The 288358-nt window shown below is 40.9% G+C and overlaps 1 protein-coding gene across 1 annotated transcript; it reads left to right on the top strand.

The window, feature by feature from the left end:
• Positions 1 to 118954: 118954 nt before the first annotated feature.
• On the top strand, positions 118955 to 277533 carry LOC124612721. Its single transcript, XM_047141079.1, has 2 exons — positions 118955 to 119139; positions 275743 to 277533. The coding sequence occupies exons 1-2, from the start codon at positions 119111 to 119113 to the stop codon at positions 276143 to 276145; spliced, it is 432 nt and encodes a 143-aa protein (XP_046997035.1). The 5' UTR covers positions 118955 to 119110; the 3' UTR covers positions 276146 to 277533.
• Positions 277534 to 288358: the final 10825 nt, after the last annotated feature.

The raw sequence follows: 288358 nt of genomic DNA, 5'->3' as shown, positions 1-288358 counted from the left end.
GAGCAAAAAACACACATTTGTCCTTCCGCAAGCGAAGACCATTTTGTCGCAAGACCTGAAATAATGTTCAGAGGTTGGCTAAATGTTCTTCTTCCGTCTTTCCGGAGATCACAATATCGTCCAGATAGTTTGCTGCAGTAGGGACCGACGCACAAACAGTTTGTAGATACTGCTGAAACAATGCAGGGGCGGACGCACACCCGAACGGCAGTCTTTTGAAGCGATACAAACCAAGATGCGTGTGAACCACCAATACGCGCTGGGATTCGTCGTCCACCGGTAGTTGCAAGTACGCATCTGCTAGGTCCAACTTAGAAAAATATTTACCCGGGCACAGTTTGTCAAAAAGATCTTCCGGACGGGGTAAAGGAAAAGTTGCAATCACTAGTTGTGGATTCACTGTTGCCTTGAAGTCCACACAAAGTCTCAGTTTTCCGGAAGGTTTTGGCAAAATTACTAAGGTTGAGGCACAGAGAGAAGCCTGCACACGTTCAATCACACCTTGTGATTCCAAATCGTGTAATGTTCTTGCGACCTCATCACGCAATTTGTGGGGAACATTGCGCGCTCTGAAAAATTTTGGTTGCGCGTTTACTTTCAGTTCCAAATGTGCTTTATAGTTCTTAGCGCAACCAAGGCCCGGTGCAAAAATGTCTGCAAATTCTTCACATAGACGAGAAACACTGGCTGAAGGTACAGTCTGGTTCACTGATAGGGCCTGATTTACTATAGACAAGTTAAACAACTGAAATAAATCTAAACCAAACAAGTTCACTGCAGAAGAAGAACGAAGAACGTAAAATGACACAAGTTTTGTTTGTCCCTTGTATGTTGCAAGAAGGCTGCACTGTCCTATCACAGGGATATGCTGTCCGGAATAAGTATGTAACTTAACATTTGCGGCACGCAATGGAGGTGTGCCCAGTTGTTTGTACGTGTCTTTATTGATCAATGAAACTGCAGCTCCGGTATCGAGCTGGAATGGGATCACGCTGCCATTAATGTCCAAGTCTACAAAAAGTTTATTGTCCTGCTGATGACAAGAGCGACTGTCTCGTGCAATTTGAACAGACACTGGTACAGAATCACTTGCTAATTGACGTGATTTATGGCGACGTCGACCCACACTTTTTGTGGGACGAACACAGTCACTGTTAGAGAGAGTGGCACTGGGTGGAGTGGAATTAACTACATGAATGTCCATGGGTGAAGGTTCACGAGCGTGAGTATTCTTGGTTCGATTCCGGCGCGAAGCAAAGGGCCTGGAATCGTTGTGAGTGTCCGATCTGAGCTTTTTCTGGCAAACACTCTGAACATGTCTTTTTATTACAGAAAAAGCAAATAGCTTGGCATGACGGGGAATTCTCACGCAAATGTCTAGTAGCACACCGCGGGCATGATTTTACTGCATTTGCATGCTGGCGCGGGACACATGGCTGCGCGGACGTGCGCGAGGGCTGTTTACAGTTCCGTGCAGCTCGCCCGGCGGGCCGGTTAATGTGACACACAGCTGGCGAAGTTTCAAACGATTCCTGAGCAAAGTCAAGTGTGTCTTGCCTATCCAATATGTCTATCACTTGTTGAAGGGATGGATTGACTAGTTTCAAAATTTGCTCCCGTATACGAACATCAGAAACGTTCTGTGCAATTGCATCACGCACCATAGTATCTGAATAAGGGAGTCCACATTCACACTCAAAAGCACAATCCCTTGTAAGGCCTTGCAAAGTTGCAACCCACTCCTGATTAGTTTGACCGGCCGTACGTTTTGTACGAAAGAACGTATACCTTTTTGCAACTACATTAACTGATTCCTTGAAATACGCATCTAAAGCAGACAAAATTTCTTCGTAGGACAGAGTTGCTACGTCGCGTCGGGGAAATAATTTCACTATCACACGGTATGTTTGCACCCCTACACACGCCAATAAATGAGGCTGCCACTCGTTACCTTGAATTCTGTAGGCGGCGAGATGAAATCCAAATTGGCGTGACCACTCCGTCCAGCTTTCCATCACCGCATTGAAGTGTCGAAAAGGTGGTGCAACTGCATGTTGTGGCTGCGGTAGCGGTGGAGCGGCGGCTGCCGCATCGTTTTGCATTGCACGTTGACCCTGGACGAGCTGTCCAAGGGCATCCAATAACGCCTGCGTCTGCTGATTCTGCAAGCGATAAAATTCAGGCAGTACATCTGGAGATTGTGGCAAAGCCATGACAAGTAAATTAGAGCAATACGACCGTTAAATCGTCGTCGCCAAAAATGTTGTGGACTGGCAAGACAGCCAATCCACAGTGACGGGTAACCGAAAGGTACGCGTTTAACTCACGCAGGCTGGCGTGAGGCCTGAAACAGGATACGTAATGAATGCTATAAAGAAAAGTCCGTAGCTGCTGGAATACTTAACTTTAATCCTCAATTGGTGAACATTGGTCTTGTTAATGTACATGCTTCATTAGATACATAGCAAATGATAAATGGCACCTTGCTAGGTTGTAGCAATTGACTTAGCTGAAGGCTATGCTAACTATCGTCTCGGCAAATGAGAGCGTAATTCTCAGTGAACCTTTCCTAGCAATGTCGGCTGTACAACTGGGGCGAGTGCCAGTACGTCTCTCTAGAGCTGCCGTGTGGCGGCGCTCGGTCTGCAATCACTGATAGTGGCAACACGCAGGTCCGTCTTATACTAGCGGACCGCGGCTGATTTAAAAGGCTACCACCTAGCAAGTGTGGTGTCTGGCGGTGACACCACATACAGCATTCTACGTAAGTGAAATATCGATGAGAAACAATACAGATAAGAGAAAAACAAAGCTTTTGAAAAGTGGTGTTTCAAAAGAATCCTGAAATTAGATAAGTACATCATATAACTAATGAAGAAGTTCACTGAAGAATTGGGGAAAACAGAGTATTATGATATGACTTGACTAGAAGAAGAGACATGGCGGTAGGACACATCCTGAAGCATCAAGGATTTATCAGTGTGGTAATGGAGGGAACTGTAAGGGGTAAAAATTGTAGAGGGAGGCTGAGAGTTGATTAAAAGAAGCACATTCAGCTGTATATAGGTTGAAGTGGTTATACTAAGATGAAGAGTCTTGCACAGGATAGATTAACATAGTGAAGTGCATCAAACCAGCCTTTGGATTGAAAATCACAACTACAAAAATATTTTGTTATGTGACCCTCTGCTTTCTAATATTAAAATATGATTCCTTTCATGCCAGGCGAATGGCTTTAATCCTATACAATTTTAGTTTTGCTAGTAAAATTTTATCATCTGTACAAGTGAAGGCCTTGAGAAGATCACATAAAATGCTAAAAGGGTAACTTTCCTGATTTCTTAGGTCATATATTGCTTTATGAAAAGGAAACCGAGCTTCTGTTAAAAGTTTATTGTCAGAAATGTGGTTAAATAATATGTTCTTGGTTGCAACTACAAAAAACAAAATTAGATAACACAGGGAGGAGGAAAATAGGTCTACATTTAAAAATCACTTTCTTATCTTCATTTTATAAATGGGTGTTACTACTGCACAATTCAGTCTTCAGGATATATGCCTTGATCACGAGGGGAATTGGCAATACCATTATTTCACAAAATCTTGAATGTCTAAACTACCTCCTCCTTGTGCTGCCAGGGCCTGGGATTCCTGTCCAAAAAGATGAAACCAGTCTGGTGGTTTTAGAGTTGCAAAAAATATCATCCATTACAGTGCTAAACACACAATCTCACTGACCAAAATATATCTTGTTGGGAGGAACTGTCAATAAAAGTTGTCTAGTATGTGCGTGCATAGAGTGAAGTGTCGTCTAGGCCACTGGTTTGGCTAAGTGCAACTGTGACTGAAATGTTTGCCTACAAAACAACACAACCCAGTCACATATTAGGAAAAGTTTTATTGTCATTTCCTCTCAGCATGATGTTTTCAGAAAGAGAGAGAGGAGCCGGCATTTGCAGCTACTTGAGGAAATGAGGACGCAGTTGGTTGCGGTGACGTGAAACCACCTTGTCATCCAGGCATACGTCTAACAATTGTCAACCACAGGGCCGGGTGATGAGCCCCGGAAGCAAGCTGGGCTGGGGCCCGAAACCGCGAGCCCACACCTCGGAACCACATGAATATTCGGAAGCGCCTGGCAGGACGCAAGATCCGATCTGCAGCAGGAGGAGATGGAGTAGGGTCCGAGGCTGGCGACCATGGAGCAGTTCAGCTGGACTCTTGTCACCCACTGGCGTGGCCCTGTAGATACTGAGAAATAACGTAAGGGCTTCTTCCGGGGAACAGTCCTCCTTGTCCTTCTTCATCTGAATTTTAAAAGTGCAAACAAGGCACTCTGTGTCTCCATTGTATTGGGAATGGAAATGAGGGGTAAAGATGTGGTGGATACCATTATCATGACAGAATTTGGCGAACTCTTGACTGCGAAATTGCGCGCCATTGTCTGATACCAAGGCGACGGGAAGGTCTTCAATGGAAAATATTTTTGACAGGGCCATGATGGTATTCTCTGTGGTGATAGAGGAGCATCAGATAATGAAAGGGAAGTGGGAGTAGACATCCGTGATGAGTAACCAGTAAGCACCGACGGAAGGGTCCCGCAAAATCCACGTGGATGCGTTCCCATGGGAGGAAAGCGGCCAGCCAGGATTGGAAGGACTGGCGTGGTGTGGGAAGGGATGGGGTGCACTGCTGACAACACCAAACCATGCGCTCCAAGTCCGCCGTCATGCCTACCCAGAAGACATGATGATGTGCGAGGGTTTTCGTCCAGGCAATTCCCCAGTGACCTTGATGTAAGACGTGGAGAATCCAGGACCGCAGGGAAGTTGGTACGATGACTCGTGGAGTGGCGTCATTTTCCGCACGGAGAAGCACCCCCTTGACGGCCACCAGTTGATGGCGGATGGAGAAGAAGAATCAGAGGTCAGCCTGGGTGCGAGGCGAAGGAAGCATCGGCCAGCCGCAAAGAACATAGTGGTGCACCAGTTGGAGGAGCGGATTGGCGGCTGTCACTGCAGCCACCCACTCAGTTGTGACTGGGAATGCAGCTAACGCATCCTGTATGTCATCATCGACCTGAAAAATTAGGAGGTCCGACAAATTGAATGCCGAATCCTGCCCGGAGGGGAGCCGAGTCAAAGCATCAGCATTGGCATGTTTGGAGGTGGGCTGGAAATGGATGGTGTACCTAAAACATGAAAGGAATAGGGCCCATTGCTGCATGCGGTGGGAAGTCTTTGTGGGTAACTGGACTGAAGGAGAAAATAAGGGCACGAGGGGCTTATGGTCAGTGATTAAGCGAAAAGACGCACTGTAAAGGTACAGGAGGAATTTGGTACAGGCAAACACCATGGTTAGGGCTTCCTCAGTTTGAGAATATTTGCATTGGGCCTCTGTAAGGGATTTAGATATGTACGCCACCAGACATTCTGATCCATCAGGTAGATGGTGCGAAAGGACAGCACCAACACCGTAATCTGAGGCGTCCGTAGAGGAGAGGAAGAGAGGGATTATACGGCATGAGACACTCCGCAGGAGTGCCGCCTCCGCTGTAAGGTTTGGGAAGCCGAATCACAAGCAATGAAAAGGCACGTTCTTTCTGCATAAGTGATGGAGGGGCACTGCAATGTGGGCTGCGGAGGGAATGAACTTTCGATAGTAAGCAATTTTACCCAGGAAAGACTGCAGTTGGTGGACATTGCGCATACGAGGAAGGGCCATTATAGCGATGATGTGGGAGGAGGTAGGTGATATGCCATCGCAGGAAATGATGTGACCCATGTAGGAGATAGCAGGTTGAAAAAAGGAGCATTTAGCAAGGTTACATTTTAGGCCCGCAGTCTGCAGGCACAGGAACAATTGTCACAGATGACTGAGATGTTCATCCATGGTACAGCCACTGACTATCATGTCGTTGAGGTAGTGTATACAACCGGGCACATCCCACAAGAGCTGTTCTAAGTAACGCTGAAAGATGGCCGGTGCACTAGCGATGCCATACATGAGGCGGTTCAACCGGAACAGCCCAAACGGGGTGTTGATGACAGCCAAATGAGTAGAAGGCTCATCTAAGGGTATTTGGAGGTAGGCCTTGGCAAGATCGATCTTTGAAAAAATTTGCCCCCCTGCGACCTTGGAGAACAGGTCCTTGGGATGTGGGAGGGGATAGTCTTCAACCTGTCATTGAGGTTTAAACGTAGCCTTGAAGTCGCCACAAACTTGAAGATGCCCATCTGGTCTCTTGAGGATGACCCAGGGTGTCACCCACGAACTGTAATGGACCGTAGTGATGACTCCCTTCGTGGTGAGATGGTCCATTTCTTGTTGAAGAGACTGCAGGAGTGCGTGGGGGAACCTGCTGGGCCCAGGAGTACTTCGGGCAGGCAGACGGTTTCAGCTGGAGTGGCGCATGAAAATCTTGAACACAGCTGACGCCCGGCAAGAAGATACCCTGGAATTCCATGCACATGGTATCGACTGCCGAGAACGGAACTTGGGAAGACACCAGATGAACATTCTCATCGATGGCGAAGCCAAAGGTCCGGAAGGCATCCAACCCAAAGAGGTCTTCCATGGCCACATTGTTGACCTCAAGGAAGGTAACTTCCCGGCGAACCGATTTATACATGACGGAAGCCGTGAACTGACCCAAGGGGGTGATCACTTGCTTATTATAACTAAGGAGGCATCGAGGTGTGGGCGTCAGGGAAGGTGCTCCTGTCTTCGCGTAAGAGGAATAGTTGATCAGTGAGCAGCTTGGAAGACCCTGAAGACTGCTCCTGGTTGACATCCATGGGTATAGGCCCCCGATGGTCATTGGCTGTATGAGGAGTGGGCTGCTGAGATTGGCAGACTGAGCTAACATGTCCATTATGGGTAAACACTGCACAATATGCCTACCCGTCAGGGCAATCTTCCCATGCATGCTTCTTAAAGCATCCCAGGCAACTGGAGGGGCTGGCAGCGCTGGTGAGGGTGCGGGGGCCTCCGTGCACTGACAGTCTGCGCCGGACCCACAGAGCTGTCTGAGGGTACAAATTCCTGGGCAGGGCGGCTGCCCTGTCGACGCTGTGCAGAACAGGATGGCCTGCGCCGGTCATCGGAACGGACGGTGGCAACGTCTTCGACCTCCACCAGTGATGCGACGGGCTCCGAGGTGTTGACATCGCAGAGGGCCGCCACTTCCGCCAAGGATTCAAAACAGTTGTTGGCCGCCGTAGAGACTTTGTACTTGAATGCTAGATCAATGATCTATTCCAGAGTAGGAGCGTATAGTCTGAGGTGAGGGTGTCGTGCCGGAAAGCCGCGTCAGGGGCGGCCTGGATGAGGTGGTCACGGACCATCTCGTCCGCATAGGATTCTTTGATTCTTTGGAGAATCGTGTGTTGAAGTGACATTTCCGGCTGAGACCTTGCAGCTCTGCTGCCCACTGGTGATAGGATTGGCCAGCCTTCTTGCTACACTGGTAAAATTAAAATTCGACACGGGCAGCCAACACATGGAACTGTCGTCGGTAGTAAGCTGCAAGAACCTCACAAATCTGGGAGAAAGTCAAAGAAACTGGAGGTCGAGGTTGGAGTTTCGTCAAGAGAACATACACTTTGGACTAGTTCCAGGACAAAAAATAGGAACAACGAGCAGTCTCCTGGACAACCTGGTGGATCTGAAAATGCTGTTGGAGCCGCTTCTCGTATGTTTCCCAGACTTCAGCATCCTCATCGAAAGCTGGAAACAGCGGGGGCGGTGGAACCAGGTGGTTTTGCAAGAGTTTCATAAATAAACATTCCTGTGTGTCCTGAGACTTTTTGCAAAACTGTTGAAAACCTTGTAGTTAGTCATGTACACTTTGGACCAGCTACTGAAGGACAACTTCTGCCATGAGGAAGATACACACAGGCACCAACTTATTGCCACTTGTGTTGTGACTGATAATTCACAATTTTTCACAAACACAACTTTTATTGATGTAAGTTCACAAGGTTGATGACTGAACATATGAATGGAAGGTAACAATAACGAAAATAGTCTCATAATTGAGGCAAACAAAAGTTCACTTCTAATTTTCCACAGAGGTTCGTGGTAACTCACACACAATAACAGTCCAATTCCAAGATGAAGACGTAATCTTCAATGGTCGCAGTACACGAGGGCGGCATCTGGTGTGAACAGAACTTCGGGCCTGGTTCTAGCCCCTAAATAGCTGTCTCCAGCCAATCAGGTTTTGGCATAGTGATACTTCCTGCAGGCCGTGGCTCAAGCTCCCCCTGCAGGAAGTAGTGCTTGGCATGTCTGTTTCCATTATCTTGTATGTAAATAGCCGGTGTTTACCATGGTGCTTTTGGGTACGCCTTGGGCATAGACAACCTCATCCTCTGTGGTGGTATATGGGTTGTTGGCCCTCAGAGGCTACCTTGGCTCCAGTATAACAGGAAACTGGTCATTGCTCTGCATTACGGAAATACAGACTATAAGCAATACAATTTTGTGTATTTATGAAATAAAAGTCCCTTTGAATGCTTTTACACTTTCTTGAATGAAACCTTTTTATACACATCTTTAAACAAGTTCTTTAAGACTTTCAAAGAAATTTCTGATTACAGAACAACCAGTGTCATTCATTATGGTCTTTTTTGGTTTGGAGCATTGAAAGCAAAAAAGTCACTATACAGAAATGCTCATTCACTGCCTTTTGAGTCCTGGGAAACATACAAGTCTTGTCCTAATTTGATGCCTCATTGGCACTTGTACTTTTAATCAGTTTTCTTGATTCCATTCCTCTAGCTTTTGAAACTCATATGTGTTGAGAGGCCAGACACACGTGTGGTTCCTGAAGAGGGGCAGCAGCCTTCTCAGTAGTTGCAGGGGCAACAGTCTGGATGATTGACTGATCTGGCCTTGCAACACTAACCAAAATGGCCTTGCTGTGCTGGTATTGTGAACGGCTGAAAGCAAGGGGAAACTACAGCCGTAATTTTTCCCGAGGGCATGCAGCTTTACTGTACGGGGAGATGAAGAAGCTTGCACAAGATAGAGTAGCATGGAGAGGTGCATCAAACCAGTCTCAGGACTGAAGACAACAACAACAACAACAATGATCAATATCTTTTACATTAGTAAATTACAATACTGTTTTATCATAACTGGCAAAAGATGTGGTCAATTTTTGTATTGGTTGAAAAAATTCATAACATACGCATATCAAAGTACCATAGACAAGTAATATTAACTAGATTAAGTAGATGGAAGCTGTCCTGTAATATTAAAGTTATTTTAAATTTAAAACAGATTACTTAATTTTCTCAACCTTTAATTAGTCAAACACTAAAGGGTTCTGGTCTCTTCGTGTCAAGTATTTCCATTTGTTTCAACTGATTATCACCAACATCTTTTTCATAGAGCACTACTCCATGATATCATGAACACAAAACCTTAAGTGTCAGGTTTATTTCACATAGAAGGTACATACATTAAAGTTATGAAAATAAATTTTGCAGCATTATTTATGTGTTGAGTTGTTAGCCAAATTAGGATTTCAGTTCAGCAGTTTTAGATAACCATTATTTTCCTGACAAGTTATTAAACTTGTTATTAACTACAGAAACAAAATTTTCATATACACTATTTGGATAGTGCTTCATACACTTAATAGCCAAAGAAACTGGTATACCTGCCTAATATCATGTAGGACCCCCGCGAGTATGCAGAAATGCCACAGCACAACATGGCATGGACTCGACTAATGTCTGAAGTAGTACTAGAAGGAATTGACACCAAGAATCCTGCATGGCTGTCCATAGATCTGTAAGAGTACGACAGGGTGGAGATCTCTTCTGAACAGCACATTGCAAGGCATCCCAGATATGCTCAATAATGTTCATGTCTGGGGAGTTTGGAGGCCAGCAGAAGTGTTTAAACTCAGAAGAGTGTTCCTGGAGCCACTCTCTAGCAATTCTGGATGTGTGGGGTGTCACATTGTCCTGCAAAATTGCCGAAGTCCGTTGGAATGCACAATGGACATGAATGGATGCATGTGATCAGACAGGATGCTTACATACGTGTCACCTGTCAGAGTCATATCTAGACATATCAGGGGTCCCATATCACTCCAACTGCACATGCCCCACACCATTACAGAGCCTTCACCAGCTTGAACAGTACCCTGCTGACATGCGGGATCCATGGATTCATGAGGTTGAGGTTGTCTCCATACCCATACGCATCCATCCGCTCGATACAATTTGAAATGAGATTCATCTGACCAGGCAATGTGTTACCAGTAATCAACAGTCGAATGTTGGTGTTGATGGGTCCAGGCAAGACATAAAGCTTTGTGTTGTGCAGTCATCAAGGGTACACAAGTGGGCCTTCTGCTCCGAAAGCCCATAATGATCATGTTTCATTGAATGGTTTGCACACTGGCACTTGTTGTTGGTCCTGCATCAGAATCTGCAACAATTTGCAGAAGGGTGGGACTTCTGTCATGTTGAATGATTCTCTTCAGTCATTGTTGGTCCCACTCTTGCAGGATCTTTTTCCGGCCGCAGCGATCTCAGAGATTTGATGTTTTACTGGATTCCTAATATTCACAGTACACTCGTTGAAATGGTCGTATGTGAAAATACCCAATTCATTGCTACCTCGGAGTTGCTGTGTGCCATTGCTCTTGTGCTGACTATAACACCATGTTCAAACTCACTTAAATCTTGATAACCTGCCATTGTAGCAGCAGTAACCGATCTAACAAATGCACCAGACACTTGTCTTATATAGGTGTTGCTGACAGCAGTGCCATATTCTGCCTGTTTACATATCTCTGTATTTGAATACTCATGCCTATATTAGTTTCTTCAGCACTTCAGTGTATGATACAGATGTTTTATCATAGAAAAAACATAACCTCTTGTATACAAGTATATTTCATTGTTTATACATATCTGTTATCTCATTAAATTCTTTTATTACAAGTTTGTTAACTGAAGAAGTGCATTCACTAAATTAAACTACTATAGTTTCTTCAGCACTTCAGTGTATGATACAGATGTTTTATCATAGAAAAAACATAACCTCTTGTATACAAGTATATTTCATTGTTTATACATATCTGTTATCTCATTAAATTCTTTTATTACAAGTTTGTTAACTGAAGAAGTGCATTCACTAAATTAAACTACTATAAAGGCAGGGTCCCCTAATTGTCACTCCTTCATGTAATACCTTCCACATGTCTCATTATTATTTCCTGAACATCTTCATTGCGTATATTTTATAATTACTTGGTTGCTTCATATACATCATAAATTTCATTGATTCCTTACTCCATTATTTCAGTTCATTACTAAATTATCATACAATAAATCCCTCTTCTGTCTTATTAAAAAATGATTCTAAGGAATGATACTAATAACACTATTTTTGAGAAAACTTCAGCTTCCTCTACGTATAGACAAACCATTAATTAATCCAAATATTATTTCATTTTAAGCAGAATAGTTTTCTTAACTCAAGCATGGTGGATTATAAGCTGACAAATGTTCTTATCAATAAACCTTACTATAGCAACATTACTTATTACATATCAATGTTGTTTACTTTAGACAGAAGGGCAATACTGTGACATTTTCACTGGAAAGACACTTTAATGTAATAGACAATTATGCTTATTTTTTCATTAAACTGGGCAATTGTAACAGTCACCAGAAACTTTACATTTTTGGCTTACCTCAGTTCCTGAATAACTTTTAGCTGAATTAAATTTGTTATTTTTCATCAAAATTTCCATTGCTACTAAAACCAAATACAAAACAAAAAACCAAATACAAAACAAGGCATTTTTTGTCAAAATGTCAATTGACATATCATTGGCTTGCATCCTTTTGCAAAAATTTAATATTTGTTGACGTACAAAAATTCCATTACTAAAATAAACATTTTTATTGTGTAGGAGTGGGACATGGCAGAATGTGATTCTATTTCACCCACAATCTATTGATGGCACAGTTGCAGAGGGGAGTGACCCGAGAAACAAAATATGGAATCGCCAGCTGGAGCGGGGGGGGGGGGGGGGGGGAGGCTGTACTCACCAAGTAACATGTTCACTGAAGTGCAGTGACCCCGCTACCTATATGACATGTGCAAACAAGGTTGACACTCAACGCGGTGGCTGATGGGAGTGACCGTAAAGGCATTTCCCATTTTCAGTCGATTCCATCAGCCACCGCGCCGAGTGTCAACTTTGTTTGCGTGAACAATACACAGGTTCATAATTTCTCTGACTGACTCGATGTTCCCCCACATAGTCTTACAGCAATGAGCAAAATCCTACTTTTATCATTCAAACTTATTGAAAATATGGTGTTCTACTCAACAAAATCGATGAACATTCCACATTATGCAAATGCAATTCCCTTAAATATTGCATATGTATTGAAAGCTACTTTCTGAAAACTGTTTACTTCGTTGTCACTTTCAAAAATCTTAAATACATTTAATACTGGTAAACTGACAGCAGTCCTGTTTACATTAGCAACCTTTACCTTTCCAAACTTTTCTTTACTTGCCCACACACACATTGTTTCCATTTTATTTACAGTAATTTCAACTATTTGCATTCCATTCACCTCACTAACAATTACAGAATTCTTACATTCCTCTTTTACAAGCTCATTAACTTTTTTCATCATTCATAACACTCATGTCATCTGAAAATCACACTTACTAAGAGTCAATTAATTGCAAATTATTTACATTACTATTAATTACACAAGTTTTACTTACTTCTTCAACTCGACAACCTGTCTCAGTACCAGCTTTTTCAACAATTTAATTTAATACCCATACATTCTGTGTTTCAACATTGTTCAGTACATCAATATTTGCATCAACAATTTCCTGAATTACTCCTATGTACTTTACATCAAGACTGTCTTTTTGTTTTGTATCATAAATCACTTTGGTACCACAGTTGTCAGAACAAGTTTGCGCTACTTCAGTTAATTCTGCCTGACAAGAATCAGCAAAAGCTACTTATACCCTCTTATTACACTGGTTTTCATTTTATTTTCACTGGACAACATGTCAGTATCAAAAGCATTCAATTTCGATTCCAAATTCTCTTTTACATTTTCTAATTTATTTTCAAAACATACTTTTATTGAATCTATCTTTTTGTTCAAATTTGAATTTAAATTATTAATATCACTTCTGCATTCCTTCTTAATGTCATTCTTAGTTTGATCCAATTTCTGATTCAGTTCATTACAATTTTTGTCCATTTTTGAATCCAAACTACCAGTGTCCCTTTTAATTTCACTTTTGAGGTTGCAGTTATGAGAAGTGATCAGAAACTGAAGTTACAAGACCAATATTCCTTGAGTTTTGTCTGTTATATAGAAATTAGTAGTGTGCAGTAATTCAGATGCAGTTGGTAACTGTGCAGTGTCATCCACCTGCCACCACAGCACTAGTTGTAGGTAAACACAAATGTTGACTCATTTGGAAAACTGCTCTAACCAAGAAATCGATGGAAGTTTGTGGTTGCCAAAAAAAATATCACTGACATGAATCGCAGTGGTTGACCCAGCAGGGCTTCAACAGATTTGAACACATCTTGCATGGAGGATTCAGGACAACAGTAGGGTCATGTTATGGCATATGATGGTAGAATTGGGAATGTCATTCAGAAACATTCATAACAATATTCACAATATTCTGCAGCAGTGGAAAGTTTATTGCTGATGGGTACCATAAAATCTGCCCAGCCAATAAAAGGAGAAGTGGCGAAACATGGATCCATGGCTACACCTTCCCCTTCTGCCCCCCCCCCCCTTCCCTCCTCCAACGACAAAGCAGTTTAGAGTGACGTCATCTGCCGGGGAGGCAATGACCACAATGTTTTGGGTCAGCGCGAATGTCATATGCGTCAAGTTGTAGGGAAGAGAGAATTCAGTGACTGCAGACTGATACTGCGAGACCTTGACATGAGCAGGAAGCATTTAGTAAGAAATAGCCAGGACTTTTCACTGAGGGCATCATCTTCCTTCATGACAATGTGCAACCTCATACAGAAAAGGAGACCACCCTGCTGTTGAAACAGTTTTGCTGGGATGTCATCGATCACTCCCTACAGCCTGGACCTTGCTCCAGGGAACTTTCACTTATTCCCTCAATTGAAGGAGCACCAAGGAATGTGATGATTTGCTTCAGATCAAGAGATGAAGCACTTTGTGACAATAAGGCTGAACATATGACACGATTTTTAGTAGGCCAGTATATTCAAACTCATCCCATGAAGCAACAATTGCTTAAACTGATGTGGAGACTGTATCAAAAAATAGCCTAATTTATGTACTTCAGTTGGCTGTATTGGTTGTATGAAATAAAATGTACGCCTTTAGCTTCTGGTTACCCCTCATACTTTTGAATAGTTTTGATTTTAGTTCACCAAACAATTGTCTATTTAATTTTCTTCATTACACCCTGATTAATATTTCCTTTTCTAAACAATGCTCCTGACTCAACTTTTGATGCTAACTCCACATAACTCATGACTCCTACTCCACTTTCCTCTCCTTTAATACCACTATACTCAGTAGATGAAGCTCTTGACTTTTCATCATAAAAAGTTAATTCTTCTGGGAGTCTTTGCCCCCAGTCCTTGAACTCATACATAAATAGTACATTTTCCTCACTGATTGCTATGCCTTATTCATCAGTGTCAGGCACACTGACTTTAACTTATTTGTCAGTCATTTTGGCAAGATAGTAAACAATACTTGAAAACTTCATCCTTGGTTGCTGCCATTGTCAGTAATTGTTGCCTGCTTGCCAATCATTGTCTGTTCCCACTTCAAGCTGCAATGTTTATATCTGGATTCTGAGCTGATTCCTCATTGATTGATGTACATCCAATATGGCTGCTATGTTCTGGGATTTTCTTTTGGCCACTGCCCATCCAATATAGTGGCAACTTTCGAATTTCTCATTTGCTGATTCCTAACTTGGCACTTACATTACACTGTTTGACAGCTAGTCATCTGCATTTTATTGAACTTAACCTTATCTTTTCTGTTAGTCCATTGTTCTTACATATTTCATTGCTGCTGATACATACCAGATTTCATTTATTAACTGCACTCTGTCTTTTTTTCTCTTTACCCTTAAAGTTTCGAATCTTTTTTAATCTTGATATGACTGTCAATAAATAACTCACTATTGTTTTAAGTTCTAGCAATCTTAACATCTTTAGTTAATTCTGTAGTACCGAAGTAGAAACATGACCTCACACAACAGGCACTGTATCTAAGTGAATAAACATGGTTGCAGACAGTATTGTCATACCTGAAACTCATAGTCTCTTGCTGGAAATCATTTGGGCTTTTAACTAAATAGAGCAATAAGGGACACAACACCATTGATTTAAGATTCATTGGTTTGCACATTTCTTCTGCTTAAATTGCATCTGAGCAATGACCACTTTTTCACCATTTCATCATTTGATTAATAGTTTGTACACAAAAATTTATATACTAATTCTCATGTGATCTGATCAGTCCAGTTTTCCTGAAGATGAGGAGGACACTAGTCTACCAAGGTAGTGACCCTATATACTAACTTCCTACAGTGGCAGGATCTTCACCATACTTTCATACAATACTGACTGGTTGTCATCCTGAGTTCAGACATAAAATTGTATACATGGCTTCACTCATAGATACTCATGATCTAGTGATTAGACACATAATCGCTATCTCACAAAATTCACCAGAAAAAAAGACACTACAACATGAGATATTATTATACACAAATATTCACATGTTCATAACAAATCCTGGACTTTTGAGACGATTGAGAAGGAGATGTTGCTCAAAAATGAACTCTATCCATAGACTCTTTCATTAAGCAGTTAGCTGGTTGGTAGCTGAGCACTTACTCTTCATACATAGTATGCTGTCATAGCGGTTTACAAGTGCAGACTTTTACACATGTTTCTACATGATGTGCCCATACTGAATGTTGTCCATGGATTTTGAAACTCAGATGTTAATTGATAGGTGGCTAGGTGTGAACTCTTTACACATAAGATAGAGAATTAGAAAAGTATTTAAGTTCAAGGTACTATTTGATTGATACACTCTACACCTATGAGGTGGTTTAGAGGGTTTAATTCTTAATTTGTGAATAATCTAAGAAATCACATCTTAATTAGTGGCTTATTTGGATAGCAGATACATTATCTGATTCAGAAAAAGTAAGGTAACGAAAGTATAGCATCAACCCTGGGAAATAAATAAGCCTAAAGGCTCAAATGATAAAAGCATTTCTGGGAGTGGCAAAACTTTAAATGCTATTTATTATTTAGTTAATGAACCATCATAAAAAGTACTGTTTACTGAAAAATGTAAAATTAGAACTTTTTAGTGAGCTCATTCTTTTTGTAAATAAACAGTTATTAGCTCTTACTATTTTTACTATTGTGCACTGTTTACATAACTATTCTTGGACTTCTCATCTCCTTGTGACAAGTTGAAGAAAGTATTGCCATTTTTAAGGTATCTCAACAGCATCCTGACTAAAAAAGTAAGTAACATACTGAAAGTCAGGATGCTTGCCATATCCTGTTCCTTGATGTCCTAGTCTACAGAAAATTAGGACACAGCCTACATAGAAAACCCACAAATACTGAGAGAGACATGCGCATAGGTTCCCACCACTACCCTGAACAAAAATCTGCAGTATTCAGCATTCTGGCAGTAAGAGAGACATTGACTGTGTAAATTATCTGGGGAAAACATTTGCAACCAATACCTATGATGTGAAGTCAGTACCAAGAGATCTGAAGCAGACAAGAAAAGGAAAGAGGAGTAAACATCAGAAGTGTTTCTGCCTTACAGAAAGGGAAAAAGGGAACTTCACATCAGAAAGATCCTCCAACATAAAGGATTAAACCAGTCTTTTTTTTTCAGCAGCAGCAGCATCAAATAAAAGATAATTTAAGATCAATGAGAGACTGAACATAACTGCTAAAGTCTTATTAAAATTATGATTATATAGGTTATCAAATTAAATTAGTGACTGGATTGAAAATTTCGTGGTAGGATGGACACAGCATATTATCTAGTATGGAGTCATCAACAGATGTAGAAGCAGCTTCAGGTGGGTCCCAGGGAACTGTGTTCATGTTGTTTATTAATTTATTTATTGGTCCAAGAATCAGTTTCGTACATTGTTTGTACATGTGATTATCTGGTAGACAATATTAATATTAACCTGAGACTTTTTTCAGACAATGCAGTTACCTATATTGAAGTACTATCTACAAAAAAGCTGCACAGATGTGAAATACAATGATCACACAGGCTCAGTGATAAATTAATCAAGTGGCAGGCTTTAGTTCATAGTTATAGTTTTCTATGCCTACAGTAACAATGAGTCACCATTAGAATCAGTCTGCTCATACAAATTTCCGGGTGTAACAGTTTGTGGGAAAATGAAATATAATGGCAATGCAGGCTCAGTTATAGGTTTGTACCTAGCATACTGGGAGAATACAGTCTACAAAGAAGAACACCTACAAAAAACTTGTGTGACCCATTGTAGAATATTGCTAGAATGTATGGGATCTGTACTACATAGGGCTAAAATGGGATATCATACTGATACAAAGGACAGCATGAATAGTCTCATATTTGTTTGACAAATGGGAAAGTGCCATGGAAATGATGAAAAACATGAAGAAGCAGACACTTGAAGGTAGACCTAAACTGTCTAGCAAAGGCCTACTTACAAAGTTTCAAGAACCAGTATTTAGTGAGGAAACAGTAAAGTACTACAGCCTCTTATGTATCACTCCTATAGGGACTAAGAAGACAAGATTAGACTAGAATGAGATTATGGAAACATCCCCCAGGCTGTGGCTAAGCTATGTCTCCACAATATCCTTTCTTCCAGGAGTGCTAGTTCTGCCAGCTTCACAGGAGAGCTTCTGTGAAGTTTAGAAGGTAGGAGACAAGGTACTGGCAGAAGTAAAGCTGTGAGGATGGGGCGTAAGTCGTGCATGCGTAGCTCAGATGGTAGAGCACTTGCCCGCAAAAGGCAAAGGTCCCAAGTTTGAGTCTCAGTCTGGCACACGGTTTTAATCCGTCAGGAAGTTTCAAGATTAGACTAAGTGCAACATGCACAAAGGCATTTAAGCACTGATTCTTCCTGCGTTCCACATGGAAATGGCATGAGTAGAAACTATAATGCATGACGCAGTGGGATGTACCATGTTCCATGTGCTTCACAGTGCTTTACAGAATATGGGTATGTTTGCAGTGTACAAAATTAGCTTCAAATGTAATAAAGTATACATAGAGAAGACAGGTCTTGCAGGTGAAAATGTTAACAGGTTGACTTTTGCATGCATAGTAATTAATGTTTCCTTGCCGGCATCGTGGGCACATGGCATCAGGCACGAGTCTCTGCTGTGGATGGCGGCAACACAAACAATATGTGAGCCTCAAGCAACACAACAAGTCAGCTGTAGCTGAACATAGTGAAAAATGTGGTCAGGCTATAGAATTGCTAAATTTTATTTTTCTACAAGGGATCAAGGTCAGGGTGGCAGTCAAGATTGCTTAAAGTCTAAACAATTTTAACTGCAACAACAGCTTTAAACTGTTTGCGGCGTGGCTGCCTAGCCTTGGCTCTACAGGTACATTTCTAATGTATGCAAACAAACACAAACAACTCTTGCCTTCCCCTCCAGCCACTAGTAAACCAGTAAATACTTTCATGAATCACAGTGACGTAGTTCATTATTCAGTCTTTAACATGTATGGTGTTAGCTGCAATATCTGCATGATACTTTCATTGGACATTTTTCTGCCCAAGAGGAGGATTAACATCTATGGTGATAGATTAGAAAAAAAATTGTCAGTGCAGTGCCATCAGTTCCTGGAAGAAGGCTTCACCGAGAAGGCTGAAATGTTGGATCAGAAGATTCTGCAAAAAATGACATGGTACCAATTCCCGAGCACATTTAACATCAAATAAAATGATTTACACATAACAAAGGCAGAGATTAATGGGCATACACTTGATGAGGCTCCATATGTTAAATTCCAAGGCATCAAGATAGATAACAAACTGATGTAGCAGCAGCATGCGAACAAGTTGACCATAAAAATCAGTTCTTCTTGCTTTGCATGAAGAAAATTCTCTCATTGAGTTGGCTTACAGGTGGTATTACTGTCATACTTCTCATATTTTCACGCAGTTCTATCCTATGACATAACCTTCTAAGGCAATGCAACTAAGTTCAGGCAATAATTTATTGTCCAGAAATGTTTAAAGTTCTTAACTGAACATCTTGCAGAAGCCTCTTCATGGACTTAGGTTTCTTACTGTTATGGGCCAATACATGTGTTCCCTAAGGGTATTTGTAGTTAATCATGAGACTAAATTTAGGATGAACCATGCAGTTCATAACCACAATACTAAAAGTAAAAATAATTTCTGTGTAGATATATATCCTTATCTAGACTCACACGGAAGTGCCATATTCTGGTGCAAAAGGTACCCCACCCATAAATATGTATTAGGTCTATAACTTTGCTTGAACCATTTTTTCTCAAAGTTCGAGGCTTCATTGTGAAAGACTGACAAAAAATTTATGATTCAGTGTATTAGCCATCACTGGCTACTACTTTCCCCCATCTTTTGGGCAGCATATGATTCCACGGTGTAAGGGGTGTCCCAAGAGTATATGTCTAACATATGATGACAAGAAGATAGAAGAAGTGGACGGTGTTAAATTCTTGGGATTACAGCTTGATAATAAATTCAACTGGGAGGAGCACACCACAGAACTGCTGAAGCATCTTAACAAATCTCTGTTTGCAATGCGAATTTTGTCAGACATAGGGGATATAAAAATGAAAAAGCTGGCATACTATGCTTACTTTCATTCCATAATGTCATATGGGATTATTTTCTGGGGTAATTCATCAAGCCAAGCTAAAGTTTTCTGGGCACAAAAACGTGCAGTAAGAATTATATGTGGTGTGAACTCAAGAACATCCTGCAGAAGCCTGTTTAGGGAACTAGGGATACTAACTACAGCTTCCCAATATATTTATTCCTTAATGAAATTTGTCATTAAAAATATATCACTTTTTCAAACCAACAGCTCAATTCATGGAATCAATACTAGAAATAAGAATAATCTTCACAAGGATTTAAAGTCACTTAGTCTTGTACAAAAAGGTGTGCATTATTCAGGAACACACATTTTCAATAACTTGCCAGCAGCCATAAAAAGCTTAACAACCAATGAAATTCAGTTTAAGAGAAGCCTAAAGGATTTATTGGTGGCCAACTCCTTCTACTCCATTGATGAATTTCTTAGGAAAACCAACTGATTTGTATATAAGTACAACATAACTTCTGCACAATTTCAGTGCAGTAATGTGTTCACTGAAAATTTGTGTGTGTGTGTGTGTGTGTGTGTGTGTGTGTGTGTGTGTGTGTAAGTGTGTAAGTATAATCTAACTTCTGCACCATTTCAGTGCAGTAATGTGTTCATTGTAAATAAGTATTACAGTAGTTGTATTACATGTTTCTTACCTTATAAATAAATAAAAAACTTTTTTATTTTAAATTCAGTGCAATAGTATTTGTAAAATGACTCTTAGTGTTCATTAAAAAATGACGATCATTCCACTTGGGACCTGTGGAATGGTACATTAGCTTATTTGTTTTAGTTGTAAATATTTGTCATGTATTGTTGTTTTTCTGACATGTTCCACATCCTGGAGGACCTCCTCACTACGGATCAATTGGAATGAAAGTAAATCTAATCTAATCTAATCTAAAAGAACTGGGCGTCTTTCTAGGAGATCCACTGAATCAGTCCAATTTTGCACTTGTTAATATGACCAGAATTGCTGGTCAGCAGGCTATGTGCCATTGATCGAAAAAAGTAGTAGCCAGAGGGAGCAGTGACTGGAGAATGTGGAGGGTGGGGTAGGATTTCCCACTTCAGCACTTCCAAGATTGTACAGCTTTTGTGAAGTGGGGTTAAGCTGTCAAGCTCCAAAAACACCATTTCATGTCTATGTATTGTGGCCATTTCCCTTTCAGTGCTCAGTTCAATCTCAACAACTGATTTTGATAATGATCTCCTGTGATTGCTTCAGTTGGTTTCCGTAGCTTTAAAAAACCTTCTCTCTTCCACCACTGTGTCAGTCTTTGACATCAAAATCACCGTTCTTGAAGTATTGAAACAAGTCTCTGCCCATTCTTTCACTAATAGGTTGCTCACCATAGGTCTTACCCAGCTTTTTATGAGCCTCAACCATAGAATTCTTCACATTAAAGCACAAAACTGAAACTTCCTGGAAATGATGAGAATTGGGCGCATAAGTTGATGTATTTAGTTGAGAATAAATTCATGATGCAATCACTAATTGACTGATATTTTGATGGTGTTGTGTTTACATATTCCTAAGCTTATTGTATGACACTTTTAACATATCACCTGGAACACTATTTGCTGCTACTGCCATCTATTGCGAAATGGCAGAAGGAGCATTGTAGACCTAATACTTCTTTAAATTTAGCAGCAATCAGTATATATGACCATCTTTTTGTGCCGGCCTTTTTGTGTTAGAAATTTGAAAACAATTAAAAAGCTTCAAGTGTGTTGCCTCATCTGAATGACCTGTACTGTATGATGCTTAGTAATATGCCTACCAGTTCATGAGAACTACTACTCAAAGTATATAAATCTCCTTGGATGAAAGAGGACATCATTTCTGGTTGGGGCACACCAGTTATAATTCCCATTACTAGAAGCCTAATTCACAAGATGCAAAGCTGTACCAACCCCTGCATATTTTCATCTTGCACTGGTAAAAGTCTTGACCATAGGATAAAGAAAAGTTTTAACTCGCGGAGGTTCGTACCCAAATCCCAGTATGGTTTCTGATAGGGCAAAGGTACATTTTATCAATGGAAATCCAGATTATGTGTTGGAAGTAACAATATTTGTCAGCATTTTTTGTCAGTGTCGGAAGAGTTTATAACACAGTACTGCCTATACTATTACAACAGTTAATTTCTGGGGCCTGCTTTCCCACTTTTCTTTGGCTTCCAGGAATTATTATTGGGTGGAAAACTGTGCATGAAATACAAAAATGAATTAATTGGTCCCCAAGTGCTGACCTAAGGATTGCCGTAAGGAACAATTCCAAGACATCTTCTTTGTGTAGTGTACACTCAAGAACTGTAAAATACTTTTATATAAACAATAAAGTTGTTATGTGACAATGATATTTATCTTGACATTTAGACATCAGTGGCTTCACCATGTTGGAGAATAAACCTTGTTTTTCATTTCATATTCAATTTTTCAGACAGTTGTACACATTTAAGAGACATGTTGTTTCCAGACTGAATGAAAGCAGAAATGTGAGTGGCAGTGTCTTACTACAAACTAGTCTTTGTTAATTTTGCACAGTGATGGTTTCAATAAAATGATCAATATGACATAAAAAAACTAAAAAAGTTTTGTGAACACTTCATAATTTTTGTACTGACTCTAACATAAACTTAATAATACATTGTGTTGGTTGCTTAAGAAGAGCCATTGCACCGAACGTATTGTGAACCCTTTAACAGTGACGTTATTGTAGGGTAGATCACAAGCAGGGGAAAGAGAGTATTGAGAAAGTCCCAGTCCATTGCAGAAGATTCAGCACTAAAAAAACATAATACACTTGAAGAATAACCCTGTCATGTATAGAAGTATCTAAGCATGGTCTGAGCAGGACAACTAGTAAGCACATTAGCATACACAATTTACACAGCACTGTGAAGAAAGAAAGAGTGTGATCATCCCAGTACTCATAGTCAAAGAATTATTTGTAGAAGAAGATGTGCACTATTCTGCAGGTTCCACTTTCATTACACTCTCAACAGAAAATTGGAAGCTAGGTGCAGTAAACCATAGATTTTGAAGTTCTGATGGTAGTTCAGAGCCTTCCCCAGTACCTATAATATAATATTTATTTTTCTTCTTGCTTAGTTACTTCTCTGCATGTCTTATTTTAAGTCTGCTGCGGTTTATATATATATATAGCATTGTATCACTGAGTTACTTTGGCTTATATAGTGGCACAAAATATGGAAAAGGGAGAAATTTATTTTTATTGCTTGCCTGGCTCTAAATATTGTGCTTGCCTAGTTTTATGCTGCATGCTTATCAGAGTTTCTGATATCACTGCAAACAGGTGCGGACAAGATCTCGGTGTACAGAGGCAAGTGAGTTTGCACCACCGTCTCCTGAAAAATTGTGGGAATGGAGAGAATGGCCAGCTGAAGGGATGCATGAACGGCCTGTCTACCAAGATTCACAGGACAGAAAACATCTCCAGGAGGTTGCTCATCATGCTCTCCATGCTGTGTTGGCTTTCTGTGTCATGGTATGTAACCAGAAAACAACCTCTGAGAGTGCATATTCATCGAACAAGTGTTTAAAAAACTTTATTTCTTCAAAAAAATATTCTGTGGTTTGTGGAAGTAAGTGCAAGCATGATAATTGTTCCACTAATGATCTGATTTTGGGAAAAGAAGTATTATCTCCATGTTACACAAAGCCATCGACAGGATTTTTTCAGTTAGAAGAGCAGGTACATGTTAGCTCTCATGAAACAGGTATCTCAAAACTCCTCAGTACTGAAGAAAATACCAAGGTTAACAATGAAGTCAGACGTGTCAGGGACCAAAAAGTTCATTATGGAAAAGAAGTGGAAAATATTTTAAATAGTAGTAACAGCAGCACTGTTTCTGGGGACAGTGGTGACCTAATCATAGCAGAAAATGAAGATGAAAATGAACAAGAAAGCATTACACCTGTACTTCATACAGAAAAATCGTCAGTTTATAAAGACAAGATTCTAACAGTAAAATCGAATGATCATTTAACATCAGTAATTAAACAAGAGTTCATTTCTCAAGCATCTTGTACGGACCTTCAAGAGGGACATCAAGATAAACCAGGAGTATTGAGGGACCAACTTTGTAAATGGAAAATGTCTGTTCCACGTGCCACCAGATCAGAGTTACATTTTCTGAGACAAGACATGAAGAATTTATTCACAGAAGAACTGCCCAAAACTATGAATGATAATGTGACATTAGAAGATTTGCAGGACCTTATTAATTACACAGCATTGTTGTATTGTTTAGTGTGTTCTGTGCCACAAAGTGCACTTGCACATTACATAAATTCTTTGACTCCTTCCAGTATTCTGGAATGGCTGTCTGAAGTTTCACAAAACATGCAGATAGAATGATTATCTATTTTTGCTTATCTCTATCATACTCATTTCAACATACTATTCCCTTTTTTAGAACATTATTATTGTGTTGTAACAACTTTGTTTCACACATTTAAAAGCTTGATTGCATCATAGAAGGAAATTTGTGCTGACTGTTGGTAATATGTGACATGATATTTGTGGAAATCATAAAATGTCAAACCTGTCTGAAATTTTATGTCAATGTTGTTCTCAATAATCTTTTTACCAAATTATACTCGGAGCACATGCCTGAAGACGGTATTTTTTGCAAGAATGCTGGATGCTTGATTATTGTATAAATCTATTGAGCTAAGCTTTACGTTTATTCATTTGTCTTACTAAATAACTATTGATTCAAGTATACTCAAAATTTGTCTTACCTAAGTTCCACTCTTAGAATCCAAATAAAATTTAACATAAAATTGCTTCATTATAAATTCTTTATTTGCATAATTATGTTTTCCTTGTGTAAAAATGTAATTCTACAATATCAGTGAATAAATCATAAATGCGTCGCATAAAAATTTTTGATTTTGTTGATTTTGTATAGGAGTACTGAGGCAAAGCCACTATGTAACAAGTAAAGATAATAACATATAGAAAACAGGTAATGATTGTAGTCACTAGTCACTGATTACTATATTAAAAAGACTCAAAGTATTCCAAATAAATTCTTGTGTCCAGCAAAACTATTGCCTCTTAATGCCTTTCAAATGTGTGCTTATACATGCAAACAAAAATATAGCCAAAATTCTTGACATCATCTAATGCAGGTCTGATAAATGCTTCACAAAAGTAGCATCTTCATCCCAGGACTTATCTGTAATATATGAATATTTTTGTACAGACTACCATCAAAATTTCAAAAATAAGACTTATTGGGTGTTAGTGTACCCATAAAAATTTATACAATGTTAATCCTTGCACACACACAACAAAATAACCTTTGTGACATAGTTATACCCTCTCCTTTCCGATCAGGCAGTTGGTATGAGATAATGCAGTTACAACTCTTTTTAGGTTCCATGCCCATCAGCATCACTCTGTGGCATAATTTCCCTTGTGGGTTCAGTGAATAATGCATGGATGTTGTCATGGTAAATCTGGACTTATAGCTAGGATTGGTCAATGCCTCCAATACTGTAAACTCTCTGCATGCTTCAGCAGACACTACTAAGCATCATGGTGACGCATTGTGTGTCATATGGCATAGGGAATGGGGACCTTGGCTTTTCTATTGAAACCAAGGGTTAATCTTGTGCTGTGCTCCATTATTATGGGACGGATGGCTGTTAAGTTGAAACATTGTGTAAGTCTTGTCAAGGTAAGTGGATCTTTGTCTGGATCAACATTTATTTTCCTAGCATCTTGTGGGATTTATAAGGATCCTACAATTTCAAAACTGCATGATGTAGGATGAATGGCTGTTGAGTTTAAATGTTGTGTAAGTTTTGTCTAGGTGAGTGGAACTCTGTCTGGATCATCATTTATTTCCGTAGCATCTTGTGGGACTTCTAAGGAGCCTACAGTTCCAAAGTGAAAAATTGCTAGTGCCGTAGGAAGGTCTGTAGTTAGTAAACATGTACAACCCAACAAGAGAACTCGTGAGATTAGTCCACCTGAGGATGCTCAACCGAAACTTGGAGCAAAATATTGTAACAATATACATAACAGAAGTAAGACTGTATTTAGATTCTACAGAAGAAAGAAGATTTAATAGTATGCTTCTCAGTGCTCAGCTGAGTTGTTATTTCGATTTTGTGCACAGTATTTCAATGACCAACCCTACTGTCTTCTTCATTTGCTGCAAGCTGTACACATAAGAACACAACTCACAGCACCTAAAAAAGATGACTAGGTTGTTCATCGAAAGATTGTGCAGAAAATGGGATCAGCAGCTCAACTTGTAACATACTGCTACAAAATGGTATTAAATATTGAGGGTGAAAACTGATCTTGTAGTTTGACTGATAATTGATTCACAGAGGATCTTAGAAAACACTGGTGTAATTTATAGGAAATGTTACTTATCTTTACATCCATTGTTATGGCTAGAGTGATTGTTAAAGATCTTACTTCTCTGCAGTTCAGATTAATTTTAGGTTCTCCAAGCACGTGGAGTGTACATCAAATTTTGATCAATCTTCATTCTATATTATAAGTCTTTAACAAACAATTGAAAATCCAGAAAGTAAGAATGATGTTTGTGTGTGAGTTGGATTTGCGTGAAAGTGTGTCTGTGTTGTCTAATTCAAAAGAAGGCCTTTTGGCGGAAAGCTTACTCGCTTAGTAGTCTTTTTTTTTTTGTGACTGCCTGCAACTCATCTCCACTATATGGTGAGTGGCAATCAATCCTTTTCATAACATTTTCATAAGTCTTTATCAAATATATTAATTTTGGCAAACTAAGAAACTGAGCAACTGCAACTCTGAAGCCTACTAACACTTAGAGCCTAAAACTGAAACATTATGATTGAGGGCTTAGGTCAGTTTTGTGTAACAGTATTGGCATGTCTGAAAAAATGTATTTACTATTAAGATTTACAGTTGTATAAGAATTTGGATACATAATTTGGTTCATAAAATAGTACTGACATGTTTCATATAAATAGAATTAATGGTCTCAGCAGCCAGAGACAGTGGACATGTGCATGTGGGTTGTGCTTGTGTGAATTCGTGTGTGTTTTCTGCTTCAGAAGGACTTTAGGCCAAATTCTCAAATGTGTAACAGTCTTTTTGTTGTGCCTGTCTGTGGCTCAACATCTTCTCTATATGGTGAGTATCCATATATCCCTTTCATAGTATTGTCATTATTCCATCCTGTTCTAATAGAAAATTTAATAAACTGACTATCCAAAAAAATAAAGTAAGGAAATTTCTAGTTGGTATTTTATGTAATGATTTTTGTTGCAACTATATTCACAGAATCTTGATTTGATGACTGACATTATACAACTGTTGTTTCCATAACTAATAATTTGAAGGTGTGATTTCAGGAACTTATGTCAAATCAAGTTTCTCGAGTTTCTTTGAAGCTCGAATTGTAAATCCAGCAGACAGCCTTTTTAAGTGTAAACACAATTACAAACTCAAGTTCTAGTGAAATTAAGTATGTCAATGTTAACAGCAATTTATGAAACATTTTAGTTGTACCACAGCCTGTGTATTGGGATATGCACCAGTCCCAGCACTGAACAATTCATAAGAGTGTTTTACAGCCTGTCATGTTACAAACTGAACACTTGGAGGTACCATTATAACACAACTGTTTACAACCTTAACTTCAGTAAAAGGACTGGGTTGTATGGAGATATCTCTAATATGGAAACTATTCAACTTGAGAAAGAATGAGAGCCTGTATAGTAGATAGCACAGAAGGATGCTGTGAAGGCTGAGGCAGGGAGTGGAGAAACTGCCTGTATCTTTGTTTTTTTTTCTGCCTGATAGATGGCCATGGTCAGTGTTATTGGCTGTCCAAAATATATTGCCTTACCAGAAGATGTCGCTGTCAGCTTTCTTGTGTTCCATTGTTTGCCATTTATAATTTCCCATTTCCTTTTACTTTTTTACACACACCACCACTGCCAAAGAGGGAAATTCTAGTTCTAGTACCTCCTGCCGCAGAAGTCGAACACGCGCCAGAACAAACGGACGTGGCCAGCCCACAGAGGGCTCCGTGTCCGCGAAGGCTCTTCTGCGCAGCGGCTCTCGCGCAGCGAGGGCGCCACCGCTACACCACGTGCAGACCACGACCAGTGGCCGCTCCCTCCAGTTTCGTATGTAGGGACCCGCTCTGCCCTAGTCCAGTCAGTCTGGTACTCGCTCTGGATTGTGTCTCTATCTTGGCGGTACTGCGTTCTGGTCGTTGCTCATTGTTGACATTTGCCTGGCTCTGGTTCCGAGTGGATTTACTGTTGATGTTTGGTGTTGTGGTTTCTACAAGCCTCCGTTGTTTATCTCTTCCTTGTTGTGTCATTCATAGTCGGTTGTTGTCGGTTGTCGTTGGTATGTATTTGTTGATGTAGTTGCATTCATGTAAAAGTTTTTAGAATCATGGATACTATTCTGCTCTAGAGTACGTCACCTGCTGCCATATTTCTGTCAGTATAATCTTCTCAGCAGCAGACAGTAGTACTCACAAACATCAGAAACACACTCCAAGGGGGGAAAAAAATGATTTATTGTAGGGAAAGCTTAACAAACAGGAAGCCAACAATGTGTTGGTCCACCTCTGTCCCTTATGCTAGCAGTTGTTTGGCTTGGCATTGATTGATAGAGTTGTTGGATATCCTCCTGAGGGAATCATGCCAAATTCTGTCCAATTGTCACTTCATATCGTTAAATTCCTGAGTTGGTTGGAGGCTCCTGCCCATAATGCTCCAATTTATTCTCAATGGAAAGAGACCTGGTGACCTTTATGGCCATACCAGGGTTTGGCAAGCATGCCCACACACATGGTGAGAGTTTCTACTGATAGTCTTATCAGTAGAAACTCTCACCATGTGTGTGGGCATTATCTTGCAGAAATGTAAACTCAGTATGGCTTGCTACGAAGGGCAACAAAATGGGACATAGACTATGATCAATGTACTGCTGTGCTGTAAGGTTGCCGCGGATGACAACCAAAGGGGTGCTGCCATGAAAATAAATTGCATCCCAAGCCATCATTCTGTTTGTCAGACCACATGATGGGTGACAGTCAGGTTGGTGTTGTGCAACTATCCAGGGCATCTCGAGACATGTCTTCAGCAAATAATCTCATTGAGTGGAGTACAATTGTCTTCAGTGATGAGTTTCACTTTGCATTGAGCACCAATGACCAGTGAAGATGTATGTGAAGATTCCCCGAATAACATTGGCATATCAACCTGACTGTTACGCGCCATACAGGCTGACAACCAGGAGTGGCAGTCTGAGGTGCCAGTTCTTTTCATAGGAGTATCCCTCTTGTTGCCATCCATGTGACCCTTACAGCACAGTGGTATGCCAATAATATTGTAAGCCCCTTTTTGTTGCCTTTCATGACAAGCATCCTGGGCTTACTTTTCAGCTAGATAATGTCCACCCACATATGTCAAGAGTTTCTACTTCTTGTCTTCATGCATGCCAAACCCTACATTGGCCAGCAAGGTTACCAGATCTCTCCCCAGTTGATAATGTTTGGCGCATTATGAGTAGGGCCCTCCAACCAGCTCAGGATGTTGACAATCTGATGTGCCATTTGGACAGAATTTGGTACAGTATCCCTAAGGAGGACACATAACAACTCCATCAATCAATGCCAAGCTGAGTAACTGCTTGCACAAGGGTTGGAGGTGGACCAGTGAATTACTGATTTGCTCAATTTGTCAACCTCTTTCTCTTGAAAAAATCATGCAATTTTTCTGAAATTGTAATCATTTTTTTGTCTGCACATGTACATCACATCTATTGATTTCCATCGTGTTGGGATACGTAATGCATCATTTTTGTTGTCTTAGAATGTAACATGATGAAGTTTAACAGTGAGCTGTAAAAAGCACGGGCATTTATAATACCATTTAACAAGTGCAAGCTCTAAGAATATGTTAAAGCAAGGTTCGCCTGCCATCTGGTGAAACAAAAAACTTATCTTTGTGATGTCATTTGTAGTGATGGTGAAGAAACAGACACACAGATGCCCAGAATTAGTACAGGGAGTTAGACATTGGCAACTGATGAAAGTTTCAAAACCTGCAGATGCCCCTGCACTTGTGAACATTTGATAACAGCAGAACAGATCATGTTCCCAGGCAGACCACAGAACTTAACTGATACCAGTATTGTAAAATCTGCCAGGATCCTTCTATTGGAGTAATCAAAGAGAAGCAGGGATGAGGAATTGATAACACATTGGATTATAATATCTTGCGCCAGGAAAAGGAAACTGTACCCAGTTCAGAGGAGAAAGTAACCAAGAACAAAAACTCCTTTCCCACAATTTTTTAATATCTTTTTGTTTATAATCGAAAGGCAAAACATATATATTATGTCAAAAATGGTCCAGGAATAAAACAAACATAATTGGAAGCATTGTTAAGCAATAAACAAATAAAAACAATTGTGCAAACAACATTGAACTCTAAGAGAACAGGTGTTGCAGAAATGATGCCACATGGATGTCAACTATAATGATAAATTCCTCATAGTGAGAGTCAACATTGCAACTTATAATAAACAACCGAATACAAATACATTTTCATGAATTTTGATGTGCTCAAATTATTCAAGGAACCAAGAACTGGATGAAATTTGAAGTAAAAAGCTCTGAAATATTTAGTGAGTCATAGAATATGCATCGGAAAGATGACAAAAATATGTCCTTTTTTGAGGTCGAATTTGAGAGTGACTTTGAAGTTATCTAGACATGTGTAACAATTTTAGGTGAAACCAAGTTAATTATTAGATGTGTTTCTATCAACTGTGACAGTTTTCGTCATTCAAAGATAGTTTACACTTAGTAGTGCAGAAGTGCCCTGATCTTGCAGTATTAGTTGAAGACTACTTTAACCTAATGAGTCTAAACTGGCACATCTATGGATTCATTGCAGAGGGTACAGACAAGCCAATCTTGTAGTTATGCTTGAACATGTTTTCTGAAAACTGTCTTGATCAGCTAGTTCGGAACTCCAGACGCAATGGAAATACTTTACACCTTGTAGCTACAAACAGGCTTGATCTTATCAATGGTGTCAGTATAAAGACTGGGATTATTAACGATGTTCGGATAATAGTGGTGACAGTTACTAAAAGTTAATAAATCAATCAAGAAGGCTAGGAGAGTATATTTGCTAGAAAGAGCAGATAAGCATTTGCCGACATCCCACACAGAAAATGAATGGACATCATCTAGTTCTACTATGATGGACATAGAGGAATTATAGTCAAAGTTTAAACAGATTGTAAATTGCACTGTGGAGAAGTATGTGCCAAGTAAGTGGATTAAGGGTGGGAAAGAGCCACTATGCTTTAATAATAAAATTTAGAAATTACTGAGGACCTGAAGACTGTTGTACTCTCAGTTTAAAAGAGAACCCACAAATGACAACAGGCAGAATTAGTGGAGATTCGTGCATCTGTAAAACGATCAATGTGTGAAGCATATAACAACTACCATCATCATATCTTCACAAAAGATATTGCTGAGAACCTGAAAATATTCTGGTCCTATGTAAAATCACTAAGCAGTTTGAAGGCTTCACTTGTTGATTAGTCTTGTCCGGCAATAGAAGATAGCAAAAGGAAAGCCGAAGGTTTACATTTTGCTTTTAAGAAATTGTTCACGTAGGAGGATCATACAAACATACCATTGTTTGACCATCACACAGCCTCCTATCTGGAGGACATTGCAATAGGCATCCCTAGCATAGAAAATAGCTGAAAGAGCTGAAAACAAATAAGACACCAGGTACAGTCATATCCCAATTCAGTTTTACAAAGAGAACTCTTTGGGCCCTTACTTAACTTGCATTTATCATAAATCTTTCGCTCAATGCACAAGTGACTGGAAAAGAGCACAGGTGAAGAATCTGATACATAAAACATATATGTTTGAGGAAATGTAAGGCAAGTTATTTGGTCTTAAGCGTGCCGTAGTGCAGTGCCACCCCTCTTCGAACAGCATTCTTCTGTTGCACGTCACTGTATTTCGCTCTGTGGAATTGAAACGTGTATATTTTGTACTGGATGCCATCAAACCATATTCAGGACAGTGGACATTAAAATGTCCTGTTTTTTTTTATTATTTTTTTAATTTTTTTTTTTAAATATTTAAAAAAATTTTATTTTTTTGTGGTTTTAGGGCGCACAACTATAGTGGTGATTAGCGCCCAGACTAAATTATGAATGCCTAAAATTTCATCCAGAGTACATGGCAGGCCAAGGTCAATGTGCAGTGTATGAAAATTCGGACAGGATGTTAAAATGTGACATATCGTCAGCAATTGCCCACATGGGCAGAATGGTGCTGGCGCAGCCGTCGGCAGATGGTGGTGGCTGAACCGGCAGTGTCCAGTCCGTAACCGGGCCAAAATCTCCTCCTCCTGCTGAGAAGGGCGTGAAGAGGTCGTTCAAGCCGTGGGGAGACGTTTCAAGGCCCGAAGCTTGTTTTCAGTAAGTGTAGACCAATCGGCATGCCACAGCGATAAAATGCGCTGACAAATGACCCTGCTAAAATCAGATGAAGACACACAACAAGAAGCTGTCCGAGGCTGGAGGACTGCAGCCTTGGCCGCGGCATCTGCAGCGTCGTTCCCAGGGATACTGACATGGCCAGGAACCCACATAAAGGTAACCGGAGAATTGTCGTCCGCCAGCTGCTGAAGAGAGCGTTTGATCCGGTGCATGGAAGGGTGAAGCGGATACGGATCACTGAGGCTCTGGATGGCGCTCAGAGAATCAGAGCAGATGACATAAGCAGAATGTTGGTGGCGGCGGATGTAAAGAACAGCCTGGTAGAGGGCAAATAGCTCAGCTGTGAAGACTGAACAATGGCCATGGAACCGGTATTTGAAACCATGTGCCCCGACAATAAAAGAACACCCAACACCATCATTCGTCTTAGAGCCATCTGTATAAATGAAGATCGTATTAATGAACTTCGAACGAAGTTCGACAAACCGCGAGCGGTATACCGAAGCTGGGGTAACCTCCTTTGAGAGCGTGCTTAGGTCAATGCGAACGCGAACCTGAGCCTGGAGCCAAGGTGGCGTTTGGCTGTCGCCCACTCTAAAGGTTGCAGGGCGTGGAAAATCAAGTTGCTGAAGGAGACAACGAAAGCGAACTCCAAGGGGTAGCAGGGCAGGTACATACAACCCGTATTGACGGTCGAGAGAGTCGTCAAAAAAGGAACGTTAAGATGGGTGGTTGGGCATTGATAATAGCCGACAGGAATACCGACAAAGCAGTATATCGCATCGGTAGGTTAGTGGCAATTCACCAGCTTCAGCATGAAGACTCTCAACGGGACTAGTATAGAACGTTCCGATCACAAGACGTAACACCTGATGTTGTATAGAGTTGAGGCAGTGTAAGATGGACGACCAAGCACAGGAGTATACAAAGCTCTCATAATCCAGCTTTGAGTGGACGATCGACTGATATAGTCGAAGTAGGATGGTTTGATCCGCTTCCCACGACGTACCGCTGAGAACATGGAGGACATTTAGGGAACGGGTATAACAGGCAGCCAGATATGACACATGTGGAGACCAGCTAAGTTTCCTGTCAAATGTAAGACCTAAAAATTTTGTTGTCTCCACGGATGGGAGAGCAACGGGACCGAGATGTAAGAATGGTGGGAGAACCTCTTTGTAGTGCCAGAAGTTAATACAGACCGTCTTCTCGGCAGAAAAACGGAAGCCATTGGCGACACTCCTGGAGTAAAGACGGTCAAGACAACGCTGAACACAGCACTCCAGGAAACATGTGCTTTGCGAGCTGCAATAGATGGTAAAATCATCCACAAAAAGAGAGCCTGATACATCAGCTGTGAGGCAATCCATTATTGGATTGATCACTATGGTGAAGAGAGCGACGCTCAAAACTGAGCCCTGTGGCAACCCATTCTCCTGGTGAAAGGCGTCGGACAAGACAGAACCCACACATACCTTGAACTTTCAATCCATTAAAAATGCATCAATAAAAAGAGGGAGGTGACCACGAAGGCCCCATGTATGCATGGTGCGGAGAATACCCACCCTCCAACAGGTGTCGTAAGCCTTCTCCAAATCAAAGAACACAGCCACTGACTGGCGCTTCCACAAGAAGTTATTCATAATGAAGGTCAACAAGGTAACCAGATGGTCAACAGCAGAGTGGCGCCTACGAAATCCACATTGTACATTGGTAAGTAGGTGTCGAGATTCTAGCAGCCAAACCAAACGAGAGTTAACCATTCTTTCCATCACCTTACAGACACAGCTGGTAAGGGAAATGGGTCGATAACTGGAAGGCTTAGGAATCAGGATAACAATAGATTCGCGCCAGCATGTGGGAACATGACCCTCAATCCAGATGCGATTATAAGTACGAAGATGAAATCCTTTACCGCAGGAGAAAGGTTCTTCAGCAACTGAATATGAATAGAATCAGGCCCCGGATGAAGGACCGTGACCGGGCTAGTGCACTTTCGAGTTCCTGCATGGTGAATGAGGCATTATAACTTTCATGATTCGAGGAGCAGAAGTTAGGTGGCCTTGCCTCCTCTGCCCGTTTTGGGGGCAGGAAGGCAGGGAGCGGAGCTCGAAGCCTCTGCGAAAAATCAGCCAAAGGCATTAGAGATAACCTCAGGGGCCACAAGGACATCATTCGCAACTGTCAAGCCAGAAACTGGTAAGTGGACCTTAGTGCCAGATAGCCGGTGCAGGCTACCCCAGACAACAGAAGAAGGAGTAAAACTGTTGAAGGAGCTTGTGAAAGCAGCCCAGCTGGCTTTCTTGCTTTCTTTGATAACACGATGTCACTGCGCACATAATCGTTTATAATGAATACAATTCGCCATCGTAGGGTGGTATTTAAAGGTGCGTAAAGCACGTCGACGAGCATGTATAGCATCCCTACATGCTGCGGTCCACCAGGGGACCGGTACGCGACATGGAGAAGAAGTAGTATGAGGGATGGAATATTCAGCAGCAGTGAGAATGACTTCCATGAGGTGTGCGACCTGACTATCGCAGCTTGCGAAGTTTTGATCCTGAAATGTCGCCCTGGAAGAGAAGAGCCCCCAGTCTGCTTTGGAGATGTTCCAACTAGTTGAGTGTGGAGATGGGGTATGATGCAGGAGATGGATAACATAAGGGAAGTGATCGCTCGAATACGTATCAGAAAGAGTCTACCACTCAAACTGACGTGCAAGTTGGGTAGTACATATAGAGAGGTCTAAATGGGAATAGGTGTGAGTTGTGTCTGAAAGAAAAGTAGGGGTGCCAGTATTGAGGTAGACAAGATTGAGGAGGCTGAAAAGATCTGTTAACAGGGAGCCTCTCGGGCAGGATGCTGGAGAGCCCCAAAGGGGACGGTGGGCATTGAAGTCTCCAGTCAACAAAAGTGGTGCAGGTAGCTGAGCAGTAATTTGCATCATGTCTGCCCTAGTAACGGCATACGACGATGGAGTGTTAACAGTACAAATGGAAAATGTGAAAGTGGGGAGAGTAATTCGGACGGCAACTGCCTGCAGATCGGTGTGCAATGTGATGGGATCATAGTAGATATCATCCCGGACCAGCAACATAACCCCTCCATGAGCCGGAATACCTGCCACAGGGGGTAGGTCAAAATGCACAGAGGTATAGTGTGCCAAGTCAATACGATCACATGGGCGTAGCTTCGTTTCCTGGAGAGGTACTACGAGCGGACAGTGCAAGCGTAGCTGCAACTTTAAGTCCTCTCGGTTGGAGAGAATGCCGCGAATATTCCAATGAAGAAGTGCCATCGTGAGAAGAAAAAGAAAAAGGAGAAGCAAGAAGGGGTCACCTCGAAGGCCGCGGAGGGCCTGGCTTCGAGCAAGCACTGCTGCCGCTACCAATAGGAAGAGAGTCATTGTCCATTTTTTCAATAGGTTCATTGGCCACCATGTTAAGATGGTCGGGAGGGGGAGCTTCATCGGCCGGTGAACGGCCAGATGTTCGGCGACCAGCAGTGCGGCCAGGCGAAACAGATGACGGCCTTGGGCGGCAACCGCTGGGTGGCGCAGGAGAAGAAACGCGCCATGGCGGAGAAGGAGAACTTTTCTTCCTATGGGCCTTATTGGAAGGCCGTTTAGTCGAAGTACTGGTCGATGGCTGGGGGTTTGGGGTATGTAAGAAGTCTTCACAGGACGGTTTCTTCTTGAAGGCCCGTGCAGCTGACTTCTAGGTCTTAGTCTTGGCAGAAGCTGATGAAGGTGCTTGTGTCTTAGGGGTGACGGGAGGAAGAGGAGACATTGACTGGGCGATCTTAGCACTGTCCGAACGGACGACCGTAGTGCTAAAGGTCAGATTGCGTGTCTGCTTTGCGACCTCCCTGGTAGTCCGAGGAGAGCTGCGGACAGTACTGTATTTCCCTGCTGGGAGCAGCGTGGGCTTCCTACTAGCAAAAAGCTTGCGAGCAGCCGAGGTGGACACTTTCTCTGTGAGCCAAATTTCCTGTATACAGCGTTCATCCTTGTAAATGGGAGAGTCGCGAGAGGACACTGCATGGTCACCCTGACAGTTCACGCAATGAGGACACAGAGGTGGACAGTCACCCACATGGGCATCCCTGTCACAAGTGACACATTTAGCCACGTTAGAACCAGACTGACGGGTGTGGTTAAAATGCTGACACTGGTAGCAGTGCGTAGGTGTCGGGACATAGGGGCGAACAGAAATAACCTCATAGCCCGCTTTGACGCGCAACAGCAGCTGAACACTATCAGAGGTCAAGAAAAGTGTCCGGGTTGGTACAAGGTCATTGTTGACCTTTTTCATGACCCTATGGACAGCCGTCACATCCTGCTCAGCGAGGAAAGACTGAATCTCCTCATCAGCCAATCCATCGAGTCATCAAGTGTATACCACACCCCGCGACGAATTCAAAGTGTGGTGAGCCTCCACCCAGACAGGGAACGTGTACAGTAGTGTGGCCCGAAGGAGTTTCTGTGCCTGAAAGGCACTCTGAGTTTCCAACAACAAGGTACCGTTTGGCATCCTGGTACAAGATTTGACAGGTCCGGCTATGGTGTCTACGCCCTTCTGAATAACAAAAGGGTTGACAGATGAAAAAACCTTTCTCTCCTCAGATCTAGAAACTACGCGGAACTTTGGGGCAGGCGGTAGCACTTTTGTCACTGGTGGCTGGTCAAGTTTCCGTTTTTGGGCAGAAGTCGAGAGAGAAGAAGAATAGAAATCCATTGCGGATGAATCCCCAATGATTGCCAGCGTCTCCGATGGCGCGCTCCTTCCTTGTGGGGACCCTCTCAGAGGGCGCTCCCGCCTTAGGTGAATGTTTACACCCCAGGTCACACCTCCTGAGAAACGGACGGAGGGACCAATCGGCATGGTTGGAAGGTGTCAGCTCGGGCAATCACCCCTCCCTGGGCCTGGCCTTTACCAGGGGGTGTGCATGGGACCTACTTGTCTACCCAGGGTGGAGAATTATGCTTTACCCTGTCACCGGCTAAGCGTGCGAACGCGTGGGTCGGCCTTCAGGCATGCACAGGGAGGAAAGAAGAATAGGAAAAATAAAGGGAGAGAGGGAGAGAAAGGACAGACTGTCTCAAACACCGAGATAGGGATCATAGGGTGGACAAGAAGGCAAGGAGAAGGAGGCAAGGAGAAGAAGGCAAGGAGAAGAAGGCAAGGTAAAAATAATCGAAATATCGTTGTCTGCTGTTAATACAAATAGTACCCAATACTGATTACGTCTATTTTGTCACTGTCTGCTAGATAAAACAAAATAGGCGTTTCTAACACTGCAGAAATTGTAACACACACCTAATAATCGATTCTGTTCTGGTACAAATGCTCATTTTTATAACACGACAGAATATAATTCACGAAGACCAACATAAAATGCCTATTAGGCCTACTACAAGGAAAAAGCTTTAGGTTAGAAAATAGTTTCACATTTCATTCATATTCTCCAGTTTCTCGAGCATGAGATTGAAAAGTAGCAGTACGAGATTTTTATATGAATTTGGAATCGTCATATTCTTCCCCCCCCCCCCCCCCCCCTCCCCTCCCCCATGAACCATGGACCTTGCCGTTGGTGGGGTGGCTTGCGTGCCTCAGTGATACAGATAGCCATACCGTAGGTGCAACCACAACGGAGCGGTATCTTTTGAGAGGCCAGACAAGCGTGTGGTTCCTGAAGAGGGGCAGCAGCCTTTTCAGTAGTTGCAAGGGCAACAGTCTGGATGATTGACTGATCTGGCCTTGTAACAATAACCAAAATGGCCTTGCTGTGCTGGTACTGCGAACGGCTGAAAGCAAGGGGAAACTACAGCCATAATTTTTCCCGAGGGAATGCAGCTTTCCTGTATGATTAAATGATGATGGCGTCCTCTTGGGTAAAATATTCCGGAGGTAAAATAGTCCCCCATTTGGATCTCCGGGCGGGGACTACTCAAGAGGATGTCGTTATCAGGAGAAAGAAAACTGACGTTCTATGGATCGGAGCATGGAATGTCAGGTCCCTTAATTGAGCAGGTACGTTAGAAAATTTAAAACGGGGAATGGATAGCTTAAAGTTAGATATAGTGGGAATTAGTGAAGTTCGGTGGCAGGAGGAACAAGACTTCTGGTCAGGTGGCTACAGGGTTATAAACACAAAATCAAATAGGGGTAGGTTTAATAATGAATAGGAAAATAGGAATGCGGGTAAGCTACTACAAACAGCATAGTGAACGCATTATTGTGGCCAAGATAGAAACGAAGCCCACACCTACTACAGTAGTAAAAGTTTATATGCCAACTAGCTCTGCAGATGATGAAGAAATTGAAGAAATGTATGATGAAATAAAAGAAATTATTCAGATAGTGAAGGGAGACGAAAATTTAATAGTCATGGGTGACTGGAATTCAAGTATAGGAAAAGGGAGGGAAGGAAATGTAGTAGGTGAATATGGATTGGGGCTAAGAAATGAAAGAGGAAGCCGCCTGGTAGAATTTTGCACAGAACACAACGTAATCATAGCTGACACTTGGTTTAAGAATCATGAAAGAAGGTTGTATACATGGAAGAACCCTGGAGATACTAAAAGGTATCAGATAGATTATATAATGGTAAGACAGAGATTTAGGAACCAGGTTTTAAATTGTAAGACATTTCCAGGTGCAGATGTGGACTCTGACCACAATCTATTGGTTATGACCTGTAGATTAAAACTGAAGAAACTGCAAAAAGGCGGGAATTTAAGGAGATGGGACCTGGATAAACTGAAAGAACCAGAGGTTGTACGGAGTTTCAGGGAGACCATATTGGATCAATTGAGAGGAATGGGGGAAAGAAATACAGTAGCAGAAGAATGGGTAGCTTTGAGGGATGAAGTAGTGAAGGCAGCAGAGGATCAAGTAGGTAAAAAGACGAGGGCTAGTAGAAATTCTTGGGTAACAGAAGAAATTTTGAATTTAATTGATGAAAGGAGAAAATATAAAAATGCAGTAAATGAAGCAGGCAAAAAAGAATACAAACGTCTCAAAAATGAGATCGACAGGAAGTGCAAAATGGCTAAGCAGGGATGGCTAGAGGACAAATGTAAGGATATAGAGGCTTATCTCACTAGGGGTAAGATAAATACGGCCTACAGGAAAATTAAAGAGACCATTGGAGATAAGAGAACCACTTGCATGAACATCAAGAGCTCAGATGGAAACCCAGTTCTAAGCATAGAAGGGAAAGCAGAAAGGTGGAAGGAGTATATAGAGGGTCTATACAAGGGCGATGTACTTGAGGACAATATTATGGAAATGGAAGAGGATGTAGATGAAGATGAAATGGGAGATACGATACTGCATGAAGAGTTTGACAGAGCACTGAAAGACCTGAGTCGAAACAAGGGCCCCTGAGTAGACAACATTCCATTGGAACTACTGACGGCCCTGGGAGAGCCAGTCCTGACAAAACTCTACCATCTGTGAGCAAGATGTATGAAACAGGAAAAATACCCTCAGACTTCAAGAAGAATATAATAATTCCAATCCCAAAGAAAGCAGGTGTTGATAGATGTGAAAATTACCGAACTATCAGTTTAATAAGTCACAGCTGCAAAATACTAACATGAATTCTTTACAGACGAATGGAAAAACTGATAGAAGCCAACCTCGGGGAAGATCAGTTCGGAGTCCGTAGAAACACTGGAACACGTGAGGCAATACTGACCTTACGACTTATCTTAGAAGAAAGATTAAGGAAAGGCAAACCTATGTTTCTAGCATTTGTAGACTTAGAGAAAGCTTTTGACAATGTTGACTGGAATACTCTCTTTCAAATTCTAGAGGTGGCAGGGGTAAAATACAGGGAGCGAAAGGCTATTTACAATTTGTACAGAAACCAGATGGCAGTTATAAGAGTAGAGGGACATGAAAGGGATGCAGTGGTTGGGAAGGGAGTAAGACAGGAATGTAGCCTCTCCACGATGTTGTTCAATCTTTATATTGAGCAAGCAGTAAAGGAAACAAAAGAAAAATCCGGAGTAGGTATTAAAATCCATGGAGAAGAAATAAAAACTTTGAGGTTCGCCGATGACATTGTAATTCTGTCAGAGACAGCAAAGGACTTGGAAGAGCAGTTGAATGGAATGGACAGTGTCTTGAAAGGAGGATATAAGATAAACATCAACAAAAACAAAACGAGGATAATGGAATGTAGTCGAATTAAGTCGGGTGATGCTGAGGGAATTAGATTAGGAAATGAGACACTTAAAGTAGTAAAGGAGTTTTGCTATTTGGGGAGCAAAATAACTGATGATGGTCGAAGTAGAGAGGATATAAAATGTAGACTGGCAATGGCAAGCAAAGCGTTTCTGAAGAAGAGAAATTTGTTAACATCGAGTATAGATTTAAGTGTCAGGAAGTCATTTCTGAAAGTATTTGTATGGAGTGTAGCCATGTATGGAAGTGAAACATGAATGATAAATAGTTTGGACAAGAAGAGAATAGAAGCTGTTGAAATGTGGTGCTACAGAAGAATGCTGAAGATTAGATGGGTAGATCACATAACTAATGAGGAAGTGTTGAATAGGATTGGGGAGAAGAGAAGTTTGTTGCACAACTTGACCAGAAGAAGGGATCGGTTGGTAGGACATGTTCTGAGGCATCAAGGGATCACCAATTTAGTATTGGAGGGCAGCGTGGAGGGTAAAAATCGTAGAGGGAGACCAAGAGATGAATACACTAAGCAGATTCAGAAGGATGTAGGTTGCAGTAGGTACTGGGAGATGAAGAAGCTTGCACGGGAAAGAGTACCGTGGAGAGCTGCATCAAACCAGTCTCAGGACTGAAGACCACAACAACAACAACAACAACAACATATTCTTCCCTAATTTGTGTGATGTCCCCGTTTCTTCTCCTTCCTCGTTCTAACAAACAATCTTGTCATGACTAATTCTAGAACTATTCCGGCCTTTGTCAAAACTTATTCGCCGGTTAACTTCACTAACCCTGCCACAATCACGGCTTTAGTTATCCCTGATTATATTCTGGTTAGGCGCTGTTATGTTCGTACAAACAATTTTCCGCGCTACTTCCAGAATAGAACTTAAGAGGCTGCTAGACGGGGACGGTACAACTGGCCCTTATTAGTGTAGCGATCTGGCCAAAAATTTTCTGACAAAATTTCATTTTCCTGGATACACCGAGAATATAATACGTGATCTTTCTTACCTGTTATTCCTGTTAGTTGTTTATTTCCACTCTGGTAGTCTGAATCTATGGATTTCCCTAATAATTATAACAACGCTGATCATTCGCAAACCCAAACAACAACATAATCAGACAGCGATTGGCGTTCACTCATTCGGCTTTACTCCGCTCAGCTTGTATAACCCAGTCCTCTTTTGCCTGCAGGGAAGTTAATTTCTAGGTGCGACGAGGATTCCCCTGACAGAGACATCACATACACTATGCACGCATTGAAAAATCAACTTATGATGTTTTTTCCCATGGGACCAAACTGCTGATGTCATCAGTCCCTAGGCTTACACACTACTTTATCAACCTTACACTAACTTATGCTAAGGACAACACACACACACACCCATGCCCAAGGTAGGATTCGAACCTTCGACGGGGGAGCCGCACGAATCGTGACAAGTCGCGTCTCACACTGCACGGCTACACCGTGCGGCTTATGATTCATTCAGAAATCAACTTACAGAGTGTGTTCAAAAACCAACAGGGATGCGCATCAAAATCATATGAGTAATCGATAGACCAACATGTGCTGGATGCTAGGCGCTTTGTGAAACAAGGTTTTTTCTCCTCAAGAATATGAATTTGGCACCCCACCTTCCACCCCGACCGTCATAGATCAGGGCCCACTGTGCATGCGTGAATCTAGCAGCTTGGGCGCAGCAGTAAAATGACTTCATACATACATTGCCATCTACTGAGACCTTCATGTTCTAAGACACTTATGCTTGTGTCCCATGATCTTTGGTGAGCCTTGAGCACTACTTGCTTCTCAGTCTTCCTGATGTAGATATCCTGATAATTTTTAGGGATGGCTAGTGAGATGTGCTCTTAATTTCCTTCTGAATTGTCTTCCTCAGTGGGCACCGAAGGCAAATGTCATATACTCCAAAAGTGAAGCCAACACCCCCACAATTTCTTCTACAACCTTTCTCGACTTTTTAAAAATTGTATGCTAGTTTATTATGACATTTACTATGAGGAAGTTAAATTCACTTATTCTATAATGAATCTTAACAATTAATTCAGTATAATAACCACAGACTATGTTCACATAACCATATAGTCAAGTTGGACCAGTAGTGTCATTCCGAATTAAATAAAATTATTTTGATGAAAATGGAAATCCTTTTTTAGGATAAATTCAATTCAGTTCAGTTTATTAGTGTCCTTGTAGTACATCATCAAAATGACATAGGACTTATCAATAAACATTACAATTTAAAATACATGTACATGAAAATTTGTAATTGAATTTACTTGTCACTTAGACATTACAATTTTAATAGAACTATAAGAACATTAACACAAAAATATACAAGTAGGATAACAACGTACAAAAAAAAAGCTAGTGATTCTCACATCGAAGATTATTTCCATTCTTACATTAACACTGTTTCACATTTTCATAGAAACAGCGAGTATTTAAATGTGAGCAATTACACATATTTATTATGTCAGGGAAATATTGTCAATGATTCATAAACTCTTCAATACTGTAAAAACTATTGCTCAATAACATGTTTTTTAATTCTCTTTTAAATATGTGCAGTTTTGGTATTATTTTTAGTTCTTTGGGGAGAGCACTGTAGAGGATTTTGGGTTGGTATAGTACACTTTTGTGATACATAGCTGTTTTATGAATTTCTCTGTGGAAATCATTCCTATTCCTTGTTTCATAGTTGTGAAATTCTCTGTTTAATGTAGAAAATTCCTCGTGTTCTTTTAAGAAACATATTCTTTCATATATGTATAAGGATGGTAGTGTCATGATTTTTAATTCTTTGAAAGCATGCCTACAAGAGTCTCTATATCCTATACCTTTTATTATTCTGACTGCCTTCTTTTGTAGCCTAAATGAATGTTTTGTTAGACTGTTGTTCCCCCAAAACTGTACACCGTATCTTAATAAACTGTGCATAAATGAGAAATAAACACATAACACTGTTTTAATATTACATGAGCTTTTAAGCATTCTAAGTATATAACATGTTTGACTTAATTTTTTGTTCAATGATATTACATGCTTTTCCCATCTTAAGTGTTCATCAGACCATACTTCCAAGAATTTAGTCTATGATGCTTGTTCAATCTTACACTTACCCTGTTCTACTGTAAGGTTAGTTTTTATTTTATTTGTAATATGTCTGAAGTTGATCCACATTGTTTTTTTTTTTTTTTTTTTTTTTTTTTTTTTTTTTTTTTTTTTTTTTTTTTTTGCATTCACAATGAGTCTGTTTTCATTAAACCATCTGTCTGCTTCGTCTGTTGCTAATGTGACTTTTTCCTGTAAGTCAGCTTCACTATTTGCTTTAACAAACAAACTTGTATCGTCAGCAAACTTGGTAGGTCATTGATAAATATTAAAAACAGTAATGGCCCTAATACAGATCCCTGGGGTACTCCGTACAAAACTCTCTCGAATCTTGATGAATATGTCCTATCTGCATGGCTTATCTCCACCTTCTGATACCTGTCCAATAGATATGATTCAAACCATTTGTGGGCAACTCCACGTATCCCATAGGCATATAACTTCCAAAGCACTAACTTATGGTCGATGACATCAAAGGCCTTTGATAAGTCTAAAAACAATCCACAATTTAATTCCTTTCTATTTATGGAATTTAGAACAAGTTGCAAAAAATTGAAGATAGCTGTTTCAGTTGATTTATTTTTACGGAAACCATTTTGCGCATTAACCAATATTCTATTCTTAATAAGAAATTTGTATAGTCTATGATACATTATCCTTTCTATTAGTTTTGAGAAATCTGACAATATTGATAAAGGCCTGAAGTTACTAACATCATATTTATCACCATTCTTGTAAAGTGGCTTTATAGTTGACATTTTAAGTTTTGATGGAAACACCCCTGTGTTAAAAGATTCATTTATAATTTCAGTGAGATGTGAGGCTATGTTTCTTGCACTTTGCTTAATGACTTTGTCAGGAATCCCATCACATCCACATGACATTTTATTTTTTAACTTATTTATAGCATTTAGTACCTCTGATTCAGTTACTGGATAAAGGAACATCGTCATGTCATTCATGGGGATTTTTACCTTGCTATTGGAACTGCATTTAGTTTTAATTAAATTTATGGCTATATTTGTGAAATGTTTGTTTAATATGTTGGCAATCTGAAGTGGGTCCTTAACAGTTTTACACCCACTTTTAATGACAAAGCTGTTATCTTTTCTTTTGTGTCTACCTATATTTTTATTTATTACCTCCTAAGTTGACTTCATTTTGTTGTTATCTGGAACATTTTCATTACTCGGGCATGACACTACAAGACACACTTGAAAAGATAACTCTTTACCTGGAATGAAAACTAAAAATATGTTGCTTATTGTAATGTATATATATGCAGCAGTGGAAACAAAATATTACAATTAGAACATTTTTGCATGCTGAAAATGATGATGGCAATGATGATGATGATGATGATGATGATGATGATGATGATGATGATGCTGGTTCAAATGGCTCTAAGCACTGTGGGACTTAACGTCTAAGGTCATCAGTACCCTGAAACTTAGAACTACTTAAACCTAACTAACGTAAGGATATTGCACACATCCATGTCCGAGGCAGGATTCGAACCTGCGACCGTAGTGGACGCACGGTTACAGGTTGAAGCGCCTAGAACCGCTCGGCCACAATGGCTGGCTGATGATGGTGTGTGTGTGTGTGTGTGTGTGTGTGTGTGTGTGTGTGTGTGTGTGTGTGGTGTAACAGTGGTTGTTGAAATACCAGGCAAAATGTTGTGTTCTTAACAGCTATGCTACAGGATATTAATTAGAAGCAAAAGAAAGAATGGAGCACCTGGAATGTTAATTGGAGATTCAGTAACATTTTTGAAGGTAGGTACTTATCTTAACTGAATGGACAGTTTTGATGTATAAAATGGGAAACAGTGAATTTAATTGTTAGCTTATGCAAATCTCCAGTCAGAGACATAACGCCTTTTATTTAAAAAAATAACTGAACTACTTATGAACAAATAATAAAGTCTAAAAAAAAGTCTATCTCTGGCTGTTTCACCATAAAAATGGCAGACACCAATAAACATATCACAAGAGCAATTTTCAATATATAACGGAATTTACATTGCATGACCTACAGCCCCAAATGGAATGGCGCCTGCTTGTATAATATCACTGTTAATTTTTCAAGAACTATGAATTTCATTTATTCATTTATTTATTTATATACATATTCTGTCAGTTTTTTGGGTGTGTGAGATGCTTGGAAGCGGAATGAGTTTCGAACATATATACATAGATTCTTTAAGCTATAATGTAAAGTAGCTTAGATATTCTGACTTGTTACATTGCTATAACCATATCAAAATAAATGAGGAACCAACCAGAATAACACCTAACTCACAATCCTGCATTGCTCATGTTGTGATGAATCTAGATTGGAAAGATATAGTGGTAATAACTATTGAAACATATCTCTCGTACCATAGAGCTCTATGCATAAGGATTTATACAGACCACAAAATAGGTTTGCATAGTGACCTTTTCACTTATAGAAGGAATATTAGCTATAACAACCTTAAGAAGGAACCTGCACAGAGAAACTGGCAGAAGATATACAGATTGCATGATATAAATGAAAAGTGGGGCCTTTTCTATGAAATATTTAACCATATTTTTAATCGGGCATGGCTAATAGTGTAAAGAGAAATAAGCAAATCAAATCACACAAAGGACCTTAAAAAATTCCCCAGAAATACACAAACTAAAAGTAAATATGAAAGACCTATATGTGCTGTTCTGAAATACAAAATTGCAGTACTTCCTAACAAAGTACAAAAGCACCAAGAAGACATACAGGAACTCTCTGAAGAGACTAAAAGCACACCATTATGCTGAACAGGTAAGTAAATCCAGTAATGGTAGCAAAGCAGCCTGGTATATTGCAAACAAATAATGTGAACATAGAGAGAATCCAGGCTGCAGCAATATAGCATTAAAAGAAAATGGAATATTGTTGAATGAGCCCAAGACAGTACAAGAGGCCTTCATAAAACATTTTTGTAAGGCATGCAGAGAAGAAATTGATAAATCAATGTAACAAATAAACTTGGTTAATATGAAACAATATTATGAAAAGAAAAGTTACTGCTCTCCATACAGCAGAGATGCTGAGTCGCAGAGAGGCACAACAAAAAGACTGTCACAAATAAGCTTTCAGCCAGCAAAGCTTTTGTCAAAAATAGACAAAACACACACACACACACACACACACACAAATAAGACAGCAGTCTCTGGCAGCTAAAGTCACACTCTGTTAAAATGGGTAATTCATTGTTCCTAAGGAGTGTAACAGAATATGAGGACATGAAAATAATCTGAAAATAAAAAAATCTCCTGGCTGAGATGACATATCGTCTACAGTACTTAAAGAATGCAAAAGCGAATTAATAAAACCAATAACATGTTTAATAAGCAGTTCAACTGGCCAAGGGACCTTCCCTGAACTTTTAAAAATTACTGAGGTACGATCAGCGTATAAAGAGGGTGCAACCACTGACATAAGTAATTACAGGCCAATCTCACTGACCTCAACACTTGACAAGGTGCTTGAAAGAGTGATTCTACACGAAATGGAATCTTTCTTCTCTAAATACAATCTATTAAACAACTCACAGCATGGGTTCTGAAAATGATGATCCACACATTTCCATGAACAGACTGGATAAAGGAAACAAAGTTATTGGGGCTTTCCTAGATGTGTCTAAAGCACTTGATCCTGAGAATCATACAGTACTATTATCCAAGTTAGAAACTTATGGTGCAACAGGAGTAGCACTAAATTTCTGTAAGTTCTTGTCTCCAAGATAGAAGGCAGTGCATGAAACTAGGGTATAACTGTGAATAGTAAGGTCCACACAGTAAAATCAGCATACAGAACTCTCAACTGTGAAGTCAGAAAGGGAAATATGCTCTGGCCATTCTTATTTCCTGTAAATATTACTGACATAACACAGCCACAAAACTCAAAACTAGTGAACTATGCTAATGATACAGCACTTATTAGCTGGGGCCATAATGAGCAGCTAGCATTCCAAAATAATCAAGAGAACTTTGAAATACCATAAAATGAGGTGAATCTGATCAGGTGATGTCAATCCGATCATTTACTGGTTTTCCATGTTTGGATAACTGAGCATACCATTTTAGCAATTACATTGCAGCTGACTATTGCTGTGAATTCTTGACTAATCTATCAATAACAATGGTGTGTTGAAGTCTGCGCAGCCAGAAAATAGCAGTGTTAGTAGGTGTGTAATTCTTATGCTACACTCGTGTAGTCAACACAACAGTGTGAAAACTTATGCCGGCGCCTGTTATTTTCGAAGTGTAACTGGTAAGTTGCAGTATTATTGCTTGCATATGAACATCTTAAGTGCTACAGTTTCGTTTTTTTTGTTCATTGCTAAAACCGCTTAGTCACTATGCAGGCCTAATTACAAAATTGCATTTTTGTAGGGTGAATCTGCTCATGCGAGTATACCAAAATGTTCTGGGACCAACATGGATATCTAACTACAAACCAGAATTTCTTCTAAATGTGGTGAAAGCTATCAAATCATGAAAATTAAGCATCCGGAAAGCTTCAGAGCAATACACAGTTCCATATACCACATTAAATGACAAACTCAAGGAAAGGCACAAATACGAAATAGGTGGCCAAACGATGTTAACCAGTAGTGAGGAAAAAAGCCTGGTTGAAGGAATATTGTGTTGTGTGAAATGGGGGTTTCCTTTGAGGAATAATATTGTTAGGGGTGTTGTACAGGCATATTTCAGTTAATTAGGGAGGATTGAAAAAAGATTTTGTGACAATCGACCTGGTCACGAGTGGGTAAAATCTGTTTTGAAAAGATATAATGAACTAACAGTTAGAGTAAGTGAAAATGTGCAGAGGGCAAATGCAGCAGTTACCCGAGAAACAGTGATTGATTATTTTTAAGTGGTGTCCCTCCCTCCAACATTATAAACTATGATGAGACAAACTTTTGTGACAATCCTGGAAATTGAAAGTGATAGTGAAGTGAGGCACAAGACATCCTGAAAGGATAGTGGATAGTTTTAAGTCAAGTATCCATGTGATTATAGCAGCAGCTGCCAATGGTTCAGTCCCCCCACCAAACACAGTTTATAGGGTAAAACACCTCTGTGATACTTCGACTGAAGGGGGCATAACTGGTGCAGGTTATAAAAGGAATCGGAGTGGTTGGTTTGACCTAACAATGTTTAGATCATGGTTTGTTGAAAATGTCTTACCTTATGCCCAGCAATTAGAAGGACCTAAAGTGATTATAGGCGAGAATCTCTCGAGTCATCTGTCATATAACGTGATTGAACTGTGGCAGGAACAGGACATTAAATTTGTGCTTCTACCATCTCATTCTAATCATTTGTGTTGTAGTGGTTAATAAAAAAAAAAGAGAAGAAAAGAAAAGGTTGAAAATGTGGGAAGAAATGGTGAATAAAAAGGGTGTTTTAAAATCGTTAATGACCATGAAAAAGGGAAAGAATGAAATATAAATCGGACTTCGTATTACAGAAAAGCTATCAGACTTTGTGATTCGGAAAAGCTATTGTTGGGGTGGTCCTTGTGACGTTTCTGAGAAAAAGTCAAACCAATATCTGCTACAAAAATTATTTGAAAGAGAACAGAGAATAACAAAATGTGATTAACAGGGGGAAGTGGCGTAGATAAGAGTTCATTCTTTACCATATTAATATGTCTTCTCTCGTGTGGCGTCCAGGTCTTGTTCTCCAACAATCTCCTGCTGCATGAAAAAGTCGTAGCTGCTCCAAAATCTTGCAGTAAATTTCATCGTTCAGGAATGACTAATGTCTACGAATTAAAACCATCTTGATATTGAATGCAATGTATTTTACGGCTGCTTCCATCCTCCAAATTTCATACAAGCTTCCACAATACAATATGTCTGCACATCAATAAGTTTTTACATCTTAATCAGACCAAGACTAATGAATAAGTTTTTACATCTGAATCATACCAAGACTAGTTAATAAGTTTTTTCATGTAAATCATGCCAAGACTAGCGAATAAAAGAATAAGTGAAGTTAAGCATCCGCTCTCAAGAGACAAGAGCAGGTAGAAAACAAAAAGAGTTACAATTTCTGTACCTTCATTTTCTTATAAATATTTTCTCTGCCATCGAGCGCTCATACAGCTGCAACGGTACAATTTATATCTGGGGGAACGAGCCATCGAGCGCTCATGCAGCTGCAACGGTATAATTTATATCTGAGGAAACGAGTGTAGTGCGGCAAAATTCAAAGTCCCACTGCAGTGTCAGCCACTTGATGTGACCTTATTTTAGACCTTTAAAACGTGCTTGGAGAATTGTGCTAGATGATTAGAAAAGGAAGTGGTGCCAAAATCCGAATTTCCTAGGTTGTTAAAAAAACTTTGAAAATACAGTTATCATGTCTAAATCAAATGTAATATCTGGGTTCAGAAAAGCAGGAATATTTCCTTTCTGTCCCAATAAAGTCATTTTACGGATTCCAGAAGCAACCGATAACAATGCACATGGCACCAGCTCATGAGAAGTTTCTTGGGCAGCAGCCTTCAAAATGCAGTTGAAACAGGTTTGCTCAAATGAAACAAAAGGAAAGCCACACTAAGCAAAGTGTTTAGCAGTAACTCCAGGAAAAGGAATTGTTATCAGTGACTTCAATGAAAATGATAGTTACGGGGCTACAAGCAGGGAGCCCCTATCCAGAACATGTGACAGTGATCTAGAACAGCACATGTCAAATGAAACTGAAGAAATGGGAAAGGAGAAGGATAAAGATTTGCATGAATTTAAAGAAAATGATTTCACCATAGTAAAATTTCCTACGAAAAAAAGTTTCGGGTTTCTTATTGATAAAATTAAAAGCATCTCTAATGACACTTATGAAATAACTTTTCTGAGTAAGAAAGTTCTTGATGGTAATGTGTATTTTGTCTTTCCAGAAACTGACAATGCAACTGGGTAGAAAGAGCCCAAATTATTAGAAAAGTTGTTCCAGAACATAAATTTATTTTTGAAGGGATAAATAATTATGACATTGAGTAAACACTTTTCACATGGATTATGATACAATAACTAAAAATTTATATTTTTTTGTCAAATTTCGTGAATGCAAGTGTTTTTGTAGCAAAAATCTCAAGTTTAATGTGCTTGTAAAAATTTGTTTAGTCTAGAAATTGTAAAATTTTGTTGCAAATACATCAAAATATTTTTAAAAAATCAAAATAGAGATCAGATTTTCTGGAAGTCTGAGTCTGTTCCTGCATACAAAATACAATGGTGATCAGAAAAACCCCAACTAAGGAGGTGAAACTGATCAACAGTAGCTGCAATTCTAAACTAAAAATAATGTAATACACGAATATATCATTATCAAGGTTGTGAAATTAATATACAGAATTTTTATTCTGATATCACAACAGTAAATGGACAAAATTTTAAAAAAGCTGCCATTTTTGATCATATTCACCTCATTTTATGGTATCTGACAATGAATAAACCAAACAATGAAAAAGGACAGGACTGTAGTAATGAATTTCTTATTAAATTATAATAATATTCACATTCAATCACCTTTTACAGTTGAAACATCTGATAAACATAAGTTTTTTGGCATTTTGATTGCTGAACACCTCATATGAAAAGAGCATATCAGCTACATCTGTAAAAAGGTTACCAGTAATACATACTTACTAAAACTTTTTGCAAATACAGGGTTATTACAAGTGATTGAAGTGATTTCACAGCTCTACAATAACTTTATTGTTTGAGATATTTTCACAATGCTTTGCACACACATACAAAAACTCAAAAAGTTTTTTAGGCATTCACAAATGTTCGATATGTGCCCCTTTAAAGATTCAGCAGACATCAAGCCGATAATCAAGTTCCTCCCACACTTGGCGCAGCATGTCCCCATCAATGAGTTCGAAAGCATCGTTGATGCGAGCCCGCAGTTCTGGCACATTTCTTGGTAGAGGAGGTTTAAACACTGAATCTTTCACATAATCCCACAGAAAGAAATTGCATGGGGTTAAGTCGGGAGAGCGTGGAGGCCATGACATGAATTGGTGATCATGATCTCCACCACGACCGATCCATCGGTTTTCCAATCTCCTGTTTAAGAAATGCCGAACATCATGATGGAAGTGCGGTGGAGCACCATCCTGTTGAAAGATGAAGTCAGCGCTGTCGGTCTTCAGTTGTTGCATGAGCCAATTTTCCAGCATGTCCAGATACACGTGTCCTGTAACGTTTTTTTCGCAGAAGAAAAAGGGGCTGTAAACTTTAAACCGTGAAATTGCACAAAACACGTTAACTTTTGGTGAACTGCGAATTTGCTGCACGAATGCGTGAGGATTCTCTACTGCCCAGATTCGCACATTGTGTCTGTTCACTTCACCATTAAGAAAAAATGTTGCTTCATCACTGAAAACAAGTTTCGCACTGAACGCATCCTCTTCCATGAGCTGTTGCAACCGCGCCGAAAATTCAAAGCGTTTGACTTTGTCATCGGGTGTCAGGGCTTGTAGCAATTGTAAATGGTAAGGCTTCTGCTTTAGCCTTTTCCGTAAGATTTTCCAAACCGTTGGCTGTGGTACGTTTAGCTCCCTGCTTGCTTTATTCGTCGACTTCTGTGGGCTACGCGTGAAACTTGCCCGCACGCGTTCAACCGTTTCTTCGCTCACTGCAGGCCGACCAGTTGATTTCCCCTTACAGAGGCATCCAGAAGGTTTAAACTGTGCATACCATCACCGAATGGAGTTAGCAGTTGGTGGATCTTTGTTGAACTTCGTCCTGAAGTGTCGTTGGACTGTTATGACTGACTGATGTGAGTGCATTTCAAGCACAACATACGCTTTCTCGCCTCCTGTCGCCATTTTGTCTCACTGCGCTCTCGAGCGCTCTGGCGGCAGAAACCTGAAGTGCGACTTCAGCCGAACAAAACTTTATGAGTTTTTCTACGTATCTGTAGTGTGTCGTGACCATATGTCAATGAATGGAGCTACAGTGAATTTATGAAATTGCTTCAATCATTTGTAATAGCCCTGTTTAACAGCTCCCGAGCCTCCCCTGTCCATAAAGAAGTGTACTATAGTGTACTCCACTCACATTTACAACACAGGATTGAGATTGGGCACCCATAGTCTTCATGAATAGGATTTTCAGGCTTCAAAAAAGAGCAGTTAGGATAATTGCTAATATAAACAAACACCAACCCTGTAAGGTCTACTTCATAAGTCATAATTTACTCGCTGTGTATTCATTGTATGTCCTAAAGACTATAATGTGCGTAAAAGAGAATGACAAATAAGTGCAATGAACAGAGACATCCATAATTACAATACACGAACCAGATGTGCCTATCAAAAGTTACTAACTAAAGGATACTGACTAATAAAAGAACTACAGATCACAGTCCCTTTGAAACTGGGAGTCAATTCTATAATAAGTTGCCAAATAATATAAAGCAACCCCATGGCAATCTTTTTAAGGGCAAGTTGAAACAGTTGTTAACTGAAAGGTGTTTCTACTCATTTAAAGAATTCTGGACTGCAATACAGATAGTTCTAATTTTAAATACTGTGGTATATTAGTAGTAATAAATGTCATACTTGATATACATATTAATTATATGTATTGCATTATATCATTGTCATAAATGCACAAAAAATGACTATGTCCAAGATTGTAAAGTTAATATGGACAAATAAAGATTATTATTATTATTATTATTATTATTATTATTATTATTGTAGAACATGTAGTAAGGGAAAGTATAGTTAATTTGTTGTGTCTAGACAAGACAGCCTAGACGCAATGAGAGGAAGCCGAAAGGCATGCGCTTAAACTCACGCAGGCTGGCGTGAGGTCTGAAACAGGATACGTAATGAATGCTATAAAGAAAAGTACATAGCTGCTGGAATACTTAACTTTAATCCACAATTGTTGAACATTGGTCTTGTTGATACAGTATTATCATCTCAATATAACTTGGTGATGGCGCCTTGCTAGGTCGTAGCAATTGACTTAGCTGAAGGCTATGCTAACTATCGTCTCGGCAAATGAGAGCGTATTTGTCAGTGTGGCGTCGCTAGCAAAGTCGGCTGTACAACTGGGGCGAGTGCTAGTACGTCTCTCTAGACCTGCCGTGTGGTGGCGCTCGGTCTGCGATTACTGACAGTGGCGACACGCGGGTCCGACTTATACTACCGGACCACGGCCGAATTAAAAGCTACCACCTAGCAAGTGTGGTGTCTGGCGGTGACACCACATAATTGACAAAAACATTTGCAGAGAAAACAAAAACATAAAATCAGAACAAAGTCAGAAGCAAAATGAAAAAAAAGGTGTCATACAAGAATTGGCATATATTGTTCAATAATACATAATAAACTAACAATAAAGACATATACATAATGTGTCTACACATTTCTGTTCATTAATTCATCTAGTGAAGGAAGAGTTTTATCAAGTAAACACATCTTTATTTTGTATTTAAATGATACACTGTTACTATGTAGACCTATGATGTTATTTGTAAGTGAATGAAATATTTTTGTCCTGGAATACTGTAGGCCTTTCTGTACCCAAGTTGTACTTTTGAAATCACAATGATGTTCAGCATTCCTTCTTGAATTGTGATCATGGTACATTTCGTAGGTTTCACAGACATAGTCACAAAACTCATGGTGGAATAAATACTGTATAATGAGAAGTTGTAGCATTACAAGTTCTTTAAAAAGATTATAACAGGATGTTCTTGGGGGAACTTTGTACCTAAGTTGGACAACCTTTCTCTGCAGAAAGAAAATTTTCTTTAATGTGTGTGAAATGCTCCAGGAGGTAATCCCCTAACACATAATGAAGTGCATGTACCCAAAGTAAATGGACTTCTTAACACTGATGTCTCCAATGTGTGAAATTATTGTAATGGCAAAAGCAGCCAAGGACAACATTTTTATGGTCTGAAGGATAAAAACGTTTTCAGTTAACCCTGCTGTCTATGTGAAGGCCTAAGAACGTGAAGGACTGGTGCAGTACACCCTTTGTATTTGCTGCCTGTTGTGCACAACAGGCATTTCTCGTGGGAATTTGTGATCAGAGCTGAACATGACATAATTAGATTAAAACTGTGTGCCCGACCGAGACTCGAACTCGGGAGTTCGAGTCTCGGTCGGGCACACAGTTTTAATCTGCCAGGAAGTTTCATATCAGCGCACACTCCGCTGCAGAGTGATAATCTCATTCTGATGACATAATTAGTTTTTCTCAGGTTTACTGGCAGTGACTTAACTTTGAACCAGGTAATGAGTTCTGAAAGTAATTTGTTGATGTCACCCTCTAGATTGCTGGATTGTTAGTTGATTATCATAATCTGTATATTGTCAGGAAACATAGTAAACTTCCATGTATCATATGACAAAGATAGATCATTTACATACGAGGGTAATCCCAAAAGTAAAGTCTCCTATTTTTTTATAAGTACATAGATCTGTTTATTTCTACAATGGTTTAGATCAGTTTACAGCTTGAACATTTAGCTATTTTTTGACATAATCACCATATCTGTCGATGCATTTTTGTAGATGCTGTGGCAGTTTTTGTATGCCCATGTCATACCAGCTCGCCGCCATGCTGTTCAGAAAGTTATGAACCTCTTCTTTCAACTCATTGTCAGAGCTGAATCGCTTTCTGGCCAAATGTTCTTCTAGCTTAGGGAACAGGTGATAGTCACTGGGTGCCAAGTCAGGACTACAGGGTGGGTGGGTGGTTGTGTTCCACTGAAACTGTTGCAGGAGAGCAACAGTTTGCCGAGTGATGTGTGGGCGAGCGTTGTCATGGAGTATGTGTACGCCTTGCTCAACATTCCTCTTCTCCAGTTCTGAATTGCTCGTTTGAGTTTTTTCAGAGTATCACAGTACCTGTCAGCATTAATTAGGAGACCAGAGAGCATAAAGTCGACCAACAATACCCATTTCTGATCCCAAAAAACGGTTGTCATGACTTTACCGGCAAACTATGTTTGTTTGAATTTCCGTGGCTTTGGCGAAGAAGGATGCCGCCACTGGCACGGTTGTTGCTTGGTCTCAGCTGCAAAGTGTACGAACATTTTTGACATCCATGCATGACTCACCATACACTTCCATCAATTGGCGATGGATTTCAATCGGCACAGTGCCCTTTGCATTCAAAAGCTGAATAACTGTGCGCAATTCCCACTTGGCAGCTCAACGGCTGCCAAGCCAAGACTGAGCGCCTCAGTGCAGTGTGCACATGTTTACACACAGTGCATGAAGCACTCTTCATAACAGTAAGACAAACTGCCACACAAACAGAGTTCTGTACTTATAAAAAATAGGAGACCTTACTTTTGGGATTACCCTCATATATGAGAAACAGCAGTGGACCAAGGACAGATCCCTGTTGAACCATGCAGTACATTGTCCCAGTTGGAGTCTACTCTCTAACCTGCTTTATTGCTCTTAACCAAAACTACCTTCTGCTTCTTGCATTGCAGGTAGCATCTTAGACAGTTGTCAATTGCCTCTCATGCCATAGCAGCGCACTTTGTTGAGAAGTATTTTATGGTCCACACTGTATAAATCCATAGAAAGATCATGAAATATCCCAGTTGGATTCATTTTTTTATAAAGGGTTTCCAGTAAATCATCTGTGAGAGAAAATGCAACTTCAGTTGTGGGCATACCTTTACAGAAACCAAACTACAGTATAACCCCACTTTTATGTTCACAGTATTAACGTTTTCCTGTCATTTATGATAATGTTTATCACTCCCGAATTTTCTATGTTCACAATGTTAATTCACACCTAACTATACGTTAACATATTGATAATTTTACTGCAATTTATGATTTATGAAACAATGTTCATGGGCGAAAAACTGATGTAATTGACATAAAATGGAGCAGGTACAGCATTGGCCTTTAAGCACTGTTTACAAACATTATGTGGTTAAGTTTCTTGAAACCATTATGCTCTTCTCAAAAGATCTGAATCAGTAAAAGTAGGGACAATTCGTGCTTTATTTCCTTCCACTGACAACCTCTACTTGGTGTGTGGTTGACTGGAGTAACTAGGTTCGTTCAAATAATAACCAATCACTAGAGTTTCCAGTTTCTACTGTGCATGCGCAACTTCATGATTGTTGCTTTCATTATGACAGCTCGAAAGCACATTTCATTTGTGTTATAATGTCAAACTGAACACATATATTTCAAAGATGACACAATACATGTCACAGAGCAAGTAGACAAAGTAAGACATGTGTACATGGTAACAGTCAAATCAGCACTGAGTCCAAGTCTAGTGGCCACTGGCTGGCTGGCCGCCTAGGTGGAGCGGCTGCTGCATCGCTGGCAGACAACACCGCATGTAGAGCACGCGCGTAACTGCGCGGCGGCACTTTGAAAGATCGGTGAGTCACATCACTTTTCCGCACTTTGAATTTTTTGCACTGGTCTTGATGGAGGTGGCCTGTAGATTGTTAATGTCCATAGGTGTTGTTTGATTGGCCGTAAAGTCTCGAGGAGGAGGCTTCCCGTATGGATGGAAGTGTCCCCGATGATAACGGGTCGAAATGACAGGAGACGTAGGGGTCGAATCTGCTTGGGCCCCGTGCACCAATCTGCCCATTGTGGCAAGTCTGGTTGTTATAACAGGAGACATGGGCGATGTATCAGCATCCGTAGGAGAAGGAGGCGAGTAGAGTTGGTCCGACAGATGATGGTCATCCGGTTCCTACATGGGCACGTCTCCTGGTGGCATCCGTTCTTGTGCTCACACCGAGATGATGGTGAGAGGACTGCGTTGTGAGTAATGAGAGACGCCAAGACCCCGGGCGTCAGGTAGAGCCGAAGGTGGTGTAGCGGCATTCGGAACAGGCGTTGCCGGCACACGAGGCAGAAGCTGGTCCGAATGACACACTGCAACACCCGTGTCCATCTGGATTTCATACAGGCGTCAGCCACGGTGTCGTAAGATGCGGCCAGAACTCCATTTTGGCCGCCTGCCATATCCCCGTACCCATACAAGTTTGCTGTCACTGAACCAGCCAAGCGAAGGCACCCATGGCCGTGAGGTGGCAGGCCGCAGAAGATGAAGTAGCGTGCGGGGCTGTCGGCCATGTAAGAGCTCAGCCGGGATGTAGTCGCTCATGGGGGTGAAACGGTAAGAAGCCAGAAATTGGAGAAGTGCATCATCAGCAGCAGAAGAAGTCAGGAGCTTCCTTATCTGAGCCTTAAATGTGAGGACCAGTCATTCAGCCTCACCGTTTGACTGTGGATGGAATGGAGGGACCGTGACATGCATGACCCCGTGACGGGCACAAAAATATGCAAATTCGGAAAAAGCAAATTGCAGACCATTATCAGTGACAAGAGTAGAGGGAAGGCCTTCCAAAGAGAAAATGCGAGCTAGAGCATTTGTGGTTGCTGCAGTGGTAGGCGACGTGCAACGGACAATGAAAGGAAAGTTAGAGTAGGCGTCAATAACAAGGAGCCAATAAGTACCTAAAAAAGGTCCCGCAAAGTCAGCATGAATACGCTCCCAGGGCTTCTCAGGCAAAGGCCACGGTGACAAAGATGACTTCGGGGCGGTGGCCTGTGACGCACAAGGGCCGCAGGCAGTGAACATGTGTGCGATTCAGAGTCGATGCCGAGCCAGTACACATGACGGCACGCCAGATATTTTGTGCGAGAGACACCCCAGCGCCCTTGGTGAAGGAGGCGCAAGACTGACGCATCCAGAGACGCAGGTACCACAACACGCGGCGAAGCATTGTCGGTGGAAAGGAGGATAACACCATTCCTAGCCATGAGGCGGTAGCGCAAAGCTTAGTAGTTCCACAACGGGTCAGAGGTCTTAGCGGGTGGACGATCTGGCCAACCCTTCTGAATACGGTGTAAAACCCAGGAGAGGGTAGGATCAGAAACCGTAGCAGCCGCCAGCTGGTCCCCGGTGATGGGGAACCCGTCCACAACCCGCTCCTCGGCAACATCCAGGTGGAAACACAAAAGTTCGTCCCTATCGAATGCCAAATCAGGACCCATGGGAAGATGAGACAGTGCATCAACATTCGCATGTTGAGCTGTCAGCCGGAAATGAATCTCATAATTGAAATGAGACAAGTAAAGAGCCCAACGCTGGAGGCGGTGTGCAGCCTTGTCGGGAAGTGACGTTGATGGATGAAACAAGGAAACGAGTGGTTTGTGATCCGTAACAAGATGAAATTTGGATCCATAGAGAAAAACACCAAACTTATGAAGAGCATAAATAATGGCCAAAGATTCTTTTTCAATTTGAGAATATTTTCGTTGGGCATCCATGAGCGTTTTGGAGGCATAAGCAATGGGTTGTTCAGAACCGTCAGAAAAACAATGCACAAGGACTGCACCAACCCTGTATTGAGAGGCATCTGTGGCAAGAACGAGATGTTGGCCAGGTCGATAAGTAGCCAGGCACGGGGCCTGTTTCAGCAGTCTTCAATTTCTGGAAAGCTGCATTGCATGACACGGACCAGTGAAAGGGCACGTTTTTATGCAACAGGCGACACTACGGCTGAGCCACCGAAGCTGCAGGTGGTAAAAACCTGTGATAGTATGCTATTTTCTCCAAGAAGGCCTGCAGTTCCTTAACAGATGTAGGGCGAGGAAGGGCATCGATCGCAGTAACAGTTTGCTGAAGCGGACGAATACCATCCCGTGAGAGTTGGAACCCCAAGTATGTGATAGATGCCTGAAAAAATTATGATTTCTGAAGATTACGCTTAAGAGTGGCAGTCTGTAAGACATGAAAAAAAGCATGCGGAGATTCTGAAGATGTTCTTCAGTGGTGGAGCCAGTGACAACAATGTCGTCCATGTAATTAATACACCCAGGGACAGGGAGCAATGATTGTTCCAAGAAGCGCTGAAAGAGAGCAGGGGCACTGGTAACCCCGAATTGCAATCGTTGGTATTGATAGAGGCCGAAAGGCGTGTTAAGGACCAGAAACTGCCGGGAAGCAGCGTCGAGAGGAAGTTGATGATAAGCTTCTGTCATCAATGGAGAACCCAAAAACGCGAAAGGCATCGAAACCAAAAAGATTCTCCGCATTACTATGGTCGACCACAAGTATGGGAACAGTGTGAACGACAGATTTGTAAGATACCTCAGCATCAAATTGTCCCAAGAGAGAAATCTTCTGTTTATTGTGCGTCCATAATTGCCTAGTGACAGGTGATAGGGTTGGAGAACCCAACTGAAGATACGATACGTCTGAGAATTGATGATAGTGGCAGCAGAACCAGTATCCACCTGCATGCGAACTTCTCGACCAAGTATTTGGACAGTGAGGAATAACTTCCCTGAAAGGGAAGAAGTACAATTGAAAGACAACACAGAATCAGAATCAGTGTCATGTTCATAAACATCATGTATGTGGTCGGATTTTCAAACGGATGACACATGACCCTTCTTTTTGCAGTAGTGACACATGGCCCAACGTTGGGGACGATCCTCCCGTGAATGTTTCGTAAAACACCGTGGACATGAAGGAAGTTGCAGGGGGTTTTGTTGCAGTTTCTTAGAGGTTTGTTTGCGGTTAGGCCGAGGCTGCGCTTGGGAGCATAGTGCGGCCACGTTGGCCGGCGGGGACACGCCACACGCATTGTCAACAGCACGCAGAGGTTGTATTTCCCCGTCACCCCACGCCTCTATTTGCACTCCAGCGGCATGAGAAATTTCAAAAGACTGCACGATGGATAGGACTTCATCAAGAGTCAGATTTGCCAACTGAAGGGCACATTGCCTAACTTCTTTGTCTGGCGCCGACCGGATAATAGCATCCCGTACCATGGAATTGGCGTAAGATTCTTTATGAACTTCAGTAACAAATTGCCACTTTCTACTGAGGCCGTGAAGTTCAGCAGCCCAAACGTGATAGGATTGATGCGGTTGTTTTTGACAACAATAAAAGGCAACACAAGAGGCTACCACATGCGTATGCTTTTGAAAATATACAGACAGAAGTGAGCACATGTCAGCAAAGGATAAAGACGCAGGCTCTTTCAAAGGAGCCAGTTGTGACAACAACCGATACATTTGAGGTGAAATCCATGAAAGGAACAGAGACTTACATGTTTGTTAGTCTGTGATGTGAAAGGCCAAGAAGTGCTGTCGAAGACATTTCTCTTAATCAGACCAGTGTTCCGTCGTCTCGACGTAAGGAGGAAAAGGAGGTATAGACAACGATGAGAGACGCCTCGCATTCGATGCTGCGATGAAATCGAGAATTGCCGATGTGAGAAGCACTTGCTGTTCAATGAGACCTTGCAATAGTTGCTCTAAAGTAGCCATGGAAACCTGTGGGTGAACGATGAAAAGAAAAAAATCCACTACCTCGGCGCCAATTGTATAACGCCAAGTTGAAGACATATATTTCAAAGACGACACAATACACTTAAGTCACAGAGCAAGTAGACAAAGTAAGACATGTGTGCACGGTAACAGTCAAATCAGCACTGAGTCCAAATCTAGCGGCCGCTGGCTGGCTGGCCGCCTATGTGGCGCAGCTGCTGCATCGCTGGCAGACAGCACCGCATGTAGAGGACGCGCGTAACTGCGTGGCAGCACTTTGAAAGATCGGCGAGTCATAACAATTTGTTTCATTGTTTGGCCCCTCTAGTTGACACCTGTGCAATGCTTAAATGTTTCTGCTTTAAATAATGGAACTCTGCACCAGTTAAGCATCTTTTCATGATCAACAAAATATTTTTTTGAGAATTTCTTCGCATTATCAATTGCAAATATTTATGTAAGTATTTTTTATGATGTTACACCCACAAACCATTTGAATGATGGTTTGCACATTCGTGTGTGTAATGAAGGGTGCATAATACCATATAATCTCAAAATGACAACTTGATTGCAAGAGATGCAGGTCAGTACATGTGCAAACATAACACAAAATACTTACCTTATGTGCACTTGACAATGGGAATAAATTCTCAGAACATGTCGTTATAAGCATGAAAAAATATGTATCTGATGTAGTGTTCCAATATTTAAATAACGAATGACACAACTGCAGGGTTTCCAAAAACACCTATTTTGATGTACAAAATTAAGTTAAACGTTTCTACTTCCCAGAGAGTTAACCATTTCCAGTTACATCAGTGGGTAAATGTATTTTTTGAAGTCCCTTGGAAAATGTAAAAGCAGGGTTTCACTGTATCTTTCACTGATGATGTCAGAGTTTTTGAAGTGCCTCACAATTCTGGGGTAGGATACTTTGTCAAGGACTTCCGCAAATGTGTTTATGTGAGAGATGGGACGATAATTTGTGACGTGTTGCATCTCATGTTTTGTGGAGAGGTTTTACAATAGCAAGCTTCATTCCATCTGGCAAGACATCCTGATTTATAGAAGCACTAAATATGTGTGCCAAAATTTTGCACAATTGATCTCACCAAAATTTTAGAATTAAACTGGAGGTATTACCTACAGCTGACGATTTTATGTTTTTTTTAAAAATCGGTGGTTTTGTTTACTTCATTTCCAATTATGGGAGTATGCTTATTTCACATACAGGACTAGGAAAATGGTGTTGCAGTATTTCCATGGCACTTCCTAAGAAACTTTTCAGCCTTAAAAAATGGTCGCTGAAAAATTTTGCAGTTATCTTCTGGTTGCATATTTGCTTATCATCAATATATAAGACAATTAGCTGAGCTCTGCAATGTTACTTGCAGTTAAAAGATTACATATAAAGAAATTTTAATGTTGTCAAACGGGGCGATTTCGGACACCAGGGTGAATTCAGACAGTACGGCTTATTTGCTCTTTGCCACTGCACAGAAACAAAGAGCTTCTTATTTTAACGTCCATGCACCAGTTATTTTAAGCGCAAATTTCATTTATCGCTTTCCACAACTTTTATTTTTAGTCAATTGTTTTCCTAGGTGAATAATTGATGAACAGTCTCAGTGTTAAAATCCATGCATTATTGTAAAGTGGAAATTTTCTAGTGTTGCGCCAAGGGGGAAGTTATTGTAACCGTAGTTGTCGACGCGCTCAGTAGCTATCAGCATTGAGACAATTTCTGCACAAGTTTGTCGAGTTTCTCTTGCAAAGTTATAAAATACCGACAGTTTTTGTAAAAGTGTGTACTGTGTGGGGTGATTTCGGACAGTGCCAAGAATGTATAAGAGCAGGAGAGGTGCTACAGTATGGTGTAATTATGACCCGGAACTTTTAGATAAAGCTGTTCATGATATTCAGAGTGGTAAATTATCGTACAGAAAAGCGTATGATTTGTATGGTATACCTAAATCAACCCTACAAAATAAAGTGCAGAAAGCACATCCGAAAAAAATGGGAGGACAGCCAGTGCTAAATAAAGAAGAAGACAAAGAAGAAGAAGAAACGTTGAAGCAAGGTATCTTGAGGGCTGCACGTTGGGGATTTCCCTTCACTAAATTGGATATCAGATATTTAGTTAAAGGTTACCTTGATAAATCTGGCCGAAAAGAGAAGAATGGGTGCATTTATTCCTCAAACGACAGTCAGATCTTTCCATTTATTTAAGTGAAAATATTAAACAAGCTCGTGCAGAACTTATCTGTAATATATAAAATTCATTATACAATTCCATATCACTTATTCATAAGAAAGGGCTACCTTAAAACGTGTAAAGTGTCACCAAAATCAAATAAAAAGCACGTAGAATTTTAAAAAAAAGGCAGTAACTGTCCGAATTCGCCCTCTATATACTGTAACTTCGGACATAGATTTAAAAAACACATGTGTCCAAAATCACCCCAATCCATGGAGTGACTTCGGACACTTTATTTAACTGTTTCAGATAAATATACCTACACATACAGTTTCTGGTTCTGGGATATTTTATTTGTTACACATATACCCTACCATTTCCATAACAATCAATTTAATCTAACAATATATACAAAAGTTACAATCAAAATAATGACAAAACTGTCTGAAATCAGCCTGTTTGATGGTGCCTAAACTCACTATCCATGCATATACGCGATCTAAAAAGTTATCTCTTGGAGGTACTGAGGTGCAACCAAGTAGCAAATTACAAAATGTTGCCAGGAAAGGGAGTAAATAATTTAATGGCTGTTTCTGACATGCCTAGGATGGGAAAGATCACAACTGTCTTGATTTGTATGGAGAGCCAGAAATCTACTGTAATGCATCTCTGTAAAAAAAAACATTCCATGATGTCTTGTTTTCTGCATATATTTAGAAATTTCTGGCTCTTGATACTTGCAAGCAGCCAATTCAGAGCTGTCCATGTGAAAAACATGGTGGGCTCAAATGAATACCTGCCACTTTTAACAATTGTTCTTGACTTTTACGTACAGTGATTAAGAAGACCCTTTCAAAGGGAACTGCAAGATTTTGAACTGGAAAGGTAAGTTTCTTGGGATGATAGAAATTCACGATATCAGTACTGTCACTCATTTGGCTCCCCCAGTGATGATGATGGTGGTCTGCACAATAGCCTTCTCACCTCTGCACAACCTTGATGCACCCAGGTTACACATCAGTATGACAGGCACAGTCACCTTCAGCTCCAATTAGTGGGATGGCACCCCAACAGCTCTAAATAGTTTAGAAACTTCACAGGATATGTAGTAGTGTTGTCTTTTGTCATCATTGTATCAACTAATGTGTAGGTGGTCATCTCACCAGGTATCTGATCAACAATTGTATTATCAGTGTTTCTCACTGATTTATTGTTCGTGCCAATGTTGCTGTTTCATATAACCACTTCCTGTTGTCACATTTTGCTGTGATCTCGGTAAAACTTCATTAATTAGGTTATCATCTGAGCTTACAACACTGCAAGAGCAGCTTCCTAAACTTATTCAGCCTTCTGCATCCACTGCAAGTGGCCCTCACTGATCTCGAGGAAGTGTGGGGTAAAGAGCTCAGATTCTTGATTGTTGTAGAGCTGGACTCTCATATTAGTTGCGAGGTGCAATATTTTTATGTTTGCCCACAGTGGTGAAGGCTTGTGGCAAGCAGTGATCTCATCTGCCATAGTGCCTTGCTAAACGACTGGCAGTATCTGTTGGAAATCACCTGTGAGCAAGACTTTTACCATCCCACAGGAACAGTGGTCTTATTCAGAATAAAAGATAGCCTATGTGTTAATTCAGAGTGTAGGCTATCTCCATTCCAAAGTTCATCCAAATTCGTCCAGTTACTTCAGTGTGAGCCAGAAACAAACATACTAACTCAATGAAGAAAGAACATAAACAATTCCCAGGTTGGTGCAGCACAAATTTTATAATGTTTGTATATGCAACGATGTCATCTCCTCTCACATGCTCGCCTGTTACCAGCAGATGCACTCACATATCATAATAAAATCCAGTCTCACTAAAAGCTTACTACATTCCACACATAAAGGTATGACATCTGTTTGTTGTACAGCATTTAAATGGCACCATTGTTGTGAGTCTTCGAGCATCTTAGAAGCTATAAAATACGTCTGACGCTCAGTGGCTAAAATGCAATGGGCTTGTATGGAAGCAGGGATTTAACACTTTAAGGATTGCATAACCAATGTATGCATGATGATGAATTGTATTATGTAGACATTAGGACATATTAAACAATAAAAGCATTTTTACAAATACACTGAAGAACCAAAGAAAGTCGTACATCTGCCTAATATTGTGTAGGTCCCCCGCGAGCATGCAGAAGTGCCACAACATGGCATGGCATGGCATGGACTCAACTAATGTCTGAAGTAGTGCTGCAGGGAATTGACACCATGAATCCTGCAGGGCTGCCCATAAGTCCATAAGAGGATGAGGGGGTGAAGATCTCTTCTGAATGGCAAGTTGCAAGGCATCCCAAATATGCTCAATAATGTTCATGTCTGAGGAGTTTGGTGGCCAGCAGAAGTGTTTAAACTCAGAAGAGTGTTCCTGGAGCCACTCTGTAGCAATTCTGGATGTGTGGGGTGTTGCATTGTCTTGCTGGAACTGCCCAAGTTCGTCTGAATGCACAGTGGACATGAATGGATGCAGGTGATCAGACAGAATGCTTACGTATGTGTCAGCTATCAGTGTCGTATATAGACATATCACATCGTATCTAGACATATCACTCCAACTGCACATGCGCCACACCAATACGGAGCATCCTCCAGCTTGAACAGTCCCATACTGACATGCAGTGTCCATGGATTCATAGGGTTATCTCCATACCCATACAAATCCATCCACTCGATACAATCTGAAATGAGACTTGTCCAACCAGGCAACAAGTTTCCAGTCATTAACAGTCCAATGTCGGTGTTGACAGGCCCAGGTGAGGCATAAAGCTCTGTGTCATGAAGTCACCACGGCACACAAGTGGGCCTTCAGCTTCGAAAGCCCATATCGATGATGTTTCGTTGAATTGTTCACAAGCTGACACTTGTTGATTGCCCAGCAATGAAATTTGCAGCAACTTACAGAAGGGTTACATTTCTGTCATGTTGAACAATTCTCTTCAGTCATCTTTGGTCCTGTTCCTGCAGGATCTTTTTCCAGCCACAGCGATGTCAGAGATTTGATGTTTTACTAAATTCCTCATATTCATGATACACCTGTGAAGTGGTTGTACGGGAAAACCACCTCTTCATCACTACTTCAGATATGCTATGCCCCATCATTCATGCGCCAACAATAACACCATGTTCAGACTCACTTAAATCTTGATAATCTGCCATTGTAGCAGGAGTAGCTGATCTAGCAACTGCACCAGACACTTTTTGTCTTATATAGGCGTTGCTGACCACAGTGCCATATTCTGCCTGTTTAGATATCTCTGTATTTGAATACTCATGCCTATACCAGCTTCTTTGGTGCTTCAGTGTATGATTCAGTTCAGAAGTCAAAGAGTAAATAGCTCTTTCTGAAAGTAATTATTGTTCCACATTTTACATTATATTCTTCAAATCAGTAAATGTCTTGTACTATGCACTTTTCAAGATAGCCTTTGAGTAATTCAGGGTATAAGCTAAATCCATTCCAATTTTTTTCCCAATACATCCAGCCATATAAGCATGAAGGACTAACAAACATAGTCACACACAAACTTTTGCATTTATAATATAAAAGGGCCATTCAGTAAGTAATGCAAGTTGGTTTTATTGACGACTGCAATACAACACATCATGCCTCACTCTTTTGGCTACAAAACTCTATTTTTCAACATAATCTCCATCCAGTGCGAAGGTCTTATGCCACCTTACTGGGAGGGCCTATATGCCGACATGGTACCACTTTACTGATCGATATCAAATCCAATGTCTTGCTGCATCAATAACCACCCCATCACCCACGTACTGCTTCCCGCAGAGGGCATCCTTCTTTGGGCCAAATAGATGTAAGTCGGAAGGTGTGAGATCCAGGCTGTTAAGATGGATGAGGAAGAACTGTCCAATGAAGTTTTATGAGCTCCACTCAGGTGCACAGACTTGTATGAGTCCTTGTGTTATAGCAAAAACAACACAATTTATGGAACATAGTACTTTATAGAGCCAACATAAGATACAATGAAGCACAGGTTGCATGTACTACTGAACACATTGAATGGACAACAGTAATATAGGTTACAGAATAGACCGAGCACTCATTTGCAATCTCCTAAATAATACATTTCATTTGTGGCTCACCAGAATGCTCCAGAGGGCCAACCCATGTGGCCACTATAAGCGGACCTGTGAACTGTATGGGGATGCGACATCTGAAATCATGCACATCACAAGTGAACGTACATCACTCCTCCCTTATAGGGGGTGGGAAAACCACACAAATACATAAAAACACTGGGTACAGAAAAATGCAGGGTACATAAAAAAAAGCATTGATGCCGAAAAAAGTACTGGTACTGAAAAAGCACTGGTGCTGTGGGGGGTGGGGAGAACGCTGATCTTTGCATACAATGTATTATATTTCAGACTAAAATGTACAAAAAATAAATTAATGTGTTACAGTCGATATGTACTAACAGTTAAAATTGCTCGTCTTTTAAGAATAATTGAAATTACAAAATTTCTGGCATACTTAAAATTCATATTATTAATTGCACAATCTAATGCTAGTTGTTATATTTGTTTCTGGATTTATTTATGAGATAACAATATAATTTGGTAAAGATTCTTCCCCTGTTGAAAAAGTTTGTAAAATCTTTTGCTTTGTAAACGCTCTGGAAATTGTGAGTACCACAGAATACAAGTAATAGTGGGCATTTCTAAGATGGAAATGCACATATTTTGCTAATATTGTCTCTAACAATGTAATTTGTGGTGTGACAAAATGGAGATTGTGAAGTCAGTGTGGTATAGAAGAATATGGTAAAATAAAAAGATATTCTTAGCAACAGGCAACTCTTCATCAGTTATTTCGTCTTCAAGAACCTGCAACGTTAAAGCAAAATTTTCAGCAGCAAGAATGTACTCCTAGACACAACAAGATTTTGAGCCAGTAACAACAACAGCAACAAGATAATCAAGATAAGTAAAAAATGTCTTCTTTTGTAATCTTACTCCTCTCAAAGTTTTCAAACTTTGTGCAAAGAATGAGAACTTTAAAGGTGATGTGTGGGAGGGTAAGATACAGGGTGCTGACACCCATTTCATTGCCCAACAATGGTGGCTGCTGCAGCATATGGTGGGCAGACACCAGTGAGTAGGGGCAGGAGGGATCAGTGGGCAGTTTGGTGTGCTGGCACTCCTCTTGTGAGAGCTGTAGGGCAAGAAGGCAATGGTAACTCCTTAGAAGCATCCTCATAGAGGTCAGTGGAGGTGGCAGCGGGAGTATTGGAGACAACAGCCACTCAGGTCCCAGCAATGGAGGTGGTGGTAGCTGCAGCATCAGGTGCAGCAGGGGCTGCACCAGTGACTGCAGTCGAGAAGTGGGGATGGAGGCAGGGATCACAGTCAGTGATCTTCAAGGCAGCAACCTCCGCTGTGGTGTGAATCAAAACCACAAGCCCAGACAGGCGCACCTGGCCAGAACTGTCATGGAGGTGGCAACACTGGCATATGTGGCATCAGATGCAGCAGGTGAAGGACAGCCCATGGTTGGTGTCTGTGAAGCAGTTCCACGTGTCTCCCACCAGACTGAAATGGTATGAACTCAAAAAACTGTCTAAACCAGCTTCAGGGGCCTCCCAGATACAGTCTTCCGCATCTGAGTTTTAAACATCTGAAACATGAGTTCAGCCTCATCGTTAGATTGACAATGGAATGGGGTGACATGGCAAACACCTCTAGCCTGACAAAAAGATGCAAATTCTTAAGAAACAAACTGGGGGCCATTATCAGTAACCACAGTACACAGAAGTCCCTCATTTCAAAAATCTTAGACAGGGCCAAAATATTGGCCGCCATGGATGTGCATGGGCAATGCACCACTTAGGGGAACTTGGAATAGGCATCCACTGCAATGAGCCTATGCTGATTTAGGAAGGTCCCAGCAAAATTGGCATGTAGACACTCCCGTGGGCGCTGCAGCATTGGCCAGGGAGAAAAAGATGCCAGCTGGGCCACCTGTTGCTGAACACAGTGAGTGCAACCTGCGATAAGCCACCTAATGTCCCCACCTATGCCTCGCCAGTACACATGCCGGTGAGCCAAAGCTTTGATGTGAGAGGTCCCCCAATGACCAACATGCAGTACATTACGGCATAAAGAATTAGGAATCGCACAACCTTGGGAGCAACGTCCTCTGTTGCTAACAAAGGAACCCTATCAAACACAGAAAGGCAGTGGGAACGCTATCAAACACAGAAAGGCGGTGCTGGAGAGAGAAGTAATTATGTAAGGGATTCAAAGCATGGCCCAAGGGTTTTTCTGGCAAGCAACTCATCCTGATTGAACTCCAGTTCTGGCCTGATTGAAAGGTGAGATAAGACATTGGCATTTGTGTGTTGCACTGTCGGCCAGTAATGGATCTGATAACGATAACAGAAGAAGAAGAGAGCCCACTACTGCAAACAATGTGCTGCCTTGTCCAGCACAGAAGTCGAAGGGTTAAAAAGCACAATCAGTGGCTTGTGATTCATGTTTAAATGGGACTCAAAACCATATAATAAGATGTGAAGTTTCTTGAGGATGAACGCAATCACTGAAGTCTCTTTTTCAATCTGAGAATACTGCTGCTGAGACGGAGCTAAATTCCTAGAAGTGTAAGGAATGGGTCTTTCATACTCATCTGCATATTTATGTGCCAAGACCATGCTGAGAGGCATCTGTAGCCAACATAAGATGCTGACCAGGCTGAAAAGTGGCCAGATATGGGGCAGTTCAAAACTTAGATTTAAGCAAAGCAAACACTCAATCTCAAGCTGGGGACAATAAAAAGGCACATTTTTATGCAAAAGCACATACAGGGGCTGAGCAACAATAGATGCATCTGGTAAATATTTGTGATAGTACGCAGCTTTACCTAGAAATGTCTGCAGTTCCTAAACAGAGTTTGGTCATAACAAAGCCACATTTGCATCAACAAGATGATGCAACAGTTTGATCCCTGCGCATGAAACCTCAAATCCTATGTTCTCAACTGACAGCTGAAAAAAGTTGAGATTTGTGACTTGCTGACCACAAAACAGAAAAGAACAATCTTCAGTGGAAGAACCTAAAATAACAATATTGTTGAGGTAATTGATGCAGATGGGCACAGAGGCTGTCAGCTATTCTAAAAAGTCCTGGAAACCATGGGCACACTAGCAATGCCAAAAGGCAGAGACACGTTGACTACGACAAGTCGACTAGTGGCCTTGTCCAAGGGGAGCTGGAGGTATACTTCTGACAAATCAATCTTGGAAAAGTAGTGGCTGCCTGATAATTTTGTGAGCAACTTGTCAGCCGGTACAAAGGGTATGCATCTATCATGGACTGTGCATTAATCATAACACTGAAGTCGCAGAGGTGAAACTTACCTTTTATTTTCTTAACAGTGACTAGTGGTGTAGCCCATTCACTGGAAGAAATAGACTGAATAACATTGAACAACATCAGAGGGTCTAATTTGGCCTTGACAGAATCGAGCAACCTGACAGGCACCTGCCACACCAGAGAAAAACCAGGGTGGACAGACCCTTTCATGGTAATTGGTAGCACAACCAAGCCCAGTGGAAAACAGTGATGAAATTTCAGAGCAGAGAGATTCCAATTGCTGATATGGAACTTGATCTGACATTAAATTTACCTCATTGGCAATGGAGACGCTGAAAGCATTAAATGCATCTAACCCAAACAGATCTGTGATATGGAAACAATCCACAAAAAGGAAGGTGAGAGGGTAAACAGGTTTTTAAGATACAGGAGCAGAGAAATGACCTAGGATCAGAATTTGCTATTTGCTGTAGCTAATCAATTTCCTTGCAACCTGTGTGAGGGGAACAGAGCACAAGTCCACGTACGTCCAAATGTTTACTAAAGTCACTGCAGCTCCTGTGTCCACTTGTGTTTTTAGCAGTATATTAAACACATGCTAGTCAATAAACAATATGTTCAGCGAGACAGTCATTGTAGAGATACAGTTTATGTCCATCGGTACTACTGTGTCTGCCATGTGTGAAGAAGAGTTACACACTGGTGCAATGTGGCCTTTCTTTTGACACTTGTTGCAAACTGCTCAACACTTAGGGCACGCGGAATGCTCTGTTAGGTGAAGTAGTATGGAAGGGGGGCACACTGGCTGCTGTTGTGATGTAGCTTGTTGCTGCTGTAGGCATAACCAATACTGTCCCTTATCTACTGAGTCGAAGGTTTTACTCCTGCAACTGCTTCCCTGTCCTCCTGAGCACTTGGAGCATGTCTAACAGGGGCTGGCTGAGCAACTTCTGGTACCTTCCCCAACACAGCAATCTGATTGCCTGTGGCTTGTGACACTTCAAAGGACTGTGCAATATTGAGTACATCCATAAGTGTCGGATTCTCACACTGAAGTGATTTTTTGCATCTGATGAATAATAACATCATGCACCATGAGATCAACATAGAATTAGTGATGGGTACTAGTGATAAATTTACAGGAACGGATCAACCCATGTAATTCTGCAGCCTAGTCTTTGCAAGATTGATTTGGGCATTTCTGACAACAGTAAAATTATATGTGAATCATGAAATGAATTCTGTTACAGTATTAGGTTGAGAGAAGCTTGCACATTCCATCAAATGGTAAGCTGGCTGGTTCTTGAAAAGGCACAGGTTAGCATGATAACTAATACACGTATGGTGAAAGCCAAAAAAGGAAGAAAGCCCTACACACATTTCCAACGCCCATGCAAAAAACCTGGAAATGTAGGTGTAACCGTGTCTCATAGGAGTCCCAATCTTGAGCTGATTCATCATATGCTGGAAAGTGCAACAGTTGCACTGACAGAAGAGTAACGTACTACGAACACGTAGATGCTACTTGATTGAGTTTGGTGGTGAAGGCCTGCTGCAGTTCCATGAAAGCTTGCTGCTGGGCAATGATATGTTGGAGTATTTCTTCCATTGAGATGTTTGTCTGGGGATGTAGCACTGACACTAACACATGGAGGAAACATAACCCTCACTCATCACCAACTTTGTTATAGCACACCTGTCTCAGTCTGTGGATTGAAACCTGTACTTATTTTTTAAAAATTCAAACTAATTTAATGATTTTTTTCAACTTTGTAATTATGATACTTAGGAGAAATCTGTTAAATATCCATAATACGTTTTGTGTATATCCGTAATACGTTTTGTATACAAGGCATAGTTCATGATCTAAAATTGTTTATCATGAGCACGTACTTTTGATTTTTGAGTAATAAGTTCTTGTACACTACTTATGTACTATGTATATGTAATTCGTTTGCTGTTTGTATATGTTTGCCAATTTATTATGTGTATGTGTTGTTATGTGTTACGTATAATCAAATGACAAATCCTATATCAAGTGTGATCTATTGGATGCTAAATAAATAAAAATAAATCAAAGCACAAACAAACATGATTTATGGAACATAGTACTGTGATTTGTTTGTGATTGTTTAAATAATACTGATTCTTTGGTGGCTCACCAGATCATGGCAGAGGGGCAATCCAGGTGGCCTCTATCAGCAGGCCTGTAAAATGTATGGATGCACGATCTCTGAAATCATGAGTGAAGGTACATCACCTTGCATTGTCATGGAGAAGGAGAAATTAGTTTGAATTTTTGTGGCAATGAACACATCGAAATCATTTCTTCAATTTTCTGTGGGTTGCACAATACACTTCAGAGCTGATGGTTACACCACACCATGAGGGAGGATGTGAAATGGAACAACCCTTTCAGTGGCCCTGAAGACCGTCACCATGACTTTACTGTGTGCGGGTGCTGCTCTGAACATTTTCTTCTGGGGAGAGTTGGTGTGATGACATTCCATCGATTTTTTTCTGGGTTGAAGTGGTGAATCCATGTTCCAATGCCTGTGTTGATGTTCAACAAAAAATTGTCATGATCAGCCTCAGAATGCAGAAGCAACTCCACACAGATGGTCCTTTGCTGCTCCTTATGGTTTTCTCTCAGAAAGAAACCCAGTGGGCACACACTGTTGATTACCCCAACTGGTCGATGTGTGTGTCAGCAATACCAACAGAGATATCCATTTATGCAGTGGGATGTTTGATTGTGATCCGTCAGTTACCTCAAATGAGAGTGTCCACACTTTTTGACACTGCAGGAGATGGAGCTGTGTGTGGCCATCCTGCACACGAGAGATCAAACAGGTTTACATGACCTTGTTGTGATGATGTCAGATGCCTCGGCCAATAACTCACGATGCTATTGTTCACTGCCAGGTCTCCATAGGCATCTGAAAGTGCCTATGAATATCTGTGGTGCTCAAGTTTTCTGCCAAAGAGGCTCAATGACAACTCTCTGTTTGGAAAACAGCTGAGTTACACATGCCATTTTCTTCTTCAGAATAATCCATGTTTCACTCCTGTACGAGGCTATACTCCTTCAGAAAAGACTTCCTAACACTTAAATTTCTATTAAATGTTAATAAACTCCTCTTTTTCAGAAATGTTTTTCTTGCTATTGTCAGCCTGCATTTTATATCCTCTGCACTCTGACTATCAGTAGTTATTTTCTTGGCCACGTAGCAAAACCCATGTAGTACATTTAATGTTTCATCTCTTAATCTAATTCACTTAGCATTGGTTGATTTAATTCATGGATTCTAAATAAACAATATGTGCAAGAGAATCACTCAAGTATGCTATCTTATTAGAAAATGAGAGCTGCATCGACTCATGGGATGTGAATAAGGCAATAGTTTGGTCTTTTCCAGTCACACATATCCTACGACATACTACGTGGAAATACTCTGGTTATATTGGCAAGAAGAGGTAAGCAGAATAATGATCAAAGTTAATCTTAAAGATCACTGCAGTCTTGTCTTTACGAACTTGACGATATTAGCTGTTATAAATCTACGCATTTATAACGCAATACCTTATGTCAAAGGCAACTTAAATGAGTTTGCCACCAGAGAAAGCACATACCACCACAACAGTGTGGGCAAACTGAACTTCAGCATCCCAAGACATGTGCTGGAAAAGACTGGAAACACACTCAAAATAAAAATTTTGATTTTTTTTAATTTCTGTCCAATATCTGCTCAGTCTATGCCCCATAATGTTTTTAAAAAAATGACTGGCTTTGTAACACCTAACTTTGCCAGGGGTCTGCTGTCTTGCAACTGCCACTGCCAGTCACAAGCTCAGATAAAAGAGGAGGGTTGGTCATTGGGCTAATAAACCAGTTCCTTAAACAGCTCTTTGTTATGAAATGTAAACTTGCCTCAGACACAGATGGATACAATGGAAGATGGGAAGTGACTGAAGATGTGAATATTGCAATTAAAAGACTCAGAAACATCAAAGCCGCAGGGCAGGACAGAATAACAGGAGACTTAATGAATGAGGGAGGTGAGAGCTTGCACTTAGACATAGAGAAACTGATCCAGTTGACATAAAAGAATGAGACATTGGCAGAAGAATATAAATTGGTCATAATTTACCTGATATACAAGAAAGGAAGTAAAATAGAATGTGGTAAAATGGAAATGTCGCGTGGCTAGGGCCTCCCGTCGGGTAGACCGTTCGCCTGGTGCAGGTCTTTCGATTTGACGCCACTTCGGCGACCTGCGTGTCGATGGGGATGCAATGATGATGATTAGGACAACACAACACCCAGTCCCTGAGCGGAGAAAATTTCCGACCCAGCCGGGAATCGAACCCGGGCCCTTAGGATTGACAGTCTGTCACGCTGACCACTCAGCTACTGGGGCGGACAATGGAATGTGGTAACAACAGAGGTATCAGCTCGCTGAATGTAACCTACAAGGTACTGTCAACCACTATCCTCAGAAAATTACAGCCATTGAGAGAGAACAACATACAGGAATACCAAGTTGGCTTTTGACCAAATCGATTGACAACAGATGACATTTTCACTCTAAGACAACTGTTTGAAAAACACTTAAAACATGATAAAGATGTCTACAGTCTATTCATTGTCTTCAATTTGTATACAACAGCAGACCCAGAACTAGCCTCTACAATGCACTGTGTGAGTTAAGAATCCCTGAGAAGCTAGTGAGAATGGTGCAAATTTGTACGGATTGGTCAAGGGCAGTAGTGCATTTCTGAGGGGTCACACCACATAGATTCGAGAGTGAGACAGTTCTCAGACAAGGGGATGCTATCACATGTGTTCTGTTCAGTGTCATCTTAGAGAATGTATGACAAGACTCTAGGTAAAAGTTGTGGGCTGGAGTACAAATGGATGGTAATTTTAATTGTCTCATGTATGCACATGATGTAGTACCACTAAGTGAATCAAGCCATGAGTTGAATGAAATGTACTAGAAAATGGACAACTATCCAACTAAAGATGGATGAAGAAAAAGTGGAATCCATGCAGTTAGGAAGAAAACAAGAGCAGGAAGTATTTCTTGAGACTGATGTTTATTTATTAATTAATTTATTTAATTTCTTGCATGGAGTCAACAAAAATGATGACTATTGTAAATGTCATGAGGTTCAAGAGGGTTCACCAGTTCAAATACTGGGGATCTTGGTTCATCAGTGACAACAGCATAACAATGGACATCAAGGAAAGAATAGCTGTGGGAATGAAATGCATGTACTCCCTCAGGGAGACGCTCAGTTCAAAATCAATATCAGCAAACACTAGGATGAGAATCTATAACACAGTGATATTCCCAGCAGTCATTTACTTTTCAGAAACCTGGAGGAAGAAGAACAAGGCAATCTACCTCTTGATGTAACAGCCAGTGACAAGGTAACAGAAGCATTAGTGATTGTTTGGACTGCACACAATTGTACATATGGCTGCCATCTTTGGTTCCTATTGCATTGTCATGAATAAAGAGAGGATTGCTTGGAGGCTCTATAAAAACTAGACATAGGGTACAGATAACTGGGATGAACATGTCTCACACTGAGATATCTTGTGGGTATTAAAGGCAAAGTTGCCAGCTGAAATGAGAAAGAAGTTGGTTAATGCAATTAAATCCAATCTCGAAGATTCCCTGTTAGTGCTAGACATTATTTATCTCCTGTATGAAGATGTGGAAGCAATAGCATCACAGCTTCTCAGTAAGTCTGTTGGATCAGGTATGTCAAATAATCAAGGGTTCAGTGGAATTGAAAACTACAGGGGAAACAGAAATGATAACCAACTAAGCACGTTGCATAGTCAATATGCAAACAATGGTGATAATAACAAGCAGTATGGAGACAGTAGTAATAACAGGAATCAACGCAAAAACCAGACACACAAATGATGGTACAACCCAGGCTATCAAATTCCGAGTGCTAAGCCAACCATTGCCATTGAATAACACTGACTGGAGAAATCAAACCTCAGTTATTACAGAGGGGCTAGGTAATACCAATTGTGTTGCATCTCATCTTTTGGCAAACTAAATGTAAGCAAAGAAAACATCTAATACGAAAAATAAACCAGTGAACATCAAACGACAAGTTGTTGTACTTGGTGATAGCCACGCCAAGAAAATTGCTGTAAAAATAAATGAATACAGTATGTTATTCACGGCAACAGGTATGACGAAACCCAGTGCACCTTTGACTGAGATAATTAAGAGCAGCAACTCACTTAATGAGCTATCTAAGAATGATGCTGTCATAATTATGGGTGGAAGTAATGATGTATACAGAAATGAGAGTAAACATGCGACCCAGTGTTTAAAAACTACATTACTTGATCTGAAAGTTCCGAACATCATAGTTACTAGTTTGCCTCACAGATACGACCTGCAAGACAATTCCATCGTAAATCTGGAGCTTCCAAAAGTAAACAGACAGTTCTACAAAATATGCAAGTCCCAACAAAATGTAACATTTTTTTGATCTTCCAGATGCAAGAGATTTGTTTACAAAACAGGGACTACATTATAATAACGCTGGCAAGTCATACGTTGGCAAAATGCTAGCGAAATTAATAGAAAAAGACGATGATGTTGCAAGAAAACCAATTGCTGTGCAACCAGTTTCGACCAAGGAAATGGATAAACGGGAAAACAATTTCAAAATCGCAGCCACAGCGCCAGCTCAAACAGGAACATCATGTCCAGATGATGTGACGGTGCCAGAACCAGCCTCAGAACATACAGCAAAGACTGAAATTATTGTCATGAAAACTGTACCTACTCATCATCCAGATGCTCACACACAGGGAAACTGATGAAGGGGGCCAGTTCTTTCTGAATTTGGCCCAATACAACGAATCCAGAACAAGCAGTCAACACTAAGGTGGACGTTCCGTTACTTTATAGTCAAATTAGTTTTAAAGACCCTCTACCTAATAATATATGCAGTAGTCATTTCGTTATGCACTTGAACGTCAGAGGTCTGTCTGAAGGAATGATCAGGAAGCTTTATGATATAGAAATTTTGCTAGAATGTGTGCAACAATCTGTGAAAGTAAATGAACATTGGCTAAAATCTGAAAATATCAGTCTCCTAAATAAACTTACAGGGTATAAACTGGCTACCAGCTTTTGTAGGACCAATGGGTATGGAGGCTCTTGTATACTAGTTCATTCCACGGTAGACTATGAAATCAGACAGAATTTTAGCCATCTGAATGAAGAAGGTACATTTGAAAGTTGTTGTATAGAACTTAAAGAGTATAACACACTAATTATCAGCATATATCGCACCCCTGGGTACCATATAAGCTCTGTATTTTTAGACAAGTTTGATACATTGCTACATAAATTAAAATGTGAGAAACTGTACAAGAAAGTGGTTATATTTGCTGACTTCAACATAGGTGTAAGGACTGATGACAAATTTTCTTCACACTTAAAGAACCTGGTAGCCACAAATGGGCTAAATCTCAATTTTGACCAGTATACAAGAATTACAGCAAGCTCTGCAACATGTATTGACAATATTGTCAGTAGTTATAATTATTATGTAAAAGAAAAGTTTCTTCTAGATTTAGGAGTATCAGACCATAAAGCACTATTTGTATCACTACTGAAGCAAAATTCAGTCTGCACAACAAAAAGATGTAGGGATTTCAGTTAAGAAAGTGTGGAAGTATTTTGCAAAAAACCAAGCCAAACCAAGTGGACAGTCAGCAAACACACTTCTACAAGTGACAATTACAATAACTTTTTAACTGAATTCTTGGGTATATTCAGTGAATGCTTCCCTTTTGTAACAGTGAGGACCGGGTCCCAAAAAAGTAGATCCTGGGTAACAAAAGGAATTAGAGTGTCTAGTGCTACTAAGAGGAAACTGCATATGGAGGCAAAAGTAAAACGAAGCCCTCAATTTCTTAAGTATGTAAGCACATACAAAAAAACATTTGACAAAATAGTTAAACTAGCAAAACATACTGCAAATAATGACTTCATTTCAAATGCAAAAAACAAATCAAAAGCTGTTTGGTCTGTCATAAGAAGCGAAGTTGGCAGTGAGGCAGAGAGAAAATGCCCTTCTAAAATAGTGATAAATGGTAGAGCTGTTACAGAACCCAGTGCCATTTGTGAATCATTCAATGACTTTTTCATAAACTGTAACAAATTTGGTGACTGTTCACCACCAAATACAAAGCCCAATATGACAGATAGTAATTGCACATGTTTTAAGTTTTCTCATGTTTCCATCTCAGATGTCATCAAAATCATAATGTCCCTAAAAAATTCAAAATCTGCAGGGTGGGATGAGGTCCCCACTGAAATAATAAAAATAGTCCGTCACAGTATTGCATATCCACTCTCTTTCATAATCAACCAATCATTTGATGAGGGATGTTTCCCAGATCGATTAAAATATGCAGAAGTTCGGCCCATACATAAAAAAGGCAAACAAGATGAATTGGGCAACTATAGGCCAATCTCACTGTTACCAATTTTCTCAAAAATATTTTAAAGAGCTGCATGTGATCAGATTGAAAATCACAATTCATCTAACAGCAATATCTTAGGCAATCAATATGGTTTCAGAAAAGGCCGCAGCACAGTCCATGCAATAAATAAATTAGTCACAAAAGTCAGCAGATGTCTTGATGATAGAATGTGTGTGTCAGGCATCTTTTGTGACCTGTCCAAAGCCTTCGACACAGTAAATCATTACCTGCTTCTCCAAAAAATGGCACACTATGGTTTTCAAGGCAAATCTCTTAGCTGGATGTCATTGTACTGGGCAAACAGAAAACAAAGAGTACTTATTAACATCAACGGCAAGAAATTTCTCTCTGGCTGGAAAAACACTCAATTAGGTGCTCCACAAGGTTCAATATTAGGGCCACTGCTTTTTCTATATTATATTAATGATATGCCATGTCAGGTCCAGTCTGATACTATCCTCTATGCAGGTGACTCAACAGCTGTAGTCTGTTGTAAAAATGAGGTAGACCTAATTCGTCATATTGCACAAACACTTGGGAAAGTGGAGGCATGGGTCAAAAACAATAACTTGACATTAAATTTTACAAAAACAGAAATTGTTCATTTTACCACAAAACAATCTGCACAGTCTATAAGTGAAATAAGGTATATGGACAAAAAATTAGAGACTGCAGACGGTGTCAAATTCCTTGGCATGTTAGTCAATAAAAACCTGTTATGGAGTCACCATGTGGACAACATACTGGGTCGACTGAATAGCCTTGTATATATTATGAATATCTTGTGTAGTATTACTGATTTAGCTGTAAGAAAAACTGTATATAATGCATATTTTGTTTCAGTCATTAGGTATAGTATAATTTTCTGGGGGTCTGAAAAAACAAATTTACTTAGAGCTTTTAGACTACAAAAAAGAATCATCCGAGCAATGGTGGGAGCAAAACCAAAGCAACACTGCAAACCTTTATTTGTAAAACTGGATCTAATGAGCTTCCAAGCATATGCATCTATGAAACTCTCACTTTCACGAAAAGAAACCCACAACTTTTTTAGGGCAACTTCTTCTTGCATCAATATGATACTAGACATAGAACGAGCTACATGTTACCTACTCACCATTTAAAATCATATGAAAAAACCCCATACTATATGGGCATGAAATTTGTAAATAAAATATGGAAAGATATGGATGACCCAAATGTAAAAGGTACCAAAAGAGACCTGGAAAAATATCTGAAAGATAAATGTTACTATAGTGTAGAAGATTTCATGAATGGCAACAATGCATTATAATTGTAATTAAAATACCTCTTTGAAGATGTTACACCATATATATTATTAGTTTATTGTCTATTTTTAGTATTGTTATATATAGTGTAAAACTGACAAGTCACCTATGCCACAATCTTTGATTGTATAAGGCATGTTATGTGATAATAAAAATTGAATTGAATTGAATTGAATCACCTATTGCCCTGGAAGGTCAGCCATGGGTAGAGCAAGGGGCTGTGGCCACAAAACCAAAATGTTAAGGCACAACAATATTATGAAAAGGATAGTTGCTACTCACTATATAGCGGAGATGCTGAGTCACAGATAGGCACAACAAGAACACTCTCAGAAAGTGAGCTGCCTCAGCATCCAGAGACTGGTCACATATGTGTGAGTTGCATTTGTGTGTGTGTGTGTGTGTGTGTGTGTGTATGTGTGTTTGTGTGTGTGTGTTTATGTTGTATATTTGTTGTCTATTTATGATGAAGGCCTTGTTGGTCGAAAGCTCACTTTGTGACAGTCTGCGACTCAGCATCTCTGCTACAGTGTGAGTAGCAACTACCCTTTTTGTAATATTGTTACATTCCATCCTGAATTTTCTTCTGTTTGTTAAGGCACAATGACAGAATAGCTACAAGAGAAGGGTTGTACAAAATACTAACTCCTGTAAATTTATTAATTCATCCATGCCACCATCCACAGTACATGCTGAAATTGAAGAAACCCAAGTTTGATTATCTTAGACGCTGGTGCATCATTTAATGTTATTTAAATGACATTTTTCAAACAAATATCAGACAGAGCCCAAGAACCAACCTTTCATGTAACAGTCATATGATTGTAGCTGTAGGAGGATGAACATGCAATGTAAGACTGCAGACTTGACTCAGTGTCAAGCTAGAAAATGTAGTGACTGGAAGCACCTTTTTAGTCATTCCAAATTCGGTCACAGATTGCACTGCATGACTAGACCTGAGAAACAAGGAAGCATAACTCAATATGAAGCTAGGAAACAGCAATTGGAAGCACCTTTATAGTCATTCCAAACCTTGTCACAGATTGCTTTGCAGGTCTAGTCCTTCTGAGGAACAAAAAAGCATTGCTGACTTTTCTCCTGGCAAGTTCCACCTTACAAGTGATGGAATTCCAGTTTTGGTAAGTTTATTGATCAAATAGAAATTTCATGGTAAATACTGTCAGGAAATAATGATTAAGTGGATCAATAAAGGTCATAATCCATTCAGAAGATCACTGCCTGTAACAATAAATATTCTGTCTCTACATGTGCAAATTCAGTCTATGGTGTTGGAATCCCATGCATTTTCACAAGCACAGCTACTGAACCTACTTCAGCAATATATTCAGGTTTCTGAAGAGAAACCTGGAATTATATGAGGAAACATATGCCATCTGGATGTTGTAACCTATCAGACATACTCTCACAGTCCGTACTTTATTCTATGGGCGAGGAGATCTCTTGCCAACCGAGAAATTAAACAAATACTACAGTGGGACCAGTTGAACTATCCAGTAGTTCATATTGTTGATTGTATCTAAGCCAAGAGGAAGTGTGAGACATGCAATAAAATATTAACTGATTATTGCCATCTGAACTATACTGCACAGTATTGGTGAATTAATTCAGGGTTTCCTGGCATAAAAAATTTAACTAGTATTGACTTGCATTAAAATATTGGCAAGAAACTTTGCACCAAGAATCAAGGAAATAGTCTGCCTTCATTTAGTCAGGAAGCCATCATTTCAAAATCTTACATTTTGGCCTTAGTGTACACTCATGTGTGTTTATCTCACCTTTAGATACAGTGCTTGTACCTGAAATAAGAGATCAAATGACATTGTTTGTAGATGACCTATTCATTGCATCACAAACATGGCATGAACTTGCTACAAAAAGTATTAGAGAGGTGTTATCAAGCAGAAGTAAAAGTTTGGACTGACATTGTTTGTAGATGACCTATTCATTGCATCACAAACATGGCATGAACTTGCTACAAAAAGTATTAGAGAGGTGTTATCAAGCAGAAGTAAAAGTTTGGACTATAATAAATAAATTTCCTTGGCCACTTAAACACATCAGCTGGAATCTTACTCCTTGGTAAGAGTGCAGTAAGGATCTCACCAGTGCCAACAACTGAAAAACAGTTAAAAAGAATTTCTCAGGTTAGCTTCATTCTATAGCCATTTTTATCCAAATCAACTATTAAATATTGACCCATTGATCAATCTTTTAAGAAAGAATGTATCTTGGCATTGATCTCCAGATTGTCAGCTTGCAATTGATGGAATTAAAAATACCCTTTTGAACTCAAAATTATTACATCATCTGGACATGTCATTGAATTTTGGGTTCATGACTAATACATCATCATGTGGACTGGGTACATGTTTATTCCAGTTTCAAGCAGAATACTGTCAGATTATTGCAAATGTGTCTGTAACACAAATGAACTGGAAGCCCTTGTGGTTGTAGACTCCTTCAAAAAAATTTCATTATTATTTAGCCAGAACCCATGCAAAAATTATTGTGATCATCATGCATTGAGCTTTTGGCAGATATTTAAATTACTTCATTCACAACTTGCCATGTGGACTTTAATTCTACAGGAATATGATTTTGAGATAATTTATGCAAAAGACAAAGATAATGTTATAAAGATGCTCTTTCGTGAGACAGGATTGAGTGCGAATGAAGATATTGAAAAGCAGTCATGAGAATTCAGTATTTTATTTGTTAAACAGAGATATTACTCAGAATTATGTCAGTAAATCTCAAGGCTACAAAAAGTGATCATCACTAGCATAATGTTAAGCAACAATTGCCGCTAAATGATAAACAAAAGACTGCATCACTAAACATGGTGCACCAAGAGGTTTATTCCATTGTCAACACACTGATTCTGACCAGTGCTGTGTTTGCATTCCTGCTGCATATGAAGAGCATTTGAAATGGTACATCCACCATGTACCAGATCTATGGGGGAAACTACAGGCTCTACTAAGAACTTATAGACTGTATCAAAAGGTTAAACCCACAAACGAAGGTTCTCAAGATGTGTTACATTCAACCTTGTCAGAAAATCCACTACAAATTGTATCTGTCAATGTAATAGAGTGCTCTTGCAAATCCGTAGTGGTGTAAATATATCATCACATTTTACGGTTTCTTCACCAAGAATGTAAAGGTCTGCCCAATAAAAACAGTAAAGAGCATACTGACAATACAAAAATTGGTATAAGATTACGTTTCACAACTTGGAAAACACACATATTAATGTCTGACAATGTTCCTAATTTCACTGGATTCCAACAGAGAAACTTCATGCATGTAACATAGACTTTAACTTTGTGCTACCATCCTGCATGAATAGGTATATGTGAGGATATAATGGAAACTGATTAATAATTGCTTGAATATTGGAAAAATTGGTTGGAAAGAATAGTTGAAAGAAGTTTGAAAGTAATTTGTGAATCTGTGCACAATCCTGGGTGAACTGTAACTGATACAAGTATCAATAGTTCTCCAGTATCAATTCATTCAAGGTCAGTATTCATAATTTGCATTACATACTGCTTCACATTAATTCCATTGTGTTCCGTCTGGATTGTGACAATGTCAATAGGATCGCTCCTCTGGGTATCGGGTAAATTCTTCTTGTCTGTTACGAACCTCTTGCTACAGGATGTCAGCAGTGAGTGAAATGATGAACAGATAGGAGTGGATGTCTTAAATATATGAATAAATTTTGCTTTCCTAATAAACTTTTATAACACATTTAATGTACAGTTTAAATACACATTTTTAACAATACTGCTACGACAGATCTAAGCATACATCCATACACTACCACTTCCCGAAACAAAAGGGTGAAGATACAGGAATTAATAAATTGAAGAGCATATTTCGTATTTTGTTTTATGCAGATGTATCAAAACATTATCCTTGCCACAAAACAACTCATTAATTTATCTTTGTCGGTGTCTATAACCCATTCAGTTTACATATAGCTTACATATAAGAAAAGAAAAGATCAAAAAAGATGTGATTCAACACAATTCCCCCCCACTGCGCACTGACGTCATACAGTGGTGCACAGAGTTTGAGATTATTTCACTTTTTGAGGGTTGATAATTCTGGCCGGTATGGTCATAGCCTTTATTTTCGGCCATTGGAGTTATCCTGTATGGTTATCAATTTATATGGGCATGTCAGCTTCTTTTAAAACATACATATATAAGTTTTCTCTCCTAACAAAGTGCTTGCTGTAACCACATAGTCTCATTGTTGTCAGTCAGCAGCTGCACAGTGTCAGCTTGCAAAGCATGGCGTGCACAGTGCAACGTCCGTTATCGTCCCAGTTGAAGCTCACATCTTCAATACGATGCCAGAGCATCTGTGTCGAGTGTTTATAGTAGCTTTCACTGTACAAATTCATGAAGCTCATGTTCAGCGGTGTGGTCCTTTGTGAAATCTTCGATGCGGTGATGGCTGGTTTCCATATCAGCAGCCCGAGGAATTTATGTCATATCGTTGCTCTCACTTATTCATTGTGGAGACCAGCCATACATCAAATATTCATCAACAAGGTAAGCTCCTTGCTGCTTTTACGATGTTGTCGAGCACGGAAAATTCATGTTACATGAAGTATTGCCATTTTGACTTTATCACGCACACACCCACATATTGTTTTAACACACATACACTTAACACTTTGCGGCCAGGTTTCATATGTTTTTGCACTTTTTTTTTGAGCATCTTTCATATAGTTGTTTTACATAAAGTTTCTGTAGTGTCCTTTCCACATATTGTACACATATCATAATAAAATACAAATACAATTACAAAACACTCTTGTCCCATTCATTTGCTGACATGCTATTATCGTTATCCATATACATTTTAGTCTGTAACATATTCTCTCCCCTTTTTGTATATAGGGTATTACTTGTTATTTGGTTTTAGTATTAGCTTGTACCTTGCCCTCTGTCAGGTTTTCCTGTGTATCCTCTTTACTTTGATACTGATCATCTTTCACATCAGTACCTCGATTGTATCTGAGCGAGCAAGTGTTGATCTAGATCATGCCCCCACTCTCCTCCCAGGTCACTGAATGGTGGCCTACCATGACCAGTTCAAGTTTTCCGGCATCGGGGCGGCATCGGTCTCTGTGTTAGGCATGTCTTCTACTAGATGGACTGTTGGTGTTTGATTACACCAATTAGCATCCTGTGAGGCTCTCGACTGAAATTCTCTTTGCCTTTATATATTATCTGACATATGTGCATTAATTTACTTGCCGAATTCCACTGTCTGCGGATTATTTGGCTGTCTGGTAATGTTTTGTGTTTGCCAAGCGATCGGCGGATCATTGCTGGTAACTTGTGTCTGTACATATTGTACAGGCCGGCCATATGCTACTTGCCCATTATAGCTGTTTTTGTTAAATTTTTGCCAATTTCTTTTATATCTGCCCTTGAAATTATGGCTTTTGCCATTGCCATTGTGATTACAGTTACTGTTACCATAGGTTTGTGTGGAGTGAGGTTGCTATCCACGTTGTACTACGGATCTGTTGTTCACTTGTTGGTCCGCAAATCTCTGGCATTATCTGCATATTAACAGGCTTGGATTGTACTGGCCTCCCATCGTAGATTAAATCTACTGAGTCCAGTACAGATAGAAAGTATTCGGTGTCGTGTTCCAGAATGGTAATGAGTTTTTCCATAATGTGGGCTGGAGGACGCCTTTTTAAAATTTTCAGCATGTCTACTTGAGATACTGGATTCTTCCAGTATCTGGTACTATTCAAATAGTTTTTCAGAATATCCCCTTCGATGTTTGCTATTGAATGGAGGTGGGTTGATTATTTCACGTCTGAGCCTCTCTTTTACAGCATCAGACTAATATTTATCCAGAAAGGGATTCTCTAATCATTCACAGTAGTGGCAACATTCCACCATGTCCATCACCCTGTGTGTATCCAACAACAAATCTAATTTTCTCAGCTTCAGTCCAAGTACAAGGTAAAACATATCAAAATGCTCTGATAAAGACCATGGGATTTGTTCCTTTCCCCTAAGAGGTAAATACCAGAAATTGTCGATGCCTAAGTAATCCTTCGTCTTCAAGTAATGCTGACAAACACGCCATGCTGTCAGTGACAGGTGTGTTTGTGTTTGCTTGTGTTGTAGCGCATGGCAATTGCACTTGCTTGACAGGTACAGCTGCTGGCAAGTGTTGCTGCATCCTGCAACCTTTCCCTGTTTTCCTTCAATGGGTAGCCATGTGTTGTGGGTAACCAGTGAAAGTATCTAACTTATTTAAAACTGTGGGTTTGTTTCCTGTCAGATATTATTTTGGAATGGCAGTAGTTGTAGCAATACTGCTTTGTAGCCTTTCCTCTGCTTCCTTTAAACCTGAAGCTATTAGAGCTTCTTGTACTGTATCTACATAAATTTTGCACTCTGACACCATTTTTTCAGCAAGGGTGCTGCCCTTTTCCAGCATCCAGGCTTCAGCTTCTTCAGTTATTTCCTTTACATCTGCACATATCTTATCTCTCTGTTTTTTGGCAAATTTTGGCTCTAAAATTAACTAGTCTACTCTTAGACTTTACTTTTGCTTTTCTGTAGGTAAGTTTTTGCACATGTCTTGCAGCTTGCTGACTGTGTGTGACATATTTTTTACTGACACATCCACTTGGGTCTGCGTCTCCTGAATTTGAGAATATGCTTCAGTAAGGTTTCGTAGCTCATCTGCAAGTTCCTCCTGTTTATCACCTATGGATGATACTCTTTTCGTTAATGTATTTATATTGCGGCATATGTCGATGATTATTTCTTGTTTTAGTTGTTAACCTAGCTCTGTCAACTTCCCGGATAGTTCATCAGATAATTCAGTGCGTATAGTCTTGCTCACATCACTGAACTGTTGGCTAACACTATTCTTGAAATTGTTAAGTGCCTGATTTTGCTGTGTAAACTGTTGTCATATACTTTCCTGGTGTTTTGTGAATTGCTGTATTATACCCTTAAGTTGTTGTGTTACACTTTCCTGAAATTCCTGTTGTTTAGTAAACTGTTATGTTACTTGTTGCATGGGTTGTATCAAATTGCATGTCTGACTAGTATTTACATTGATTTTATAAACTGTTTCCTGTTCTTGCATTCACAATGTTGTAAGCAAGTAATCAAAGGAATTTTTGTTGTTGCGTCCTTCAGTTTCACTATTTGAAAAAAATGTTTCCAGGTGAGAACTGAGATACTGTATCATGGAGGGCCATAAAAGTGACATCATGATTAGTTATATTACTGGTGTGATCATTTATTGATAGTGGGATGCCAACATTGTTGTTTTGGTTGCAATTGGCCAGTTCACAGGTTGGTATGTTACCTTCAACTGTTGCCAAGCTCGGATTTCCAACATCTTGACATATTGCATTTTGTAATGAATTTTTAACAATGGCCATTTCCTATGACTCCACCTTACATAGTTTTAAACAAAATTATGAATAAATTTTTGCAAAAATGAAATTTTGTTTGTATCGGTACTTTTCAATTAAAGTACATTTAGCTGCATATTCATTAATGACCTGATTATTATCTGACACAGTCTTGTAGAACGTGAATAACTTATCTTGTACTTTAATGATGACTTTGCACAAATTTTTATCTTTTCTGTAGAAATGAACTTTCTGTAAAGGATATTAACTGAAAGGAAAAGAGATTATCTACTGCCAGAGAGACGGCGCAAAGCGCAGCTAGATAAACGTACAGCTTAGCAGCTTCCTACCTTTACTGCTGAAATCAGCATTCCCTGCTCACCTCATTTGTAGGCAGAATTTAATTTTAATTTGCTCCTTCAATATTTTTATCATTTCCAAGCTTGTGGACATATAACAAATACAATGAAAGTTCAATTAGTTTCTTGTAACAATAATATGAATCACCTATCTCAAAATTTTTTATCTCAACAATTGAAAGGTCTGTCATATTTCACTCAGTGCTGACCTTTAAATGGTTACCATTGAATAGGTATGTGTGGGGAAATAATGGAAACTCATTAATAATTGCTTGAATAATTGGAAAAATTGGTTGGAAAAAATGGTTGAAAGAAGTTTGAAGGTAATTTATGAATCTGTGCATAATCCTGGGTGAACTGTAACTGATACCAATATCAACAGACCTTCAGTATCAATACATTCAAGTTCAATATTCATAATTTGCATTACATACTGCTTCACATTAATTCCATTGTATTCTATCTTGATTATGACAGTGTTAATGCAGGATCACTTCTCCAGGTATCGGGTAAATTCTTCTTGTCTGCTGTGAACCTCTTGCTGCAGGATCTCATAAGCGAGTGAAATGATGAACAGATAGGAGTGGACATATTAAATGTAGAAACAATTTTTACTTTCCTAATAACTTTTTACAACACTTAATGTTCAGTTGAAATACACATTTTTAGCAACACTGGTATGACGGATCCAAGCATACATCCATACACTACCACTTCCTGACACAAAAGGGTGAAGATACAGGAATTAATAAATTGAAGAGTATATTTCTTATTTTGGTTCATACAGATGTATCAAAACATTATCCTTGCCACAAAATAATTCATTAATTTATCTTTGTCGTTGTCTATAACCAATTCACTTTACATATAGCTTACATATAAGAAAAAAAAAGAATGAAAGAATAATATGATTCAAAAGATGCAGTAAACCCCATGGAACGCCTGATAAGTGAACTCAGTCAATTTATATGCACATATTGCCATAAAAGACATACTGGATAGATCAATTACTTATCAACCTTTAAGGAAATAAGCAATAATTTAAACCATTCATTACTGATTACACATCTGCCAAATTGACATTCAACAAAACTGAAAGAAATGAGTGGGAGGATAAACTGCTGAGGATTCAAAATGATAACAACCCCTAGGAACAATGAATTCATGAAGTGATGTTCACCTTGACAGTGAAGGCACATCAAAGGAAAGAATATTGTTGTTGTTGTGGTCTTCAGTCCAGAGACTGGTTTGATGCAGCTCTCCGTGCTACTCTATCCTGTGCAAGCTTCTTCATCTCCATGAACTTACTGCAACCTACATCCTTCTGAATCTGCTTAGTGTATTCATCTCTTGGTCTCCCTCTACGATTTTTACCCTCCATGCTACCCTCAAATACTAAATTGTTGATCCCTTGATAATCAGAACATGTCCTATCAACTGATTCCTAATTCTAGTCAAGTTGTGCCACATATTTCTCTTCTTCCCAGTTCTATTCAGTACCTCCTCATTAGTTACATGATCTACCCATCTAATCTTCAGCATTCTTCTGTAGCACCCCTTTTTGAAAGCTTCTATTCTCTCCTTGTCTAAACTATCTATCACCCATGTTCCGCTTCCATACAGGGTTACACTCCATACAAATACTTTCAGAAATGACTTCCTGACACTTAAATCTATACTCTATGTTAACAAATTTTTCTTCTTCAGAAACGCTTTCCTTGTCATTGCCAGTCGACATTTTATATCCTCTCTACTTTGACCATCATCAGTTATTTTGCTGCCCAAATAGCAAAACTCATTTACTACTTTAAGTGTCTGATTTCCTAATCTAATTCCCACAGCATCACCTGATTTAATTCGACTACATTCCATTATCCTTGTTTTGCTTTTTTTGATGTTCATCTCATATCCTCCTTTCAAGGCACTGTCCATTCTGTTCAACTGGTCTTCCAGGTCCTTTGCTGTCTCTGACAGATTTACGATGTCATCAGCAAACCTCAAAGTTTTTATTTCTTCTCCATGGACTTTAATTCCTACTCCAAATTTTTGTTTTGTTTCCTTTACTGCTTGCTCAATATACAGATTGAATAACATCAGAGATAGGCTACAACCCTGTCTCGCTCCCTTCCCAACCATTGCTTTTCTTTTATGCCCCACAACTCGTATAGCTGCCATCTGGTTTCTGTACAAATTGTAAATAGCCTTTCACTCCATGTATTTCACCCCTGCCACCTTCAGAATTTGTAAGAGAGTATTCCAGTCAACATTGTCAAAAGCTCTCTGTAAGTCTACAAACGCTAGAAACATAGGTTTACCTTTCCTTAATCTATCTTCTAAGATAAGTTGTGGTGTTAGAATTGCCTCACGTGTTCCAACAGTTCTATGGAATCCACACTGATCTTACCCGAGGTGGCTTCTACCAGTTTTTCCATTCATCTCTAAAGAATTCGTGTTAGTGTTTTGCAGCCATGACTTATTGAACTGATAGTGTGGTAATTTTCACACCTGTAAGCACCTGCTTTCTTTGGAATTTGAATTATTATATTATTCTTGAAGTCTGAAGCCTGTCTCATACATCTTGCTTTTGTTGATGTTCATAGCTCTTCCAATGCTATCAGTAGCTCTAACGGAATGTTGTCTACTCCCGGGTCCTTGTTTTGACTTATGTCTTTCAGTGCTCTGTCAAACTCTTCACACAATATCATATCTCCCACTTCATCTTCATCTATGTCCTCTTCCATTTCCATAATATTGCCCTCAAGTACATCACCCTTGTATAAACAGTCTATATATTCCTTCCAACTTTCTGATTTCCCCTCTTTGCTTAGAACTGGTTTTCTATCTGAGTTCATTATATTCATACAGGTGGTTCTCTTGTCTCCAAAAGTCTCTTTAATTTTCCTGTAGACAGTATCTACCTTACCCCTAGTGATATATGCCCTTACATCCTTATATTTGTCCTCTAGCCATTCCTGCTTAGCCATTTTGCACTTTCTGTCGATCTCATTTTTGATACTTTTGCACTCCTTTTAGCCTGTTTCATTTACTGTATTTTTATATTTTCTCGTTTCATCAATTAAATTTAATATCTCTTCTGATACCCAAGGATTTCTACTAGCCCTCATTTTTTTACCTACTTAATCCTCTGCTACTTTCACTATTTCATCTCTCAAAGCTACCCATTCTTCTTCAACTGTATTTCTTTCCCCCATATTTGTTGATTGTTCTCTAATGCTCTCTCTGAAACTCTCTACAACCTCTAGTTCTTCCAGTTTATCCAGATCCCATCTCCTTAAATTACCACCTTTTTGCAGTTTCTTCAGTTTTAATCTACAGCTCATAACCAACAGATTGTGATCAGAGTCCTCATCTGCTCCTGGAAAAGTCTTACAGTTTAAAACCTGGTTCCTAAATCTCTGTATTACCCTTATGTAAACTATCTGAAACCTTCCAGTGTCTCCAGGCATCTTCCATGTATATAATGTTCTTTCACGATTCTTAAACCAAGTGTTAGCTATGATTAAGTTATGCTCCAAGAAAAGTTCTACCAGGCAACTCCCTCTTTCATTCCTTACCCCCACTCCATATTCACCCACTACTTTTCCTTCTCTCCCTTTTCCTACTATCGAATTCCAGTCCCCCATGACTATTAAATTTTCATCTCCCTTCAGTATCTGAATAATTTCTTTTATCTCATCGTACATTTCTTCAATCTCTTCGTCATCTGCGGAGCTAGTTGGCATACAAACTTGTACTACTGTGGTGGGCATGGGCTTAGTGTCTCTCTTGGCTACAATAATGCATTCACTATGCAGTTTGTAGTAGCTTACCCATATTCCTATTCTTTTTATTCATTATTAAATCTACTCCTGCATTACTCTTATTTGATTTTATATTTATAACCTTATATTCACCTGACCAGAAGTCTTGTTCTTCCTGCCATTGAACTTCACTAATTTCCACTATATCTAACTTTAACCTATCCATTTCCCTTTTTAAATTTTCTAACCTACCTGCCTGATTAAGGGATCTGACATTCCACCCTCTGACCCGTAGAACGCCAGTTTTCTTTCTCCTGTTAGCAACATCCTCCTGAGAAGTGTTCACCCAGAGATTCTGAATGGGGGACTATTTTCCCTCTGGAATATTTTACCCAAGAGGACACCATCATCATTTAACCATACAGTAAAGCTGCATGCCCTCAGGAGGAACCACACATTTGTCTGGCCTCTCAATGGATACCCCGCCATTGTGGTTGCACCTGCAGTACAGAAGAACATTATGACTGTAATATTAAGAAGACTCAAAAGTTTTAGGATGGCATGAAGGCATTACTAAAAAAACTACCCTCAATCTTCTTTTCTTCACAAAAGGAACAGAAAGTAACAACAGCTTTATGTGGGACCTTTCAAAATAGTAAGTATACCTATTCCGAGCACTTATTTGCTCTCTTATCTGGACAGCCACCAAATCAGCAGACTGTATCCCCATAAAGACTTAAAAAAATATGTGATTTGACCAAATTGAAAGAGAGATAATGTTACATATGTACCACTATGGAATGATTTGTACAGCTGTGAATGGTAATTTAAATAACTGGAGTGGAGTTTCAGCAAAGCTCACAATTTGCAGCATTGTCCCCATCACTGATCGTGGCCCTTTGGTTGTGAGTTGAATGGAAGGACTGAACTAGAGATTTTGAAAGTTCTGTGACAAGCTGGACTGCAAGTTTCTGGATGTGTGCCATAGGGTTGAGAACTGTAGGGTCTCCCTAAATAAGTCAGGTGTGCACTACACATCAGAGGCTGTTATTCAGCTAGCTGACTGTGAGTGGGGTGCACATAACAGTTTTTTAGATTAGGCAACTCTCCATCCAATCCAAATAATGATAGCTGTAGGAAACCCAGAAGTATCAGTGTGAGATCGAAAGAAATACCTCCCACAGGTGAGAGTATTAAAAACAGCTGAAGCATTCACAACAAGTGCCAGAGTTTGAAGCACTCATGAAAAGCAGTGAATCTCGCATAATATTAGGTACAGAAAGCTGATTGGAACCTGAAATTGATAGCAGTGAGATTTTTAGAGAAAATTTAAGTGTACATGAAAAGGATAGGCAAATGGCAAATGAAGATGGTATATTTGTCGCAATAGACAAAAAACTCAAATCCACCAAGACAGAAATCGAAGCTGCATGTGAGACTGTCTGGGCAAGAGTTGGTATCAGGGGTGGGCATAAAATGATAATCGGATCCTTCTATTGCCAACCAGTCCCATCTCCTGATGTAACCAAAGACTTCAGCAAAGACCTACACAGATGTAGATGAGACCTCAGTTCACATGTACATAGGTTCCGCAATCATACTGTAATCATCAGTGGACACTTTAATAATCAAACAATTACTTGGGAAAATTACAGTTTTGTTATTGGTGGGTGTGATAAGACAGCCCGTGAAACTTTACTGAATGACTTCTTTGAAAACTACCTAGGACAGTAGTTTGGAACCCTAATCATGATGGAAATATGTTGGATCTAATGACAACAAATAGACCTGACCTCTTTGAGGATGTCCACATCGAAACTGGCATCAGTGACCATGACATAGTTTTGGCACCAATGATTACCAAACTACAGAGGATAACTAAAACAAGCAGAAACATATATATGTCCAGTAAACTAGATAAAAAATCAGTAATATTTTATCTCAATGAGGAGCTTGAAACTTTCAGCACAGGTCAGGAGCATGTAGAGAAACAAATTTTAAAAGAAATGTTGACCACACACTGGATAGATATGTACCTAGTAGAACAGTTCATAATGGAAGGGAACCTCCACGGTATTCAGTGACTGTAAAGATACTTCTAAAGAAACAGAGATTGCTACATAATAGATGCAAAATGAAGTGTAAGGCTGTAGAGAGAGAGAGATGCTGAATGAAATGTGTTTGGCTGCCAAGTAAGCAATGCATAATGCCTTCAATGACTAATGTAGCAGAATACTGTCAAACTATCTTTCACCAAATCCAAAGAAATACTGTTGTATGTAAGGGCTGTTAGTTGGTGTCCAGTCCGTAGCAAATGAGACAGGAACTGAAATTTAGGGTAGCAAAGCAAAAGCTGAAATGCTTGCTCTGTTTTCAAATGTTCCTTTACAAAGGAAAACTTAGGAGAATTGCCTTAATTTAATCCTCATACCAGTGAAAAAATGAATGAAATGTGTATTAGTGTCAATGGTGTTCAGAAACAGCTGAAATCGTTGAAACTGAACGAAGCTCCAGGGCCCGATGGAATCCTGTCAGATTCTATACTGAATTTGCAGCTGAGTTAGCCCCTCTTCTCACTATAATCTGTTGAAGATCCTTCGAACCTAAAACCATACCCAGTTCTTGGAAAAAGCCACAGGTCACATCCATCTACAAGAAGGGTAGTAGAAGTGATCTACAAAACTACCGTCCAATATTCTCAACATTGATTTGTTGCAGAATTTTAGAACATATTCTGAGCTCATATATACTGAGGTATCTTGAACAGAATGACCTCCTTAATACCAAGCAGCATGGATTCCAAAAACATCGATCATGTAAAACCCAACTTGCACTTTTCTTACTTGACATAATGAAAGCTTTGAATCAAGGCAACCAGGTAGATGCAGTGTTTCTTGATTTCCAAAAAGCATTTGACTCAGTACTGCCCATATGCTTGCTGTCAAAAGTACAATCATAGTTTTGACTGGACTGAGAACGTTTTGGTAGGGAGGACTCAGCACATTATGTTAGATGGAGAGTCATTGTCAGATGTAGAAGTAACTTTGGGAGTATCCCAGGGAAGTGTGCTGGAACCCTTGCTATTAATGTTGTATATTAATGATCTTACAGGCAATATTAATGGTAAAATTGAACTTTTTGCAGATGATGCAGTTATCTATAATAAAGTACGTTCTGAGAGAAGCTGCATAAATATTCAGTCAGATCTTGATAAGATTTCAACATGGTTCAGAGATTAGCAACTTGTTCTAAATGTTCACAAATATAAAATTTTACACTTCACAAAACGAAAAAACCTATAACATCAATGAGTCGCTGTTGGAACTGGCCACCTTGTACGAATACCTGGGTGTAATACTTCGAAGGGATATGAAATGGAATGATCACATAGGTTCAGTCGTGGGTAAAGCAGAATGTGGACTTTGGTTTATTGGTAAAATACTGAGAAACTGCAATCAGTCTACTAAAGAGATTGCTTACAAATCACTCATGTGACCCATACTAGAATATTGCTCAAGTCTATGGGACCCATACCAGAGAGGCCTAACAGGGGATTACTTAGCAATAACTCATGCACTTTCAAATGGAAACTGAAGAGTTTCCTCATGGGTCACTCCTTCTATTCTGTCGAGGAGTTCCTTGAAAAATTAAGCTGATTCTCATTGTATTGTTGATTGTGTTTACTCAAACTTATGAATTGACTTTTTTGTGTTCATAAACATTTTATTTTTATCTGTTATTACTTTTATGTTGTAATGTATGTACTGACATGTTCCATGACCTTGGAGATTTGCTTCTCAATTTGGTCCTATGGAACTTGACTTGTAAATAAATAAATAAGAAGGGCAGCACAAATTGTCACAGGTTTCTTTAATCCAGGGGAGAGTGCTACAAAGATACTGAAGGAATTGAAATGGCAGACTGTTGAAGACAGACATAAACTATCCTGAGAAAGAAACTTCCTGGCAGAGTTTTAATCTGCCAGGAAGTTTCATATCAGTGCACACTCTGCTGCAGAGTGAAAATCTCATTCTGGAAATATCCTGAGAAAGTCTATTAACAAAGTTTCAAGAACCAGGTTAAAATGATTACTGTAGGGATATATTACAACCCCCTATGTATTGCTCACACAAGGATTGTGAGGATAAGATTTGAATAATTACTGCCCACACAGAAGCATTCAGACAATCATTCTTCCTATTCTCCATACATGAATGGAACAGGAAGAAACCCTAATAACTGGTACAGTGGGATGTACCCTCTGCCATGCACCTCACGACGGTTTGCAGAGTATGGATGCAGATGTAGAACTAGGTGAGTGTTTTTTTTCCAATATGTATTAATGAAATTCATTAAGATGCATTGATTATTTATGTAGATATGTTATGTGGTGGTGATCTAAAAATAGTGAGCATTGGGTGAAAGACTTCACTCTGAGGAATATGCATTTACTGATTTTTTATTATATGTAAGTCAGTGAATAATCAGTCCATGTCAGGAACTTAATACGTATATTATTAGATACTTACGAATGTGTTTCCTGTATGCTAGTTAAAGTATGATATAACAAACTGCCTCAATTCTGAGTAATTAATAATGTGATTTCCATCTGGTGAACTAGATTTGTTTTACGTTGATTTTAGATTTTTTAGGGGGAATTGGTCATTGGGAAGTATTGTTTTTAACCCTCATAACCTTGGTACTTATTGGTTGAGTCATGGGGATGAGTACAGTGTGCTACTGCATTTTGCCCTAGCCAATTCATTGCAAGTACAGGGTGATTCAAAAAGAATACCACAACTTTAAAAATGTGTATTTAATGAAAGAAACATAATATAACCTTCTGTTATACATCATTACAAAGAGTATTTAAAAAGGTTTTTTTTCACTCAAAAACAAGTTCAGAGATGTTCAATATGGCCCCTTCCAGACACACGAGCAATATCAACCCGATACTCCAACTCGTTCCACACTCTCTGTAGCATATCAGGTGTAACAGTTTGGATAGCTGCTGTTATTTCTCGTTTCAAATCATCAATGGTGGCTGGGAGATGTGGCCGAAACACCACATCCTTAACATACCCCCATAAGAAAAAATCGCAGGGGGTAAGATCAGGGCTGCTTGGAGGCCAGTGATGACGTGCTCTGTCACGGGCTGCCTGGCGGCCGATCCATCGCCTTGGGTAGTTGATGTTCAGGTAGTTACGGACAGATAAGTGCCAATGTGGTGGCGCTCCATCCTGCTGAAATATGAATTGTTGTGCTTCTTGTTCGAGCTGAGGGAACAGCCAATTCTCTAACATCTCCAGATACTGTAGTCCAGTTACAGTAGCACCTTCGAAGAAAAAGGGACCAAAAACTTTATTGGCTGAAATGGCGAACAAATGTACAACTAAATGAAACTTTATAGCTCCCTTAATTCGACGACAGATAGTGCTTAGCTCTGCCTTTTGTCGTTGCAGAGTTTTAAATTCCTAAAGTTGTGGTATTCTTTTTGAATCACCCTGTATTGTGGTTGTGACTCTTGGGTGAGACACAGGTTCAGTTTGTAATAAATAAGTCACATTCATATTGAGAATTTCCATTTGAAGTTGTATTGTGTTGACTGACTGAACTCTCCTGTAATTTGTAGCAGTCAAGCAATGAGACAGTTGTAAAAGAAAATGAACGAGATACTGAATTAGTGGACAAGCTTTTCAGTGCACTCATTGTTGTGTGACTGACAGATGAATGATTCCTAAACTCTGATCTTGTGCAAGGGTTAGCTGATACATGCACTCAAGGTGACTTGTTAATAAAAGTAATTAATATTGCAAAGCTAGGTAATCATGGGCAATCCATGAATGCTATATATGAGAGTCATGTGATCATACTGCTTAGCAGTGCATGAACTGCATGTAAGCTGTCATTGCATGTGACTATATTGCACGGTGGCAATAGAATGTTGAGAACTTGGATTGTTGTGATAGCTGCTTCTTGTAGGCATTGCTCACTCAAGAATATGGTGTTTTACTCTAATTAATCTGATGCTCAGTGACTTCATCATAGAGATAACATTAATCCATGCTTTCAGTGACATCATCCATGTGCTGTGAACTGAAAATAACTTGATTAAAAGTATGCAAATGTTAATGAACTGCTACTCCAAAAATTCTAAGATAATGGTTTAATCAAATGAACAATATCATTTGTGGACATTTAACTGTCCTGATATGTTACTTACAGGCAGTCACATACTGATTATTGTCTTCTCATCCCAATGTACAAATGTTTCATATACTCCACTATCACTGCCGGATGGCACCTTATAGAGCCAGCTTCCTGCCTGAAGGTGTTGCTGATATCAAATCTCACCCTTTGGCTGGTGTGTTACTGGCTCACCACTCTACTCTGCATTCCACTGCCACCATGTCTCTAACTTAGGTAACACCATCCCAAATCCCACAGCAGCCTACAGTGATCATCTATGGCAGAAGAACAATATGGTTTAATGTTCCCCAAAACTGCTCTTAATAGTTCTGACTTCCAAACTCATATAAAAACTTAATCTACCAAAGAAGTGCAAAAAAATTACAAGCACGTGTTTTGTGATGAATAATCTATGTGTACCATGATTCAATTTGTAATGTAACTAACTGATCAAAGCTCATATCTGTTTCTGATAACTTGGGGGTCATGACAATAACTGAAAATTTTCTAATTCCTATGATCAAACTGAAAGTAATTACTGATTATTATAGCAATTACATAACTCAGAGTTCTAGACTTTGTTCAGGCTGTTCCTGGTTTCCCTGAATTAGGGGAAGCAAATTAATAATCCAGGAGTAAAAAAGCTCCAGCTCCAAGCCACATAATTGTATTAGAAAAAGAATTGTTGTAAATACTTTAGTATGTTGCATAACAGCTAATGTCAGTTAAGTGTTACACTAATAACATATTTAAACATTGATGAATGCAATCAAACACAAATTTCATTTCATATTACCGATTGTGTTTCAAACAGACTATATATAAATTTTAGTCAAATACTGTCAAGGATTGATGTATATACTCAACATCGAATACTTTAACATGCACGTGCATGATACTTTAGTATATGTGTGTTTTTTGTTAAACAAAGAGAAATTTTCAAATTGTATATAATCCATGCCATCTATGCAAATGAATAATAATTCAAATGTGATCTCATCCTATGATGAGGCATGAATAAAATGATAAACTGTCCTGACCTCCAGCCATTAAATTGCAAGCAAGAAATCATAGTAGCAACATTTGCTAATTCAAACGTTCCTGCTCCCACCGAGGGCTATGAAATATATAATGATTTTTGTTCATAATTTTTCCTTCAACCAGAATTATTAGTGAAACTTCCTGGCAGATTAAAACTGTGTGCCGGACTGAGACTCGAACTCGGGACCTTTGCCTTTCACGGGCAAGTGCTCTACCAACTGAGCTACCCAAGCACGACTCACGCCCCATCCTCACAGCTTTACTTCTGCCAGTACCTCGCCTCCTACCTTCCAAACTTTACAGAAGCTCTCTCTGCAAGGTTTGCAGGAGAGCTTCTGTAAAGTTTGGAAGGTAGAAGGCGAGGTACTGGCAGAAGTAAAGCTGTGAGGATGGGGCGTGAGTCGTGCTTGGGTAGCTCAGTTGGTAGAGCACTTGCCCGCGAAAGGCAAAGGTCCCGAGTTTGAGCCTCGGTCCGGCACACAGTTTTAATCTGCCAGGAAGTTTCATATCAGTGCACACTCCACTGCAGAGTGAAAATCTCATTCTGGAAACATCCCCTAGGCTGTGGCTAAGCCATGTCTCCGCAATATCCTTTCTTTCAGGAGTGCTAGTTCTGCAAGGTTCGCAGGAGAGCTTCTGTAAAGTTTGGAAGGTAGGAGGCGAGGTACTGGCAGAAGTAAAGCTGTGAGGATGGGGTGTGAGTCGTGCTTGGGTAGCTCAGTTGGTAGAGCACTTGCCCGCGAAAGGCAAAGGTCCCGAGTTCGAGCCTCGGTCCGGCACACAGTTTTAATCTGCCAGGAAGTTTCATATCAGTGCACAATCTGCTGCAGAGTGAAAATCTCATTCTAGAATTATTAGTGTTGGTGTGGTAGTGATGTTTTGCTCTCTGTGGAACTGCTCATGTGGCTACCGTCTTTGGTTTGTAATGCATTATCCTGAATAAAGAGAAGATTGCTGGGGGGCTCTGTAAAGACTTGACATAGCATACAGATGTACAATTAGGTGTGGCTTGAGTACACTATCTTGTCAATGGTAATTAATCATGAATGTATTACTGAAGAGGAATAAATGTCTCACTTGACATACATGTGAGACTTGAATGAAAATTGACATTTATGTGTTCTGATTTGAGAAGCTGAGAATAAGCTTTATTTCCACTCCCATAATCGTCTTGGCATGGCATATTAGTAGATTAGGTAAGAATCCGGTATCTAACTTCAATGATGATTTCTTATCCTATTTCTTCTTCTTCTTCTTGGGCACTACAGTCCTTGGTGGGCCTTGGCCTCCTTAACAATCTTCCTCCTTATCTCTCCGTTCTCAGCTTTTTTCTCCGATCCATGGATCCCCATGTTGGCAAGGTTAGCCAGCACATTGTCCATCCATCTAGCTCTTGGTCTGACCTGCCTTCTGGTGGTATATGGTCTGGCATTTATTATTCATTTGGGCAACCTGTCTTCCGCCATCCTCTCCATATGTCCTAATCAACATATTCTTTGAGATTTGATAAATTTCACTATATCTTTCCCTTGTAAAAGTTACTGTATTTCATGGTTGTATCTCACTCTCCAAATTTCTGCCTCTCTCACTGACCCATAGATTTTTCATGAGATTTTCCTTTCAAATGCCCTTAGGCTGTTACTGTCTGCTTCTCTCACTGTCACGTTTCTGATCCATACTTGGCAACAGGTCATACAAGGGAATAGTATACTCTCAAATTAGTTGTTCTTGTAATTAGAGAGTTCTTAAGTACCTTTAGGTTTGCATAATAGGCTTTGTTTCCTGCTTGTATTCTTTCTCTAATACATAGTCTCATACTATTATCATTGGTTAGAAGGACACCTAAATAATGGAAGCATCTAACAGCTTTGAAGCATTTATCAGAGCTCTTCAGGTCCTGTGGTGTTCTTCTAGCTTCAGAATTGGACATAACCATATATTTTGTCTTGCTTCCATTTGCAGTAAGTCAAATTCTTGTTCCTTCTGCTTACATTTGCCCATATATTTCTTTAAGCAGTGTTACATTCCTTGTCTTGATGGCAATATCATCTGCATATGTGCATATCTGGTTGGACTTCATCATTATTGTTCCTCTTTTATCTACTTTTTGTGTGCTACTATGCAGTGCTAAGTTAAACAGGACTGCAAGGAGGCCATCACTCTGTTTCATTCCATCCTCAAAATCAAACTGTCTAGTTACTCACTTATTCACTTATGCTTCTTCTATCTTTCATTGTTAGCTCAATTAACCTTCTCAGTTTGTCACAGATGCCCAATTCTGTCAGCCCTTTATACAGTGCTGGTCTATTAATGCTAACAAAAGCTTGTTTAAAGTCAATGAACAGGAAGTGGAGATCTATATCATATTCATAAATTTTTTCCATTATTTGTCTAACAACAAACAAGTGTTTGGTTGGAATCCACATTTGTATTCTCCGAGTATCTTTTCAGCGTACTTCTTTATTCTTTCGTTCAACATTCCAGAGAAAATCTTGTATACTGTATGCAGTAGGGTTATGTCTCTATAGTTTTCACAATTGAGCTTTTCTCCATTCTTATGTATTGGGCATAGTATTCCAGTATCCCACTCCTCCGGCATGCTTTCATTTACCCATATGTTCTTTATTAGTCTAAATATTTCATGTCTTAGAGATTGCCCCGCTGATTTTATTAGTTCTGACATGATCCTATTTTCACCAGGTGAATGGTTATTTTTTAGTTTATTTATCACTTTTTCCACTTCCAGCATTATTGGTTTTTCTGCCTCATCCCTTTCAATTTATCTTGTCTCTGTGTTCTCTTCCTGCTCCTGTGTACCTCTTGGGGGCTGATCTGAGTTTTTGTTGAGCATATCTTCAAATCCGCATCCTCAGCTGAGGATGACATTGTGGCTGGATGGTCCCGATGGGCCACTTGTGGCCTGAAGACGAAGTGCTATCTTCAAAGCATTCTGACCATCTCTGCAATATTTCTGGTTCATCTCTTATTATCTCGCTGTTTCTGTTTTTGCATGCATTTTGCTTAGGTTGAAATTTTTTTCTCATCTTTCCCATGACATGATAGAATTTCTTTGTTTCATTCTGTTCCTTTAATTCTTCTATCTCTTTAAACTTTGATTTCAGCCATCCCTTGTTCTTTTTCTTGCTTATTCTTTGGGTATTCGATCTTATTTTTTTATACACCTCCCCGTTTCTTCATGTTTCTCTCTGTATCATTCTCAGTCTAGCTGCATTTTTACGTTATATTACTAGCCTGTATTCATCGTCAAACCACTCATTTCTTGCATTACTTCTCATCCTGACTATGTCTTCTGCTGCCTCTTTCACCGCTTTCTGGATCTTAGATCATCTCTCTTGGATTCCCATTGTTTCCTCACTGGGAGTCAGTGCATCTCTAACTTTTGCTTGGTACACTTTCACAACTTCTGGGTCATTCAGTTTTTCTGTGTACCAGTTTGTATTTTTCTCCATTCCAAGTTTAGGTGTAACAGATAGTTTCTCCCTCAATACAGCTTTTACAGCATAGTAGTCTGAATCACAGTTAGGGCCACTGCAGTTCCTCACATTGATAACTGATGTGGCTATCGTGCTTTTACTAACACATGGTCTATTTGATTGACTACTCCACTTACATTTGATTTCCATGATCTGAGATGTATTCTTTTATGTGGAAAACATGTGCTCCTGATGATTGTATTGTTTCTAGCAACAAACTGACATAACATTTCTCCATTCTCATTATTTTCTTCATATAGTGTGTATCTCCCAGATACTCTTCCATATTTGCTTCGCCTAACCTGTGCATTAAGATCTCCCGTAACTAAGAACAGATCATACTTTTGTACTTTACTACATGCCCTTTCTAGATCTTCATAAAACTTTTCCTTTGTTTCTTCTTCTGTTTCAACATTGTCTTACATTCCATGTTACTATTGCCAAATCTTTTGTCCTTTTTCTCTGCTGATATCATGTTTTTTGTGTCTCATCCATCATCCGAGGTTCTTGTTGAGATTCTGTAATATGTCATTTTTACAGTGTCAGGGTATCGGCCCCTTGCCCAAGCTCCATCTTGGAAGACCTGGATTTCTTTAGGGTTTACTCCCCTAGGGAGGATGGCTTCCCTATGCCTACAGAGCCCCTCCTGCCCCATGTTGCAGGACACACTTTGCCTGGCTCCTCAGTCGAGACCAGTCCGGCTTGGGTGACCCTGCCATTAGCTACACTACCACCGGCATAGCTCTTAACTTCATCGAGGCAAGCAAACAATGCCGCCCGGCACTGAAGGTGCCTACGATAAGGTGGTGTCCCCTGGGAGGGTCTTATTCCACTAGTTTTGACAAATTATGCTGATCATAAACTGCCTCATTGGTGTGCCCTGAATGTGACACAACTATTTACCAGCCATCGACTTTGACTTTAAAAGACTATTCTGAAAGAATGAATTGAAGTAAACTACAATAACTGAAACAATCAATACACAACAAAAATATTATTAGATAGTAAAATTGTACCATCATTTGTTATTTTACTGCCCAAGTAGCAAAATTAATCTACTACTTTTAATGTTTCAGCATCACCTGATTTAATTCAAGTACATTCCATTATCCATATGTTGCTTTTGTTAATGTTCATCTTACATCCTCCTTTCAAGATACTGTTATTTCGTTCAACTGCACTACCAAGTGCTGGGCTGTCTCTGCGAGATGGACAATGTAATGAGCAAACCTCAAAGTTTTGAGTTCTTCTACCTCTTTAAAGCCCTTCAAATTCTGTAACTAACATCTATTTTCTGTACAAATTGTACATAACTTTTCACTTCCTGTATTTTACCCCTGCCACCCTCAGAATTTCAAAGAATATATTCAAGTCAGCATTGTCTAAACCTTTCTCTAAGTCTACAAAAGCTACAAACATAGGTTTTCCTGTCTTTTGCCTATACTGTAAAATAATTTTCCTGTAGCCAATGTCTATCTTTATCCAAGTTATAAAGCTTCTTGTAGCTTTCTGCTTAGCCGTTTTGCACTTTCTGTCAGTCTATCTTTTTAGACATTTGTATTCCCCTTTTTCCTGCTTCATTTGATGCATTTTGGTATTTTTTCCTTGCATCAATTACATTCAGTACCTCCTGTGACATCCAAGTATTCACACAAGGCCTTGTGTTTTCACCTATGTGGTCCTCTGTTGCCTTCACTATTTCATCTCTCAACGTGACCCATTCATCTTCTTTGTATTCCTTTTCCTTTTTTTTTAGTCAGTCATTGCCTCATACTTCCTCAAACTCTCAACAATCTCTAGTTCTTTCAACTTATCTCTGTCCCATCCAATAAATTTTCTACATTTTTCCAAATTCTTTAGCTTTAATCTACACTTCATAACTAATAAATCTTGGTCAGAGTCTACATCTGCCCCTGGAAATGCCTTACAGTTTAAAACTGGATCTGGAATCTCTGTTTTACCATTACGTAATCAGTCTGAAACATTCTAGTGTCTCCAGGTCTCTTCCGTGTTGTGTACAACATTCTTTCATGATTCTTAAACCATGCGTTAGCAAAGATTAAATAGTGCTCTGTGCAAAACTCTACCAAGTGGCTTGCTTTTTCATCATCTTCCTTTAGTACATATACTCCTACATTTTTTGCTTCTCTTCCTCTTCTACTGTTGAACTGCAGTCACCCATCACAATTAAATTTTCCTCTCTCTTAACTATCTGAATAATTTATTTTACATCATAAATATTCTCTCAGAAGATCAACTTCTTGTCCAAATCATGGGAGGTGAGCAATGCTGCAAAGTAGGGGATGGCCTACAGGGGTGAAGTACAGTGGGGACTTCGAGTGCCCTGGGACTGATATGGTAGCTGTGAAGGCCCTGCAGGACTCCAAAAAGTGGTGGCTAACAGGGCTCTAGGGAAACTGTGAAAGGCCTGTGAACAGGGAACTAATAACCAGCTTTCAACAGGGGTACTAGTCTTGGAAAGGATGGATATAAAAGACAATGACAATGTTGAGTGTTTATGGAAAAAGTTCAAGGCAATCGTAAAATGCGTTTTAGACAGGTACGTGCCGAGTAAAACTGTGAGGGACGGGAAAAACCCACCGTGGTACAACAACAAAGTTAGGAAACTACTGCGAAAGCAAAGAGAGCTCCACTCCAAGTTTAAACGCAGCCAAAACCTCTCAGACAAACAGAAGCTAAACGATGTCAAAGTTAGCGTAAGGAGGGCTATGCGTGAAGCGTTCAGTGAATTCGAAAGTAAAATTCTATGTACCGACTTGACAGAAAATCCTAGGAAGTTCTGGTCTTACGTTAAATCAGTAAGTGGCTCGAAACAGCATATCCAGACACTACGGGATGATGATGGCATTGAAACAGAGGATGACACGCGTAAAGCTGAAATACTAAACACCTTTTTCCAAAGCTGTTTCACAGAGGAAGACCGCACTGCAGTTCCTTCTCTAAATCCTCGCACAAACGAAAAAATGGCTGACATCGAAATAAGTGTCCAAGGAATAGAAAAGCAACTGGAATCACTCAATAGAGGAAAGTCCACTGGACCTGACGGGATACCAATTCGATTGTACACAGAGTACGCGAAAGAACTTGCCCCCCTTCTAACAGCCGTGTACCGCAAGTCTCTAGAGGAACGGAGGGTTCCAAATGATTGGAAAAGAGCACAGATAGTCCCAGTCTTCAAGAAGGGTCGTCGAGCAGATGCGCAAAACTATAGACCTATATCTCTAACGTCGATCTGTTGTAGAATTTTAGAACATGTTTTTTGCTCAAGTATCATGTCGTTTTTGGAAACCCAGAATCTACTATGTAGGAATCAACATGGATTCCGGAAACAGCGATCGAGTGACACCCAACTCGTTTTATTTGGTCATGAGACCCAGAAAATATTAGATACAGACTCCCAGGTAGATGCTATTTTTCTTGACTTCCGAAAGGCGTTCAATACAGTTCCGCACTGTCGCCTGATAAACAAAGTAAGAGCCTATGGAATATCAGACCAGCTGTGTGCCTGGATTGAAGAGTTTTTAGCAAACAGAACACAGCATGTTGTTATCAATGGAGAGACGTCTACAGACGTTAAAGTAACCTCTGGCGTGCCACAGGGGAGTGTTATGGGACCATTGCTTTTCACAATATATATAAATGACCTAGTAGATAGTGTCGGAAGTTCCATGCGGCTTTTCGCGGATGATGCTGTAGTATACAGAGAAGTTGCAGCATTAGAAAATTGTAGCGAAATGCAGGAAGATCTGCAGCGGATAGGCACTTGGTGCAGGGAGTGGCAACTGACCCTTAACATAGACAAATGTAATGTATTGCGAATACATAGAAAGAAGGATCCTTTATTGTATGACTATATGACAGCGGAACAAACACTGGTAGCAGTTACTTCTGTAAAATATCTGGGAGTATGCGTGCGGAACGATTTGAAGAGGAATGATCATATAAAATTAATTGTTGGTAAGGCGGGTACCAGGTTGAGATTCATTGGGAGAGTGCTTAGAAAATGTAGTCCATCGACAAAGGAGGTGGCTTACAAAACACTTGTTCGACCTATACTTGAGTATTGCTCATCAGTGTGGGATCCGTACCAGATCGGTTTGACGGAGGAGATAGAGAAGATCCAAAGAAGAGCGGCGCGTTTCGTCACAGGGTTATTTGGTAACCGTGATAGCGTTACGGAGATGTTTAATAAACTCAAGTGGCAGACTCTGCAAGAGAGGCGCTCTGCATCGCGGTGTAGCTTGCTCGCCAGGTTTCGAGAGGGTGCGTTTCTGGATGAGGTATCGAATATATTGCTTCCCCCTACTTATACCTCCCGAGGAGATCACGATTGTAAAATTAGAGAGATTAGAGCGCGCACGGAGGCTTTCAGACAGTCGTTCTTCCCGCGAACCATACGCGACTGGAACAGGGAAGGGAGGTAATGACAGTGGCACGTAAAGTGCCCTCCGCCACACACCGTTGGGTGGCTTCCGGAGTATAAATGTAGATGTAGATGTAGAAGGCAAACACACTACAGATCGGAACTATGAACATTGGAACACTGACTAGAAAGGTAGAGGAGATAATGGATATCACAGAAAGGAGAAAGCTAGATACTTTTGACAAGGGAATGGGAGAGAAAAGACAGAAAAGAGAAGCCAGTACGGAACTGAGAAAAGGTTACAGATTATACGGCAGTGGAAATGAAGAAGGAAGACAAAAGGGAGTTCAGGTCATTGTGAGGGGTGGTCTAAAAGAAGAACAGAGGATAAGTAACAGGATAATGAAGATCAAAATAATGATAAAGGGAAGAAGTATGGAGGTGGTATACCCCTGAAGTGGGCTGTACATCTCAAGAGACGGAGGAAGTTGAGGAAGAACTACAAAAGCAGTTGAATGGACAAAGAATAACAGTAATGGGAGACTTGAATGTTTGTGTAAGAAATGAAGAAGGAAAGAGATTGCTGGAATTTTGCAAGAGAAGTGATAGGTAACTCATGGTTTCAGAAGAAAGACAGCCACAGAATAATGTGGTACAGCAGGAATATAACACAGAAGTCTTTGGTGGATTATATACTCCATGATTGTGAAATGAAGAAGACTGTAACAGATATAAAGATACTACCATATGAGGCACCACCAGCTATTGGTGACAGACGAGCAAGAGAATCATGAAGGAATGAAAAAAGACAGAGAATCAGGAAAGAAGAATTAGAGTATAGAAACTTAAGGAAAAAGAAGGCAAGGAAGAATGTCAGGAGGTTATAAGGGAAAGGTTACCAAGGGATGAACCAAAAACAGGAGATGAGCAATTTGGACACTTTAAAAGTGCTATGGTGGAAGCTGCAGTAGCTGTATGCGAAATGACAGGTGTCAGAAAACAGTGGAAGGAGACACTGTGGTGGAATGAAAGAGTCGAGAACGTAGTGAGAAGGAAGAACGAGGCCTTCAACCTGTGGTTCCAAGAAAGGGCTAAATTAGCAAGAGAGTAGGATAAGAAAAAGAAGAAAGAGGCAAATAAGACATTGGCTGAGGAGAGAGGAGAGGAACAACATGGCTTCAGACCTGGGAGGTCAACTGTTGGCATTATAGTTGCAGTGAAGCAGCTCCAGGAGGACCACTATGAATTTGGGGATGACATCATGATGGCCTGTCCTGATACAGAAAAGTTGTTTTATACCATCTGTTGAAGAAAGGTCTGGGAAGCACTGGAAATCAAGGCAGTGCAAAAAGAGACAACAATCAGAGTGGAGGAGATGTAGTGTGAGCGTCTGAGCTGGGTGAAAGTGGGAAATTAAAGGACAGACTGGTTCCAGCAAACTGTTTGAAACAGGGCATTGCATTGTCACCTTTCCTCTTCATTGTGGTCTTGGATGAAGTAGTGACTAAGGTGGCAGAAAAAACTGGAAAAGACAAGATGAAAGCAGTGACATTTGCAGATGACTTATGATCTGGGCAAACAGGGAGGAGGAGATTCAGGAACAGCTGGATGCTTGGAAAAACTGCGAGACAGTGTGGGATGACACTTAACGTAAATAAATGTGAGGTCTTGGTTACAAGTAGAAAGATAGGCCAGCTTATGGAATAAGGATTGGAGGAGAACCAGTGAAAAAAGGTGGAAACTGTGACAGAGGAAAATGGAAGAAAAGAGAAAGAAATCAGTGAACATTGCAGACAGTCAGAAGCATTCCTGTGAAGTGTGAGGAGCCTGGTTTGTAACGAAGAAGCAATATATTGAAATTACTACATCCAAATATTGGCATATGCACCTGAAACTTGGTTAATGTAGAAAACAGATGTAAGCAGATTACACGCATGTGAAATAAGTTCCTCAGAAGTAGGGTAGAAGTAACAAGGAGAGATAGGGTGAGGGGTGAAAGAGTAAGGGAAATGGTGAAAGAGGAACCTTTGCAGAAACTTCAAGGCTAAGATGGTATTGGCACTTAAAGAGAATGGAAAACAAAACAATTTCCAAAAACACACATGAAATGGGGATACAAAGGAAGTGGCCAAGAGGAATAGCAAGGGATAGTTGGCTGAAAGATGAAGAGGAGTGTGTTGGAAAAGAGGTGGGGGCTGGACCAAAGTGAACACAGAAACGTGGTGGGAAAATACCAGATGGTGAGCCTTGTGTTCGAAACAGACACAGCCTGGGGCTGGAAACTGTTCGAGATGATGATAGATTCTTTCAGTCTCTTTGCCATCTGTGGAGCTAGTTGGCATGCAAACTGATTTCCTGTGGTGGGTTTTGGCTTAGTATCTCCCTTGGGTACAATAGTACATTCACTATGCAGCTCATAGTAGGTAACCTGCATTCCTGTTTTCTTATTCATTATTAGATCTATGCCTGCATTAAACTTGTTTGATTTTGTATTTATAACCCTTTACACGCCTGATGAAAAGCCCTGTTCATCCTGCCACTGTGAACTTCACTAATCTCCATCATATCTAACTTCAAGCAATCCATTTCGCTTTTTAAATTTTCTAACCTATTTGCCCTACTAAGGGATCTTAACATTCCATGTTCTGACCTGCAGAATGTCACTTTTATTTTTCTTGATGCCAACATTTTTGGGAGTAGTCCCCACCCAATGATCAAAATGGGGGCTATTTTACCCAAGAGGTTCCAATTAGCATTTAACAATACATTAGAGCTGGATGTTCTTGGGAAGAGCAATGGCTTAAGTTTCCCCTTGGTTGCAGCCATCTGTAGTACCAGAACAGCAAGACTTAGTTAGCTGATGTTACAAGGTTAGATCAGTCATCCACACTACTCAAAAAGTTGCTGCCCCTCTTCAGGAACCAAATGTTTGTCTAGCATCTCTGCAGATACCTCTCCACTGTGGTTGCACCTATAGTACAGCTATGTGTATTGTTGAAGCAAGCAAGCCACCCCATTCAATGGCAATGTCTGTGGTTTATAGTTCATGGGGAAGGTTATTTGAAAATAGCTGGTGTCTTTCCCCTGAATGTTTGCCACTTGAGATCTTAATTGCTGATTAGAGGCAATGCACTACAAAAAGCTCTCGAAGAGTAACTTCCACCATGTTATTTGAATGTTTCCACATTCTTTATGTTGAGCTGGTGTGGTATTATCTGTGTGCTCTGACGAAACCAACAAATTTCGAGGGCTATCCACAAAGTACATTACATTTTGGAATTAAAAATAAATAAAGTATTGGAATTTTTTTTATTATATACAGATGAAAGCCACACTTAAATACTACTTTTCTACATAGTTGCCATTTAAATTAAGGCACTTATCGTAGCAATGGACGAGCTTGGAAATTCCTTCGTTGTAAAATTCGGCCGCCTGCGCCTTCAACCACATGGTTACCTCTTCTTGAAGCTGTGCGTCGTCATCAAAACACTGCATAGCCAACCACTTCTTCATTGCTGGGAATAAGTGGAAGTCGCTTGGTGCCAGGTTGGGACTGTACAGCGGATGAGGAAATAACTCCCACTTAAAAGATTCGAGGACTTCACGAGTGGCATTTGCCGTGTGGGCCCGGGCGTTGTCGTGAATCAGCAAGATCTTTGAGCCCAACTTTCCCCTGCGCTTGTTTTGTATTGCTCTTCTGAGGTTGTGCAGAGTTTGGCAATACCTTTGAGAGTTTAGTGTAGTGCCTCTTTCCAGGAAATCCACAAAAATCACATCTCTTCTGTCCCAAAAGACACTCGCCTTCATCTTCCTTGCCGACATTGTCTGCATGCATTTCTTGGGTTTTTGGGGGGAATTTGCGTGTCCCCACTGCATTGACTGCAATTTTGTCTCACAGTTCACATGCTTAACCCATGTTTCATCACCAGTAACGATGCGATCGAGTAATGAGTCGCCATCTTTCTCGTAAGCGTCCAAAAACATTAACGCTGCAGCCATTCGCTGATTTTTGTGAATCTCTGTCGAGATTTTTGGTATCCATCTTGCACAAGACTTGTGGTAACCAAGCTTTTCGGTAATGATTTTGTGCAACAAACTTTGTGAAATTTGTGGAAGACTCATAGAGAGTTCCGTTATTGTGAAATTACGGTTTTCACCGACTGCGGCATCGACTTTTTCGACAAGTTCGGCAGTCACTATGCTGGGTCTTCCACTTCGCTCTTCGTCGTGAACATTAGTTCGGCCATTTTTAAATTTTATGACCCATTGACGCACTCCACCTTCAGTGATTATGTTGTCCCCATACACTTCACAAAGCTGCCGATAGATTTCTATCAGTGTACAGTTTTTTGCAGTCAGAAACCTTATTACAGCACACATTTCACACTTCGCGGCATTTTCAATTAACGCTGACATTTCAAAGTGTCACAGTAACTCAACGGAGTACAGCATGAACCTCTCACTAGCATGGTAGGATGCCGACTGAGCGGCGGAATGCCATGACACGAAGATGGCCGCGCTAGCCCCGCCCCTAACGGACACAAACAAAATCATAATGTACTTTGTGGATAGCCCTCGTATATGTTGGAACTATCAGATTGTCCAAGTAGCTAAAATATGATGTTGGCAGGTGATCTGAATGGAACAACCCAATGTACACCACTAAGAGTCACCAGCATCAGTTGATAATGCATAATTGAAACATATTTTGTAATAATTTTACTTAACTTTGGGGACTGAGTTAACTCTTGCCTGGGTTTGTGATTCACTATCAATAATCAAACAGTCTGTTTCATTCCAGTTTTGATTTATTTCTCCAAATAAATACATAATCTTGACTACAAACCTGCTGCACTGATTTCATTACTTATACATTCCAAGTTCTGAACAAAGTTATGCAAAATTCATACTATACTGCCTACAAAACCGTACTCTTAAACTGTCCCGATATAGTCTTTGCTGTGTCACACTTTATAACAAGTTAACAAGCAACTCTACATATGTCATTATTGAGACAATTACATCAGCTAAATTACAGTCAAAACTATTAGAAGGAAAGTTGCTACTCACCATACAGTGGAGATTCGGAGGCGCAGATAGGCACGACAAAAAGTCTCACAATTATAGCTTTCGTCCATTAAGGCCTTTGCCAACAATAGACAGACATGTGCACATGTGCGTGCACACACACACAGACACACACACACACACACACACACACACACACACACACACACACACACACATTCATGCAAATGCAACTCATGCACACACACAACTGCAGTCCCAGGCAACTGAAACCACACTGTGAGCAGCAGCATCAGTACATGATGGGAGTGGCGACTGGGTGGGAGGAGGAGGCTGGAGTGGAGAGGGGGAGGGATAATATGGTGGGGGTGGGGGACAGCGAAGTGCTGCAGGGCAGGTTCGACTGTGGGAAGGAGAGGGGGGGGGGGAGGAATTAGTGGAAAAGAAGACAAATAAAAAGACTGAGTATGGTGGTGGAATGATGGCTGTGTAGTGCTGGAATGGGAACAGGGAAGGGGCTGGATGGCTGAGGACAGTGACTAACGAAGGTTGGTTTGTACAGTCCAAGGAAACGAGATGAAGACAAAGCTTGGTGACAGTCTCAGGCAGGCTGCTTGAATAAAAAGTATCAGGAACGGTTTTGGAAAAATAGATTTATTTGAGATATTGCTACAATGCCTCAAAATTCTTCAAAGTAAAGCCCTTGAGCATTGACACACTCTTGTCAGTGGCTTTTCCATGACTGGAAGACAACCTGGTAAGTGATTTCCAGAAGGCCCGTAAGAGCACACACACAAGCTTCTTTGATGGCACTTAGGATCCCATGATGGTGTCCTTTGAGGAAGGATATCACTTTTTGGAATAGGAAATAGTCTGCTGGTACCAAATCGGCACTGTAAGGGGGTTGGGTAATCAACACGATATCATTTATTGTCAGGTAGTTGGTGACCTTGGAGTATTGCTGCGATACAATTTCCAGTTTCCGGCAATGGCTGGCCTCATCCGGTTGACAATTATTTACCATCTTCATAATACTTCTACGTAAAAAGAACCATTCACTGTCTGCCCTCATGTACAAATTCATAGTGGACCAGTCCCTTGGCATCAAAGAAAACAATGAGCATGGCTTTCACTCTAGATTTGTTCATTTGAGCCCTTTTGAGAGGAGGTGATGCTGCAGTATGCCATTCAAAACTTTGCCACATTCTTTCTGGCTCATATTCCAATATCTAATTTCATCTCCCATGATTATGTTGTCAAAAAATAAAAGCAAGGTTTTCTTCAGTGCATTCACACTGGACTCACATTTGGGGAGACAACAGTTCAAATTCATCTCCAGCCATTCAAATCCCTAAATCACTCGAAGCAAATGCTGGGATGGATTCTTTGAAGGGCGCGGTTGATTTCCTTCCCTGTCCTTGAAACAATCCAAGCTTGTGCTTCATGTCTGATGACCTCAATATTGTCGGAATGTTAAACCCTAATCTTCATTCTTTCTCTCATGTTGCAGAAGGTCTTCACAAGCAGACACTTGCCCATTCTTTTGGTCATCTGTCAAGACCTTTGGACCGAGCGAGGTGGCGCAGTGGTTAGACACTGGACTCGCATTCGGGAGGACGACGGTTCAATCCCGCGTCCGGCCATCCTGATTTAGGTTTTCCGTGATTTCCCTAAATCGCTCCAGGCAAATGCCGGGATGGTTCCTCTGAAAGGGCACGGCCGACTTCCTTCCCCATCCTTCCCTAATCCGATGAGACCGATGACCACGCTGTCTGGTCTCCTTCCCCAAACAACCAACCAACATTAAACATCAAGACCTTTGGGATGAGTTTAGTCAGTTCTTTCAAATCATCAACTCTTCAGTGGCAATGGTGTGCACTGTCATCTTATCAATGTTAATTGCATCTGCAAACATGCACACACTTGACTGATGGTCTGAATTCAGCACTTCATACACATGTTGCACATTGTCAGTTCTTGATGTCCATCGCTGTCCAGGGTGAAGTTCATCCTCCACACTCTGTTGGCCATCATTGAAAAGCTCATGCCACTAAAAAACTGCAGTTTATGACATGCTTTCATCCTCGAATACTTGATGAATCATGGTCAGTGTCTCCATACCCGATTTACCCAGTCCAACACAAAATTCGATAGCATACTGCTGTTCAATTGTCTGCTGCGTTTTGCACTTTTGCTGAGTCACTCGACAAGGTTCCTCTAAAAAGACAATCTGGTCTGCACGAATGCTCAAAGGTGACTAGTGCTGAGCGCGTATTGAAGGTCACACTCTCCACCATTGACCATGTGTGGATCAATGTTCTCACATCAGGAAAAAGTTCTTCCTGAAAGAGAGAGAGAGAGAGAGTCTCTTTTTGAAGTACCACATACAAAAAGCAATATTTGATCCTAAGGGCTGGTTTACTTATTTATTCATCCATAAACCATTCAGTACAACATTATCAGACATGTCAGACACACTACAGAAAATAATTATTTAAGTACACATATATAAAACATTAATAAAGTAGGACAGCATTGGGTGAAGACAGGGCACGAAGTCAGCTATGGCCTAATCAAAGGAACCAAACCAGCATTCAACTTAGCAACTCAGAGAAACTATAGAAATCCCGTGTCAGGATGGCCAGGCGGGGAATAAACCTCGCTCCTCCTGAATGAGAGTCCAGTACATGAAGACTAGCATAGCCACCTTGGTATATGATTTAAAGAGGAATCACAAATACATGGTCACACTGTGATTGCAACAAGCACAAGAAGGAAATCAATGCTAAAACTAGAACATGAAATTCTGACAATTAAAACACTATTGGAAAAGTGTGAATACGTGACACTATAACACTGCTGATAAGTACAACATCCATAAGAACTAAATCAGTGATGTAACTAAAACATGATGATGTAAAATGGTTCTGAAAAATCAAAACACACAAACATATTATATAGGATACTGAAAAGTATAATTCATGGACACATGAAAACTGTAAACACTACATCCATCTCAACTGATCTAGCGCCAGATCTCTTCTCAGAGGAGGCATACTGCACTACATCTGAAACAGGGGACAGAAAATCAACAACAGAAAACATTCTTTTGCAAAGGCAAATACAATGTAGATGGTACATCAGTTAACATAATCAAAAGAACTCAACAATAAATGAGAGTATAGTATTCCTCTAAGTTACTTACATTACAGAAGCACATCTCAACAAGAAATGATTTTAACTCTGTTCTAAAAGAAGTTTCCTTCTCCAACTCTTTATGTAAGTCGGCAGTGAATTATAAAGAATGCACAGGGAGGTGGCTCACTTACCTTTGAGCACAAGTCATTCTAAATTGCTATGTATGGAGTATTGTACTAGTATTATAACGTTGGTAATCAGAGTTGGTCTGCTGGTCACCAGCTTTAACCCTTGTCATCAACAAAACTTTGTATATGTACAAGGAGGGTATAGTAAGCAAATAGAACTTTTTAAAATGGGGGCATGCTATTCAAATAGTCCTTTTCTGTAATGTATGTAAAAATTTCACTTAATCAACTGTTAATTTTACCCCACACAACTATTCTGTGAGCTGCAAGGGACTGGAAGTAATCAAAATAAGCCATTCTACCTTCATCTAAGGAGCAAACTGTAGAAATATTTCTCAGAGCAAAAGATACACAACTGAGTCTCTGGGAGAGGTAAGTTCCATGGTCTACAGTTTAACTCTTGATCAACATATATCCCTTAAAGTTTTATGCATTATAGCCTACTCTTTTAACTCATTTCTACCCAGTACCATCCAGAAATCTTGGTTTTGATTCATCTTTCCACAATACGTAATCTTTCTAGAACATTCTAGATAAAATAACTATGCATCAGTAAAATGAATTAAAGGTAAAAAATTACATCTTAATGACTGTAAAGTAAATATAAAATTCATAACCAAATGGAAATAGAAATGAATGGATTGGCAATTACTTAAAGTGCACAATAAAAGGATTGAGCTACACATTAATCCTGGTATGGGCTGTTTCAGTATGTAGTTCCCCAGTGAGCCATGTAACAGTATGCCCTTTACTCTGAACCAATTTCACAAGTGAGCTAAGATATAGATTTTGGGGCTCAGTCCTGTTTCACTAAATATATTCAAGTTTGTTCACTTTATTAACTGATTGCTATTAAGCTCTTGATTTTTAAGTAAACTATCAGAGGTTTATGTTTTTAACATAACAAATGGACCTACTTCTTAATGCTTCATTAAGGAAAAAGTGTACAATTAAATTTTCACAACCATAGTAACTTTTTCTCCTAAGAATGATAAAAGGGAAACTGTTACACCATAATAACAGTGTACTTCAGTTTATTCTTTGCTACTCAACTTGTACCACTGTTCAGGGCCAATACCTGAACTATTCTAGCAATAAAAACTAGATGACAATTCCCACCAACTAGCTTTGTCAGTGCAGATTATTTGTGTGATTTGTAATTATTTTAAAATGCTTTTGTTTGTGTGCAACAAATATAGTTTTGAAATATGATTTCTCAGTTCTTAATAACCCCATTTGGCAAGGTGTATCTCACACCTTTTGATACTTTATTAAGTGTTGAGGAAAAGAGGATTTTATTTATTGGCTAATTCATAACATAAACGGACATGACATTTTTTCTTCTTTCAGTGGCATCATCTTGTACCTTGGATTGTGTAACATTATGTATCATGGCTTAGTGATTCTAGTTACATAACGTTACTTTATTTGAACTTTATTTTTGAAGGAAGATGCCAAGGAGATCCTATTGAGCTTGAATCCATAAGAAGCGTCTTAGAACCTGTTAGAAGAGAATTTCGATTAGAGAGACCTTTAATAGCAGCATGGAAAGGATTTATTGCCACTCACCACATAGTGGACACGTTGAGTCACAGATAGGCACAAAGAAAAAAGAATGTTAAAACACGTCAGCTTTTGGACAAAGTCCTCCTTCAGAAGTAGAAGGAACACACACATTCACACATGACAACAATTCACAACTAAGGCCTCGCCTCAGGCCGTAATGTCCAGAAACAGGGGCCATGTGTGTGGAGTTGTGCGAATATGCTTTTGAGACTGGTGTAGCGATCTTGACATTTTACATCATATATCACAGATTCTCCAGCCTCTAGATCTTCCAACCTATTCAGCTCTAAAGGACTATCACAGTCAATGTATTGAGAGCTGGCTACTGAATGAGCCAGCCAAAACTCTCGAAATATATAACATTTCTGAATAACTGGGGCAAATCTAACCATGACCATTTAGCACAAGCGATATATTTATAGGATTTTTTTAAAAAAACTGGAATCCATTCCTTTAGCAGTTATATGTCTCCTGATTTGGACTTCTTAGGGTTGTGTGTATCAGACAATTCTAACTCAGATGAAAACCCATAGCCAAATAAATCCAGGAAATATCAATGTTTCTTCTCTTAATCACCCTCAATGAGAAAGTAATCCCATTCTACCATTAATGTCTACTGCTCTGTCACTGATTTTACTGCTGCAAAGGACATTCCTTCTGTGTCATTGAAGTACTATTTCAAGTACTGGTACTAACGACTTTAGGCCTATAGTTTCCTCGGCAGAGATTCAGCCTCCCCACAACGTAGTCCTTGAAAAAATGTCAATCAGAAGGGCAAAGAAGTTACGAACACCTCATGATAAGTTTTTAAAAAGTAATTCAAGGTGAAACAGTCTCCTGTGATCATGTTGTTATGTACAACAAAATGAGTGGGTTGAAATACACTTTAATTTTCATAGCTTCAAGTATTGTACCTTTTCAAATGAAAATAAGTGTGACAGTCCAGTACAATAAAAGACATTGTTATAATTGTACTGTACAGTCCTAAAAAATAAGTTCCACTTCTTTTACATTATATAAGACTTCTGAGTATGCACACTACCTTCCTAAAATGTCGGAACAGTTGTGAGCATTAAAAGTTTTACAGTTAACTCTGAATATTTTGAAAATGTTACATAAAAATATAAAACAAAAATTAAATCTGTCATTTGACTAAATTTCCATTTTTGGATAAATACTGTTCATATTTGTTTGTTTATTATACAAAACTCGAAAAGTATGTATAAAAATGAGATTTAAACAGCTTCGTTAACTTTGGTTAATTTAACTCTAGGAAAACTTTCGTTCTCCGCCAGTGATCATCAGGATCTACATAATTACTTGGTTGTATTTTTGCTGAAGCATTACGATGTCCAAGGGTAGTGAAACATAAATATTATATCACGTCTTCTTATATGATCCAGTATTTACATTATCTCACATAAGATGTTTCCATCAAAAACGCGCAACTATCGTTGACAAATAGTTAAAATATTGAAAAATCTACAAAATCAGTATTTCAAACTTTTTTAAAAATACATTGTCTATAAATCGTACAGTACACAAATGACCTATCAAACGTTAATCTCATCGCCGAAATATATAACTAGTTTTTCAACATCTTCTTAATGCTCGTTTCACTCGCTGTTAATTTGAATTTACCTCTTTACACGTCGGTCAGAAATACCAACGCAGAGGAAACCAACTTTGGACGCCACACACCAGATACAGTGTTGGCAACGCTATAGTGACGACAGTGGAAGGCGTGTCTGTTCGTGCAGCACGTGCGCTCATGGGCCAATAGGTAGCGAGTTACGTATGTTACGCTCAGAACTGTGAGTTGCCAATGAATCGCTGGCATTCGGGTCTTTGAGGATCGTATGTACCGGAGCGAAGATATGGAGCTTGTAGCGAGGTGATTGGTTTCAATTTGTGACAGCAGCTGAGGGGAATTTTCTGTGGACCGCAATGGCCTTGACCAACGCTGTCGGTAAAATGTGAGTATTGTCTAAAGCTATTAGCTTCGCAGCATAGTGATCTCCTACACAGCAATAGGCGCAGGGCATTGACGTCAAGACGTGGATATCGCTTCTCAATTCTGACAGTGACATCGTCTACAAAAGAATTAAGTATGCCTCTATCTCACAGGCATATAATCTGGCGTCCTGTTAGGTGGTGTATTTAAATTATGATAAGTTCATAGTTCGATGAAATGATTTTATTTCTTCACCATCGCAGTAGTAGTTGAAATTCTTGTTAATGTGATGCTGAAACGTGAGTAATGTTGTTTGACGAAATGTTTTATTGCAGTAATTCTTGGATAATGGTGTGTTTATCATTTCACAGCCCTACATGTTTATCGTCTCTCTCCGTCACAGCTGCTAAGTGCTTCATTTGTTTATTTCGAACCACAGTTCGTGTAATGGTTTGGTGCTTTGCACTAAACAACTTATAACAAATACCTCCACTATCGGTAACACCCTAGAACATTGGTTTGTTGTCGAAGTCTAACAATAGCGTCTTGCGCACATTTCGAAATGAAATAAAATGCATCGATTTTATAAGAAATGTTGGTAGCAGTTTTCTTTGAGTGTTATCTCGCCTAGAATACTGCGAAAGTATATGTGACCGAGTGATGTTGAGAAATTGCTCGTATTTTTCGCCGTTCAGAAGCAAGAAAGTTTACATGCTTTCATACAAATGTCAGTGCGTTAATTACACTTACATTTTGTTTCTCAAACATGGTAATTTGCATAAATGCGTCGTCTGGAAGATATAATTTTATGGTGAAAGTATTTAAAAAAAACTATCTAAAGTTCCAATCAAAGCGTAAAATAGGTTCAGAATATTAAGTGCGCACAAGAATAACATAAAGTACTCTTCAATATTCGCTGCACTAGTATAATCGCTTGGGTCTCAAAATTGAAGTACTCTTAAATATTCGCTGCACTAAAATAATCACTTGGGTCTCAAAATTGAAATACTCTCAAATATTCGCTGCACGAAAATAATCGCTTGGGTCTCTGTCACCGTTACGTTATAACTAGAGTATTATTTATGTTATTGCACGTATCACCCAAAAACCAGCAACCTGGAAGTGCTCAAAACAAAAACAAACTTGAAAATCGTTTCGGTGATATCCCTTTAAATTTGCAATGGATTTGGCAAGAGCAAATAAATCACAACATAATCAGATGTCGCAGTCATACAGCTCCCCCCCCCCCTCCCCCTTTTTTGTATTTTAGCTGTACAAAATAGTTCATGGTTAAAGCGTCCACAGACAACAATCAAATGATTTAAGGGAGAGTTGCCATTGTTCAAAATGAAGTGGGAAAAATGCACTCATCCAGGATTTTAATAATATAGAATATGAGCTGACATGTATATAGTACTGTTTGTGAGTAATGTAGGAAGCTACAGAGCGTTGGTGTCCGCCGATACTACGCGGGAAACGCTCTAAGGCCCAAACATTGATCTTGAATCTAGGTTTGTTGTTAGGATTCCTCGTGGAGACAGTGAAAATAAATAAATAAAATTACCTTGAGAAATAAAAGCACGCTGATGAATGAGATAAAACATCGCTTGTGTTAACGCTGAAAATGGTGTAATGAATGAATGAGTTGTAAATGAATTTTTTACGTAGGAGAAATAGATTGTATTAAGACAGTTCTCTTAGTGTGACACATTTTTAGTTTTGTGTACAGTTTTTTGTGATAAGCGGCACTTAACTGAGAGTTTTCAGCTTCTGTTTGATCCTACTGAGACATTAATACTTCCACCAAACCATTGCTGTCAAATGTCCATTGTCCAAGACATTTATTTGTCAGATCTCAAATACATTCGAGCTATGTTAGTAAAAGACTGTCCACAGAATCTATTAGATGTCAGGAAATGTAGATATCAACACTGCTTGCAGCGCATCAAAAATAGCCAATTGCGTAGTTTCTTTTTAGATGGCTTTTTTTTTCAGGCCTTGCATGGCGAATACTTTTTGCACTCACTGTATGTTTAACATCTTGTGATACTTAGCACTGTTGATGAGAATAAGCTGGAAATTAGTAACTGAGAATAACACCTGATAACAATACCCTGTCAAGAAACAAAACAAAGATCGTCGGAACGGGCCTTGAAGCCTCAACGGTGCCGACCGGCCGCCGTGTCATCCTGAGCCAATAGGCGTTACCGGATGCGAATACGGAGGGACATGTAAGCACACCGCTCGCCCGGCCGTCGTCAGTTTTCGTGACCGGTGCCGTTACTTCTCAATGAAGTATCTCTTCAGTTCGCCTCACAAGGGCTGAGTGCACTCAAGCAGCACTCAGCAGACCCAGACGGTGACCCATCCAAGTGCAAGCCTAGCTGGTCAAGCCCGACAGCGCTTGACTTCAGTGATCTGTCGGGAACCGGTGTTGCCATTGCGGAAGGCCACTGGCCTTAACAATATCTTGTCAGGCTTTCTTAAAAAAACTTCGAGGGGCCGGTAGCTTTTACTTGTGTATCTTACCCACTTGCTTTTGTCGCCTCATGACACGGAGCTTATGCAACAGGTGAAATGAGTGTCACTGGTTTAGTTTCGGATTCCGTGGAAGATAGCATTTCGAGCTTGTTGGTTAGAGGAAATTCTCCCCCATCGCCGACTCCTCTGTGCAGGGTGCTAGCCTCTACCACTGTCTCGCCACTCACAGGTAACAGTACTGGTATATTCTGTACTTTCGGTAGTCGAGAGTATCCATGGGATAGTACTTGAGGTACCATTGTTTAATGCATTAAACACCAGTACAAACGTGCATTGCAGCTACCTTATGCATTTTGTGAAGCATTGTTAAAAGCAGAAGTATTTTTGTATTTCAAAGTTGATGAAGACCCTTTTTAAGACAGAAGATGAATTGCTGCTAATACTTAACACATACCGGTACGCTTCAGTTTTTCTAGTAGCGCAGTGCATATATATATAAAGAATCCGTACCCTTTATACACGACTTTAATGCGTTCACACGACACGCTAGGAGCAGTGGTGGTTTGGGGGAGTAGGAAGGGTTCGACCGTTGAGGCTAGGACTGCTCCAGAATACTCGGTCATAACGCATTTATTCGAAAATTTTTGAAGTGTTTAATTTATAGATCAGATTTATGTCACGAAGAATACCGGCTTCTGTCAGAAAGTAGCGAAAAATGTCAAAACAATGCACTCGATTTGGGATCACTGGTTTCGCACTTTTGTCATAAAAAGTTTGTAGTAATTCTTCCCGCGGCCCATACGCGAATGGAACGAAAGAAGCCCAACAACTGGTACAATGGGAAGTACCCTCTGGATGCACATTCATCCTACGTGTTTACCACCCACCGCGCGCCCTTCGCTCAAATGATGAACAATTGTCTGAGGGCTGGGAACAAATGCCATATTTTGTGTTCATGTTATTTTACAATAAATTGCTGCTCTAGAATGAGTGATCCCTGTTTCATAACTGCATTACAGATTTGATCGTTCATTTGACATACCTGCGATAAAGATTTTTTTTCCCCCAGGCATGCTAAAGTGCCATTTTGCAGTCAATTGTTTCTTCACAGTTCATGAGTTTCACTCTGAAGAACAGTATAAAGTTTTCGTAAACAGTATTCCCGAGCCCAGCGTAGGCTTACATTCCACTTCATGATTGGAAATAAATTTAGCCACAACGACCTTTTTAGTGCGGCAGTGACATTTCAGTAAAAAATGGGTTCGGAACAAACTGTTTCCTGACCAGAACATTTTCTGTGGAAGTTCGCAGGTAGAACCGGAGTATAGGCTGGCCAATACCTCTTAACGGTGTAAAATGTAGACAGCGTGCCATCCTTCACTTATGGCTAAACGAAGTCTGTGTGAACAAACAAAACTGTTACTTTACGTTGAACGGTAGGTCATTGGACTGATTGAGTAGTTGGGACAGTGCTGAAGCAGAAACGAGTTTAGGCCTTACTGGAAAAAAATGTGTATTCGGCTTAAGTCAAAGGTATTAGTATAAAATCAATATGCCCTGATAAGAATTAGAATATGCTGCTTACAGATATGATTCACGTTACCCTTAGCTTTTAAATCAGTTATTGTCGAACCAAAAGAACAGATTCTCTTTCTTCGAATGCGTAAATAATTTACTGCTGTAGCTTTCTGCTTTATCTTTTGCCGTTTTAGTAACTCCGAAAAAACTGAACTGGACTCACATCAGCTCTAAGTTTATCAACTACGACACATACGTACATCTTTTATCAATAAGTGAACAGTTTTAAAATGGTCTTGTATATTAGTTTTGTGTATGATGGTTCAAATGGCTCTGAGCACTATGGGACTTAACAGCTGTGGTCATCAGTCCCCTAGAACTTAGAACTACTTAAACCTAACTAACCTAAGGACATCACACACATCCATGCCCGAGGCAGGATTCGAACCTGCGACCGTAGCAGTCGCGCGGTACCGGACTGCGCGGCTAGAACCGCGAGACCACCGCGGCCGGCTTTGTGTATGAGTTGGTAGCGTTTTTCCATAAGTGTAATAAACACAACAGATGCACGTAACAGTCTTAAGTTACGCTGTCCATCACTGTTTACAACCGTCTGCTAATGCTGGGGTAATTAGATTCCGCGACTGTTGAAATAACGTTGTTTTTAAGACGAAGAACTAGTCGAGCCATATTCGGAGCATATTTTCATCCGGAAAGGGTGCCGCTTGAAGATTTTTCGATAGCGAGCGGAAGAGGTGAAAATCTGAGGTTGCAAGATTAGGCGAATAAGGTGGTTGCGGAATGACTTCCAAACCTAGCACTTGTATCGTGTTTTTTGACAGTTTAATGGAATGTGGGTGGGCATTATCGTGGAATAGCGCCACTTTGATATTCGTGGTCTTTGTTCTTAGATTTGTTGTCCAATACGTATCAGTTGTTGACAATAAATATCAGCAGTGGTGGTTACAGCTTTGTACACCACGCCGTCGCTGTTCCACCACATGCATTAAATTATCTTTTATGGGTGAGCGCAGGTATTTGTACGGGAAGTTGCTGCTTTGTTTTAGCTCAACCATTCCTTTTTTCCCCCCATGTTATCGTCGTCAGTAACGATACGGGGTAGGATGGGCGTTGTTATTCATGAGCCAATTGATGAAGAGCAAGCAGAAATGCACATACTACCACCCGCTGATTTTTTTATTTTGGTTTGGAGCATGCGGTACCCACACACCTGTGTTTCTTTTTATTATTATTATTTTTTTTTATATCTTCCCCATTGCTTGCAGATGTCGCACGATGGTGCATTGGTCACATTTCATCACATTTTCCAGCTCTCGAGTACACTGACATGGATCATTGTTGATTAATGCGTATAAACGATCGATCTTCTTCAAACATCGATGTCTTCCTGAACACGGAGTCACTAATGTCAAAACGACCATCTTAAAATGTGAAAACCATTTTCTTGTCGTCCTCTGCCCAGTGGCATTATCTCCATACACGGCGCAAATATTTCTGGCGGCCTCTGCTGCTGTCACCTTTCTATTGAACTAAAATAGAAGAATGTCGGAAATGTACTGATTTCTCCACTTGCCACTCCATTTTCTAGCATCCAGGGCTCCACTCACTATCTCCAATAGACAAAATGACAATATGTAAACTTATAAGCAACTGTGGACTATAAATAAAAAACGACAATCGATTAAAAAAAAAGCCCATAGCAACCAGAACACCAACATGCAAAACAAAAATGCTGCGAACTTGCGTACCAACGTAAAAGGCTCCATACATGTGCGACGGCTTGCTGTGAGGGTCGCTCGTCTTGACATTTCCGCCCGCACACGAGCGATTTGCCAAGCAATTTCAATTAATATTACAAACGCCACTGTGTCGAGAAATTCTGCTATAGAAAGTGAACTGGTATGTTCAGCAGCAGTTGCAGTTGATTTCCGTATCCCCAAGAATACTTGCAAATCATAAATTTAAAATAAATGTTAATTATGATTTATTAAACGTGTTTTGAAATGCTTTTCTTGGGAACTGTTCGTTATATTACACAATATTTTACATTTTTCACTGACGGCAAATGGATTGTGTACGTCTTTCCAGTCTGCCATTGCAATTCGTTTTTTTAGTCCTCAATTCCTTTTTCTTTTTCATTAATCTTATAATTTAACCGCAAGTGTTGACACAGTTACTCGACGTGTCTATAAAGATATTGCCAGTAGCAGTACCTTTGATTACCGCAACTCTTTATTATAAATTGTATGAAGGAGAGTTAGTTTATATGAAATGACAAGGGATTTGAGTCTATCTGTATAATGTATTTGCCCCGAACATTTAAATTAAAATGCTCTCTTAACATTATAGTTGGTACTGTGTCCGCAAACAAAGTTTACACTCGTCGCGGTGGCTGCTGAGAGCGACCGTAAAGGCATTTCCCATATACAGCCGCTCCCATCACACACCGTGCCGAGTGTCAACTTTGTATGCGCGTATAATACATATTTCATTCTGTTAAGAAGTTGAAAACTCTAATAATGCGTATAATTATTTCATAAATAACTGAAAATCATAGGAGTGAGCCCATTGTATCCTTCTGCTTCTGTAGCACAAGCTGCAAAATGCTAATTGCTGCAAAATCAGTTGGTTTTCAGAGTAATTCGTGGTCCCTGGATGACTACAAATTCTGTTGTAAATTTCTTACTCATTGTGGGCAATGGGAAACGAAACCACTCTTTATAAATAGAAAAAGTAGAAGCCATACTGCCACATACCACTGGTAACTAGCTAGGCAGCCATATTTCGTGCACGAATCGCACGCTATCCATCAGATTGCCTGGGATTTCCATGTGACCAGTGACCAGTGATCAGCGAACGATCGCTGCGATTTGCCCAATGTGCGATCTCCGATGCGATCGCTCGCCCGTGCGACGGATCGGTGCGAGAATCAAAAGTCCCACCGACATGAGGATAATTAGAAACGTAGCGCTGAGCCAAATGGAGAATTAACTCTCAACTTACAATAGGTCCCAATAAGTAAAATGTACACGTTCCCTGAGGTACAATAAAAATTATTTCTATTTTTTCTTCACAATAGGTGTTATTTCACTGATGCTTGAACGGACGGTCGCTCGAACGAAGTATGTCCAATAGCAGCCAATAAACGGAGAAGCACTTAAATATCGTCGTAATAGGGAGACATTTCCACGATGTCTTGAAAATAGCGTTGTACTGATGGTTTATGCAGCGAAGTCCTTGACGCATTTCAAATTCGATGTCTGAAAAGTGGATGTATGAATTCAACATTTCCTATAAACTGTATCCACTTCTAAGAATGGGGTTTGATGAGAAATATATCTTAACATGCGCTCCCATGCATAACCTTACTTCATTCAACTCCATAGCCAAGCGTCTCACAACATTCAACTGAAGTCATAAGTAGACACAAATTCCAGCCAGTAAAAGCGTCAGATTGTCAAATTTTATGATGTTTGCCAAAAATTTGACTATGTATGGTGGTATGTGGTATTTGTCAAACGTGAAGTGTGTTTAATGTGTTTTCCAAGTTTTAATGCCCATTTGGAGAAGGTTGATGTAGGCCTAATCACCAGGTTCCGAGTGTATTTCCTTTAACAGGTTTTCATACATATAATTTCTCTCTCATTTTAAACCAATCAAAATGGTTCAAATGGCTCTGAGCACTATGGGACTTAACATCTATGGTCATCAGTCCCCTAGAACTTAGAACTACTTAAACCTAACTAATCAAAATGTAGCATAGACGAACAGCGTCTGCTTCAAAAGTGAATCCAAATTGACTAACTTTGTTGATACGAGTATGTATACGGCTTGTTTGACAAAGCCGTGGCAAGATATGAGCAAATTTGACAAATAAGTTTGATCGTTTACGAGAGTGGCTTATGCACGCACAGACCGACGAGAGAACCCAGGAGAACAGACCCTTAATGGATCCTCGATTAAATTACAGTAAATGTCATAAGATAAGCAGAAATTGACACTGCAGTACCTAAACCTATCGGAGTTGTCATGGTGTGTGACTGTAACTTGTTTACAAGGCAAGTGTCTGGTAGTGAACTAAGAGTTGACAGCTATTTGATACTTGTTTGAAAACTTATCAGCATCTGAGTTTGCTTCTACATCTACATCCATACTCCGCAAGTCACCTGACGGTGTGTGGCGGAGGGTACCCTGAGTACCTCTATCTGTTCTCCCTTCTATTCCAGTCTCGTATTGTTCGTGGAAAGAAGGATTGTCGATATGCTTCTGTGTGGGCTCTAATCTCTCTGATTTTATCCTCATGGTCTCTTCGCGAGATATACGTAGGAGGGAGCAATATACTGCTTGTCTCTTCGGTGAAGGTATGTTCTCGAAACTTTAACAAAAGCCCGTACCGAGCTACTGAGCGTCTCTCCTGCAGTCTTCCACTGGAGTTTGATCATCTCCATAACGCTTTCGCGATTACTAAATGATCCTGTAACGAAGCGCGCTGCTCTCCGTTGGATCTTCTCTATCTCTTCTATCAACCCTATCTGGTACGGATCCCACACTGTTGAGCAGTACTCAAGCAGTGGGCGAACAAGCGTACTGTAACCTACTTCCTTTGTTTTCGGATTGCATTTCCTTAGGATTCTTCCAAAGAATCTCAGTCTGGCATCTGCTTTACCGACGATCAACTTTATATGATCATTCCATTTTAAATCACTCCTAATGCGTCCTCCCAGATAGTTTATGGAATTAACTGCTTCCAGTTGCTGACCTGCTATTTTGTAGCTAAATGATAAGGGATCTATCTGTCTATGTATTCGCAGCACATTACACTTGTCTACATTGAGATTCAATTGCCATTCCCTGCACCATGCGTCTATTCGCTGCAGATCCTCCTGCATTTCAGTACAATTTTCCATTGTTACAACCTCTCGATACACCACAGCATCATCTGCAAAAAGCCTCAGTGAACTTCCGATGTCATCCACAAGGTCATTTATGTATATTGTGAATAGCAACGGTCCTATGACACTCCCCTGCGGCACACCTGAAATCACTCTCACTTCGGAAGACTTCTCTCCATTGAGAATGACATGCTGCGCTCTGTTATCTAGGAACTCTTCAATCCAATCACACAATTGGTCTGATAGTCCATATGTTCTTACTTTGTTCGTTAAACGACTGTGGGGAACTGTATCGAACGCCTTGCGGAAGTCAAGAAACACGGCATCTACCTGTGAACGCGTGTCTATGGTTCTCTGAGTCTCGTGAACGAATAGCGCGAGCTGGGTTTCACACGACCGTCTTCGAAACCCATGCTGATTCCTACAGAGTAGATTTCTAGTCTCCAGAAAAGTCATTATACTCGAACATAATACGTGTTCCAAAATTCTACAACTGATCGACATTAGAGATATAGGTCTATAGTTCTGCACCTCTGTTCGACGTCCCTTCTTTAAAACGGGGATGACCTGTGCCCTTTTCCAATCCTTTGGAACGCTACACTCTTCTAGAGACCTACGGTACACCGCTGCAAGAAGAGGGACAAGTTCCTTCGCGTACTCTGTGTAAAATCGAACTGGTATCCCATCAGGTCCAGCGGCCTTTCCTCTTTTGAGCGATTTTAATTGTTTCTCTATCCGTCTGTCGTCTATTTCGATATCTACCATTTTGTCATCTGTGCGATAATCTAGAGAAGGAACTACAGTGCAGTCTTCCTCTGTGAAACAGCTTTGGAAAAAGACATTTAGTATTTTGGCCTTTAGTCTGTCATCCTCTGTTTCAGTACCATTTTGGTCACAGAGTGTCTGGACATTTTGTATTGAGCCACCTACCGCTTTGACATAAGACCAAAATTTCTTAGGATTTTCTGCCAAATCAGTACATAGAACTTTACTTTCGAATTCATTGAACACCTCTCGCATAGCCCTCCTCACACTACATTTCGCTTCGCGTAATTTTTGTTTGTCTGCAAGGCTTTGGCTATGTTTATGTTTGCTGTGAAGTTCCCTTTGCTTCCGCAGCAGTTTCCTAACTCGGTTGTTGTACCACGGTGGCTCTTTTCCATCTCTTACGATCTTGCTTGGCACATGCTCATCTAACGCATATTGTACGATGGTTTTGAACTTTGTCCACTGATCCTCAACACTATCTGTACTTGAGACAAAACTTTTGTGTTGAGCCGTCAGGTACTCTGTAATCTGCCTTTTGTCACTTTTGCTAAACAGAAAAATCTTCCTACCTTTTTTAATATTTCTATTTACGGCTGAAATCATCGATACAGTAACCGCTTTATGATCGCTGATTCCCTGTTCTGCGTTAACTGTTTCAAATAGTTCGGGTCTGTTTGTCACCAGAAGGTCTAATATGTTACCGCCACGAGTCGGTTCTTTGTTTAACTGCTCAAGGTAGTTTTCAGATAAAGCACTTAAAAAAATTTCACTGGATTCTTTGTCCCTGCCACCCGTTATGGACGTTTGAGTCTCCGAGTCTATATCCGGCAAATTAAAATCTCCACCCAGAACTGTAACATGGTGGGGAAATCTACTCGAAATATTATCCAAATTATGCTTCAGGTGCTCAGCCACAACAGCTGCTGAACTAGGGGCCTATAGAGACATCCAATGTCTGGGCCTGCTTTAACCGTGACCTTCACCCAAATTATTTCACGTTTCGGATCTCCGTCAATTTCCTTCGATACTATTGCACTTCTTATCGCTATAAACACGCCTCCCCCTTCACTGTCCAGCCTGTCTCTGCGGTATACATTCCAATCTGAGTTTAGGATTTCATTACTGTTTACGTCTGGTTTCAGCCAACTTTCTGTCCCTAGTACTATATGAGCGTTGTGACCGTTTATTAATGAGAGCAGTTCTGGGACCTTTCTATAGACGCTCCTGCTTCCACTCATGGTGACGCGAGGACTGAAATTGAGGGTGCAGAGAAAAAGATAGAAATACCGAACTTTGTTTTCAAATGTCTTTACTAATGCGAGTGCCCAGGAGTGGTACCACGGTTTAATTCTTGCAAATTTCCAAAGCTGAGTGATATGGATACTAGCATCACTGGCGTTGAGAAATGCCTAAAAATGCTAAAATCGTACAGGGACTGAGCATATAGTGGAATTCATCAATTCTTTACGGAATTTGCAGCTGCATTAGCCCCTCTTTTAAGCACAATGTATCTTTGAGAAAAAACAACAAACGTGCTAATGAGACTGCCAATACACGCTTGTCTGGCGTCTTTGGGAGTTTTGGCAGTGCGGTATGGGATCCTTACCAGATATGATTGACGAACGACATACAAAAAATTCGGAGGAGGACAGCTCGTTATGCATTATCACGATGTAATTTTACGATTGGGTGTCGAAACCTATGTCAGTGTACATACCAGTTACGTGCAACCACCTGGCTGTATAATCCTATGTTGAAACTAGTATACGGTCGCTAACAGCCATGTTTAAAACTTGCGTGTGACTTCCATCTACAAGAAGGAGAGCAGAGGTGATTCACAACATAATCTGAGCTGAGATATAATGAGGTATGTCGAACAGAATGTATTCCTAGCCAACCGGCATGGATTGCCTAAACATAGGTCATACCAAACGCAACTAGCCCTTTTCATGCATGACAGCTTGAAGTCCATGGATCAATATAATCAGATAAAAGCAGTATTTCTTGACTTCTAAACACCATTTCATTCAGTACCGTATCAAAACTTTGAGCGAAAATTCGATCATAAGGGTATCTAGTAAAATTTGACTAGATTAAGGATTTCTTGCTAGGGAGGATGCACTCATTATCGAGGTTGATGTGTCAGACAGGCGTAGAAGTAGCTTCAGGTTGTGTCCCAGGGAAGTTTTAGAACCCCTCCTGTTCACGGTGTTTATCAGTGACCTGGCAGACGGTACAAATAATAACTATAGACTTATCTCAGTTGATGCAGTTACCTGTAATGTATTACTGTCTCATAAAGCCTGCACAAATATTCAGTCAGATCGTGATAACATTTCAAAGTGAAAAGATTGGCAACTTGCTGCAAATGTTCAGAATTGTAAAACCATGCACTTCACAAATCCCAAAAACTGCAGTATCCCATCACTAAAATTTCAACAAACCACAGTTGGAATCAGTCAACTCATACAAATACCTAGGAGTAACAAGGTGTAGGGATATGAAATGGAACGGTAAGAAATTATGTTCAGTCGTAAATGGAACATGTGGCAGGCTTATAAGAGGTCACGATATGTGTCGCGCGACTGAAACATTCATACATAGTGCAGTTAATAGAGCTACATATACCCCATACATATACCATAAAAATTGTAGATTATATGGGTTATTAGATCAGGAGATAACAGCCGTCAAAGTAAGTATGAATGGTTTATTACGCAAATGGGTTATTTGAGCCAAACAGTCAGTGTGACATGAAACGCTCATAACCGAGTTTACTTACTTGATAACACTTCTTTCTCTTGCGCCTGTGCCAGTTACCTTCTTTATACTTTGTGCTCAAAGTTTCAATGTGCAGTCATGTATTTTTTAACACTTCTTTCTCTTGCGCCTGTGCCAGTTACCTTCTTTATACTTTGAGCTCAAAGTTTCAATGTGCAGTCATGTATTATTGCTTCTCCTTTCTCTTTGCTGTAAAGTAATGACGTAATTCACGATTTATCATACTCTGCAGAAGTTTTGCGTTTGACGAGTGACGTGTTTTAGTCAGTTTTCAAAGTTTGGTAACACAGACTTGCTCTATATTTTCCTTTTTTGTGCCAACACTGTTGTAATTTTCAGGCGCGGCGTCGTATCAGTTGCTAATCGGGACGACACAGACGAGGAGGAGCAACATTTCCATCTTTGTCCCTTGGTTGTTTATTCCACATCTTGTACGCATCAGCCAGATATCCTTCAGGAAACTTCGATAGTTTTCTTGGAGGCGATGGCTGATAAGATGAACCACTGCTTCCCCGGAAATCTGCCACTGGTGACATTGCTTCATCTCTCACTGCCATGCCACTGTCATTTTCTTCATCTGATGCCTTTTCATCCATTAAGTCTAGTATTACAGCATCCTCTCCTATCAACTATTGCTTTATTTGATGATAAATAACACACTTTTCATGTAAGTACATCCTCTGCAATACCACAGTTACTGCCTGTCTCATTGCCATAGGTGAAATAGTAACTGTACACACACTTCCACTTCTCAAAGATAAACTGGTCTACTCTAACAGCAAACAAAAACCCATCTGACGTATGGTGATTACTGAACTAGGTGCAGAGCGATACATAAATGGAGTGCTCTGGTGGAGAGGGGAAACCTGATACCGCCCCTCCTATTTCTCCCTCTCGTCATTAGCATTGCAACACAGCAGCTAAAACTTTACAAAGAGTTTCTTTCTAGTGAGTAACAAAACGAAAATAATTTTGTTCTATTCTTAGCGACAAATGTGGTGTGTCTACAAAATGTGATCAGTCTACAAAGAAGATGAGGACACTCCTGTGATCTATCACAGAACATTGTGTATGACTACTACCAGGTAGATCTAACAAGGGTTACTGAAAGGATGCAAAGTAGGACTTGATGTCCGTTTGAGCCACGAGGAGCCGTCACGGAATTACTGATTAAAACTAGCAGGCAGTTGAAGATGGATATGAACAATACTGCGAAGGCATATATTTCAAAAACCAGTATTAAGTGAGACATCTAATTGTAACGGCTGCATCCTACCTATCGTTCCCACAGAGAACACTTTTAAAGACAAGATTAAACAACTACAACCTGGACAAAGACTCATAAGCAGTCACTGTTCCTGCGCTCAATACTCAAATGGAACGCGAAGAAACCTTTATAAATTACACAATGAGAAGTACCCTCTGCCATTTATTGCATTGGTTTGCAGAGTATGCTGCATCTAGAAGCACAGGATTTCTCCCCCTCTCTCATTCTGTACTCATTTACAGCACGTTCATCACATTCTTACAGAGCTATGCACCACCCAACAAAAAAGTGCTATAAATATTATCCGTAACAAATAGTTGTTGAGATATTGTGTCGAGACTGGTTAGTACTTAATGATGTAGGCCATCCTGTTGGCATTCAGTGCTCATTTCTCGTTGGTTGTGTTTGAATGCAAGTCAGGCCAGACACAGCATTTACAACAATCTCCTACACGAAATGAAAGATGTGATATTCCGCTGTTGATAAGCCAATTTTATTTTACCTATAGGGACGTACCATGGGCGCCGAACACTGTCAGCTCCGCGACCAGTACGAGAGTGCTCAGAATATTGTTACAGCTAGCTGCAGACAGGATCATTCCCGTCAAGGACAAGATATCGCAACAGGTCTCGCAGAGATAGCCCGTGGATATGGGGGAGCTGGCGATGTAACGAGTGGAATGTAGTTGTGAAGCGAGTGTGCCAAGAACTAGAGCCGACGACGGCGTAAAGCACGTTCTTGTGGTGCCAATTCTGAACGACCAGTTACTTTGTCCTTTTTACTTACAACGTGTGCGAACTCTCATGCCAAAAGACCAAAAAAAAAAAAAAAAATGGTTCTAATGGCTCTGAGTACTACGGGACTTAACATCTGAGGTCATCAGTCCCCTAGAACTTATTTCCGTGATTTCCCTAAATCGCTCCAGGCAAATGCCGGGATGGTTCCTCTGAAAGGGCACGGCCGACCTCCTTCCCCATCCTTCCCTAATCCCATGAGACCGATGACCACGCTGTCTGGTCTCCTTCCCCAAACCAACCAACCCCTAGAACTTAGAACTATTTAAACCTAACTAACCTAAAGGACATGACACACATCCATACCCGAGGCAGGATTCGAACCTGCGACCGTAGCAGTCGCGCAGTTCCTGACTGAACCGCCTAGAACCGCTCGCCCACCGCGGCCGGCGCCAAAAGACCACTATTACAGCTTTGCCAAAGGATTCTAATTACGGATCACTCAAAATCTACAGTTCACAACCTTCATTTTATCTACACATGAGGTGAGATTCAGACGGAGGCGGTAATAAATTACCAGTCACCACGTGTGGGCAGATGTAAGTATTCTATTCTCTGATGAGAGGGCTGAAGGACATGTAAGAATGTTTGCGACAGAAGATGTTATCAATGGACAAAAATGCTGTCTATCTCAAGTATTTGTTTCCGGATGTATGTTTAAGGCACTATTGTTTTTATGGTTTTGCTAAAACTCTTTCCTGTAAAAATATGCATCGAATGTAGTCCTCCTATTAGCACCTTGTATAACACCAGAAATATGAAACTGCATTGCATAAGCACTTACGTCAACTTGTAATAGATATTTATGAGGGCTGAATGCATCCTATTAAGATTATCCTCTGTTTAACGGCATGTTTCTGGCACAAGGAATGCCATGTTTAATGTGGGTTGCACGTTCAAACTGTTTCCGCATTTAAGGTATGTGAAGTGTAAGGTTTGAGAGTATGCCAAGTATAATCTCTATATATAAGGCGATGATCTGACTAACTAATTACCTGAGGGACTCACTATGCCCAGCCAAAACTGATAAGGATAGAAACTTGAAATTTGAAGATGTGGATCTTATCTGTAGGCGTCGTTGAAGAAGAAATTTTTCGAAATTCCAACCCTAAAGAGGTGAAATAGGGGATGCAGCGTTGTTTGAAAAATCGGGGTGTTGAACCTGTAAGGGTTTGAAATAGGGATGTGATTTTTTTATGAAAATATTTTATTATGAAAGCATTTTAAAGCTAAATAACGAAAATTTAAATTTGGCTTCTCAGTTAGAAATAAAAAAAGTGTTTCAATGTTTTTGGAAAGTTAACCCCTATGGAGGTGAAACGGGGACTAGAAGTTTTTATGGAAATATTTCATTCTGCATGCCATTTTGAAGTTAAATCTCTGAAAATTTGTATTTGCTTCTCTGTTAGAAGTAAAACATACACGTGACTGTTTTTGGCAATTCAACCCTAAGGGGTTGAAATAGATACTGAAACGTTTTATGAAAATGTTCCACTGCGAAAGCATTTTTAGCGCTAAATGTTTGAAAATTGGTGTTTCGCTTCTCGGTTAGAGGTGAAAAAAATATGTGTCACTGTTTTTGGAAATTCGATCCCTAAGGGGATGAAATAGGGTAAAATTGGTTCACTGCATCATCGTTGCGCAGTCCAAACAGCAAAGGATAGAAACTTGAAGTTCGGAGAAGGTATGGATCTTATACTGTAGGCATCGTTTAAGAAGGAACTGTCCGAAATTCCACTCCTGAGTGTGTGAAATAGGTGATAAAGTCTTTTAGAAAGTATGTCCCTATTGAGGGAATTTTGAAAGAAGAACCATGAAGACTGAGGTTTGAGTTCTCTGGCAGAAAATAAGTGTCTTTCGGCGTCGGAAATTCGACCACTAAGGGGTAAAGTAATGGGTGAAACTGTTTTTGAAAATAATTACTAAAGGGTTCTTAAAGCCACATCTGTGACAGTTGGTGTTTGACATCTCGGTAGGAAAGAAAATAGCATGTTTCAGTATTTCTGGAAATTCAACGCCAAGGGAGTGCAATAGGGGATGAAAATTTTTAAGAAAATATTTCATTACATTAAAACATATTAAAGCTGAATTTATGAAAATTGGTATTTCGTTCTCTGTTATATGTAAAGAAATATTTGTCAGGGGATGAACGTTGCTGTGGAAATACCTCCACAAGAACGCAAAAGGCATGATTAACAAAAACTTTTTACTCCAGTTACCAGAATCGCTTTTTGATCAGAAGTACATGTTTATATGGCCATAATTAGCTTGAAAAGCTTAGAAGGTGTTGCAGATTGTGAGCAACATAAAAATACGATTAAATAAAAGAAATCTCTGCAGGCCATATAGTCTATCTATGCAAACGAAGTAGCGTGCACTAAGCTAGAATTAATATAATTCCCAAAAGATGCAAATTGTAACCCCCATATACTACCTGGTGGGCTCCTGAATGTAACCCTTTCCGCCAGAAAGAGACTCCGGGTGCAACAAAAACGATGTATTTCTTAATGTAACATCCATGCCCTCTTTTCGTTGCACAAACAGAGGCAACTTCTTTACCTCGTGTCTTGTAAAGACGACCCAATTGGTTTCTTCTCTGCTGGCTGCAGACTCCAACGTGCATGCAATAAACAGTGCATAACGAAGTGGCAAATGGGAAAAATCTATGGTACAACGAAATGAAACAACGAAATATTGGGGTGCCACTCAATTTTCCTTTGTACACAGAATCACAAAATGAAGAAGATTCTTAGAGCCAGTCTACTGTTAATACTCATAACAAAGTTTCTGGATATTAATTATATTACCCAACCACTGTAAAAAGTCGCCTCACGAGGTAAAACGCACACCTCCCCCCCACCCCTCCAAGGGGTCTTGTACTGCAAGACCATCCTTCTGCTGTTTTCCACCTCTGTCTTTCCCTTAAATGGTCTTCCTGGTGCCAGCCCTGCTTACATTTGGTTTATCATTTTGGACACTCGTCTCTCTCTCTCTCTCTCTCTCTCTCTCTCTCTCTCTCTCTCTCTGCATGCACATTATACAATTTTTCATCCTGTATTATGTGGTCCCAAGTATAGGGTTTGATTGGCTATTACTCTTCCAAATTTTACAGAAGTGCACATCATGTAGGAAGGTTGCCCAATGAAGTTTACATTCTACTGTTTGAGCTCTTTTGTCTTTGCACCCTTTCTTTCCGTCAAAAGTAATACACCCAAAATCTAACATAGCATCCACCTGGTGGATGGAGAGGGGCATCAAGTTGATGCTGAAATCCCCCTTTCCGCGCACGTGCTGGTGTCTGTGCTGGAAAGTCTCCGTGTATGTCAAGCAGTATGTGCCTGTTGTGGCTGGGGCACTGGGACTCGGGACAACAGTTACCCAACCAGGTGGACTCCGAGAAATGATTAACCAACCAGGTAGCTGGCTGGGTGTTGACCTTCACATAGCCCCGATTTGGAGCAGGTCGCACCAAGACAGATGAATAGCAACTGAAGCCCTCAAATTTTCTTCTGCTGGTGGCTGCACGGCCCCAGCAGACTCTTCTGAAGGAAAGGGTTACTACAATACAGAGAGATATCCCACAATGTTTCCTTCCCTGGCTACACCATGGGAGGAATGTAGGGCTAAGACATAAGAGGAGAAATACTCCTAAACAATACTTAGTTTGCTTTAGGATCAGTGAGGATTACTTTTTGGCCACAAAGCTATAATTTGTTGAACACACTTTTGAGGACAGATTTGAAGTTGTAGCAGCTATTTTTAAAATGAATAGTGATCCAGTTCTGATCAAAACGACATACCCTGCTCAATCGTGAACGTTGCTCACCTGTGAGAAGCTGGGTGATTTTCCTGTAGCTATCACTCTGCCCCATCCCCCCCTCAAGTCTCAAGGTGTTAGTGTCGTCCATAGTGACCTCCTTTTATTGACCCTTGACAAGTTACATGCCAGTTTGGAGAGCAATTGTGTGCTTTTGTTCATCGTGTCCATTGGGAACCAAAGGATGATAGGCTTGATAGTGGGACCTTCGTATCAGCCTTAGAAGGCGACTCTTCAAGGTGATGGTGTATCGATATGAGGTAAACACATATGTTCCCCTCCCAAGCAGTGTTTCAGATGCACGAGATTCAGACACACGTCTTCATCTTGTAACACCAGCCCCATGTGTGGCGATTGTAGATGTCAGTTGCACATAAACTCTCTTGTGCCCTTTCTTGTCATGTGTGACAACTGTGGGGAGCACCATTCCCCTCTTCACTGAACTGCACTGTCTTCCAAAGAGAAAATAAAATCCAGGAATACAAGACTCTTGATTGTCTCATGTATTAGAAGAAATATAGCCATTTGCATTCTGTATAATGACAAAGATATTTGCTACAGCTACAACAGTCCTCCTCTCCATTGACAGTACAACAGTCCTCCTCTCCATTGACAGTACAACAGTCATCCTCTCCATTGACAGCACACCCACGTCTTGTGCCTTCTGTGTCTGAGTTGCTTGACTACACCAGCTCCCATCCTTCAAATGTTTCAAATGGCTCTGAGCACTATAGGACCTAACATCTGTGGTCATCAGTCCCCTAGAACTTAGAACTACTTAAACCTAACTAACCTAAGGACACTACACACATCCATGCCCGAGGCAGGTATCGAACCTGCGACCGCAGCGGTCACGTGGTTCCAGACAAGCGCCTAGAACCGCACGGCCACACCGGCCGGCTCCCCCATCCTACTGTTTCCCCACATGTATCAGGGATCTCGATCCCCAATCCTCAACCGGAGAAACACTGTCCTATCTTGTCTCACTAGGAATGGGTCCCTCGGCATGCTCTCTTGCCAGGATCATGCTGATCTGTAACTGGATACCATTTAGTAGATGGTGCCACAATTTGCTGGTCATAGGGCTTTGTGCTCCCTCTGTCTCTTAAGATAGGGCAGACAAGCCCTCGTGAACATTAAAGTCATACAAAGAGAAAAGTGACAGAAAGACCTCCAAGACGAAAGAGGTTCTCGTAGTCCCCACGCCACTAGACCTTGCATGTTCAGACTCTGCAGACTCTGTACCTGAGGCATAGTTCATGATGTTCTCTGTGGCGCCATGTCACCTCACCCTCCCCCCTCCAAAACCTATTTCAGAACTGATGCGTTTTGATACCATATCCTGGTAACAAGTGGCAGCAGGTGACAGTGGGGCATGCCTGCCTACTTGGAGCCTTCTGGCCTTGTAGAATGCTTATAGTGTGACCATCCAGTGGAACTGTAGCAGTTTCTTCCACCATCTGGCTGAACTAAGATAGACTATATGATCAAAAGTATCCAGACACTTAGCTGAAAATGATTTAAAAGTTCGTGGCGGCCACCCTTAGCGTTGATGACAGCTTCCACTCTCGCAGGCATATGTTCAGTCAGATGCTGAAGGTTTCTTGGGGAGTGGCAGCCCATTCTTCATGGAGTGCTGCATTGAGGAGAGGTATCGATTTCGTTCAGTGAGGTCTGGTAGGAAGTCGGCATTCCAAAACATCTCAAAGATGTTCTTTAGGATTCAGGTCAGGACTCTATCCATGCCAGTCCGTTACAGGAATGTTATTGTCGTGTAACCACTCTGCCACAGGCTGTGCATTATGAACAGGTGCTCAGTTGTGTTGAAAGATGTAATCGCCATCCCCAAAATGCTCTTCAACAGTGGGAAGCATGAAGGTGCTTAAAACATCAATGTAGGCCTGTGCTGTGATAGTGCCATGCAAAACAACAATGGGTGCAAGCCCCCTCTATGAAAAACACGACCACACCATAACACCACAGCCTCCAAATTTTACTGTTGGCACTACACACGCAGACAGATGACATTCATCAGGCATTCGCCATACCCACACCATGCCATCGGATAGCCACCTAGTGTACCGTGATTCGTCACTGCGCACAATGTTTTACCACTGTTTAGTCATCCAATGTTTACACTCCTTACACCAAGCGAGGTGTTTGGCATTTATTGGCGAGATGTGTGGCTTATGAGCAGCCGCTCGACCATGAAATCCAAGTTTTCTCACCTCCCGCCTAACTGTCATAGTACTTGCAGTGGATCCTGATGCAGTTAGGAATTCCTGTGTGATGCTCTGGATACATGTCTGCCTATTACACATTACGACCCTCTTCAACTGTCAGTGGTTTCTGTCAGTCAACAGACGAGGTCGGCCTGTACGCTTTTGTGCGGTATGTGTCTCTTCATGTTTCCACTTCACTATCACATCGGAAACAGTGCACCTAGCGATGTTTAGCAGTGTGGAAATCTCGCATACAGACTTATGGCACATGGGACACCCAGTCACCTGACCACACTCAAAGTCCGTGAGTTCTGCGGGGCGCCCATTCTGCTCTCATGATGTCTAATGACTACTGAGGTCGCTGATATGGAATACCTGACAGTAGGTGACAGCACAATGCACTTAATATGAAAGAAGTAAGTTTGTGGAGTGTTCGGATACTTTTGATCACATAGTGTATCTCTTATACATTTTCCCTTCTTCCCGCATCGCCCTCTATGAAACTTGGTTCCCATTATTGCAAATCCCCTACCCTCCATGGTGATTGGGGCTATGTAAAGAATCAAACTTGCCATGACAGAGCGTTGGTGGCATTTGCACCTACATTCTGGATGCTGTCTACAGCGAACAAGTGCTGTTCGGTAAGACTTTGGAGGCTGTGAATATTCATGTGAAGACATTTCTGGATTTTACCATCTGTAATGTATATCTCCCTCCTGATGAAGTATCTCAGAACGTCTTGTATAAACTAACTTCTGAGTTCCATCCACCCTACTTCATTTTAGGTGATTTCAAACAATTTCTGTGGTAAAACTACAACCATTGGCCGAGGTAAAGCTGTCTAAACTTTGGTCACAGAGCCCAATCTTTCTCTTGAATACCTGTGTCTGATCACACTTTAGTGTGGCATCTGGATCTTATTTGGCCATTGATCTTTCAATTTGCAGCCCTAGTCTTCTACGCTCCATCCACTGGAGAGTCAATGATCACCTGTGACAGTGAGCATTTCCTGATCGTCCTGTCCCTCCCTCAGCATCGCTCACCTGAGTCTCCACCCAGATGGACTCTCAGCAGTGCTGCAGTGCTGATTGGGATGGCTTCATCTATGTTGTCGACCTGAGCATTCCACGACATGAAGGTATCGATACATCTGTCCAGAGCACAAATGTAGCCATTCTGTCAGCAGCTGACTTAGCGATCCCCTATACCTATGCCTGTCCAATGCCATAAGCAACATCCATAGATGGAGTCCCTCTAGATGGTTCCATGCCCAGGTCAGCCACCCAATAAAACGACAGAAACAAGAGTGCTGGGAACAGTATGTTAGTGCTGTTGGGCTGTATACTCCTCCTCTACGGATTTGGGCAAAGGTTTGATGCCTCTACAGACACCAGTCCTCCATAAGTGTACCTAGTTCCTCCCTGCATGGTGTTGTCTGCACTGACCCAGATGCTGTTGCCAAATATTTTGCTCTGCATTATGCTGAAGCGCCGGCATCGGAGAATCATCAGAATGCATTTCCTGCCCCAAAACAGCAGGTGGAGTGAATTCACCTGGAGTCATATAATGCTCTATTCAGTGAGTGAAGATTCCTCAGTGCCATAGCCCTGTGCCATGGCCTAGGGCCAGCACCAGACTGCATTAACAGCCAAATTCTCCAACACCTATCGGTGGATTGCCAGTGTCATGTCCTTGCCATTTTCAGCCATATCTGGATCGAGAGCGAGTTCCCATCTCAATGGCTCTTTACCCTGACATAGTTCCAGCACCAGACCACATCCACAGCCAGATGTTCAAACACCTATCGGTGGATTACCAATGTCACGTCCTTGCCATCTACAACTGTGTCTGGGGCAAGGGTGAGTTCCCATCTCAAGGGGAAGAAAGTGTGACCATCCCAGTATTGAAACCAGGTAATCACCCCCTTGAAATGGACAGCTACTCCCTATTACTCTCACTGATATTCTCTGCAAATTGCTCGAATGCGTGCTGGCCTGGTGGTGGCTGTGTTGATACATTGAATCTCGATGTCTCTTGGTTCCATCCCAGAATGGTTTTCGCAAAGGCCATTCTACTGCTGACAATTTGGTCAGAGTGTCATCTACTATCGAGTCAGCTTTCACCTGGTGTCAACATCTCGTCACTGCGTTCTTCAACTTGCAGAAGGCTTATGACACCACATGGTATCGTCACATCCTCATTGCCTTGCATGAGTAGTCACATCGTCATTGCTCTACATGAGGGGGATCTCCCAGGGTCTGCCCCCAATTTTTGTCTGGAACTTACTCTCTTGCCATACTTTTCGGGTTCAAGTTGATGCCTCTCACAGTAGTCCCCATCTACAAAATAATGAGTCATGTAGGTCTCTGTATTGAGTGTGCCCCTTTTTCCTAGTGGGTGCAGTGGTCTAGGTCCAGCTGTGGGATCTGCAGTATCACCATTCCTGTATGATGACGATTTTTGCATTTCATATTGCTCATCTGCTGTAGGTGTTGCTGAATGCCCACTGCAGGGTGCCATATGAAAAGTGGAGTCCTGGGCTGTCACCTATGGCTTCCTGTTTTCGCTGTCAATACGTGAGTCTTGCACTTTGGTTGCCATCATACTGTCCATCCACAACCAGAATTCTAACTTGCTGACCAGTTGCTCAATATGCTGGAGTCATTGCATTTTGCGATTGGTCATTGATGCGTTGTTGATGCGGCACTCTCATCTTTGTCAACTTAAGCGAATGTGCTTGGCACATCTTAATACTCTTCACTGCTTCGGTAACATCAGCTGGGATGTAGATCACTCTACACTTTCGTAGCATTACAAAGCTTTGATCTTGTTCCGTCTGCTTATGGGAGTCTGACATTTGGCTTGGCATCACCTTCAGCATTGCTGATGCTGGACGCAGTGCACCATTGTAGGATGCGACTCGTGACAATTGCTTTTTGTCAACGAAAATTATATGAGAATGACTTGTGGAGGCTCATTTTTTCCGCTGTTTGATTTGAAATTAATTTTTCCCACCTTTTAGCGCCCCTAGAATTTTGTCTTCCCAGGCCGTAGCTTGAGAAAGGAATAATAAAAAGTTCCTAAGGCTGAAACTATTACGACATTCATCTCACCTACATTGATGTATCTAATATAATAGGTAAGTAGCTTGTTGGAAAATGCGCACAGATGAGTAACACGAAGTTACTCCACAGATGGATGTGTAAACTGCGAAGTGCAGTTTCTTAGTTGAATTTCTGTATGCATAAACATCAGTCCGAATGTGATAGCCAAGGAGAGCCATCGCATATGCTGACGCCATGAAAGCCTCAACGTTTGCAAAGCTGAAACGTTAATAAAAATACACAGGTTTCAAGGATCAACATGGAATCATACGTATAACGATATTTACATATAAGCCACCACTTTGTCCGCTGAGGAGTGGAGAAATAGCTAGGGAAAGGAAGAACACAAATAATTAATGACAAAATAACCGATCTTAGACTTCAGTTGATGAAAACAAACGAAAGTGGAAGTCTCACGCCTTACCTGTCATTGCGATCCCCTACCCTCTCAGCAGCCACAAATTCATCTTGATGTATGGAATCGTCTACGGAATAGACATGGTGTAATACAAACCGATTGATTAATCGCAGAGAACTGCAGCCCTCTGATGACATTTGTTCTCGATTCTTCTGACGCTATTATACAGAGTCCGTCTTGCATTGGAATGAAAGTTCCAGCGGTGACAAGATTGAGATTAGAAGGGTCGCCCTCATTTGCCACGTGATTACGTTCCAACCGAGTGATATGGCGTAATCCACTGGGGAGAAAAGTCATGAGTTAACCTCCCAATACCGTATTGGACGTCATTTTGCCCGGCATAGAGCAGCAACTTGACGTCGCATGGCCTCAACAAGTCGTTGGAACTCCCTTGCAGAAATATTGAGCCAGGCTGCCTCTATAGCCGTCCATAATTGCGAAAAAGATGCCGGTGCAGGATTCTGTGCACGAATTCACCTCTCAATTATGCCCCATACATGCCGCATTGTCATCCATAAAAATTCCACCCTTGTTTGGCAACATAAAGTTCATGAACGACTGCAGATAGTCTCCAAGTAGCCAAAAATACCCATTTCCAGTCAATGATCGGTTCAGTTGGACCATAGGACCCAGTCCATTCCATGTAAACACAGTGGACACAATTGTGGACACTCCACCAACTGGCTCAGTGCCTCGCTGACAACTTGGGTCCATGGCTTCGAGGGCCCTACGCCACACTCAGACACTATTGTCAGCTCTTACCAACTGAAATCAAGACTCATCTGAGCAGGCCACGGTTTCCCAGTAGTCTAGGGTCCTACCGGTATGGTTACGAGCCCAGGAGAGGCGCTGCAGGCGATGACGTGCTGTTAGCAAAGGCACTAGGGTTGGTCGTCTGCTCCCATAGCCTGTTAATGCCAGATTTCGCCGCACTGCCCTAACGAATACGTTCGTCGTTAAGGTTATTTCACCTAGTGTTGCGTGTTCTTTAGCACTAACGGCCGCGCGGGATTAGCCGAGCGGTCTAGGGCGCTGCACTCATGGACTGTGCGGCTGGTCCCGGCGGAGGTTCGAGTGCTCCCTCGGGCATGGGTGTGTGTGTTTGTCCTTAGGGTAATTTAGGTTAAGTAGTGTGTAAGCTTAGGGACTGATGACCTTATCAGTTAAGTCCCATAAGATTTCACACACATTTGAACATTTTTTAGCACTAACAACTCTACACAAACGCCGCCGCTTCCGCTCGTCACATGAAGCCGTTGGCCACTGTGTTGTGCGTGGTGAGAGGTAATGACTGAAATTCTGTATTCTCGGCACACTCTTGACACTGATTGACCTCCCTAACGATTTCCAAAATGAAGTGTCCCGTGCATGTAGCTGCAATTACCATTCCGCCTTCAAAGTCTGTTAATTCCCGTCGCGCGGCCATAATCACCCGGAAACATTTTCACATGAATCACCTGAGTACAAATGACAGCTGCGCCACTGCAACGCCATTTTATACCGTGTGTACGCGATACTACCGGGTGATCAAAAAGTCAGTATAAATTTGAAAACTTAATAAACCACGGAATAATGTAGATAGAGGGGTAAAAATTGACACACATGCTTGGAATGACATGGGGTTTTATTAGAACCAAAAAAAAAAACAAAAAAAACAAAGTATTGCTACGCGCGTGAGAGATCTCTTGCGCGCGTCGTTTGGTGACGATCGTGTGCTCAGCCGCCACTTTCGTCATGCTTGGCCTGCCAGGTCCCCAGACCTCAGTCCGTGCGATTATTGGCTTTGGGGTTACCTGAAGTCGCAAGTGTATCGTGATCGACCGACATCTCTAGGGATGCTGAAAGACAATATCCGACGCCAATGCCTCACCATAACTCCGGACATGCTTTACAGTGCTGTTCACAACATTATTTCTTGACTACAGCTATTGTTGAGGAATGATGGTGGACATATTGAGCATTTCCTGTAAAGAACATCATCTTTGCTTTGACTTACTTTGTTATGCTAATTATTGCTATTCTGATCAGATGAAGCGCCATCTGTCGGACATTTTTTGAACTTTTGTATTTTTTTGGTTCTAATAAAACCCCATGTCATTCGAAGCATGTGTGTCAATTTGTACGTCTCTCTCTACATTATTCCATGATTTATTCAGTTTTCAAATTTATATTGACTTTTTGATCACCCGGTATATTTGCATACCGTTATCCCATGAGCTTTGTCATCTCAGTGCTGTTAAAACCACGGAACTAACAGTTGGGCCTGTTTTTATGTGTTGGGCAGATAGCTAGCAAACTGCAGTTTAGCTGTACAAATGAAAGCGCATTGCATCGCACTGCTTTGCTTCTCTCAATGGTAAGTAGAGTCGAGTAGATATCCGTTTAGACAGCAGCAATTCCTGCACACCTAGCCATTGTTAATACTCGTGAAGTTCGTTGATGTTAGCCAGTGAAGTAAAGAGTAGCAACGGGTGTGTCTAATAAACAGCTAAAATTATCCCTCTGCGAAACCGACTTGTCACCCGTGGCATGGGTAGCAATAAAATAAATAAGATGCGCGATTCTCATTCACAAGTAATGTTATAAAGAAAAATTGGATTAAGTTTTATTGTTCCTCAGCAAGGTCATTGGGAACGAAGCTCGTATTGCGGAGTGATGGTGAAGGAAGTCAGCCTTGTGTGTTTCAGAGGAGCTATCTCGGCATTTGGCTTAATCGACGTAGCGGAAACCACGGAACAGCTAAATCTGGATGGCAGACGGGGATTGATGCTCCAAGTTTTTTTTTTTTTTTTTTTTTTTTTTTTTTTTTTTTTTTTTTTTTTTTAAAAATTAGGAGTGGAGTAATTTTACATAAGGCTCCATCTGGTCAGTTAACAGATGCAGAAGTGTGTGGATTCTGGAGACTACGATAAATCCTTGTGTATCCTCTGCTTCTCCTGAGTGCTCGTGAAAAGCTTAGGAAGGCACACTTGAAGGCTACTAATCTGCTCAAAGTTTTGCGCCACGTTCATATACGTGCATTGTGCGAGCTTAGTTTTACAGAGAGCAGGGAAAGAAAGAAGCGTTATGAAATTAGGACGAAAGAAATGTTGTATGAAATAAACGCATAGCAAAAGAAGGAATAACCATTGTGAAATTAGAAAGACAGAAATATTCTGTGAAATATACGCATAGCAATAACCAAAATACTCATTTCTGTACAGTGTACAGTGTTCGGTAACGTTGAGTAGCGTGTTACGCCCAGCCGTGTCTTTTCGAGACGTTGCTGCTGGAGCCTGTGCCACTCTTGGACGGTGTGTGAGGTGGTTTTCCGCGACGAGGCCCTGAGAGTTTCAACAGTAGGGTTCATCTCAGCAGATAACGTGAGCCATTCCCTCCTGGAGGGAAGGTGCTTCCGAGGTGAGCGCGCTCAGCTCTCATTGTCTGCTATACTACAGGGCTGGCCAATAGGTTTGAGTTTCCTGTTGAGATACTACACAGACCTCAAATTACTCTCGGTAGCGGTGAGAAGCGTCTGATATCCGCATGAGGTACCAGCGCAAAACATCTGCCCCATCTCGCAGCTGAAGAGAGATGTGAATTATGGGAAATACATGTATTTCATATGCAAATACAAAACGCAAAATACGTTTTCATATTTTGCATTTGAAATATTTTTTCCAAAAGCATTTTCTATTTTATTTGAAATACTTAAAACATAGATATTTTGTATTTGTAAAATGCTCCTCTCGAATTTTTAAATTAAACACTCGGCCGTTTTCATTCACTTAATGAGTCACTTGTTTAATCAAAAGTAGTTCCATGACGGATACAGATGGCGCAATAAGCGCTAAAGGTATATCTATAAAGTGAATATGATCATGACCCTAATTCTTGCAAATGACAGTAAGATTTGAGTACACGTTGTATGGTTAAAATGTCTCTGAGCACTATGGGACTTAACATCTGAGGTCATCAGTCCCCTAGAACTTAGAACTACTTAAACCTAACTAACCTAAGAACATCACACACATCCATGCCCGAGGCAGGATTCGAACCTGCGACCGTAGCGGTCGCGCGGTTCCAGACTGAAGCGCCTAGAACCACTCGGCCTCGAACGGCCGGCTACACGTTATATGTCTACCATTATTGTCTGTTTAATGTAAAACGTACCGAAATTATCTGACAGCGCGAAAGAAACTGAATGAAGAAGGAAGCTAGGTCACACATTACATTTAATAGTTTCAAGAGATATTTGTAAGGCTAGATTTCAGAGTAATTAGTGCAAAAAAAATTTGACGCAGTCAAGAAAATGTCAAGCACTTTTTAATCTTCGTTCAAGGTGTCCGAAAGATTGTGTAACTTATTTAGAATCAACTGGAAAAAGCGTGTGCATAGCCATGTCAAACACAATGGAATACGTATTAAAATTCCATTAAAGATCTACTCACAGTCAATAATACTCGAACGTTAAGGAAAATCAGATTAGGAACTTTTAAAGAAATTAATTTCCTAATGAATACATAAGCTGTTCAGAACCTGTTGCTGACGGCATCAGGAGCGTAGAAGGGGACAAAGATTACCCAATATGGATGTCGTCTGCCAGGACCAATGAGAATGCGAAGAATGCTAAGCAGCTTGCAAGTTGATAAACCTACGTACTATGATGTGCTGATAGAAGTTATTAAAGTCTTAATATGTGTTTTGAGAGATTCTGTAAATTAGAGCAACCAAAAGTAAAGATGGCATATTAACATCCATATTTTATCTTTTTTTTTTTTTTTTTAAAAGTGAAATGGGTACTGAAGGCTAGCACAGAAAACATCAAAGAAATGTTTATTTGAAAAGTGTGGAAAATGAAACAAGAATTTGCAAATTCTGATAAAAGAAGGTTGAATCTTATGTTTCTTAAGGACTTTTCATTCTTCTGTAGCCAGTGATAGTGTCATCACTGCAATAGATCTGGAAACACTGCAATATTTAAAACGTAATAACAATTTTGATATCCAACTGTAAAAAGTTTTTTTCCGTAAATATGAGACTTGTGTACGAAGTACTGCTCCTGTTGAATGACTGTTTTCCTTTGGTGGAATAATAATGAGGCCGTGTAATAGGAACATGGAAGATGAAGTATCTGAACAATTACTGGTGTTAAAATCAGTGAAATAAATGGTATGTAAAATGATCACTAACTAAAGGTATTTTAAATAAATAAAAGTATTTTAAATATAGGTATTTTGGATTTTGTACTTAAATACTTTTGTTTGAAACCCTTTTTATGTACATTTGAAGTAGAAAAATAACCAAGTATTTGTATCTGAACTTAAATACTTTTAATAAACTACTTTAATAAACTGCCGAAAGTGTAGAAATGCATGCCTGAGTAGTTCATCGGTACCAGGTCACCTCGACACTCGTTTTTGAAGTAGTTCTGCACACCCGTCAGTGAAGGGTACCCGATGCCATTGGTCCAGGTTACAATCCAGGTGTTCCCTTGGCCAACTTTTTGCTGCACCACGGTACCGGGAGAGAGAGGGATCGACAGATCTTAGTGATGGACGCTTAAGAGTCATCATGTGTAGATAGTTTTGGGGACTGTCTTGGTCAATGCAGCCTTCCCAGTTGCTTCCAAGAAGATAGTGCGCAGATATCTTTTTCTCGGGTTATGTACGATCTATAATTTGCAAGTAGCAGTCATTGTTGGTATTCACAACTAGGAGCAAGATCTTCAATGTCTCAGCACATAATAGTTGTGCGGTGTACGCCATTTCGGCAGGCAACTTCGGTGTTAACTCCTCTTGCCGTGAGGTGACAGCACGCACATTGTAATCTTGAAATGACTTTACTAGGCTTTTACATAGACTGGACTGTGTACGCAAGCCACATTGTTTCGTTCACAATCAGAGCCACAGGACGCTCTACTGCTAGATTTACTTGTACCGCTATTAAACAGCTGGTGATATGTAACGATTTTCTGCTGTCCAGGATATTGAAGAATATTTCTGATTTTTGTTAAAGGAACATTCGCAGAATTCTTTTTGAGCCATTGGGTTTCCACTGTTGTTTTGCTGCCTTCAAATGAGTGTAATGCAGTGTGTGTACATTCAGCGAATAATGTGCAGGCCGGGCCATTGTTTACATTTTTTCTCCTCACCTTTTTAAATAACAGAGGGTAAGGTCCAGACTGGTAATTTCCTTTGAGTGTCTTAAACCCTGCTTAACGATGTGGCTTGATATTTCCTGCTGCTTGTGTCGTAGAATTAGATGTTGCGGCAGCCACTAATTGCAGCATCCCTGATTTGAAGCCAGTTGTCGAATCGATCCTAACAGCACCGTATACATACGTATGAGCTGCATGGGACACGCAATCCCTTCAATCCTTCTCCGAACACGAGACACGTATTTCTTTGTAGTCGCTGACACATCGATCCAGCTACTTCCATTTTCAAAAGAGTTCCCCTCTTCTTCCCATCCGAGGGCATATGACCCATTCCGAAAGTTACTTTATTATCTGAATACCTTTATTGGACAAAAGCTTAGCTGCAGAGAACGATGATGGCAATGATCTTGGCCTCACGACAGTGTAGTCATAAGCTTTCGTGGCCCACTCGCTATCAGGAGAGTAAGTTTAAAATTACAAATGTTCTTGATAAAACAATGTCTATCAAGACACGTACAGATACGCAGAGGCCGGGGGAGGGCCTGCAAGTTAGACATATTTGAACAGTTGAAATACAAGGCGTCCCAAGAAGAATGCTCAGTATTCAGGGGAACAATCATTAGAAGCAAAAATGTCTAGTAGACATGGGCTCTAAAATCCACACCTTAAGAGCTGTGAACATTTGTTCATCGTAGCTACTGTGAAACATAGCTCATTTACTGAACCAGTGATCATAGATCTTTAAGGTATGCGTTGTAGAGCCCATGTTTGCTGTCTTTTTTTCCTCTCCGAATGATCGTTGCTGACACCCTGAACATTGGCGATTCCTCCTGGTACTTCCTGGATTAGACTAGAGGATACTATAGGGTGGCATTTTGGTAGTGTGGCGGTTGTGCGGTGTTCAGTAATTCCTCAAACTTGCGAAATGATTTTATTAATACTAACGGAGTTTTTCTATATACTCTCCTTTTTATGTGAATGCGATGAATCAGTGTTTTTAGCCAAATATTTTTGAGATTGGCAAACTGCCCTATCGATGAGTGATCTTGGAAAACAGTTTCACTTTGAGAGGAGGTAGAGATGAGCCTGAGAACCAGAAACCCATCAGAGCATTTTCACGTGTGTGGTGCACATAATTATTGTAAAATTCTACGAGGAATCTCTTTCTGCTTAACAAGAGTAACAGACAATAAATTGCCGATTATATGAGCAGTCAGCATAAAATATTAAAGTCTGAGGACCAAGATGGGGAGCACAAATGGATAAACTTAAAAAAGCATTCTGTAATATGCCATATGCCAACTAGCTCTGCATATGATGAGGAGATTGAAGAAATGTATGATGCGATAAAAGAACTCATTCAGATATTTAAGGGAGACGAAAATTTAGTAGTCATGGGTGATTGGAATGCGATTGTAGGAAAAGGAAGAGATGGAAAAGTAGTTGCTGAAAAATGGACTAGGGATAAGGAATGAAAGGGAAAGCCGCCTGGTAGAATTTTGGACAGAGAATAACTTAATCATAGCGAACACGTGGTTTGAGAATCATGAAATAAGGTTGTATATATGGAAGAGGCCTGGAGACACTGGAGGGATTCAGATAGATTATATAATGGTAAGACAGAGATTTAGGAACCAGATTTTAAATTTTATTTCATTTACAGGGGCAGATGTGGACTCCGACCACAATTTATTGGTTACGAACTGTGGATTGAAACTGTATAAATTGCAAAAAGGTAGTGATTTGAGGAGATGGGACCTGGATAAACTTAAAGAACCAGATATTATAGAGAGTTTCAGAAAGAGTATTAGGGAACGATTGACAAGAACCGGGGGAAGAAATACAGTAAAAATACAGTGGGTAGCTTTGAGAGATGAAATAGTGAAGGCAGCAGAGGATCAAGTAGGTAAAAGAAGAGGGCTAGTAGAAATCGTTGGGTAACGGAAGAGATATTGAATTTAATTGATGAAAGGAGAAAATATAAAAATGCGGTAAATGAAACAGGCGAAAAGGAATACAAACGTCTCAAAAAAACGACAGACAGGAAGTGCAAAATGGCTAAGCAGGGATGGCTAGAGGACAAATGTAAAGCTGTAGAATCATAAATCACTAGGGGTTAGATAGATAATGCCTACAGGAAAATTAAAGATACCTTTGGAGAAAAGCGAATCACCTATATGAATATCAAGAGCTCAGATGGAAAACCCGACCTACGCAAAGAAGGTAAAGCAGAAAGGTGGAAGGAGTATGTAGAGAGTCTATACAAGGACGACGTGCTTGAGGGCAATACAGGGTGATTCAAAAAGAATACCACAACTTTGGGAATTTAAAACTCTGCAACGACAAAAGGCAGAGCTAAGCACTATCTGCCGGCGAATTAAGGGAGCTATAAAGTTTCATTTAGTTGTACATTTGTTCGCTTGAGGCGCTGTTGACTAGGCGTCAGCGTCAGTTGATGCTAAGATGGCGACCGCTCAACAGAAAGCTTTTTGTGTTATTGAGTACGGCAGAAGTGAATCGACGACAGTTGTTCAGCGTGCATTTCGAACGAAGTATGGTGTTAAACCTCCTGATAGGTGGTGTATTAAACGTTGGTATAAACAGTTTACGGAGAATGGGTGTTTGTGCAAAGGGAAAAGTTCTGGACGGCCGAGAACGAGTGATGAAAATGTAGCACGCATCCAGCAAGCATTTGTTCGCAGCCCATGGGGGTATGTTAAGGATATGGTGTTTCGGCCACCTCTCCCAGCCACCATTGATGATTTGAAACGAGAAATAACGGCAGCTATCCAAACTGTTACGCCTGATATGCTACAGAGAGTGTGGAACAAGTTGGAGTATCGGGTTGATATTGCTCGAGTGTCTGGAGGGGGCCATATTGAACATCTCTGAACTTGTTTTTGAGTGAAAAAAATGATGTATAACAGAAGGTTATATTATGTTTCTTTCATTAATACGCATTTTCAAAGTTGTGGTATTCTTTTTGAATCACCCTGTATTATAGAAATGGAAGAGGACGTAGATGAAGATAAAATTGGAGATATGATATTGCGTGAAGAATTTGACAGAGCGCTGAAAGACGTAAGTCGAAACAAGGCACTGGGAGTAGACAACATTCCATTAGAACTACTGGTAGCCTTGGGAGAGCCAGTCATAACAATTCTTCCATCTGGTGAGCAAGATGTATGAGACGGGCGAAATACCCTCAGACTTCAAGAAGAATATAATAATTCCAATCCCGAAGAAAGCAGGTGTTGACAGATTTGAAAATTACCGAACTATCAGTTTAATAAGTCATAGTTGCAAAATACTAACACGAATTCTTTACAAACGAATGGAAAAGCTGGTAGAAGCCGACCTCGGGAAGATCAGTTTGGATTCAGTAGAAATTTTGGAACACGCGGGACAATGCTGACCCTACGACTTATCTTAGAAAATAGATTAAGACTGTACGTCAAGGAAAGGCAAACCTATGTTTCTAGCATTTGTAGATTTAGAGAAAGCTTTTGACAATGTTGGCTGGAATACTCTCTTTCAAATTCTGAAGGTGGCAGGGGTAAAATACAGGGAGCGAAAGGCTATTTACAATTTGTACAGAAAGCAGATGGCAGTTATGAGTCGAGGGGCATGAAAGGGAAGCAGTGGCTGGGAAGGGAGTGAGACAGGGTTGTACCCTATCCCCGATGTTATTCAATCCGTATATTGAGCAAGCAGTAAAGGAAACAAAAGAAAAATTTGGAGTAGGAATTAAAATCCATGGAGAAGAAATAAAAACTTTGAGGTTTGCCGACGACATTGTAATTCTGTCAGAGACGGCAAAGAACCTGGAAGAGAAGCTGATCGTAATGGACAATGTCTTGAAAGGAGGATATAAGATGAACACCAACAAACGCCAAACGAGGATAATGAAATGTAGTCGAATTAAATCAGGTGCTGTTGTGGGTATTAGATTAGGAAACGAGACACTTAAAGTAGTAAATGAGTTTTATTGGGGAGCAAATAACTGATGATGGTCGGGGTAGAGGGGATATAAAATGTAGACTGGCAATTGCAAGGAAAGCGTTTCTGACGAAGAGAAATTTGCTAACATGAAGTGTAGATTTGTCGTTGAGTCTTTTCTGTAAGTATTTGTATGGAATGTAGCCATGTATGGAAGAGACACACGGACGATAAACAGTTTAGACAAGAAGAGAATAGAAGCTTTCGAAATGTGGTGCTACAGAAGAATGCTGAAGATTTGATGAACAGATCACGTAACTAATGAGGAGGTACTGGATAAAATTGGGGAGAAGAGGAATTTGTGGCACAACATGACAGTAAGAAGGGGTCGGTTGGTAGGACACGTTCTGAGGCATCAAGGAATTACCAATTCATTACTGGCGGGAAGCGTGGAGGATAAAAATCGTAGAGGGCGACCAAGAGATGAGTGCGCTAAGGAGGCTTGCACAGGATAGAGTAGCATGGAGGGCTGCATTAAACCAGTTTCTGGACTGAAGGCCACAACAATAATACTATGCCATAGACCTCAGTGACGAGCAAGGTTGGGACGAATGGGAAAGATCTACTCGGTTAAGTAGCCGTGTTGCTGCAAAAGCAGAGAGAACAACGTATTTAAGTGAAACAAAAAATATAAACGAAACAAAAATAAGCGCTAGGAGATCTATGTGAAAAGCGTTCAGTTAAATCGAAAGTAGAAAGTTGCAAACTGATCTAACTAAAAACACGATGAAGTTTTGGTCTTACATAAAATCCGTAAGCAGATCGAATTGATCCGTTGCGTCGCTCAGTGACCATAAGCACCAAAACGGAAGTTACAGACAAGACAGAAATACTGAAACCGGTCTTCGGAAATTCTTCCACCACTGAAGACCATTAGACAATTCCTCCTGCCAGCCAGAGTTAAGAACACTAGAATGTCAGGCATTAAAATCAATGATCGCGTAACAGAAAATTAATTAAAATAGTCAATCTGGACCTGATAATATACCTGTATAATTCTACAGGGAGTATAAGAAAGATCCTGTCCCTTTCTAGCAGCGGTCTATCAAAGGGGAACAGTATATCAAGCAATTGGAAAAAGTAAACGTAATTTCTGTCTTCGGACAGATACACACAGTTATAGGCCTATATCGCTGATAAATGTGTTGTAGACTTACGGAAAAGGTTTTATCCATAAACAGAGATCTTAGGAAACTGAACTTGCTCGTTTCGCCCGCGGGACATAGCGCAGTAGACGACGGCATCCACGTTGACGCGGTGTTCTTTGGATTCCGGAAGGCATTCGATGCTCTACCGAACTGTCGTTTGTGAACAGATTCAGTGCAGAACATTCTGTTCCTGTTGCAGCACTGCACCTTGCATTACGTAATAGTGCTGCACATTTTGCTCAAGTTAGTACGGTGCGGTCGCCCGACGTAAGCAGAGAGAATACTGTCTGTTTAAACAGTTGTTTATCAATGTTATGCTAACAGACAGGCGCACGCAATTCGCACGTTCATCTTCATGTTGAGGGCAGACCGTTGCGTGACTCATTGAATGGCGTGGAATAACACGAGTGTTAAGAAAACGCTTCATCGTCCTTTTCCTTTTTTTGAATGACATTTCCTCCTCCAGCTTTTTCTCAGAATAATAACGCAAGTTTACCACACCCATTATTTGTTAACTATTATTATCTGATCACCTGATCGGATATCCCTCTATCGTTATTGCAGAAAAAATTTTCACAAAAAAAACACAGAACTGGTTTTCCGCCACTTTTTTCCCCAACCATCCTCTGCCCTATTTGATGCGGATCTCCACGATTCTCTCTCCTATGCCAACTCTTCATACCAGAGTAACACTTCCACTTCAGTTACTTTTTGTATGCATATATTCCAGTGTTCTACCTCTACAGGTTTTGCACTCTACGGCTCTTCTGGTACCGTGGAAGTTGTTACCTGACGTGGTTAACACATGCCCTGTCATCATGCAGTGGTTAACACACTGGACTCACTTTTGTGCGGACGATAGTTCAAACACCGTCCGGAGATTCAGCTTTAGAGTTTCCGCGATTTCCCTGAATCGTGTGAGGCAAATGCCGCGACGGTTTCTTTGAAAGGAGAAGGTCGATTTCTTTCCCTATTCTTGCATACTCTGAGCTTGTGTTTCATCTCTGAGATGTCGTCGTCGACGGAACGTTACGCTCTAATCTTACTTTCTTCAACCATCTTGCCTTTTCATCCCGTCAGTATTTTCCACATATTCCTTGTCTTGCCGATTCTGCAGAGAAAACCGTCATTCGTCATCTTATCAGTTCAGTTAATTTTCGGCATCGTTCTGTATCACTACATATCCAGGTTTCTCACAGTCCATGATTCACTTCCGAACGAATTCAAAAGTAATAGCAGTGTACATGGCTACAACACTAGGAGAAAGGATGATCTTTAGTACTCTAGGTTAAATCTATCTTTGGCTCAGAAGGGGGTAAATTATGCTGCCACAAAAGTCTTTGGTCACTTACCTAATAGCATCAAAAGTCTGACAGATAGCCATATAGCATTTAAAAGGAAATTAAAAGAATTTCTTAATGGCAACTCCTTCTGCTCATTAGATGAATTTTTGGATATAGTAAGTGGGTAATTTCCCAACCCCCACAAAAAAATAAAAAAATAAATTGAGTGTCATGTAATATTTTGTGTAATGTAATATCTTGTATAGACACCTTTTATTAACCTGACACGTTCCACATCATTACGAAGTGTCGTATTCATGATCTATGGAACAAGTACTAATCTACTCTAGTCTAAACAGTGCTGTGCTTCAGGCGTATGTCAGAAATTTCTTTCGCAAGTGAGGTCTATATTTGGTACAATTTTGTAGACTACTTCTAACGAGGAAGATCTTTGCTAGTGATAGGCATATGTCCGCCTTGCTTCGTCCGTCATTCTCTCGTTTAATCCATCTACAAATATTTACTCACCAAACCACCTTGTGTTGTGTGGCGGAGGGTCCTTGGTCATTTCGAGAGACCTATGTGGTACGAAGTAATGTGTTGACAGACCGCTGCCGAAACGTACTCTCTTTAATAGTAAAACTCCCGATGATGCACAGCCTCTTATAGCGTCTGCCATTTAGCATCTTCAAAACGCTGCCGCATCGACTAAACGATCCCGAGACTTAAAAGTGAAAACTTCAGTAGCGATTAGTCTCATCACTTTTTTTCAAATGCACCTCACGCTGGTGAGTAATTCCATATTACCGCTAGCAAATCCTGCCTACAATATTCACTGCTTTGTCTTACTATATTTCTATTCGTGTCTTTGACGTAATTAAATATATAACATGCAGTAACACAAAAGGTGATCTTGTGGGTTAGCACTTTTCCACCGACCCATTAAATGTACTTGTTGTGACGCTAGTAGGTATTACGTATAGGACGCCACGTGGCAGAATGGAGGCGGACGCGCTGCATCTGTTATTCGCGTCCGGTGCGCGGGAGGCGCAGTGTGACCAGCACAGCGCCACGCCGACCTCTGACCTCCTTGAAAGTCGAGGCAGCAGGCGAGCCGGCCTTGGGCGGCCCGCGGGAAATTAGAACAGAGAACAATCTACGCTCTGCCGTGCCCTTCAGTCTGGAGCCAACCGCCCTATCATCAGAGCCACTCCAGCTCCCGTTGCCGTAGTATTACCTGCTTTCCCCACACCTTCAGCTTTGGTCTCTGAATGTACGCTCGTACTTTCTTTTTATACCGCCTTTCAGGGCTCCTACCTAAAGTCTATATCTGTGCCTATGTAACTCTCGCAAAATATTCCAAGGGGAATGGTAAACATTCAAGGATATGAAGCAAAACACTTCGTATGTATACGCTCTATTCCGAAAGGTTTCCGTTATTGAAAACATTTCATGTACGTTTGTTTTTGGGCTAGTAGCGCGCATGTATGTATTTTACCCACCCAACCTCTTCGACGTCTTATTCTAGCCTGACCTACTTCGCTGCTTTCAACTTCTTTGCTCGAGCTGTTTATCTGCCTTTTAACTAGCCTGTTGAAAGCGCAATGGCCATGGTGTATTGTGAGTGAAGTAGTGCGAGGGATTTGGAGTGCATCAGAGAGAAGCATCAGTTGACTCTGTACTTTGGCTGGCTTTGCCACACATCTACACTTACGAAGGCTATGCAGATATGGTTTGTGTTCACGGATTGTGCTGTGGTAGAATTAGCAACGCTATCGAAGGATATCGTTGGCGCTTTCCTAATCGTAGAGTGTTTACCAAAGTTTTCATCACATGGTGTGACACAGATATTCTTCAAAGTTTCCATTTTTCTTCTGAACTTATAGTTCATCAACCTGAGTAGGAACAGCAACCTATTGTTGAAATTATGCAGCGTAGTCCTGCTAGGAGCCCACTCCGACTTTCCGCACGTATCAGTGTCCCGCCGAAGACGCGTATGGCGAACATTAAATGCGGAAACGTGTACCCATTTCGCATACAGCGTGTCAACAATCTTCATATTGGCGACAGTGCTACACGATTTGAATTCTGTCACTGGTTAAATGACGTTCATCATTTGCTTCCATTAGTACTAATCACTGACGAAGTCACGTTTACACGGGATGGAATCAGCAACAGACGTCATACGTAATCGTCGATGATCACAGGAAAACCCAACCGCTTCATTTTTCGATTGCTTGGTGCGGCACGTACAGTAACATCGTGATAGGAACCAGGCATTTCAGAAAAAAAACAAATAACGGAACAGAATTACTTAAATTTTTTGGAAAATTAGTTTGTTGAATACCTTGAGGCCGTTCCCTTGGCCACACGGGCTGCATTGTATTTGCAGCATGACAGTCCCTCCACATTTTACAAAACGTGTGAGGAACATCTCAACCGCTCTTATTTTAATCGCTGGATTGGTCGTGGTAGAAAAATTACTGCCCACCAAGATCACCATAGCTTACAACATTAGGTTGTTATTTATTGGATTGGATGTAGCTTGTACAAACGGAAGGTGAATACGCGATATGAACTGCTTGGTCGCATCATGAACGCTGCTGTGCTCGTTAGGGAACGTACACACACAGTCAAACAAGTAACACTAGATCTCGCCAGAAAGCACAAATGCATTGAAGTTGACGGTGAGATATTCGAACAGTTATTTTGAGCTATACAACAGCTGTAATGTGACGTGTACGATAATGCTTAGAGTGAATATGTTAAAAATTCGTGTTTTTCAATTAATTCATTGTAAAACGCATGTCGTAATGTTTACCGCTGTGCACATGCAATCCTGACAATATGATGAATACTGTAGAAAATAAAATAACAATGTACATTAAATGTGTTCTGTCTCCGACACTATTCGGAATACGGCGGTTATTTGTCCGCGTGAAGTTTTTTTGCTTCAGATGTTTGTTCCTCTCATACCCCTGAATGTTGACCATTCCTCCTGGGACACCCTGTATTCTCTACAGACCAATGTGAAGTGCATGACAGAGGGTATTTACCAAGTCAGGATTTCATACTGTCCCAATCGCTTATGCAGTGTGGGAAGAATGACTGCTTAGATTCCTCTCTGCGTTCTGTAATGTGTCTAACTTGTCTTGACTATCCTTGCACGTTCGGTACGTCCGGGGCCGAAGACTCGCTTGGTGCTCTCATAATACCGTTTTTTTAAAGCAGGCTTTCGCGGGGTAATTTGTCTGTCTTCAAGAGAATACCAGTTCAGGTTTTTCAGCGTTCTGTGACGGCCACATGTGATTTTGACAAACTTTTGACAATTCGTGCCGTCCTTCTTTGCATCAGTCTCAAGATGGGACGCACAAATGTTTTGCAAACAGTCTCCTCTGTAGGCTGACTCCATTTCCCAGTAGCACAATTGTACTGTAACCAGTCTCCTTTGTAGACTGACTGCATTTCCCAGTATCCTGCCAATGAACAGAAACATGAAACCTGCTTTACCTACGACTAAGCCTATTTGATAATCTCATTCCACATCCTTAGCAAGTGTTAAACTCGGCTATTTACATGAGTTGTGCGTAATTGAAGTGCATAGTTTTACTTTCTGTAATTTTAAAGCAAATTGCCATTCTTTGCACCATTTTGAAATCTTATCAAAATCTCATGTAATATATCTGCAGTTTTTTTTCAGATAGTACTTCATTACAGATAACTGCATAATCTGCGAAAAGTTTGGGCTCATTATTTTTGTCTTCCACGTCATTAGTATACATGATCAACAAGGGTTCCAACACACTTCTGTGGGAAACTTATGAATTTACTGATACCGCTGACGATGAACCTTCATCAAAGATAACACACTCAAGAAATCAGCACAGTCACAAATTTTGTTTGGTACCCCGTATAATCTACTGAAGTCACTAAACGTTGATGTGGTGCTGTTTGAAGGCTCAAAGGATTCGAGAAACAGCGGATCCACCTCCTTCCCCTGGACCTTGGGTTTCTGGATGTCATGTGCGAAAAGCGCAAATAAAGTTCTGTTCATGGTAGATCTGGCACTAGTTTCTATGGATGGATGGCGTTGAAGATACTCCTTTATCATTGGGGAGGAATTAAAACTACAAATTTACGTGTGAATCGCGGAAATTCTCCTTGCTTGCTTCCTATACATTCTGTCTTGTATTTCAGGGATGTAGATTGGGAACCAGCCGAAAATTCGCCAATACGAATGTGGGAAATCGCCTAAGTACCTCAACCAGACTGCCTGGCGTACCAAACAAATGATGAATTCGAAAATCAGAATTGGAACCTGACCTGCTTTCGAAGTCAGCGCCCCTAAACAGGCCCTCTGTGTAAACTGGAGATGAACCATTTAAGCCAACCAGAACATAAGCATACTGATGGGACCTGGCACGTATCGCAAAAGCGACCGTCAGTTTTTCGATTTAACTTCGTGTCTCTTTTCACACGCATTTCCAGTCAGCTCCACGAGTAATAGGATTCGCCTCGCTAAATTATTAGGCGTCAGCAGTTGTACCGAGTGTTTTGTTTTCGCACTTTCTAGCATTTGTAAGAGCTTTTAAATTTCATGTGTGATCCACAAATGAGTTCACTGAATAATACGTGTTTGATTATAAATGCAGATAATTGCGACCAGTCACGTATGAAATAACTTATTTTCATGAACTAATCTTAGAGCCTGCCTAAGCTTATCAGATAAGCCGAGCAGAAGCTTACACTTTTACATTTCTAGCATGACGCTCGGTACTAGAGTGATTTATGCAGTAGTATGGGCAGTATTGGTCTTAACATTCAGTTAGCAGATTCGATTTTCATTGCCGAGCTGCCATTCTAGCTCAGCAGCATCCAGCACATGGGGGAGTTTGTGATGACGCTCTGTGTTTTAGGTGAGTAGTGCCTCATCCTGTGGCAGACAGGCGCTGTAAATGGTATCTGGCAGGTGGATTTGTTAACACCACTACCGCCCATACCGCTGCATGGAGCAGTCTCCAGTACCCAGAATTTCGCCAAAAGAATCATCTGCATGCATCAACTGAAGACGGACCTGAAAAGTCTCTTTCCAAAAATATCCATAACGAAAAAGTTTACTGCGTGACCGATATAAAGGAATTATATAAATTCGTTGAAATGAATATGGAGCCATTGATGATGAATTCAGAATGCAATGACATGTAATGGTGTGCTAACCCACAGTAGTGTCATTTTGAATTATTGCATGTTATGCGTGGACTGAATTCAGATAAAAACACAAAGCAATTTATATAGAAGGCAGTTCTGTCTTTTGCTACAAATGGAAATATGCAACAGCATGTGGTTCATTAGAAAATACAACACATAATGTAATCAGATTCATCCTTACTAAACCGATGAAAAATACTTTCTTCCGCTTACCCCTTCAGATGTGAGCAAAATCTAGCTGGTTACTAAACCTGCCAGACTGGATATGTTCATGGTATATATGAGATGTGCTTTTCCGAGGAGCGTTTCATTATTTTGCAATGGTGTAACCTTGACAAACAGTCGATGTTGCTCAATCTTCACATTTTTGTTGTTGCTGCTGCTGGTGGTTGTGGTGGTTGTTCAGTCCGAAAACTGGCCATAACATTGCACAATTGCTACTTAATGGTCTCCGAAAAAACATGCTCTGTCTCTTCATTTGAGGAAGATAATGGTGATCGTTATCGCTAGGCATTATCAACTACACATTCTTGAAAACAAATGATACAGTGGACTGTTGAGGTACTACACTCTCCTGACAGGGAAACAACTCCCCATGGCACCCCTTCAGATGTAGTGATAAGATGGCTCACTGGATTGTCTGTCAAAAACTGCATACAGATCAAGCACGAAAACAGGAAAAAAATTTACTGAACTGTGAAAAGTGAAGCAAAATCAAAACAGTGAACGGTCCAATCTCAATAAGTGCAACATCGAGCGCATTTGAATTGTCGCGGCGTCGGATTCTGTGGTCGCGGCATTGGACTGCTAAGGGGGAGATCTGTGTTCACATCTTCGCCAAATTGATGAGCTGTTCTTCCGGTCTACATCTACATTCTACATTTATACTCCGCAAGCCACCCAACGGTGTGTGGCGGAGGGCACTTTACGTGCCACTGTCATTACCTCCCTTTTCTGTTCCAGTCGCGTATGGTTCGCGTGAAGAACGACTGTCTGAAAGCCTCCGTGCGCGCTCGAATCTCTCTAATTTTACACTCGTGATCTCCTCGGGAGGTATAACTAGGAGGAAGCAATATATTCGATACCTCATCCAGAAACGCACCCTCTCGAAATCTGGCGAGCAAGCTACACCGCGATGCAGAGCGCCTCTCTTGCAGAGTCTGCCACTTGAGTTTGCTAAACATCTCCGTAACGCTATCACGGTTACCAAATAACCCTGTGACGAAACGCGCCGCTCTTCTTTGGATCTTCTCTATCTCCTCCGTCAACCCGATCTGGTACGGATCTCACACTGACGAGCAATACTCAAGTATAGGTCGAACGAGTGTTTTGTAAGCCACCTCCTTTGTTGATGGACTACATTTTCTAAGGACTCTCCCAATGAATCTCAACCTGGTACCCGCCTTACCAACAATTAATTTTATGTGATCATTCCACTTCAAATCGTTCCGCACTCATACTCCCAGATATTTTACAGAAGTAACCTGCTACCAGTGTTTGTTCCGCTATTATATAATCATACAATAAAGGATCCTTCTTTCTATGTATTCGCAATACATTACATTTATCTATGTTAAGGGTCAGTTGCCACTCCCTGCACCAAGTGCCTATCCGCTGCAGATCTTCCTGCATTTCGCTACAATTTTCTAATGCTGCAACTTCTCTGTATACTAGAGCATCATCCGCGAAAAGCCGCATGGAACTTCCGACACTATCTACTAGGTCATTTATATATATTGTGAAAACCAATGGTCCCATAACACTCCCCTGTGGCACACCAGAGGTTACCTTAACGTCTGTAGACGTCTCTCCATTGATAACAACATGCTGTGTTCTGCTTGCAAAAAACTCTTCAATCCAGGCACACAGCTGGTCTGATATTCTGTAGGCTCTTACTTTGTTTATCAAGCGACAGTGCGGAACTGTATCGAATGCCTTCCGGAAGTCAAGGAAAATAGCATCTACCTGGGAGCCTGTATCTAATATTTTCTGGGTCTCATGACCAAATAAAACGAGTTGGGTCTCACACGATCGCTGTTTCCGGAATCCATGTTGATTCCTACAGAGTAGATTCTGGGTTTCCAAAAACGACATGATACGCGAGCAAAAAACATGGTGTAAAATTCTACAACAGATCGACGTCAGAGATAAAGGTCTATAGTTTTGCGCATCTGCTCGACGACCCTTCTTGAAGACTGGGACTACCTGTGCTCTTTACCCATCATTTGGAACCTTCCGTTCTTCTAGAGACTTGCGGTACACGGCTGTTAGAAGGGGGGCAAGTTCTTTTGCGTACTCTGTGTAGAATCGAATTGGTATCCCGTCAGGTCCAGTGGACTTTCCTCTGTTGAGTGATTCCAGTTGCTTTTCTATTCCTTGGACACTTATTTCGATGTCAGCCATTTTTTCGTTTGTGCGAGGATTTAGAGAAGGAACTGCCGTGCGGTCTTCCTCTGTGAAACAGCTTTGGAAAAAGGTGTTTAGTATTTCAGCTTTACGCGTGTCATCCTCTGTTTCAATGCCATCATAATCCCGGAGTGTCTGGATATGCTGTTTCGAGCCACTTACTGATTTAACGTAAGACCAAAACTTCCTAGGAATTTCTGCCAAGCCGGTACATAGAATTTTACTTTCGAATTCACCGAACGCTTCACGCATAGCCCTCCTTACGCTAACTTTGACATCGTTTAGCTTCTGTTTGTCTGAGAGGTTTTGGCTGCGTTTAAACTTGGAGTGAAGCTCACTTTGCTTTCGCAGTAGTTTCCTAACTTTGTTGTTGAACCACGTTGGGTTTTTCCCGTCCCTCACAGTTTTACTCGGCACGTACCTGTCTAAAACGCATTGTACGATTGCCTTGAACTTTTTCCATAAACACTCAACATTGTCAGTGTCGGAACAGAAATTTTCGTTGTGATCTGTTAGGTAGTCTGAAACCTACCTTCTATTACTCTTGCTAAACAGATAAACCTTCCTCCCTTTTTTTATATTCCTATTAACTTCCATATTCAGGGATGCTGCAACGGCCTTATGATCACTGATTCCTTGTTCTGCACTTACAGAGTCGAAAAATTCGGGTCTGTTTGTTATCAGTAGGTCCAGGATGTTATCTCCACGAGTCGGTTCTCTGTTTAATTGCTCGAGGTAATTTTCGGATAGTGCATTCAGTATAATGTCACTCGATGCTCTGTCCCTACCACCCGGGATACCATACACCAGAGTCATTGAGGAGTCTGATCGCTGTATTCCAGTTTGTGTCTGTGTCGTGGTGTAACGTTCGTTTGCAACAGCGAAGTGTAAGGAAGGGACCTCTTATTTGTTCTACACAAGTATCACGTGTTATGACTCTCGTGTTCCGGATTGGAAGTTATGAGTCCTGAATTTCATTGTTGTAACATAGTTCACACCCGTTTACTTGTTTCCATTTCTGTGACAGGTCTATGCGGCTCTCGCCTGCTCTAAATGTTCATCACATTTACTTGGGGCGGTAATACGTTCTTATCACGTGACTCATATTCTGCAATCATTGTATAGTATGACAATTGCTAAGACTACACAAGAATGCACGACAGAGATGGAATGGAAAGTTCGTGACTCAGTCTGTAACCAGTGTATAGTATGACAATTGCCAAGACTACAGAAGAATAGAAATGTCAATGATCGGACGTAAAGTTCATAATTTTGTGGGAAAAAAAAATTGGGCACGAGGGAGAATTGGACGTGGATCCTTCCACTCTGCAGCCCAGCCCCGTGACAACTCAATCACTTCGCCATGATTCTTACATTTTGTTCGATGTAGCACATCTTGAGCTTGGACCGTTCACTGTTTCTACTCTGCTTCCTTTTTCACAATTCAGTATACCTTCTTCCTGTTTCCATGCTTGATCTATGTTCAGTTTTTGACGTATGTTCAGATTTTGACGGACTGTCCACTGGACCATTTTATCAATAAATCGGAGGGAGGGGGGCGATGGGGAGTTTCCCTTGAGAGTGAAATTCGTCGAAAATGAGCAGCTACTTGATATAGACTGTTTAACAGAAATAGAGGGTACTGGGTGTAGGCGACTACGGACAAGTGTGGAAAATCGCATAGTATTGTCTTCCAGTTCATCCTACGTACTATATAAATTGATTTACTAAAGCATTTTTACTTACACGCTGTTTCTGTGTCAGAGAGGTTAACTATATGCGTGACCGATTTCTAAATTTCATTGGCATCGTATGTGACTACGGGAGACCATACACCAGTTCTATTACTGTTTCGTTGACTTCCCTATAACTCGACCGGCCGTAGTGGCCGAGCGGTTCTAGGCGCCACAGTTTGGAACCGCGCGACCGATACGGTCGCAGGTTCGAATCCAGCCTTGGGCATGGATGTATGTGACGTCCTTAGGTAGGTTAGGTTTAAGTAGTTCTAAGTTCTAGGGGACTCATGACCTCAGCAGTTAAGTCCCATAGTGCTCAGAGCCATTTGAACCGTATACCTCGATTAAATTGGAGGCAGGATTGATTGGCAAAATGAATAAATGTCCTAAAGGCGTGCTGGTTACTGTTCGGTAATAAATTTTTTCTTGAAGTTTTGCTTAATACTGAGAGTGCAACGACCGATTGATTCACAAGCTCGATTAAGAATGCGCTAAATCCGACTCACCACGTTGTTGTTCAAAAAATAGGTTCTTGATAGCTTCTCAAAGCAGACAAACCTATTCAGGAATTTCACAAGTCTAACATAACACTGCAGTTCAGAGTTAGTCCAACAAATTTTTAAGTCTAACACCGTTTTGCTGTTCAAAGTCCTCAAGCACAACTGTTGGAAACTTCTGAACTCCCGCAGAAATTCTAGTAGTCCGTAGACTTGTAGCCTGAAAAATCTTAAGAGCTTTAATTGCAACTGACACTTCGCTCATCAGCACACGTCCCTGCTCACCTACCTCCCTGGGAGAACTGTCTCATGCATGTTTGTACAGACACGCTCATTTCTTGCAGAACCCACCAAATTACACTTACTGCGGGTATTACTATAAAAATTACATTTAAACATTTCACATGACTCGAGCTTGCCTACTGGTTCTCTTGAGCTGTTCAGAAGCATTGGTTTCATTGTGTTTTTAACAAAAAAAAAAAAAAGAAAAATGCGTAATGTCTTTCGGTTGGTTGCACATAAACTCTATAACGAATAAAAGTAGTGTCAAAAAATTTTCTACCATAAGTATTGTAACTACATTCACGTCCAGTCGTCTGCACTCATCCTGGTCGCTTTTATTTGCCCTACCCTGTGTATACGCTGAGTTCTGAATATTGTTTAGCAGCGGTATTTTCAGTTTCTAGGTGAATGACGGGGAACGTCGGAATGGTTTTGAAATTTGACAATAAATGGCTTGGGGTTCACTTGCTGCTACTCAGTATCCTCTAAATGTTCTGTCACAGGGCCCCGGGTTCGATTTCCGATCAGGTTGGGAATTTTTTCTGCCTATGGACTGGTTAGATTGGACTGTGAAAGAATTGGGACTTCATACGGACGTTGATGACCGCGCAGTTGGGCGCCCCACAAACCAATCACCATTATCTAAATGTTCTGGTTTTCTTCAAACTCAAACTGAATTGAAGTCTGTGTGACGGCATAGCCCAGAATCGATTCCTTAATTTAGTTTTCTCCTAAATAACTAGTACCCTGCCTCAGATATCCATGACGTTAATCTCTGTTCATCCTGTTTTTTCCTGATTAGGTAATGGGTTTCGGAAGCATTTCAAGTGAATCTCCTGTGCAAGTATTCCTCTACACTGATTACTTGCTTATGAATAAAACTTCTTTATGCGTAGTTTTAAGAGTGGTTGGTGGATGTGGAGCGTAGAACTGTACCTGCCGTAAAAAACGAAGTCGCAAGAAGAGGAAGAGAAATTGGTCGTATGGTCGTGGAGGGCGGCATTGTCTACAGTGAATTACGGAGACGATGACAGAGAATAGTAGAGACGACCAGAAAGAAATCTGGAGTCATTTCCTCCTCAACAGACGTCGAATGCCTTAACCACAGTGCTACCTCGTGTACGAGCCAAAGATTCTGAGGCACATATCGTCTGCATCTTCCTCACGCGTTCCGCTGTGGAACGTTGCAGGCCGACAAAGCGCTAACTGTACAGTTTTTAGTTTCCTAGCTCGCAGTAGTGTGCTCTGAATTTGGCCAACCCCTCACTGGTTGCGGTCTCTCACTAGCACATGTGGCGCGACGCCTGTCAGAGCGAAGGAGTTTACTTGTAACACTACCTCCATGTGAAAGGTACACAGATATTGTTCGTGTAACGTATAATGATAAGTGTATATGAGAAATGATTATTTGGTGACGACTACGTTCCACTGGATGTATCCAGTAAAATTGATTCACAGTTTTTTTGAGAACAAGTAGCTTGTTTGCTTCGAATCTAGTCCTGATGCAGGCTAGATTTGGAATGTGTAGCGATGTAAATAGGAGGGCGCAGCACCGAATCCTCCCGCGGTCAGAAAAATGGAACCGAATCCTCCCAAGCCCGCAAGGGTCTGAAAAACGATGGGACCGAATCCTCCCGTTTGAAGCACGTAGCAGTTCTAAACGTTATGAATACTCCGAGCAGGCAAAGGAAAGCATATGAAGTTACAGCAGAAGATGTAAAATTTTTTTGCATGTATTGTATGTTTAAAAGTTTTATCTTTTATCTTATTTAGATATTGAGAAGTGCCCGATGTCTGAATATAGGAGATGGTTAAGAAAACTTAAAATATTTTTATAATAAAGCTCCTAGTTCTTGGAAATAAGCTTTTCTTCGTGTTATTTTCTAATAAACGCTTTACCCCGTCTGTGGTTTCCACATTCAGCGTGTTGATAACATCATGAACATCTGCAGCATTCGTGGGCAGTTTTGGCAGAATTCTGCGCCTAGCATTGTAAGTAGATTTACGAAAATTGTTGACATATCTCGTAGTTATATCTTGCGTATCTTCTCCTTTTAACTTCTGGTAACGGTCTCTCACAAATATCTTCTATGGCTTTTCTCTTTAGGTCAGAAATGATTTCTTGCCTCTGAATTTTGTTATGAGGCATTTCTTCATGGTTGTGCTCTTCTTGACATGCCACGACATCCAGCTCCTAAGTAGAAATGGTTTTAACAAAGCTTCTGCAGCCATTAATGTTGCACGTCCATCGCGCTAGGCCACCTTTCAGCAGCTTTTGAAAACCGAAGGTGTTACCTTTCAAAACCAACATTTTCCTTCCCTTCCTATTTACTGGAACTGTAAGCTCGTCTGAGGACATGTCCGCTCTACAACGATCTGCCGCGAACTGCGAAGTGGCCGCAGGCGGCTGTGGTCATTAACGCACACAAGCTGTGCCGCATTGTGTCAGTTTTGGAGGATTCGGTCCTGTTACCTGCATACCTGTCTGGTTTCGGGAGGATTCGGGGCTGCGCCCAAATAGCATCGTAGGAGTCATATATAGCCTTCTAATTGTAATATCTTACACCTTCTTTGGCACTGGTATGTGGATACATCCAGTGGACTGCATCGGAAACCTTTTTCATTATTGTTTACTCAGCTTTTATTATTTTGTAGTTCCCTCTCTTTTCTTCAGCGTGTTCGTTCTTGGCGAAGAGTAAAATATGCAAAGAGTTCACTTGCGACAGATTGGATTCGTAGAGGTATCTACGGACAAGATATGCGAAGCTTTCTTGCTGCGGAATATAGTAGGTCCCAACCAGATATATATTTTACCTAGTTTAAAATGAAAATAAAGTGAGACTGTAAGTTCAATACTGGTGTATGGTATCAGAAATGTAAAGATGACAAACAAAACGAAGAATAGGTATTATTTCACCTTGTGGCATGTAAAGCAAATTTCAGACAAGAATTGCAGATACGAGGGCTATCCACAAAGTACATTACGTTTTGGAATTAAAAATAAAGGAATGGAAATTTTTTTTATTGTATACAGATGAAAGCCACACTTAAATACTACTTTTCTACTTAGTTGCCATTTAAATTAAGGCGCTTATCGTAGCGATGGACGAGCTTGGAAATTCCTTCGTCGTAAAATTCGGCCGCCTGCGCCTTCAACCACGTGGTTAATCAGTAACTCGGTAGAAATACGATTTTTGTGGATTTCCTGGAAAGAGGCACTACAATAAACTCTCAAAGGTATTGCCAAACTCTGCACAACCTCAGAAGAGCAATACAAAACAAGCGCAGGGGAAAGTTGGGCTCAAAGATCTTGCTGATTCACGACAACGTCCGGACCCACACGGCAAATGCCACTCGTGAAGTTCTCGAATCTTTTAAGTGGGAGTTGTTTCCTCATCCGCCGTAGAGTCCCGACCTGACACCGAGCGAGGAGCAATGAAGAAATGGTTGGCTATGCAGCGTTTTGATGACGACCACAGCTTCAAGAAGAGGTAACCACGTGGTTGAAGCCGCAGGCGGCCGAATTTTACGACGAAGGAATTTCCAAGCTCGTCCATCGCTACGATAAGTGCCTTAATTTAAATGGCAACTATGTAGAAAAGTAGTATTTAAGTGTGGCTTTCATCTGTATATAATAAAAAAAAATTTCCAATACTTTATTTATTTTTAATTCCAAAACGTAATGTACTTTGTGGATAGCCCTCGTATATCTAGTTTTACTAGAGACAACCGTTTTGAATTCATAAAAGACAACCGTATTTTAGCGTACATTAAAATAATTATTGATTCAGTTGAGAAACAATGAAGAAGTAGTCGTAGACGGACTTCAGAATTTCCTTCAATTTATCTATACTGCAGGTGATAAAGATAGTGTGCACCGGTCAGAAAATTGCGCTGTTGGCAAATGGGATTCATGCTTCATCTGGTTTTCGTCCAAGAGTCGGCGCTTGTACCAACGTGCACTGAGACTCGTTCGGTCAGTTGTCGTCCACCATGCTGAGCGTCAAACCAGCAAACCCCCGATTCTTTAAAGAACTGACCGCCCATGTTAAATATTTGCCGTTAAGCATGTGAGTGAGAAAGGTTGGAAAAGGCTTAAAATCGTACTTAAAGTTTGTTGGAAATCGCTTTCATTGTGAAACACTGAATGAATACAGTCTAGGTAAAATGTGCTCCATCCTAAGCAAAAGCTTGTTTTTCACGATTTAAATGTCTGGTGTCATACGTCGTGAACATGTGTCGTACAGTGATTTAATTTTGCTGGTACGCTCAGTTTTACATTTGTATACTGTCTGAAAAATATGTTGCAAATAGTCGGTAGTAAAGAATTAATAAATTAAAACGTCATATCTGATGCTAAAGTTTTACTGCATGAAAAATGCAGTAAGCGATATTTTTTGCCTTTCATTATTTGCGAAGAGTGTCAGTGAGAAAAGTTTCGTAAACTTTTCAAATTGTGTGTAAAGTTTTTTGGAAGTCACGAAGTGCTCTCATGCTCAAATAAGTCCACGTATTTGCACGCTGTCTGTTAGGGTGCCTGAAGATACAGTTTCTAACTGTATTATTTGTATTATTGTGTTAAGTATTTAACATAAGATTATACCTCTTTATGATTAGATTATGATAGCAATTTAAATTTTTAAGTTTAGTAAATAATTATGCGAAATATTGAAAATCAAATTTTTGTTGCCCCAGGGATCCATTAAATAGCCAACCATCAACTGGTATCGGGCTCCGGGATAATCTCTTAGTGATATAAGTGAGAGCTACTGCGCCCATTATAATTTGACTTGTGAAGTACAGTGAGTTGGCTGTAGCGTCCATAGCTGTATCGTGTAGGTGGTTGTAGATGGTGTGCCTACTGACCGGTTCTTATTGGTCAGCATAGAATCGGCGAGGACGTTGGTGTATTGTCGCCTTTCTATCCGCTCGTAAAATCTGAGGTAGTCGACGGGGATCTTCATCACGTGTTGTCCGTCTGGTGCAGGCGGCTAATCGATATATTCGGAGAGCCAAGTCTCCACGAGCTTGCTTTGAGAAAACACCTCTCGCTTCCCTTCAAGTCTCTGTGTCTCCACTCGGCGCACCATATTTCCTGTCCCATTAATTAAGGACTGGAAACTAGTTCGCTGTTCCCACCAACAATTTAGATACAGGAAAGCAAATTAAAAACGTGCTTTCGCACCGGCGAAAGGTTCGAAACCACGTTCTCGCCGCTAGGCAAGCCATTTGGGTTTCCTGTGAATTTAGGTATTTTCATACTGTTCTTCCCGTCGGTAAACTGAAGTGGAAATTTTCTCCGGTGCACCTGTAGTAATAAATCTTCATTTTTTGCTGTATTGTTGTCCAGGAGCAGGACGAAATGGTAGTTTCAGCAAGTGGTCGCCGAGACTCGCTGTGGCAGTTCTGGAACTAAAATGGTTTCCCCCCTCTCCATATTCCAAAGCTTTCTGTTTTCTATTGTGTGAGCTGGACGCTGAGGCACAGTGTCTGTGGCTGAGGCCACCCGTACAGCGGAACCCTTTTGTCCTCCGGAGCCCCGGATTAAGCTGTCCGTGCCGCACTCCTGTTTACTGCTCCTGAAACAGCGAACTATGCCTCTGAGTCGCCGTTAGCGCGCCTGCCCCGAGGGAAAGCTGTTTTGTCCCCGGAAGTTGGAGCTCTCTGAGCCGAAAGCAACGAGATACGGAAGGTCTTGTAAACTCAAGTAATGACAGGTTTCCCCAGTATTGGAGCTGAGTTGAAATAAGTGCATTGCTGCCCCTGGGCACTCGTGTAGTTAAGCACGAAAACAATTTGATCGAGGAAAACAAATATCGTCTGACTCGAAAGAGAGAATGAAGGTGATACGCACTACAAACGTCTTATTCTTACGATAGCTAGCGCGAAATGCGCGACGAAGGCAGTTCACAAAGTATCAAGCTCTGCTCGAAATGGATCATAGAAGTGCCTCGTACGTTGTCTCCCATACAAATATCAAGTGAGAAGCCAGAAGTCTGAACAGGCCCACGGTAGCTCCTGCCTGTTGTTAAGATGTGGCAACGAGAGCAAAAAACGATTGTTCGAAAGAGGTGAGCTCCAAGACTGGCAAGAATAACACTTGGCGTTCGCGACGCTTTGCCCACATTAGGAGACAGCTGATGTTGAGCACTTTGAATTTCATGCTTCTCAACCACGACATTATTGTCCTTGACTGTTATCGTAAACACCCGGTGACGTTAAAGTAAACTAGTACAATGATGGCTACGGAAAACGGATCACATTTTCAGTGCTTTCACGTCAGTTGTGCATGCTTTATCAACCCCGATTACGCTTAAACTCACTATAAGCTGACCACAGCGTCCTCGCTCTCAGATGCAATAGTATTGTGGCACTGCAGTCATGGACTGTGTGTGGCTGGTCCCGGCGGAGGTTCGAGTCCTCCCTCGTGCATGGGTGTGTGTGTTTGTCCTTAGGGTAATTTAGGTTAAGTAGTGTGTAAGCTTAGGGACTGATGACCTCGGCAGTTAAGTCCCATAAGATTTCACACACATTTGAACATTTGAGTATTGTGGCTGTCTAATTCATGCAGACTACGAAATAATTACCAGCCGAAATTTATGTGTAAAAGCCGACTTTACCTTAAAAAATAACACTTCAAGTTCTACGACGTGATTCGGATGGACGTGGAGAGTTCCTCTCCCGCACAATAACCCTGGGTTCGGTGTGGGGCGGCGGTGGGGTTTGCATTGGGATAACAAATGACAAAAGAAATATAATTACAAATTAAAAATGTTCTGATTATTTTCCTTTATTTGCACTGTGAAATCTTTCTTCCCGCAAAATGTCATGATTCTACGTCAAGGGAAAGTATCCTGTGTTCTAATGAGTGAGCTTGCGAGTATCAGGATGTGACAAAAGTGGCCGTATCATTTGACCGAATTGACTTAAAAGCTTCACTCTTTTACATCGCTAAGGGATCATAGATCATAAAATATGTGACACAAGTTCCATCATGATATGGTTACTCGTTCCTCAGAAAAAAGAGTTTTGAACAGTCGGACGGACAACAGATTGGTCCTATAGAGTCCCGTTTTTGCAGACTGAGGTACGGAACCCTAAAATAGATAGAGGCTAAATGAAACGCAATTGACAGTCAAAAGGGAACTGCTCCAAGCCTTATACTAGTGTAGCAGAATCTTACCCAAAAATCTCTTTTCAGCGAAAGAATTTCTTTTGATATGTAAAGGCTATCAGCAGTGCCGAAGTTGGTGTCAGGCACTTAAAGACAACATAGAAACTGAAATTGAGCGTAGCAAAACAAAATTAGAAAATCTGAATATCGTTTTTAGATGTAACTCTACAAAAGAAGACACAGGAGTACTACCCCAGTTTTATTCTCGCTCCCCTGCAAAAAACGAGATAGATACATAGATGTTAGCGTCAGTGGTGTTGAGAAACATGTGTAATCGCTGAAATCGTTCAAGGTCACAGGGCCCGACGGAATCCCTATCAGACTCTGTAGAGGATATACGGCTGAGTTAGCTCCTCTTTTAACCATAATATACCGTAGACAACTCGGACAAGAAACTGTGCCAACTAGTTGGAAGAAAGCTCAGATCACACCCCTCTGCAAGAAAGGTATTAGACGTGAACCACGGAACTGTCGACCATTATCACTGACAGCAATTTGCTGTAAAATCTTCTATTCTGAGATCCAACACTGTGACCTTCTCTATGCCACAAACATAGGTCATGTGAAACCAAACTCTGGCTACGACGTAGAGAAAGCGTCAAGGCGTCATCACCCAGACGTAGTATTTCTTGACTTATGAAGAGCATTGGACTCGGTATCACATCAGCTTGGTGATCAGTCGAAATTCGTGATAGGATGGAGGATTTTTTGGTAGGCCGAGACATTGTGGATGGATAGTGATAGATGTAGGAGTAACTTCAGATGGTGCCCAGTGAATTTGTAATATCCTTGCTGTTCGTGGAGTATAGTAATAACATGACAGTATTAATCGTGTCGATGGTTCAGTTAACTTTACTGAAGTACTCTGGAAAAAGCTGCAGAAATAGTTATATCGCGATAACATGTCTAAAGTTATCTAGAGGTTCGCAACTTGCTTTAAATAATCAGAAATGTAGAACTGTGCACTTCACAAAACAAAAATTGTACTTTGCGACTGCAATATCAACGAGTAACAATTACTCATTCGACTCATATAAATATCTGGGTGCAGCAATTTGTGGGGCTATAAAATGGAATGATGACATAGGCTCAGTCATAGGTAATGCAGTTGGCAGTCAATAAATGAGATTTGCTTATAGTATATTTGTGTGACCCATGATTGAATATTGCTAGTACGGGACCCACACCACAAATGTGTAATAGGAGATATTTAGCGTTTGTAAAGGACAACACTAATGACTACGTGTTTGTTTGATCATATAAAAAATGTTACGGAAATGGTGAAAAATCTGAACTGGCAGAAGCTTCGAGATAAACTATCTCGCGAACGCCTGGGTACAGAACTTCAAAAATAAGTATGGAATGAAGATATCTACTGGTGCCTCCTACCTACCGTTCCCAGAGGTACCACGAAGGGTTGATTTAGAGTAATTACAGCGCGTACATGAGGATTTAACCAATCATTCTTCCCGAATTCTGTACACGAATGGAACGAAATGAAGCTCTACTACGTGGTACAGTGGATTTACACCTTGCCATACATTTCAGTGGTTTGCAGATGATTAGTTATAGAGAGTAGAAGCGTCTACGGTTACTATTTTACATATTATCATCAAAAGAATCACCCATTTGAAATCTAATGCCGTATAGAGACACCTCTAGCCTTTGCTTGCATTAGTCCTCAGCTATACAGATCCGTTTCTCCTGCATGCCTTTTAATTTCTACTTGCCTATCACGCCGTACTTCTAACCACTTGGAAATTTCGTTGGTTCATACATTCGCCTCGCTAAAAGGCATGCCCGTCTCTATTTTACTGTATTAGTCACAGGTATGTCTTCCACTCGAGTGTGTTTGTAACACAGTGGGAATAGACGACCTAAATTTAAATACTGTAAATTACTGTGTATAAAGTGGTGACTTAATCTCATTATGTTACACTGAATGAACTGAAGTACATTAGTTAACAATGATTAATTGCACGTATTGGATCCTGAGAAGAAAACAATAAAATTAAATTTACCGTGAAACTCAGAAGCAGTTAAGCCGTACTCGTATACTCGCCTCGTACATTCGCTCAAATATGCGAAAATCAGGGTCCAAAAATTGAATAAGCTTCATTCTCTTATATTAAGTAATTGCCACAGACTGGTGTGTGTGTGTGTGTGTGTGTGTGTGTGTGTGTGTGTGTGTGTCTTAAACTAACTTATGCTAAGAACACACACACACACACACACACACACACTACACCCATGCCCGAAGGAGGACTCGAACCTCAGGCGGGAGGGGCGCATACGTTTTATAATGGCGGTTTGCAAATTTGTTCCGTTAAAAAAATATAGAGCTTTGTTTACTACATGAGAAATCAGAATCTGAGACATCGTTGATGCACTGAACAAATGGGAGAATGGTTAGGAAAACTTTTGGGAGAGATGAGGAGAAAGTACATTTATATGTTGGCGCTATTCAGCGACAATATATTAGATCGACAAATTACAGTGTTACGACTGGGACATTATTTTAAAGAGAAAAGAAGTACTGAATTTTGCAGTCCAACCTAATCGCGTTTAGAAGTCTTCTTCAAAAATCTCTGCTTTGGCTTCACCTCGTGTCGTTCCAGGATACTGATACTGTCGGGAAGATGATTCGCTAATACTGGTATTCGGTAGTACTGTGTTGAAAGTAGCGCCTGCAGATCCGTTATACACAAATTGTTGGTGGACCACTGTGCTGTAACGAACTTGTTCTCTTGAGAATGGAGCCAATATGTGTACAGTTTGAAATATGATGCACTGAAGTGTTTGGGGAGTATATTCCTCTAGACTCTAGACAATGACCTACTCTGCGACTCCCGCGAAACTGTTTCAGTTAAATGGTTGATACAACACAGTTCAAGGCTTAGTAACATCAATGTACAGTTCTCGAAATGTTCAAATCGGTGATACTGTGAACACGCGTGGTTTCACCACTGACCCACGAATTTGCGTCCGCAGCATACGCGAAAACTATTTTAAAACAGGCTCTTTCATGGCAAAAATTGAAACATTTACCTTCTGATAACATGTTTTATTTGTATGTGTTGAGATTGCTAAACATAACAAACAAAAAAGGATGGAATGGAAATTAAGTCCCAAACTTCTTGATAGAGCATAGAGGAACGATGCGGGAGACCCGCACCGCCGTACTAGGCAAGATTCTAATGGAAGGCCGCGCGGTCTTGGGCGTCTTGTCACGGTCCGCGCGGCTCCCTCCGTCGGAGGTTCGAGTCCTCCCTCGGCCGTGTGTGTGTGTGTGTGTGTGTGTGTGTGTGTGTGTGTGTTATCCTTAGTGTAAGTTAGCTTAAGTTAGATTAAGTAGTGTGTAAACTTAGGGACCGATGACCTCAGCAGTTTGGTCCCATAAGATCTTACCACAAATTTCCAATTTCCTAATGGAGGTGGTTTGCCGCTGGCTTCCTCCGACCGTAATAGGGATGAATGATGATGATAAAGACGACACAACACCACCCAGTCATCTCGGGGCAGGTGAAAATCCCCGACCCCGCCGGGAATCGAACACGGGACCCCGTGCTCAGAAAGCGAGGCCACGAACTGCGGACAAAAAGGTAAAGGAAATACACTCCTGGAAATGGAAAAAAGAACACATTGACACCGGTGTGTCAGACCCACCATACTTGCTCCGGACACTGCGAGAGGGCTGTACAAGCAATGATCACATGCACGGCACAGCGGACACACCAGGAACCGCGGTGTTGGCCGTCGAATGGCGCTAGCTGCGCACTATTTGTGCACCGCCGCCGTCAGTGTCAGCCAGTTTGCCGTGGCATACGGAGCTCCATCGCAGTCTTTTAACACTGGTAGCATGCCGCGACAGCGTGGACGTGAACCGTATGTGCAGTTGACGGACTTTGAGCGGGGGCGTATAGTGGGCATGCGGGAGGCCGGGTGGACGTACCGCCGAATTGCTCAACACGTGGGGCGTGAGGTCTCCACAGTACATCGATGTTGTCGCCAGTGGTCGGCGGAAGGTGCACGTGCCCGTCGACCTGGGACCGGACCGCAGCGACGCACGGATGCATGCCAAGACCGTAGGATCCTACGCAGTGCCGTAGGGTACCGCACCGCCACTTCCCAGCAAATTAGGGACACTGTTGCTCCTGGGGTATCGGCGAGGACCATTCGCAACCGTCTCCATGAAGCTGGGCTACGGTCCCGCACACCGTTAGGCCGTCTTCCGCTCACGCCCCAACATCGTGCAGCCCGCCTCCAGTGGTGTCGCGACAGGCGTGAATGGAGGGACGAATGGAGACGTGTCGTCTTCAGCGATGAGAGTCGCTTCTGCCTTGGTGCCAATGATGGTCGTATGCGTGTTTGGCGCCGTGCAGGTGAGCGGCACAATCAGGACTGCATACGACCGAGGCACACAGGGCCAACACCCGGCATCATGGTGTGGGGAGCGATCTCCTACACTGGCCGCACAACACTGGTGATCGTCGAGGGGACACTGAATAGTGCACGGTACATCCAAACCGTCATCGAACCCATCGTTCTACCATTCCTAGACCGGCAAGGGAACTTGCTGTTCCAACAGGACAATGCACGTCCGCATGTATCCCGTGCCACCCAACGTGCTCTAGAAGGTGTAAGTCAACTAACCTGGCCAGCAAGATCTCCGGATCTGTCCCCCATTGAGCATGTTTGGGACTGGATGAAGCGTCGTCTCACGCGGTCTGCACGTCCAGCACGAACGCTGGTCCAACTGAGGCGCCAGGTGGAAATGGCATGGCAAGCCGTTCCACAGGACTACATCCAGCATCTCTACGATCGTCTCCATGGGAGAATAGCAGCCTGCATTGCTGCGAAAGGTGGATATACACTGTACTAGTGCCGACATTGTGCATGCTCTGTTGCCTGTGTCTATGTGCCTGTGGTTCTGTCAGTGTGATCATGTGATGTATCTGACCCCAGGAATGTGTCAATAAAGTTTCCCCTTCCTGGGACAATGAATTCACGGTGTTCTTATTTCAATTTCCAGGAGTGTATATAGGCTTCCTAAAGTTAGAGGTTTACGTGTTCCCAGATCCAACTGTTGGTTTTTCCTGGCTGCCCAAATAATTCTCATTCTGCATCTTTTCATGATTTACAGAGCAAACCTGAAAAGTTGTATGCCATTTCTGCTGTTCTGTTTATTTATTTTGCAGTCCATCCAGTCGTAGTCTACATCTGCCCTAAAATAAATTTTCATCATTTTTAATTTCTCGCAGCGTGAACCATTAAGTTTCGGACATGCATTATTAATTGGTTCTATTCATTATTGTTAATTTATACTGTTTTCATGCTCATCATATTACGTTGCTCTCATTTTGCTGTTGAAGATTATGTCCACCAGGTTAGCATAACGATATCAGCAAATCATAAATGTTCCAGATACGCCTCACTTTCGGTTGTTGGACGTTTCTGTAAGTCGTTCGCGTAAAATAAGGACCCAAAAATTGCCTCTAGGACCGTTGAAAATAGCATTGATCATCGGGGGTATGTTTACCCGAGTTTCCAATCTTAAATTACCCCATGCGCCGATGAAAGTGAACAATTATAGCATTTTCCAGTTTGGGGGAATTGTAGTTACGTATCAATTTTCCTCGGGTTTAATCATCTCTATTCAAACCCCGTCTCCATGCTCATTTCTTTTGTTAACACCTTGAATGGCGTGACACATCTGATATTATTAACTGTTTCTACAGCGTTTCTTGAAACACACAAGCAAATTAAGAAATGTGCGAATGACTACACAGTTTTGTATCTGTTTACTGAGGCGTTGCCATTGCGACTGGTGAAATGTAGTGGATACCGAACATAAGTTTTTATTTTCTTTATAGTCCCATTGTTTCAATTGTTTCTCGTAGAAAAATGTCATTGCATTTCCTCAAATGGTTTGATTTAGGAGCAAGTTTGGTTAGTTCATCATATTTTGCCGAGCTTCTGTTCATGTTTGGTCGAAACTCTTGCTTGCCATTGAAATGTCGCCATGATCGTTTTGAGATTTTCACGTTCTTTACTATCTTCGTACTCAGTGCCTGATTTAGGACGGTACCTCTGTCAAAAAAGGCGTAAACAACGTTTTAAGACGTCTAAATTTAAAAAAAAGCACCCCCTCCCGGAAGGTCACAGTACTGTCGTTACTGGCATTAGTACCTTCGTTAAACGATTTCCGCTTTCATCTGTTTGTTTCTAATCTCAAGTTTCTACGAAGCTGAACCTGTAAAATTAATCTGGTATACCTCCCTGTTCTTAAATAAATTCTCATTATCTGTCCTTACGCTCTCCTGCCTGTTAAGTCTTCTGTTTCTAAATGGCTCTGAGCACTATGGGACTCAACATCTTAGGTCATAAGTCCCCTAGAACTTAGAACTACTTAAACCTAACTAACCTAAGGACATCACACACACCCATGCCCGAGGCAGGATTCGAACCTGCGACCGTAGCAGTCCCGCGGTTCCGGACTGCAGCGCCAGAACCGCTAGACCACCACGGCCGGCTCTTCTGTTTCTCTATTTTAGTACCGCATCTCATTAGTCAACGAACACTTAGCTCTAAAGTAGCTTCAGACTATTGCATCCTGCACAATTTGTTTATGTTTAGTAGCAATTAGTTTGATTTTAGTTGCATGTGGTCATTTCCAAGTCTATTTTCTTTAGCATTCATCTGGAAGAATGTGGTAAGGAGAGACATCTGGATTCTAGACAAAATCTACTAACATATGACCACCGTCATTTCTGGTATCAAGTCTTAAGTTTCCCACTGAAAAGTTGTTATTTGATTTTGCCCTTCCTCTAAATTAAAATTCTGTATTATGCACTTCAATTTTATTATTTCAGCCTATACTTAAAGTACTGCCCATTAGATTCGTGCCTTGGGCTTAACGAAAGCTATGATTTCTAATCGTTGTTTCCCAGAGTTAGTATATTTTTTAAAATCTCTGGAATTCCTGTACGTTAGCGGTCCCTTTCTGTACGTTTGATTAGACAGAAATTAATTTTTTTTTTTCGGTCGATGATCAGTAGCGCGATGTCCTACTGCCTTTGTAAGGTAAGGACGTAATTTTATGCAAACCTCATAATCTCTACGATTAGCGATGTTAATGACATTACAATTGCGCCGTCGAACTATCATCTTTGGTTTTAGTATTTGTAATCAGTTGTTGACATGAACGAGTGACTATGCGTCATGGTGAGATCGAGATATTTGTGAAAATATTAATGTCTCTTAAGTCAAGTAAGCGTTGGCATTCAGTTTTCAATTTCAAATACAGAAGGAGGTAAGCTTGTTTCTAAGTTGTTTTCAAATAAATTATTTAATTCTGCAATCCTGCCAGTCAGTATTTACTTCGTTACAGCTTTCTGAATTTACGACTCCCCGTGACTGCACTCATCACGTACCGTTTTGTTAGGATGCTCGCATTTTACCTGTATAATTTTTCTTACCATTTAGAGCTTATTTGAGTCGGTCATGTGTTATTTATCTCCATGATATACACCTAGTGCTACCTGTCAGTTTCTACTCTTGCTCGTTATAGTGCCACACATATGCTGGAGTGGTCCGGAAACACACAGTTCACGTGGTAATCGAACAATATCATACCGTTGAGAATAGTTGACAGTCGCAGAGTTAGTTGTATGAAGAAAATCATTTAAACTTCCAAAGTAGTTATTTAAGTATAGCTGGTAATGCATATAATCACAAAACGAAGTAATTTGCATATAATGGTTCTTTTTGTGACAGTGTTTTTTGAGGAACAAGAAAAGGTTCAGTGTGCCTCTGAAAAAAAACGCGCAAGGCACTGTCGTCTGCCCAAATGGCAGAACACCGTTCCCAACGAGAGGATCGTGAAATAAATGTTCTGGTGATTCGATCTTTTCCGGGATAGCAAAATTGTATCCTCCTTTGTTCAGAACAGTATTCGTGTTACAAAAAACATAATTTCAGTAGAAAAGAGAGGCCGTAATTAAATATGGATTTCAATATTAGACTACGTGAAACACGCTCACAGTCCCATTACAGCGTTTGACAGAAACAGAGTCCTGAGTGACGGTGTCACGTATCAGATTATCCGAAGGGAACGGTTTAGAAGCTTCTGGACGATCTCAAAAGTCCACCGCAGTCGCGAACAAGCTTTTCCTATTAGATTGCGACTACATAAACACCAGTTCTCAACTGAACTGAATATTTGTCCCACCGATGCTTCATTATTCGAAACCTTGTTTTAGTCATCTTTAGAAATGGCTGACAGCCCCTCCCTCGTATTTTTTCTTTATTTCTTCAGTGTTACCAAATCGGTGTCCTTTCAAGCCCCTTTTCATGCGTAGAAATAAGAAAAAGATGCACGGGGCCAGGTCAGAGGAGTAAGGCGCGTGCGGCAGCGGAACCTTGCCATTTTTAGCCAAAAACTAAGAGAGATGGCTGTGTGTGCAGGTGCGTTGTCTTGGTGGAAGAACCAGTTGTCTGTCTGCCACAAATTGGGTTGTTTTTGACGAACACGTCTGCACAATCTCCTTAAAACTTCCAAATAAAAGGGCTGATTGACGGTCTGATTGGGGAAAAACTCTGAATTACACTCCTTGACGACAACAAAATAGAAAATCAGCGTTGTTTTGATGTTTGATTTAACTCCATGACTTTTTTTTACGAGATGACGATGACATCTTCGATTGACTTGGCTTGTTTTGTTTCTGGGTCGTAATCATAGCACCATGACTCATCACCAGTAATGACGTTTGACAGAAAATCTGGATTAGTTTCAAGCTGTTGTTTCAAAGCATAACATGTTTCACCTCAATGTTCCTTTTGTCAGCCAGAACATGAGGAACAAGCTTGGCGGCAATATTTTCGTCGATTCGGGCAGTTGATGGACGTCCAGCACGAAGTTTGTCATCAGTCGACATTGTTGCCATTTTTAAATCGAGTAAACCACTCTTACACATGAGCGCCATCTGGGTAAGCTATTTTCAATATTATAACAGTTTCAGCAGAATTTTTGCCGAGTAGAAAATAAAACTTCACAGCTGCACGTTGTTCACTTAAATTTGCCACCATAAAAGACGTAACAAGAACAAAATAGCCCTAACAAAAACAATCACTGCAGATTAACAGAACAAGCCAGGTCGACAACACAGACGGCACTGAACTGGCAGTGAGTGCGCCGTACGCGCATAGCTGCAGAAATGCGTATTACACAAGCTCCGCCCAGAACAATGTTATTCCGTTTTTTCCTCCCTCCCTCGTACTGTCGGTCGTGATATCCAGCATTCTCTTATTGCACAACGTACACTTAGCGGAAATGCATACTATATGTGGTAAATAGGAAATGTTCACTGTAGAGTTGTATATACACACACAGAGAGAAAGGTTCAAAAAATGTGATGGACATTAGACCGTATGGCAACTTGAGTCAAGAAGTAATTCTTGTTTAGTTCTGTGTTCGTTATTCATTCATTGTAGGAAACTCTTCTGACCTCTAGCACATGTCGTCTCTTGCGTAGACGTCTGACCATGAATATTGTTGCTACGTAAGCAAGACTTCGCTGCACAGAAAGCATACCGGCAGTATCGCATTTGCATCAGCAGATAACACGGAACGACTGCTGAAGGTTGCTGTTACATGTACTGGAGGCTGTTTATGCTGCCTTCCGCGTGAATTACGTAGTTTCCCTTTTTAGCGCCAAACATTCCTTTGGTAGTCTGATTTTCGTGTTCCTTCGTACCGGTGTTGAAATAATGGTTCTCGTTCATTTGATAACGCAATAATGTCTTCGAAATTATAATCTGAGCCTCTAATAAGAATTATGCGGGGTGCAAGGCATCACAAGAGTTCTAAAGGCCAGTGGCGGCAGCGTAGTGATCTGGCATACGAGCGCAACCCTGGACTCTGCCTCTGATTGTGCCAGCAGCTGCCGTTAACGATGTTAATTAGGATTTTTGGAATTTTTAAATACGTCAGGAATCCGATATATCGATATTTAAAAAAAATATCTTCGGCCCTCGCTATATAGAAAAAAGTATATATATGTCGGTGGAAAAAATATCGACGTACCGGCCTATAAAAATATCGGCTGCACATTGTAAATATAATGCCGGTTTTAGAGCTGTATATCTAAGTCTTGATTTATTAGTAGATATTTTGTACATCAACAATCTAGCAGCATGCCTATCCCCCTTAGAGCAAGAACTCAAAGGAAAACGATGCACGTTCACGCTTGGCGATAATCAATTTGTTAACAATGGTAAGTGCATGAAAGTGGCACAATGAAAGGTGTCCACGTTCCGTTTAGTCACACATCGGAACTGTCCGGAACACTATGTCGAGTTCCCTTTTTTTTCTGCCGACGCCAGCAACCTAGGAATTGTAGTGTCAGAGTTGCGTGGTGAAGCCCAACATTGCAGTCTCTGTTGGTAGCGCCAATTACATCAACATTTCCCCTCACACGTCTCAACCCACCGCAAAGACCAATCATGTCATTTAGATTTTTGTTCATAATTTTCAGCAACTGTTTTTGAAGAAAGCTGATATGAAGAAATAGCACACTAGATTTCTTTTACGCCAACAGGTGTGCTGTTTCCTCACGTCGGGAATCTTGTTATTCCAATCACCCCCCCCCCCCCCCCCCAGAGCACTCGAAGTTCTTTGTGTCATCTATACTTGCGTCACACAAAGAGAAAGACTGGATGTGATGAAAGCTCAAAAAATAATAAGTAAAATTATGTTGTTGTTGTGGTCTTCAGTCTTGAGACTGGTTTGATGCAGCTCTCCATGCTACTCTATCCTGTGCAAGCTTCTTCATCTCCCAGTACCTACTGCAGCCTACATCCTTCTGAATCTGCTAAGTGTATTCATCCCTTGGTCTCCCTCTACGATTTTTACCCTCCACGCTGCCCTCCAATACTAAATTGGTGATCCCTCGATGTCTCAGAACATGTCCTACCAACCGATCCCTTCTTCTAGTCAAGTTGTGCCACAAACTTCTCTTCTCCCCAATTCTATTCAATACCTCCTAATTAGTTCTGTGATCTACCCATCTAATCTTCAGCATTCTTCTGTAGCACCAAATTTCGAAAGCTTCTATTCTCTTCTTGTCTAAAGTATTTATCGTCCATGTTTCACTTCCATACATGGCCACACTCCAGACAAATACTTTCAGAAATGACTTCCTGACACTTAAATCTATATCGATATTAACAAATTTCTCTTCTTCAGAAATGCTTTCCTTGCCATTGCCAGTCTACATTTTATATCCTCTCCACTTTGACATCATCAGTTATTTTGCTTCCCCAAATAGCAAAACTCCTTTACTGCTTTAAGTGTCTCATTTCCTAATGTAATTCCCTCAGCATCACCCGACTTAATTGGACTACATTCCGTTATCCTCGTTTTGCTTTTGTCGATGTTCATCTTATACCTACTCCGAACTTTCCTTTACTGCTTGCTCAATATACAGATTGAATAGCATCGGGGAGAGGATATAACCCTGTCTCACTTCCGTCCCAACCACTGCTTCCCTTTCATGTCCCTCGACTCTTATAACTGCCATCTGCTTTCTGCACAAATTGTAAATAGCCTTTCGCTCCCTGTATTTTACCCCTGCCACCTACAGAATTTGAAAGAGTACTCCAGTCAACATTGTCAAAAGTTTTCTCTAGGTCTACAAATGCTAGAAACGTAGGATTGTCTTTCCTTAATCTTTCTTCTAAGATAAGTCGTAGGGTCAGTATTGCCTCACGTGTTCCAACATTTCTACGCAATCCAAACTGATCTTCCCCGAGGTTGGCTTCTACCAGTTTTCCCATTCGTCTGTAAAGAATTCGCGTCAGTATTTTGCAGCAGTGACTTATTAAATAGATTGTTCGGTAATTTTCACATCTGTCAACACCTGCTTTCTTTGGGATTGGAATTATTATATTCTTCTTGAAGTCTGATGGAATTTCGCTTGTCTCATACATCTTGTTCACCAGATGGTACAGTTTTGTCAGGACTGGCTCTCCCAAGGCTGTCAGTAGTTCTAATGGAATGTTGTCTACTCCCGAGGCCTTGTTTCGACTCAGGTCTTTCAGTGCTCTGTCAAACTCTTCACGCAGTATCATATGTCCCATTTCATCTTCATCTACATCCTCTTCCATTTCCATAATATTGTCCTCAAGAACATCGCCCCTGTATAGACCCTCTATATACTCCTTCCACCTTTCTGCTTTCCCTATCTTTGCTTGTGCTAAAATTTCAAAAGAACAATTTCAAATATTTACTGAAAATTGCGAAAAAATATTAGATAAAATAAAAATAATGGCCTTCGTTATTGCCATTTCGGTATCGATATATCGTGGACGAGTGCATCACCTATTTATATGTACATCGATATTTTTGGGAAAAATTATCGTTATATCGATATTTTATCAACAACCCTACTGTGAACGTCTCTTGCATCTATTCGTGACTTATGGATTATCCACTGGTGTCACATTTATGATTCCACTTGTCTCCGTCCAAGCTCTTCAATATAGTAATCACGATTAACTGCTGGTGATAGGAATGTGAAAGGTAGAAAACACGCTAGGAAGTGAATGGTCGTGAGGTTGTGGATTATCACTGTATGTCTTTGTGTGTAAGCACGTGGTAGCTCCACAGTTAGAGGCCAAGTTCTTGCAATTTTATACGTGTGATTTGAAGTCTGGGAACAATGTATCTAATCAGCGGAAATGTCCACGACGTGATTCCCCACCAGATTTAGGTTTTCCGTCAAACCATAAACTTTCGTCTTCTGTGCTTGACCGGGATGGGCTAAAATAATGGACTGTGGAAGAGATGAAATGTTACTTATGTCGTCTCTTTGAGTCGGACAGTTGTTTGTAATTACCGTGCTGTAATATGGCAATGAAGATAATTTGTAAAATTGATAGTCTTTGAATTTCAAAGAATGCCTCTTGGTTCGCCGTTTAGCCCTCGTAAGATACTCGGTTCAGTCATAGTGAATTGAAAACTATGCGAAACCTACACAGCGCAGGAGGTACTTAAATCGTTCGTTAACCTCCAGAAAATCTAGTGGGAAGGAATTAAGTTTAGGATTTATGGCCCTATCGACATAGCGGTCATTAGAGACGTAGGCAATACAGGATTCGACAAGAACAAATAAAGAAATAAGTTTTCACCATCTCTGCCTTAATTTAGTGTCTGAGGAAGCAATGGGAAACCGGAATGTAGATGGCAGCTATGAGATCTGAATCCTGCTTCACAATTTAAGTCTAGGACCGTGAATACCGCAGTACCGACCTCACTCCACGAAGCTAACGTTGAAAAAGAATTCTGACAAATCATACTCTCGTGAAAATACTCTTACCCAGCGGTAATTAATTACATTAAACCCCTCCTAAGTAGCATGTAGTACCCATTTTAATTCACGTTTTATCGGCGCCTCCCCACTGAACTAAAACATCAGGCATTACTAACACAATACGTACCCGATGCCTTACACTACATGCAAACTTCGAATGTATCGCACCCCCTACAAAGATGTTGACAGTATAATGCTCCCTGTGGCGATAAGGAGGTTGTCCGTTGTTGACCTATTTCCTCGGACTGCCATTGACCCTTATGCTTGACACACTTGGTAAGAATGGTGATACAGATAATAGTCGAAAGACTGAGAGGAAGCTGTCTTACATAAAAGTAGGCAAAGAATGACATTTCCAGTGGTCTGTTAGCTTAAATGAATACTTCATTAAACGTTATTGGCCAGTTTTATTTGTTTCCTTTCTTTCAAATGAATTAGGTGATATGGACACCTCGTAAATATATTAAAAAATAACATGTATGCACAGTTATGAGCGACATGTTAATAAATGGATACAACCTCGGAATAAGTTTACAGAAAACGCGCATACCGGTGCTTATAAAGAGAATGTAACCATTGACGACTATGAAATGTGTAATAACTTGGACTTCGTATGTGGTTTTGTTATATACTATCGACTGCCTTGTGTCCACATTTATTCGTACATAAAATGACTGAACGCGTGAGAAACTGTCTATTATTGTTTAATAAAGAATTCATTCAAACTAACAGCTTGGCGAATATGCTCTGGCATCGTCAGTGATGACGTGCACCACAAATTGAAGAGCTCTAGCTGGTTATAAAGAAATAAAGGACGTGTTGCAGCGAAATGATGTGTTTCCCTCACCCACCCCTGTTCATTGTCGCAGTTCGGACCTGTTTTATGTTCTCACGGAGTGTAGCTGATTTTGATGTTCATACTGATCTCCTAAGTCGAAGATAGATTTTCATACTGATCCCCTAAGTCCAAGATGTTCATAGTGATCTAAGTCGAAACAAGGCCCCGGGAGTAGACAACATTCCATTAGAACTACTGATAGCCTTGGAAGAGCCAGCCCTGACAAAACTCTACAATCTGGTGAGCAAGATGTATGAGACTGGCGAAATACCCTCAAACTTCAAGAAGAATATAATAATTCCAATCCCAAAGCAAGCAGGTGTTGACATTTGTGAAAATTAACGAACTATCAGTTTAATAAGCCACGGCTGCAAAATACTAACACGAATTCTTTACAGACGAATGCAAAAACTGGTAAAAGCCGACCTCGGGGAAGATCACTTTGGATTGCGTAGAAATGTTGGAACACGAGAGGCAATACTGAACCTACGACTTAAAAAATAGATTAAGGAAAGGCAAACCTACGTTTCTAGCATTTGTAGACTTAAAGAAAGCTTTTGACAATGTTGACTGGAATACTCTTTTTCAAATTCTGAAGGTAGCAGGGGTAAAATACAGGGAGCGAAAGGCTGTTTACAATTTGCACAGAAGCCAGATGGCAGTTATAAGAGTTGAGAGCCATGAAAGGAAAGCAGTGGTTGGGAAGGGAGTGAGACAGGGTTGTAGCCTATCCCCGATGTTATTCAATCTGTATATTGAGCAAGCAGTAATGAAAATAAAAGAAAATTTCGGAGTAAGAATTAAAATCCATGGAGAAGAAATAAAAGCTTTGAGGTTCGCCGATGATATTGTAATTCTGTCACAGACAGCAAAGGACTTGGAAGAGCAGCTGGACGGAATGGACAATGTCTTGAAAGGAGGATATAAGATGAAAATGAACAAAAGCAGAACGAGGATAATAGAATGTAGTCAAATTAAATCGGGTGATGCTGAGGAATTAGATTAGGAAATGAGACGCTTAAAGCAGTAAATGAGTTTTGCTATTTGGGGAGCAAAAAACTGATGATGGTCGAAGTAATGAGGATATAAAATGTAGACTGGCAATGGCAAGGAAAGCGTTTCTGAAGATGTATAGATTTGCCAGGAAGTCGTTTCTGAAAGTATTTGTATGGAATGTAGCCATGTATGGAAGTGAAATGTGGCGGATAAATAGTTTAGACAAGAAGTGAATAGAAGCTTCCGAAATGTGGTGCGGTGCTACAGAAGAATGCTGAAGATTAGATGGATAGATCACAAAACTAATGAGGAGGTATTGAATAGAATCGGGGAGAAGAGAAAATTGTGGCACAACTTGACTAGAAGAAGAATCGGTTGGTAGGACATATTCTGAGGCATCAAGGAATCACCAATTTGGTATTGGAGGGCATCATGGAGGGTAAAAATCGTAGAGGGAGACGAAGAGATGAATACACTAAGCAGATTCAGAAGGGTGTAAGTTGCAGTAGGTACTGGGAGATGAAGAAATTTGCACAGGATAGAGTAGCATGGAGAGCTGCATCAATCCAGTCTCTGGACTGATGACCAGAACAACCACACTGATCTCCAGTGCTGTCGATTTTCATATAGCGCCATTACACCTTACTGTGCTATCGTTTTTCATTACATCTTGCTGTAACATCACACTCTGCAGCATAGTTTCTTGCTTTTCCCCCATCCCCAATCATATTTTACTATTCGATGGTTATTTCATGCTCGCTTTAAACATACGCTTACGAACTGTGTGATACCCTGTTATCTTTTCACTTCTCCTTTACCTCATCTAAACATGGGCATTTAACTAAACCGAAGTAATCATTATTAGATATAAATGGAATTGCTGTTTTGACTTTAAGGGGACGTGGATTAAAGCAGTCACTGGGAGTCGTGAAATACTCGATTTAAGGTACTGGTGTCATATTATAGGACTATGTAAAACGAAATAACATACTGTAAAACAAATGTAGGTTCTCGGAGTTGTTGATTATAAACTTACTAAAAAAGCCTGTGCATTTATCTTTACAGAGATACCTTTAATGTATGAAGTTGTTAGAAAACATTAGGCTGTAATTTTGTCTGAATACAAAACGAGACAGTGAGGAAAAAGTGTATGAATAACAGATGAGTTGAAGCTATCACACCGTTTCTTCAGTTAGTCATGAAATAGCCATTTAAGAGGGAGGGGTAAATAAAGTATGAGCGAACATTTTATAACTGTCACGTTAATTTCTATATTGTTAGTTATGTGGAGCCCTCCGTGTTTGTAAGCATATTTAGAGAAGCTCAGCGTTGCGCAGTTTAGATGGTCTTGAGCCTGCTTGATATAACGATTGGGATTGTAGGTGGGTAGAAAGAATCGGTATGGGCAGAAAGAATTGATATGTGTGTATATTGCGCATCGCTTACGTGCATTTAAAGGAAAGCTTGACAGTGATTGACTTCAGCATGCAGTCCCAGAAAATAATGCACCGCTATAGAAGGAGAAATCTGGATTGTCTGCGGACAGTATCTTAATGGTGTCGAGTCGTGTAAAACTTTTTTTCGTCGTTATCCCTAGCACATTTTTATATCATTTGAGTGTGTAGGAAAAATAATCGTTCCAATCGTTTCAAAATATGTAAATCCCCACTATTATACACTGTGACGTATTTGCCCAGAGAACTTTCAAGAACTGCAAAGTAAAGTTTACAACTTCCTGCCTTCGGTCCTATTTCTTCACACCGTGGCCGGCTATTTGACATGGCTGGGAGTCAGTCTTATAAGTCACAAAGATATGCTGAACTTTGTGCGGTATTAGTTCAAGTGTGGCGATTCTTGCTTTGGAAAAAAAAAACATGCGAAGCGAGGCCACTTAAATGGCAATAAAGAGTCGAAATAAGCACTGAGAGTTTTCCATTTGTTTTGATTGAATTACTCTTAAAGTGGGCCAAAAGGAAAAGTTCCAATAAGATTCGACGCTTCGATTGTAACTGCGTGTTTTATTCCGTATGCAAGCTGCAAGGATGCTTAGGAGATTTGGATGGGTGCTGTTCTAAGAAAAATAAGCTGTGAGGACCGGGCGTGAGTCGTGCTTCGGTAGCTCAGATGGTAGAGCACTTGCCCGCGAAAGGCAAAGCTCCCGAGTTCGAGTCCCAGTCGGGCACACAGTTTTAATCTGCCAGGAAGTTTCATATCAGCGCGCACACTCCGCTGCAGAGTGAAATCTCATTGTGGAAAAATAACTTGTGTGCGAAATTCTTATACTGCCTCGATAGAATAATTCACATTGTGTCTATAGTAAGTACTAGTTGGATGCATAAGGATATAGAGTTTTTCCTCCACTTCGTACTGGGTAGTAACAATAAAGCAAGAACTAATAAGTGTGCAAATTGCCACCATCATGTCTTGTATAATACTTTCAATAAAGGATCTCGAATCGACCCTCGTGTGATTGACACAGACAGATCGACACGACGTCGTTGATGCGGTATAGGGGAACAAATTTATTAGCGGGAACATCTAATAGTCTCGATAGATTGGAATCTATGATTAACCATGAAAACCTTACAATGTGTGTTAAATACAAATAATTAGACTATTGCGCTTCAATAGGAACACTAAATACTGTTTGCAGTATAAAATCATGGTTCGGTTATGAAACGTAGCAAAGGTATTTAAATGTAGTACTCTTTGACGTAGGTATGTCAGTCGCTGAACATTTATTTCGGAGGCATCATGTTTCGAAAACAGCGAGTTGTGTCGGTGCTGGACGTGCTGTGTGCAGAACCGAAGTATAAGGGGCGCCGGCAGAGATCGGCGCGGCTGTGCAAGCAGCGACGTTGCAGCGTGGCCGGCGCCGCATGCGGTTGAGGTGCTGACTCGCCGCCACGGAGATAGCGCGCCTTGCGAGACTCGCCGCGTGTCTAGGGCGCACAGCACCCACCGGTGGGTCCAAAGGTAACCTCTCCTCTTCTTACGCATCGCCTACTCATTCTGGACTGGGTGTTACTTTTGTATTTAGATTACGAATCCGCTCGATCCCGTCTAGGGAGCTATTCATCTTAATTCGCGCTTTGTTCATCAGCAGCACCCGTCTTTGGAAGCGATGTTGCAAACTATGCATTCTGTGCTGCACAGGAATATTGTAGTGTAGTACGTTTCAGTGCGAATTTAATCCTTTAAATCTGCGAATAAAACCAGTTATTAAAACTGACAGAATGGCTCGTCTTAAAACGAAGAGCGCAAATTTAAGAAAACACTCTGTTTTTACCGACCGTGATTCTAAGCGAGATACCATCGAATGTCGTTAATTCTCCTTCTAATAGTGTAGACATATGGCGCTTGTCCAAAGATCACGCGACTGTTTCATTTTTTACCTTTGTCGAGAGCTTCCTGTATTCCCAGCATACCTCCTTCCTTTCCTCTTTTGTCTAATCTCATCCATTGTTTTTTCCCCTCCTAACACTTGAAACCTAACACCTTTTTAACGCCTAGATGTACTTCTTCCTATCATTTGAGACTTTGTGAGACTTCATACTAGTGCTTTCCGACGTCCCTGCACAATAGTGGTCGCCTTCCAGAGGTAGTTAAATATTTGGTTACTTAACTCTCAATCGTTCCGATATATCATAGAACCACGAGTCCCCATCTCCTCTTTGTCGCCACAGTTTACATTACGGTGGAGTTCTGTTTCGTTTCGAAGTTTCGAACAGTTCTCATTCCGGACTGTGTCCATGAATCGAATCAAGGCATTTCTTGGCTGAAATGTACCAATGAGTATTCATTGCAATGGGATAATGGCTAATTTTGGTATTCCAGGACAAACATTGAAGATCTTATTGCCACTTCACCTGCTACACATTTTTAATGGGCGGTCTGCAACAACTAATACAGGGGATAGGCAAAATAATGTGAACAGTGGTAGAAATGGGATGGTTGTTTGCGGTCACTAGGCATCAGCGCAGGTTGTTTACGAGTAGTGCACACTTCCTATTTGCATTCAGAAACCGAGGTCGACGTTCAATGAAAGACCTAATAGAGTTCCAAAGAGGGCAGATTGTGGGGGCCCGATTAGCCGAAGCATCAGTAACCAAGACAGCCAATTTACTGAATGTTTTCAAGAACAACTGTTTCAGCAGTCCTGACAGTCAACACAAAACATGGAAAGACATCATTGTGTAAACGTAGTAGTTCGCGCAAATCAAAACTATCAAAACTAAACAACACAGATCGTCGTACGCTAACACTAACTGTATCAAAACAACAAAAAACTACGACGGCTAAAGTGACTGCAGAGCTCAATAGCCATCTTAGAGACGTACATATCGACACTGTCCTTCGAGAACTCCATAAAGCGAATATTCGTGGACGATCTGCTATATCGAAACCGTTAGTGACGGCAACCAACTCAAAGAAGCGTAAAACATGGTGTCAGGAGCATAAATCCTGGACGGCTCGTCAGTGGAAGCACGTCGTATGGTAGAACGAGTTAGCGTTTTCGTCATTTCTAACATCGAGCCTGGTTTACGTCTGGAGAATGCCAAAAAAAGCCTACAATCTTGATTGCTTTATTCCAACGGTTAAGCATGGAGGTGGAAGTGTGATAGTGGGCAGCCACATCATGGTATTCTGCTGGCCCCATCATTAGTCGCAAACGCCGTGTTACAGCCAACGATTATGTGAACATTTTAGGTGATCAGGTGAGCCCCATGATTAAAATGTTGTTCCCCAACAATGATGCCATATTTCAGGACGATAATGCACCGATTCACACAGCCAGGACAGCATAGTAGTGGTATAAGAGCGTGCAACTGAACTGCAGCTTCTTCCCTGGCCGCACAGTCCCTGGACTTGAACATTATCGAACCCTTTTGAGCGGTATTGGAGCGCAGACTTAGAGCAAATTTCCGTCTCCGTCGTCATTACAGAAGTTAGAAGAGGTGCCATAACATTCCATTGGAGACTATACAATCATTACATGCCATTATTCAAAGAAGAATCGAAGCTGTATTACGGGCAAATGGGGGCCCAACTCCTTATTAATGAACCATTCCCAAGTAAGTACAGGAGTTCACATTACTTTTCCTGTCCCCTTTGCTTGTCAGCCACCTCTTCTCGTTTTGTTATATCTTTTAGATCAGTAGACATCGAGTAGTTATTTGTTTGTGTTTGCCTTGAATAATTGTATTGCTGCCACTGGCACAGAAATGGCTTCGCGCTGAATTACATACTTTTACATCGACCCATACATTTCCTCTAAACAAAAGCCTTTGGTTTAAAATTTGCAAATGCATTTTGGTGGTTCAGCTGGTATATTGTCGGTAGTTACATCCCTCACTCTGCTCACGTTTTTTTATGGTATTTAACGTAAATTTCGTATGTCCTAAATTATTTTTAAACGTGATAAACGGAGTTAGGCGTGTTCTTGATTCATTGTTTTAAGATGTGGATTCTACATGTGGTTGGCTGAACTGGTCCAGAATTCAGTAAAACATTGTCAGCCCACTACTTACGTACTTGGTTTTAGTATTAGGTTTAAAAGGCGCTCATTTAAACAGTACACGAGGTGAACACCGTCTTTTAAGTTAAATGTCCTTTTTTTTAATTCCTAAGGGACCAAAGTGCTTAGGCCATCGGTTCCTAGACTTACACACTACTTAAACTAACTTATGCTACGAACAACACATGCACACCCATGCCCGAGGGATGACTCGAGCCGGCCGGAGTGGCCTAGCGGTTCTAGGCGCTACAGTCTGGAACCGCGGGACCGCTACGGTCGCAGGTTCGAATCCTGCCTCGGGCATGGATGTGTGTGATGTCCTTAGGTTAGTTAGGTTTAAGTAGTTCTAAGTTCTAGGGGACTGATGACCTCAGCAGTTAAGTCCAATAGTGCTCAGAGCCATTTGAACCATTTGATGACTCGAACCTCCGGCGGGAGGGGCCGCGCAGTCCGTGAGATGACACCTCAAACCGCGCGGCTCCTTTTTAGTCTTATTGAGATCAAACACGTTTCGCTTTACTTTAAAGCATCTTCAGCAGTCTTTTTTTTTTACGTAATTTGTAACATTCTTCTTCACTCTTGCACACAGAACTTTCGCTGACAGAAAATACATTTCCGCTTTTATGTTTTGTGGATCCACTGCCATCTTGCCATTTCGTGTGCTTAGTTTTGGTATTGCGACACACAAATCTCACAGTACCAAAACAGTATACGAAATGGCGAGATGACAGTGGACCTACAAAACCTAAAAACAAAAATGTATTTTTTGCCAGTGAAAGTGGTGCGTGGAAGAGTGAAGAAGAACGTGAAGAATTACGTAAAAAACAAAAACTTACTGCTGGTGATGCTTTGAAAAAATAAACGCGTTTGGTGTTAATACGACTTGTATTACAGTCGCAAAAGACGGTATTTATGTAGCTTGAATAACTGTGGCTGCGGGAAAAGAGGCTCGCAAAACAAAGAAGACATAATGTATTTAAGTAGCCCTTACTGTTTCAGGAAGTCGGAATTGTACATTAGCAACGAACCGATTCTAAGAAGTTAAATGGTATGGAACAGACGAAGGCTTACAGAAGAGACGCAGTAAAAAATCTTTTATGGTGCAGTTCCTTCAACGTTACAGTTGGTAACTAGTATACGTTCACTGCGAATAAACACGAAAAGGAGTATTTGCTTAAAGATGATACACAGGTTTCCATACTTAGGGAAGCTGGAACAAATAAACAAGCTACACGCACTTCGTTGGTCAGTACCGTTGCGTGGCGGCCCGCATTTGCCCGACCTAACGGAACACAGACGATAGATATAAGAGGGCTACACAGTTCCTCGCGACTTCGTCCTAATTGGTATTTCACCGTGATGATATATTGGTTTGCCTCGAGAGATTCCAAGACACTTTCTGTCGCCACAAGTCTTTCTACCAAATGAAATAAGAAGGCAGACATTATATCTTAAGTGGCGAACTGTTTGTTCAAAGTTGCTAACGTCAAACTGGTCACAAATGAAATGCACAAGAGAGACAACAGTAGTTTACGCTGGAAACCTTTCAAACGTTTGTAATTGGAAAAGAAAGCCTACTGTGTACTTGCCCGCGAGTATGCACATCTTGGGTGGATGTTGTGGTGAAGTACAGCGTGTACAGCGTGACACGGATAACAAAAGGACAGTGTAACATATTTCGTTTGACGTAAGAGTGTACGAAACAGAGACATTTAGTTTCTTTGCCCAGAACAAATTGCTCTAGTTAAGGTCTTTCTACATTCGCTAAAGCTGTATCCTGGCGATTGAGTAAACGTGAGCGAAGAGAGGTGCTGGACTTAATACGATTCACCTGTATTGAGACGGACGCGAACCGTACCTAACATATATTTAGTCCCTAGATATTTGGTTGTCACTGTAATGTATTGCTGCTTAAATCCAATGAATCGGCAATTATGACCAAACCAACCATGACGTAAACGGGTAACGTCGATGGCGATGTATCACAGGCAATGTAATAATGCAATGCAATAACCAACGTCTTTTCACTCGGGTCTCGCGGATACATACACGATAGTACAAAGAGCTGCTGAACAAATATGAGGAACATAGCGTTTCCTAGACAGTATTATCTCCAAGGTAGGCTGCGTCATCTACGTATAAGATGGGAATCTTGAGAATCTTCGTGTAACGAAGGTAACAGATATGCTTAAAAAAGTGAAAAAGGCAGTCATTTTCTGGAAACCTCACGCACACATTGTTCTTAATCAGATGATGTGTGATCTCTTGTAACGTATCATTTGCGATCATTTCAAAGAGACTGCATTAAACTGAAGTCCCACGTTATCAGTGGGGTCAGAGAAGACATTTCCCCTTGTAACGCGATTGCACCTAGAACAGTTGCGTGATTAGCGGACATTATTCCAAATTTTGGCCGGACTTCTCGCCACATTCATTATTTGGTTTGCGTCTTTCGGCCTGTGAAAAATGAACTGTGTGAGAAAGATAGTTCAGACTGTTGTGGGATGCAAATGGTAGCACCTACAGATTTGTGTAGCTTCACACATTCTAGCGCTAACGACTTACGTCCGGCCAGGACGCCGGCTACCTGCATAGGTGCAGAACTGCAGAGTAGCAGATTGGCCGACTCGTCCTGCTACCGCGGTGGTCTCCCGAAGTCCCTGGTAAATCCCTGCTCCGATGTTGCCGGCTCCCCGCGTGAACGTGTGGAGAACAAAGCCGCTACACAATCATGGTGTGGCCTACATGTTAATCATCGCCGTCATAGGTGCTGCGCAAAAGGACACCAGAAAAGTGGACCATGTCCAGTTTTTCCACTTTTGATTTATGTATTATTGCTTACCCGAGACAGAGATCCGTCAGGGGAAAAACAGTCCATGTTGTGGAATGTATATTTCTCCGTCATGTGTTAAGGTCGGTATGCTTCTACGAAATGATTTCACCATCTGTAATAAAATCGGTCATGCCCATCGAGTGTTAATTTAACTGGCTGTGCATAGAAGTTAGACGTTTACAGTAGTTATCGAGACGATAAAGTAACAGTTCGTTACATATTTGTGTATTCCAAGTTTAAATTAGTTTTTGTAAACTACGGGATTCGACGGTAATTGATCGTATCGCCCCATATTAAATGAAGATTCGACAGTAATCTGAACATATCGCCTTATATTGAAAAGATTAGGTTTCTGTGTTTTGCTGGCAAATAGTATTGCGGCTCATTAACGTTTTAATGGGGATTTTAATTTGTCTTTACATATTCCAAAAAAGGAAAAAAGATATATAGCCAAATATGTGATTAATTTAAAATTGAAAACCAGATTAGAAAGGAAGGACAAAAAGAATACTGAAAAGTGCTCGTTAGCCGCATGATTAATGAAGAAGGCAGAAACAGCAAGAGAATGTCTCAGCAAGGCTTAGGAACAGAACAGAATTCTTCGTTATATGGCTCCTATCATGCCTCCTCCTTGAATCCAACATCAGAAGACTGAGTCAGTGAGAAACATGAGAGAGACATTGCAAAATAAGGGTATAATTGATCCAGAAGCTCTTGCTGTGAATTTGTAAATGTTTGATTGTGTCTCCCAATTAAGGTCTTTACTTCAAAAATTCATACAGTGGAAACTTATGTGGGCACGCTCCAGTTTTTCTCAAATCCTCATCTATTCTGTAAGTTACAACTTTTCTCTGCTGCAGCAACCAGCGGTAGACAAATTTCATCGTAACTAAAATTTTCTAACGTCAATGATTTCTACCAAATGTAATAAAATATTTTCGTGATGCTGCATGTAGTTTTTTGCGAAAAGGGTTTTTTCGAAAATAAAAAACCTGGACCATTTTTTGTTCAAGCGTCCAAAAATCATGGAAATGTGAGGTTGTTTAGAAGGATTGTTTTGTGTATTCCTGTTGCTATGATATTTTATCTGCCGTACCTTCCATGAAAACAGGATTCACCTCGTGGTCAACCATCCGCCATCTGCTGAGAATCATTCTGTTCTAGACTTTAAGTATAGCGTGCGCTTCTGCAGGTATTCAGAATGGGCTTCAGAACTCAGGCGTGTGCAGCTTACATCGCCTCTGCACTCATCAACACAGCAAGGCTTCTAGAAAGCGTGGAATAAAAATGATTCAAATGGCTCTGAGCACTATGGGACTTAACATCTGAGTTCATCAGTCCCCTAGACTTACAACTACTTAAACTAACTAACCTAAGGACAACACACACATCCATGCCCGAGGCATGCCTGAGACCGTAGCAGCAGCGCGGTTCCGGACTGAAGCGCCTAGAACCGCTTGGTCACCCCGGCCGGCAGCGTGGAACATCCTGTGGTCTATATAACTGTCCTAGAAAGTATCTGCCGTGGACACTCGTACTGAAAATTCCTAAACAAACAAAACCTATAAAAATAGCATTTGCATATCGTTGAATACAGTAGGTGTCAAAGGATTTGGCGTTTCATGAATGACGACGACGGTATTTATGAAATGAATACGTATTAAGGGGCAGTCAAATCAATACCAGGCGGATCGAAAAAAGTAAGTAAGCCATTGATTAGTTCAAAAGCAATCATAACTGTCAATCAATTTATCCTACTGAGAGACAAGGTCAGTGCCTTCATGAAAAAATGTTTGCGGTTGCCTACGGAACTATGATTGTACACAGCGGTGCAACTTCTCGTCTGGAGTAAATAGACGGCCGTGAATCTCTTTCTTCAGGACTCAAAACACGGAAATCGCACGAGTAGGAGAGAGAGATCGGCACTGTATGTAGGATGTGTAAGGGCTTTATCGCGAAACTTCTGCAGCGTACGCGAAACAACTTTGGGAACATTTATGCCTTTTGAAATAATAAAGTTTACTTACTTTTTACATCTGTGTCGTTTCCACTTGACTGTCACTTATAACTCATCAGCATGAAGATCTATTGTTTCTATTGTTTCGGCTGTCGTGAAAACATATTGTACGAACTGTGCTTTTCGATGACATGCAATGACGACGACAGGGTTAATTACAAATTGAATACATATAAAGGGCAGCTAAATAAAAACTAGACAGATGGACAACAGTTACTAAACTGTTCATTACAGTATTTGCCAGGTACTATGGGAGAATTGTTTATTAGTACACTAATTACAGTGTTTACAAAAGGTGGGCTTATAGTAACCCCCTCCCCGCAACCTCTCGTTCATATCGCTAGGGTTCAGTCGGCTATGACCATGTGCGGCCGCTTAGGGGCCAAGAAGGACTCTCTCCCTCGTACTGGAATTACTGCTCATGTCGTATACTAATCTGCGGTTACGCGAGCGAATCAGGACAATTTGCGATTTGGTCGCACTGTAGGAAACTTTCTAAAGTAAGCTTGACTCACTCCAGGTATCTGTTGCGTCGATTTCGCACAGTGTGTGAGACGCACTGAGGCGACAGATCATGGGATACCTCCTAAGATAGTCTCGGAGCTCCTTTTACCCGGCGGCGTAGTGCTGCAACTCTACGTGGCGTGGACTCAAGCCGTTGGAAGCCCCTACAGAAATAATGAATCAAGCTACCTCCACAGCCATCCATAATTGCGAAAGTGTTGCCGGTGCAGGATTTTGTGCACGAACTGACCTCTCGATTATGTCCCACAAATTTTCGATGGGTGACCAAATCATTCGCTCGAAGTGTCCAGAATGTTCTTCGAACCGACTAGTCGCGAACAATTGCGGCTCGTTGACATGGCGCATTGTCATTCATAAAAATCCCATCGTTATTTGGAGACATTAAGTCCACGAATGGAATGGCTGCAAATGGTCTCAAATTAACCTAACGCGTCTTGCTGACAACTTGGGCCCACGGTTTTGTGGGGTCTGCGCCTCTCTCGAACACTACCATGAGCGCTTACTAACTGCAATCGGGACACTCTGACCACCCCACGGTTTTCCAGTCTAGGGTCCAACCGATATGGTCACGAGCGCAGGAAAAGTACTGCATGCGATGTCGTGCTGTTAGTGAAAGCACTCACATCTATCGTCTTTTGCCATAGCTAATTAACACCAAATTTCGCTGCAGTGTCCTAAAGGATACGTTCGTCGTACTTCCACATTGGTTTCTGCGGTTCTTTCACGCAGTATTGTTTGTCTGTCTGTTAGCAATGACAACCTACGCAAACGCCGCTGCACTCGGTTGTTAAGTGAAGGCCCTCGGCCACTACATTACCCGTGGTGAGAGATAATGCCTGAAATTTGGTATTCTCGACACACTCTTGACACTGAATATTGAATTCCCTAACGATTTCCGAAAAGGAATGTCCCATGCGCGTAGCTCCAACAACCACTGTGTTAATTCACGTCATGCGGCCGTAATCACTTGGAAAACCTTTTCACGTGATCACCTCAGTACAAATGACAGCTCCGCCACTGCACTACCCTTTTATATCTTTAGTACGCGGTACCACCGCAGTCTGTGTATGTGCATATCGCTGTGCCATGACTTTCCTCACGTCAGTGTAGAATTGGGCGAATCAGCTCTCAGGCAGGCGGACGTCGTGTGGCGTCACTTGCTGCTAGATCCTACAGCTTTGTGACGCCCACCTCGCCAGCAATGGGAGCGGCCACTGCCACGTCCCGCGTGCTATTCAGCCGCCACAGAAGGTCAATTCATTTGACCTAGGCGCCCTTCGGCGTGGGCTGTTCGCTAAATCATAATCTCCTGTTGTTTCCACGCAGTAGACGAACAGCCGTTTTGTTCGGAACAAATCGCCTCTCGTCGGCTGGAATCTTTGACTAGTGAGTAATTTTTAGATTTAGTTTAACTGAAAAATAAACAATTAAACCATTTGGTAGAAGCCTTTATTGAAAACAAACGTTTTCTTCAAAACTTTAAAATATAAAGACCATACCTAATTACAATATTTATAAAAGGTGGACAAAAAGTAACCCCCGCTCCCTTGACGGCCGCATAGAGGCAATAGAGGCACTCTCCCTCTAATGGAATCAGTGGTACAGGCTTGTTCTTATTCATTAATTACAGAATTCTCGCGCATTCCAAGAATTTACGTTTAAAGTGCAATTTAAACATTTTGGTGTGCAACAGATAACTGGTTCAAGCAAGCAGTACATAATTTTGGCATCAACCTGTTGATGGTATAGTTTCCTTGGCGCGGCGGCGGTTTCGGCGTCATATTTGCAGCAGTGGCTGATGTGAACAGTGCCAAAATGGAATCTCTACTCTTTACCCCCAAGTAAAATTACCCGAGGGATACGCATCGATTTTAATTGGCCTCGAATATGTTGCAGTGTAGAGCAAAATTTGGCACATTTTTTGTACGTGCCCACATAGCCATTAACGGGGCTGTAACAACCCTCTCCCCTGCAAAAAATGAATATAAAAAACCTTTAAATAAAAGTTCTGTGGATTGTAATGTGCTTTACAACATTGCACCCATATTTGGCGAAAAAGTCATTTTTTCGAAATCCCCTGCTCCACTATTTTGTTTTCCATTTCGACACCTCACGAATAGCAAAACTAATAGCATCTTTAATACCAAATACAGTCGGATATGATGAAATGATATTACAAAGATCACTGTACTCGTTCCCGCGCGGTGAAATTGCACCTTCATCCATCGGCCGCCAAGGTGCACGATTTTGCATTTTCCGTCTATATCTGTATTAACAGCGGATTTGTGACGAGTTTGTATGACTCCTTCGTGGTGCGTCGGGTGTTTTTTTTTTTCTCTTCGAGTGTACTCAATTTTTTCACTCTGTTAGCGGTCGTATGGGAACGTATAAAATGTTTCTTATTTTGCTTACACTACAACGTACTCAAAGCTGACCAAAATCGAAGTGTATCCCTTGGGTAGGTTGACTTGTCCGTCTCTTCCTTTACAACCGTTATCTAGCTGCAATACAGCAGCCAGCAGTGTGCCTGCTTCAGCTTAAATGCGCGTCAACCGTTCTCAGATCCCACAAACAAGGACAGCCCCTTGTAACTCTGCGCGACTGAATTTCAAAACTTTACCATTTGTCTGGGGACAAAGGAGACCCATCACAGTTCGCAGAAGCTACATTCAGTTTTACGCGACAAAGCGATTGTAGCAGACTGAAGAACAGCGACCATTAGTCCTTGCTGTTAATACCCCCGCCCCCTCCCCCCCCCCCCTCTCTCTCTCTCTCTCTCTCTCTCTCTCTCTCTCTCTTTTTCTCTCTCTCTCACACACACACACACACACACACACACGACGCTTGTTGTTCAACTTTTGCTATACCAATAAACACCGAAAATACAAAGTGTGATCAGACGTGAAGCGTTATAAGCAAAAGTGTTACAGATATCACTATTTATTCTGCTTATACAGCTTTCAGCTTGACCTTGGGATATGTATGGTTGTGGTCAATAATATTTTTTTGCTTTGAGTTTCGTCCAGATCAGCGTTGGACATCTTTAGAGGTGCTCAGACTTCTGACGAGTCTTGCCGACTGGTGGGTTTACTTAGTTTCTTCACTTTCACGAATATTAACCATTGACATTTTTTGCTGGTTATTTTTGTTTGTATTAAACCTTCTCCTCAATCGATCAGATTTTTTCCGATTTTAGATTTCTTATTTTCATGTTCAATTTAACACGGAACGTAGTATGGGAAGTAGTTGTACGAGGTTACCCAGAAAGTAAACTAGCCACTAACGGCATGTGTTGCCAGTAACAAGCGCACATACGTCGACGGCGTGGCTATTTTTGCACCTGCACCAGTTATCTTACGCCAAAAATGGGATGTTTTCTTGTATAATGACCGCACCAGTCTGTTAAGTTTTTGTTTTATTTTAAATGCCCAGTTTTCGATAGAAGGTAACAGACGCAATATAACCATGCCGTTAATGCACGTTTGTGTACTCGCTATTCGTAACGCATATCTGCCATGTGATCTCTCATCGCTGGATAATATACTTTCTCATTAACCTCGCACATTTTTTTCCCATACTTCGTTCCGTGGATTCTTAGAATTTCGCAATAGTGCCTTTATTTTGACCACGAAGAAATCAAAGATAAAATTTGAAATGAATAAATGAAAATAATAATGCCATTGCATGGTTGCAGCTGTGTTTTTGTAAGGTGCTATAGTAAGGAACGAATGGATTATTAGTTCACGGTTATCATTATTCGCCGGCCGTTGTGGCCGTGCGGTTCTAGGCGCTTCAGTCTGGAACCGCGTGACCGCTACGGTCGCAGGTTCGAATCCTGCCTCGGGTATGGATGTGTGTGATGTCCTTAGGTTAGTTAGGTTTAAGTAGTTCTAAGTGATAGGGGACTGATGAACGCAGATGTTAAGTCCCATAGTGCTCAGAGCCATTTGAACCATTTTTATCATTATTCATTATGGTACGTAATCAAGGGGGGATGGGGTTCAAAATGGCTCTGAGCACTATGGGACTTAACATCTGTGGTCATAAGTCCACTAGAACTTAGAACTACTTAAACCTAACTAACCTAAGGACATCACACACATCCATGCCCGAGGCAGGATTCGAACCTGCGACCGTAGCAGTCGCACGGTTCCGGGCTGAGCGCCTAGAACCGCTAGACCACCACGGCCGGCGAGGGATGGGGAGGCGGCAATATTTGTCAGTGCACGACCTGTTAAGGTTCCATGGCAGTGGTAGTTAGTGAACAGATGCTTAATAGATTGGCTGTTTCCATGTCACTTAAGAACTAATTGTGTTACATGCCGTTGTCTTTGTGTTGTCCTCTAAATTTACAGAGGTGTGCCAGAATTGTTACAGTGGAACCTATAAAATGTTTCCTGTGACGAATTTTAAAGAAAGCTTGAAAGTTAACAAACACTCGTTTCCCATGCTGCAATGAACGACTTTGTCTCACTTAAAAAGACGAGTAGCTAAGGCGATAATGACCAACGTCGAATGGCCAGAAACTTGCATCCGTTTTGTGAATTCTCTGTATTAGTAACCAGTTTTTCACTTTATTGTGTATATGCGTATTTTATTTACGTTACGTGGGGAAACCCTTGTATGTTTAGCCCTTGCGAAGTATAGTGTGTGACAGGTTCCTGTTCGGTAAAATCTAAGGTAGTGCATATGTACCTCCTAAAGAGATACACAAAAACAAACGAGGAAAACATCTGTTCAAATGGCTCTGAGCACTATGGGACTTAACATCTGTGGTCATCAGTCCCCTATAACTTAGAACTACTTAAGCCTAACTAACCTAAGGACATCACACACATCCATGCCCGAGGCAGGATTCGAACCTGCGACCGTAGCGGTCTCGCGGTTCCAGACTGAGCGCCTAGAACCGCTAGAAACGTCTGTTACACGGTGGTAAGGAAAGAACAGCTGAAACCGCAGTTGCAAAAATTGTACACTCTAAGTGAAAACGTTAAAAGGGGGTGGTTAGTAGGACACGCTTCCGGCAGTGTTATGCAGTGTGGGATAGCCTGTCCTTCAACTGCGTTAGATACAAAACTTGTGCGACGAGAACAACAAAACAGCCTGTTGCGCATCAGCAGGAATGCGTGAACTAACTGCTTCCTCACTCAGTTACGAGTTCGTGAGCAGCGGCTTACCGTTTGCTAAATGCGTGTGTTTGGTGGTGAAGAGCTAACGTCTTGCAAATAATACGTGTGGTAAAGCACGGAACGTAGCGGTTTTTAAGCATTTATCGCCCCCTCTTCGCCTAACTGCTTGATTTTTAATTTTTCCGCAGCTTTCTTTGTGCAGTGAAAAACAACATGGTAGCACAGACGAGAGAAGGAATACATTGTTCAGGAGTCTTAGTAAGATCGTTAACCTTATCGTACAGTGTGTAAAGCTGGACTACATGGACGTCAACACTCTGCAGAGCATATATAAACAGTTATCAGCTTGTCTGAAGTCCAGCGTGGCTAGAGAGATGCTATAGGATTCCTCTCTTTTTCATGTGGAACACAATGCTGTTTTCATACACAGAATAGACTGCTAGCAGCAGCTAATAATGTGCGGCGTGTGTTGAGGGTACTGTGAAAATTTGATAACACACAATTTATAAACTAAACAGAAACGTAAATGTTGACATATTTCCACTGGAAGCATGCGATCTTTTAAATGTGTGAGTAATAATTTATTACGACGGGAGGCCCTAGTCACACGACATTCACATGTATTTACGTCAAAGATCGCGTAGACATTACAGAGCACATAATTGCCATCTTCAGATGTGATTAATTCGCCAATAGCTTCGTAAAGATACGCAATAATTTCAATTAAGCACTATGAACATCATGCAGCCACATTAACTATTTCAGTGAACACATCGCATCGTCACACATGAAAAAAGTCTGAAATTAAAAAATTGCCATGTTCTGCTTACGTAGAAGTTGTGGAAGAGGTTGTTATGGGAAATGGGGAAGGGGGAAAACAGGCGAAGCGGAGCTGGTAACAACGCACTCTGCCTACATATATTTGCTGTATGCAATTTTTTAAATAAATGCCTTGTAAGAATAAGCAATTGTAAAAGTTACAAAATTGTAATGTTAATAAATTCTATAATTTAAAAAAAGTAATATGGAAAAATATGCACACGTCATCGGCTTTCATATTCTAAGATCATAAGAATAGACTTTTTTGTTGAAATTCTGTAAAAATAGTGCATCAAACTACCAAAATAAAAGTGCTCATATTAAAGATGCTTACTGAGTAAAACAGGCATTACTCCGAAGATTGTTTTAACACCACAGTGCTTTATTAGGCAAGGTCTTGGAGATGGTACGCCGTTGCCTTCCTCCGACTCGAAAGTGACTCACCCTGCCAGTTATAGGGGAATCTACACTTCAACTCAAGTGCATATCTGGTGATCCATCGAGGACATTGGGACATCATCCACGCATGAAGTACTGGAATAATGATAATTAAAACGAACAGCTGTACTGTAATCCAGCGTCGTTTATTCAAAACATGCTATCAGTTTCGACGCCAAAAGGCATCTTGAGGCCCCTAGCGTAATCTACCATCAGTGTACGAACCACATAAGCCAAAGACCAACGGAGTCTTTAGATGGAAACAGTACAACTTATTAAGCATGTAAGACAGCATTTGCAACCAAGGAAGTCGAGTGCAGCGGGCCAAAATCAAATGGATTCCGTATCTTCGTAGCATTAACAAGGCCACCAATCGTCAGACGACAGTGAAGCTCCAAGGAATATGGAGGCACGCCATGTCCCCCGAACTAGACTTCGTTGGTTGCAAATGTTAGCGTACGTGCTTACTAAGTTGTACTGTTTCCGTTAGATGTTCACGCAGCTTTTAGCGAATTAATCACACCTGAAGATGCCAATCAAGTGTTGAGAATGTTAATGTGAACATTATAGGAAGCGATTTTGGCCGTAATAAATTATTCCATAAACTTAAGTTGGGTGGACATAACATTTCACCAGTTAAGATGGCACATGGCACAATAACGAACAGGATGGAAGTTGTCCAAACGTTGAAAGGCTTCTTTAAATGTTTATACCGTTCAAGATGATAAAATGATAGTTCAGAAGTAATGCCAGATGGCGTTTAAAGCCATTCCAGCTATGAATAAAGGGAAAGCTCATGGAGATGTTGGTTAAACTGGAGGCAAGAGGAACATGTAAAATTACATAAATAATGTCTGTGGAGGAAGAAAATCACCAAGACAGTAACAAGAAGGGAGACCAAACCTTTCAGCCTCCTTTCTGTAATAAGTTCAATAAAATTACCAACGGCATAGAATAGTGGGACAAGCTGGCTTTCTAAATGGCGTAGCACAATGGACCATTTTCATTTGAACAAAACTGTGGAATGAAACAAGAATATGAATTACCACTTCATCTGAGATTCATAGATTCTGAAAGTTTTTGATTCAAATTTCTACAAACTTTTGAAAAACAAGGCATTAATTCAGCTTATATTAAAATACCGAAGAATGTATGCATGAATGTTACAGCTTCAGTTAGATTTTAAGATTGTAGAAAATTAATAGTTGTATGGGAATGAGGCAAGTAAATTCTCAGCATTCGTAGGGCATATATATTGGCTCTTAAACAGGGAAATCTGAATACTTGTTAATGTATCATATTTGAACCACTTAAGTTTTGATGGCATTCCACTGTTTGTTCAGGTTAATTTCAAGAATGAGTTGAACTCAATAGAGCATGTTTGAAAGTAGGACTTCGCCACTTCTCCCACTGTGTGAGCGGATGCGTTGCACAATGGGAATGGTTTCCTTAGACTTTGGACACTTCAAAGTCCTAGAGGAGATTTCTTGAGGCTGGCAGCACTCACATGTTATAGAAGTCAGTCTGCTCAGGATGTCCAGAGGAATTATGGCCAAATGCCCGATAATCGTGAAGAATGAGGCGAACATTTTTTTTTTTTTTTTTTCACAGCTGCGATTTTAGCTTTGCGTTTATGGGTGTGTTCGTGTACGAAAATCCGAAGAGCAGACTAATGTTTCACGTTTGAGCTGTGTAATCTTAAATTTCGTCACCCGTCGCAACGTCTTACTTTTTTGAATAGCCTATCTTACAGTTTTTCGAGCGTCAGTCGACATTACCCGAAGCACCTCGAGTTACTCTGGTATCATCCAGTGCGCCACGCGAAGGGTCCGTACAGAGAGATGTAAACGTTCTTGTCAGTGACTGCATAAAAAAATGTGAAACATTTAGTGTTGCCTCGACTTCTTCAGCTATTACTCGGATGTCTCGGATTGGCTTACCGACAGTCATTCTTTCCAGCACTATTCGCGAGTGGAACAGGGTTGGAGGGATCAGATAGTGGTACCGAAAGTACACTCCGCCACACACCATTAGGTGGCTTGCTGAGTATGATGTAGATGTAAGTTTTGTTTCGGCGTTAACATTTTCGTGCGTCTCTGTTTCTGTTTTTACGAGTATATTTGCAAGAGGAAGACTGACATTCGAAATTTATCTAAATTTCGAATGTCAGTCTTCCTCTTGCAAAGTTAAAATTTTTTGTCTAGTCATAGTTTACAACGAAACAAAAATGTACCCTGAAAGTCGCGTTGCAGGAGGTCCATCTCGAAATGTGGGTTGTTTGTAGCTGGTACATATTCCAGTTGTTAACAGAACTACATTAATAGCGTTTTTTCTGGTGCCCAGCTGAGTTTGTTTGCACAGCAGTTCGACTACCAACAAGTCGTCTATTTTGTTACGCTTATTCGATGACTGGATTGCAACAGGTACTGTTGATGTCACGGCAGCGAATAAGAATAACAACAAAGCTCGCAGCTCCTGAAATATCCGACCGGGTCGGATGTCGAAATACCGTACAAAACAGTAAAATCAAACACTCGACTGAACACCCAAAAGTACACTATTTAATCAGTCAAGACGAGAAAACCTGGGATATCAGACCTCAGCACCTTGTAGTTTAAGGGCTAAAGTTTAGCGCGCATTTAAATTCTAGTTATCTCACAGTTGTAGTGGTTTACGTGTTGATTTTGTGTCAGTTTGTGTGTTCAACGGGCTTTGGGCAGTATTAGACGTAATCATTTTTGTCAAAAGTCCATTTTGGCAAGGATGTTTGACAACAAGCGCGTGCTACCGTTCCGCTGATATAAGCTCTCATTATTTACAGTGAACTATAAGCATTAAAAATACACCTTATCTCTAGTTGCTAGTTTTCTCCATAATCGCCTGTACAACTATGTGATTCAATTTTGCCGGCCTTGTATACAAATCTCACCCTATGTGCCGGACGCCTGTAGGCCATTCGCGGCGCCGAATAAGCTTGTGACGTAATATAAGCTGCTGCTGGCGGTACGGTGTTGGTCGTTGGGAAGCGATGGCTCGCATATGGCGAGCACAGAGCCCGCCCATTGAGAGCCAGCTGTGACCGCGTAGGCTGGCCGCGCGGACATTGACCTACACGAGCCGTACCGGCTGTGACTCGCCTCTGTCCTCCTCATTCCGTGTCTCGTCTCTCGGGAAAGCTCGCGGTTTGTGCACGTAATATGCGACGTTTTCTTCTACTACGTTTTATTTTCTTTTACATTCGCGTTTTGAATGAGTGAGAAATTACTGCTTATGTGCCTCTGTGTGTGTTATAATCTCTTGTTCTTATGACCCCTACGTGAGACAGCCGGCCGGTGTGGCCGTGCGGTTAAAGGCGCTTCAGTCTGGAACCGCGTGACCTCTACGGTCGCAGGTTCGAATCCTGCCTCGGGCATGGATGTGAGTGATGTCCTTAGGTTAGTTAGGTTTAAATAGTTCTAAGTTCTAGGGGACTGATGACCATAGATGTTAAGTCCCATAGCGCTCAGAGCGAACCCTACGTGAGACACACGGTGAGGGAAGCGTAATGGTCGCACAGTCCTCGTATACAGGATCACCAAATTTACCCAACAGTTTCGAAGTAACTATATCGTCTTCCTTCCAGGGTTCCCATTCAAGTTCGCCGAACATTTCATGTTTACTTTCAAATGGGATGTACTTACCTCGTTCGACGTCCTTTGTCACACGTGCATGATATGGACTCCAGATATTGGAACACTACTCTAGAATTAGTCGGTCTTGTTTGCAATTAACTTTATAGATACATCATATTTTCCCAGAACCGGACAAGTCTGTTCCATTCGTCTTCCTCCATGGTAATTTCATGTGATCACCCCATCTTTTCGTAATTAAAACGCTATCCCGGAATCCAGTACCAGTTGCAGTGCTGGGGCAACAAAAATTAAATTTCCATATGTCGCGTAATTATTGACTCAACACGTCGCTCTTAACGGAACAAAATCGAGATGTGTAAAGTTAAGGTCCGGAGTACCACAGGGAAATGTGATAGGACCGTGGCTGTGTACAGTATATGTAAATGATCTAGTAGAAAGCATCGGATGCTCTTTAAGGCTATTCGCAGACGATGGTATTGTCTATACCAAAGTAGCAACGCCAGAACGACTTGCAGAGAATTGAATGGTGCAGGCTATGGCAGCTGGCCCTGAACGTACAATATTGTGCATTCATAGGAAAAGAAATTCACTACTGTACAGCTACACTATTGATGTCAGATAGGTGGAGACAAAAGAAAAGAAAAAGAAAATGGCTCTGAGCACGATGGGACTCAACTGCTGAGGTCATTAGTCCCCTACAACTTAGAATTAGTTAAACCTAACTAACCTAAGGACATCACACACATCCATGCCCGAGGCAGGATTCGAACCTGCGACCGTAGCGGTCTCGCGGTTCCAGACTGCAGCGCCAGAACCGCGCGGCCACTTCGGCCGGCCTAGGTGGAGACAGCGTCTGCTGTAAAATACACTACTGGCCATTAAAATTGCTACACCAAGAAGAAATGCAGATGATAAACGGGTATTCATGGACAAATATATTCTACTGGAACTGACATGTGATTACATTTTCACGCAATTTGGGTGCATAGATCCTGAGAAATCAGTACCCAGAACAACCACCTCTGGCCGTAATAACGGCCTTGATACGTCTGGGCATTGAGTCAAACAGAGTTTGGATGGCGTGTACAGGTACAGCTGCCCATGCAGCTTCAACACGATACCACAGTTCATCAAGAGTAGTGACTGGCGTGTTGTGACGAACCAGTTGCTCGGCCACCATTGACCAGACGTTTTCAGTTGGTGAGAGATCTGGAGAATGTGCTGTCCGGGGCAGCAGTCAAACATTTTCTGTATCCAGAAAGGCCCGTACAGGACCTTCAACATGCGGTCGTGCATTATCTTGCTGAAATGTAGGGTTTCGCAGGGATCGAATGAAGGTTAGAGCCAAGGGGCGTAACACATCTGAAATGTGACGTCCACTGTTCAAAGTGCCGTCAGTGCGAACAAGAGGTGACCGAGACGTTAACCAATGGCACCCCATACCAGTCGTCGGTGCGAACAAGAGGTGACCGAGACGTGTAACCAATGGCACGCCATACCATCACGCCGGGTGATACGCCAGCATGGCGATGACGAATGCACGCTTCCAATGTGCGTTCACCGCGATGTCGCAAAACACGGATGCGACCATCATGATGCTGTAAAAAGGACCTGGATTCATCCGAAAAAATGACGTTTTGCCATTCGTGCACCCAGGTTCGCCGTTGAGTACACCATCGCAGGCGCTCCTGTCTGTGATGCAGCGTCAAGGGTAACTGCAGCCATGGTCTCCGAGCTGATAGTCCATGCTGCTGCAAACGTCGTCGAACTGTTCGTGCAGATGGTTGTTGTCTTGCAAATGTCCCCATCTGTTGACTCAGGGATCGAGACGTGGCTGCACGATCCGTTACAGGCATGCGGATAAGATGCCTGTCATCTCGACTGCTAATGATACGAGGCCGGTGGGATCCAGCACGGCGTTCCGTATTACCCTCCCGAACCCACCGATTCCATATTCTGGTAACAGTCATTGTATCTCGACCAACGCGAGCAACAATGTCGCGATACGATAAACCGCAATCGCGATAGGCTACAATCCGACCTTTATCAAAGTCGGAAACGTGGTGGTACGCATTTCTCCTCCTTACACGAGGCATCACAACGACGTCTCACCAGGCAACGCCGGTCAACTGCTGTTTGTGTATGAGAAATCGGTTGGAAACTTTCCTCATGTCAGCACGTTGTAGGTGTCGTCACCGGCGCCAACCTAGTGTGAATGCTCTGAAAAGCTAATCATTTGCATATCACAGCATCTTCTTCCTGTCGGTTAAATTTCGCGTCTGTAGCACGTCATCTTCGTGGTGTAGCAATTTTAATGGCCAGTAGTGTATCTAGGCGTAACTATCCAGAGCGACCTTAAGTGGAATGACCATAGAAAACAGACTGTGGGAAAAGCAGATACGAGGCTCAGATTCATCTGAAGAATCTTAAGGAAATGTAAGTCATCCACGAAGAAGTGGCTTATAAGGCGCATGTTCGCCGGATTCTTGGGTATTATTTATCTATCAGGTAGGACTGATATAGGTGCTAGAGCAAATCCAATGAAGAGCGGCGCGTTTCGTCACGGGAACGTTTAGCTGGCGAGAGAGCTAAACAAACTCCACAAGCAGATGTTACAAGTGAGGCGTTCTGCATCACGGCGGGATTTACTTTTGAAACTTCGGGACAGCACTTTTCAGGAGGAGTCGGACAACATGTTACTCTTCCCCCCTCCCCCACCCCCCCCCTCTCTCTCTCTCTCTCTCTCTCACACACACACACACACACACACACACACACACACACACACACAGAGACACATCTCGCGTATTGATCACGAGGAGAAAATTCGAGAAATTAGAGCCCAGAGCCAATACAGAGACTTACCGACAATCATCCTTCCCACGCACTATTCGCGAGTGGAACAGGGTTGGACGGATCAGATAGTGGTACCGAAAGTACCCTCCGCCACACACCGTTAGGTGGCTTGCGGAGTATGATGTAGATGTAGACCGAATTTAAAAATATAAAATGGTATCATAATGTTCTCATTATAAGGTATAATGTTACGTTAAAGGTGTAATACAGTAAGACAAGTATTTAAAAAAAAAAAAGCGCCTAGAACCGCTCGGCCACTGCGGCCGGCACAAGAATTACAGCTGTAAACAAGCATACACAGGTATCCTGAGGCATTGTAACTTATGGTGCGCGAATACCCAGACTTCATTGCTCCAGTATATGAGAACGAGAATACTTTCGTGACTTACACCAAACTTAGCATTCAATTTCAAACCTCTACGAATGTTTCTCTCACCGACACTCCGCGACAAAATGATAAAAGGAGAAAAAGCGTAAAGCGTACTAAACGTAGTAAAATTTCGGGATCATGCATGATGTTTTAGTTTGGCTTCTTTACTACAGACTCTTTCCGCAAAACAATTTGCAAACAGTAACCACATGTGTCACTGAATGTACCTGAAAAACTATATGATGGTACGACACACAGTTCAGGAGATATTACGTCATAGACATTTAAATGAATGAAAACGTACATTTAGATGATCGAAAACTAGCATTTTGTTTAAATTGAAGCGCAAATTATCCTGTTCATATTCATCCTGTATTTTATAATGAGAGCACTTAGCAATTTCCAACAAACTAAAACCATAATTTCAAATCTTTCCTAAACTTTTTCTCGTTGACATACTTACAAGCAAATGTTTAACACAATATGTCATTTGTAATGAGACGTTGGAAGCTTTTTTATACATTTGAGTTCCATTCTTCAACCCTATAACACTTAAGGCGGAAAATGTTACGTTGTTAGTAAACCATCGTAAATTTTACTACATACATTAGTAAAGGACATTATAGTTTATATACCTGCTAATTACAATTATAAGGTCACGAGTCACATGTACTATACAAAATAAGTACAAAATGCCCTGTTTTATATCCTATACTGATATCAGATTGGCGAGAACATTGCATTGGTACCAACTTCAGTCGTAACTTTCAAGAGCGTTTTGTAATCTAGGGTTAAAGAATGGGGGGTTTATTGGTTACTAATAAATACTTACATGATTAGAGATGCTCAAGATGTTCACCACCAACCTACACTGACAAAAGAAAAGCAACACCAGAAAGGAGTTGTGCGCAGAAGTTGGTAGGTGTGTTGCTACATCTATTAAAATTTCTAGGCAGTCACATAGGAATGACGCTCGTGGCATCACTATGAGGATGCACATCAGGTTTGCTTTAAATACACGCTGTAACGACCGTGAGCGTTAGTTACCTTTCGGATTAGACGTAGTGAGTTGTTGTTAGTCAAGAACGCCTTTAAAGCGAGATACCTCACTGAGTTTGAACGAGGTTGTGTAATGGCTGGGTATTCGTTCTTCGATATTTCAGGAAAGCTTGGCAGGAATGTAGCCACTGTACGCGATTGCTGGTAGCGGTGGTCTCAAGAATGACGGAGATGTCTGGGTTCCGGGCGGTCACATGGCACTACCGAGAGGGCAGACCATTGTCTTCAGCATGTTGTTGTAGCGCATCGTGCTGCGTCTGCAGCAGCAGTTTGAGCAGCAATTGGCACCACTGTGATACAACGAACTGTTAAAAATCGGTTCCTTCAAGGATAGCTCCGAGCCAGACGCTCGTGCATTCCACTTCCCCAAACCACCGCCATTTACGGCTTCAGTGGTGTCAAGCGAGAGCTCATTAAGAGGCAAGGTGGACATCTGTCGTGCTTTCTGATGAAAGCTGGTTCTGTCTTGGGCCAGTGGTCGCCGTGTGTTCGTTAGGAGGAGGCCAGTTGAGGGCCTCCAACCAACCTGTATGCATGCCAGACATACTGGACCTACACCTGCAGTTATGGTCTGGGATTCGATTTCGTACGACAACAGGAGCACTCTCGTGGTTATCCCACTTACACCGAAGCGAAATCGTATCCCTGCCTGCTATCTCGACCTGTTGGGCTGCCATTCACTGAACTGCATCCCAGGGAGTGTTCTCCATCTGGCTAACGCTCGCCTACATACCGCTGTTGTAACGCAACATGCTATGCAGAGTGTCCACATGTTGCCTCTGCCTGCTTGATCTGTCTTTAGTCGAGCACATATGCGACATCATCGGACGACAACTCCAACATCACCTGCAACCTCCAACATCATCCACAACCGGCATTAACCATCCCCTGTAATGACCGCCCAAGTGCAATAGGCATGGAACTCCATTCCACAAACTGACTCCCGGCATCTGTACAACACAATGCATGCACGTTTGCATGCTCGCATTCAACATTCTGACGGTTACGCAGGTTATTATTGTAACAGCATTTCACATTTGTAATGGCTTATCTCACGCTTACACTAATATGTGATCTTCCTGTGTTAATCACTTAAATTTGTTACTTATCCAACTATATCCCCGAAATTTCATTACTCTATATAATTATTTTTCGGTAATGACACTACAGGTTTCTTCCTAGATTTTATAGGCGTTATTTTAGATCATACACATTTAAAGTGAGATGCCATTCATTACAGCAAGAGAAAACTTTATCAAAGTGTTTCTACAGTACTTTACAATCGCCTTCCCTGTACACGACTGCTTCGTCATCGAACAATCAGTTAGTGCTGCTAATTCTATCTGATAAATCTTTATGTATTCTGAGAACGATAAATTCTGTGTTTCACTTCGTTAAAACACAGCCGATCTTACCTTCGTTTCTGTGAACACTCGTCAAGTATAACGTACTAGGTTCTGTTAGTTGGATGTTCCTCGAGCCAGTCACGTATTCGCGTAGATAGTTTGATCACGCCTTTCGGATATCTAGCAAGGCAGCATTTGCCTGTTCGCTTACATTTATTGTTTGAAAAATGTGTATGTATAAAGCTAGCTGTGTTTCGTAAGAGTGAATCCGTTCTTAACTCTGAGAGAGGCTTCCCTTCATCCGGAAACGTCATAATGTTTGAGCTTCGAAAATGTTACAACAGGTGGCCATCTGTAATTCTGTGCATCCCATCTTGTACCCTATTTGTAAAGAGGAGTGACGCGACGATAATTGCGAACTAGGAAAAGAGCCATTTCCGCGGTGTATCCATGTGAAATTTAATTGGAAGTCTTTCAGGACCAGGCGCCATCTCCGTTCAGTAGTTTTTCATTAACGGGATGCTGACATCGATTGCTCTGGTTTGAGAGTCTGCGCGGTAGCAGAACATCCGTATTCTGTATTTAATGTCGATATCTTGCAAAAAACAGTTCTAAATTATAGCATCGGTTGCTTCATATGTTCACGCTTTCGCCCTGATGCAATGCTTGCTCACGGGGACGCACTTTTCATTCTGGTGAACTTTCTCAACTGAAAAAGTAACGGGTTGGGCATTCAGTGTCACCAACTACTGATCTCAAAAACGCAGCTCAGAACACTACCCCTTCTCCCGAGGGCAGACGCAAGTACCTACGCTCGCTTGGACTGTCGACTGACTTCTCGGTTTAGCCAGCTCCAAACCGCTTCACGAAATAGTTTTAACACTTAGGCCTTTCAGCCAGTCAGAATCAGGCGCAGAATGTAGACATTTTCGTTGGGGATTTTTAGACTTTTCCCTACAATGAGGTTTAGAATATACTGACAGTCATGGAAAATTGTTCCTATCCCTTCCCCGATCAGCGTGATAGGCTACGACCACCACCCATAGAAGCGGATTAGGGAAAGACCGGCCCATCATCTTAAGCTCGAACAAAACCAACCTTCTCTCTTGCGAACAGAAACTAGTCCCGGCTTCTACAATAGCGAAATAATCTGGTCAGGGAATGTTACTAGGCTAGTTATCAAGTGACGATGCTGCTGGTACCGAATTCGTCACTTTAATCACAAATTTGTTTCTTAGGTAAACGAAGTGTTATTCTTTTACGGGTATATGGTATTGAAATAGCTCATCACCTATGTCCTCACATTATGTTTACCGTAAGATAGACAAATATTTTGATTCTAGAATAAATCTTTACACTGCAGCAGTGTGCGTGCTGATCTGAAACTTCCTGGTATATTTAAAACTGTGTGGCAGACCGGAATAACTCAGTCAGTAGTGCACATGCCCACGAAAGGCGAAGGTTCCAGGATCTCATGTTTCATCTCGCAGTTAAAGACTTAATTACCATGCCTCTCGCTCTCCCTATCACTCTGAGAAGGGGATTAGTGTTAAACGTCCCATCGGCAACGAGGTCATTAGAGACGGGGCACAAACTCGGATTAGGGAAGAATGGAGAAGGAAAGCGGCCGTAACCTTTTGAAGAAACCATCTCGGCATTTGCCTTAAGCGACTTAGGGAAGTCAGGAATACCTAAATCTGGATGGCCGGACGCGGGTTTGTAGCGTCATCCTGCCGAATGAGAGTCCAGTGTGCTAACCACTACACTACTAGGATGATGGAATTATCATATTTCACGCACAGTTCAGCTCACCGTAACAGCACAAACAGAGAAGCAAATATTTTTTGTCGCAAGAAAGCAGTGGAACGCTGATTTTGTGGGTAATTTTCAAAATTCCGGTAGAACTATGTTCGTAGGCATTGTATGTAAATGGGCCTCTCCCATAATTTGAAACGAGAAGGGAGCAGCAGTTCTTCGTTTTCTTCGAAGTTGTTCGTTTTCTTCGAAGTTGTTGCTGCTGTTGGAAAATATCACACTCCCAATATTTAGTCGTATTGTTTGCTAACTCGGTTTCTATTTAGCCTCCGGACTTCTGGCCTTACGCTATTACGAGTAGCAGTTTGACTGAAACTTAAAAAAAAAAAAAAAAGTAAGAGCTACAAAAGTACATTGCATCTCTAAAGATTGCCTTTTCAGTCACTGTCTCGTTCGCTGTGTCAGCGCTGTAGACTCATTTACTTAAATTTCACTTGTCTGGTTCTGAAAATTACTTACTCGTCCTTGATCAGTGTTGTGGGCTCCGACAACACCCAATTAGGGAAAGACCGGCCCATCACCTCAATCCGAACAAAACTACCTTTTCCTCCTGCGAGCCGAAACTGGCCCTGGCGACCACAATAGACTGGCCAGGAAATGTTAATAGACTAGTTTGTGAATAATGTTGCTGCTGCACCCAATTCGTCACTTTATCATAAATTTCTGTTCGGAGACAAACGAAGTGTTATTGGAACCTCCGAGAAATCTTTAGTCACGGTAGTTCAATAGCGTCGCTGTGTGCCAAAGTGGTCGTGCAAATATTTGAACTGCCCGTTTATTGTGTGACCCTTATGTGACAACGAACATCCGTTCTTCTCTGCAGAACATAGACAAAACGGTCCAGAATGCTATGAATTCCGTTTCTCCTTAAGACAGAGCACCGTCATTTTATATTCAACAATTTACATAACATCTAAATCCGCATAATAACCGCTATGCATCTGTGTAATAACTACGAACTTCTATCCAGATCCTCTGTAGTAATTTTGTCAAATATTTTCCGATCTTAATACCCACCGATCCAACCCCCTACGGTTTGATGTTTACAAATGAAACACAAGGACATGTCTAACAAATGTTTGATCAGGTTGCTGGGTGCTTCTGAATTCCTTAAAATGTCAGCATAGCCTTTAGCGCATAGAGACACTGAGTTTTTGGACGAATCATTTCTTGGCACTGGTTTGAAGAGTTTGAGGGGACATTGTACGTGAAATTCGTTGAAATTTGACATTTTCTGTTTTTTACTCCATAATGTACTTTGGGCTTTCCTGAAAATTTTGGTATATGGTACATTAAAATCAGACAGTTGTGAGACCTTAAAATAATGTTTTGAATGTTGACGTGTGACTGTCAAATTCTGTGGCTACGCATATACTGCCACAGTTGAGCAGTCATATCTTGGGAACTACACAGTCTAGAAGGTCATGAATTGTTTTGTTTTGTGCCTACTGCTACGTCTCAGAAGTTGTCATTACGAATAAATAAATCAGTTCTTTGTTTCTGATACTAGTAGTGTAATTATCGGCTATTTTTATAGCAAGCAAACTTCTATTGCTTTTTATACGTAAATAAAATGACCAAGCTTAAAAGTAACTCCAAGAAACGAAAATTTTTCGGGTAACAGATATGTGAGACCTGCATTTTCTTCTGAAGTACTTGAAAACACCGATGAAAAGCCATGCCATGCTTTGTGTCCACCTCCACCAAACACTTGGTGTAAATATAGGCAAGCTGAATTTTCTGGCACCCTGCATGAATTTACACACAAACATTCTCTTCCTCGGGCAGTAATGGAGGCAATCAAACCTATTCACAGAGATTTGGCAAATCCTGAGCTACTAAAGAAGTGTTTACATGGGAAGACGTAGAATGTGAATGAGTCCTTCAATAATGTTGCGTGGTGCCGTGTGCCAAAAAATGTATTTGTTGGCCATATGACTCTAAAGTTAGCAGTGTCTGATGCTGTAATAACTTTTAATGGTGGAACTATGAAAGACTTAAGGTTCTGGAGAAGTTAGGGGTAAGATTTGGACAGAAAACAGCTAAAGGACTACGGGAACTGGATGAGCTTCGTGTACGTGAAGAAGAGTTAGCTGTTCAGCAAATGACAAAAGAAGCAAGAAAGAAAAGGAGGAGGCGAGCACTGGGCTGTTGTGAGACTGAAGAAGACACAGACTATGGACCAGGGCAATCCTAGTGCGTAAATGATGCAGAAATGTAAGTCTGTATAAGAATTTGTAATAAAGTTTTAAACCTCAATATCTCTGAACTACATTTTTTGCAACAAATGATCCGTTTTCTAAAAAAGTACTGATGGTAGAGACATGGAATTTTCACAGCATGCCAAGTGTGAGATTGAACACATATAGAACTAGAATAATTAAAATATCCTGAGTTTTTTTGTTTTATGTTCATTTATTTACAAAATTTTGTCAAAAAATTGTTTGAAAACAGAAAAGATAACACGCCCCACAATACAATTTTAGTAATAATTCTAGTTCAGTGTATCTGGAAAGGTAAATTCAATAATTATGGAAAGTTGTAAGTTGGTGTCTTAAAAAGTTACCAAGTTAATGGGTCACAGAATTCGATAAGTTATCATTTGAAGCAAAGGACATACAATGCCCCTTCAATTGCGATAGATCGGCCTCCTTTTCTGCCGTCTGAGGCAAAGGACATACAATGCCCCTTCAATTGCGATAGATCGGCCTCCTTTTCTGCCGTCCTCCGCTCCGTTCTGCGCCGCCGGTGCAGTTAGCAGCGCGTAGCTTGGGCTGGCCTGTAAGGCCACACGATTCGTCGCCGTTTCTCCTTCACGGACATGGCTCTCATACCTAACTTAGCGGTTGAGATGTGAATCTCATTACTTTCTAGTTACTGCTTGAGGTAGATGAGCTTGTTATTTGTACATTACATTGATTTTCCTCTCAAACTGGTGATCCTGCATACGTTGCTGGCAGACCAATTTTACCTAGTAAGAGCCACAATTCTACTTCTACATGGATACTCCGTAACTCAAAATGCCTGGCAGAGCGTTCATCGAACCACCTTCTCTGTAATTCTTTATTATTCCTATCTCGAACAGCGTGCGGAAAAAACACCGATATATTTAAAAAAAAAATGGTTCAAATGGTTCTGAGCACTATGCGACTTAACTTCTGAGGTCATCAGTCGCCTAGAACTTAGAACTAATTAAACCTAACTAACCTAAGGACATCACACACATCCACGCCCGAGGCAGGATTCGAACCTGCGACCGGAGCGGTCACGCGGTTCCAGACTGAAGCGCCTTTAACCGCACGGCCACACCGGCCGGCACCGATATATTTCCGTGCGTGCTCTGATTTCCCTTATTTTATTATGATGATCGTTTCTGCCTATGTAGTTCGGCGCCAACAAAATATTTTCGCATTTGAAGAAGAATGTTGGTGATTGAAATTTTATGAGAAGATTCTGCCGCAACGAAAAACGCCTTTGTATTAATGATGCCCACCGAAAATCCTGTATCATTTCCGTACACTCTCTTCCTCAATTTGCGATGGTACAAAACGTGCTGCTCTTCTTTGAACTTTCTCGATGTACTCCGTTGACCCTATCTGGTAAAGATCACAGGCCGCGCAGCAGTACTCCAAAAGAGGACGGACAAGCGTAATGTAGTAGGCAGTCTCTTCAGTAGATTTGTTACATTTTCTAAGTGTTCTGCCAATAAAACGCATTCTCTGGTTTGCCTTCCCCCACAACGTTTTCTGTGTGTTCTTTCCAATTTAGGTTGTAACCTAAGTTTAACGGATTTCTTTTTGCACTCATGTGGATGACCTCACACTATTCGCTATTTAGGGCCAATTGCCGATTTTCGAACCATACAGATATATTTTCTAAATCGTTTTGAATTTTTTTGTTATCTTATGATGACTTGACTAGCCGATAAACAACAGCATCGTCAGCAAACTACCTAAGAAGACTGCCCAGATTGTCTCCTAAACCGTTAATATAGGTAAGGAATAGCAGAGGGCCTGTAACGCTACCTTGGGGAACGCCAGAAATCACTTCTGTTTTTTACTGACAGGAAATCACGAACCCAGTCACATAACTGAGACAATATTCCATAAGCACGCAATATCACTACAAGCCGCTTGTGGGAGACCGTTCTCTTCGAGGTAATTCATAGCGTTCGAACAGAATACATATTCCACAATCCCTGCTGCGTATCGACGTTAATAACATAGGCCTGTAATTTAGTCGATTACTCCTATTGCATTTCTTGATTATTGGTGTCATCTGTGCAACTTTCCAATTTTTGGTACGGATCTTTCATTGAGCAAGTAGTTGTAGGTGATTGTTAAGGATCGAGCTATTGCATCAGCATACTCTGAAAGGAACGAAATTGCTATACAGTCTGGACCTGAAGACTTGTTTCTATTAAGTGATTTAAGTTGCTTCACTACTCCGAGGATATCTGTTTCGAAGTTACTCATGTGGGCAGTTGTTCATGATTTGAATTCTGGAATATTTACTTAGCCTTGTTCGGTGAAGAAATTTCAGAAGGCTGTGCTTAGTAACTCTGCCCTCCAGCAGTGTCGTCAATAGTATTCCAGTTGCTATCGCGCAGACGAGGCATTGATTGTGTCTTGCCGCTAGCATACTTTATATACAACCAGTAGCTCTTTGGATTTTCTTGCCAAGTTTAGAGACAGTTTCGTTGTGGAAACTATTATAAGCATTTCGCATTAAATTCTGTGCTAAATTTCAAGCTTCCGTAAAAGATCGTCAGTCTCAGGGATTCTGCGTTCGTTTAAACTTGGCATGCTTTTTTTTTTTTTTTTTTTTTCTGCAACAGTGTTCTGACCCGTTTTGTGTACCCATAGAGTAAATATCTCTGGAGTGAGCATTCACATGCGCAGAACAGATTTTGTGTTGTCAACATACATTGCCGGCCTGGTCACGCGTTCTCTGGACGTAGTGTGTTTGTCCGTATAGCGCCCTGCATATTTAGAATATCACTACATCCCTAGTACAGACGGATTCTTTTCGAAAGTGTCGTGGATTATTTATTTATGTTGCGCAGACATTTAACAGTATCCATTTGATACCGGGAATAAACCAGCTACGTAACTTTAAGGGCAAGTGATATTACATCCTGCTTCTTTGCGATAGGTGTCACAGTTCAGATGCACTCGATTTTTGGTAGTTTTCGGTATGATACGGCACTTTATAGTATTACAGAGCCTGACGAACATTTCTGCAGTGATAGTCTTGCAAAACGACTTGAAAGTAAGCTAGTACTTTTGCAAATGTCCAAAAAACACTGAATTTGCCACACATTAGCGATTATATCCCTGCTAATTCGTCCTTTTTTCTGCTATTTCTGCGTATTTATTTTCTCGTTTTTGCGACCTACAGGACAATTTTTTTTTACTGGTGTCACTTTGAAGTAATTCTTTAACGCATTGCCGGCCGGTGTGGCCGTGCGGTTAAAGGCGCTTCAGTCTGGAACCGCTTGACCGCTACGGTCGCAGGTTCGAATCCTGCCTCGGGCATGGATGTGTGTGATGTCCTTAGGTTAGTTAGGTGTAATTAGTTCTAAGTTCTCGGCGACTGATGACCTCTGAAGTTAAGTCGCATAGTGCTCAGAGCCAGCCATTTTCTTTAACGCATTTTACGTACTTGCTCCCAGTTCATTAAATAAATAGTAGACTGCGTAATCTATATACATAATCGACAAGTCACTGATAAATGCATGGAGGATAGTATTTGCTGAAACAACTAACCATTCCCTTTCCTGTTCCACTAGCAAATTTACGAGAGGAAGCGATTGTTTGTAAGCTTTTGTACGAGCCATAATATCTATTATATAGTCATAAAATCGTAGAAAAAATAGGTCTACAGAATCAAGCCTTAATTATAATGCGTCTCGAAATTTTTAAACGTATACAGTCTCTCTTAATAATTTGATAGCTATAATTAAAGCTACATGGTAAGTATCCATGAAAAGTTACTATCCCTCCTTTCACATATTTTTCTTTGCATCCGTAGCAACAACAGTAATTCACCATCGCTATTATACTATCAACAAACGGTGAAACACAACAAAAACTCTTGATATTATAAACTTCAAACGCTGCAGAAAGCACACACGTACAGCGAAGTCCCGAAAACACGTGACAATCCTGGTTTAATGTTGACAACATGCGCAGAACGCAATGCTCACTCCAGAGATATTTACTCTATGTGTGTACCAAGGGGATCTGCTCCGTCGTTCGGTAATTTGGTATAAATCTCTCAATTGCCGTCGGTACTATTTCTGGTGTACTTTCACATTACTAATTTTGAAGGAGTTGAGATTGCCTAGATATATTTTTCATTTATTTTTGGAGGATTTGGAGGTAACAGTATTCCATCTCGCTACGACAGCCCTCTGCTCAATAATACGTGTATCCGTTTTGATGGTCGTTATTAGCTCAGGATGATTTGTTGCTAAGAGGTCAAGTGTGTTTCGCAACCGTTTACTATTCCTGTCCGCTCATGAACTAACTGCTCGAAATACTTTTCAGAGATGCGTTTAGCGCAATCTCGGATGATGTTTTGTGCGTGCCTCGGGATTTAAACATGTATTTTGGCCAACATATCGAGGGTATATTAAAGCGACTATCCTAACTGTAGGAGTCGGGTACATGTCTTTCAGCAAATGTATCATCCGAGTTGGGAGGTCGGTAAAAGCTTCCAGTTATTGCCAGGAATGAATGATCTTTCGCCCATACTAATTCACAGGAACTATATTCTTCAATTTCACTATAAGATAAACTACTTGTAACAGCAACAAACACGCCACCACCCTCTGTGTATAGCCTATCCTTTCTGAACACTGTTAGGTTCTTCGCAAAAATTTCGGATGAACTAATATCCGGATTTAGCCAGCTTTCAGTACCTATAACAATTTGAGCATCAGTTCTTTCTATTTAGCGCTTGGAGTTCTGGTACTTTCCCAGACAGCTACGACAATTTAAAACTGTTATCCCGATGGTTCTCGGATCTACGTTCTTCCTGCGTTTGCGGTTGGTTAAGATTATCCATTACGGGTATTGTAGAAAACCGTGGATATTGTAGAAAAACATAAATACAAATGACAGCGACTTATGACATTGTTGTTTCCATGAACTAGTTTTCGGCCCTATTCAGGTTTCGTCTTCAGATAGACCATACAGGAGTTACACATTTTTGTTTGGAACATGAAACTGGGTACTCGTTTGCGGCAGTAGGCAGTATGCGCGCGCAATATTGTTACTATCCACCAGGAATTCCCATTTCATTGCCTAACAGCGACGGAATCAATCGTTATTCTCTATAAACAGAATGTCACCATAAATGTGCCTACATACAGACGGGCTCTACAGCTGATGTATACTACAAAGATCGGTAGTGTACATCAGTTGTAAAGCAGTTGCTGGATTCCCCAAGATTGTGGCCAAACTATTTCTACGATATATACCCTGCCCCAAAAGATATGTAGCAGAACGTCTGTGAAGTTTGGGAGGTCAGAGAAGAGGTAATATCGGAAATACAGCCGAGAGTTGTGCTTGGATAGCTGAGTTGATGGCGTAATTTCTCGCGAAAGGCAAAGAATCCAGCATTAAGCCCCGATCCGCCACAGTTTTAATCTGCCTGAAGGTTTCATCATTGTCTATTTCGTAAGTTTTCTTTTAGGTCCTTGCCGTAAGTTACTTTGTAGCTGTCCGCCCACCTCCCTCCTCGTCCTCCCTTCACTGTTACTTGGAGTCGATGGAGACAGAAATGACTTCCGCCTGACGAGAAACGCACATATGGCGTTGATTTCCGGTTGTAAACCGTGTTATCAAAGCGTTGCGATTTGACGTCAGCAGTCTTCGGGTATGTTAGTTATGAGTCAGCCGTGTTGAACTCTGCCTGTTTGTCCACAGATTTACGTGCTATTTATTAGACTGAAAACGCACTAATCTGCCCAGGAGACATTAACTAATCTGGCCAGAAGACATTAAAGACAATCCGAAGCTAAAATGACCCCTGTGTACCCCAAGGAAAAGTGGCAGAACCATTACAGTTAACTGTGTATACCTGCAGACAGCACCGTTCTTTCAAGGGCGTCACATCAAGAAAACATTGTTAAGAAACGCCAGAAGACATGAAATATTGTCAGTGCTTCCTGCAATGACTTGCAGCTGACCCTCAACATATGTGAAACACCAAAGATAATTGTATTCAGGACATATGATTTAGTGCATGAAATAACAGCAAATGCTACTACAAGATGATGATAAGAAAATAAGATAAAAAGTAAAGTTGTTTTTTAAATGGGGAACTACTTATGATGTGTGAAGTAACAGAGGACTACATTAGCAGACTTCGCCGATATGCAAGACGTCTCTTCTTAAATTATTTCCGAAAAAAACTAGTAATGCATAGGGATTTGGCAGTACCCAAACGGAATTATTAATGAAATTTATTACACTTTGCTTAATAACGAAGAATGACATGGAGTGTGATGATCCTGGACCTTCCAGAAGCGCACGTGATCATAGACTCGTAGCATTTACAGAAAAAAAGTGTACAGACCAGGCAGAGAATGTAAGCATAGTGAGGTAAAACAGGCTAAAGTAAGAAAAAGATTCAGCTTTTTAGACGTAGCCAGAAAGGCTTACTGTTTAACTAAGGCAGTTCTGCAAACAGCAAAACGTGATTCAGTCATAAAGGAAAGAAAGTTACGGGACTCCGGAACGCCCTATACTTGCAATGTTAAAATAACGCTTATCAATTACATCTTTCCTCACAAAGTATTTGAGGTAGGAAGTTGAACTTTTTACAGATTATTTATTGGAATATGGGCTACAACGTAACACAAGGATTTTACAAAATTTTAGTTCAGTTATTAAAGATGATTTTTTTTTCAATTGTAATGAAAATTCACAACATTTTTTTGCAATTTTTTATTTATATATTCAAAAATATACAGTTTTTTTGGAAAAAGGCTGTGTTAAATTATGCAGAAGGTACTGTGTAACATTTACTGAAAGTTTGAAACAAATATGTGTGGAAGATCCTTAGAAAACATGTAATTAGTATGAGAAAATAAAAGTTTTGGGAGTCGAGCGACAAAGATTGGATTAACTTTTTAGTGCATTCCAGGTCCATAGGATGGATTATCTTCATCCTCTGCAAACTCCTCCTCCGGCTTCCTCTTGTTCCTTCTCCTGTTTACTCTTGCTTGTATTTCTAGACTCTACAGCCCTGTTCCTTCTCCTATTTACTCTTGCTTGTATTTCTAGACTCTACAGCCCTGTTCCTTCTCCTGTTTACTCTTGCTTGTATTTCTAGACTCTACAGCCCTGTCTGCAGCCCGAAGGCGTTCCTTGTCTAAAGCAAGCATCGCTCGTACCATGTTAGAACCTATCTTCATTCCCATATTTCTAAATACCTTGCACCTTACAATGTTGCCATCATTGAAAGTTGCAACAGCATCATACACACCAAAGTGAAGTGTTTCTATTCCAACAAATACAGTCTTGGGGATTCTCGACCATATAACACTATTTACACTTTCATTGGGGTTTTGAGTTTTTCCGTGAATACACTTTTTCAACAGTTCAGGTGCTGCTAAGTCTCTGAAAATAGGTTTTATCACCTCCATTATTGCATGCGGCAGACTATGCTTATGAGTGTACACTTCACCAGTTAGCAATCCTTTGTTATATTTACACCAACTGTCTTCTTCTTTGGGACACTCACTTGGTTATCGCCTTTATTGTTTACAGTAATAACACATACCTTTGGCTTTCCAACATTTCTCCTTTTCTTAAAAGCCTTCAGAGGATTTCTAATAACTTTACTTTTACTCATTATTATACTTCAACAAAACAGAGACTCAAGAAACAGAATTAATTACGAATATTTTCGAGATAACGACAGAGTAAATAAACATGAAACAATCGACAATCACACCAGCGATATATATTGAACCATCACAGGTTAGCCACAACACATACTTTATCTCACATCACTAAAATGTACCTGATGAACACGGACGGTAATAATAACACCATTTGACAGCAGTTTAACAGCGCCACAGTGGGTCACGCCCATGTAGAACAAATTTAAAAAAAAATTTAAAAATAGCTGTAGTCTTAGGAATTGAATAAATTATATATCTATTAAAAGGTAATAGTCTGCAGGTTCAGAAAACGCAAAAAAGTAAAAATTGAACTTTTCATGATTTTGAGCCTTTCCGGAGCCCCTTAAAGGAAATCGGTGATGAAACGTGGCAACTATTTTTAAGGAGAGTAACTATTTCAAGCAAACAATTGTAGGAACTTGATAGGATATGCTTCATTAGACAGACACTACAGTCAGATGGCTCTGAGCACTATGAGACTTAACATCTGAGGTCATCAGTCCCCTACAACTTAGAACTACTTAAACCTAACTAACCTAAGGACATCACACACATCCATGCCCGAGGCAGGATTCGAACCTGCGATCCTAGCGGTCGCGCGGTTCCAGACTGTAGCGCCTAGAACCGCTCGGCCACCCGGCCGGCTAAGATGTTTAGTCTCGTGTTTTTGCAAGGACAAATCCATTCAGTCTGTAGTGCAATAGCCAGCTACATATCTCATGAACGCATCAGTGTCCATTGGTAACACATCAGAAGGATAGCAAGTTGCATATCTAGGATTCTGTCTGCTTTTATAGTTTACTTCTTCCGTTAGCCTTCCTAGGATGGTGAGGATGTGTGCATGCTGTGTACACATGCAAGACGAGTGGGCCGTAGATCACGAATAGCTGAATGCACTTTCGGCTACAGTCAGTCACCTTCAGACTTCAGGGTGTAGCAGTGCCGGAGAATCTGGCATGTCACATGGGCAACCTCAGGTGTCCGTTGTTTTGCACATGGGCTCTGCTGCCGAGGCACCTCCTGGTGTACCTGATGCGGTGGGTCCGCCCTCACAGCGAGGTGAGTGGCGGGTCGTAACGTGTTCACATCGCCCGAGGTAGAGGACCAATGTGAAGACTGGCCGTGTGGTGTTGGTTACTCACTCTGTGGGTGGGGAGGTGGCCACTCTACAACAGGGTCTGGGCAGACACATAGGAAAAAGGGTTTACTACTTACTGGGAGCTCCAACGTTAGGTGCTCTATGGAACCCATGTGTCAGGTAGAGTTCAGAGCTGGAAAGAAAACCAATGCGCACTCGGCATGTCTGATGGGGGGGAGGTTCATCTGAGATGCGGGGACGGCCTTGCTTGCAGCCATCGAGCGTGCAGGGTCCAGTCGTCTGCAAGTTGTGGCTCACTTCGCCACAAATGACACCTGTCGGAAGTGTACTGAGGCCATCCCAGTTCATACAGGCGGCTGGCGGAGCTGGTGAAGACTGCTGGCCTCGCGTGCAGGGTGCAAGCATAGTCCGCAATTTGTAGCATTGTTCCCAGAATAGACTGTGGTCCTTCGGTTTGGAGCCAACTGGAGGGTCTCAACAACCAAAGGCTGCATCGATGCTGTGACGGTCTTGGCTGCAGATTTTTGGACTTGCATTATCGTGTGGGGATTTGTAGGATAGGTCAGGGATGCACTACACAAAGGAAACTGCTATTCAGGCAGCGGAGGATTTGTGGAGTGCAACGGGTTTTTTTAACTAGACGGTAGTTACTCTGATGATCACTAGCCAGTTGATACTAAGCTAGGGAAGTCAGACTGCATTCAGAGTAAAGACACTTACACTGTCAAAATTTTACCAGTAAACTGTCGAACTATTCGTAATAAAGCTACCGAATTTACTGTCCTCCAGGAGAGCTCTAGAGCTCAAATTATCCTTGGGACCGGGAGCTGGCTGAAACCCGAAGTAGAAAGCTCTGAGATATTTAGCTCCTCTTAGAACGTATATCGGAAAGACAGAGTAGAGGCCATAGGAGGGGAAGTGCTTATTGCAGTTGACAAAAATATTGTCTCTATTGATGTCGAAGTTGAGTGTGACAGTGATGTTATCTAATCGCTTATAGCAGGTGTAGGAAAAACAAAGTTAATTGTTTGATGTTTTTATCAGTCCACGACTCCGCTGTGTCACTTTTAGAGTCAATCAAAGTCTATGGTCACTAGCGCATAAATACCGAGATCATGCAATACAAGTTGGAGATGACTTTAACCTACCGAGTATAGACTAGGATGTCTATGGGTTCATTGCAGGAGTTACAGACACAGTCGTACGAAATACTTGTGAACACGTTTTCTGAAAACTTATCTTGAGCAGCCAGCTCGGCAGCCCACGCACAGTGGAAATATCTTTTGACATCATTTGACATCGAACAGACTCCCGTATAGTCCATTTGCAGCATAGTCGACAGGACCGATTGCCGACCTCTGGTACACAGCCATGTGGAAGGTCTGAATCAGAGGCGCAGACGGTTCTGCGACCGCGTAGGCTGCAGATTCCTCGACTAGCGCCAATGGGTGGTTGGGTTTCGGGTTGCGCTGAATAAGTCAGGTGTCCACTAAACGCAGGCTGTGTGGCGCGGACTGGGCGGTTTTTAAGGTTAGAGGGTCTCGGAAAAACACAAGAAGGGCTTCAGTCACAAAGAGTGTAGGCTGAACACAGGAAGAACGTAGATACAGGAACCGTCAGTATAACAGTTTTAAATTGTAGCAGTGTTGGGAAAGTACCAGAGCTCCAAGCACTAATAGAAGCACTGGTGCCAAAATCGTTATAGGCACTAAAATCTGGCTAAATCCGGATATAAGCTCAGCCGAAATTTTTGCGAAGGATCTAACGGTGTTCCGAAAGGATAGGCGAAACACGGTTGGCGGTGGCCTGTTTGTTGCTGTAAGTAGTTTAACTTGTTGCGAAATTGAAGTAGATAGTTCCTGTGAGGTAGTATGGGTAGAGGTCATTTTTGGAAACCGGATAAATTGATAATTGGATCCTTTCACCGACCTCAAAATTCAGATACAGTTTCTGAAAGGTTTAAAGAAAACTTGAGTTTAATTTCGAACACGTACCCGACTCATACGATTATAGTTCGTGGTGACTTTAATTTACCCTCGATATGTTGGCGAAAATACATGTTTAATTCCGTAAAACATGTAAAACATAATTCGAAATTGTGCTAAACGCGTTCTCTGAAAATTATTTCGAGCAGTTAGTTCATGAGCCCATGCGAGTAGCAAACGGTTGTGAAAACACACTTGACCTCTTAGCAACAAATAATCCTGAGTTAATGACGAGTATCAAAACGGATACAGGGATTATTGAACACAGGATTGTCGTAGCGAGATTGAATATTGTAGCCCCCAAATCCTCCAAAAATAAACAAAAATATACCTATTCAAAAAGAATATAAAAATTCACCTGACGCCTTCCTGAGAGAGAATCTCCACTCTATCCAAATTTGAATTCAAAGAAATACTATCGGCAGCAATTGAGCCGACGGAGCTGATCCTCCTTGGTACACAAAACGGGTTAGAACACTGTTGCAGAAACAAACATGCCAAATTTAAACAGACGCAAAATCCCCAAGATTGGCGATCTTTTACAGAAGCTAGAAATTTAGCGTGGACTTCAGTGCGAGATGCCTATAACAGTTTCCACAACGAAATTTTGTCTCGAAACGGAGTAGGGAAGCAACTTAAATCACTTAATAATAGCAAGTCTCCTGGTTCAGACTGTGTACCAATTAGGTTCCTTTCAGAGTATGCTGATGCATTGGCTCCATAGTTAAAAATCATAAACATCTGTACCCAAAGACGTGAAAGTCGCACAGGTCACACCAATATTCAAGAAAGTTAGTAGGAATAATCCACGTAATTAAAGGCCCATATCGTTAACGTCTCTATGCAGCAGGATTTTGGAACATATATTGTGATCGAACATTATGAATTACCTCGAAGAATATGGTCTATTGACGTACAGCCAACATGGGTTTAGAAAAAACATCGTCCTTGTGAAACACAACTAGCTCTTTATTCGCATGAAGTGTTGAGTGCTATTGACAAGGGATTTCAGATCGATTCCGTAAGGCTTTTGACACTGTACCACACAAGTGGCTCGTAGTGAAATTGCGTGCTTATGAAATGTGGTCTCAGTTATGTGACTGGATTTGTGATTTCCCGTCAGAGATGTCACGGTTCGTAGTAATTGACGGTAAGTCATCTAGTAAAGCAGAACTGATTTCTGGCATTCCTCAAGGTAGTGTTATAGGCCCTTTGCTGTTCCTTATCCATATAAAAGATCTGGAAGACAATCTGAACAGCCGTCTTACGGTGTTCGCAGATGACGCTGTCGTTTATCGACTAATAAAGTCGATCAGAAGAGCAAAACAAATTGCAAAACGATTTGGAAAAGATATCTGAACGGTGCGAAAATTGGCAGTTGACCCTAAACTAAGTAAAGTGGTAAAAGGGATCCGTTAAACTTCGGTTACACTATAAAGCGGTCAAATCTAAAGGCCGTAAATTCAACTAAATACCTAGGAATTACAATTACGAACAACTTAAATTGGAAGGAACACACAGAAAATGTTGTGGGGAAGGCTAATCATACATTTTATTGGCAGGACACTTAGAAAGTGTAACAGATCTACGAAGGAGACTGCCTACACTGCGCTTGTCCGTCCTCTTTTAGAATACTGCTGCGCAGTGTGGGATCCTTACCAGATACGACTGACGGAGTACAAAGTTCAAAGAAGGGCAACGGGCAGCACGTTTTGTATTATCGCGAATGGGGGAGAGAGTGTCACTGAAACGATATATGCTTTGGGCTGAAAGAAAGGCGTTTTTCGTTGCGACATCAAAAAATGGTTCAAAGGGCTCTAAGCATTATGGGACTTAACATCTCAGGAGTCCCCTAGACTTAGAAGTACTTAAACCCAACTAACCTAAGGACATCACACACATCAATGCCCGAGGCAGGATTCGAACCTGCGACGTAATCATCTCACGAAATTCCCGTCACCAGCTTTCTTCTCCGAATGCGAAAATATTTTTTTGACACCGACCTACATAGGGAGAAACGATCATCACGATAAAATAAGGGAAATCAGAGCTCGTACGGAAAGATATAGGTGTTCGTTCTTTCCGCGCGCTATACGAGATTGCAGTAATAGAGAATTGTGATGGTGGTTCGATGAACCCTCTGCCAGTCACTTAAATGTGTTTTGCACAGTATCCAAGTAGATGTAGATGTAGACGACATCGGAATCAGCATCCCTGGCGTTAAGAAACAACTGAAAGGCTTCAAAAGAAATGAATCACCAGATCCGGATGGAATACCAATTTGGTTTTGCAAAGAGTACTCTAAGGCATTGACCCCTTACCTAATTTGCGTTTTCGTGAATCTCTCCCCCAGCGCACTGAACCAGGTGACTGGAAAAAAGCGCAGGTGACTCCTGTCCAAAGAAAGGTAAAAAGAACGGACCAGCGAAATTACAGACAAGTATCCCTGATTTCGGCGTGCTCCAGAATCAGTGAACATGTTGTCTGGTCTAATAGTTGTAAACTTTCTTGAGACTGAGAAGCTTATGTCCAATAATCAGCACATGTTTAGAAAGCATTATTCGTACGAAACTCAGCTCGCCCTTTTCTCAGATGATATACTGCGAACGTCGATGAAGGGCAACAGGCAGATTCCATATTTCTAGATTTCCAGAAAGCATTTGACATGGTCCCCCATTGCAGGCTGTTAATGAAGGTACAAGCTCTTGGATTAAGTTCATAGATATTTGAGTGGTTCGAAGACCTCTTACGTAATAGAAAGCGGTATGTTGACAGTGAGTGTTCACCAGAGACGAGGGTATGGTCAGGAGTGCCACAGGGAAGTGTGGTGGGACCACTATTATTATGTACATACATAAATGGTTTGGCGGCCAGGGTGGGCAGCAATCTGCGGTGTTTGCTGATGATGCTGCGGTGTACGGGAAGGTTTCGAAGTTGAATGACTGTAGGAAGATATCAGACGACTTTGACAAAATTTGTAGTTGGTGAGATGAATGACAGCATTTCTAAATGTGTAATAATGTAAGTTAACGCGAATGAGTAGGTAGACGGACCTGTAATGTTCGCACGTAGCATTGGTAATGTCCTACTTGACACAGTCGCATCGTTTAAATATCTTTGCGTAATGTTGCAAAGCGATATGAAACTGTGGTAGGGAAGCCGAACATTTGAATTCGGTTTAGCTAGAGAATTTTAGGAAAGTGTGGTTCATCTGTAAAGGAGACCACATATAGGTCACTGGTACGGCATATTCTTGAGTACTGCTCGAGTGTTTCGGATCCGTACCAGGTCGGATTAAATCGAAGCATTAAGAGGTGGGCTGCTAGATTTGTTACTGGTATGTTTGAACAACACATAAGTGTTATAGAGATGCTTCGGGAAGTCGAATGAGATTCCCTGGAGGGAAGGCGACGTTCTTTTCGGGGAATGCTTTTGAGAAAATTTAGAGAACTGGCATTTGAAGCTGACTGCACAATGATTCTGTTACCTCCAACATACAATGCGCGTAAGGACCATGAAGATAAGATACAAGAAAGCAGGGCTCCTACGGAGGAATATAGCAGTGATTTTTCCCTCGCTCTGTTTGCAAGCGGAAGAGGAAAGGAAATGACTAATAGTGGTACAGAGTATCCTCCGTCACGCACCGTACGGTGGCTTGCGGAGTATAGATGCATAAGAATCGTGCTAACTATGACAGGGTATCGGGCAGAGTTTTCAGATGTGTTCTGGAGACTATATGGCAAACTTAGGCCTTTTAATAGACCTTTGGAGGCTGTGTCTGTTCGGATATCACCTTCCTCCCGATAGTGAAGTGTCTCAGAACATACTATTTGCATTGGTTTCTCAGCTCTCCTCACGTTGCCCAGTCTTTGGTGATTTCAATGCCCATAACCCTTTGTGGGATGAAAAAATTATCACTAGCTGCAGTAAAGACCTCGAAAACTTAGAGGCACAACTTGACTATTGCCTCTTGAATACTGGTGTCCTCCCACATTTCAGTGTCACATAAGGATCTTTCTCGGCCATTGACCATCCCATCTGCTGCCCTTGTGTTCTCCCACTCATCCACTGGAGGGCCCATGATGACCTGTGTGGTACTGGCCACTTCCTGTCGCTCCCTCTGTGTCACTCCCGTGAACCCCTGCCCAGATGGCCTCTCAGCTGTGTTAACTTGGGTGCTTCCGCCTCTGCTGTGGTTCATTGCGGGGCACTTTGCAATAAATTTTTCTCCGCTCTTGGTGCAGCCTAAAGTTCAGTAATAGTCTATACTAATGGCTCGATGGTCTGATTACGTAGGCTTTGCGTATACTCACGTGGGACATAACTGAACTGCACTCCTTGCTAGGGGGCTGTATTGTTTTATTGAGCTTATCTGTTCCTGTGCTGGTGAGTCCTTTCTCATATGCAGCGACTCCTTGGGTAGAGTGAAAGCTCTCGACCTGTTACCCTCACCATTTCTTGGTCATGGCTATCCAGGATTTCCTGTATGGTCTTGGACAACGTAGACACTGCGACCTTCGTCTGGTCCCCAGGTCACGTTGCGATCCCAGGGAGTGAACTTCCTGATAGCCTGGCGAAACTGGCTGCCAGTAAGCTGACTCTTGAGATCAGTATTCCAGAAACAGATGTCTGATCGGTATTATGCTGTCAAGTTTTAGGGCTCTGGAACACGGAGTGTCTCACACTGACTTAACCAGACTAACTCCGTGTGATACAAGAGTCTACGAATCTGTGGAGGTACTGCACACAGGCCTCTCGCAAGGACTCTACCGTCCTTTGCTGGCGCCACATTGGCCATACTTGTCTGACTCACGGTCAACTCCTCCATCGCTAGTACCCACCCCACTAATTGTGGTTCCTGCTTGACGATAGTCCACATTTTGCTGGACTGCCCCATCCAAGCCGCCCTGCAGTGGACTCTTAATCTCCCTGACTCTCTACCTATGGCGTTTAGAGACGATGCCTCAGCAACTGCCGTATTTTTACGTTTTATTTGTGAAGGAGGCTTTTACCATTCTTTTCAAGGGCTGGCCACTTAACCTTATCGGCCCATTGAGGGGTTGGCGGAACACTGTTGCCTCCTCTGCCCAGACAGGACTACAGCTGTCTGGGCTTAGTCAGTCCACCCCGGCCCTCACCCTACCTGCTCTTTTACTCTCCCCCCCCCCCCCCCCCCCCCTCTCACATCGCCTATTAGACTTGTTCGCATGACCAGCTAAATTCCCAAGACATCACGGGGTATCTCTGAAAACAGTTCGGGAAAGGGCCAGCCCTGGAATTAGAGCTTGTATTCTCTATGCAGTGAAAGCTTTCTAGAGCGCCACACTATGGTTGGAGTCGAGGAAAATGCGCTCAATCAGACAAGGACTGCCTACACAAGGAGTAGGCCACCTCACACTGTTTGACACGTCTTTTGATTTCGGTGACTACAGCGGTCTTGTGCACAGCACTTAATTTACAAAAGAGCCCTCTTGATTGAGATACGTACTGGACAGTTACTTCTCCAATCACCCGATCCTAATGGCTTGGAAAGTATGCGTAAAGAAATTTCCTTCGGTGCAACAAGTTTTAGGACCATGTCAGTCCCGCAGTCGTGAATAAGCTGGACGCCTGCTGCTAAGCCATAGAATTTAGAAACGCATTGGGAACCGAGCAAGCTCAGGTGGTACTAGACATGTATAAAAGTTTCTTTTAGAAATCCTTCCTGCCTGTTTCGTGCTGTTCTCTCGTTGTGTAATCCCTTGAAGCAGCTCTCGTACTGCTGTTGGATTCATTCGGATATGCAATGGACTACCTATGTGGTGTAAGAGGATGTACAGGTAGGTAATCTACTTTAACTTAAATTTCGGGACCCGATTATGGTGCATTTATTTACAGACGCTGCAAAATAGTTAACAACCACACTGCAAAACATAAATCACTTCATTACGCAAAATTGAGAGTACGATTTGCACAGAGATCCGGTCTGGATTGGATGCTAACGCAGATTGACGCGTTTGGCCCGCATCAGAAATATTAACTAAACTTCGTATAGCTTCGGAACTATTCGGATGTTGTCGAGAGATTAATAATTGTAAGTTATTTCCTGCTATAAATAGTTTACGCATATGAGCACGTTAATAGTACATCTTCAATTACGCTTAGGCTCTCCCTAGCATTTAATTACTCTCAAGGTCGCTTTTGATTATTAAAATTTGATAAAGAAAATGTCTTAGCTTCGCGCCTAAATGCCGGTGGTATCCGACGTTTTAAAATCGCCGAATAGGGTTCTCACTCCTGGCTTATTCAGAATCCCTCACATCACTGACATACGTAGTTCCCATACGGCGCTTCCATTATCGTTGTCGATGTTCAATCATGGGAAACGTTGTTTATTCGTCGCTATAGCACTGCGTTGCTGTTCAAGAGGGAGAAATTATTAACTTCTGCGTCCCAGTACAGCATTAAAATTAGCAAATAAAATGTGGCTTAACGTAAGAGGAACGTCACAAAGATCATCACTTAAAAACTTACATGTGGCATACTTGAATCTTGGGCACAAGACTGGTTATTAGTGAGGACGAAAGAAATCTCTTAGTCTGTATTGTATTTTTAGACGAGTATTTTAAAAATTAAAATGAAAATATGTTCAAGATCAAACAAGCAGTCTGTTGAATGTTCAGATGTTTTCTCTGCTAGTGCCTTCAGGATCAGACTTTCAGAGGATCTTACTGCATCCGAGGTGACGACGTATCATCGCTAGTCGCAAGGGCGAATCGATTCCACGTGAATGAGTAGGCTTGCTTGTTAGACAGAAATACGTTGGTTGGTTGGGTGGGTGGATGATTTGGGGGAGGGGACTAGACAGCGAGATCAACGGTCCCATCTTATTGGGGAAGGAAGTCGGCCGTGCTCTTTCAACAGAAATGTAATACGTCGTGCTGCATTTTGTCGTCCCATTTTGCGCTCACACCTTGCAACTTAGGAGAGGGCTCGTGCGTCACTAGCAGAACGAGAAGTTGGGATACAAAGCAAAATCACTACTAAAAGGCCGATGCCAAAGTTGTTCCGTCACTCCTATTCCAAGAGGTCACCTAAAAATGGTACAGTGTAGGATATTGCCATGGAACACATGATCATTTCATCCCGGAAGAGCACTGATCAGTTTATGGTGCATGGGGCGTAGTAATTTCGATGCGTCAGTGTCAGTTGATTGCGGTTTTTAAATTCTGATAAAAAAGATATCATGAGGCTGTTTTAGAGAGGTACTTACCTGGACTGGTCAAATAATTAGGCAAGATACAGGGTGCTTCAGAAAGATTTTACCTATTTCACGAGACTATTTCCTCCACTTGAATGGAGATAAAAACTTTGGTAAATTGTAACTATGACTTACTACAAAGCTATTTTTTTACCAAACTAATAATTAGATTTTACAAGGATATAGCTTCTCCTAGCAAGCACTTACAACCTTGAGGTACATTCTACAATTACGTTAGGATCAATGCTTTCATTTACCTTTTACAAATATTAAATGCCATCCACCGGAAAACGGAAAACATCCAGACGCTAGTCAGACTCGTCACACATTATGACATCAAGCTATCCTCAAGGCCATTGTGCAGTGCGAGAGCGGTAACCTTACGATGTAGGAGGTGCAGTGCCATACTCTTGACGAAAATAACGTCGCAGTTGTAGCTGAATTGCAGCTGTTAAAACAGATCGCAAAAAGCCTTTTGGTGCTGTGTTAACCGACAATACGACTTGATGCACGTTGAGTAATGAATGAGTAAAGAGGTCTTGCCAGACAGAATGCGTCCTGGCCTTGCTGCATAGGCAGCGGCGGACGGCCGGGGCTTCCAGCAGCAAGGTCCGCCACACAGGCAAGAACATGTTCGCCGTAGCCGTCAGCAGTCACACTATATGCTAGCGGCCGAAATCTCAGCAGCTTCGATGTGTAGCGCGGTACGACTAAGGCGCCACCCCATGGCTGCTGCCAAACTACTGAGGTCGTAGGTCCCTAGACTTACGCACTACTGAAACTAACGTAATCTAACTTATGCTAAGGACGACACACACTCCCATGCCCAAGGGAGGGAGAACTCGAACCTCCGGCGGGAGGGGCCGCGCAATCCGTGACATAGCGCCTCAAACCTCGCGGCCACTCGACTGGATATAGAGCATTGGGCATACAGCCAGAACAGTCTTGCCTTCCATTAATTAGTACATAGGAGAGCCTTGTTGCCTCGTTTGTGAAAACATGTGGGGCTACTTCTCCGTTATTCCCCTTCTACGTTCCTACTATGCTAAGCCCATTTCATTCATTTCTTCTACGAGGGCCATGGGAAAAAAAAAACAATTATCAGCTATGATTTGTGGGTACGCTCATCTTATGAGGAGACAGTACGGCAGTTAATTTTGAAAACTCTGTACTCCTAAAAACACAAACCGAACAACATGGACTGTTGTAAGCGTTAGCGATTCCAACAGAACGAGAGCAAAATATTTGTAAATAATATTTTACCAGTTAGCTTAAAGTTTCAAAGCAGAATTATTGATATTGGTCCAGTGACTTCAGTTCGAAGAGACGTTCTCTGTTTCCGAGGGACACGGCACGCTGGGTTGCCATTGACTAATAGGTTTGTAGTTGGTGTTGACATCGATGGATCAATTGCTTCGAATTATCATTCTCCATGTCAGAAAAACAAACTCGAAGGCAAGAAATGACGTCTTCAGCATACAAGGTAAGTGTTGAACGCAACAGAAACACCTCCGGAAAAAAATGCAATATTTCGGACTGAGCAGCATATCTCACGTATCAGCTGCTACACAGCTAGACACAGTGGCGCCAATGGCCATTCGTGAAATGAAACTTTTGATGGTGGATCGCATGAAGGACGACGTTGGGAAATGGATAATAAGAGACATCTCTTCATCCGAACACCACTTTGTCTGGAAACCAAAATGATAGTTGCAGGCTCACTAAGCGTTGGTGTGCAAGTGCTTTAAAACTTCTTGAGGAACAGCACATCTTGATATGGAGCAATCATCGAGTAATTGACGATTTGTGGGCGCATGAAAGGTGTTACGGAAAATACTGAATTATGTTCGGGCCATAAGAGTTGGCCCTAAAAAATGCACAGTCTATAAAAAAAATCGCTCGCGAGATTGTATGGCTTAATGAGATTTTTCTGCTTTTATTTAATAGAGCTTTTATATTATTCACAAATTGCAACACCTTCTAAGGTTTTTACGCTAATTAAGGTCGTATATGTAGGGCCTTTCTGGAATGTACGTCTGACCAAAAAACAATTCTAGTAGCTGGAGTCAAAAGTTCTTGTTAATGATGCCTTTTGTGTTCTTGTGGAGGTATTTCCATAGCAATTTTTAACCCCTAACAAATATTTCTTTATATCTAACCGAGAAATAAAATAACCGATTTTTATGAATTTAGCTTTAAACTTTTTATTGTAACGAGATATTTTCTTAAAAATTTTCGTCCGCATTGCACTCTCTTAGTTTAAATTTCCAGAAACAATGAAACACGTTTATTTTTTTATTTTTTTTTTTTAACCGAGAAGTCAAATAACAATTGTCATAGACGGAACCTTAAAAAACCTTTAGTAGTTCTTTAGTAATTATTTATTTAAAAAACTTTCACTCACTATTTTACCTCATTAGTAGCTGAATTTCCAAAAACGCTGAAACATGTATTTTTTATTTTCTACCGGAGAAACCAAATACCAGTTTTTGTAGTTCTAGCTTCAAAATTCAGTTAATAGCGATATACTTTCAAAAAGCCTTTCATCCCCTATTTCACCCCTTAGGAGTGGAATTTCGGACAATCTCTTCTTAAACGATGCTTACAGCCGAAGATCCAAACCCTGTTCAAACTTCAATTTACTATTTTAGTGGTATGGGCTGAGCGATGAGGCAATGAATTAGTGTGATCATTCTTAACCCCGTAAGGGGTAGAACTTCCAAAAACAGTGAAACACGTATTATACAGGGTGTTAAAAAAAGGTACGGCCAAACTTTCAGGAAACATTCCTCACACACAAAGAAAGAAAATATCTTACGTGGACATGTGGCCGGAAACGCTTACTTTCCATGTTAAAGCTCATTTTATTACTTCTCTTCAAATGACATTAATCATGGAATGGAAACACACAGCAGCAGAACGTACCAGCGTGACTTCAAACACTTTGTTGCAGGAAATGTTCAAAATGTCCTCAGTTAGCGAGGATACATGCACCCACCCTCCGTCGCATGGAATCACTGATGCAGCCCTGTAGAATGGCGTATTGTATCACAGCCGTCTACAATACGAGCACAAAGAGTCTCTACATTTGGTACCGGGGTTACGTAGGCAAGAGCTTTCAAATGCCCCCATAAATGAAAGAGGGTTGAGGTCAGGAGACCGTGGAGGCCATGGAATTGGTCCGCCTCTACCAATCCATCAGTCACCGAATCTGTTGTTGAGAAGCGTACGAACACTTCGACTGAAATGTGCAAGAGCTCCCTCGTGCATGAGCCACATGTTGTGTCGTGCTTGTAAAGGCACATGTTCTAGCAGCACAGGTAGAGTATCCCGTATGAAATCATGATAACGTGCTCCATTGAGCGTAGGCGGAAGAACATGGGGCCCAATCAAGACATCACCAACAATGCCTGCCCAAACGTTCACAGAAAATCTGTGTTAATGACGTGATTGCACGATTGCGTGCGGATTCTTGTCAGCCCACACATGTTGATAGTGAAAATTTACAATTTGATCACGTTGGAATGAAGCCTCATCCGTAAAGAGAACATTTGCACTGAAATGAGGATTGACACATTGTTGGATGAACCATTCGCAGAAGTGTACCCGTGGAGGCCAATCAGCTGCTGATAGTGCCTGCACACGCTGTACATGGTACGGAAACAACTGGTTCTCCCGTAGCACTCTCCATACAGTGACGTGGTCAACGTTACCTTGTACAGCAGCAACTTCTCTGACGCTGACATTAGGGTCATCGTCAACTGCACGAAGAATTGCCTCGTCCATTGCAGGTGTCCTCGTCGTTCTAGGTCTTCCCCAGTCGCGAGTCATAGGCTGGAATGTTCCGTGCTCCCTAAGACGCCGATCAATTGCTTCGAACGTCTTCCTGTCGGGACACCTTCGTTCTGGAAATCTGTCTCGATACAAACGTACCGCGCCACGGCTATTTCCCCGTGCTAATCCATACATCAAATGAGCATCTGCCAACTCCGCATTTGTAAACATTGCACTGACTGCAAAACCACGTTCGTGATGAACATTAACCTGTTGATGCTACGTACTGATGTGCTTGACGCTAGTACTGTAGAGCAATGAGTCGCATGTCAACACAAGCACCGAAGTCAACATTACCTTCCTTCAATTGGGCCAACTGGTGGTGAATCGAGGAAGTATAGTACATACTGACGAAACTAAAATGAGCTCTAACATGGAAATTAAGCGTTTCCGGACACATGTCCACATAACATCTTTTCTTTACTTGTGTGTGAGGAATGTTTCCTGAAAGTTTGGCCGTACCTTTTTGTAACACCCTATATAGCCGAGAAGCCAAACACTAATTTTCAGAGGTTTAGCTTTATCAATGAATCAAACTTGCCGTTAACGCTAGCTGTCAGGTGAAGCGTCGTGTTATTCGCAGGAGGAGACGATGGAATCGTAGGCGTCTTGGAAAAATGTATCGATGGTGAATGCAGTTTGTTGAGACTATTAATGTCGTGTTTAACTATGGTGGCAAAACAGCTAACGTTGACGGCAAGTTTGATTCATGTGCTGTGTAGTTACCTTCGTTTAGGCATTATAATATTAAGGACGAAATTATTTTTTAACAACAAGTATCAAAATGTAATTATTAACAAGGTGAAGATTATATATACCGTAGTGCGAACAAAAAGTTGTTTGAGGAACAGGGTAATATCGAAAAAGTTAAATTGTGTGTTAGTGATAAATTAGGTCGTTTTGGTTGTCAGGAGTTTGATTCTACAGGTGTTCCTCGGGGGAAGTACACTGGTAAAAATTCATATCGTTTTGTTACATACAGTAGGCCTCAGAAATCAGTGCCTCTAAATAAAGTAACAGATTGGATTACTATTGAGAAGGAATGTGGTGCACTAATAATGTATTTCAAACTAATCCTTTTCAAATTGGTGTACTCGTTAGTGGTAGTGAACCTAAAGCAGACGATAATTTCAGTCGGAATTTAAATATATATGGTTAAGAATATTGTTACTCTAACGTTTTGTAAAAGGAAAGGAACTGCACCGTTCCAAATAAAGGCATATTGTTACAGCTTATGTCGGCGATATAATATTTTTTACGAAAACTGGGGCCACATCAGAGACTATCCAGATTCACTACGTATCGACATACTTGCAATGACCTTTTAATGGAAACAAAATAAATGCTTCAGCTGCCGTGATTGTTTTGGCAGAATTGTGGTAATACAAACCTAACCTGGAACAGTTAATACAGTGGTTTAGAGAAGGGAATAGAGATTGTTTATGCCTAATAGTAAAAGATGCGCTAATAGTTATTATTATTTTAGGCAGCGTCGTTACTGACCTATGCGATATACATATTAGAACCTCCACAAGAAAAAACCTCAGAAGTCACACCTCAGACGCACAGCCGTAGGCGATCTTAGAGAATTGCCTCGTGGTTAAGGAGGCATCCTACATTATAGGGTAAAAGTTATTGCAAAAAAGAAAGAGTTTGAATCAGTGAAATATTTTCATAAAGCTTTTCACCCTCTACTTCACTCGCTTATGAGTCGAATTTCCGAAAACAGTGACATGTGTGTGTTTGATTTCTAACAGAGAAGGCAAATACAAAGTTTCATACATTTAGCTTCAATAATGTTTGCACAGTGAAATAGTTTCGTAAAAACTTAGGGTTGGAATTTAAAAAAAAAAAAATTATTACATGACGCCTACAGTATAAGATCCACAGCTTCGCCAAATTTTAAAATTCTATCCTTAGCGGTTTGGGCTGGCAGATGATCAGTCAGTCATTCAGTCGGTCAGGACACTGCCTGATATATTGGAACTGTACTTGGCATACTCCCAAACATTACACTTGACATCCCTCATTACAGTTGACATTCCTTGTGTTGGAAAAGCCGTTAAACAGCGGTTAATTGTAATAGGTTGCATTTAACCCTCTTAAATACATATAACAAGTTGACATAAGTGCTTATGCAATGCAGTTGTATGTTTCTGATGTTATACAATGTGCTTAAAGAAGAAAAACATTCGATGCATATTTTTAAAGGGGAGAACACTGGTAAAATCATAAAAGCAAATGTGCATTAAACATACACCCAGAAACAAATACTTGAGATATATGCCACTTTTGTTCTTTGATAACATGTCTGTCGACACTACAGGTAGTGATCAGTGTAATCATTCTTACACATCCTTCACCCCTTCGTCAGCGAATACAGGATTCGCGTGGTGATTGTGGTACTTTCTTACCCCCTCCGTTTGCATCTCACCTCGTCTATGAATAAAATGAAGACGGTGAACTGCAGATTTTGAGTGATCAGTTGTTAGAATCCATTGGCAAAGCTGTAATCTGGCATGGTGGTCTTTTGACATGACAGTTCGCACACGGCATATGGCGCGTCCCCATAGATAAAACAAAATAAAACAAAATTTGCTTATCAACAGCAGAATATCACGTCTTTCACTTCGCGTAGGAGATCGTTGTAAATGCTCTGTCTGGCCTGACTTGAATACAAGCACAACCAACGATAAAAGAGCACTGAATGCCAGCAGGATGGCCTACACCATTAAGTACTAACCAGTTTCGACACAATATCTCAACAACTGTTTCTTACGGATAATGTTTATGGCACTTTTTTTGTTGGGTGGTGCAAGGTTCTGTAAGAATGTTATGAACATTTTTTTTAAACGCGCTGTAATTGAGTATAGAATGAGAGAGGGGGGGGGGGGGGGGGAGAGAATCCTGTGCTTCCAGGTGCAGCGTGCTCTGCAAATCAGTGCAGTGAACGGCAGAGGGCACTTCTCATTGTGTCATTTAGAAAGGTTTCTTCGCGTTCCATTTGCGTATTGAGCGCGGGAACAGTGACTGCCTATGAGTCTTTGTCCGGGTTGTGGTTCAATCTTGCCTTTAAAAGTGTTCTCTATGGGAATGATAGTAAGATCGCAGCAGTTACAACTAGAATTTCCAAAAAAACAGTGAAATGCGTATGTTTCATTTCTAACAGAGAATTCAAATACAAATTTTCATAGATTTAGCTTCAATAATGCTTGCACAATGAAATATTTCTATAAAAATTTTCAGCCCCATTTCACTCCTATGGGGGCTGAATTTCAAAGTACAGCGAAAAACGCATTTTATTTGCAACTGAGAAGCCAAATTTAAATTTGCAAGTATTTAACTTTAAAAATGCTTTCATAATAAAATTTTTTCATAAAAAAATCTCATCTCCTATTTCAGTTTCCAAAAATACTGAAACGTGTATCTTTTTGTTTGTAACCGAGAAGTCAGATATCAATGTCCATAGATGGAGCTTCAAACATACTTTAGTAGTTCATTAATAACGATACGTTTTCAAAAAAGCTTTCACCCTCTGTTTCACCCCATAGGATTAAATTTCCTGAAACGTTGAGCCACGTATTTCTTTGTTTCTGACCAAGAAATCAGATACCAATTTTTCGTTGGTCTAGCTTCAAAATTGTCATAATAGCGACATTTTTCAACAAAAGTCTTCATCCCCTATTTTATCCTTTTCGGGTTGGAATTTCGAAAAATCCCGTCGTAAACGACGCCTAAGGTATAGAAATTCACACGTTCTCCAAATTTCAAGTTTCTATCCTTATCGGTTTGGGCCGGGCGATGATGAGTCGGTCTGTCAGGACATTGCCTTTTGTATATAGAGATTAAAGAAACTTCACCTATTTATGAGGGAACAAATAGTAGTTGCCTATAAAACTACGCACGCCGATAAATCAAAATGATTTTACTGTATAGATGCTCTCTAAGTTGGGCACGGGCAAACATTTTGAGTGAAAGATGTGTTCTGTTCAAATGGTTCAAATGGCTCTGAGCACTATGGGACTCAACTGCTGTGGTCATAAGTCCCCTAGAACTTAGAACTACTTAAACCTAACTAACCTAAGGACAGCACACAACACCCAGCCATCACGAGGCAGAGAAAATCCCTGACCCCGCCGGGAATCGAACCCGGGAACCCGGGCGTGGGAAGCGAGAACGCTACCGCACGACCACGAGATGCGGGCTGTGTTCTGTGATGAGACGACAATTGTGTACTTGTATGTGGGCATGTTAATCGAAATAATGTTGGAATATCGGTTCATTAAAACCGGTCATGAAGCTATGGAGCATAAAGAGTTTAGTCTGAAAGTGGACAATTGGTACTCTACAAGACATGAGACGTCAGTTAATTTTCCTGTTCGGTGTTTGACGTAAGCTTCGTGTGTTGAATGACTACTGGAATATAGTGTGCCGCAAATAGAAAGCGAAAGGGGAATAGTGTCGTCTCCAGACGCGATAGTGGTGTTTCATGCCTTGGCGACATTGAAATTTTGTGGATAAGAAATTCACACTGTGATGATAAATATGGATGGATTACATGAGCACCAGTCACCTAACCGTACTACTTCAAAAACATCAAGCAGTGACTGTACAACATTCATATCAACCATTTTCAGCATTTGGAGGAGAAAATCCAAGCAGAGGCCCGATCTGTTAACCGGATGTTCATTGTGTGTGGTGGATTTGTCTAGAGAGAGTAAATGGAATACAAGGAAATTCAATGGTTTGTGTCATCGAGCAGTGTAGAAACAAGACCATGACTTTTTGGACACACATACTTTCTGGATTTAGAACAACTTTGTTTTGGTGGCAAAAGTAATTAACAATTTCGTACACCACCTCTAAATCTCAGTGAAGCTGTATCATTACGTTGTGCAGTGTAGAACCGGAGGACGATAGTGTGAAACGCTGTAGTATCGAAGTTCTTTGCTCAGTTAATGACCTTGTGCTGTTTTCTGGGGGAGAAAAAAAAATAATGCTGTTCCACTCTCGTACTAAAATGTTTCACTTACGTATGCGCTGGCTTCACATTCCGAAAGCCTACAAAACTCATAGATGTTGAGAGTCTTGCTTGCTTCGCGGCACTTTCTTTGGCGGTGATCTGCGGACCTTATACAGGATGCGTCAGCGGCGTCGTGAATCACGGTGAGTGGGTGATCCACCGCATATCCTGGACAAGGTCCCGTTCAGGTAGAACCACCAGACTGCGGCGAATTGTTGATGTCTTCCCTGCTGTAGAAGTAGCTATTATAAGCTTGTAATAGTATTATATTACATATATTTGCTAAAAGTGTAATGTTCACTTGAATACTACTCTTGGTTTCCACATTTGACAGGATTGACGAGAGAGAGAGAGAGAGATAGAGAGAGAGAGATAGAGAGAGAGAGAGAGAGAGAGAGAGAGCACGAACATTCAAAATTGATTTTAGGGATTCATCATCAGGTTTGATAAGTAGCAGAAAAGATAAACAGACTTCAGTAGGGCAACCCAGAGCAGTGGTTTTTTCTTGAAAACCTGAGCGCATGTCGTCAGAGAAATGTGAAACAACATATTGCAAAGGTCTCTCTAAGTATCAGTTATGGATCACGACCCTAGGATTATAGAAATTCACGAGTATAAGGAAGCCTGTATGTAATCTCCCTACTAGCGCGCCACTCTTGTATAGGAATAAGATGATAAAATTAGATTGTCATAATTGTGATGTACTTCTTCCTAATCTTTGCCATTCACTACTCGGTGAGCTTTGGGCTACAAATGTGGATATTTCAGTGGAACTGAGCGTAGAAAAATAGTGGCATAAAAATAGTAAAACATATGAAGCCTGTCGCAGCAACTTGTCGACGCCTATTTAAGAAGATAGATTAGTATGCTACATCTAGCCAGCCTTCCGACGTTATAGATGTTTCATAACTATCAGAACCTTGTCCTGTATTAGAATCGACAAAACACGAAAGTAATTAGTGTTGTGCATACAAAAGTGTAATTGCTTATTAATGATTGATATTTTATCAGTGATTCCTTGGTGCCTATAACTGTTAAATTTTAGGTCATTTTCTTACTGATACACGATTTCGGCCTCGTGTGTGGGGCATCATAGTAAGAAGTATTTGCTAAAACCTTCCCTCCATCAGATCTTTGATAAATAACGCCTCTATCTACGGTGATACACTACTGGCCATTAAAATTGGTACACCAAGAAGAAATGCAGATGATAAACGGGTATTCATTGAACAAATATGTTATACTAGAACTGACATGTGATTACATTTTCACGCAATTTGGGTGCATAGATCCTGAGAAATCAGTACCCAGAACAACCACCTCTGGCCGTAATAACGGCCTTGGTACGCCTGGGCATTGAGTCAAACAGAACTTGGACGGCGTGTACAGGTAGGTACAGCTGCCCATGCAGCTTCAACACGATAGCACAGTTCATCCAGAGTAGTGACTGGCGTATTGTGACGAGCCAATTGCTCTGCCACCATTGAACAGACATTTTCAGTTGGTGAGAGATCTGGAGAATGTGCTGGCCAGGGCAGCAGTCGAACATTTTCTGTATCCAGAAAGGCCCGTACAGGACCTGCAACATGCGGTCGTGCATTATCCTGCTGAAATGTAGGGTTTCGCAGGGATCGAATGAAGGGTAGAGCCACGGGTCGTAACACATCTGAAATGTAACGTCCACTGTTCAAAGTGCCGTCAATGGGAACAAGAGGTGACCGAGACGTGTAACCAATGGCACCCCATACCATTACGCCGGGTGATACGCCAGTATAGCGATGACGAATACACGCTTCCGATGTGCGTTCACCGCGATGTCGCCAAACACGGATGCGACTATCATAATGCTGTAAACAGAACCTGGATTCATCCGAAAAAATGAGGTTATGCCATTCGTGCACCCAGGTTCGTCGTTGAGTACACCATCGCAGGCGCTCCTTTCTGTGATGCAGCGTCAAGGGTAACCGCAGCCATGGTCTCCGAGTTGATAGTTCATGCTGCTGCAAACGTCGTCGAACTGTTCGTGCAGATGGTTGTTGTCTTGCAAACGTCCCCATCTGTTGACTCAGGGATCGAGACGTGGCTAATTATACTATATCTTTACACTTACATCTTGCAGCTATTCCACAACCTGGACCCATCAGCGTTTGTGCACGTCTTTTCCTTTTGAATTATGCACTTATTTTTAATGTTTCTCCTCCATTTCCCTCCCTCAATCGTTTGTTCGGTGAAACAAAATCGTAAAAGCAGTTATCATAAAAGGCCACGCAAGCTGCCGAAGATAGGAATGCAAAAGGGTCTTAACAGCAGTTGCCATGGTATTCCACTGAAAATATACAGTGTTTATAGTTACAATGTTCGGACATCCTCTTTGTATGATGGATCATTAAACAAAGCAGTTACGATTTTATTTCACAGACATAACATTAGCTTGGACAATGCACTTGGCATTGTAACTTCATTTTTCTGCCAAAGTGTAATTATGATCGTATTGCTCTGAACCGTCTACAGCAACATGCAGACAAAATAATATTCCAAAGTTCATTTCATGTGCAAATTTTATGTGAAGCGTCAAACTGGACATAATCTGGGCCATGCATATATTGGCGTCGCCATTTATCTAACAGCTTGTTACTGTCTTGTGTTATTTCTACTCCATTTAGTTACCTAACGCCCCTACAAACTCTGCCCAGGCTTTGTGAAACGCTCTCGGCCCGTTCTTCCTCTAACGGTTTTCGTATTAGCTCCAGCAAACAGCCGTCTGTTTCACAACCTCGGTACTCATAGCAGTGTTGTAAGTTCTAGTGGTCGATGAGACAATCGTCTGCAGTAAGGCAGCTAGAATCTAAAAGCTCGGATTGACCTTAGAATCCGTTGGCGTAATGTTTATTTCATACAAAGCTAGCGCTCTCTCTCGCTCTAAATGATTATTTTATACAAAGCTCTCTCTCGTGAAGAGCAAATACAACAGTACTTTTGTGCGAGTGGGAAGCAAATTTTAGATTCATTGTGGAGAGAACGTTTCTCAGTGTGATTGCGTGTGGGATTCCACATTTATTTGTGCACTACGAAAACAGCATTATTGAGCAACACACTGGGTTTGTCTGTGACATGCATATGACACACTATTTGTAACACAAATTATGAGATCAATACTAGATGAAATGAAAATTCACATTAATTTTCTATATAGATTTCTAGCGTCTTTAGGCCCTTATCTGCTGTCGTCGCCTACAATCCAACATGCTATATAACCACAGTTTTAATGCCAGAAGTGACACCAAAGGATATTTTTCACTGTGCCAGATGTGCGTATACACTATCTGATCAAAAGTATCCAACTATCTGTTAGTGGACATTAATATGGGGAGTGACCACCCTCCGCCTTGATGACGGCTCCAGCTCTGCAGGTGACACATTTAATGACTTGTTTAAATGTGTCTGCAGGAATGACAGCCCCTTCTAGCCGAAATACAAGAAGGTAAAAATCTGGAGTCTGAAGCGAAATCGACATTCTACTTCACCCAAAAAGTTAACTTTGGATTCAGGTCAGGACTGTGAGCAGACCATTTCATTTCAGAAAAGTTATTATCCAGAAAGCATTGTCTAACAGATGCTGCATTATGACAGGGTGAATTGTGCCGCCAATAGAATGATAGTCTACAAACTGTTCTTCTACTGTATGCAGTACAGTGCTGTAAGATTTGTTCATATCCTTCCGCATTATCGTTTCCTTAACCATACCCGGACCACAAAAACCACGTCCATACCATAGCACCATCTCCTCCTTAGTTCATTGTTCGGACTACGCATGATGGCAGTACAGGGTGTACACGATCCGGGAGATCAGAGAAAAACCCGGGAATTTTGTCCTCCGGGAGAAAACCGGGAATTTTTTAGAATTCCGTGAGTTTATTTTTGTTTTCAGTTAAATTTTTGTGGTATTGACTGTTAAGAACCCATACTCCAACAAAGGATATTACAGTATCCCACTACTGCAGAGTAATACTGCAGCAACAAAAAAAGGAAGTGCGCCATATACAACAACAAAACACTGTGCTCATACAAGCGTCTGCCAACAGCAACATGTGTCAAAGGGTCTAGGAAGACTATGCAGTGCTTCATAACAACAAATTGCCTCCGATGAGCGAGACGTCACAACTGTTTACATTAGATTCGTTTTAGCAGTTACGAGCGGGCGCATGCACAGTTAAGTCGCGTATGAGTAGTACCTTCTCCCGCTTCTGGCTACAGAAATGTGGCCTCTTGGCTGTGTAAGCAGTCGTAGCAGGCAGTTAGATGCTACCGAGAAAAATTTTACTGGCGCGCCCAAACTGCGAGATTCACGCATACGCAGCAGGTCCGCTTCTAGGAGAGGGGGGCGGGGCGCCAAATTCATATTCTTGAGGAAAAAACCTTCTTTTACAAAGCGCCTAGCATCCAGCTCACGTTGGTCTGTCGATTATTCATATGATTTTGAAACGCTTCCCTGTTGGTTATTGAACATTTTTGAACGTATTCTAAGTTGATTTCTGAATAAATCATACCTTAATTTGTGAATGCGTGCATAGTGTACATGATGTCTCTGCCAGGGGAATCCTCGTCGCATCTACTAATAAACTTTCCTGCAGACAAAATGGGCTATACGAGCTGAGCGGTGTAATGCCGAACGGATGAATGCCAATCGCTGTCTGATTATGTGGTTGACTGGGCTTACGAATGATCACCGTTGTAGTAATTACTAGCAAAATCCATAGATTCGGACTACCGAGTGGAAATAAACGACCAACAGGAGTAAGAAGTAAGAAAGATTACGTATTATCTTCTCGGCGTATACAAGAAAATGAAATTTTGACAGATAAATTTTGGACAGATTGCTATACTAGTAAGAACAAGTTGCACAGACGCCAGCTAGCAGCCACTTTAAGTTCTATTCTGGAAGCAGCGCGGAAGACGCGTTGTACGAACATGGAACAGCGCCTAACCGGAGAATAATCGCGGGATAACTAAACCGTTGATTCTGGCAGTGTTAGGAAAGTTAACTGGCGAATAAGTTTTGACACTGGCAGGAATAGTTACAGAATTAGTGATATCAAGATCGTTTGTTAGAACGAGCAAAGAGAAGAAACGGGGACAAAACGCAAATTATGGAGGATTATGACGATGCCAAAATTATATTAAAAAAAATTTGTGCTACTACTTTTCGATCTCATGCTTGAGAAACTGGAGCGTATGAATGAAATGTGAAACTGTTTCGTAATACAAAGCTTTTTGCTTGTAGTAGGCCTAATAGGCATTCGATATTTGTACTTCGTGAATTACATTGTCGTGTTATAAAAATGACCAATTGTTTCCACGAGACTTGGGTTTACATTTAGTGATTTTGCTATTTCCTCTTTGTTTACTGCTCTCACATCAAATGAAAACAAAACGGATTTCTCTGGACAGGAGCTATCTGGTGAATTAAAATATATTCACATAATTACAGAAGTCTAAAATATGTTATTAGTTTCAGATTTTATTTTATTTCCACATTTTTGAGAGTCAGGCATTAATTGCCTTGCAGAACAGTGAAGTTATTTTTATCGATTTGCTAAAGAAAATTGGCTTTTATTAATCTTTTCCGCTGAGACAGTCAATACATTTGAAACGGAGTGTTTAATTCCACACTATTGGCTAGTTTCAACTGTTCGCTGCAAGTGCACGTTTTCATCTTATAACACGTATGGCATTGTGCCATAATAAAGAACCAAACATGAGATAATACAGTACGGATACTCCAAGAAAACTTACATCCCAAAAACCACACTGAAAAGCTTAATATCATTTCAAGTCCTACTTCATTGGGAATCTGGACATACAAATGAGCCCTTTAAGTATGCACTTTAAATGTGCACGTTTTAGTATGGTTCACAAAATTCCGATGCTTTTGAGTATTCTCTGATGTCTTGTTTCTTTTATGACATAATGTAAGATCTTTTAATGTTTTACACGTACGAACATACGGACCTCGTACGCCATCGTAGCTGCGCAAGCGCGGTGGCGCCTGTTATCTGGCACTCTCTGGCAACTGCTGAAACGAACCTATTTCTAACAGGTCGCGGGGAAATATTGCGAATGGTGGTTTGAAAAGCGTTACTTTCAAAGTAAACTTCCTTTTACACGGGAATTTTTTTTCCTTGTCCGCGTATACACCCTGCAGTAGCGTCCTCCAGGCACTTGCCAAACCCAAACCCTTCCATTGGATTACCACTGGATGTAACGTGATTCATCACTCCACATCACTCGTTTCCAGTCGCCCACTCTACAGTGGCGTTGCACTTTACACGACCTCAAGCGTTAATTAGCATTGACTACTGAAGTGTGTGGCATATGAGGAGCTGCTGGACCATCGTTCTTTTTTAACTCCCTGCGCACAATCATTGTGCTAGTTGGACTGCTGATAGCACTTTGGAAATAGAGTGATTTTTTCACTAATTTCATGCGATTTTTTACAGCCACCCTCATAAATGCTCGACGTCCCAGACTTTCAGTACACGATGTCTGCCTGGTCTTGGTTTAGCCGTGGTTAATCTTTCGCATTTCCATTTGAGCTACGGTGGACGTGGCCACCTTTTGGAAGGGCAGAAATGCTCCTAATGGATCTGATACTCAGGCAACATCAAATAATGACTAGTCCAACAACTCAAGTCATTGAGTTCACCTGACCAACACATTCTGGTATTACTGCTCATTTAATGTCAACACAAAACTGCTCGTGCCAAATGGTGGGTCAGTGCCTCGTGATGACATCTAATGGGTTAATTCCGCATTACATAGGAGTGCTCAGATTCTTTTTATATGATAGGATATGTGTCCAAAATGTAATCACTCTTGCCTATACGATCTGCGTGGAACTAGCATATATTCCTAGATCATTTACAGAAAACTGCTGCTTGGGAATTTGTGAATGTGTTTGTCAGACATAGTCATCATCTCTTATATTTTTCAGCATTTCTTCCACACACTCCCACACAACGAAAGAACTAGGGGCAAATCCATGCTGTACTACTCTGTAAGCATTCAGAATATCATCAGCCTGATATGTTTGCCACATATTTAAGCAACGATGTAACATAAATTCGTACAGACATTTCGTTAATAATTTCTTTAGTTGTGGAATTTGTCTTGTAGAATGCTACTAATGGGCAATTTATTTACCTGAAAGACGATGCCTTTAAATTATATAGCCCAGAAAATTTTTATTCTTAGTGTCACATTTTTAAAAATGCAAGACTTGAAAGGCAACAGAACAGCAGCGAGAACAAATAAGTTTTCTAAACTAAACTCGTCCCGCACAGGCCATGAAGGCCCAAAGGTACCGACTGGCCAACGTGTCATCCTCAGCTCACATGGGAACCGGTGTTACCACTGCAGCAAGGCCATTGGCTAAATAAGTTTTCTAGAAAGTACTTAAGAGCACAAAGGAGATGCCACAGGAAGGGTGTCGATTTGGGCATGGCTGGAAATTTTACATAGGCTGAAGAGCTATCATGTTAGGTCACGTGGACAGTCGCAAGGCACAGCAGTGCGTCGGTGTGACCATGTAAGGTCATGAGATCCTGCAGGGTGCAGACTGGAAGTGCCAGTGTGGAATGGGTGGCATGACCTGCCATGCAGTATAAAGACAGAGAAGGCAGCGTCAAAAAGGAGAGTACATAACTGGCAGTGGTCCAGGAGGGACGTCTGTGTAGGTCTGGACCAGGGCCTGGACTTGTAGTATTCACTCTGGCTCTGCTCACACTCCTAATTAGTCGCATACATCCCTCCGTGGTCTTTTGCAAGCAGTAGTAGTGTACTTTCCTTAAAGTCATTATTCAGTTCTTGCTCACATGAGCATTAAAGTTTGTAGTTATTCAAGTCTTGTCTTTGTTCAATTGTTTCCCAACCAGTTTCCATAACTCTGTCGGACTTCCAGCAAGCCACATTAGCTGACTGGACGGACCATCTCCAGTGTCCATTGTCATTGAGAATCTAGACTGCTACCTGGATACAACATATTTTTGAAAGCTCACAGACTATAGTGGTGGTTTGTTCATCGTGAACTCGGCAACTAGTATGTTAAGTCGTGCAGTTCCTTACAATAAACTGTAATCTGACGTGGTATTCGTGCATTTTTCTTTGGATAACTGTGTCTTTCTCATCTTTTTTTGCGAATCTACTACACTTCCTTGACTCACATCACTGACATACCCTGTAGGATAACTTGTTGCTTCACTCCTGTTATGAGAAATGCTGTATGAATCTATTTATTTGAAAATGCTGTTGCTGTAATTAAAAGCTTTTCGAAGGTATCTTAAAAGCCGCTTTGAAGAGGAACATCCGACTGAACTGCCATGGGGAATCTTTAGTTTTTTGCATCCGTTCCTGATGGTGGGCATGTAATGTTGGGTTAGCATTGGAATAGCTTTATATTTTTAACCCTAGGTAACATACTCAAATGTAAAACGTCTGGTTAATGTAGCCTGTCAGTGCCTTAACAAAAACAAAATAATCATATTCACTGTCTTCCTGAAGCCACCTTCCATGTTAATATGTCGTTATTTTTACATAATTTTTCTTATTTATGACATTTCACTATTGTCTTAGCCCACAGATTTCTTGTTTTGACTTTCCTAGTGTCACTGTACTAAGTACACTGCTTTGTGTAGTCACTCATTTCTCCATTACCTTTTCCTCATATTGGTTAAAATTGTTCAAAGTTTTGTCTGTTTTGTCTTTCTTGATTTCAAAATCTAACTCAGCACTTGCTCTTCTTGAACAAGACCATGGAGGAGTGATAAGTTGTATTCAAAGATGCTGGTGTCTTTAATGACACTGGATGAGTATTACACTGCTACTTTCAAAACTCAGTATGAATCACCATATGACTTCCTGCTTTAAGGTTTTCATGTTTACAAGCGATTGACAATGTTAGCCCACAATTCTATCACTTATTGCTAATTTATATAGACTTTGTTAGTCCTCAGCAGGTCTTTTTGTGTAAGTGCAGCTAATGTATTATTAACTCAGAAGCGAATGTTATTTTCCTGTACTTAACTGCCAAATCAATTTGGAAATGGATAATATGTGTGTGAGAGGTTCCAGGGATTTCATTACAATGTGTTGTCCTTGTTAAGAAAAAAATATTTGAAACATAAACATAATGACTAAGTTGCCATCTGTTTTGGCTAATTTTAGCCAAGCCCATGGTCTGAAGATGTGATATTTGTATGATCAGACATGTTTTGCAGTTGAATGTTGATGTAATATGACATTTAATAACACCAATATGATCGAAGTTGGGGGCCTGTACTTCGGCCTCAAGGATCACCTGACCACAGTCCTGTGATTTCTGTCTCTTGGGTCATCTCATAAATGAACCATACAGGACTCCTGTTGATATCCTTCCAAGATTTATATGATCTGGGGGAGTTTGAAAGCATTCGTAGCATGTGAGCGAGGAGGGGGTAAAAATGGGAGGGGGCCTAGGTATCTAAGAGAAAACTCAAGAAACCTAACCCTTGATGGCAGGAAGACAGCAATAGTTCTTCCTTTTGATATTGTTCAAAACTGTTTCTTCCGAACAATTTCCACCACCATGTAATATGCCTAAAGATTCTTTTCATCGCTTGGTGTCTTCCTGAGGATGTTGAAAATTAGGTGTACTGATAAGAAATAGGGTGGTTCTCTCCAGAATCAGTTAAGAAACACGTGGAAAATATTGGCAAGAAAAAGAAACATGATGAGATGCCACTTGTGTAGGCATCAAGGAATAACGTCCATTATACCTGAGAGAGCTGCAGAGGATAAAAACTGTAGTAGAATAAAATGATTGGAATATATCCAACAACTAACTGAGGACATTGACTGATAGTCTGCTATGAAGAGATTAGAACAGGAAGGGAATTTGTGGTGTGCCACATCAAACCAGTCAGAAGATTAATGACTGACCCAAAGAACTGCCCTGAAATTTGCCAAATGTACCTGGCATACCTTACTGTGTTGTACATTTAATTTGCAGTGTGGCAGTCTGAATGTTCCCCTTCCCTCATTTTAGTGACATGCAACCAAAGATGACGCTCTGGATGGGAGCTTATGAAATATGGACAGAAATGAGCCGTGACTTTTTTGATGAAACAGTGCTGCCATTCAGTTGAAGTGATTTGAGAAATCTGGAGGAAATTGAAATTGTGTTGTTTTGATTAATACCCTTACCTGGCTAGTCCGGAACAGGATTTTCTGAACTCTTACATCACCTTGTTACAGGGCACAGATGTTTGTGAAATCTGTGAACATTCTTCAATGTATATTTTTGTATAGTCATACTAATTGTGATTTTTAAATAACTAGACAGTTGTGCCTCCAATTCTTCTTAGAGAACTGGAGCCAGTGCAAACTTAATTTGTCATGTTTCTTGCTGTGATTTATTTCTGATGGCTTAACTACTGATACTTAGCTTTTAAATGTGTATTTTCATTGTTTCTTAAAGGCTCTGTTTGAAAGAGAGGCTGTGGAAGATCACTCTTTCATTATAGTCTCTCTCTGCAATATCTGTGAGTTCAAAGAATAAAAATCCTCATTCTGGCAACATGTCATTGGTTTCCACATAGTATGTAAATTATTGATTCTATAATTTTTACACTTTGTGTTTGGTTGGGCTTTAAAATCATAAAGTTAAATGTGAAAGTTGCTGGGAAAGAAAAAAGGACGTATGCTACTGTCCCTTTACTGTTTTGTTTGTCATTTAAAAGCCACCTCAAAAACTTCATGAATTCAAGGGTTAATTTGAACCAAGATGATAGAAGCAGTAGGCATATGGAATCAGTTCATGTAGACTTAGCATTATAACTGCTGTAAATTTAAAGTTTTTATGTCAAGTGAAGATACAGTAGCTGTTGGTCACATCTTGGGAACATAGAGCATTGTGAATGCCACCAAAAATTTAAGCCTGCTGAGCAAGCAAATGTGGAAACTGTTGTCTGCTGTGTGCTGCGGATCATATAGGTTCAGTGAATTACACATTATGCTTGTGTGTATTCTTCAAACAAACAATAGGTCTTCTGTGCATGTACACAGAGTACCTGGTGATAAATGAAACCGTCTGAAGACCATTATTCGAGAGAATGAGGAAAGAGTCAACAATGACATTTTTATAGATTGATCATCATATTAGTTTCTTGGTAAGGCGTGGAGGCATGGATGGTAGATGAAAACATCCTAGTAAATCATCAAGCATATCAATTTTTGGAAAAAAAAAAAATAATTTAATTGGTTAGATCAGAAATCTGCTCACCAGGTGGCAGCAGGAAACAACACATACAAAAAAATTACGGAAACGTGCACACTTTCGGAGCCAGTGGCTCTTTCCTGTGGCAGAAGGGTTGAAGCCTGAAGGGAGAGAAAGAGGGATGAAGGAAAAGGGCTGGCAGAAAAATTGTCCAGACCCTGGAGTCAGAGGAGGCTTAACTGATGGGATGAGAAGAGTTTTTCTTCCTCATCCCATCTGGTAAGTCTCCCCTGATCTGGGGTTGTGAGCAATTTCTCCCTAACTGTACCTATTTCCTAACCCTAGCCAGTCCTTTTCCTACATATCTCTTTCTTCTCCTTCAGGTCTCAACCATCCTGCCAGGGGGAGGAGGCACTGGCTCCGAAAGCTTGTATTAACTTTCATGTATGTGTTTCCTTCTGTCACTGCTTGGTGAGTAAACTTTTTTTATTCATCTAATTATACTAAACATCTTACGGTTAGCAAGATTCAGACATTGGAAATGAAATTTCTGAAAACAGCTAAGACCTGCGTGAGACGGGTTATGTTTTTGAAAGAAACACAAAGAACAGTGTGATACAAAAATAGAAAAATGAATGTACAGCCATACTCTGCAAATTTCTGTGAAGTGTGTAACAGGGGATAATTCCCATTGTACCACATATTAGGGTCTCATCTTGTTCCATTCACATCTGGAGTGGAATGACTACTTAAATGCCTCTATGAACACAGTAGTTGGTCTAATCTTGTCTTTGCAGTGTCCCCCCTCCTCTTGTAAGAAATGCGCAGGGGATAGTAGTATATTCTGCAATTCCTTACAGTCTCCTTTCTTATGAGCCATTCCATGAAGATACATCATGATAAATTCTTTTGTTTTTGATGTAGCCATTATGTGATAAGAACTTTACATGAACCAAGATCTGAAATAATTCTGCTGTCTCAAAAGATCCTATCAGTGGTTATGGCTTCCACATTTCATAGCAGTGCCCTTTAATATTGTAAATAAAAATAAAGAGCATAATTCATTGAGTTAGTGTACCACAACTCGTGATATTAAAGAGAATGAGCATTCAATAAGGCATCCAGAATTATGCCACTACTGTATAGTTCATTGGTAAAAAGAGTATATAATTAGTTTGTAATATTTTTATCAATGTGTTCCTTCACTCATTTCTAATCACTGAAAGTTCTCTATCAGATCCACAGAATATGGTGAATTAATGGATGAATGTCATTGAAGTTGGGATCCCTGTTGTCTGGCACTTCTAGTTCATATTGTTAGAATGTTCTCCCTAATTCTGCTGTAACAAAATTTCCAAGGACTCTAATTCTATATTGTAAATGCCCATCTCTAACAATCTTTTTAGCTAAGACACCTGTATCAAATCAACCCTTTCCAGGCCATTATTTCTATGACTTCAGAAATCACCATTCTTTCTTATGCATAAAATAATGCTTAGTTTAAGCCATCTTGTCACTTTTGCTCTGCAATGTGTAATTTTTTCCATGAGTATCCCATTTAAAACTTCAGTAATTGTTGGGAGATGTAGTTTTTAATGCTATTTACATTTATTTGCTCGACTAAACATTATTCAGTTGTCATACTGAAGCTGCTGAAGTTGGAAACACTTCTGTATGTGATGAAAGCAGGCTTCTCATAAGGCAGTGACCCTGTAATCCAGTATTAGTAATATTGTTTTGCAACCTCACATTTGGACACTTCCCTTAAGCATGTGTCAGTAGCGTGCAAATCATTCAGTTTTTGACTGAAAACTGTGCATATGTTTGTGAAAGAAAGAATCAATCAGAAGGCCTTTTAACATATATCAAACTTAGTTACAAAAAGTCATAGAAATCTGTACAAGAGCTTGGATCCTAGACTTGGGGAAATGCTTCAATGGTAGGCATCATTACACATGATACAGGTTACCAAGGTAAAACTTTATACCTGTATGTGTTTGTGCATTTCTGAGTTTGCATCAGTCACTTAATTTGCAATCCATAAACTAATGCTGGTAAATATGTTATGGCTGAACCAAGCAAACAGTAAAAGCAACAGACAACCTCAAATAGCATTACCTCCACCTGCTGAACATGCCCGCTTTGTCTGTGCTCCACAAATTGTCATACTGTGTACGTGATGGATAGTGCAGTATCAGAATTATTACTTCTTCCCAAAAGAGTGTCAGTCAATTATGTGGCTTGGGGAGATGTAAGTACTCCTTTTGTATACATCTGAATTTCTCTGTTTCCTCTCATGTGGTCATTATGTGCAACACGTGTTGAACACAGTAAGGTTTCTAGACTCATATTGAACATGGAAAAGCAAAAATTTTAAAGTATGGTTTGTTTGAATGCAAAATGCTTTTGTTGTAGTGCTCCTTCTTTGAACAACTGTGACTCTTGTACTGACCAAACTTGTGGCAGATTTTATGCTTTTATTTGGAATAAATTAAATTAGGATTGAACATCGCATTCACACCTAAACACATTATTGATTTCTTACTCCATCCTTGCCCATTCTGAATGTGTACTTAGTCGCTAACAACCTAAAAGGAGCTATCCCTTAAGTGGTTGAAGGAAGTTGCAGAAAACCTAAAGCAGAGTGGCAGGATGGGGAGTAGAACCCTACTTATTCCAAGTGTTAGTCTTCCAGTGCCTTAAATCACTGCACCACCACACTCAGCAGCTCTTCTTTGAATGCCCTCCCTCTTCCCCTCTCTCTTTGTCCCCACCCCCGCTCCATCTCTCTTTCCTTTTGCCCTGTTTTGGCCTTTCTTCCTTTCCATACATCTCAAAAGGGAACTGCTACAGTTTGACTAATTCAAAAAGGAGAAAGAAATTGCAGAATAAATCTCAACTTTAATGGTTGCCAGAGTGCCGAGGCGTGTTATTGAATACATAAGTTGTCTCTTCAAAGAGACATTTCAACCCTTTTGTTGAAAGTTAGGAAGGATGGATGATATGGACAGCTGAAAGTAGAATGGCTGTACTTGTAACTGGAACAGATGCAGTGAGGCAAGTGTAGTTAACAATTAAGTTACAAGTAATAACTATTGAAATATAGCTTCTTATGAAGACAATTATGCTCAATAGAGATTCCAACATGTCAGCCATCAGATAGTTGTTTTAACACAACTTACCACAGCATTATACAGCTGTTACCTAACTCAGAGACTGAATGAACATTATGTACTTTGTGGCTCTACTTCCATTTGTTCCATTGAACAAAAACTAAGTGTTAATGAGGCCACTCTTCTCTGAAGTCTTGGAATGTGACCTTTTTAACTTGACCTGAGAATATTTTTTTTGAGACACAACTCTCATTATTTTATTCTTACATATAAGGTGCTGCAGTGGTTCAAATAAATAGCTGTATCTGGGAGGAGCAGAGTTCAAATTCCCATATTTAAAGTGATAAAACCCTATGTCTCTAGTTAATTGACACTGACTTATAAGACATGCGTCAAGGGGAATTCACAGCTAACCTTAATTCTAATGGTCAGCTGAATTTATCAGTGAGAAATGCCATTACCATGTCCAGCCAAAAAGCCAACTGTACAAAGTGGACACAACTGCCAAAGAGAATATTCTGCAGTTGGTCTGCCACATAGACATTATAACCCAAAAACACCAAATTACTGATGAACTGTTGTTCAGATCTTCGAGCCAGCTCCAGAAACAACCAGATTAATGGTGAGAAGACTGCATTTCAGAATGCTAGAAGTTACATGAGATTGGGGGCAGACAACCTGCAGTAAGCCTTGCTGACAAATGATACAGCTAGGATGTTATATTAAAGAAAGCAAGTGAAAACTGCTCTAAGAATTTCTGAATTTCATAAATAATTCCACAATGTTATGCAAAAGTTGTCCTTCCTGGTAATTCTCCTTCGTGAGTCTTACACTGAGACTGCAGTTCTGTGAAATCATAATTTAACATAAAGTGAAGCTGTCATCTCCAAAAATGTTGGTTGGAGCACCACAGTGCTATACAAGGCACAGTCCTGTTGGAGATGGTGTGCCATTTCCTCCTTCCCAGTTTTAAACTGAGTTATTCAACCGATTATAGATGAACACACAGATTATTAAGAACTCTGAACCACCGTGCAACTCAACATCTTTCATATTGACGGACAATCAGATATAAAAGTAGTGATAAGTGACGAAAATCACACAACTGATAGAATCCCAGACTTCGGGACCTATAGTCTGACACTTAACCTCTTAACATACTGACAAATAAAAATGCTTTGCTGTTATCAAGGCTCTTTCTATGACTGCCTGGGTGACAATTCTAAGTGATAAGAGGGCAGCCCAGCAACGTGACAACTAACATGCTTAATCTGAGTACTTCTTAAACCAGGCAGACGCTGTTTTACTTCCTCACCATTTTGATTCTGAATTTGTTTTACAACTTAAGTCACTTCATCAATAGGGCATCAAACTCAAACTTTCTTAGAAAGCTGAGTTCACAAGCAAAGGGAATTTTTTTCATGCTCTTTAACTAGATATGGTTCCTTTATTGCTGTATTTGAGGTTTTTTAACAGGTTTTACTGTTCTTAATTGTTTTATGGTTTATGTGTGTAAGGGCACTAATAAGCAGTATACAAATGAGTTGACCAAAGCAGACAGTACTCAATGAGGTATTTTAGCACATTATTTGCTATTCTTGTCAACAGGACACTGTCTGTAATTTGGATTATGGTTGCATTTTTGGCATAAAAAAGGCAAGAAAGCTCATTTTTCTATAAAACAGTGTTTACTTAGACTGGAAGTCTTTCAGCAAAATTCATTATGACCATGAATTTAAAAAACTAATGCCTTCAGGCCCCTGACATTACAATGAGCCAATCTAAACTTTCTGGTGAATGATCATCCAGTAAGAAAATCAGTTGTAAGTTAAAGAGCTGGTGCAACTCTTAACCCAACAGATTGTCAACAATTAGACAGAAGAAAATTAAAAATGAAATACCTGTTTGGTTTAACAAGAAAGGCCTATAATTACCAACCAATCTAAGTTTGGTATGTGACATAGAATATGAGGTGAATATTTTTTCTTCTGTCTACTTTTTCTGGGTTTGTTTCATAAAAAATACTATCTAAGTGCATGTCTGCTTGGTAAAAATTTGGTTCCAGATTTTACAGTGCTGAGATAAATTTGATTAAGAATAAGAAAACAGCAGCCCATTTGCACTACATAGAAACAGAATTTCAGTTTTATGGAAAATGTGTTTGAAATTGGGCACACTATATATGGCCACGAATAAATAAACCGTTCCTGGTACAGATAGTGCAGTGGAAACATAGTGGCAGTTGATAGCCATACAACTAAAGCATTCATGCGAAGAGAATACCATGGCATAAACAATACTGATCACGTGACAAAATTGATCAATTATGATGCGAGTCTTGAGAACTGTTCCACATACTGCTTTTGAGAAAAGTCTGACAGAACACACAAATTACAGAAATTAAAATAAAAGCCTTTTGATGTATAAACAAGGTAAGTGCCTTAGAACTAGTTTATTCTTTCTTGTAGAAACTGTTTGATTATTGGAAGAAAAAAATCTTATTTTATATTCACAGTGATACATAAATACGGATGTTTTGTAATGTTATGTCTTTACTCAACTTCCATTCAGCAGACCAGCATTTGATTATGTCTTGGAATGCTTGGTCCACACAGAAACCATTCATCTGATTAAATGTTCCACCTACCTCCATTTATTTTCTGTTAGCCGTAATTACCTTTTTACTTCAGTTTGTTGTCTGTTCTGTTTGGTTTCAAACCCAGCTAGTATTCCCAGCTTATATCTTTCCATTTGGCCATCCTCAGTTTGTGAATGGTTTTCACATTAGTTCATATCTTTCTGTCATAAGTAAAAATTGTCAGTATACTTTGATTGAAAACTTATCATTTTAGACACACTGGAAACTTAGTTTTGAAAATGCTTAGTTCAAAAAAATCACACCAGGCTATTTTTACTGTTACACATTTTGCTGTCCTGTATTGTCATTGTCTTCAGTTGTTCTGATCACAAAGCTACTCATCTGTTAGTTATGTTACCACATTGTTAATTTGCACTAATTTCTTTTTGATGTGTTGTTTATACATTGATTTATTCTTTGTTCGCAACCTCACTTCCAAATTATCTAGATTAACTTCTTCTATTGTTGATTGTTTGCACTAGAGCTGAATTGTAAAAGCCTTGTTAGACAAAGGTGATATGTTCCAGTAACAGATATTCCTTTATCTTTTCCCAGATTAGCGAAAACTTCCTCTAGGACTGCTTGGAATAGTTTTTGTGGTAGGGAATCGCCTTGCTTGGCTACTCTTTCAGTTGACAATATGAGGCACAAAAGTAATTCCCTTATGGGTTATGTATACTTACTTATGATACAGAGGGAATTTTTTTATTCTGCAGTAAAATGACCATGAGTAATACTTCTGCTAAGCAGAAGCAAAGCACTTATCACTGCCATCAAAACTATATTTGGACTCATAAGACAGCCTGCACTGAAGATGTTACTCAGGTATTTTAATATACCTTAGTCATTACTTCAAACTTATTTTTTTGTAATCCATTTCAAGGGTGACCAGGGGACATTTTGAAATATTTGGAGAACATCTCAGTGTAGTCTGTAAGATTTTGCTCATAATCATTTTGTCACAGAATTAAGAATGTCACTTTTTATTACACACAGAAATAGAGGGACTGGATGGAAGTCCTTGTTGTATCTTGTATTGAGATTGTGTGTGTTATGACTTTTGAAAATAGCTTTTATCCCTTACAATAAAAATTTTAAGGGGCAAATATGCTGTAGTATAAGTTTAATAATTCAGAAGTTCTCAAATAGAATTTACATGAGGTTTTATATTATAATTTCTACATAATAATCTTATTGACAACTTTTGCACAATAAACACATAAGCCATTGTCCTGTTGCCATAAAATATTTTTTCATTGCATAGCATGAGCTGAAAGTATGTGGAATATTCTGAATAATTTTTATTGAAGCTCATGATGAGGCATCTGGATGGCTTGGAGTGAGGGAGATTTTTCTACCAGAGTTGGATGTGGGTGAAGTGGAAGAAGGTAGCCTGTGGACACGAATTCCCTTTATTGTTTATTATTTATGGTTGTTCAGTCGTGTTGACAACAGATGTTGATCTCTAGGTGCTGGGCAAATGCGACACATATGCACTTTGCAGTGTCTTCTGGTGCAGCTGTCTTCACAGCGCCATCCTTGTCAGTGACAGTGCATACCCAGTGCCCGCTGATGCAGCGTCAGTCCCCATAGATGTCTCATGTAACTGAGCTCATAGCAGACCCGGCTGTTGTGTCTGCTGTTGTCCTGGGGAAGGCGGCCTAGTGGTAGTAGGGTGACCCAGTACTCTGAACTCTGCACCAGAGGATGGACAGCTATGGCTGACTTCATCAGGGCCGGGGAGACCTCAGTCAAGCCCCGGAACATTGAAAGGTGACCGGATGCCAGTGAGTAGATATGCAACAGTGGCAGAGTGTGGGGCTGACGAGAGCCTAGGCAGTCGGGCAGTGGTCGGGGCTTTGAGGCCAGGTGAAGGTACTGGCAGATGTCATAGCTATGTCATCATCTTCGCTCAGCATCTGACACAGGGTGGGTGACATAATGTAGCCCAGCTGTCCAGTCATGACCGGCTGGCCCCAGAGGGTATAAACACTATCAGGAAACTGATTATGTGGAAGAGGCAGCAGTATCACATTTTTCTGTCATGTGGAAGCTTTGCAAAAGGTGACCAGTAGCCAGTGACATGGTTATTGCCTCACAGAAGTAATTCGAAGTGTGGAAGTGGCTCGTTTCTGAAGGCACTGTGTTGGCATGGTTTGTTGGCTGTTGTGACCAGTGCCTGGAGCACAGCACTGGGGCACAGTCACCATTTGGTTCATTACAAGACATGGTAGGTAGTTCTTAGTGTCAGGTAGGCTTAACTGAGATATTACATTTTTGTTTTATTTTAGATTTCTTTGCTCTCATATTGTATTAACTCTTTTACAATCTTGTTAACTTTTCAGGGCCCTGAGACAACAATGAATGTAACATTTCCATTTTACACACTTCAGAAACAAAGTTTCAAAAAATTAATTTACCCAGAAACAAAGTTTCAAAAAATTAATTTACCCAAGTCACCCAAAGTTATTTTTACTCTTCTGTTTAATTCTTTGGCTGTTCCACCTACTCACTGTCTCCATTCCACAAAGAAAGTGCTGTGCCTAGCGTTTATAGCATTTCATAAGCTAGATACATCATCCTGGGTGATGCTAATTTGTGAGAACTCCAAATAGTCTGGCTGCCAATTTACAGTGATAGTTATTTTTTTTAAGATTCTGTAGTTTTGTGCCTTTTTCTGCTGTATGACAGTAACTTAGTAGTTAATTTTGACAGGTAGGAGACAAGGGGAATTGGGCAGACATGACAAATTTTGTTACCATAGCTGAGGGGAAATTAAGGCTAGAGTTTTCAGTGGTTTGGATATTTTTAAATGCCTTAAAGTCACAGATGTAGTGGAGCAGACAGAATGAATAAGTCTGGTCCAATTCAATAAAGCCTTTTGTTTTTCTTGTTTGAATATTGATTCATAATGTGTGGCTCAGCAAGTGCACCACACCTACAGACCTTAGATACTGAATCCCATGCTGAGGTTATGCTGGCTGTGGCTGCTTATTCATACCAGCTCAGTGCTCCCATGTTGCATGCTGCAGAGCTCCTGGTAAACCAGTTCATAACCATATGCCAGAATTTTTTCATGTTGCACTGGGTATATAGTATATTGTCTTTATTGCAATTTATTGCACAACATACTTGTTTGTCCACAAGCTCAATGAAATGACACAAATTATTCTTCAGAAACAATGCTGTTTGAGATTCATACAGTGCAAGACCAGCTTTTTGTGGGGATTCAATTAATGTTACTCAGTGGCTGAGTAGTTTTTCATGTTAGATCACTGAGTTCCAATCTAGTTTTATACTTACTGAAGTGCAACAAAGACTTTAATCCATCCTGTATTTTTAAACTGATGATTTATTTTAAGGGAGAATCATAACTAAACAGTGTATTGTTCTAAGGAAGGGTAGTCTTTTGGCTGCTTAATTACATTCTCTAATGTGTTATCTGAAGATGTTTGCTGTGTGAGTATAATACCAGTGATGTGAAACTACAGAAGTAATTTAGAGCTCTGGAGCAGAATGAAACCAAACACACAGTGAAATTGGAAAACTCTCAACTGTCCATCATATTATTCTACATATGTACCCCCCAAGGGAAGTAAATTCAAAATGTTCATAAGTCTCTTCTCAAGCTCCAAAAGCAGCAGCAGGTAATATCATGTTGCTATTCCCTGTTGAATGTGGAAATTCAGGTATGTGGCCAAGCAACAAATACTGCCCTGAGTACAAGAACAAACAAATATAAAAATTCCATTTTACTTCATGAGCTGTGGAATACATCACTTCAAGCAAATAACATTATTTTTAGGGTATCACACTCCTCATGGCATGTGATTCTTATTTCCAAAATCAGGATCAAAACTGATCTAATGACCTTATGTATCTTTTGCAAATTTCTTAATTAGTGAAGCCATATAATGGACACCACCTCATACTGTGGGTGTTAAATTTTTCTGACAACATGGAATGCTTGGGTGATTTTCTGAACAAATTTTAAGGAGTATCAGTTTGGTATAAAGCTGTTTGTATTGCATGACTGCTTTTGTAGGATGCTGTTTGGCAATCATCACCAACTGTTGTGCAAAGCGAAAACTTCTCCACTTTGTGTGGGATATAAGCATCCACAGCTGTTGGAACTGTTGAGAAAATAGGAAAAAATACCCAGAAATTCTGACAATGTTCAAGTGGTGTGATGCAAGAAATCAGAACTCTCATTATATGTCAAATGCTGAAGTATTTATTTATTTATTTATTTATTTATTTATTTGTGAAGTCAGTGGAATGAAAATTCCCAGTGGAAAACTGAGCTGTTGTACATTATTTGAGGGTTTTAATATGTTGTTCAAAATGTAGCATGTACACACCATAGACAGGGAGTAATGTGCGAGACATTACATAAGTATTGAAGAAAAACATTTTTGCCTATTTGTTTTATGTCCTACATGTTGTCACAGTGATTATTATAGATTGAACTGAAGTGTATATTGATCCATGAGTTGTCAGTAGAGCTTCAATATTAGTGAATGTCACTGTTTAGTAGAAGAATATTTCTCTCTTCAGTGGGGAGTGCTGGGAAGTACACTATCTTGCATAAGTGTACACCTCCCTGCTCATAAAGGAAAGATTCCACTTGAATTACCTATACCATAGTAAAGGAGTTACCTATACATCCAGTTATGAATAGACTTAGCTGGTTAAAACCAATCAGTGTAAATGCACTTTGCAATCTGACCACCATACAAGACCTGAAACAGTGGGACAGGTGAATCTGGAGAGATTATCAAATTTGGTGACACAAGGAATAATGGAATGGTGCTGTGCTACTGTTTCTTGTGACACTCCTTTGTGGTGTGGTGTTTAATGTTACAGGCTACTGACTAAGAGGTCCAGAAATCAACGCTGGTAAACATTTTTTTCTTGTCATGGGAGGGTCTGAAACAGGATCAACTTGGCCCTGTGTGAACAAATGAGCAGTAGTTTCAGTTAATAAGCAGTGCTTGGCATGGAAGCCGAAATGGATTGCATAAATTTGAGAGCCATATTACATTTGTCTAAAAACAAAGCTCCCAAAAGTAGTCAGATATAAAAAGCTGTAAAAAATTTTCGTGTCATTGTCGAAAGTGACAGTTATTGTATATGGGAATTCAGCAAAAAACTATCATTTCAGTTTTTCAGTATATTGAGTAAAGATTTTATCCATTTCAGTTTTGTTATATGGAAAAAAAGGTGGCTCAGTACATTAATGATGTATGATGCTACCTAAAATACAGAAGGACTAAGACATGTAGACACTGTGGCAGCAAATGATTGTTTACATGAATATTGATGCTAGAAACCCATACAGGTGCACTAGGCCTAGAACCTATGCTGTTCACAGTAGTGTACTGATGAAGAGCTGTTGTGATTTGTCTTCAAATGTCTGAAAGACAGCAGTTTTTACCCAGACAAGCCAAAACAATATGACTATTTTCCTTTGTTGGACACCCTGTAGATAAATTGTTTTGTGTAAAACCCCATTCGCACAAGGAAAAAAACTGCTAAACATGTGAGATTTCAGCCATCCATCAGGTCGATAGACACACAGACATACACACAAAATTCTAGCTTTCACAACCAACGGTTGCTTCGTCAGGAGAGAGGGAATGAGAGGGAAAGACGAAAGGATGTGGGTTTTAAGGGAGAGGGTAAGGAGTCATTCCAATCCCGGGAGCGGAGAGACTTACCTTAGGGGGGAAAAAAGGGCGGGTATACACTTGCCACACGCACACACATCCATCCGCACATACACAGACACAAGCAGACATTTGTAAAGGCAAAGAGTTTGGGCAGAGATGTCAGTCGAGGCGGAAGTTGTCTTTCAACAACATCTTTGCCTCTTTACTTCCACCTCGACTGACATCTCTGCCCAAACTCTTTGCCTTTACAAATGTCTGCTTGTGTCTGTGTATGTGCGGATGGATATGTGTGTGTGTGTGTGTGTGTGTGTGTGTGTGTGTGTGTGTGTGTGTGTGTGTGTGTGCAAGTGTATACCCCTCCTCTTTTTCCCCCTAAGGTAAGTCTTTCCGCTCCCGGGATTGGAATGACTCCTTACCCTCTCCCTTAAAACCTACATCCTTTCGTCTTTCCTTCTCCTTCCCTCTTTCCTGATGAAGCAACTGTTGGTTGCGAAAGCTAGAATTTTGTGTGTATATCGACCTGCCAGCGCTTTTATTTGGTAAGTCTCATCATCTTTGTTTTTAGATATATTTTTCCCACGTGGAATGTTTCCCTCTATTTATATATATATATATATATATATATATATATATATACACAAAGATGATGTGACTTACCAAATGAAAGTGCTGGCAGGTCGACACACAAACATACACGCAAAATTCAAGCTTTCGCAACAAACTGTTGCCTCATCAGGAAAGAGGGAAGGAGAGGGAAAGACGAAAGGATGTGGGTTTCAAGGGAGAGGGTAAGGAGTCATTCCAATCCCGGGAGTGGAAAGACTTACCTTAGGGGGGAAAAAGGACGGGTATACACTCGCGCGCACACACACACATATCCATCCACACATATACAGACACAAGCAGACATATTTAAAGACAAAGAGTTTGGGCAGAGATGTCAGTCGAGGCAGAAGTGCAGAGGCAAAGATGTTGTTGAATGACAGGTGAGGTATGAGTGGCGGCAACTTGAAATTAGCAGAGATTGAGGCCTGGTGGATAACGGGAAGAGAGGATATATTGAAGCGCAAGTTCCCATCTCCGGAGTTCGGATAGGTTGGTGTTAGTGGGAAGTATCCAGATAACCCGGACGGTGTAACACTGTGCCAAGATGTGCTGGCCGTGCACCAAGGCATGTTTAGCCACAGGGTGCTCCTCATTACCAACAAACACTGTCTGCCTGTGTCCATTCATGCAAATGGACAGTTTGTTGCTGGTCATTCCCACATAGAATGCGTCACAGTGTAGGCAGGTCAGTTGGTGGATCACGTGGGTGCTTTCACATGTGGCTCTGCCTTTGATCGTGTACACCTTCCGGGTTACAGGACTGGAGTAGGTGGTGGTGGGAGGGTGCATGGGACAGGTTTTACACCGGGGGCGGTTACAAGGGTAGGAGCCGGAGGGTAGGGAAGGTGGTTTGGGGATTTCATAGGGATGAACTAAGAGGTTACGAAGGTTAGGTGGACGGCGGAAAGACACTCTTGGTGGAGTGGGGAGGATTTCATGAAGGATGGATCTCATTTCTGGGCAGGATTTGAGGAAGTCGTATCCCTGCTGGAGAGCCACATTCAGAATCTGATCCAGACCCGGAGAGTATCCTGTCACAAGTGGGGCACTTTTGTGGTTCTTCTGTGGGAGGTTCTGGGTTTGAGAGGATGAGGAAGTGGCTCTGGTTATTTGCTTCTGTACCAGGTCGGGAGGGTAGTTGCGGGATGCGAAAGCTGTTGTCGGGTTGTTGGTGTAATGCTTCAGGGATTCCGGACTGAAGCAGATTCGTTTGCCACGAAGACCTACACTATAGGGAAGGGACTGTTTGATGTGGAATGGTTGGCAGCTGTCGTAATGGAGATACTGTTGCTTGTTGGTGGGTTTGATGTGGACGGACGTGTGAAGCTGGCCATTGGACAGGTGGAGGTCAACATCAAGGAAAGTGGCATGGGATTTGGAGTAGGACCAGGTGAATCTGATGGAACCAAAGGAGTTGAGGTTGGAGAGGAAATTTTGGAGTTCTTCTTCACTGTGAGTCCAGATCATGAAGATGTCATCAATAAATCTGTACCAAACTTTGGGTTGGCAGGCCTGGGTAACCAAGAAGGCTTCCTCTAAGCGACCCATGAATAGGTTGGCGTACGAAGGGGCCATCCTGGTACCCATGGCTGTTCCCTTTAATTGTTGGTATGTCTGGCCCTCAAAAGTGAAGAAGTTGTGGGTCAGGATGAAGCTGGCTAAGGTAATGAGGAAAGAGGTTTTAGGTAGGGTGGCAGGTGATCGGCGTGAAAGGAAGTGCTCCATCGCAGCGAGGTCCTGGACGTGTGGGATATTTGTGTATAAGGAAGTGGCATCAATGGTTACAAGGATGGTTTCTGAGGGTAACGGATTGGGTAAGGATTCCAGGCATTCGAGAAAGTGGTTGGTGTCTTTGATGAAGGATGGGAGACAGCACGTAATGGGTTGAAGATGTTGATCTACGTAGGCAGAGATACGTTCTGTGTATAAGGAAGTGGCATCAATGGTTACAAGGATGGTTTCTGAGGGTAACGGATTGGGTAAGGATTCCAGGCGTTCGAGAAAGTGGTTGGTGTCTTTGATGAAGGATGGGAGACTGCACGTAATGGGTTGAAGGTGTTGATCTACGTAGGCAGAGATACGTTCTGTGGGGGCTTGGTAACCAGCTACAATGGGACGGCCAGGATGATTGGGTTTGTGAATTTTAGGAAGAAGGTAGAAGATAGGGGTGTGGGGTGTCGGTGGGGTCAGGAGGTTGATGGAGTCAGGTGAAAGGTTTTGTAGGGGGCCTAAGGTTCTGAGGATTCCCTGAAGCTCCGCCTGGACATCAGGAATGGGATTACCTTGGCAAACTTTGTATGTGGTGTTGTCTGAAAGCTGACGCAGTCCCTCAGCCACATACTCCCGACGATCAAGTACCACGGTCGTGGAACCCTTGTCCGCCGGAAGAATGATGATGGACCGGTCAGCCTTCAGATCACGGATAGCCTGGGCTTCAGCTGCTTTCACGTATTAAACAACCATTTCGGCTAGTTCTAATAACTTTTACTTTATTTCCACTTCCGTTTTTCGTACATCACTGATCATTTTTAGCCGCTCTCCACAGATTTTAACGTCATTATTTACAATTGTTAGCCCCATTTTCGTAATCTTTCACCACAACACCACGCCTTTTAATACATTTACACGATTTTTCGAAATTTTCCCGAATTTCTCCGTCCTTTAACGTGTTTTAGCGGCAACACAACCACCTAACCTTCATGCACATCGCTGTCTACCAACCCAAGTTCACCACAGGATCAACTTAACCAACACTTTTTCGCATTTCTTCATACCAGATCTCCAGTTATTTTCTAGTTCATCCTTATCTCACCCCATATATTTTTATCTTTCATTTTCATTTCAACCTCATGTTACACTTTCCACCTTCTAATACCATGTCACCCTCACAACACTCACACAACGACCCCATTAAGTTTTATTTACATTCCCTCCGCAAACATGCCTTCACCCTAGCCAGATTACGCTCGCATATTTTATTTTCTCAGGCTTGTCTGACATTTGGCATAACCCCCAAAGGCCTCACACTTAAAGTTCCCATCTCTGGCTGCAACCCTTCTTTCCATCAGTCCCTATACCAGTTCCAAACTGAACAATCCATTGCCCTCACCCACCTAATCCTTCACCTACACATCAACTCAGCCAATGAACACACCCGTCAACTCCTATCCTTAATAAAAGTCCTCAATCTTTCCTCTCCCACATCCACACCGGCTATTCAGAGCATCCTCCTACAGGCCAACCGCAAATTAGAGCAGCATGCCACCCTTCACCTCAAAAAACTATCCAATCTCCTGGTTTCCCACCTCCGGAAAGGCAACTCACTCACCCTTCACAACCTTTCCAGCAAACCTCAACCACCTCTCATTGCACACAAACCCAGTCTCTCCCATCTACTCAGTCTCCCACTTCCAGCTCCACTCCCTCCAAAACCTCAAAATTCCAAGCAACACAATCTGGCACCACAACACCCTAATTCAGTAGTTAACCTTTCCTCCAAACCTCTCTCCCAATCTGGAACCTCTGTCCTATCCAAAGGCCTCACCTTCAGCCCCACTCCCAGATTCAACCAAACAGCCCTCGTCAAAGATTTACTGTCCTACACTCGTACTCTCTGCTGGAAGTATCACTTTGCCACGAAGAAAAATGATCCTAATCCTACCCCTCCTAATGATCCAACTCCCCAAGACACTATCCAAATTGAACCCTGCCTGGAACAGTTCCGTCCTCCGTCATAGCGGGACTCACCTCCTCTTCCTCAAAATCACCCTCTCCAAACCTTCCAGGAATTTCTGACTTCCAGCCTTGCCTCTCAATCCTTCTTAAAAAAACCTTAATCCTACTCCCAACATCACCACTGCTGAAGCCCAGGCTATCCGTGATCTGAAGGCTGACCGGTCCATCATCATTCTTCCGGCGGACAAGGGTTCCACGACCGTGGTACTTGATCGTCGGGAGTATGTGGCTGAGGGACTGCGTCAGCTTTCAGACAACACCACATACAAAGTTTGCCAAGGTAATCCCATTCCTGATGTCCAGGCGGAGCTTCAGGGAATCCTCAGAACCTTAGGCCCCCTACAAAACCTTTCACCTGACTCCATCAACCTCCTAACCCCACCGACACCCCGCACCCCGACCTTCTACCTTCTTCCTAAAATTCACAAACCCAATCATCCTGGCCGTCCCATTGTAGCTGGTTACCAAGCCCCCACAGAACGTATCTCTGCCTACGTAGATCAACACCTTCAACCCATTACGTGCAGTCTCCCATCCTTCATCAAAGACACCAACCACTTTCTCGAACGCCTGGAATCCTTACCCAATCCGTTACCCTCAGAAACCATCCTTGTAACCATTGATGCCACTTCCTTATACACAAATATCCCGCACGTCCAGGGCCTCGTTGCGATGGAGCACTTCCTTTCACGCCGATCACCTGCCACCCTACCTAAAACCTCTTTCCTCATTACCTTAGCCAGCTTCATCCTGACCCACAACTTCTTCACTTTTGAGGGCCAGACATACCAACAATTAAAGGGAACAGCCATGGGTACCAGGATGGCCCCTTCGTACGCCAACCTATTCATGGGTCGCTTAGAGGAAGCCTTCTTGGTTACCCAGGCCTGCCAACCCAAAGTTTGGTACAGATTTATTGATGACATCTTCATGATCTGGACTCACAGTGAAGAAGAACTCCAAAATTTCCTCTCCAACCTCAACTCCTTTGGTTCCATCAGATTCACCTGGTCCTACTCCAAATCCCATGCCACTTTCCTTGATGTTGACCTCCACCTGTCCAATGGCCAGCTTCACACGTCCGTCCACATCAAACCCACCAACAAGCAACAGTACCTCCATTACGACAGCTGCCACCCATTCCACATCAAACGGTCCCTTCCCTACAGCCTAGGTCTTCGTGGCAAACGAATCTGCTCCAGTCCGGAATCCCTGAATCATTACACCAACCACCTGACAACAGCTTTCGCATCCCGCAACTACCCTCCCGACCTGGTACAGAAGCAAATAACCAGAGCCACTTCCTCATCCTCTCAAACCCAGAACCTCCCACAGAAGAACCACAAAAGTGCCCCACTTGTGACAGGATACTTTCCGGGACTGGATCAGATTCTGAATGTGGCTCTCCAGCAGGGGTACGACTTCCTCAAATCCTGCCCAGAAATGAGATCCATCCTTCATGAAATCCTCCCCACTCCACCAAGAGTGTCTTTCCGCCGTCCACCTAACCTTCGTAACCTCTTAGTTCATCCCTATGAAATCCCCAAACCACCTTCCCTACCCTCCGGCTCCTACCCTTGTAACCGCCCCCGGTGTAAAACCTGTCCCATGCACCCTCCCACCACCACCTACTCCAGTCCTGTAACCCGGAAGGTGTACACGATCAAAGGCAGAGCCACATGTGAAAGCACCCACGTGATCTACCAACTGACCTGCTTACACTGTGACGCATTCTATGTGGGAATGACCAGCAACCAACTGTCCATTTGCATGAATGGACACAGGCAGACAGTGTTTGTTGGTAATGAGGATCACCCTGTGGCTAAACATGCCTTGGTGCACGGCCAGCACATCTTGGCACAGTGTTACACCGTCCGGGTTATCTGGATACTTCCCACTAACACCAACCTATCCGAACTCCGGAGATGGGAACTTGCGCTTCAATATATCCTCTCTTCCCGTTATCCACCAGGCCTCAATCTCCGCTAATTTCAAGTTGCCGCCACTCATACCTCACCTGTCATTCAACAACATCTTTGCCTCTGCACTTCTGCCTCGACTGACATCTCTGCGCAAACTCTTTGTCTTTAAATATGTCTGCTTGTGTCTGTATATGTGTGGATGGATATGTGTGTGTGTGCTAGTGTATACCCGTCCTTTTTCCCCCCTAAGGTAAGTCTTTCCGCTCCCGGGATTGGAATGACTCCTTACCCTCTCCCTTAAAACCCACATCCTTTCGTCTTTCCCTCTCCTTCCCTCTTTCCTGATGAGGCAACAGTTTGTTGCGAAAGCTTGAATTTTGTGTGTATGTTTGTGTTTCTTTGTGTGTCTGTCGACCTGCCAGCACTTTCATTTGGTAAGTCACATCATCTTTGTTTTTAGATATATATTTCCTACGTGAAATGTTTCCCTCTATATATATATATATATATATATATATATATATATATATATATATGGGGGGGGGGGGGGCGGCTTTTACCCAGAAGCTCACATATTTAGCAGTTTTCTTGTTGTGCCTGTCTTTAGCTCAATCAAACTCCAGGTTGGAATACCAACAGTGTAGGAAAAGATGGATTGGTATTTACTGTAAAGATGACACGTTGAGCATGCTGGTCCGAGCTGCCAGAGTTGACTATCACGTCTGAGTGAGGTGTGCTTGCTTATGTCTGTGTCTCTTTCTTTTTCTGATGAAGGCTGTGGCTGAAATCTTATGTGTAACTGTTCTTAACTGTACCTATCTGCAACTTAACATGTCATCTTTACAATAATCTGTTTTCCCTACACTTATTATTGTAAAAAAAGGTCTATTCATACAAATGCCTCTTTATCTGGTGCAATGTTAGTCCTACTTTGATTAACATTTCACTCATTCATTGTAACAGTGAAGCTGTTTTTTTTCCCCCCATATGCTTCCACATTGTTACTGTGTTCTGTAAACTTGAAACAGTATAATATTTTTGTGAGAGATACTGAAATTATTAATTTTCTTTTCAGGAACATGATGTCAGGTGATTCACCATCTCTTAGGCCAGCAGCAAGTTTTGAGTTGCAGGAAACTATAATTAATGCTTCTATAGCAAAAGTGAGAAATGTCTCTGACAAAGGAGTGCAGTTTGAACCATCAGATCTGTCTGATGAAACAGACTTCATGCCCAAAGCTCCCAGTGTGAAAGCTGATCAAGGCACAAGTAAACAAAAATTATGCAACAGTAGTCAAAATAACAATGAAGATGATATTATAGTGGATGACAGAATTCCTGAACTTGAAACAAAACTTAGCACCGAAAAGGGGACAGATGTTACAGAAGCAGTGTCTGAGAAACAGGAAGAAGAGCCAAACTGTGTGGTTAATTGTTTATATTTTGTTGACCAGTGCTGTGAATGTGTGCTCCTGTGACACATATGAAAATGCGATTGTGAAGCTTAAGTTGTGATTGTGTGACTGAAACTTACACCTGTACTTTGTGTAATTTATTGCCTTAGCAATTTGCTAGGTCCATAAAATAACTGCAGTTTTTGCAGTTTAATGTAACATTTTAAATACTGAGATAATATTTTTGTAAAATGTTTGTTTTATATATTTTAATAGCTCTTTTGGGCAGAAATCTGTTGTTGCGTCTATTTTTACTTCTGTTGGTTAGTGTCTCCTGATGTTGGAGGATCCAACAAGAATACTCAGCTTCTATAAATAGAATCAGGTAAGTTCTTATTTAAGCTCAAACATCTTCATGTGGTTCAGAGTTGCCTGAAAATTTGGAAGTTTGTAATTAGGTGTATTGATTTATTTTGTACGAGCTTGCAAAACTGTGTTGTAATCGCAGAATTGTTCTATAGTGGATCAATTTTCCGGTTCAATCTGATTTGAAAGAAACACAAAATCTTGATTTACCATCGTTTTATTTCATTTTAAATGTATTCAAATCTCCTAAATATGGAAGAAAAATTGTTTTATCCTGTTATGCCTATCGTCAACCCCCTCAGTAAAGAGGTAACATAGTTGATAAGAAGATATGTGCATGGTGCCAATGATTCATTTACTTCGTTAATAGAGAATAAAAGCTTAATAGTTGAGGTAATGAGGTAATAACAAGGTGCTTTATCATAGAAAAAGTCTTTCTTAGCCATAGTAATAGGAGGCCTCTTTTGGGGGAAAGAGGTGATTATTTTTTCAATATTCTTCCATTAAAACCATCTATTTGGTGCTTACGTTCTTGTTCCCAGTCTTGAATTTTGTTATCTCCAGTCTGGCACAAGCAAATAGTTTTTCAGAACTAGTTTTAAGCAGAATGGCATTTGTTCTGGTTTAGAGCTGATTAAATTCAAATGAGGGAAAAACCAATGTATTTTTTCTCCGGTATTCTTGATTTTTTACATAGGAATAGAGCTTCGACTTACTTCCATTCCTGATTATGGTTTGTTATGTCTTGGTGCTGTGTCTAGAACAGTAAATGTTAATGAATGAATTAATTCATCTAGCATGAAATAGTAAGTTCCTAACTTATTATAATGTTTGTATTTCACTCGGTATTTGTTTACTGTTGGAAACAGCTGTGTACAGGACAGGGGTAGTCACTGTGAATGAATGGCATTGCATAAGTGGATATAAATAAAATTAAAATTTTGTTCTGAGGACATCTCCCTCTAATGATTTGGGAAACAGTGTTGATTGGAAAAATGTTTTCATGGCAGTCCTGACACATTACTTTTTTAAATACGTGTGTTGTAATTGACAATATTGTATTAATTACATATTTTAATCAATAAATCTGTTTGTATATTAGTTTACTTTGAGTTGCATGGTCAGAATGATTTGTGGACCTTTAACTTCTGTATGTGGTCTGCTGTCAGAAACAAATAAATCTTGGATTACTGTTAAATTTTTTCACCTTGTTACATGCTAAATTGTTACCTTTTTCTTATTTTCTGCCTTGCATTTGTATTGACCCTAAACAGTAGTGTTCAATTTTCAGGTAAGTGTGCCAGTCACTTATTTCCATTTATAAGATCAGTGTAAATAAGAGTTAATAGTTGGGTAACGTTTTTGCAAAACTTGTTTTATGCAAAAAATGAAATTTTATGGGACACAGTTTTGTTTAATTAACAGGCAAGTTGAGAGGGAAAATCTTTTTATAATTGGCAAATTTTGTTCAGTTCCGAAGATATTTTAAGATAGTCTTTGCATATACATAAAATTTTTGATGGTTTATCAAGTGCTGGGAGTAGAAAAACAGTTTTCTTTTTCAAAACACCCTTTATCTCAAACTATATCAATGATACCTGAATATTAAATGCTTGTTTTTTAGGTTTATTTTAAAATAATATTTCTTTTTCTCTTCTACACAACTTCAGCAAAACTCACTCTTCATCCACATACGAGTGCATCCACATAAATTCTCCATGAGCTGTCATGATCTTCATACTCGTCACCATGTCCAGAAAGTAAGTTATTGTAGAAATTTGATGCATTCTTAGGAATGGTAAGGAAACTCTACGGCTTCATTACATCCTTCTTTTCTGCACTCACATAGTTTATCTTGGGAATAATCAGAGCACGTTTCATGGCTTTTAATGAAGGAATGCTGTTCTTCGAAACATCACAACATACTTCTAATCGAGATAAATATATCATTTTAATAGTACATTGAATTTTAACATTAGTTTGTCCATAAGTTATTGCTCGTATGTCCATCATTTTGAAAGATGAGGTAGACATCAGTATTTCTTTAGAAATCTATTTGAAGTCATAGGAAAACCAGTCATCTCCCCACATCAGCACTTTCCAATCTTCGCTAGAATATTCCTGTATTCACAGGGTGTTATGATCTCTTCTTTCTTCCTATATTCCTTCTCGGCATTACTGAGTACACAATTCGGTGGCCTGAAACCATGTCAGCTTATAGGAAAATAGTGGGTAAGTTCAGAGAATACCTTAGTGAGTTCAGTAAAATGTGCCAGCATACAGAGCATTGTAAAATTCTTGTTCTGACTGGTGCACAAGTCTGAAAAAAACTCAAGTTTCAATTCTCTCTTACCAATAGCTCTAGTCCTCCTTTCCAAATAATTTATGAGAAAATGTTATAGCTCAGATGCGATTTCATTTGGACATATAACTTCTGTTTCACACCAGGTATATTGAAAAATGTTATCAGTACCTTGTTTTGGTTCATGTATCACTATAATCAGGTTATAGAGCTATATCTGTCATGTATAAAAGAATTCTCCAAAAGAGATCTTTGGCAGAGATTGATTTGTTGCATGTCAAAGACAGCTTTTATAGTGTCATCAGAGTATTTGTTCATGATGCTGTGGAACTTCTTTGCATGGGCTTTATGCAAGTGCAGGTTAGTTTTGCACACTTTCTGAGAAGCTTTTGTTCCTGTGATCTTTGTTCACAGTGAGTTCCTTGCATGTTGAACTGGTGTCACTGTGAGGGTTGCCAAAGCCAAGATCAAAATTCTTTAAGAACACATTTTGACACAAAACAGCTTTTATTGCCTGCTTGTCTTTTTTCTTCACAAAAATTTTCCCACATATATTTACATTAAATGTGACCTACTCATTTTCTCTCTGATGTAATGACACTTTCTATACTTACACTTCAAAATTTGCTCTTTTACTTGTTGGGTCATAACTATGTCAGCTTGACTTGCCTTTGAGCCGTCTCTTCATTCCTGTATTGCGGCCCCATGTTCTTGATAGTGCCGAGCAATCTGGGCTAAGCGATCCCGCGATACACCTGCTATTTTTTTGAAATGTAGTAGCACAAACTGTTTAACTAGAGATCCATTTTGAAGCTTTATATTATACGTGATAGACACTGATGTAGAAGCCTTAGCTTCAGTGGGATCTACAGCATGTCCAGCTGGTGGTAAGATATCCATGTATGAAGGAGGCAATGTATTTTGCTTGTTATTACGTTCTGAAGAATATAATAGATCATTGAAATATGATAAGTCAGCATAAGAGAGTTTGCCTTTATGACAAGTCCTTCCCTCCATGGTTGCTTGCCTCACTCCTTTCAGCATGCCAGCAGTCAATTCAGGCCCTGCATTTTGCTTTGAATATCAAAATGATTTAGCTGTGGAGATGTTTCACAACTTCATTTCCCTCCTTGTATGCCCACTATGTGTTTCAGTCACCAGGGTTGCCATGAATTCTGGAAATCAGGGAATTTCAAATGTGTCCAGGAAATATCAGGGAAATCTGAGAAAAAAAGGGAAAATCTCATTTTTGTCTCAGCAGATGAAATGGTTTGTTTACTGATATGTCGTGCATTGTTGCTGGCTGGGCACAGCTGAGAACGTGCCCTGCTTTCCTAATCCCTCATTCTTACTGCTTCTACCCTTCCTACGCCCCCCTCAGCTTGCAGTCAGTGCTGCCACCTGTTCTTGCCACTAACCTAGCAGCTGCTGACGAGAGGAGAGAGGTGTGAAGAGTGGTTTGTTCAGATCTGATTCTCAGAGATTGTTGATGCAGTGGACAGAGATGGTGGTCAGGTGTGCATCAGTTGTGTCTGAGTGATTGTGTGAATGTGTTCTCATTTTCTGGCAAAACCTTTGGCTGAAAATTTAGTTGTGAGTATAATTGTCTTTTCTACATGCGCAATCATCTTTACGGTGAGTTGCTACCTATCCTCATTTATTATTGATACTCAAGGTATTTGAACGAGTTATCTGTTGCAGGGATTAATCACTATGGTCTCATTTGTTCAGCATGCTATCTGTGGCTCTGTGGATTTCCATAATGGGCCAAAACCAGAGGCCGTTTATGCGAGAATCTGTAATGGATTGGGCCTGCTGATCGGAAGCCATGCGGCTCCCACTAATGTGCAGGGCCTGCCCATCAGATCTATCCTCATTTATTATTGATACTCAAGGTATTTGAACGAGTTATCTGTTGCAGGGATTAATCACTATGGTCTCATTTGTTCAGCATGCTATCTGTGGCTCTGTGGATTTCCATAATGGGCCAAAACCAGAGGCCGTTTATGCGAGAATCTGTAATGGATTGGGCCTGCTGATCGGAAGCCATGCGGCTCCCACTAATGTGCAGGGCCTGCCCATCAGATCTAGTTTCACCAATCCACCTGCAGGCCGGGTCTGTTTGTGTGGCATAATGCGGAAGATTTTCGTGGTTTATCCATGGATGCAGGACCGAGGTGCTCCTTGGCAGGCCAGAGTCCACGGGCGATGGATTTCAGGAATTTTGACTCTCTCACCGCAAGTACATTGTACAGAGTGGTGTTTTATAGACATTTTATTTATTGCAATACGCTTTGGCACTTCGAAAATAGTTTATATGTTAGAAAGTATGGACGATAAGAAGAAGAAAATTGTGACAGTTACTGGTGGTTTGTACACTATGTACTAATATATTTCTTGAAAGAAAAAGCACACAGTACCTGTAAAATAACAATAACCAACAATAACGAACATGGTAAAACAACATTATATTGGCATTCACCTATAGTGCTGGTTTGCACAACCCCTCCCAGCCTTATACACTTCTTTCAAGAGGCCTACTTTTTTCTGTGGTTACTTTTGAAATCATTGAAGGTATTTTAAATCTGCCTTGTGACTCTCAGGAAATGCGTATTTTTGTCACCAGATATGTTTAGTTTTATTGAAACAAAATAAGAACAATGGTCTTAATGAAACACGTATACCATGTTGCTTGCTTTTTCCATCTATAAACAGTTCATTACAAAAGACGTTGATGTTAGTACTTAGTATTTTTGCTCACACAGGGAAAAATCCTTACATTTTTCTGTCAACTTATGTCTTTACTTACCCTTGAGATCCCAAAATTTGTCAGGGAAATATGCTAAAACTTGTCTGGAAATCAGGGAAATATAACGGAATTTCACGTGGGGAACCTTGCGGCAATCCTACTCACAGTAATATATTCAGTGTCACCTTCCTTATTCACTATTTATCACATGTTTAGTCTTCTACACTTAACTTCCACAAAATGGCGGTAACTGGCAACCAACTCATATATCAGCTATTGTCAATAAATGGAGTTTAGTACTGCCCATGCAAACTACAGACACCCGGCGCAGTGGCAAATGGGAGCCCGCATCAGCCACAGCACTATCAGCTTAGATGGCACACAAAGTAATATGCCCTGCCATCTGCCACCAAGCAAACCAATTATTCCAGGAGTGCCATAACACAGTCACCAAGTACTTGTTCTGACATCTTTTACACACTAAACAGACTATGAGAAAATACAAGAATACCTCCAGTGTCTTTGGCAAACTAAGTAGCATAAAGCAAATTTTGAAAAAGCCCCTACAAATGCATGAGCCAAGTTTTGAAAGACTGGCTGTATTCTCTGTCTTGTAAGTAAGAAATAAAAAGTTTTGCTGAAGCAGGCTGCATAAGCTGAACAGTGCTATTAACGATAAAAGCTATTTTTTTTTTTTTAAAAAAAGCTAGTTTTGCAAAAACAGTCCTCAGTTGGTCACAGATCATAAGCCATAAAATCACAATGGAATTTAAATTCTAGAGATTTACTTCTCATTATCTAGTTTGTACATAGTTCATGGGTAATGTGGCAAAAATAGCTTCTGCAAGCACTGTCACATCATTTATCTGCTGTTCTAATATTTTTTGTTACTACTTTACCCTCAAATGTGGCAGGAATAACAGAAAAAGTGATCACGACAGTTTGTGTCAGTCCTGAAACTTATTCCTCAAATCTATGTCATCATCTCCATAGTAATGAAATTCTGTGTAAATTCCTCATTGACATTTCTTTTTCTTTTGTTATTGTTACACCATGTACTGCAGTTTAATTTGGCTCAGTCATCCTCTTCATTCATTTTCTCAGGAAAAGACAAGATTCTGTTGATATTTATGCTGTTGCTGCAATCATGAAAGATGTGCAACAGTTGTTTATTGCCGTACCGTTGAATGCAGTTAAACTTAGTCAATATCAACTCTATTTGCACATGACAAACATGCACAAAACAATCATACCAGACAGCTTGTGAACCAGTTGGAACCAAATTGTAAAACCAAAGTTGTCATATGACACACTCAAGTTGTAACAAATAAAATAATAATGAACACAGCAGGGTTGTAATTGTAAACAGATGGATGACAGGTCACTATCAACTTGATATTGATTGTGGAACATATGGGCCATAAGAAAAATTAAAGGATGAAGAAGCAAGTTTTACACCTGTGGTGATGTATCTCATTGCATCACAAAGTGCAACCAAATTGGCAAAATCAGTGTGGAGAAAGTATAACAATAGTTATGTAAATTCTCATGTTTTCCCAGCCTAGTAGCTGCTGCATCGTCTGGCAATTCTGCCCAGTATCGAGAAGTGTGTTTTTTTGTCAGTTTTAATGTTTAAAGTTGTAAATTAGCATAAATTATCACTTTTGACTAAAACATAGAATTAATTTTACATAGCAAAGGTGATAACATGTAACTACATTAGTGTTCAGAAAAAGAAAATGCAGTTTCAGTCAACAATAAAAACAATGCCTTTCCTAATTTCAATATCAATTGAAAGTCTAGCAATAGAAGAGAAATTACATAAATGTGACTGGAATTAATCATTTCAGTGAAGTTGTGTTCATTTATTATTCCACTCAAAACACATTGTCAGCAAATGAAAAATAAAAAAGAAAGGAAGGAATTGAAACTTTGATTAGATGAGTTAAGTTTTTAAACTTTATGTTGAATGGCCTAAAAATTTGTTTAGTCTCGTAAAGAGCACATGTTTTCATTAGGCATCATGTGATGAGCCCCGAAGTGAGAGTTTAAAGTTATTCCTTACGTATGAAATCAGATTTGGAAATGTGGAAAAGGGTCTTAAGACTGATAATCAAAAACTGTCAAGCTCACTGTAAATATATGCTCTAATTGTACAAATTGAGGAAATCTTCCAATATGTGGGGTACATCAAGTATTAATTACATTAACAACAGCATTCATAATCCTGCAAAAAGAGCCAGACTTAGCTTACATCATTTACTGATGGGAGGGGGGGAGATAAAAAGACAAAACAGAATTTTACCATGGAATAAAATTGAACAATAAACTGTAATAGAAGGTAAGAGATAGGTAAAATCCAAACATTAATGAAATCATGAAAAATATCTCTTCCACAATAATAAAGAATTATTTAGAGAAAACAGACTAAAGATTGCCAAAAAATTAACAAAGATATAATAATCATGTCATTTACTATAAAACGATTCTCCCAAGATTGATAACGGATAATATACCAATTCGCTTCCATCTTCATAGTTAAAAATCTCATTCACATATGGGACGGGGATGCTGACTCAGTTTTTCATAGAGCCAGGTAAAGCAAAGGAGTATTAAGTGTTGAATGTCCTTTTGAGGATGAGATCATTGTGGATGCATCAAGACAGGTAGAAAAATATAAAGAACATAATATAAATTCAGAAATCGTCTTGATGTCACCTCAGAAAGAGAGGCAGGGGGGCAGGGGGGGGGGGGGGGGGGGGGGGCGTGCGAATGACTAGTGCTGAAGCACAAGTTAACATGTTTGTAAATATGTAGATACATAAAAAGCATCGAACACAACATATAGATGCTTTGTCGGATAAACCTGGCTGTTAATAATGTGGATGTGTTTATGAATTAACTAAGTAATTAATTGTTTATCTCTTTTTTGTTAAGATAGCATGTCAAGTATTATTTTGTAAATGATTGTGGACAAATCTCTGTGAATAGTGTGCTGGGGAAGCCAGTGAAACCATTCAACGAAATTCTGTATGTCCGTCATGGTTATAGCTTTAGTCCTGTATCTGTTATATAAATGTTTCAGTACAAAGTGTTTCTTTTTTATGTTACAGAATGTGAATATTCAGCTACAAATAGGAGTTTCAAGAACTTATTGTTTCTTAAGTGGAAAGTGGCATGTCATAGGTTCTTTGTCAGTCTTGTGAATGTGGTCTATAGGGCTCACATGTAGGAATGCAAAGTACTACCAATAGCTTGTTTTAACCAAACTGACTCTCCATGTAAACTAAATGAGATTCAGAACTTGACCATAGTATGTTTTACCACTGGCTCATTCTGTTCTGCAACTCCAATGGAATATGGGACAAGACAAGATGAGAGTTAACAAAAAGAAGTAGCTCTTAGAAATGATAGAAACAAATTTGCTGTGGAATTATTTTATCACCACCATTAGTGACTATACTACCCAGAAACATACTTTCAAAAACTTTATAAATATGAGGAGAGAGAAGAGATCGGTTTAAAGTTTTTCTCCTGAGGTTTCTCTTCATGGCTTGGGATGTGTCACATGACTATCCTGCTTGATATAGGAAAGCTGAAAAATACAGTGAACTGATTTATTGTTTCTCATCCATTTGATGATTACTGGACCAAAGTACTTTATTTGTATTCATCTAAGTACCTTCAGAGTCAACAGCTTTGTTTTCCATGAAGTTGCCATATGGCTCTTGATAGTTCCTCAAGAGAGAATGTTTTAATCCTGGCTGTTATTGTCACATTTAGATTTTGAACAATGTGTTATTCTGTACTGATTGTAGATGGCATTCGAGTGTAAATGGTAAAGAAGTAGAACTGTAGCTCGCATCTTTGTTCCCTGCAGGCAGTGCACTTGCACTGTGCCATCCAGACACACTTCATAGGTTGATTCCGGACTTAAACTCGTCAACATCTTCTCCGCTTTTCTCCACAGGCAACATCATTTTGTCACGTAACATCAAGCCGGATATACTCCGTGTGGGTTAAGAGAATTTGTTCTCAGGTAAATCTCTGAGGCTGTGGACAATCAATTTGTATGTGCAGAGTATGTGAGGAGTTGGAAGAAACAATGAACAGAAGCTTTGAGTTGGTCTGTGAGGCTTGTTCCATTGGTTGTGCACTGTCCCTGAAGGGCCACGTTCCATGTTTGAGTCATGACACTACTACACAAAGTATTAGCTTGCCACATCCAGTCAGTATTGCTTTTGCTTGTTCTTTGGTTGCTCTTTCCTTTCTGTAAGACTCATTGGTCAGTCTGGCTTGCATCATCAGTCATATCACCTAAAGCACAAATAGTCATTACTTGATTCTTCACAAGTTTCCATGCTCTTCTGTTGTTTTGTTGAATTTATAAGCTTCAATGATTTTCCCATTCCATCTCTCATTCCTTGCATTAAGTCTTCATAGATACTGTATCACAGTAGCTTGATGCTCTGTTCATAGCCAAGCAGGGTACTGAGTGCAACAGGGACAGAATGCGTTCTGGCATAATACTATTAAGTTAATAAATAATTCTTAGAAAATGACCAATTTTTGAAAATTTCTTCTCACCCTATCCGCTAAATGTTGCCTGACACAGGATTCTGGGCAACTTTTCCAAACCCTCCCCATTCCCTATACCTCACCAGTTCTTTTCCTTCACACCTCTTCCTTCCCATTCCACCTTTCTATGACGAAAAGGAACCATTGGCTCCGAACACTTGCAGATTTCAATACTTTTGTATGTGTTTCCTGCTGATGCCTCTGGATGTCACTTTTTATGTATTTGATTACATTATATAATTCTTAGGACATTCATCCAGATTTCATAAGTTCATGATAAAGTTTTCTCATAACGTCATCACACTTTGTACTGTTGGAGACCTTGTCTTCTCAGCATTGACACATAATTTAAACAGGGTACAAATGGGTTTCAGTCATTTTTTTAGATTATATGAGTAATTGGAGAATACCAGATTCTATCTTACTGATTTCTTCACTTGAAAATATTATCTTTATTTTAACCATTTCTCCATTTTACACTTCTGAAGGATGCTCTTTGTTTGAGATTATATGTTAGGGATTGCAGTGAGTAATTTTTCCACAGCTGCTGCTGAAATATTTTTATTCACATACCCAGTTTCTACAAGGTGACATCAAAACGGAAGCTACACTTTATGATGTCAGGCCAAGTAACTTCTATTGAATGCTTCACCACTCTTTAAAGTGGCACAGATACATGACTTTTTCAGTATAGTCACAAAATTTCTGTAACATAGAAATCTGCTCCTTTGTCATAGAGCCATTCGATAATCGTTGTGTGCACATGATGTAATTACTTCAGATCAGTTCCTTGATTGTCTGGACATCGTTTTCTGTTGTTGATATCGATGCCAACCTTCCAGATGAGCAGTACCCATATTTTTGTGGCCCTGGTCAAATTGTTGTCACTATTTCACCATGACTAGATTTTTCATTGCATTTGGTCCATATATAGCCAGAATTTCATGGTAAATTTGTGTGGGATTTAGAAATTTGGCCACAAGAATCATACTGTCAAATGTATCTCAACTTTGGAGTGAGTTTCCAGTTGTCGTGCCATTTCACTCCCACACTGTGGGCCACCTATTATCGTATCTCAGCAGAACTGTCTAGAGGAAATCCAGAACAAGTGCTTTCTTCTAACAATGCGCCACCCTTTTTGCGCACGGTCTTAGTGTGGGGTGACATGTGATTTAAAGTCTGCTACTCAAATGTTTCATAAATCATTTTCTAAATGACAAAAAAATATACATCAGTTCTATACAGTATAGTATCAGTGAAAAAGAATGATAGTGTGTTTTTATACTTCTTTTTCCTTCAAGAATTTGTCCTTTCAACCAATTCTAACTGAATAACTCAACGTTTTCTTAGGGTGATTGCTGTCTTTTGTCATCTGACAAGTCAGATTCTGCAGTCTTCCATGTACTGTACATGCCTTCAATTTCTTCTTATGCTCCTCACCCTATCCTTAACAGGTCTAGCATTTGAAGACATACCAAGTGTAATGTTTTGTTTTCTGCCCACACTAGTACATCATAAAGCACTTCTTAAATTATTTTTTTCAAATTCTTATATTTCAGACATATATCATTTAGTTAATGTTAAGCTTCACTACCCAATACCAGGACTGACAATGTCACTGTTCTTTAGAATGGCTGTGAATCTTGTTTGTTTTATTTTTGAATGAATTTCTGATATTAGCACACATGCTGGAACCAGATCATCTTATTAATTATATTGCAAATTGTGTCCGAAATAGTCTATCAGCATGAATAATTAAGTCAGCTGTGCTACTATATTAGATGGGTTATGAAGAAAGTTTTTGACTCTCATCCTTGAAATGTCATTGTTTTGTGTTGTGGCGCGAAATATCCAAATTGTTGTTCTTTGCTGATCTGGAACTATTGGTAGCAAGGTTTTTAGTCACCTTAAATATCCTGTAATAAAGCAAGATTATCTGCACATAACAAACATCTGAGAGAAATTCTCTCTTCTGACCTCTTCCTTTTGCAATTTTGTAAGAAGAAATGATTGAAGTGCATTGTTATATAATGCATGTGACAGAGTACAAAGTCTGGAGTTTCATTGTTAAAAGAAGAGTGCAATTTACAGGCCATCTATTAAGACATAAAGGACTCCTGAACACAATCATAGAGGGATATGTCGAGGGAAAAAGGCCAAGAGGAAGACCACGACTGAGGTACATGGATCAAATCGTGAAAGATGTGGGATGTAACACCTATAAAGAAATGAAGAGAAAAGCTGAAAGACGCACAGAATGGAGACAAGCTGCCATTTTAGCTGTTGCAAACCAATACTTGGA

The sequence above is a fragment of the Schistocerca americana genome, chromosome 4 (genome assembly GCF_021461395.2).
Source record: "Schistocerca americana isolate TAMUIC-IGC-003095 chromosome 4, iqSchAmer2.1, whole genome shotgun sequence".
NCBI classification, from domain to species: domain Eukaryota; kingdom Metazoa; phylum Arthropoda; class Insecta; order Orthoptera; family Acrididae; genus Schistocerca; species Schistocerca americana.
This window is presented reverse-complemented; position numbering and strand designations above follow the sequence as displayed.

Excerpts from the sequence above, each read along its gene's own strand:
- LOC124612721 (XM_047141079.1), top strand. The coding sequence starts at position 119,111 with ATGGCCTTGACCAACGCTGTCGGTAAAAT. Across the intron at positions 119,140-275,742 it reads ACCAACGCTGTCGGTAAAAT|GAACATGATGTCAGGTGATT; the intron begins GTGAGTATTGTC and ends TTTTCTTTTCAG.